This window comes from Cheilinus undulatus, linkage group 5, assembly GCF_018320785.1.
Source record: "Cheilinus undulatus linkage group 5, ASM1832078v1, whole genome shotgun sequence".
NCBI classification, from domain to species: Eukaryota; Metazoa; Chordata; class Actinopteri; order Labriformes; family Labridae; genus Cheilinus; species Cheilinus undulatus.
Genome location: NC_054869.1, coordinates 25826842 through 26115199, shown reverse-complemented (window position 1 = coordinate 26115199; position 288358 = coordinate 25826842). Strand labels below are relative to the sequence as shown.

The 288358-nt window shown below is 38.2% G+C and overlaps 6 protein-coding genes across 11 annotated transcripts; 3 read left to right on the top strand and 3 right to left on the bottom strand.

Annotated features, from left to right (window-relative positions):
- Positions 1-5786: 5786 nt before the first annotated feature.
- ckap2l (cytoskeleton associated protein 2-like) lies at positions 5787-29501 on the bottom strand. Its single transcript, XM_041788022.1, has 9 exons — positions 29340-29501; positions 25941-26007; positions 25554-25608; positions 22674-23935; positions 19603-19798; positions 18388-18546; positions 15352-15412; positions 10367-10511; positions 5787-6365 (listed from the first exon to the last, which is right to left on the bottom strand). Exons 1-9 carry the CDS (start codon positions 29377-29379, stop codon positions 6056-6058), a joined length of 2295 nt encoding a protein of 764 aa, XP_041643956.1. The 5' UTR covers positions 29380-29501; the 3' UTR covers positions 5787-6055.
- A 602-nt stretch (positions 29502-30103) lies between these two features.
- Positions 30104-33585, bottom strand: LOC121510460 (interleukin-1 beta-like). The gene is made up of 5 exons (XM_041788506.1): positions 33532-33585; positions 32891-33125; positions 32218-32382; positions 31125-31258; positions 30104-30717 (listed from the first exon to the last, which is right to left on the bottom strand). Exons 2-5 carry the CDS (start codon positions 33096-33098, stop codon positions 30496-30498), a joined length of 729 nt encoding a protein of 242 aa, XP_041644440.1. The 5' UTR covers positions 33099-33125; positions 33532-33585; the 3' UTR covers positions 30104-30495.
- Positions 33586-37772: 4187 nt separating this feature from the next.
- On the bottom strand, positions 37773-105671 carry LOC121510459 (metal transporter CNNM4). The gene is made up of 7 exons (XM_041788505.1): positions 104253-105671; positions 77153-77296; positions 76814-76948; positions 73566-73735; positions 55533-55629; positions 45009-45187; positions 37773-43316 (listed from the first exon to the last, which is right to left on the bottom strand). The coding sequence occupies exons 1-7, from the start codon at positions 105658-105660 to the stop codon at positions 43056-43058; spliced, it is 2394 nt and encodes a 797-aa protein (XP_041644439.1). The 5' UTR covers positions 105661-105671; the 3' UTR covers positions 37773-43055.
- Positions 105672-112731: 7060 nt separating this feature from the next.
- On the top strand, positions 112732-173302 carry LOC121509692 (phospholipid-transporting ATPase ID-like). Of its 4 annotated transcripts, XM_041787277.1 has the most exons (31): positions 112787-112849; positions 130717-130790; positions 131015-131193; positions 137650-137889; positions 138732-138814; positions 140362-140420; positions 146248-146361; positions 147920-148018; positions 153417-153478; positions 155206-155278; positions 155785-155855; positions 156091-156173; positions 156814-156972; positions 157777-157865; positions 158382-158575; positions 158718-158926; positions 159471-159514; positions 159749-159914; positions 160855-161043; positions 161218-161333; positions 162724-162888; positions 162989-163100; positions 164715-164820; positions 165274-165415; positions 165625-165808; positions 166500-166723; positions 167002-167085; positions 167397-167642; positions 167737-167875; positions 168912-169042; positions 169951-173302. In XM_041787277.1, exons 5-31 carry the CDS (start codon positions 138772-138774, stop codon positions 170278-170280), a joined length of 3633 nt encoding a protein of 1210 aa, XP_041643211.1. In that variant the 5' UTR covers positions 112787-112849; positions 130717-130790; positions 131015-131193; positions 137650-137889; positions 138732-138771; the 3' UTR covers positions 170281-173302. The 4 variants fall into 4 exon arrangements, with proteins under 4 accessions (XP_041643210.1, XP_041643213.1, XP_041643211.1 ...); XM_041787275.1 differs by lacking the exon at positions 137650-137889; XM_041787276.1 differs by lacking the exons at positions 130717-130790; positions 137650-137889 and having other exon boundaries at positions 112732-112849.
- Positions 173303-176483: 3181 nt separating this feature from the next.
- Positions 176484-271220, top strand: dapk1 (death-associated protein kinase 1). Of its 2 annotated transcripts, none has more exons than XM_041787041.1 (26): positions 176484-176631; positions 178793-178973; positions 212898-213119; positions 218207-218345; positions 223274-223403; positions 225664-225712; positions 225891-225917; positions 230596-230748; positions 232742-232787; positions 232896-232985; positions 237350-237442; positions 241625-241744; positions 244103-244201; positions 246012-246110; positions 248514-248612; positions 248709-248906; positions 250568-250765; positions 254370-254468; positions 258676-258753; positions 261527-261743; positions 265109-265294; positions 265399-265596; positions 265859-265997; positions 267269-267389; positions 267767-267955; positions 269340-271220. In XM_041787041.1, exons 2-26 carry the CDS (start codon positions 178870-178872, stop codon positions 270633-270635), a joined length of 4389 nt encoding a protein of 1462 aa, XP_041642975.1. In that variant the 5' UTR covers positions 176484-176631; positions 178793-178869; the 3' UTR covers positions 270636-271220. The 2 variants fall into 2 exon arrangements, with proteins under 2 accessions (XP_041642975.1, XP_041642974.1); XM_041787040.1 differs by having other exon boundaries at positions 178749-178973.
- Positions 271221-280066: 8846 nt separating this feature from the next.
- ctsla (cathepsin La) lies at positions 280067-285688 on the top strand. 2 transcript variants are annotated; one of them, XM_041787688.1, is made up of 8 exons: positions 280067-280164; positions 281124-281255; positions 281340-281462; positions 281967-282119; positions 283393-283617; positions 284110-284278; positions 284376-284493; positions 285253-285688. In XM_041787688.1, exons 2-8 carry the CDS (start codon positions 281133-281135, stop codon positions 285350-285352), a joined length of 1011 nt encoding a protein of 336 aa, XP_041643622.1. In that variant the 5' UTR covers positions 280067-280164; positions 281124-281132; the 3' UTR covers positions 285353-285688. The 2 variants fall into 2 exon arrangements, with proteins under 2 accessions (XP_041643622.1, XP_041643621.1); XM_041787687.1 differs by having other exon boundaries at positions 280071-280164; positions 281121-281255.
- Positions 285689-288358: the final 2670 nt, after the last annotated feature.

The following is a 288358-nucleotide window of genomic DNA, read 5'->3' as shown; positions in this document are numbered from 1 at the left end:
AAACACCTTTTCTGACATGAAAAGCTTTCAGTGTTGCCCTCAGCGCTTGTTTTAAAAATAAAAGTACAGTTCTGACCAAAGTGCCGCTCACTGTTCCCTCTAAGGGTTTTGACGGTGCAATTCCGCACTGCTCCCCACCTCTCTGCACAGAAGAAAAAAAAAGTTGCCCATTCAGATATCCCCAACGAGTTTTCACTGTTTTTTCCTAATATGGGCTGTGATCAGAGGCACGTTAATGAGCAGGCTAGCTGGTACTGCAGCCTAGGGTTTCTACCTCCATGGGGGCCTCATACATGGGATATGTAAAGCGTGGCTATCACATAATGTAACAGTCGACACACTGATGGCAGGGCCTGATATTGACAGCCACCGAATGTGGGTGGATTCCAGGGTTCCTCAGCGAGGCACTTTGGTGAGTTGAATTTATCAGCATCGCAAACTCCACCTCCCTCTAACTGTGCTTGGCTCTTAGTGTCAGAGTGTGTGTGAATTGGATGCCTGTTTCAATGACTGATTTACACATAAAGGGAGGATTTTTTCTGAAATAACTGTCATGTGGACAAATGTTTTTGTGCATCCGTCGTGCGTCTTTGCGCAGACACTTTTGGCTTCATGTTGTTCACACAACAACGCAAACACTAACGCCACTTACAGATACACAAACACAAGCTAACATGTTGGTGGTATAGACCTGAGGCTTCTTTCTGCAAAGGAGAAAAGGATTCAACACAGAGCTGAACTTTTCTCCCCCTTTAAAGCTCCTCTCTGACTATGGCACATATGTGCGTCAATGCTGTCTGTATGACTAATCGCTCTCTGTCTCTCTCTCCTTAGCGAGCTTCAGACTGTTACATTATTGTTTTTTTTAACATTCCACTTCTCTATTTTTTCATGACAATACACCCTGATGGATAAACATCAGTATATGAACTCATCATCAAAACATTTGCTACGTGCCACATTGCAGGAAATATCGATTTACAGTATATTGATAATTGACAGATCAAAAACATCGTAAAATCTCTTAAACCATTATAACTGATCAGCAGGGCAAAAATGTCTCTGTTTTTATCATTTTATTTATTTCAGTAATGAGAGTTAAATCAGCTGATTACATCCTGGAGGAGTTTAAAGCTTCAGCAGCTGAGAAGGGTCCTTACTAACTGTTCATGCCTCCCATAACAGAACTCTAGAGTTAGCAGAGACTCCTTAAATCCACATTTAATTAGTCATTACACTGACCTCTAAATTAACTCAAGATAGGAAATTCCACAAATGCCTTGGAAACAGTCAGTTTGGAAGAAGTTTTCATGTGCAGACCTGTGATGAGGGACTGCTAGAGTTAGTGATGATAAATGTTTTACAGAAAACAAAGCTCAAAGAAATACTTTAACTCTCAACACTTTAATACATAAAGTTTAATACATTGAACTCTAGTAAATAAGAGGACTAAGATCAGTCTGTAAATATTAGGCTGTCTCTAATCAATATCCCAAATCTTACCAGTGAAGATCATTCAAAACAGAGAGGGGTGATGTGGAAAAAAAAAATCACCATGAATGGATTTATTGTTTGGGAGCCATTCGCCAAAGAACAAAAACTTCAAATTTGGTAAACTTATAGTGTTAGTTTTAATGTGAACTTATAAGGTATGAACAAGTCAGTTTTCAGACATTCTGAGTAATGTCTAGTAAGCTTAGATTACCTCAAGGGCCCAGGTCAGGCTGTAAGGTCATGTTTGGGGACTCTCAGAGTCTCTCCTCCTCCTAGGCTGATGATCATAACTTCACTTGCAGATGCTGGTTAGATAAGATCCACTATTTTTTTCTTATGTTAAGGTTGTTTCTTCACATCTAATGTGTCTGTGAACCTTTCACACAGACATCCCCACTCCAAACAAGGATAATGCCTGAGACGTTGAGTGGAGTCAGTGTAAGCATCCTCGAGTTATGGTCAAGGTTGCCTTAATGGCATAGAAGGGTGAGCTACTTTAGGCTTATTGAGTAATCTGGCTTCAACACAATGCTATGCTGATCAATGTTGTTAATTTATCTTTGTCTTCAACAACTAAACAGCACATCAGCCAGCTGTGTCTTCTCAACTCAGTACTTGAGTAATTTCCCCATCAGTTTCCCCTTCAAGCTTACCATTCAATTAAAAACTGTCTCTTTTTCCCCAAGGAAGGCATTAAAGTCTCAACCAGATTTCCTTAAATTTAACTCATCATCAGATTGCATTTTAGTTTTACATAGTACAATTTCAAGATATTTGGGGAAAAGAGACTGAAATTGTTTAGAAATCTGAGAGCTGTTGAAATGATTTGGCCAGCAACAGCTTGTGAATCATTGCAGTGTTTCTGCAGATGTTATCTGATAAAAATACCTTCTACACAGGATCTCTTAGAATACATTTCAAGGAAAGAAAGTTTGAATTGAATTCCTGGTAGCCTCATATAAATAGTATCACAAAGGAAATGTCTTTTCAAGAGAAAAAATAAAAAGAAGAAGAAGGTTGCCACCCACTTTTTGTTCCTCAGACTCACAGCTCGTTTCACAGAGTCATTTTTAAAGACAAAAAAAAACAACCAGTCATGCTGTGGTCAGCCGATCTGGTTGGAACTCGGCCCTACTTGCAAGTGAGTTGAATGACTCAAAAACTGCGTGGGAGTTGGCAGAAAATTGTGCAGTGTGTACATGGGACAAATTACAGGAAAGGGGAGAGGTGGAATATCTGCACAAATGTGCTTGGTTGCTGTGATTTTTTTTCTAGAGAAAAAAAAAATCAGCACGAGTGACTTTAATGCATGGCTTAGGAGCAGACTTTTTAGAGGTGAACTGGTTTAGGGTTAATAAAATTAAATCAAATGTAATAAAACTAGAAACAATACCAACAAAAGCTTGTACATATCTAAATCTTAATTTTAATACTTTGCAAGTTTCTGTATTTTTGTTTTTAATCTTATATTGCTGTACATTGGGAGGAAAGCTAACCAGAGTCAAAGTCCTTATTGCGTAAGCCTACCTGGCCAATAAAGCTGATCCTAAATATCAAGCCCACTCTGGCCCTGGGCCAACACCTCACTATGCCTGCTGACTCCTCTAGTCTCAGGAACACACCTCAATCACCTCACATGCACATTTGCACAAATTAGTCTACTAACTATGCCAATTACTGTGGTAAAATGCCTCATCTCACATGCATATTTGCACTAATAGATTATACTAACTACAACGTCAATTACTGTAAAAAACCTCATCTCATATGCATATTTGCTAAGCTAGGTTGGCTGTCACCAGCTACGGGGGGCTGGCCAGCTAAAACTGAGAATAAAGGTTTGAATTCAGTGGTGTGTAGCCGTGTTTTCTAAAGAGTCACCCTGTCCTCCAGAGCTCCAAATGAACTACATTTGATGCACGTACAATGATCAGTCGAGGAGGACGGGGAGCTGAACATCTGGCACACCGAGCAGGAGAGGCAGAAGCAGAGAGAGATTCTGAGGCTAAGCTAGGCTAAGTTGTTGTAAAAGAGGAATGGGAGGCGAAGAGAAAAGCAGCCAAACTGCGAGGGTGCTTGTAGTTGGCTGTATGTACACCTAAACACACAACAGCTATACAAAAGTAGTGATTAGTAGTAGAAAGACTGAAAATTTTAACTTTAGCTTGATCGACGCTTAGAGAAACAACAACAGAGCAACCACACAAACAGGAAGTGACGAAATACGCTCACTGTCAGCCATATTGGTGGATGGGGACATAAGGGGTAGGAAACTGAAGCAAAAAACAGCAATTTTAGATTTCATAGAAAATCTATACATATTTATGATTTTGTCATTGTTCCAGTTGCAAACCAGTGTACCCAAGAAGTCTTCTGAGCAGTATGAATGACAATTGCAGCAACAGGGGGGTTTGCAAATCGAGACATACAGACAAACAGCTCACCAATTATAGTGGTAAAATTACCACTTTTAGTTTTTCTTCTTTATCCTGGATTGTTTGCTGATGTCATTTAAAGGGGCGATTAAAGGCTTTCTGAAAATCATTTTAAGTAGGGGTGCACAATAATTATCGGGCCGATAACAGGAAATTATTACTTCATTCTTATCAGTCCGATATCATTACGACGAGCCCCGATAACATATATATTTTTTGTCAGTACGGCAGTGCTGGCGTTTGTTTTCTTTCTCAGGAGACTACACATTCAGAAACAGAAGGTGGCGCCGCAGTACACGACCTGCTATTAAAGCGCCAAAGAAGAAGAGAAAGCAGCTCCCCTGTGCTAAAATGCTAACAACACGGTGGCGTTATTCAGTATTTACGGGGAGGATAACACCACCGTGTGTGTAGAATTTGCCCTGCAAAGGTCGCAAAGAGTAGAAAGAAGTCCTCGACGGATCTTACAAGTTGCTTAAGAGTCATCATCCTAACGACGTTAAAACGAAGCGGCAGCAGCCACTAGCCTCAGCCGCGGGCATTAGCAGGCATTGAAAACTGCAGAAAGCTTGCCAGAGCCAAAAGACGCAACGTTATAATAAAATCAGTATGACAGTCTCCTGATCAATCGCTAACTTTCATAGACGTGTACCTGCCTGCTCTGTTTAATGTGGTTTCATTCAGTCTGATTGACGTTATGAACAGAAGTTAGCCACAGACCACGGTGGACTTTACATTAACAGCCTGTTATCATTTGGTTTTATGGGGGAAAACCATCTGTCAGTTGTTTGTGTGTGTTGTACTTGGTACACAAATGTTTAAATAAGAGAAGTTAACTATAATAACAGTTATAAAGTCAGAATAGTTCTTTGTTTTTTGAAAAACATGAGTGATATTAGTTAAAATGAGATATAAATATTTTTGCTCACTACATATTAACCTCTTCTTACCCCCAGATGTGCATAGACACATCAAATAAACTTCTTTTTTTAAATCAACAATTGAAAAAAAAATATCGGTTATTATCGGTTATCGGCCATTAGGAGTAGGAAATTATCGGTTATCGGTATCGGTTCAGAAAAACAGTTTGATGTGCATCACTAATTTTAAGTGTTACTTTGCTTTAGTAGGAAGTTCTCTGTGAGCCAATTTTGATTTTCTATGGCAATATAATTGGAAATTCCATGACATAGCCGTTGTTAAAAAAAAAACTGAAATCCTAAGCAGAGCATCCAAAACTAGCGCTGTTAAAAAATGAAAAATTAATCTAACTTATGATTGGCTTATAGTCAGTTTTTATTACATGGGAGTGTGCACAGGAAGCTTCTGATTAGTGAAGTCACGAAACAATCATGCGTGCATGAATGACAGGAGTACATTTCAAATACATCAATCAAGAAATTCAACTTTTGGATATAGTGTGGCTACTCTGGCACGTCTCAGCATGTGGGTGAGTGTGCTAATGTAATTTTATTTACATGCTAAGGACGCAGGCAGGCAAGGAGGGAACAATCCATGATAGTATGTATCCTTTGGATGTATAAAATGATAAAAACAAAAGGACACAAAATGTTTAGCTATCTTTTTAAAATAAAGTTTAGAAAGCTATGGTAGAAAGTTGTAGAAATGGTGACATTAATGTGATTGATTTTCATTAATTTTGTGTTATTTATTATGTAATTCATTAATTAATCTAAATGAAGGGGTGATTTGACAGTCTTATCCAAAACATCTGATTCTGGGGCTGGTTTTCTAAGACAGCACATATCTGCATCTTTTAGGGGTTATCTCATTTTTAGGTTAATGCACATGTGAAAACCAATAAAATGTAAGAAATATAAACTCAATATGTATAAATTGAAATAAAAAACATTTATTTTACACTACTATGTACAACACATTTTTTAGAAGTAAAATAATACCACAAGGTCAAAGAAACAGTTCATCACAAATAACCACCCAAGTGTTTACATGGCCAAAACTCCACGACTTTGTAAATTTAGTGACTGATTTGCCATTGGTTTAGTATAAACATACCTGTGACCTTTTCAGTCATTGAATAGTGGTACATTCTAAATATCAATTTTGTCTTAACCCTTAGCTTGAGATAAAGATGGCATCTTATGCTAAACATCCTCATCACAGACCAGCTGGACAACCACCTTGTCTTTAAGTGCCTCGTTCTGTCTGTAGACATACATTGGCGTTTTGTCAGCAGATGGGCTGGATTCCCCATTCTTCTGTTCTTCACTTCTCTCATTCTCCTCCTCAGAGATCAGGTCGTTGTAGGAGGCCACGCACAGATCATGGTCCTGGAGGGACGTGGGGTATCGGAGTGAGGCTCTCTCAATACGCACTGAGCGTCTTACAGGGGTGAAGAAGCGAACCTCCTGGCCATTGACTCGTGCTGGTTCCTTCTTTTGGCTGGGAGGGCCACTGAGGGAAGTAAAAAGAAAATAACTTAACTTGCAAAAAATCAGTAATTGTCAAACTTACACTAACGACATACACACCTTTAGAGAGCTGTTAAAGTTGAATCACTACAACCCAGCTTGTGTAAAGCCACAGACAAACAGACAGACAGGCTCTGCATAGCAAGCAGCCGCAATGTTGCACTAATTATGGAGATGGACAGGAAAAACAGGTTTTACCCATTTACTGTACACATGAAGCGCAACGGCACTAGTGAGTGGCATTTGTTTAGTTGCACAGCTGCTAGTAATGCTAGAGCAGAACTTGCTGCTGACTGGACTCAGACTGAGCTGTTCACTGTCATTTATCACTTTGCTGCACTAATGTTGACATCGGTTAAGCCTTGTGTGGGCTCTACAACACAAAGCACGCATTTAAACCAGTGATGATGGGGTCGCAAAAATCCATTTTGTGGCAGAAATTTGCTTTGGGCATCAGTTGTGAGCTTAATCTTGCAAAGCAGATGGATACGCCCGTTTCCTTGTTTTTAACTGGTGAATCCATCTTGCAAAGCTCCCATCTGAACCGTTTGGGCCAGGTTAGAAAGTGACAGGACCAATCAGCGATGAGGGGCAGTACTTTCAGGTGCGGCAGAGTCGTGACTAAACAAGCAGCAGCAAGAGGCTGGTGCAATTATGGCGGAAGATCTTAGTGTGGATGCTGCTAAAGTGCCAGTTTTATCAGAACTTGACAACATTTAAAGAAGAACAAAGAACAGCACTGAGTTGTTTTCTTTTCAAAAACAACAAAAGTCGAGTACCTACATGTCATTAGCTGCCATGTTTCGCGTTATTCCTCGGTAGCTGCGCAGGCGCAGCTCGATAGCGGCTACATCACGTGTTTTGTTGCTCTGATTGGCCCGTAGAGATGTGACAGACAGAACGTTTATCCAATCACACTCCAAGTTTTTTTCAAAGCCTCTACCTTTTCCCAAACATTTCCTATTGAAGCTTTCCCAAAAGGATGTGTGAAACAAATTCTTCTGGCGTGTCAGGTTATTGTGAGCTCTATTCAGCCGCAATTCACTGTGGCCTATGGAAAGCTTATAAGCAGTCCCCAGAAAAACCAACCAGTATCTTTTAACTGCGTCTCTATATATAAAGGGTTAACATACATTTAAACATTTCCATGTGCCAAATGTTGCTGCTTCTGAGATGCTGCTTTACATGCTGCACAGTACATAAAGTTATCAACAGTAAACTTTAGATCATTTCATTACTGTTTTACCCCCTCAACAAAACAAATAAACATGATTGTAAATGTGCATTGCTGTGGCTCACATTACAACCTGTATTTCCATTCAGCAGTTTGACTTTAAAGAAGACCACAGAACTGCGCTTGCCATGCTGTAACACGTGAGTATATACAAGTGAGTCCTTTTCATTTCTGGACCATTGTTGGACAAATTAACCCAACATCATCAGCAGGAGTTCTGTCATCACTTTTACAGCATCTTCACACACTTGCAGAGCTGCATCTACCAGAAACAGACCCACATTCTCAAGGCATTTAAATGTTTGTTTATCACACAGCATCGTCTTCATGAAAGTAATTAAAGAAATACCACGGTTATTTTTAATACCCCGGTATACTGTATTACCGTATTGTCATCCATTCCTATTAGGAGACAACTAAACAAGAAGATAAAAATTAGTGATTAGGACAGGAATGGGGAAATTCAGTTCATAGAGGTGATAAAAAATGCCTTTATGACAGAGTATATGTCATAAATTTGTGGAGGGACTGGAGTCAGATCAACAGAGACAGAAGAAAAACATCAGGTAAATTGCTTCTCCTCTTTTATAAACCACTGTTCCATAAAAACAATCTTTGCTTGCTATGTGCTCCAAGGGTCAGAACAGAAAATGTCAGTGTTTCAGTTCAGCTACCCTTTGCCTAGAATGAACTGCAAAAAGATTGCAGATGCTTTGATTAAAAAAATAAATGTGGTTTGTTAAATATTTGCTGCCGAAATTTGTTATACTGTGCCTTTAAATGTATTTTGTTTAGGTATCTTGTATTGTGTGTGTTGTGTGTGCCTGCTGTTTGTCTGAAACTTTGTTCACAGTTGCTTGTCTTGGCCAGGAAATTCTTGAAAAAGACATAAATTTTAACAAGTTTTTTCCCGGTTAAATAAATAAATATATTTTCTAATTGATACAGTAACATTCTTCAGCTAGTCACCATCTGGCTTATTTGGAATTTTTCAGCCTTTCTCGGAAAAAAAGGCCAAAGAAAACCTGAAGTCAACATAAAACTTGAAATGTTAAGTGTTGAGTTTGTACTTCTCACAACTAGACAAAGTTTTGTAAAGCAAATATCCCTCAAGAGCACATGGTGAGATCTACAATGGGAACAGTGCACTTTTATTAAAAGCCCTTAAAAACACAGGTATGCAACATCTGTGTAGTCTTTAGAAAAAGAAATTTGATTTTAGTTTGAGCTCTCCATTTTAGTTTCAGCTGATCAATTATATGAAGCATGCAGTAATCTTAATATTTTCCATAAAAGACATTTTACCCAAGCAAATAGCTGTCTGAAGTTGAAAATTTTCCATATCAAGCATGCTCTAAAAATTTTGTGTTGAGACCATCTGAAAATGGCTTAGACAGATTTGCCTCAAAATGAGCCACAGCAATTCATAGTATTTTTCTGTGGAAGTACTCCAGTCAGTTTTGGCCTCTTCTCTGAGTAGGGGCTGTTTGGGTAACCATCGTTTCTTCTCTATAACAAAATCTGTCTACAGATAGAAGAAAAAATGGACGCTGAAAAGACAAAAAAGACACATCGAGACCATTTCTGTCCTTGCCTTCTTTACCTGTTACTTAATCTTACATTTCCAAATATAAGATTACTCATCAACATTTACATGCACCTACTTTGAGCTTATTTATTAAATAAAATTCAACGAAACCAGATAAAACGTGCCTTCAAAAACATTTTATACGAATGTGCAGATACATATATATATATATTCTTTTAAGCCTACTGTCTACACTTAAATGTTTGTTTAATGTAGTTGAACCTTTATGTTACTACAGTTCTTGGGCAGCAGGTCTCCACAATAAAAGGTATCTCATCTAAAAATTACAAACTTGGTTTAATTAAGGTTAAATAACAGAAATAGTGATGTAAGGTTGTAAAAATACAAAACACAACTTAACTTTCTAGACTACAGGAATTTAGGAAAATGTCACTTCCTGTGTCCACAGTCTGGTTGGAATGGATCCTTATTACAGTTCTACAAGAGTCTTACCAGTTATTCTGTTTATGTAAATGCTGAAAAATGCATACACTTCTCTATATCCATGCATGCCTAGATGCATCTCCCCTCAAATTTTAAAACGCGTCTTCAGAACTTCATGGACAGGAAGGACAAGCGGGATACAATGCACCTGCTCCCTTCCTTCTACTGTCCCTGATCAGCCACATCATTTAGCCCATGCTGATTTTCAGATTTGATTATTTGCCATATTTTTATAACCATTCATGGGCTATATGAGTGTGAAATGATTAAATACAGTATGATTATGTACACCATTTGCTCCCAACCTAACCCCCTAGGTAGGGCACCAAAGATCTCAGGGAGATTGGTAAGGCTCTGTCTGCTCCAAGGTTGTTAAAATTAGATTTGCACATATTTTTTAAACTCATGATTTAAACACAGTTGATTGTTTAGACATGATAAAGTCATTTTGACCCTCTTGTCTTTATGCATTTATCTGATTATCCACATAAATTTGTGCCAGTTTTAATATCCTGATGTGCTATGTGGTGTGTTAGTCTTTTAGAAAGGCAGAATTGAACAGAGCTAGCATGTTACTTCATGAAGCAGTATCTGTGAAAAAATACCATAATTCTTCAGGTTTTTCCCTCTCTTTACCATAAGTCAGCATCATACAGCTAAAGTTGTCATGAAAAAAATGCATTTATATTAAAAGGAAGTTTTTATGATGCAGTCCTACCCAGGAGTTGCTGTGATCTTGTACTTGACCACAGATGAGTCTCCTTTCTCCCCACAGATGAGGGCTCTGACAGGTTTAGGAGTCATCATGGGGTTGTTGTCAGTCTCAGGAGTGCTTTCACCAGCTGAAATCTGGTCCTCTTTCTCTTCATTAGATGCCAACAAAAACATGAAAACCAGAGTTGAAGAGATTTAATGCAACAGTAGGAATTTGTAGCATAAGCAGAAGACTGACATGATTTACTGAGTGATCACTCATTCCATCATTAGCATTCATTAAAGACATGATAATATCAGCCAAAATATATTAGTCAAATATTCACTCATCTTTTAGCTTTCATCTACAAAAACAAACCTCAAAGATGAGTGAATAAAAACCAAACTACTGTTCATTTTGGGAAAAAAGAAAATTACTGCTTGCACAGCTTCAGTGAAGAGCAACTCAGATTTCAAGAACACAATTAGGGGTGCGCAATATATGCAGTAGATGGTATAAATGATATAAATTTGGCCTACAATAGAGATTTGGACTCTACCAACCAATCGCGATAACGCTTGTTCATGACATCATCGTATCTTCCTCAGTGTGAGTTAGCAGGCAAAAATACGTGTCTTTTCCTCTCAAAGTCTGATGGCTGTACCGCAACTAAGTCAGTGTGCTGTCTCTGTCAGCCTGCCTGGGGCTTTAACACAAGCTAAGTGCTGCTTTGGCTTGTCACAGAGCCCAGCGCTGCAGCTCTTCCTCTTACAACGGCATAAACAACCATTTAAAAGTCTATTTTTACTTACGACTTTCTTTTCTAAGTCCACAGTGAGTCAAAGATCCAGGCTGCAATGTTAAATGAGGTCAGAAAAGCTGCTGTAAACTAGCCGTATTCCTTGGTACGGCAGCCAAAGCTAAGCTAACTCAATGCTAAACACAATACTTCCGTCAAGCTCTTCAAAATAAAAGTCGGCGACTTTTATTGTGAATGCCTTCACCAGAAAATGTGTTCAAGTCATTAGCAGCTTAACACACCTCATCAGGTTAGAGATGAAATGAGAAACTTGGAGTGCAGTTAGACAGAAGTAAACCTAGCGAGACTTAAAAAATAAAACATGTTTTCTGTGTTCCTATACTTAGAGATAAATTGAGTATGCCATCAAAGGGGAGAAGGGGGTTAATAACATTTGAATTTGGATTAAAAAGCATTATCTCCTTTAAATTTTGTAATACTGGGATATAATACCGTTATCGTCAAAGGCAAGAAAAATACCATGATATGATTTGTAAGCCATTTTGCACAGGCCTACACACAATCTTAACCTTTTAAGAACCTCACACCCATGTAACTGAGTAACTAATAGAGAAGCGCTCGAAAAGCCAGCTAAACAGTGAAGTATGGATCCCTTTGTCATCAGCGCCAAATTTATGATTCTGTTAAACTAATTTTAACATTTTTTAAATGGTTCATGCAAGGAATGGGCAGTACTACCATATCCTAGGGTATTAAAAAAGAGCCATGGTATTACTTTTATTTCATCCTGAAAAAAGTGAATGTGTCTGTATCGACCAGCAGCACCACTGCCTGTGTATGAAGATGCTAAATTATAAATTAAATCCTGCTAATGATTTCAGGCCAATTTGGCAAATGACAAATGTGCACACATGTATATACTGCTGCACAGTGTGCCATGGCCTAGCACGGAACTGGCACCTTGCTCTGGTCTTCTCTATCGTTAAACTTTTTAACATGCGCCAGTGGCTGCAATGTGATCCACAACAAAGTAACTTTATAAGTACATTAAATCTTCTTTCTGTCTGTAGATCAGTGATGAGAAATGATGAAGTTTAGGCTATTAATAACAACAGGTGCTGCATGCTGTAGCGTCAACATGAGCATCAACAGTTTTTAAAAGCATTTAAACTTATCTTGTCCCCTTTTTATGTGGAATGTAGATGAAGTTAGTCAGTGCTCGTTGGTTATATTAGGAAATAACATGGTATGTAACTTTATAAGCTTCCCTTAAAGTGAACTCTTGGCAGGTTGGAAAAAAATATAATTAAGGCCCACCTCTATCTGTCTAAAAGCACTAAGAACATAAATTCACATTTGCAGATACAGTATAACAGTTGTGAGGATTATTTGCATAATTCCCTTAACTCATTGAGTGCCATTGATGTATATATACGTCATTTAAAAACCAATGCTTGAGTGCCATTGACGTATACTAGTACATACGTCAAAGTATTTTTTCAGCAGCTGGCACAAGGGAGCTCCCTCACGCTCCCTGTGAATAATTTTGGGGCTTCTGGGATACGTAGTCGGATGTCTATGGTCGGAACATGGAAGAGACGGTAGATCAAAGCCACAGAGATAAGAGGTGGAGACCCTGGGGTCAAAGAGCAGAGCGATCGGAGGTAATCTAAGCTAAAAGTTCTAAAATAGAGGCTGGAAGAAACTTTAAACTTTTGCCTGAGAAATCGCTTACTCACTGAAACCGACACTGAACCTAACGACAGCGAATCCAGGGATCAGCGTGGCCATTCATCTGCCTATGCCGGTGTTCTGCCATTTTTGCTACCCATCAAAAATTGCTACTTTGTGTTTCTGCCCATGCGCCCTACGCCATCAGCGTCACGCCTGGAAGGGTTAGGGTTAGGGTTAGGGTAGTCGATAGGTAGCAAAATCTGACAAGGAAGCAAAATATGTCAGAACACCAGCCAAGAGGCTAAAGAATGCCACGAGGTCTCCCCTGTACGTCGGAGGAAAAAGGCAGCCGCTTGCCAGCTGGATATATACAGCGACGACACTTCAGAGACGAACTTTTCCGACCCAGACTCTGAGGAATGGCTGCCGAGTGAGCGGATGTGGATCTTGTTTTCCATCCCAGGGCGATGGAGGTAAGTTAATGTTGGAACCCACTGATTATTCAGCCAAATTTATCGAATGAAACCATCACTCATGCGTTCCTGCTCTATGATTTCAGAAGCAGCATTGAGAGAAGAGCAAGCCCCACTCAGTTCTACAACACTGTCTGTTGGCAGAAAAAGAGGTAAGAACAAAAAAAAATTCTATATTATAGATTATATATTATATATAAAACATATTTTATATTACATTACTTTTATAATTTACAGGCAGTGCCAGGGGACACGCAAGCAGGAGAAGACGTGGGCATATGGGGGGGTCCCATGGAGGCTGTTTAGTTCCAGAGTGTGAATAACAGTGACTGGAAGCATTGTTATTTATTTTACAATAAAATAACATTTGTAATACAATTTTCAGATGTCTTTTATGTCATTGAAGGCAAAATTATAACATTCAAATCACTGTTCTGCTTGACAGACTCGCCTTCACAAAATACATTTTTCTCAGCTTTCTAGACAAAAAGTGGTCTTTTCTTGGTGAAACTAACCTCTATTCAACTTCAGATAAATCAAGAATGGAACAAGGTGCAAACAAATGTTTTTTTCCATGATGAAATAGAGTTTCTTCTTTCATTTGAGCTATATGGTGTTTTCAGAGTCATAGTACAAAATATTCTGTGGGTCTTGAAAGATGACTCAAAATGGCCAAAAACGCTGGCATAAGCCACTTTCCATTTTATAACAGGGCTGGCACTCAGGGAGTTAATGATGAAGGAAAAGAGCCTGGGAGCCATTAGGCACAAAAAGACAGAGGAAGAAAAGGATACAAAGGATCATTTGATCATCTGCCCTTGTGTAATTCTGCATACCAGTAAGTTCTGACAACACTGCCTCAACCATAAATCACTTCAAGTATCACTGTAAGTTGTGTCATTTTTTGTTTCTTTAACCTGAAGCACTTTTTTAAAGGACTGTGCTTGTGCATGCAAGTGCTAATATAATTTGTGTTTTGAACACCTCACAGTTTTATACACGAGTAAAATTTTGGGAAGGTTTGATGGTATTAAAAATGGATACTACTTTTTCTGACACCAGGATTTGTTTGTATGTTTTGCTTTTGCTGTTATTGTCACAGTGCTCTTAAATTCTATATCAACATCTGCTAACTGCTTTAGCACCCACGGCTTCTCATACAAACAGTGCAGTTTAGCGCCATTTTGATCCAGAAAATGGGATAAAGCTGCCCAGAGGTTGTGTCAAGTTATACTCGCATATGACGTAACTGAAGCATTTAGTGATGATCTTCAGCTCAGGAATGTGATTATCAGTCTACAAAAATGATAGAAGGTCGGTGGCGCTAGCACTTTTAATATTAGCCACATTCTGCAAAGAAACTTCATACTAGGGATGGGCGTTTGGAAGAAACCTGCCAACTAAAGCATCTATAATGTTGTTTGTGTGTATGTTGACATACATACATCTAAACTGAAATAGTCCCACACCACATTTCGCTTCGCTCTCCTCATTTTGCATTTCGGGCAAATTGACATAATGCATTGCGCAGCTCAAGTATTTCTTCTGTTTGCCCTCTCCCTCTCTCCATAAGTTAAATTGCCCCCTGATGTGTAAGATGTCTCATTTTGTTAAAACCCACTCACAATGTCATGACGGTAGATATTGTTGTGCAGTGCAGAGTAAGATATGTTTAGTCTCTTTATTAAATGCCAACATCAGATCGACTAAATTCCCTGTGATTGACCCAATTCTTAATGACCAATTAGTCAACCATCAAGTAATTGTTCCCATCCCTACCTCATACAGTTATGGCGTGACGCCATAGTACGTACCTCTGCAGGGTGAAGTTGGTTTACAGAATGCAGTCATTTTACCCTGGAGTAGTTGGCTAAAGGGAATTTTAATTTGGGTTTAATCCAAACAGCACTGTTAACAACTAAAACACACATCCATCAGTGAGGCAGAGCAACAGGTACATCTGACTGCTTGTTGAATTAAGTATTAATAGTTTGTGATTTTCTTATATTTTTTTTTAAGTAGAGACTGCTTTTACATTGTATCTTTCTGCCAACAGTAATCAAAGTATTTTTTATACAAAAAGGGAGATGCAGGCAAACTACCTTGGGTCTCATCCCTTTTCTTCAGAATCTCAAACACCACAGTCCGCAGCTCATCCACTGGCTAAAACAAGAAAGAAGGACAGAAGCTTAATTAGGAAGAAGAAGAAAAAATACTCATAGAATACAGCACCACTGAAAAATGACTGTATTGGGGAATTGTTTACTTCATTTTTATTTTTGATCACTACCAGCACTCCAAGATAAAAGGAATGATAAATAACTAAGACCAAGCTAATGAGAGCAGTTAAACATTCATTTTGTCTGATAAAACTGCATATTTTATTCCATTAACCTGGAATATAAACAGCCATTATCACAGGACCAGCATTTGACAAGGAATAATACGTCCTTTTCAAGGTATCAACAATTACCAGAAAAGATCTTATTTCTAGCATGGATTATACCTTACTGAATGTCTCCTGCATGTTTGCTAAGTGATACGTGTTAAAACTCATGAATTTTAAACATATACAGTTGCTGGAAAAAGTTTGTGAACCTTTGAGATTTCTTGGATTTCTGCCTAAATTAGTCATCAAATGTGTTCCGATCTTCATCTAATTCACAACAATAGACAAACACAGCCTGCTTATACCATGCAAAAAATGATATTTTTTCATGTTTTTATTGATCAAACGATTTAAACATTCACAGTGCAGGGTGGAAAAAGTATGTGAACCCCTAGGCTAACGACTTCTCCAAGAGCTAATTGGAACCAGGATTCAGCCAAGCTGGAGTCCAATCAATCTGATGAGATTGATTTTGTTGGTTAAAGCTGCCCTGCCCTATAAAAAACACACACCAGTGTTGAATTTGCTGCTCTTAAGAAGCATTGTCTGATGTTAACCATGCCTGGCACAAAAGAGCTCTCAGAAGACCTACGATCAAGAATTGTTGACTTGCATGAAGCCGGAAAGGGTTACAAAAGTATCTCTAAAAGCCTTGATGTTCATGTGTCCACGGTAAGAATCTACAAATGGAGAAGGTTCAGCACTGTTGCAACTCTCCCTAGGCGTGGTCGTCCTGTAAAGATGACTGCAAGAGCACAGCGCAGAATGTTCAATGAGGTCAGGAAGAATCCTAGAGTGTCAGCTAAAGACTTAGAAATCTCTGGCACATGCCAACATTTGTGTTGACAAATATACAATAAGTAAAACATTAAACAAGAATGGAGTTCATGGGAGGACACCATGGAGGAAGCCACTGCTGTCCAAAAAACACATTGCTGCACGTTTGAAGTTTACAAAAGAGCACCTGGATGTTCCACAGTACTACTGACAAGATATTCTGTCCATAGATGAAACCAAAATTGAGTTGTTTGGAAGGAACACACAACGCTGTGTGTGGAGAAAAAAAAAGGCACAGCACACCAACATCAAAACCTCATCCCAGCTGTGAAATATGGTGGAGGGGCCATCATGGTTTGGGGCTGCTTTGCTGCCTCAGGGCCTGGATGGATTGCTGTCATTGACGGAAAAATGAATTCCCAATTTTATCAAGATATTTTACAGGAAAACTTAAGACCATCTGTCCACCAACTGAAGATCAACAGAGGATAGGTGATGCAACTGGACAACGACCCAAAGCATAGAAGTAAATCAACAACAGAATGGCTTCAACAGAAGAAAATACGCCTTCTGGAGTGGCCCGGTCAGAGTCCTGACCTCAACTCAATTGAGATGCTGTGGCATGATCTCAAGAGAGTGATGCACACCCGACATCCGGATAATATTGCTAACCTGAAACAGTTTTGTAAAGAGGAATGGTCCAAAATTCCTCCTGACCGTTGTGCAGGTCTGATCTGCAACTACAGGAAATGTTTGGTTGAGGTTATTGCTGCCAAAGGAGGGTCAACCAGTCATTAGCCTAGGGGTTCACATACTTTTTCCACCCTGCACTGTGAATGTTCACATGTTTTGTTCAATAAAAACATGAAAACATATCATTTTTTGTGCAGTATTAGTTTAAGCAGACTGTGTTTGTCTATTGTTGTGAATTAGATGAAGATTGGAACACATTTGATGACCAATTTATGCAGAAATCCAAGAAATCTCAAAGGGTTCACATACTTTTTCTAGCAACTGTATGACTCTGTACTAATGCTGCCGGCTCTAAACACCATTTTACCTGTGATATACAGTGTACCAACGATGCAAACGGTGAACTGAGATAGGATTTGCTTCTTCATTCTTTGGCTTAAAGTATCTGAAACTCCTTCAGATATCAGAGCTGAGCTGCAGTTTGCAATGCCAAATGCTACACATCTGTGTCTTGACACTGATAAGTAAAACATTAAACAAGAATGGAGTTCATGGGAGGACACCATGGAGGAAGTCACTGCTGTCCAAAAAACACATTGCTGCACGTTTGAAGTTTACAAAAGAGCACCTGGATGTTCCACAGTACTACTGACAAGATATTCTGTCCATAGATGAAACCAAAATTGAGTTGTTTGGAAGGAACACACAACGCTGTGTGTGGAGAAAAAAAAGGCACAGCACTGATAATAAAGACTCAGGCAAAAGACAAGAGGTCAGAAAAAACACCAGAATTGGTACTTGAACTGCTTGTCAGTTCAGTGGTTGTTTTTGAACATTAAACCAAACATGTCTTTAACGAAATTTCTATTGCAAATCCACCCATACAATTATTTAGCAAAGTATCATCTGAAACTTTTGATGTATAGTTAATAGTACAAGCTGAAACATTTTTAATAATAGTACAACAAAACCCTGATTTTAATGGAGAGTTGCAACATAAATTAGGTCTCGTAATGAAATATTCTGACACAAATACACTTAATCTCCAATATTCTGAAGACTTGTTCTTTTGGTGAATTTACAACTAAATTATCAAGTATTTCCTCACAGTGTTGCAAATTATAGAGCCTGAATTTGGGTGTAGCCTTTGTTAGTCTTCAAGGAGACACACAATAGCTTGCTGAGTAACACTGACTAAAACCAAACTACAATCTGTTAAAAAAAAAAAAAAAAAAGAGGAAAGAATATGTTATGTCAAATACATCTTTGGATGTCTTACTTCCAACACAAGACCAACAGCTTTTTCAAACATTGGCAGGACATCCAGATTACCCTCCTGCTCCATCAGACGAGCCTGACAAATCCAGTACTTGGCAAACTTGTGGGACACTGCTGGCAGCTTTGAGAGAACCTCCTTCACCTGGTCTGAAGGGCAACCCTGCGGGGGCAAATGAGATAGCACACAGTAAGATATACTAAAATGACAGCATCGGTACATTAAAACTTAATGGCTTATCACATGGTTGAACTCAAACTGAAATTCCTCTCAAGCCGCACACCTCCAACATCGTCCAACCCAGTGTTGATTTTGTTTGCCAAAATTGTAACTAAAAATGTTTGTCAGCTAACTTTCTTCAATGAGGAAGGTGAGACGAGCTAAAAATAGATCCTGGATTTTTTTTTTAATTGACGAAAAGTAAGCTTAGTTTTGGTAAAGGAGGCTTTAACAATTACCTTTAGGGTAATTTCTTGGCTGTCAGATGTTCAAAATCCAGAATACTTCTCCACTGTTCAAAAAAGACTAAAATGTTTTGGAGTTTAAGTTAACAATTAATTTAAAAAGTTTTTTTTTTTTTTTTTTTTTTTACAAAGCCTAATTCTAGACTATAAATTTCAAGGAGTACAATGACTAAACTTGACTAAAACTAAATAATACTTTAATTTAAAAACTAAGACTAAATTTAAAAATAATTACTTAAATTCACATTGATCCAATTAATTATTTCGCCAAAAAGGTCAGCTATACTAAAATCCTAAAATCATTTTTGGACAGTAAAAGGCCATGTGTACTGGAATACAGAAGGCAATCAGTGCGTAAACTGTCTCTAATGCATCCCTTTAATATTCTTTACAGTTTTTCTGTACCATTTTGCCTGAAAATACATGAACCTGTATCAGGAGGGTCAGCAAATCTGCACCATCATGTCTACCTACTCTGAAAAATAACAGTTTTTAAGTTTGGTTATCAGATAACAAATATGAATCCTTTTAACATCCAAATGGGTCTAGCAAATTTGCAAGCCTGCAAGACTTCCAGACTACCCACCTAACAAAAAAAAACATTTGTTTTCACTTACTCCCACAATACAAAGCCAAACAAAAAATCCAGGCGTCCTCAAACCTTCCAAAATGTTTCCATGTGTTTGTTGAGAAGTCACATGATAATGATAATAAAAGATTGCCCCATTCTCATGGCTCATTCCTTTCCAAATACCTTGCCCAGCAGTTTGATGCAATCAGCCAGTGATCTGTCAACAGCAGAAATGAGGGAGTGGGCCTCGTCTTCTTCTGTCATAGTGGCCCAGAAAGGTTGGGGCACAGCCACGGTGCGCCTCACCTGAGGTCTCACTGGCATTGGAGGACGCTTATAGGAAATTCCCCTGGCTTCTCTCCACTCCTGTAATTTTCTCCTTTAAATCAAACAATTGAGAAAAGGGTAAAAATTAAAATCAATGTTTTATTTAAAGGCATTCCGCTGATTAGAATTTGGTTTTGGCAAGGTAGTCATTGCAGTGCAAAGAAACGATATTATATCATTTTATTTTTCCAAAACACTAACAACCTACAGAACAAACTTAAATCTCCCCTTGGAAAAAATAAATCCATTTCTCTGTCTACCCATCTATCAATCAGTCAATCAAACATGTCTTTTCTGATTCAAAGTTACGCAGTTTAAAAACCTTCATTTGTGGTATCAGAGGACAACTTAGAATCCTAAATTTCCTTCATTTTCAAGGGACTTTACTAAAATATTTTAAAACTAAAGGGCATGACCAAACCTGTATGGATATCATCTTATCAATTAATCCACCTGTGCACATTTTAATGGAACTTGAGACTTCTGAATGTGAGGATGCATTTATTTCTCATCAAACTGTTTATATTGCTATTTTATACTAGTTTGGCAAATAAATTAAAATTGTGTAATAGGATATTGGTATTAAAGATTTTTTTCTGGTTTCACTTTAACCTGCTGCATCATTTGCTGTTGTGCAAACATAGATTGTGTTTTAGGCATAGCATGTGCACTGCACTCCTAGCACAGGTAATTCAATCTCATTTGTTAATTTCTGAATTTGTTTGGGTGTCTTTTGAGTGTCATCAGTTACACGACTCTTAAGAGTCGTGTAACTGATGACACTATTCCCTTTACAAATGTGTAACAGCCAAACTGAATCCTCCTCAAAGTGTGGTATCCTTAAAGAAATGTCATTTTTGTTGAATTAAGGCACCATCAGTTGAAACACAATTGGGTGCAAAGTGGGTGAAACCAGTCTCTGTTTGCCAACACAGATTTTAATCTCCATCACCTACTCAAAGAAAGCTATTCATACACACCTTGAGATATGAACAATGACCTACTATTTCAACAACTAGAAACACTTAACCATGTTGTAGAGACTATTTGTACCCCACGCCTCTCTACTTTGATTTTATAAAAGGTCTCACACATCCAAACTTGTATCTGAATCTTGGTCAGTTAACGCAATGATTTTCTGACAGTGACATTCATATTATGTAACGAGTCCTTTTATCTGTAACAAAATATGAAATAAAAAACAATTTTTATCACAGTATATAATGTGGCAATGTTGCTGTTCACTTGGTTATAAACTTTATGCTAACATTAAGTGATTTGAAATTATTATATGTGGGATATTATGGTTGAATTTTAAAGACTGTGTAAAGTGAAAATAAATCTGTATTTAGGTTTGTTGTATGACTGGTCACTGTGTCATGAAACCCTAGGTCAAATTTCAGTGAAATAAAACATCTCCAACTTTATAAAAATCATGAAAAATAAGGCTGTAAAATCTGCTCTAGGGTGGTGCGGGCGTGTCTGTTAAATGAGTTGAAGCCAAACCCACTCAGGAGAAATAGGGTTCTCTCAAATTTTAAAAGTGTTACAATCTGAATGGAGGAAAGCACTCATGCCATTAGCCTACCCTTTGACCTTACACTGACCTTATGAAAAGAGCAGCTGCCTGGCTCTTTGGCAGAGAAGAGACAAATTCTGTTTGTCATTTGTTTTCTGGTTCAAATCATGGTTATGACACAAAATGATCCATGGGCCACTGTGGCTGATAGATTTGGCAAATTTACCTCACAATGAACAAAAAAACTGATTGTTACCTGTCAATAAAGGCAGTGACATCAGCTAAGAAGAGACTGTACTGAGATGAGCTGCTCGATGATTTTATATTGTAGTGTTAGGGGGTGGGGTCATTCCCTACTGTGGGCTTGTGACATCACCAGCCCACATATTGGCCTTGCCCGAATGAAACCAAGCCAGGAAAGAGTTGAAAAACTTTCTAACGGTCTAAATCCAAAATTTAGTCACATGTAGATCTCAGTGTTTTCAAATGTTTACAGCAAGCATATTCCAACATATCTAGTGCGAGAAAAAATTTAATTTCACTTACAGGGTCTTTAAGAGGTATGTAAGCTGCAACTATACTTGCTACTCCAAATCCAAATGTTGGCAAACTAAAAAACCCGGTATGCAGGAATTTCCCCTGAAGAAGCAAGACCCATGTCTAGACAGAGTCTGCTTTAGTGAGTTTCTTTAAGAAAGAGGAATTCCATAAATAACCACAACACATGACTACTGTTGTAATGGAGGTAAGGAAACCTTGGGTAACATGTTTGGGTTCTGAGCGGTCAGATAGTAGATGGCGAAAGCGTCAGCCTGCCCATCAAGAGCTCATGTGTCTTTTGGTAAATTTGACTGAGTGAAAACTAAATTTATCACTCTCTCGGTGTCTGCAGTTTTCAGAAAATGCTGCACTTGAACTGCAATTGATCTTGTATGAGCTGTGACAGCCATAAAATGCTGCATTCTTTTTTAATATTTTGATGAAGGGGCGTACAGCTGATTACTTGGAGGTAATGATGATTGAATATTCGCAATTCTACTTCTTGTTTAGTTTGATAGCTATTTCTCATCTGTACAAGACAACAGATTTATCAGTTTTCAGACTTGTCTGATTAATTAATGCAGACAACAAAAATGTGAGGAAAGTCATCATATGACTCAAGTGATTAAACTAAACAAAGCTAAATCTAAACGTTGATTCTCCACCTGGCCAGAACAGTAACTTTACTTTGTGGATCACAACCAGAAAGATGTGTGATTTTGCGCATTCATAGCAAGCAGACATCAGTGACAGTCAGCTTGACCTACTGTCAGTCACAGTAGCAACTTGGACACATGATGGCTCACTTTTATAACAGCATTCTTTCAAACTAATGCATATTTGCAGGAAGTTGTACAGTTCAACTTACATTCTCTCCTCCTGGACCGCAGTCAGTTTCTTCCCCTCCGTCTGTGGAATGACCCTCACTGGGATCTTTGGTGTCTTTCTGGCCTGGCCTGTGAAGCTGATGGCCCTGACAGGCTGTGGTGCTGTCTGTGATACAACTGGAGCACCTGTTTTTCTAATATCTGCTTTTGTTTCAGGGGCATTGACTGCATTGTGTCCCTTCTTTCCATCGGTCTCTTTACATGACTTGGATTTCTTTTCCAGCTCATTCAAAGCAGGTCGCATAACCTTACTGGCAGGTCTGGAGCTGCACCTGCTTGCTGGACCAGAGGATGTTCTGGAGGTGACTTTACATGGTTGGCCCGTTTTCTTCCCCTCAACATCAGATTGCTTCTGTGAAAAAATGTCTGCAGGTTGACAGTTCAATTTATTAAGTTTTGGCATCCCTGCTCTCCCCTCAGACTTATTTGCAGCTGCTGTGCTCCCAGAGGAGATGGACATTGTTTTCAGTGCACTTGGTTGATTCTGAAAATATGACTGAGACTCTTTACCAACAAGTGGTTTAGCGTTAGCCCTGTTCTGATCTTGAACTTTTAGTGTAGCTCTTACAGTTGAAGTAAGACTTGTTTGCTCTTTCACAGAGGTTTTTGGAGCATTGATAGGAGGAGTTTTTCTCTGGGAAGTGGACACTGATGAGGAGCATGATCGCATCTTGTTACCACCAGAAATAGCGGTGATGGTGGAGATTGCAGCTGATAGGGCAGAGGAATGTGTTGAAGTTTGACTTAGACTGTGTCTTGGTTGGGTCACTGCAGGAATGAGTCCAGTTTTAGTCTGGACAACTGGACCAAGACTCATCCTGACACTGGCTGTCCTCACTGGACGTAACAGAGCAGCACTTGACTTACTGCTGAGTCTGCTGTTAGGTTTTGCTGCAGCTGTGCCAGCTACATTTGAATAGGTTCTGTTGGAAGTTAGCATTCCAGTGTTTGGCTTCTTTTTCTGATGGCTGACTGAATTAAAATTGGATTTGGAGGATGTAGCAGTGTACATTCCTATGAGTGAAGGGGGTCGATTAGGTTTTGGCTGTGCAGGGACTCTGGTGGAAGATGAATAAGTATTCTGCCGTCCGTTCAGAATGCTGCCCTTTACATTCACTTTGTAAATAACACCAAATGTTCCTCTGTTGGGTTTTTGTGTGGCTTGAGAAGTTGGATTTGGGATTTCTGTGCATTCATTTTTAACTTTGTCAGCTGGAGCTGTGTTCTCCTTTTCCTTGATAATCTGTTAAAAAAGAAAAAAAAAAAAGAAAAAAAACATACATAATAATTAAAGAGTACCTTGGCACGGCCTTGGTTCCACACACTTAAATCACAAAGTTAGCTTTGATTAGGGTATGTCTATTTATGACATTGTTCAAAGACAAAAATCACAATGGATGATAAAAGTTGCAGCCCCAAAACAACCTGGAAGCAAACTGTGATTGACTTGAGTAAAGGCGATAAACAGACAGAGTGTAGGAAAATCATATGTCTTTACAAAACAGTGGTTAAAAAAAGCAGTAAAACATGACTCCGAGGTTAAAATTAAGACTGAGTATTTTGGGGGAGTGTGCTGTTCATAGGAGGGTGTGAGAGTTAAAACACAAAAGAGGAGAGTTTTGTGGTCAGTGACTAACAGTCATCTTTGATAGGCACCACATCCTTAACATGCCCAACCTGAAAAGGAACCCTGCATGATCAGACAAGTTTGTGTATGCATATTGTACTAAAAAACACTCACTAGATATCTGCATTTTAGTAGTTTGAGTTTATAAACTCACCAGGATGCCGCCATGTTTTGGTCTGCACTGGTGCTGTGACGTCACAGTTCTGCAGCGCTCCTTGCCGTTTTATGCAGTAACCGCTGTTTCAGACTGGCAGTATCTCAGAAACGTAGCACATCTTACAAAGAATTATAAAATTTGAGGTCTCTTATATTTATTATTTGTGCCATGGGCAGTTATCTGTCCATCTAGACAGAAAAAACGATAAATAAGCTACAGAGCTATATTTACCTTCTTGTAGCAAATATTTACATCCACATCTGGAGAATATGTTTGAAATCTGTTTCTTGATGAACCAGATGAAGGCCATGAGCTAAAATGCGTCTGTTTAATAAAGCTGTTCCCCAAACGTCTACTCTTTATGAAGCTTTCCATTTCCACACAGTTCAGGTAAAGGTAAACACATTTTGAAAGCAATTCGGGTTTACACTTTTCAAAGTAAAAATCCTCTTAAGCATTTCTTTGGAGAAACTCCCTTCGTATGTACATACTGCTTTTATTTTGAAAAGCTCCAGTCATGCTTCCACTATACACTAAATCCAGTCACTTGTAGGGAGTTTTACTGAGGTAAAACTTAGGAGGAATGACAGAGCTTTGACAGCAGGGAGACAAAACCAACACACAGCAAACTCATGTCTGGTATAGAAGCTGTTATGGCAGCAACAGATGCAAGCAGCAAAACCGTTTGAAAAACTGTTACTGCATAGGAACCGTGAGGAGCGCTCATAGGGAGTGCTGTGGAACTGTGACATCATACTATCAGCGCGGACCAAAACATGGCGGCCCCCTGGTGAGTTTATAATCTCAAATTTACTCAAAAGGCAGATATCTAGTGAGTTTTTTAGTTAAATATACATTTGAGAGTTACAAATATCTATCAACAAGATGAACTTGTCTGATCATGCAGGTTTCAACATCAGCCTTGTTTTATGATTTGATTTATATTTTTAAAAATGTATTTCAGTTTTATTATCAGGTCAAATCAGACCCAAACTCTCATAAACACTAAAATCACTGGATTAGCAATCTGTTTTTATTACACACTGTTTCCAAAGGGGAAAAGGGGTTCCCACTCACCTTCAGTGCAGATGTTGCAGGCTTCTTAATGTGACAGTCATCTCGGAGGTATGGCCTGAAAATTAAGATTACAGAAAGAGAATCTGTTTTTCCAACTTGTATAAATATCGGGATGAAAGGAACCTTTTTTATTGTAAAAAACACCAAGTGTCTCCTGTGCAAAGAGAAGCTGAGTCAAGTGGAGTGGAGTGAGGAGCTGGGAAGTAGAGGAAGTATGTACAGCTGATATATTTGCTGTAAATATAAATTGTCATTATGTTCCAGTAGCTAATATCTGTCACTACAGACATCAAGCTAATAACATTGTGCATTCCTAATTAAACTTTAACAAAATAACAAATCTTAGCACCTTTGTAGGTCGCTTGGCAAAGAAATTTGTTTTCCTACCTTGGGTTGGGTTGTTTGAGCTTTCCTTTTGCTGCCAAGTATTCCATCAACTTCTGCTTCCGCATCTCTGTGGAGGATGATAAAAGTTAAGCAACTGTCCCACAAGAGACACCTCAATTAAAAAAAACCCTACTGTTAACTCAAAATTACTGACAGATTACAATCCACAGAGTTTAAGACACACAGGGCTCATGATTTTCACTTTCCCAAGTCTTCTAGTCTCTGTTGTAAATTTTAGTCCAAGCTCAATTGGCCAAACAAGTGTCAACAAACTTTGGTGTATACAGATACTGTGTTGACAAGGATAAAAAGCCACAGAAAAACCTGCTCCCCTCAACTATATTCTTATGATGATTTATTCCCATCAGTCAAAAATATATGTGTCAAAGTAAAGCTAATAATCAATCATAGATCCAAGAAATAAACTTAGGCCACAAATCTTATTGTCACTGTGTTATTAAAGCCAGTCAATGGTTAGATTCCCTCACAACTTGAAATGAATGAACTAAACTCAGGTTTAAAAAACAATTCAAATTTTTCCCATTACTCTGAGGAGAGATCTGAAATTAGTCTTATACCTTTTATAAATCTGCATCATGCTGATGTCATTAAGGCAATCTTTTTCCCCTTAAATACGAGAAAATAATATCAATTTAAGTTTCTTTTGGCCTTAAACTGTTTCTTCTACTTCTACATTCTTCTGTGGACTGGTCAGATGAATGGTACAACTCCAGGGATAAGATGATAGTGTTTCCATTGGAGACTTACACCAGAGAGAAAAGAAAAAAATCTTGCCTGGAAGTCATTTGATGTCAACATCTGGATTCATTGGAACTTAAGTTAAATTAACTTCTGTTCCATGAGGTAAAAGCAGTGATCAACTGATGGATTCAAATTACTAGCTCACAGTTTAGTAGCCTGATATCATTTCTAAGCCACATTTTGTAGTGCTTCTTCACTCATTATGTATATATTCAGTGAATTGCAGTACTTTCAGTTAGAACAATTGACAAGTATAATACAGAACACTTGGTAAAGCCAACTCTTGACCTGCAGTTAACCTCAGGGGCTAAGAAGCAAACAAAATCTGCATAATAAATTGTCTAGTACATGGGAAACCAAAAAAGAAGATGACTATATTATTCTATCAGCATCCACATCACTTTCACCAAGTGTCCTGAGTAAGACTTGTGATTGAGCAATTCTGTGGATAACTGTGTAGAGGAATACATGTAAACTTACTGCCATCTGGCTGCAGATTGGTTGTTAAAAGACAATAAAGTGCATACATTTGGAAAAAAAGTGCAAACATTTTAATAACCATTCAGATAATATATAACTTGGTTAACACTTCTGAAATGTGATCATTTTACCTGATTTACAGAGTAATATGTTTTTAAGATGTACTTGGGGCGGATTAATTATGGTAACCACTTTTATTAACAAATATATTAAAACCCTATTTCAAATATAAGCAACCACAATAGGTCAAAAAAGTACACAACTATTGAACTCACATAAAAGTACAGATACTCTGGTTAAAACTACTTAAAAAATGTAAAAGTATTGGTCTATAAATTAACTCAAGTAACAGTAAAAGTAATTTGAAGTTTACGTTAAAAACTGAGTAGCTAAAGAGAAGCTGTGCCGGTATATATGATCTTTCTTTATCAGCAAGAACAACAAGAGAATAGATTTCCAACCAGGTGATATATATCGGCCCATACTTTGTACAGCTAATTATGTTACACTTTTAAAGTATTTTGCAGTATGATAGCGCTGCAGTTACTCTTGAAAATCTGTGGCAAGGTGGATCTCTTCTGAGAGAAGAAAGCAGAGAGTCAGCCTCATAGCAAGGCAATGAATACTGATGAAGAATACACACTACGTGTATTTTAGGAACATGTGAAGTCACAGGTGGGTACTCTAGATTGATCCCAAACAGGGATCACTGTACAACAGGCAACATCCATATAACGTAACACATGTAAAACAAATCTAAACACTCTGACCAAAGGCATGTTAGGGAACTCTGCCAACACATCCCTCCAGATTTGAAATCGCAGTGGTCAGAGCTTCAATCAATTGACTCTGTACAGAGTTGAACTAACACTGGTGGACCAACACTGTAAAACAACTTCAACACCAAAGACCATTTCACTCAGAATGGCGTTAAAATCAACTCTGAAATGTTCAACACTGAGATATCAACACTCTAGATCAGGGGTCAAACTATTGCCTGGGGGCCAAATGCAGCCCGCAGATCCAATTTTGGTTGGCCTGCAGAAAATACTTAACATTAAGTGAAATATGGCCCACATTTGAACATGAAGCTTGTGCCTGACTGTGCTGTACTTCTTGGTTTCAGGGCCAGGCAGTGCCACCATGCTAATTCTGTAAAGAAATATTTTGACATAAAGAGTTTAGTTTAATTTGATATGAGTTTGTTGTAACTAAATGTATTTTGTTTTTTAATGCCATGATGGATTATGAAGGCTAATGGCAGATTGTGTTTTAGGGGTGGAAAAAGTAGTAGCAACTCACCAGGGACCCCTGAAATCTGATTGGTCTCCCTTAAATCCTGATTGGCCATTTGCCTTGTCAGCCATCATCTAGCCATTTAAGCATACCCAATCATCAAGCATATCTTAACCATCATAACACTGCTTTACTAACTTTATTATTGTCAAGATAAGGCATATGATAGTAAGTACAAGCATACAGCAATCAATTAAAAGTAGTCACTTTTGTTAAAACTTACTTAAGTAGAAGTAAAAGTACTGATTTTAAAATCCCCCACAAAGTACAAGTGCCCAAAGGCACCTCTCAATGACAGTAATTTGATTAAATTTAATTAGTTACTTTCCACTACTAGCAACCACTTAAACCCCATCAACGTCACAGATTAAGGTTTCTGAAAGCTTGGGTAATCGTTTTGTTCCCTGCAATACATAGCTAATTGTTCTGTAATTACCGTTTTTTGGTCCATTCACAAAGCAAGGTTGACGAGGTTCGTTGACGAATCTGGCAGTGAAGCCAAATCAAGCCAATTTTTTATGATAATATGGAACGATACCTGGATTATTTCCTTCTTTTTTAACGTAGAGTGGCTCGTTAGAGGCAACATAGGATGAGCATAATGATACTAAATAAAACTATATTCACAGTATTTTAGCCTTAAGAGACCTGCTGCAAAAGCCCAGTGGTGTTGAATTCCTGCCAGAACGTCTCTCACCAGTTCATAGCGTTCTTAGTTACCAGGCAAAATAGAAGTTTTAATGTTGTTAGCATGTAACTGTTAGCTGTTTGTTGCACAGCGTTAGCACGGCAAAGCTAGCCAATGCTAGCAAACACCAACGATGATAGTTGTCTTCAATGAAAGTCAAAAGGGTCGCTAACCTTTCCTGGACAGTATCGTCACAGTCTCGCCTTCTTCCATGTTGTGTTGAATTCGGTTTCTTCTCTCGTTTTGTAAAATTCAATCTTAAGATATGCCTATACACCAATGGCAGTTTGTTAGACGTTAGGAGTTCTATTGCCAACTGAGCTCGCGCATCCGGATTTGAAATTACCGGGTAGGACGTTGCCTCGTCTCTGATTGGACAATTTCAAATTTCGAAAACCAAGACGCATGCGCTAATATCCTGCGTCGATTGGAGCAGAGTATGTAAACGAAAGATATGTAGTCGTCGAGTTTGTATGATTTATATGATGTACCATACTGTTATGCAACAGTTAAGTAAAATAATTGAATGCTTCCTTCATGAACCTCAGTGAGGTACGGTAGAAGACTCAGACCTTATATCATTGAAAATATTTTAATGGATGCACATTTTAACTAAGAAGAATAACAAATGGTGGCAAAAGGAAAAACACCCATGCCCATAGCCGTTTAATTCTCTCTCAACCACTCTGCCCATGCCTATTACCGTGTAGAATTCGTTTAGTTTTTGAATTGGCTGCATGGTGATCTGTAGAAAACCCATCATGCCAGAAGAAATTAGCAGTCAAATATTATGGAGTCAAAAATATGCTGCAACATGAATTATATCCCATGAAAATTTGAATTAATCCAGATGATATTTTTATGTTTGTATATGAGTAAAGTCATTGACTAGATCCTGAGTAAGTAAAGAAAAATAATTAACAACAACTACTTGTAAGACTCACAACTTTATTTCAGATTCATATATTTCAATATTTGTTAGTGAGTAGTATATATATAGATAAATATGTTGAAATGTTGCATAAATAGGTAAATATATTGATAGATTTTATAATAAATACAAAAGGTGCTAACCAGAAAGCACAACAATGCCACCTTGTGGTGAAAATTGACTATGTCAATACACTCAGCATTTCACTTTTTGTACTCAGTACATACAGTTAAAACACATTCTCATTAGACAGCAGCCTTTTCTAAAAAGACTGTCTGCTTAACATGGCAGTGGTGAAGTGTCTGTTACATTTTTTTTTTCACATCCAAACAACATTCTTAATAGGGTTGCACCTGACTGAGATATAAACATTTCACATTGACTATTTTGCAAAATTCTTAACTCTGACGCAGGATTTTAAAGTTCCTGTGACGATGTGCACTCTCCAGGCACATTTCCACAGGCTTGTTGTTCTCATTTGCTGTGCTGATGTACCAGTCGCTGTAGGGGACAGAAACAAGGGTGCTGATGTTCACTCCAGTGTCTTCTTTGTAGAAGAGAAACCGCACCAAGTCGCTGTCTGAGCTGATACGCAGCAGATTGTCCTTATTCTCCACCTCCTGAGGAGCAAAAAAAACAAAAGAAAAAAATGATGTCAGAGGGTCCCATTGTAATGCTAAACAAAATTATTTGCTTGTCTACAAACTTAGTGTGTAATCATGCTATTTGTTTTTATGCTGTTTTAATATTTGTCAGTGATGCTTGGCTTAGTGTTCTCTAACTCATATTTTGGCTTAAAGTTTTCACATATTTATGGAGGTTTTATTCCAATCTGCTTGTACAAGGTTAAAAGTTTTCTACTGTGGGTCTACAGTTTTTGTTTTTGTTGCATTTTTCTTACATCATTTTCTTTTTAATTGGGTCAAAGTATCTAATTTTGGCCCATATTCAACATATTTTGAAAAGACACTTAAATCCTTGAGTTGCTTTCTCACAAGATGATTCTGATAATAAGTGAGAATTTTACCTCAAGATGTAAGGTCACTTCACCTGCCTCCTTGTGGCAGGACAGGTAAAGATTTGTGTCCTTGATGCCCAGAGCCACAGTCCTGGCTTCAGTGGTGGGTGCAGGGTGCACGTAAGTTGACATGTTTAAGTAAACTGGGGAGAAAACAGAGGATACAAGTTTGTTTTAATGACAGCTGTTTCACTAAATCCACCAGAATTTGCAGAATAATTTTACAACCACCCAATCTGTTGTGTGTTTATGGAGATGAAAATTCACAGTATCAGAGCTTTGTCTCATGCTTATCTCAATGATATCTACAGTCGTGCATGTCTGATTTATAGGTAATCATTCTACAATATACCATGCAAATGCTAACACATATTAATAGATTTGGCTTATGGTATGAGTATATAGATAATGTAAAACCAAATAACTACATAGAGAGAGGTTTGGCCATCAAATCGAAAGGTGAGGGTAGAATTACCCTAAGAGGAGGGATTATGTAGGTATTTTGATTTGCATATAAGTATATTACTAATTTTTATATGGTATATCTGTTATCTGCAATAATAGTAGAGGTGATCTCTGAGCTAAGTTTTGGCCACGGTCCTTGTGACCTTTGATCCAAACACAATTGCAGTGTGATGGTTCCCAAATAAGTTTGGCATCAGATCTTGGGAATAGGAAATCAGACAGGCTCTCGCGGAAGTTTCGGAAAAAGTGTTTGGGGTGATATGGATACAGGTGATCTCAGGAGATGCTAGATAGGAAATCGACAAGGAGTGTTTTGATTGAAACTAAGGTTATGCGTGAGAAGGGAACATTAGAGGAGATCAACATGTTTTGATAACCTGATGATGTGTGGGTGTGTGTGTATGCCAGAATTATTGTTTAGGATCATGCACTTATGTGTGTGTGTAGCTTAGTCAGGTATAAAAAGGGCTGTTGGCTAGTTTTGGGGCTCTCTCGTGTGATCCTGTGTAACTCTGTACTCGTGCTTTTAAACAAATGAATATAGGCCAGGTCGCACCTTATCTCACTGTCTAGACTCATATGTTCATGTAATGTTTGTTCGTTAGAATTTCCCACAACAACAGTAACAAACACTTACTTTTGCGGTCATCCGCGCCCCCCTGCAGCATCACAGCATGGAGCTCCATGCTGTTTCGGACCAGCACTAGGCTCCTATTCTCAGTGTCAGTCACACTGCACGGGTGCACCCCCGTCCTGCTGAACTGAGGAGGAGGAACTGTACCTCGCTCAAAGATGACTCGCTCTGAGGGGCAGAAAGATAAACACAACACTTATTATTCTTCTCTGGACAACATAAAACACAGCCACTGACCTTTTCTCTTTGCTCACAATATAGGAGACAGAAATCTGATTAACTCGCTGGATAATTTATTTGATTAATAAGAAGTAAAAGTCTGGCCAATGTCCTTTTAAACAAACTATAAATACAGCTACAAATAACAGGGGGAGTATTAAGCTCTTCGCAGGCCATATAAAGGCAGAAAGTGCAACTGTGTATCAACAAACTTTGGTGTTCCTTTTCACTGATTTGGTTTCCAACCACAGTAAAATACAAACACTGAACAAAAGTATGCAAACTATTTGTTAGTAATTAACTTGCCTCTGATTAATGGCAGAGGATGTATTGTCAGACATTTCTTTTAAGCATAAATTTTAGGAGAGAGGAGGCTAAAATCACCCGATATTAGAAACATATTCAAGAAAATGTGTGATTCTGGAGTGCTGAAATACAATCATATGTGTCTGCTTACCTTCCACTATACTCTCCAGCATTATGTTGAGCAGGTTCTCATCCCTGAACTCGGTGCTCAGCATCAACTCTGATGCTCCCTCCTTCAGCCTCTCCATGGCAATAATGAGGTTGGCCACACATTTCATTGTTGGATGATGATGGGAAATCTCCAGGTTCATCCCCTTGGGCATCTTAGAAGTCCACTTCTCGCACATGCTAGAGTCCATCTTTGATTTGTTTGTTTCAAAACAGTTCTGCAAAAGACAGGAGGGATTTCTTAGTGCCACTGTATCACAAATCATTTATGGAAATAAAGCCAACATTTCAGGTTCACTTCTACTTTTCTGTACAATTTAATACTGTTCCCATTTACTCTCCGCTTTACAGACTGAAGTACATCTGTGTCAGCTGCTGCAGTCAGAGTTATGACCCTATACTGCATTAATGCTTGACAGAAAGCCTTATATGAGAGCAATAATGTTTAATAAGACAAAGATATGACAGCAAAGGAACAATTATTCAAGCAGCTAAAAGTTACAAAAAGCAAACTGTTCCGCAACACTGTATAAAAAAATCCCCCAAAGAGAGGCAAATATCCCTTTTTAAAGTTGCTCAAAGCTATCAGAGAAAAAAGAAAGTTAAAAAGAAAAGTTCATTTACCTGATAAAGAGAGTAGATTAGAAATTGTGTTTTTGCCTGTCCGGTCAGATTTGATCTGCCAGCATCTGGTGAACTACAGTCTTTATACACACCCCGACACAGGGAATTTTCCCTCCACCACCAGGAAGTGGGATGTCACTGTAAGCAGAGGTGGTGAAATAATGTACTGTACACAGAGCCACTGCTAGCTGAGATACACTGTCTGATTGGGACACACACAACCACACATACCCTTTGATGCAAGTGTAGATAAATAATAGTGTGATGCAAACTGATCAAGAAGTAAGGATTATGTTTGGTATGAGGGCTACTCGACACCATTTATGTGTCCATTATGAATTAAATGTCTTTTAAGAACTTTGAAAAAGAATCAAGCCATCACATTACACTTGAGTTTTTCTTCATCAACAATATTTCTAAATGTATACATGAAAGTGTTTTTTTCCTTGCAATTTTCTTTCCTCCCACAAACAACATTCATTGCCATTGCATTTTACTTCTACCTAATACTTCTACTGATATGGAGAAGAAGGAGAAAAAGGATTAAATCTGCATTTTACTAATAACTTTCTCTGTTTTTAATAGAGCATTTGTCACAGAAATGTAAGAGCCCAAAGCATCTGGGTTTACACTAAACAATTAACATAACACATTCCAAATTATGGTTAAATGTTATATACAAGTCTTATACATGAATGGAGACCTGCAAAAAATCTTTAAAATTTAAGCAAAACAATTAAAAAACAACTAAAATAGTATTACTGTCAGTGGGTACCACAATAATGAAGACTAAATCTTTCTAAAATAACACTGCAGTGCTGTTACTCTGTCTCAGCAAGTAGGCAAACAAAGATCTATCCATTCATCCTGTTTTCCTTCCATCCTTCCTGTCTGTCTGTCTGTCTGTCTGTCGGTCCGTGAAGAACATTAGCTTATAGATAAAGGTTTGGATAAAATCTGAGTGATTTAACATTGCCATGTGATGTAGCGTTCACAAACTGCATTCAGTCAAATCTGCTGTCAGAATCATGACTATAAGGTGAGTATCCTCCACTGACCCACCATTCAAACTTGAAAAGGGACAAATGATGATAATGAATGAAAATCCTTTAATTTTGATTATTGGAGGTTTTCAAAAGGACCATTTATCATTCATGACCTTCTTTAAGTGTGTCAAAGCTCCTTCAATGAAATCTTAAATTTTTCTTTTCTCCTATTTCGTCATCCTCTCACGTCTTTGGCTTGGCACATCAGGAATTTTGAGGTTCTTTTATTTGTGAAAAAAATTCCACCCGCCACTGTAGACCTGCTTGTGGTTTACAATTGCATAACCGGGGCTTAATTTCCCATGTCTTCACTTCCCTGTTGAGCTGTGATGTATGAGGAAGCTAAGCAGCCCATACTGCTCCTGCTGCTAAAAGTATATTTCACTATGTCTGGGACTGATTACTTAACAATGAATGATTAATTTGTTACTAACACATCAACAGAAAATGAGATATTGAAAATAATACTGTTTCTTTAATATATGATTTATTTCATTCTTTCTGTAAGGAAAAACATGAAAGGTAGCATGCTTTTATTATTATCAAACCTTTTGGGAAGTTTGGTGCTGGGGCAGCACTTTCTCATCCCTTTAGGCATTTTGTCATGATTTTATATGAGGAAGTGGGCAAAAGTAAAAATGATGAAACTGAAATGCTGGAATTACATAAAGTTATGATAGCCATGCTTAAGTAAAATGTTGAAATTTTGCAACACAAAACTGAGCCTTCTTCTCCTCTGTCTCCTATCTTCTCATCTTCACTTTTACTACATGAAAATGTTTGATTCAGGGAATCATAAAACTTTTTAAACCATCTTGGCTGATATGAACCTAAGCCATTAAGTATGGGCTGAGAACAGATTGGAGGGCATTGGGTGAAGCCTCTGCCAAGCCCTCTGGAGAGTTGAGGTGGAAGAAATTTAATAGAACAAGAACAATGTGATGAGACATCATGACACAAAATACACCTTGTAATAAAAACCCTCTCTTTTATTTGTCTTTTAACGGCAGGTTTCCGTTCTGTGCTCGCCCTACTTTAACAAACAGGAGTCACTGGCTTAGGTGTGATAGAAAACAATTAGGTTCTCGACATTGCATCTTCCTTTAGGACTTATAACAAAACCAGTCTGACAAGCAAAATTCCCAGTGATGCAAGAAGACAGGAGCAGCAGCTAACAGATTTCTTAAGCATGAAATTCCTCACTTTCCAAAACAAGTTAACCATCTTGCTCCTCCACACCCAACCCACATGTGCTCGTGTCTTAAAAACCAGCAACACAGCCAACAAAAGAAGCAATAAGTGAATGTTTCATCATCATTCATGTTACTGTATATACTAATTTAAACAGTGATGTTATCAGATTTTACTCTCTTGGGTGTGTTAATCCTTTCAAGCATTAAACATAACCAACAGGAAAGAGGAAGGAAAATGTAATTATTTAACCACGACTGTACAAGAAAACTTTAACCCAATCAGTAATGGAATCCAAAATAAAATGTTTCACTAATGACACATAGTTTACACCATCAAAAATACAGTAAAAGGAAATAAAATACATCACACTATCACACCTGTAGTACATTTTGTAAATTTTGTTGTGTTCTTCACAAACTAAAAATGTAAAGAAAAGATACATGCATGATTATGTTAAGATAAACATGATAATATTTACTCAAATTACTATTATTACTACTATGGAGGTCTGGGACAGTACCTGTGGAGTGGCAGACTGGGTTTGTGGTTCCCATCTTTTTAAAAAGGGGGCAGGAGGGTGTGCACCAATTATCGGGGTATCTCACTATTCAGCCCTCCTGGAAAAGTCTACTCTAGGGTGCTGGAAAGGAGGCTCCTGCTGATTGTCAAACCTTGGATTCAGGAGGAACTGCGCGGATTCCGTCCCAGCCATGGGACAGTGGACCAGCTCTTTACCCTTGCAGGACTTCTTGAGAGAGCATGGGAGTTTACTCATCCAGTCTAAAGGTGTTTTGTGGCCTTGGAAAAAGGCTAATGATCATGTCCCATGGGGGGTCATGTGGGAGTTTCTGCAGGAATATGGGTCCTGGGGCTGCTAAGGCAAGCCATCAGGTCCCTGTATAACCAAAGTGAGAGTTGTGGCTGCATACTCAGCACAAAGTCAGACAGTGTGTGTTGGTCTCTGCCAGGACTGCCCTTGTCTCCTATCCTGTTTGTGATTTTCATGGGCAGGATCTCAAGGCGCAGCCAGAGGGGGAAGGGGTTTCCAGATTGGGGACCACGGAATTCCATCATTGCTTTTTGAAGATGATGTGGTTGTAATGGCTTTCTCAGAGGGGACCTCCAGCAGGCACTGGGACGGTTTGCAGCTGAGTGCGAAGTGGTTGGGATGAGAGTCTGCACCTCCAAATCTGAGGCCATGGTTCTTTGCCAGACAACTGTGGGATTGCTCCTCCTGGTGGTGGTGGGGGGGCATCTTTGCTTCAGGTGAAGGAGTTCAAGTAACTTGGGGTCTTGTTCATGAGTGAGGGTAGAAGGGAGCGCGAGATTGACAGGTGGATCGGTGCAGAGTCAGCAGTTTTGTGGGCGTTGTGCCGGACTGTTGTGGTGAAGAAGGAGCTGAGCTGGAAGGCAAAGCTTTCAATTTACCTGTCAATCTTCCTCCCAACCCTCACCTTTCCTGGAGGTTTCCAGGAAATTTTCATTTTTTTCTGGAACCGTCAGGGAAATTTGGAATCATCCAGGATTTGTTTTTTAAATTTTGCCTGGAATGTGTCTGACACTTTTGGGAATCTTTTCTGAGACTTTTTCCAAAAACTTGTGTCTGGAGTGTTTTCTTCAGTCTTTGCTTTGTCACTCTGTACTGTCTGAGGTCCAATTAGCACAATGTTTCATTAATAAAAATCAGATATTTGGGTCACAATTGCTAGATAAGGAGTTGGTAGCAGATCCTGAGGCAGGACCAGTTGAGAACCACTGCTTTAAACAATGAGTTTATCAATATAACTAATGATTTCTGCAGGTTTTACAGGTTAATTTCACAAATTGTTTTAACCAGAATGTACTTGTTTGCTTTTTATTCACCTACCCACTATTATTATACTGCATTGTCTTTGCCCTAAGGACACTATGTCCCCTTTATGTATTCTTCATGTGTAATTTATTTACATTTAAAAGACATCATCATGTATTCAAAAAAGTCTACCAAACTATACACTCACAAAAGTCCATAGAGAAATAAATCTCATGTTTATTAATAACTTTCTTCATCTTCAAAACTCATTAAGACAGAAATTACAAAACAGTATTTACACCTTGTTTTGCTGTTGTTTTAAGTTAAAGCATGCCAGAGAGAATGAAGGACAGTCACTTTATGCCCCCAAACACAACACTGGCTGCTCAATTCGCTCTGATCCCAAATCTAAATCAACAACAAATAGAAAAGATTTGTTTCCCACAATTACTGACAGTGTTCTGAGGTGCAAAAACAAGAAACAGACATCATTCACAGGCATCCACATACACTGTACACAACCCCGAAACAATTTAGAACAAGTGTGGGGGGTTCAGGTACTCCAACATACATGCAGGCACACACATACAAAAAAAAAGAAAATTTTAACAATTTTAGCCAATAAAAATCTACTCAATAAACAGAAACAGTCATCTGAAATAGGAGTGTGTGTGATTGTTTTGTAAATAACTCAGGAATGAACACAAAAATAATCCAGTACAGTTGTTTAAAGACAGTGAAGGCAACAGAAAAGTAAGTTCCTTAAACTTTTTTGTTTGTAAGAATTCACAGAGATTCAAAAAAGGGTAGAGTCAGTGTAATGACGACAGAGCTTCTGAGACAGCAACTTTGGCAAATTTGTGGCTTCTTTCGGAAAAATACTGCTGCCTTGGCTAAAGTGCTTTCACTTTCATTTGGGCTGAACATTATTTCTAAACTAATAAATTGTTATTGAAGTTGTCGGTTAAAATATGTATTGAAAACATAGAATATGAACAGCTTATAAAAACATTTGAATTAAATATTATGACATGGTTGGTGCATATGTTCCTTTCTAGACACAATGGGTCATAAAATTGGATGGCAATATTAATAGCTTAATATTGAAATAATAAGTCTGTTCAATTTCTATAATTTGATTTGAAGTCCTTAGTGCTTCATGCATTTCTCAACAAATAAAAAAATTAGAGATGGAAAAGAAGAACAGAACAGCAGCAAGTTATTTCTTTACTGTTAAATCGATGAGTTCATGGGTTTTTACAGACAGGTTGAGAAACCAAAGCTTAAATCCAGTATTCAAATGGATGCGCTCAGGCTGTTGGTAACAGTGGGTTTTAGCTGGTGGAGACTCCAACTTTAGTTTGCTCTCATTGGAGTTTTTATCATTTAAGCGGCACAGCTAATATGTCAAAGTCCCTGTAAAGTGAAATCAAAACTTTGTGCCTTAACACACTAGATATGTTGGAATAAGGTTGCTGTAAACATGTGAAAACACTGAGATCCATGTGTGACTAAATTTTGTTCAGCTCTTTCCTGGCTTGGTTTAATTTCAGCAGGGCAAAAATCTAAGCCCATGACATCACCAGTCCTGATGGGGGACTACCCTGCCCCCCCAACGGTATAATGATAAAGAATCTGCAAGTAGTTCATCTCAGTACAGTCTGTTTTAAGTGGATGTCACTGCCTTCGTGAAAGTTAGCAGCCAGCTACATGCAGTGTGTTTGTTTCTTGTAAGGCAAATTTCCCAAATCCATCTGCCATTGTGGCCTACAGGTCATTAAAAGTATCAGAACAGAGAGATTCGTGCCAGAAAACAGTAAATTTAATACCCAACTTCTGTCCCTAAAAACTTGAGAGGATCATATTTCTCCTGACTGGGCGTGGCTTCAACTCATTTAACAGACACTCCCACACTATCCTAGAGCAGATTTTACTGTCTCATTTTTCATTTGAAGCTTAATTTCACAAACTTAGAGATGTCTATCATGACTGAAATTTGGCCTGGTGGTTCATAACACAGGGGCCTGTCATAAAACAAACCTTAAAAAAGGTTTTTTTTTGTTCACTTTACAAGGACTTTAAAGATCACAACAAACCATTTAAAAGACTAAATTCAACAAATAAAAAAGTCTGACTCTTGTTTGTATCTCAAAATGTTAGAGACACATGTGAAGCTAGATATAAGCTTTTCTTTAAAACCTAACTGAAAAGTTTGCTAAGCTCTGTCATCAAGTACAGCCAAAACCCAGATAGCTTTGTTGAATTTCATGAATGCAAAACCCCAGAAAAGTGGAAATGGTTAACTTTCATAGTTTTTTTAACTGCTTGTGTTATAAAGGATCAAAACAAAACTATACATACTGTGCTCATGGTGTTAGAAAATTTAAGCTAGCTTTAGGATATTTTTCACACAGGGCAGCTGAGATCCTGTCCTTCAAAAATCAGTTTAAGTGATGCAAACAAAGAATAATGAGCTTATAAAAAGTGAAATCAGATTAAAAGCTAACTGAAGGCTACTATCACCTTTTTATTTATTACTGAGTTGGTTTGTTTGATTATAAAGCAACCTCATTGGTCTCAAAATATTTAACAAGTCAATCACACAACATCACATAACATCAGTGCATAAGTAAGGGATGTTTCAGTTTTGCTTTTATTCTACTTTTGTCCTGCTTTTGTTTGTTTTTTAATTTTTTGTTTGTTTTTTACCCACTTTGGCTATGTTAAATTTGGTTGAGATTAAGATATTTATGCAGCTGAAGTTAAGTTAAACAATAACGTCAGAATATTGTTTCATAGGATCAGTGAAATCTAAGAACGGAGTATACCTAGGGCCGTTTAAGGACAACTTTTACACCACTGTGTAAAAAAAAAGCCTCAACACAGTTCTTTAAAAAATTCAGGTCAATTATTATCATAAACCAAATAAAATGAATTTAACATAACTTAAATCTTAAACTAAAAAAGCTGAATTTTACTTAACACATTTGCAAATTGAGGATAACTCCTTGGTATATTGTTGGGCAGACAAACCATGTAAATTACTGTTATAGCCACTTGTTTTTCCCACACATGACACAAGATCTGGATTTTGGCAACTTGCTTGAAATGCTTTTGTGTAATGTAGTTGCTATTTTCAAGTTCAGAATCAAAAGGGAGGCCTGAGAAATTCTGTTAATTTTTTTGTTGTTTTTCCTAGAAAGCTTGTGACACTTAATTTTTCCCAAGCGTGAAAACCTCAAGACACCAGTCACTCCAAATTCACATGAAAACAGAAATGAAATCATCATGTTGTAAAGCTTCAGTTTCAAACTGTTGCTTAGGAAAAGCACTTCATAGTTCCTTTTCAGGGCAGAACAAAGATGCCCAGTTGAACAAAACAGGGCTTCAGTAGTTTTACTTTTATATAGTTTGCTGACAGAATTGGGGTTTAGTGATTTCAAAATGAGTTAGTAATTGCGAATAAGAATCTGAACACGTTTATCTCCAGTAAGAAGCAACACTGTTGAAAAAAATCCACAATCAGAAACTTAAAAATCTTGCATTTGTGATATTTTACGCCTCTGGAAATTAGTGTTAATTAATGTTGTTTTTGGTGAAGCTACTTCCCTCAAAATTGTGTCTTCTTCCTCTCTTGATGTCCTTTTATTTCCCAGAATCCCTTTCTTTTGAAACATTTAGAGAGCAGAGGGGACTGCCTTAGATTCACCTTGTGATTCACATAAACTATAAAAAAAAAAAAAAAAAGCATAAAAGATATCAGTCGAAACAGGGCTTAAACTTAAGAAATACATCCTTTTCTGTGGCTGCAGTGCATTCTGGTACATGTAGTTACTGTTAGTGCAGAAATTAGTCTCTGACGTAGGCGTCCCGTAGAAAGCAGCAATTTCTTTTTTTGGTTTTCAAAACAGAGGCTAAACAACTGATTTGCTTTTTCTGATGTATAACAAAAATACAAAGACCAGGAAATTAACTTCACAAGAAATCAGGCAAAGAAAATTCCATCAAAAGACAGAATTTAGGCTTGATTTTCCTTTCAAATCTAACTAGAGCTTACAGTAAAATGAACAGGAGTGTGTGAATTTCCATTAAACAAACCTTGTATAATGTGAAAAAGATACAAAATTGTTTCCCATTAAATAGCTTTTTGCAAAAGTTGAATGTTTTTTGTTTGGCTGCAGGAAAAAAAACACAAAATTATTAAAGTATGCTTTTAGGTATGACAGTGACCCCCTTCCAAAAGATCTGATTAAAAAACAAAACAACCACTTAAAGTCAAAAGATCATTGAACATGTAAAATCTCACAATCAGCCAAAATAAAAAATCAGATTTCCTTCCCCCTCATATTGACAATAAGATATGTACACTCACAATAAATAAAGTCCCAGATTTTCTAATATTTTCTATTCAGAATGTGAACACGCTTCCCCCTTTGGTTTCTGTTCCCACCAAAAAGGGTGACGGACATTTTGGTCACAAACATACACACAAAGCGCTCTCTCTTATAAAGTCAGTAAACAACTACAACCTTTATGAAACTCATTCTGACAGGGATTATCAGCTCATTACGTTTTAATAAAAGAGAAGGGGGTCTGCCAGTTAACGTACCCTACACATTTAATGTTAACACATTCATAATGATCGTATTGATTGTCTTAATCATGGCTGACTCTATGAACAGCTCTGGGGTAAAAGCTCTGGGCTAATCACTGCTTCTATTCAGGAAACAAGAAGGAAAATATATCTATATGTTTTTATATAAATCCACCCCAAACCCCTCCCACCCTTCCTCACCTGAAAAAAAGAGTCTCTTGTGTATCCGTCTCTCACAAAATTCATCAATAAATATCTCACTATAGGTTTTTAAGGAACATATATTACTTCTTTTGAACTCTGCTGACATGCTCAGGTCGTCTTTGTCTTCTAGCTGTATGGATGTTGAGGAGGGGATGCAGGCTGCTACACATGTGGCACGCAGGGTGAGTTTGGGGGGGGGGGGGGGGGGGGGGTCTCCCTGAGTCTCTGATTGGGGACAAGAAACCGGAAGCAACAAACGCACAATTAAAAACACACGCACACAGAGGAAGAAACTCACTAACTGCAGAAAAAGAGAGGGGGGAGCTTTCTGGTCCAGACAAGCAGGTCCTTTAGATGTTTGTTGTCTGAAATACAGTAAGGAACATGTGCAAACACAAACATATTCAGGTACACCTTACTACCGTAGGTCAGTTTGGTGTTTGTGTTGAGTTCATTTCTGATGGAAAGCATTCACTTTGGCATGTCAGCCTGTGTGATGTTCAATCCTTGCATATTTACACAATAAGCATGCGCATGGCTTGTCTCTGTATGCTTTGCCAGCTGTGTGAAAGCATACATCTGCATCCCCCTGACACAATACAAAAACACTAACGAACACACGCACTCCTCCCCTCCTCAGCATACATTCTGGTGCAGTAGTGCATGCGTGCAAATGTAGCAGGAACGCGCAGGGTCAGATGCTGTTCTCTAGCTGACTGTGGTGGTTGGCTGTGTGCGGAGAGTTCTGCTCGTTAAGGAGGAGGAGTGTTGTCTCGTCCGGCCCGTTCTCCGTGGGCGTGGAGTCCACTCCCAGGTCTGTGATGGGGATGTTGGCCATAGTGCTGGGGGGAGTGGTCTGATCCAGGCGGGCCATGTTGTGTCCGCTCTCCGGGGACTGTGGTGTGCTGTCCAGTCGGGATGCCATCAGGCCGTTCTGGTACTGAGCCCGCGTGATCTGAGGGAAACAGGTCAAGAGGGAAATTCATCAAGTGTTTCACTTTCAAAATACATAAAGTACTGTGCAGAACTTTTAGGAATGTTTTGGGCAGAAACTGAGGCTGAAGGAAGGCGTGTAATGGCAAATAAGCCCACCTGAGGGTACCATCAGGTGGGAAGGGGGATGGTCACAACCCAGGTTGTGCTCTGGATGTCCCTGCATATTATCAGGGCATGGGAAAATAATCTGTTGAAAAACTAAAGTCCACATCTTTAGGACTTTAGGGGTACAGTCCAGGCTGATAATAGGGTGCCATGAACCCCTGGTCGCAACAAGCAGTCTCCAAGTGTATTACCAGAAGTAATAATGCCCAGATAAATAAGATGCCATTGAGCTTGACCTTGGCTGTAGAGCATGTGTTGAGCTTAAGGATGGGAATTGATACGATTTTATTGATATTGATGCCATTATCAATTCTTCTTATCGATTCAATCCCTGATTTCTTCCTGTGAATTTAATTTTTGGAAGAAGTAGACTAAAGGTTTTCACTGTTCACTACTCAAATTTAATTTATTCTCTTTCTCTCTGAATAGTGAACAAGCCATATGCCATCTTCAGTGAGCCAGTGACAAGCACACTAAACTTACTGGCTTTAATAAACAGTTTTGATAACTAAAAATGTTAAACATTAAGTGTGTGGGAGGAGAACATGCTAAAAGATACAAAAAATCTCTTTTTTGTTGGAAATATCTCAGTTCAAACAAACTGCTCTCTGATCTTCAATCTCTGAACTTGAATTTGAATACAAAACTACTGCTAATTTCATTTAAAAGAAAAAAACCTGGGGAGCAGGTGGCTTAGTGGTTAAAGGCGCTCCCCGTGTACGCAGGCAGCCCGGGCTCGAATCCAGCCTGACGCCCTTTACCGCATGTCTCTCCCCAACTCTTGACCCTGCTTCTGACTCTATCCACTGTCCTCCTCTATCTAATAAAGGCACAAAAATGCCCCAAAAAAATCTTAAAAAAAAAAAAAGGAAAGAAAACAACCTTAAAATAAATAAATAACTAGTCACTGGATCCTAGATTTCTGGACGTATAAAAATACATTGAAATCTTGTACAAAATTAACAGTTCCTGTGCAAAAAAAAAAAATGCATGCCTTGCATGAAATCACTGTTTGACAGGTGTTGCACGTGGCGCTGTTGCACATAGTGCTGTTTCATGTCCTTTTTTGAGAAACCAAGCCACCCTTTCCACACTTTAGCCTGTTTGTCTGACTGTCCGCCATGTTTACCTCCTTGACGTCTCTGTTCTTGTTTGTGCTGAATGCGTGAGACTGTTTTTCAAAGCACATGGAAGTAAGGCATTAATAAGGGAATTGTTAAGATTAAATGTAAATGATGTTGTTGGATTGGACCAACTGGAACTGGTTCTCAACTGAAATCAGTTTTTGATTCCCATCCCGAGCTGAGCTGGATTCTGGCTTTGTAGATGATTTCTGCAGCTTTACCAGCACTTTAATGAAGGATCATAGCTTTGTTCGTCAATGACATGTCAATAATGAATAATGCTTTACAGGTGATGAGTCCACATGAAAAGTGTTCTCACTGTTATGAATGATCACCATGATAGTAAACGATGGTGTGCGTTTGTCATCTTTTTGTTAGGGTACCTTTCTATAACACCACCCTGGTTTGAACCAAACACCAACCTTTACAAACTGCAGGTCAGTGAGAGCTCGAACGTAGAAGTCAGGTGTGTACTGCTGTGATGGCATGCTGTTGTTGAGCTGGCTGTTGCTGCCACTGACTGAGATCGACTCTGTCCTGTCGGCTCCACTCAGAGAGGCCGTGCGGTTCAACCCGCTGAGGTGGGATGGGGAACGAAACTCTGCAAAAACACACACACACACACATGGAGGATTAGTTAATAAAAGCTGTCAGGACATATTTATCATACAATACAGTGTTTATTACTATAGGAAGCTTCAGTTTGAGCAAATATTGCAAAAACCATCTGTGATTTAACGACTCTATGATACAAACACCAACCAATGAAAGACTTCAACAACACAAGATGCAGTGAAGGTTAATATTAATGACATTAATGAACAGTTAGTGACAAATGGATGCACAAAGTAAAAAAATGAAAGTTAAATCTGTGGACACAGAGGGAGCTAAAAATAACAGTTACAGGAGTTAATGTTCAGTTATTAGAAACGAACTCATGACTGTCACTACTGTACATACCCTTTGTTTCACTATCACAGCAGCAACATGGCGCCTCCCTCACACCCAAGGGTGGGGAAACACAAAATTTTCCGACAGCTAAACAAGCAGTGACTCAATTTGTGGTCATAATCTCAAACAATCTCAATTCAGACTAAAAGTCTTTTACGACGACTTTGGGTCAGTGAAGGATGCAAACGAGCATGTGTCTCATTAACAGACGATACATTTTAAACTGTATAATAGCCCCTTTAAAATGTTAATTAGTTCCTTTGGGACAATATTGTTTAATTACATTTATCAATTAATAAATTCTAAACGACGATATTAAAGGGAGTACAAGTTAGGCTGCATCCACAAACATACGCAGCATTAGTATTACAGTACACTGCATTATTAAGAGGAAATTTAAGCATGTACATAAAACATATGTTATCATGTAAGGATTCCGTCTGTTTTGGTCATTCAATCCAAAATGAATACCCAGGTATTGAAATGATCCAGGTGTAGATATAGCAGAATGACTTAAAATTGTCGTTATTGGCTAATCTGCACAATTATGTTAAAATATTTGGTTCAAAGCAGGTCATTAACAATATCAAAGTAAAAAGTCAACAAGAGTATACGATTTTTAGTGGTAAAACAGAGGAAGAGAGGAAAATCTAAGAAGCTAGAAATTGCAATGTGTATTTTTACTTTTGCCTGAAAAACTTCTTAATTGATTCATCGAAATAAAAGTCCTTTTCTCTTTTACTGTCCATGGACTAATCGCCAAATTATTTCATCTTCTGCAAACAGGCTTGTAAAACCAATGATTGTAGACCTCTTAGTCATAGTTCTTTGCAGCGTCTGATGTCATAAACACTTAATAACTGGCCTTCAGCCCACATCCTCTCCTTTAGCTGGTTATTTTCCACCTCTGCTCAGTGAAACAGAAACCATTATGACTAACATCCATGGGTTTCATCCCGCAAACAGTTTGATTCAGGTTTTTATTGTGGCATGCCATCCAAACAAAACCAGACTCTTAAAATGTGTTACACATTCAAATCACACCCATGCTCACCAACAGCTGTGTATTATTACCAGTGAGTGCCAGACGTCCAGCAGGGGGCCTCAGTGAGTCATAGGAAACAGTTTTACCTGGACACGTCAACTGCGTTAGCTTTCATGGAATTAAGCTAACTAGTTAATCTTGGATATCTATAGCTAATTTTTCAGTTAGTGGTTAGATTTCACTTAGTCATGACACAGTCTTTATTATTATAATGAAAAATGAACTTTTAAGATCCAGCAGCTCACTTTTATTTCATTAAATCCTGTTGACATAGAATTCAGCTTCTTATTGCATTCACTTGTTAAGCTTTTGAAATGAAATAATTTATGAAAAAATCAGCTTAGCTTATAAGCTATGAAATAATCATGGAACATTACGAGACGGAGCTGTTTCAGAGGCAAATGCAAAGCCGGAACTACACACCAGACATGGCTGCTGGGTGGAGTGATTTCAAAAGCGTTAAAAGTGGTTTACTCAAGAAAGTAGTTCCGAGTATTTGCTTCATGTGTCGTAATGTTACATAATTATCTGTTATTATTTCATAGCATGGTGAATGTGCAGGTCACAACTTGTCCACAAGAGTGTTTTGGAGTTGTTGGATTGTATATTTGATGAGTTTGGTGAGAGAAAGTCAGAAATACCACGTCACCGTAGCGTTAGTGAGCAGCCCGCATCTCAGCCCCGCCGATTTAAAAACAGCTTGCACTGACAACTAAAGGTAACGAACCTATTTGTAAGACCATAGGGATTATGGCAATGGGTGAATTTGCCAAAATGTTGAAGTGTCGCTTTAACATAAAAAGCTAATCAGCCAATCACACAGCAGCAACTCAGTACATAAAGGCATGTAGACGTGGTCAAGATGACTTCCTGACGTTCAAACTGAGGATCAGAATGGGGAAGAAAGGGGATTTAAGTGACTTTGAATGTGACAGGCTGATCTGAATATTTCAGAAACTGCTGATCTACTGGGATTTTCACGCAGAACCATCTCTAGAGTTTACGGAGAAAGGTCCAAAAAGGGAGTATATCCCATGAGCTGCAATTGTGTGATTGAAAATGCCTTATTGATGTCAGAGCTCAGAGGAGAATGAGCGGAGTGGTCCAAGATGATAGAAAGGACACAGTAACACAAATAACCACTCATTACAACCAAAGAATACCATCTCTGAACGCACAACACATCAAACCTTGAAGCAGATGGGCTACAGCAGCAGAAGACCACACTGGGTGCCACTCCTGTCAACTAAGAACAGGAAACTGAGGCTTCAATTCACACAGGCTCACCAAAATTGATTGGAAAAACTTGCCTGGTCTGATGAGTCTGGATTTGAGCTGCCACATTCAGATGGTAGGGTCAGAATTTGGAGTAAACAACATAAGAGCATCCGCTCATCCTGCCTTGTATCAACAGTTCAGGCTGGTGGTAGTGTAATGCTGAGGGGGATCTTTTTTTTTTTTCACACTCTGGGCCCCTTCATACCAATTGAGCATCATTTATACACCACAGCCTCAGCCATTATTGCTGAGCATGTCCATCCCTCTATGACCACAGTGTGCCCATCTTCTGATGACTACTTCCAGCAGGATAATGCACCATGTCACAAAGCCCAAATCATCTAAAATTGGTTTCTTGAACATGATGATGAGTTCACAGTACTCCAATGGCCTCCACAGTCACCAGATCTCAATCCAATAGAGCACCTTTGAAATGTGGTAGAATGGGAGATTTGCATCATGGATGTGCAGCCGACAAATCTGTACTTCCAAAGGCAAAAAGAGGTCCAACCTTGGATTAGCAAGACGTACCTTAAAGTGGCCAGGGAGTGTATTTTCAGATTAAAAGATTGAATAGAGCAGCAATATTTCGCTCTGGATTGCAGACAGCTGAAGTTGAGTGTTGAAGCATAGAGCCAAGAGTGATTTTCTTGTGCAAAATAACATCACACTCAAAACCTTGTGTGTTTTGTATATGTATATTCTTCAGCTTTTAAGGTCCTGGTTGGGCTTTAAAAGGGGACTAAAAATAAACTGGGAAGATCTTTGAAATTATAATATTGAAAAATGCAGAGGGTATCCAAACTCTTGAAGTTGTTGAGTTTTGTAAGCACTGTAATGAATCATTTCCCTCCTCCAAAGACGCTAAAATGTTACACAAGAAAAATTTTCTTTGGTAAACAGCCCAACAAATGTCCCATCACAATGAATTAGTAGGGTTTTTTTGAGGGAAAATGAAACTTGTGATGCAGAAATGTTAATTTCCACTTATTGTGAATCATACTGATTTTGATAAGCACTGCCTTAATTGTTACAAAGAAAATGGCTGATGGCCAAGTGGTTCGGTCACACCCCATGTACAATCCTTATTTCCTGTTTTATCCACTCAATGTCCAAATGAAGCAAAGACAAAACCCTGAAAACATCAATCTTTTAATAAAAGTGACCTACTGGATCTTCAAGTTTAATGGAATCAGAGAAGGTTTAATTACACATGAAGCCTCTACTTGTGACCTGCTACTATGAAGCCACGGTTAGAGTTTTCAAAACTGAAACAAGATTAAAATCCACAAACTTAAGTTGTCAACTGTTTGACCCAGGTCCAAACAGTAGTCCTCACCCTGATCCCACATCCTGGAGTTTAAAACAAAAACTGAGAGTTCCATTCATAAAAACAGGACTGAGTAGGAAACAAGGTCACAGTTGAAACTGGGCGTTTGTGATCAAGAGGTGAAAAGAAATTTACTGAAATTGTAATGATTCTTCAAAACTCACTAGCATTTTTGCTCTAAAAGTCTACAATCAACTAATGCCTTTTGTCTACAAAACTATGATTTTAACTACACTCTAAAAATGCCAGATAGCACAATGATAAAACCCCAAAAAAGCTGCAGCTAAATAGTTCTGCAGTTTCCCACTCATCCATCTTACCAATGTAAAAGTAACAGAGAACTTGCATCGAAGAACGTTGGTAGAAAATAACATCATAAGCTATTAGGATGAATCTAAAGTAGATGCTGCATAGATTGAACAGCTTAAACCCTCAGGGGGGCTCTAAGTCCCATCTGGGGTCTCGTTACATCCTATCCTTCTGCAGTTTCACTCGGAAGTGGCATGTGATCATTTTATGTCCTCTGGTATCCTGTGAGTTTCAGATCTGTGCTCGCATTTTGACAGATAAGCCCTTTGATAAATTTTTCACTTCGAAATCAAACAATCTTGTCCTGTTTTTACAATTTGTCTCTTTTATTTTTCTTCTTTCATGGGTAAAGATTATACTCTAGTGCTATTTTGGAGGGTGAGTAAAGCAATGATAATAACTCATAAAGAGGAAAATACCATCAAAAATATATCTCTAAAAATATCAGATAAAAATATTAGTCATACCCAATATTTTTGGGTATGACTAGTGTGAGCTGTGTGCTGCTCTTTGAGATGGATTAATGACTTTTATTTGTTTATGTGATTAAAAAAAATGTATTTACAGTGTTTATGCGTGATTATATGTATTTTAACTTATTTTAATGTTAAATTCCTGAATTTTATGGAGTGTGCAGCAATTTTGGAAACATCAGCCTTTTTGAAGTACTGTAAGCTGTTTAAGCAAAATGGAGAGGATTAAAGAGAAACATTGGTATTAAAATGGTAAGAATCTCACTAAAAACTATACAAGTTCACAAAATATAAAGATAGAAGATGTTTGAGAACTCAATATAAACATTTAAAATGCAAAATGATTTTGCAAAAGAAATGATCATCACATTAGATCTTTCCACAGATTGTTTTTTTTAAATAAAAGTTTGAATACTTAAACACTTGACAAATCAAACTTTTTAATAAAAGTTTGATTTGTCAAGTGTTTATGTATTCAAAAATGTTTGATCACAACTTCTAAGAGGCTGGCTGTTGACTTTGTTTCCAACTAACTTCAGTTAATTATCACCAACATTTAAACTGTCATGATGGTAAAACAATGAATACCAGCAAATATTTACTTTAGGGTGCTTTAAATTATCAATAACTTATTGTATATGTTACAAATTATGCTTCTATTACTCCATCACTTAATTTCTGTTATCAAGCAGGATGTTGTAAGAGAGGGCACTTTTATAGTTGATGCACAAACTCAAGAGCGCTCTCTGTTGGAAAAAGTGTGGAACTGGAAAAAACTCCTAATAAATGGCCGTCAGTATATCTGTAGCTTCTCTATCTTGAAGTTTGTTGTTATGTGCTGGCAAACCTTTGAGGTAATTCTACTGTCTCAGTGAATTTCTGCTTCTGATCGGCAACAGGATGTACATTGTTCCTTGATACAGGACACATGCCAATAAGTTACAGTAAAAAGGTCTGAGCAATATGCAACAATACATGTCTATAAAAAGCATTCACCCCCTTGGATGTTTTACCCTTTTACTGATTCTACAAATCAGTCATGGTCAATAAACTTTGGCCTTTTTGACTAAAAACAATTATTCACCCACTTTAAAGTGACTGACCTAATTCAACAGAGGTCAAGTCAACTGTTGCTAGTAGTCTCTGAATAAGTGAATTTGGGATCACCTGAGTGCAGTGAATGTGTCTCAAGTGATTGTAGTATAAAGACACCTGTGTCTTGAAAGTCCAGTCTCTGGTTAATCAGTATTCCTGCTACCATTACACCATGAAGACAAAAGAACATCCCAAGCAACTCAGAGAAAAGGTTCCTGAAAAGTATGAGTCAAAGGATGGATACAAAAAAAAAAATTCCAAGGCACTGAACATCCTCCAGAGTTCAGTTAAATCCATCCTCAAAAAATGGAAGGAATATGGCACATGTGTAAATCTACCTAGATCACTCCGTCCTCTCTAAAGAGTAACTGTGCAAGAAGGAGACTAGTGAGAGAGGCCACTAAGACACCTATGACTACTAAGGAGTTATAAGCTTCAGCAGCTGAGATTGGAGAGACTGTATACAATAACTGTTGCCTTGGTTCTTCACCAGTCAAATCTTTGTGGTAGAGTGGTAAAGAGAAAGCCGCTGTTAAAGAAAACTCATTAAATCTCGACTAAATTTGCCAAAAGGCATGTGGGAGACTTGATGGTCAAGTGGGAGAAAGTTCTTTGGTCTGAGGAGACCAAAATGCTTTTTTGGACATCAGACAAGACGCTAGGTTTGACACTGCATATCAACACAAATACTCCATACCCACTGTGAAGCACAGTGGTGGCAGTATCATGCTGTGGGGATGCTTCTCAGCAGCCAGCCCTATCTACACACTTATTGGTATGATTGCAGCCATAGGTGTATCTACACTAATTTCTGATACTGACTTGAAGGGGGTGGGTATTTATGCAGTCACCTATTTAACATTAAATATTTTTATTTGATTGAGATTACTATGTAGAAATCTGGTATCATTTTGACACAAAATAGGTTTTGTTTGTACATTTTTTTTGTCAAAAAAAAGCCACACTTCATTGATCATGACTGACTTACGAAATCAATAAAAAGGTTAAACACCCCAGGGGGTGAATATGTTTTACAGGTAATGTATATAGGTATTTGGATTAGTGCACTTTAGCGTCCACTGAAAGTCTCTGAGTGCACTGTACTGGCAAAAAATAAAGTGTTGCTATCTCTCCTTCAAAGACAAGTGCATTTCTTAAAAAGGGTGGGAGGTCGTGGAAGATTTCTTTAGATGCCAAAGAACTGTGTCAACTGACAGGTGCAGTAATGTTAGTGCATTTTGTGTAATAATGATTCTGCTCTTTTTTACAGTTCATTGTTTTTAAACTGTTTGCACGTAAAGAATGTGTTTCCATGTTCATCTGTTGTCATATTGCTTCAAGTCTGTAGCTAAACAGCTACATTGGAGATCATAATTTATGACATTCTAGTTCGGATAGGTTTAGAGTTTGGAGGTTAGGTTTGGAGTTGATTAATTTGATACATGCAAACCTGAGTTATGATGTAGGTTAAGTGACTTTCCGCACCTAGTAAAGCTTAAGGGCATGTTGTGTAAAAGTGGGAATATTAGCGATATGTTCTATATTTTGACGCATGATCTGGCTGCATCTTTGTATAAATCAGCCTTTTAGAAATTTTGCTGTTCCAAAAAAAGAAACCAAAAAGTAGATCACTGTCTCCTTTTATTCTACAGCCTAAACAGATCAACCTCATTGTGACACATAAAATTCTAATGCTGTACAGTTACACAAACACTGACCCATACTTATTTGTGTTGGCTGAAATTAAATGGATTCACAGCCTCCTACTCCTCTACTCTGCCAAATTCTACCCAATAAAGTGATGACTCTGTGAAATCAGTCGCATTTCTGATTGTTTTCGTTGATCAAAGAGCTTAATTGCCAGAAAGAAGCTGTCATCTTGTTACTGTTTGCTGCCCTTATTGGGTAAATGTCTGCTGCACTGCAGTTTATGAATCTTTGATCAGTTTTAGCCACAAAAAAATCAAGTGTTGCAATGTATAGCAGAATGTAATAATAATACGGATTCATTGTTTCAGCTTATAAAAAGCAGTGCATTAGCATTTTCTCCCCTCAGTGATTAGGTTTTTATCATCTTGAGGCTGATTTTTCTAAGGCATTAAAACTACTACAGCCCTACCTGGCAAATCAAAGCCAGGCCTATCCCACCCACCCCAGAGCCCCGCCCATCCTTGTTGTTAAAGGTCCCAGACATGCCGGAGTTTACCTGGCAACCGAGAGAACAGAGAAAACCTCTTAAAGGAGAGGAGGCGAGGACGAGGAGCAGCCACTGAGAGGAGAGAAGGGAGGAGGAGATCCAGGAGACAGAGGGAGGGATGAAGGGGGGAAGAGTGAGTGACAGTGGGAGACAGATCTGCAACCCAAACAGGAAGCGGACATGCAGAAAAACAACAGAAATCCTGCTCCAAGCATCATCACACGTTAGATTTAACGTGAGTTTTTCAGGTGTTACTGAGGGACCTCTGACGGTTTGATTGATCAGAAGTTTGGTGAAATGGATGAATGTCTCTGTTGCTGGTGAGAGGAAATTAGGGTGGAAAAATATTGAGCTTTATAGACGTTTCTCTTTCTACCTGAAGCACCTGTAGGAGCAAGAAGTTGAGTGTTAAGATACAGTAGTAAAGGAGAGAACAATGCTGAAAAAACATATCATTTAATATGCATTTCTGATGTTCTACAAAGTCTTCATTGTTTTTAATTACTGCAGTTAATTCTGCATGAAGTAAAGCTCATCAGGCTGGAGGGGACCCTGTCTACAGCTGGGCTTAGTCACACATGAATTTATCTATAGTAGAACATGAAAACTTAAACATCCTCCTGCCCTTATTTTTGGCCCAAAGAGTTTGAAACATCAAAAGAGACACAAAGGGAAAGATGAAGCTGGAACAAGAGGACAGCAAACACACAAGGTGACAGTGAAATGTCAACAAGAGAAAACATCAACACAATAAATGAAGCAAAATTATTAAAGACAAAAAGCCTAGAGTGGCTTTTTGTGAGCTCAGGAGTGAAAGAGAGAAAGTAGAGCAAAGGAGGGAAAGGTTTAAAAGTCTATATAAAAGTTAGTATCTCCCTAAGTCAACATGTGATTGCCCTGTACTGTCTTTCCTTTGTTAATAAAACCTAAAGGACCCTGACATTGATATCTCAGAGCACTAATAGCCCACTGTACTTTCCCTCCTGGGATAGTGGAGGTTCCTCACAAGATGAGGGGTGAATGAAAGTGGGTTGAATAAGCATATACGGAAATGCTCACAAATCAGATGCATTAATAAATAAATCACAGCATTTGTTTGAAGCTTTTAGGCTGCATGTTCAGCCAACCTCTTCTCCACACAGCACTCATTTCTGCAATAAATAGGAGTATAACTTTATTTAATTTGTACTAATGTGTACTGATAATTGTTTTGAGAAATGACCAACTCATCTGCTACAAACACTACATGAAGTTTTTGTTCAAGCTGCCTAAGACTTTAACATCAAATTGAATTTGCCATGTTCACGACGCACTTTATTATTGGTATCATATTGGCAGACATTGGTTTTAAAAGGAAATTATTGTGTCTGCAGATATGAACATTTCTGCAGATCTTTACAAATGATAATTAGACTATAAAATCTGCCTATATGAACAGTAAATATTGGCAGTACAAACAAATAAGCTGTGGTGTTTTAGACAGAACCAGCACACCTATGCCAACTGAAGTCTTCATTTTAATTCATCATTATTCCTTTCTCTTTAAAGTGTGTTTTATCAACTGAAATGTGTTAATTTCTTCATCCCCAAACTTTAAATAGTGTGTTTTAAGGACTGAAGTTTTAGGTCTGAACTTAATTTGAATATTGGTATCAGCTAAAATTATTTCGAAAATACCGCATTTTGGATATCAGCAAAATCAAATATTATGCATCTCTAGGCATGTTATATTTTGTCTTTTCCAGCCACCAAACATCAGAAAGTGTATTTCATTATGTTTCTAAAGATGTAAAAGTAGGGTTTTTTTGTCAGTAAGTTATGTAAATATTCATTTGAAGCAATCATCAAACATTTGTATCATCTACATATCATCTAAACTTAGCCAAAAAAAAATTAGGAAAATTGTTTTCGGTAGATTATTTCTTTGTTGTAATAAAGCTTCTTGGCAATAAATCTTATACTGCTGGAAAGCCTGTTTATTTCCCTTTGAAATAACCACCATAAAAGCAGCTCTTACAGAAACCTAAAGTTAAGACATCATTACTAAATCTAAATGAACTGGATTATTAATTTTTCTTATAGATAAAAATACTACTACAGAGGTATTAATAGTATTATTTCAGTAAAATATTTGAGTGTGAAGTAACATTTACAAAGAGGCTTTTGAATTAATTTTTGCCAGTAGGTGGCAGTAGAGGCTAAAATCTGGGCAAATTACACTTCAAACACTCATTTGAGTCAGGAGAGGAGAGGAGGTCTTGGACTCACCCAGTGTGGGAGCACTGAGTGCCATGACACCATAGAAGGAGAAAGGTCCGGTCTCAAACTTCATGTTCTCGTTGCCAGCCTCCACCTCAACCCGTCCCTGATTAAAAGAGATAACAGGAGAAAACAACGCATATATGTTAATAAGGACTCATATCTGTAACATTCATATTCAGTTCTAAATTCATTCTGCCATTCAACATTACTGTGTCAGTACAACTGCAGTATATGAGAGTGAAAGGACCAATGAAACTGCTTTAACTCATTGTGATAGACAACTGAAGGCATAACAGAATCCATTCAAACCAGGTCGTAAGCTATGACTATTATTTGAACTCTGATGGCATTTTTGCATCATAAAGGAAAGATGCAAAAACTTTCCCTGGACTATGGGATGAAAGGTGGCTGAAACCCTTTGTGGCATACCGTGCATAAGAAAATAAACTGAAATAAACTCCAGGATAGTGTATGCATGACAACTTCAAATCCTGACATTTCTGAAATTTTAAATCAAATCTTTTGTCGTTGAATTAAAAGAAAACCCCAGAAAAAACAGCAGAAAAATAACACTGTTTAAGGTGTTCCACACAACACAAGATTCATTTTTACAGATAGAGTGATAAAGCCTTTGCCCTGATTCTCACTCTTTCTGAACTAGCACTGTTTGACCCCTAGAGGGCAGTGCAATAACAGGTCAAACTAAGATAATGTACAGTATACAGTAGTAGTACACTAGCAATGACTGTTGTCTAAAGAGGCTCTGCATCATCTGTGGGAGTAAATATGTTTTCTTTGGCCTTGATCAGACTCTCAGTAGGCATGAAGAAGTCTGACCTCTTCTCAAATCTAAAGACAGAAGCGGCTGCAGTGGAGTAACGGCTGTTCTGTCAAAGTACAATCAGGGCTGCACTGCAGAGAGGTGAAGATATGAGAGTCAGAGGAGGGTGAGGTGAGGGGAGTGAGAGGACAGAGGAGAGGACAGGAGGAGGCCTCTGTGTTGGTGCAGCGAGTTGGCCTGAATCGGCCCGCTGGAATGTGTGAACTGCAGCAACAACACAGGACAGTTAATCCACACTGTCCTCCCTCCAGCCTCCCACCTCTCCCCTACAAACACACACTCATTGACTGGGCTGATGAAAGCAGAACAGGTGGTAAAATAAAAGGGAGACAAAGAAAAGGACAAACAAGATGGTGCATCAAGTGAATTAGCAGAAGATCCTTCTGAGGCACAGTTTAAATATTAATGAGTTAAACCTCTGCAGCAGCTCACTATATAGGCTATTAACTCTGAGGCCTTATACTTTCAACTCCTGGTCAGGACTTTGAAGCTCCTGTGAGGACTTTTTATCAGGTTGTAAAACAGACTAAAAAAATCATGCCTCTTTGGAGTTTTAAAAAAAAAAACTGACTGTCTGTGACAAGGTCGATAGTTTCTTGTACAGTAACACCAAAAACCGCTGCTGCAGGGTAGCTGTCAGATAAGCTGCACTCTAGAGAAACAGGCTTTTTCTATTTTTTTTTTTCACATTTTCCACAGCAAAGACTCACTGTGAGCAATGTGTTAAATATGTTGAACTAAGGAAGATGCCATTTTTTAATCAAAAAACACTACCTAAGCACCTGAGATCAGTGAAGAGGTAAGAGGTATCGCGTTGTCCACAGGGGGCTTCAAAATCAACACAAACAAGATCCTCTAAGGAGCTTTGAGACTTCTTAACATAAAATAAGTCAGGATGGGCTTCAAGGATTTACAGTTCATGACAAGGAAAAAATAAACAAATCTATATTGTGCACAAACTAAAGGTCTGATATAAGAAGTTGGTAACTGAATTTTTTATTTTAAAATGTTTAGCTATTTTGAATTTGAACATGTTAAAAAGGGGAAAAATTGAACAAATAAATAGAGAGAAGTACAACATAAATGAAGAGATGAAAAAACAAGAACACTTCATGAAAAAGATTACATTAAAAAAAGAGCGGGTGGAAGTAAAAATGTATTTAATCCCACCCCTTCTCCACAATTTAGAACAGATTGTTATTATGCTTCCATCTTGAAATGAATCTATACAATAATTCTTTCATTACTCCAAAACATTTTACTACATATTTATCTAGTATGTATCACAGCAATGATAAGATAATTAAATAAAATTGTTGTGTTGCCTTGCTTATGGTCCTGTCACGTCGTCAGGGGTAACAAATTCTGAAAGTGATTTTGCGTCATTCCAGATCCGACTTCTCAAAACCAAAGACGTCCCTGGGGTTGTTTTCTTTTTTTTTTGTTAACCATCAGCTGCCTTTCTTTCATCTTCTTTAGCTCAGTGTATACCATGGCTCCCTCTGCTCCTCACTTAAATCAAAGTGAGAGCTGTTTTGGTGGAAAAGCACAGGCTGTGCTGTAAATGGAGGGTGCACTCTAATTAGTGCTCAGTGACAAAACCTGTAGAGCACAAAGCAGCAAGTGCAAAATCAACTGAAATGAACCTGATTAACTGCCCAGCACTACTGCTGAGTGTGTCGAGGTATAAAACGTGCACTGTCATAGCTAATTTGCCTATACATATTATCTATGAGCTGTCCAGCCTATAACGTACCCCGCTCTCATTGTTCCTTTTCAGGCCTTTGCACTTCATAAGCACACTTTGAAGTTCAAAAATAGATGTGGTTCTCCATCTGTCTTTGTGCAGAAAGTGAAAACACATCGTCTCAATGAGGACAACTCCTCCATCTGTTATCTGTTCATGTATGTGGTGATTATGTAATCCTTCTAAAATGATAATTCATAAAGTCAGAATAAATACCCTTTCTGGTCCAAATTCCCACAGCTACACGCATTCACACCTGCTGTGAACAACTACAGGCGCTGGCTGCTGAGGCAGAGGTCGAATGCCTTGCTCAAGGACAACTTGCTGCTGAAATAGAAGCAATGATTCACGGCAATTGTCCAATGGCTTTTTATGCTAATGAAAGTAAACAAAACATTTTTTTCATCTAGTTATTTGACCTACTCATGATTCCTTATAATCCTACATTCCTCTAAAGTCTAATCCATAGCCGCCCGTCCGAGAATGCAGGTTTACAACAGCGTGACTTCTTCATTTGACACTGAATGCAAAGGTTAAACCTCCTTGGCTCTGTCCCTAGCTTAAGGTATATGAGCAGATTTGGAAAGATGCTAATCACCACTCAACATATGGCCAACGCTCCATGTGTGAGAGCTTTGGCTGGGGTCAAATACTTAACCTGCAACACGTGCACACGTACCAAAAAGAAAACAATGCAAGCATTCCCTTCCAGCAAGCCCAATGTGAAGTGATTTGTAGTCATCCATGCTACTGCTGCCGCTGGATGGCTGGAGTTTAATTTAAAAAAGGGAGGCATGGGGGAGGGAGGAGAGAAAGAATAGAAACAGAGGGAGGCGGAGGACAGGAGTGAGAGGTGTTAAACCTGCTGGGGCTCTGGTCAGACCAGTTTTCCTTGATATGCACTGACACAGCCTACCAGCACTTATACAATATACTGCAGCAACATTTCTAATAAAAAAAGTAGAGCTATTAGTGGGTCACTGCAGTCCAGATTCTGTATTACAGACAATCCAACCCAGTCACAGACTGTTTTTAGTTTCATTTTTATGTCTGGTATGAGAAGTATCTGTGGAGTGTACAGACTGCAGTCCCAGACTGCAACATGCACAATCAAACCTGCTCCAACTTGAACTCATAAAGCTATTAATACCCTTAAACCTCTGTAACAGAGTCCAGGCAGCAATGCAGTCTGTCTGATGTAAATTCAATGATCATTCAGTGTTTGGGGGAAAGCAACAGATTAGGGACATTGCCAAACATTTGCTTCATAATATCAATATTAATTCTACCCTAGTGGACCGTAATATAAGCTAGAGCAAAGTCCAATCTTCATAAAAGGTTTTGGTAACATTTACAATTACAACCCATATGATTTTTTTCCAAGTATGCCATGAACTTCACTGTGAAAGTAACCTCATACATCTTAATAGAAATGCACAAACAAGTATAATTGTTCAGTTTTTTCATCTTTTAATGCTGGCCTTACATCTAATGACACTTGAAGCCATTTCAGACCTATGGCATAGCCATGGATGTGCCGGGGGGGGGGGGTTCTTTGCATTTTTTCTAATTTTTCTATTCTATATGTAGGCCTTGTTTTCTAACTTTAGTTTCTAGCTACAGTATTTGTTCATTTAGAATTATCTTAAATAACAGCATGTAAGGGCTGCCAGCCAATCCCTGACCTGACGCCAACGTCTTTGGAGATATAAGCTGCTTTCTAAACAATGCAATGTTCGCTATTGTAACCAAGATGAAACAGAGGTTCTTGCTATAATTCTTCAAGAAACATCATTTTATTATATAATGCGAATTATAGAGACATTAGACTCAGACAAAAAAATTTGAGGGTTTGAGGCTAGGCCATGCCTTCATGCCCTTTTAGCTGCTAACAGCACAGGTAGGCCTGTTGTACTATGTTATGACTATGCTGTAGGCAAACCCAGGCAATATATCCAACTGTATGGTCATTTGAATTCCATCTCTGCCTTTTGCAGAAGATGTGGTTCTGTTGGCTTCCTCAGCTGGGGACCTCCAGCAGGCAGTAGGACAGTTTGCAACCAAGTACAAAACGGTTGGGATGGTGATCAGCACGTCCAAGTCTAAGGCCTTGGTTTTCTTGGGGTCTTTTTCAGGAATGAATGTGGAATGGACCATGAGATCAACCGGTGGGCTGGTGCTGCATCAGCAGTATTGCAGACGTCATACCGGGCTTTTGTGGTTGAAGAGGGAGCTGAGCCGGAAGGTAAAACTCTCAGTTTTCCTCAGGAGGGTTGCCAGGTTCAGCTCAGACATCTGGAACTTAAAATTGAGCCACCGCTCCTTCATCTTAAAAAAGGGCCAGTTGAGGTGACTGTGGCATCTGATCAGGATGCCTACTGGTCCGCTCACTGTGGAGGTCTTCCAGGTGAGTCCAACTTGGAGGAGACGCCTCAGTAGACCAAGGACTCACTGGTGGGATTATGTATTTTATCTGGCCTTGGAATGCCTCTGAGTGAGTCTCTGCCTCAGGTGAAGGAGTTCAAGTTCAAGATTGACAGGCAGTTTGGTGCAGCATCTGCAGCTTTGCAGGTGTGGTACCATACCATCATGGGGAAGAGGGAGCTGAGCCGAAAGACCAAGTTTTGATTTACCAGTTGTTCTACCTCCCAACCCTCACTGATGGTCATGAACTCTGGGTAATGACCGAAAGAATAAGATCGAGGATCCTTTGCATCGAAAAGAGACAGTTGAGGTGGTTAAGACATCTGATCAAGATGCCTCCCTCTGGAGGTCTTTCAGGCATGTCCAGCTGAGAGGAGCCCACTGGGGCAGACCCAGAATGCGCTGGAGGGATAATATATCCTGCCTGGTCTGGGAACACCTCGCTAGCCCCATGAAGGAGTTGGAAAATGTGCCACCACGACCTGACCCAGGATAAGCGAAAATGGGTGGATGGATGGATGGATGAATGAATGAATGGATGGATGGAGGTCTGCAATGTAGGAACTGTAGGGCAGTTTAGGTTGCATCCAAAACCATCCCACAATTCACCAAGTTTTTACATTCCAGTACACTGCAGTCTGCAGTCAAGTTACTTTAGGTAACTTGTGAAAACATCGCTCTGTGGCTGTTGAACGTACTTGTAAAGCTTGGGGCTGCAGCCTATTTTAAAACAAGATCAGCGCACCCAGGATTTCTTACTTAATTTAGTTCGATTTAAACACCAGTTAAACCTTTAGGTTATTTTTAATGTGACAAATTCTCATGGTATAGCTCTAAACTTTTAGATTATGCCGTATAAACTGTTAAAGACTAGATATATATGCATATTAACGTACTGACACGTGCGACTTCACATATATGCCTTTATAGCCCGTCCACCAAGTGAGGATACGGTTGTCTGAGAAAAAGCGAACTATTTTGGTGTTCAACATACTGAACCATACCAAACCGCACTCAATCAAACTGGACCACCTGGTGGAAACATGGCTCTACTCGTGTCTAAAATAGACTAGACTAGCACATCTACTTTTTTCTGAGCCCACCCAGAGTCTCTTAACTGGCTATGCTACTGTTCCAATGTAAATGACAAATTTCCAGAGTCAGATTAAAATGAGGAGGGCTGCACTTCTGTCATCAGTGTTTGGTGTAAGTCATTCATTAAACTTAATCTTCATTGTTTTAAAGCAGTTTCTCCTGTCCTGGTGTAACAAAAAAAATTCTTGTTAAATATCATTGCAGGTCTTTAGTCTTTTCCCTTACAAGTTATTCCTGTAACTGTAATCAACAACAAACAGAAGAGGTCATGCCAGCACTAAACAGTTCCCCACTGGTATGCTACAGCTAGCTAACTAAAGCCTACTTACCGGAGATGCCCCAGGGCTGAACCGAGAAGATGAACTAAATCATCAATCTGTGGATTCCCGCAGGGCTGCAGCCATATCCATTCACCTATTTTTCCTTCAACACTTTATTGTGGTACACAGGTAAGAACATCCCAAAGACATCCTTGATCCCTCCATAACTCCACCAATTTATCCCCCTCTTTAGTTTTCTACAGTGTAAATTTGGATGAGATGAGGAGAGTAAAAATGAAGCACAAAGCAGAGAGAATATGCTCCATTTGATGGAGCATTACAGTCTTTTAAACAGTGCTAATATTTCACTAAATGTAAATATCAAGCTCCAATGCAGAGCTTAAATAACTTGATAAAGAATGCAGTTTCTGATGTGAGACACCGGCTTTATCTGCAAAAAGGTTTAAAAAAAAGGCCAAAAGTGTAGGAGTTAAGAAAGTGTAATGGAAATCTTAATACCGTTCAGTGAATATTTTGTCTTGCTTTACAGGTTTTTTTTCATGGTATCAAAACTAAAAAGTTCTTTCAAGCACCACTTCCTTTATTTGCTTTCAAAGTGTGCACAAAAAACCCAGAATAATTATTTTTCAGTGACAAAGTCATCTTTTACCAAACCCAACATGAGAGGTTTAAACAAGAATGTAAATACAGGGAAAAGACTGTAACATAGAAAGAGGCAGAAAATGAATGATACGCATAATGCAGCTCAGACAACAGACAGATTTCTGTTTCTGCTTAAAGTTCAAACAAGAGTCTGTGTTTCTGGTGTTTTTGCTGACTTGTGCAGGAGAACCTGAGCTGTGGGTGGGTCTTGGCCAAAGTTCAAGTCGCTGTGTTGTGACTCATCGACAATGTGAGCGAGAACTCTGTTACACATCAGGGCTAAGATGTGCGTTTTACACAACGGCCATCAAACAACAGCCTTGTTCATGACTGCTGAGTGGTTAATTAATACTGGACTGTGTTAGTGAGGAGTTTTTCTACTTCACTGATGAGACAAATCAAGGTCGCTTAAGGAGAATCATAAAAGCAGGGTTGGAAAAATGGCAAAGCCAGAGCAATATAGTGAGGAAAGTATCGCACTCACAGTAACAGTAAACTATAGCAAGATTGGAAAAAAACATGATCATGATGTCAATAGAATAAGTTTTCAAAAAAACCAAAGTTAAAGCCTGATAATCTAAACCAATGGTTCTCACCTGGTCCAACGGTGCAAACCTAACACCAACTCCTTAGGCCCTGTCCACACAGAGACAAATTCAGGAGTATACACAAAAGTATTTTGTGGTTATCAGCGTTTCATCCACACGGAAATGGTATTTTGGGAGGCCATAAACGATACTTTTTGAAACCAGGTCCCAGAGTGAACAAATCTGTATACGCTTACCATTTCATCTCTGTGTGGACAGCCAACCGAATCTTCCTTGACACGGTTGCGTCACACATAGCGTAGCCGACTTACGCCGCATGCAACAATGGTGGATTATAGGGTCATGTTCCTGCTGCAGAAGCTACTGAGCTTCTTGTGGTTTTTTTTCCAGCCAAATCTGATGCTCCTACACCACCACCGAGAACAGCATACACCAGATGTTCTTAAATCCACTGTCGTTTTCAGTGGTTCTGTGCTTATGCAGACATTTCCTGAAAAACTTTGGAAAACTTTTTCAAAACAAAACAGAAACATATCGCTTTCGTCTCTGTGTGGACAGGGCCTAAATCAGAAACCAAGAGCTAAGTTGAAAACTTTAAATGATGCAAATTTTCTATATAAATTAGTTACAGCTTTGTAAGGACATTCATGCTTTTCTTTATTTTACTCTATTTCCCATGATAGCATGTAATGTGGTTGTCTCTTGAGTTCTTCACAAATTAACCCATTATCATGAGGAAAGCAGCCTTTTTGACCTCAAGATAAAGAGATAAGTAGTCAAGCTCTTGAGCGAACAACAGATAGACCATATCTGTACAGAATAAACTTACTGTATGTCCACTTAGGGCTTCAATACATCATAGTATTGTTGCAACAATTTCTTCAAGGCAAAAATTCTCAGCTCACTAGAAACAGCTCCAGGACTCACTTTTAGGTCCAAACCTACCATTGAGAGTCACCGATCCTAACCACATTTAAAGGGTAACACTCAGAGTTAGCATATTTGACTGCTGTTCTGTTAGAATGGATGTCCACTGTAAAAAAATAAGGTAAAATTATACTGATTTTTCTTTGTTTTCTTTTGCAACTGAATTGAAAATGTCTGTGAGTTTGTATTACACCTGCTTGAATGGGCATCCTGCTTGTGTTTCTTTTCTTGTTGTCTTAAACAATGTAAAGAATCTGTCTTAATCAATACATTTTACAATGGGCTTTGTTCATAAGTATCTTCTTACAAAACTTATGTCAGACGCACAGTGTGTTCTCGAACTGAAGAATGCATGTCCTCATGGTTTTCCAAATTAGTAAAGAAAAATGCACCTTATATGGGCATGGGATTGCAGGGCTGTGTGCAAACACAGAAAGCTCACAAAATTGAGAAGAGAAACAACAAGATGTCAGAAATGTCCAAATTGAAATGAAGCATAAAAACAATTGTGCAATGGAGTCCAAGTATAAGAAGGCCTAGATGGTTCTTAAGTCGAAGTTCAAAATGAAACCAATAACAGACAGTTTAATTGAGTTGATATGAAATATATCCTTCAAACACATACATCGGGTGATATCATTCTTTAAGATAGTGCTGTCATCAGAAACAGGTTGTGCTGGACTCAATAAGAAAAGACTGCATTCTAATTAGAAGAACTGAAAAACAGACAATGATGGCACAGCAATTCAACACCACCTGTGTGTGAAGGTAGGCTTAAAAAAAGCATTGAAATGGGGGTTCTGTGTAGGGCAATCAGATGACATTCACAGAGGTAAAATGAGGCATTACGATTGGAACCACGTACAGTCCACAGAAGTCTGACGTCACAGGTTTTTTAGCAACTATAACCAAACCGCTCAGAGGCCTGCCCGAGGTTGCACAAACACTCCTGACAGTGTGACTGTGTGTATGTGTGTAGTATTGTGGTTCTGATTGTCTGTTCAGCCCTGGTGTTTAGTGGTTTGTGACCGCATGTTTGTCATAAAACGAACTGCTGACTTCAGTTAATGGCTGATGTAAAACTGAACAGTTTCCTCCGACTGACTCATTTACACTCACAAACACAAAGACATATTTCTGCAGTGAGATGTAGCAGCATGAGTCAGTGTAAGCCTTGATCCATTGACAGTCTGATCTGAATCTCAAGTGCTGAATGTGTGAGGTCACACACAGTCGCACAAACAGGAGAAAAACATCGCGGACACAGACGCACAGACAAATACCTCCTTTAAAGTCCGGGAATATTTCTTATTCTCTCAGGACCGACTTTTTTCCAGCTCTCTTTCACAACAGGAAGAGTTGTTACTCACAAAATTGTTCTGACCTAATTATCCTGGAGCATAGCTACAACACAATGATGGTCACACAAAAGTAAACAAGCAGGAGGATTTTATGAATGATCTTATATGTATCATTATGATACATTAAAAAGCCAGCCTAATTATTATTTGACAGGATTTCAGAGCCTCATGCGCAAGTTTTAAGCCTTCTTCAATGCTGCATTAAAAAAAAGAATAAATTACGGCCAAATTAGGGGCGAAATAATAATTAATCAGGATATTCTTTAAGGCGTGTTTGACAAGGGGTTACCCTGCTGCCCAAATATGGTTGCACCACTTTAAAAACAGGGCCATTTGCAAAACTCAAAGCTTCAAAAAGGGAGGATTCACAATCTAATATGTGATGTTATGTTGGCTACATGCAAAACAACAGGTGAGTGAATCAATGTCAGACATCTGAAAGAGCAAAATTTCCTCAAGTATAATATTTGAATATCCAGATGCTTCTCAATATTCCCAATTTCCAAACACTTGAGATGTGGTACAGGCTGGGGAATACTGTTATACTATAAACTCTAGAAAATTTACAACAAACAATTTAAGGGAGAATGTTTTTAAGAGATTTACTGTAGAAATATTACCCACCGAGTTTCTAAAATATTTCCTGTTTATTACAGCATGATTATAACAGGAAATTTAGTGTACGAGCTGAACATCATTCAAATGTTTCCAGAGGCTGGAGGAAGCCTGTGAAAATAGCAGTGATCTAACTCTGCTCTGTGAGAAACACGCAGCATCTTTATAGACACATGAATCACACTGGTCATAAACAAACAGCCTGCCTGCTGACAACCAATATCACATCTAGAAGAGGTACACGAAGACACACAATCACACACACACATGCAGATGTAAACACTATGAAAGGAGAGGAGCAAGGTCAGTGAGTTATCAGTATTTGAGGTTTGTAGTTCTCATGAGTAGACCAAACTCCCACACATCAGACGTACGTAAAAATAAACAAAAATGCTAAAAATAAACATGTCATAGTTCACACACATTCCTCTACATTTAATCACCTCAGTTGATCCAGCAGCTCTGGTTTTCATAAACCACACATCAAACTATCAGTTCTTTTTTGGACTTTTTCAAAAACGGACCAAAATAGATGGAGCTATCTGTAATTGGTCAGCAAAATAAAAACTATGATACAGCTACATCAGTCGCACAGCAGCTGCTGAACAACATAATCACCTGATCTGCCTATTCTGTGAATTTTCCTGATGTCTACCATACCTGCTGAATAAAAAAATTGTCTGAATCTAGAATTTTTACGAGGGGGGATGGCTAGAACAAATCCTGGCATAATCAGCAGTTCAAGACCTGGAAATATAATCCTTGAAATGATGAGCCAGATCAAGTTTATCACTTGCCATTGTTGTTGATATAGCTGGCATCATAAGCCCCGCCTTTCCTTGATTATAATTGGCCATGAGAATGTTTCTGGGCGTATGATTTCCCATCCACTTCAATGTAAAATATGACTAGTTTTAAGTCAAATGAATACATTATGTTAACCAACTTCACACTGCAACTGCAAAACGATATCACACTGTAAAGCTGGTTTGCAGAATGTGGCTAACATTAGTGGTGCTAGCACAGCTGGCATCAATCCTTTGTGCAAATTAATATCTATATTCCTGAGCTGAAATAAGTAACTAACGGAAAGTAACTAATTACATTTACTTAAATCACTGCAATTGAGTAGTGTTGTGGGTATTTGTACTTTTTTGAGTACATTTTGAAATCAGTCTTTTTACTTCAACTTCAGGTTTAACCAGAGTAACTGTTCTTTTACTTGATTACAATGCTCTTGTACTTTTTCCACTTCAGCTGACTACATAGTTGCACATCATTCTTCATCACATCCCAAAACAGTTGATGTACACAGCAAAAAATGGAGTGTCCATATGTCAGGGTTCAACATTTCAGAGTTGATTTTAACCTAAAGTGTAATTTTAACTCCATTCTGTGTTCTTCGCTGTTGGGAGTTATTTGACAGTGTTGATCCATCAGAGTTAGTTCAACTCTGTAGAGTTCCCCATGATGCCCTTGGGCAGAGTGTTTAGTTGTGTTTGGATATTGTCTGTTGTACAGTGATTCCTGCTGGGGTTCTCTTGCTCGTGGTTCCAGTGGATTGTTGTTTTTGATGTTAGGCACACTTGCAGCATGAGTGAAGTTATCCACTGAGTTAAAGTTCCCACCTGTGACTTTAGGTCAGTTTGCATTGCCTTGCTGTGAGGCTGACTCTCTAACAGATTTTCAAAAGTTATTGCAGCTATGTCATGTTGTAAAATTTTAATACTTTCAAAAGTGTAGTTTATATGTAGTGTGGACTGATCTAGACACCTTTTAAAGTGTTAAATCTAACTCTATATGATTTTAATTATTACTGTCAATTTTGCTGTATATCTTAATTATAGAGGTGAGACTTTACCTGAACAACCTAAGGGCAGATCATATTTTATTGTACAAGTCCTCAGTAGCTACTCAGTACTCTTTACTAAAAGTAAAATTTAAACCCAATACTCTTTACTTTTACTTGAGTAGATTTATAGACCAGTACTTTATTAAATTTTAACCAGAGTAACTGTACTCTTACTTTAGTACAATAGTAATGTGCTTTTTCCACCTCTGCTACTCCATTCTTCAGTTATGCCTGGTCAAACTTGACACACAGCCTCTTGACAACTTCATCCCCATTTCTAGATCAAACTAGTGCTACACTGCACTTCCTATGAAAGGCTTTGGTGCTAAAGCAGTTAGTGAATGTCTACATCAGATTAAAATGCACTGTCTGTGACAGCAAGGCAGTAGCAACTGAAAACAACTACAGTGGCAACTATTGGCAGGCAACTGCAATGCAGTTTAGATGGAGCATTTGACCAGGATTGAGGGCCTGAGCTGATAAAAAAAAAAAAAAAAAAAGTTAATAATTATGACTCATAATTCTGGTGCTCACAACAAAAGTTGCTGGGTTTTAACCATTTGAGCCGTTTTTCAAGCACATCCCTGATTGGTCAGTGAGGAAAAAGTGACACTGACAAGAACAGTGCTACTCGTTAAATTTTTCAATAAGAGCTCCTTGAGTGCATTGTCAAAAACAGCTGATACCTAGAGCATGTTTGTGTTTAGGATGCTGAGTGCTGTAAACACTAGACTGGAATGGTTTTGTATTGAAAATGAATGCACTCACACATGAGGAACTGTTAGTGCCTGATAATTGAAGAGAGGTGTTTCCAGATTTGGTTAGCAATAACAAAATAAGTGTTTCTGTATTCCTCCTCAGATTCTTTGCAGGACTTTGTGGAAGTTTTCTTTGTGTTGTTTGTGTGTTGATTCTTTCAAAGAGAGCTGGATTTACAGACACAAAGGAAAAAAACACCACAACAGAGAACTTATGTAGAACAAAGTGACTAAGGCACTCCTATGTAAAGAGGTGGAGAAACTCTTTATAATGTCAGCTAAACGTTAACTTGACCTTACTTTACCTCATCATCCTCCTTGAGGAGCCAGCCAGCAAAGTAAAAAAATGTTGCAAAATAAAATTCCACATCAGGTTCCCTAATCAGACTTGTCTTTCAGTTCTAGCACATGCAAAAAGTGCCTAATTAACACTTTAACACCCCATTATCAAAAGATTTGTTGCTGTCACACATCCAAAAATAACTGCAATCAAACTGAAATGATCTCTTTGTGTCTCCATCCCTCCTCTCTACATCTCTGCCCTTCCTATGTTTACAAATAAGCACTCCTGGAATGCGAGAGCAAAATTTTGTTTACAGGACAAATATGAGCAGCACACAAGCACACACAGGGCTCAGTCTGCAGCTGTACGGGTAGCACACGCTTCAAATGTACAGAGGAATCTGCAGTGCATCTTCTGGAACTACCAGGATGATGAGAAGTCTGTAGTCGAAAAAGTTCCCACTTTGGATAGAAGCTATAGCAAAATCTATGTTTAACAGCATTTTGAGCTGATACAGTTCATCTCTTTAGCTGCTACTTTAGAAATTTGTCTGAAGTCCACAAGATTTTCTCCCAAAATCACACATAACTATTCCTAACTATTCCCAAAAACCGTCTCCAGCAGTATCTTTCCCTCCCATGGAAAATTCTCTTCCTGGCACACTTATACAAAATGCCACTCTCTTCAAAAAGGTCTCAGCGGATTATTCCACATGTGGGGTCTCTCAAGAACATCCTCCAAAATATCCGGCCTCCCACGTGAGAGGAAAAAATCTCACCGAGACAAGCAGCAGGGAGGGAGTGAAAGTGATCCTTGGATTACTGGTCCCGGCTAATAACTGTTTGTGCAAAGTGGCAAAACAGATGTGTGGGAAATAAATGTGTGTGAAAGTGCAAGAATTAGACTATGAAGCGTAATTTTCCCACCCAGCAGGATTAGAGCACACGTGTATATGTACACAGTGTGATAGAGAAGAGTGAAAGCAGTGTCGGTGTGTTTTTTATGTTTACAGTGTGTGAGTATAAGTAGTGAAACACTCTGGTTGAAATGTTTGTGTTTATGTGTAGGTGTATTGGTTTCAGAAAAACAGGTGAGTAGGATGTTCTCTGTACTTCTCTAGCATCTCATTAAATGAGATTAATAATGAAGAGCAAGACCCTAAGGACCAGCAATCTGCTCCTACCATCTTTACTGAACCCTTTCCTTAATAAATAACTTAACTGTTTGTTAATCTTTAAGTCCCTGTAAAGTGATCTGAAAAAATCTGTATTCTAGGTTTTCTGCATGACAGGCCAGTGTGTTCTGAACAACCACGCCAAATTTCAACCAAATTTCAGTCATAAAATAATCTCTAAGCTTATAAAATTAAACTTCAAAAGTATGAAAAATAAGTCAGCTAAAGACAATCCTCTCTGGTTTTAAAACATGCTCCTGATCAGAGCGTAGCTGCCTGGCTCTGTGCAGGAGCAGAGAGACAGAAGTTGGGGATTAAATTTACTGTTTTCTGGTCCAACTCTCTCTGTTTTGTACTTTTAATGATCTGTAGGCCACTGTGACTGATAGATTTGGTAAATTTACCTCACAATGAACAAAAACACACTAGGAGGGCGGGGTAATTCCCTCAAGATCCCTGATGTCACGGGCCGCTGTATTTACACTGCTCATATTAAACCAAGCCAGGAAAATGGTGAACAACTTTCGAACAGTCTAAACACATAAATCTCAGTGTTCACATGTTTACAGCAACCTTATTCCAACATATTTTTGTTGAGACACAAAGTTTGGATTTGACTTTACAGTGACTTTAAGAGAAGCTGAACTGACTTTGGATTATTAGTGACTGCTCTTACAAAAGCACAAAAACTCTGCATCGGTGTTTATTCATCTCAAAATTTAAATTAAAAAAATTCTTGTCTGGTGTCTTTTTATGTAATTTAACGTACACAAACATTTGTATACTGCCAACCAAAATTTAAAACCAATGCTTGATGCAAAATCCTCAGCACTTTGTGTGAAATTCTTACTAGGCTATGCCAGTTTCAAGGTTGCACAAGGTAAAACAAGAAACTTGTGCTTAACTTTCATGTAAAACATGCAATTTAATATATAAAATGTGCATACTAGCACTTGATATATAAGGGTATGTGATGAATGGCATTACATCATCTGGATTGACTGAGAACTATTAAGGGATAATCCAAAACTGTTGCCAGCATTTCTTTTACAGAATCAAATTGTTTGTTGATAAAAAGATTTCAACTCCACAGTACTCCAGGAAGATTATGTTTCATGAAGCATTGCTTATTCAGTGACTGAACTTTATGTTGAAAGCTTTAAACACATTCACAGAAACTTGTAGCAAACACGGACACACTCGACACACGCCAAGTGTGACTCCCACCTCCATCTGTGACAAACTGAAACTCAGATCCGAGTTTTATAACCAGGCACACTGCTGCTGCTCAGATTCAAATGATAAGTTGACAGGTGGAGAGGAGAAAAAGTGGAAATGAGGGTCACATAAAGAAAGAAGAGGAGTGTGTGTTGAAGGTTAGACTGTGCAGCTTTCATCCCTGCTGATGCTTTGTGAGTGTGACATTTAGAGGGCAAGATGTGTTCATCTCAGTGAGTCAGGGATCCCGCTCTCTAAATGTACTCTGACATCAGGCACCGACTATTTATCCAACCTTCATTTTGACATCAGATTTTGTAAGATTGCATCATTGCATGGCCAAAACAGAAATTGCATCACTTCTGTGAGGGTTCTTGAGTGACTTGGATTTGGAAACCATGGTCCAGATACATTTATTTAGATTTATATCCATTTTCTCCAGAAATATAACAGAATCTAATCTTCATGGTCTGAGTTGCATATTAGTGCAGCAGTAGCTGACGCTGCAATCTTAAAACAGGAGTTTCTGGAATAGATTTTATCAGCTCAAGATTTTTCAGGAAAGCTAAGGTGCTTTGATAATAATGATAATAATAATAATAATAACAAATTTATTTTACAGGATTTTACAAAGATGGGTTTAAAAGATGCCTTGTCATGTGAGGAAGCAAACAGAAGAACAAAGCAACAAAATTCAAACAAAAGACAGAGACAATAGAACAGGTGACACCCAGCAACACCAACAGAACCCTAACAGTTCAAGAACATGAACCAAAAGGTTGGAAAGAGGGGAAAAAACTATCAATGAAGGGGGAAAAATCCAAGCATGACAAGGCTCTATAAAAATAACAGTGCTAAAATGAATGCATTTAATAGAAAAAGTAGAAAGAAGGAAACCAATAAAAGGGATGTAATCAAAGATTAGACCACAAAGACAACTTAATGTGGATCAAGTTTTATTTGATTAATCTAGGTAAAAGTTTACTGTCTAGAACTGGGCGCCAATTATTAGGTAGTCAAAAGGTATTAGGATTTACCTTTGGATTTTATTTCATAAGACACTGGTGGGGGGAACTTGTGGAGAGAGAGTGGGGATTAAGATGCTGAAGAAGAGCTACAGGTCTGACTCAAACCCACACAGAAACGATAACAGAAATAGTTAAAGGGATATTTTGGTATTTTTGAAGTTGGTTTGTATAAGGTACTGGTGATAGTAGTGCCATTAGCCTGTAGTGATTTCAGTAATCGTGCCCCTTCAAACAGGGCACACTTGGGATAGTTAGGCTATATAAAGTGCTTAAAAAATTTATAAGACCACCTGTCAGAGACCATCCAGCATCATGAAGTGCTTTAATGCGGACTCTTTGATTTTTAGTGAGCTCTCCCCGTTTTACCATTTTGAACAGGAATGAGGGATTTCAAACTGAATTCGCCCAAATTTGAGCCGGCTCACTGGGCTTCTCTGAGAAGTCAGAATTTAATCAAGCATAACATTCAACCTCTAAAACTCATTTTTCTGTTCAGGAATGCAAGTAAATAACTATAATTTGACATATCAATCAAGAAATAATAATGTGCTTTACTATTTTTGCAGGTTTTTTTATAAATCAGTAAATTTGAAAATTCATGGATAACTATAATAATTATATTTTAGCATTAAAAATATCATTTCAGTTAAAGAGCTTCTACATATTGGTGTATTAACCTTTGCAGAAACATAAAAAAATGATTTTGGTAATTACCAAGGCTGTTAATTTAGGGCAGCTGTGGCACAAACCTTACTTCTGTTAGGGTTAGGGTGGTCTAATAAATTTGTTAAGCACTGTATATAGCACCACAGACAGGTTATGGGCTGCTCAAAGTTATTTTGTGAGTTTTAGGTAAAAAAAAAATGGGCCAAAAATATGTTGCCTCTTTTGTATACAATAATGAAAATTTTTGAATTTTATTTTTCCCCCTCTGTGATTGGCACTATTTTGCAACACGTGCTTTGGCTACTGGTTACATATTCTTCCAACTCAGCATACCTGACCGGCTGTTTGGGTCTGCAGGTTACCCTCAAAGGTATAAAACACATTGTGCTCAGGTTAAATCTGAATTTTCTGTTTTGCATATGAGATGTTTTAAATATGAGTATTTAAATATAGAAGAGGTTTTCAAAGAGCCTGCTCTTCATTTGATCAGTGTCTAAAGGTCAAACCTGTAATTTCTATGACACTTAAGTAACCACAGACTGAAATGATGCTTCACCCCTTCCCTAATTCAATTTGTACCTGTAGGATGAGGACAAAGTAGTCGACAGGCTTTCCCCTCTGGTAGATGTAGTGATGTGTTGAGCGTTTGTCGTTGTCGTTGAACTTGATCTCCTGGATCACATCAGGATGGCGCAGGATTCTCAGCAGCACTTTGTCTGAGATCTGAGACGGGTTAAACAAGCTCACCTCTGCAGGCAGACACGAGGATGACATGTTACAAGAGTTTAAAGGTGTATAATTCAATGCAAGACATCAAAGATTGGGCCTTAAAATTCTGGACATCAATATAGTTCACTACAAACACTTTATGTGAAACAACCTCACTGTACAGCAGCTCCTTCCTCCCTGTAGCTAACCTAACGGCATCACTGATCTAGGTTCCTGTCATATTAGTCATTCATGATTTGCTTGTACAACATGTCATTGCATAACACGACAAATGAGTACATCTGTTACACACAGCTCAATCTGCACTAAACAAATGAGTGAAGCATATAAACTTCACTGACAGATTTAATGATTTAAAGGAATTAAAGGGATAAAAGATCAAGAGATCAAGAAGAATTAGAATGAGCACATTAGCACTTTTAACTTTTATAAGCACATTAGACTTATAATATTTTAACTAACATGAATAGACTGCATGGATTAACAATTGACAATTGAACATTTATAACTACATTAAAACGGCACAACATTAAACTGTGTTTGTTTTGTTTTTAGACTCTTTGAGGGACAAAACAAGACTTTTAAAGACCTTTGGGCTAAAGGAAACAGATAGAGTGACATCACTGATTTATTTATTTCAAAGACAGTTTCCAAAGAACACTTTAAATTTTATACTGATGACTTCTAATTTTGTTTATTCTGTGTTTATTTTGTTGTGCAGTGGGATCTCCATGCCATGGGTTTCCATGGCCTAGCAGCTGCATGCAAGCCTCACATCATCAAGTCAAATGCCAAGACGCTGTGGTCAGATAAGCAAGTCTGGGTTTGACGGTTGCTGGGAGAACATTACCTGCCTGACTGCGTAGTGCCAACTGTGAAGTTTGGTGGAGGAGGGATAATATGGGACTGTTTTTCAGTGTTTGGAAAAGGCCCCTTATCTCCAGTGAAGTATCTTAATGCTTTAGCGTACTAAGTCATTTCCAATTTTGTGGCGACAGTTTGGGGAAGTCCCTTTCTATTTTAACATGACTATGCCCAAGTGTACAAATCAAGGACTATAAAGACATGATTTAATGAGATCTGTGTGGAAGAACTTGACTGGCCTGTACAGAGCCCTGACCTCAACCCTGATCAAGCACCTCTGGGAAAAACTAGAAAGAGATTGCGAGTCAGGCCTTCACGTCCAACATCGGTGCCTCATAAATGCTCTACAAAATGAATGGGCATGAATTCCAACAAGCAGAGGAGGCTGTTGTAGCTGCAAAAGGGGGACCAACTCCATATCTAAGTACATTTGCTAGAATACTGTGTCATTACAGTCCCTGTTGGTGTAATGTCCAGGAGGCCAAATATTTTTGTCCATATAGTGTAGTTTCACGTTATAGGAGGCGCTTTGGGCAAAAAACATGCAGAAAATAATCATGGTCCGTCCTAAGTAAGCGAGTAATACAGCAACAGAACAGCAGCCTCCAGATGCAATTCACAGTTCCTTATATAGCACTAACAACATTACAGGCAACAATAAACATATCATGCCTGACATGGCACCTTTGTTATGGCAGCCACAACAAGACATGGACTGTTACTGTAAGGATTTCTCCGCCTATAAAAACAGTTTGAAATATCTGAGGTAATGTAAACAGTCAACTAAAAACATATAACATAAGAGTAGTTCTTTTAAATAAATGGATGTTTTAATGTAAAAAAAAATCTACATACTAGACATTTAAACCCCATAGCAACACCACTATGGTCCCTGAATAGCTCTGGGAGACATTTTTTGACTAACATTGCGGTTACTTATAAGTATCCATTTTTTAAGACAATATAAAATGAACACATTTAATGTGTCTTGTAAAAATCACAATATTCAAATCAAAAACTGTACCAATAACATTTCTGAAGTTGCTACATTTAGTCTCTACATTTTTTCTTGGTTTTAAAGAAATAACTAGTCATGCGTATTTGGTCTACATTCATTTCTCCATAGATCAGGCTTTCGCAATAAAGCCTCAACCATAAGGTTCTTCAACCCCACCCAAACTGAGAACAAAGAGTCAGTCCACCCTGCAAACAAAAACCCTGTAAAACACACAGGAAGAGGTGAGGCATATATGACCGATGTCAACATTCATCACCTAGAAGGCAAACAAACTTCTTTGATTCAGGTTAACGTATTAAGTGAACAAGTCAGTCAGGTTTATTGAGTAAAGAAAAAAACCTGTGAGCCTCGAAAGAAATGATCCCAAAAACTTTTGCAGCCTATATTTTTTTCTTCCTGGTATGATATCTAAATAAAACACCAACTAATAAAGCTTGATTTTGCAAAACATAGAAATCCATTAAGTTGTGTCAAAGTTTTATGTGATGCTGCCATGATGCACTTTCAAAATGCCCTGATACATAGTCTATTATTCTGTATCCAGAATAAATCCTTTAAGATCAATGTCAGATTTCAATGTTAACAAAGATTAAACTATGATTTAAACTCGCTTACTGATGATCACTGAAGTGAACAAGATTAAAAAGGGAACAGAAAAATCCTCAAAAAAGAAAAAGTAAAAAAAAGAGATTCCTGTGTAATCTAGAAAAAGAATGAAACCAAATTAATCCGATAGAGAAAAAAAAAAACAAAGAGAGCAGACACTGCAGTGGAGTGGAGTCCGATTTCCTCCTGCATATAGTGTCTGTCAGACCAGGAAGTGCTACGTCATGCTAGCACTGGCTAGCTAATCCTGGCAGGGCATATCAGCTAGCTGGACGTATTGCGACACGTTCTCGGGTGATTTGTTGCAGTGAGGAGGCGTTCGTCCAGCTGGCCTGGATCCCAACTCTTCCTGTGGTGGTAAGCACCGGCAGACTTACTGCTCCGATCTTAAATAGATCTTCTGAGTAAATAAACACATTTAAACCTCCTCCCTGCCTGCATGCATGCTTGGACCTGCCAAGCGTGTCAGATGGCAAGACATCCTGACAGCCTGATGTTGTGGCTGCACAACGTAAACACACGTCTGCACATAGGTTTGGATAAGAATAGTCTACTGAATGTGTTCGCAGGATTGTGTGTGCATGTCTCTGTGCATCTTTCTATTCCTCACCTGTAGCCAGGAAACGATGAGCAGCGAGCAGCAGCTGAGGAGAGACCTTCACTTTAGATTCACTCTCATGTTTGAAGGCAGAAAAGTCTCTCTTGTTCTTGTTGGGCGCAACCTTTTTCCTTGTGCGGTTATCAGCTAAGGAAAAGATAAACACATTGGATGAGGATGTTCATTAAAGTTAATGCAGTTAAAAGGACATAAGGCAGAAATAACTTTACTTAATGCTTAATCCACAATCAGAAACCAAATCACCCAAGCACAGTCAGTTTACCTTTATTACACAGATTAAAATGAAGTGATGAAATAACTCACAAATTTACAGTTATGTTGGTTACTCACTGTAAAGATCTGATTCGTCCAGAATCTCTGATTTGATAATCTCCTCGATCACATCTTCAAGGGTGACCAGACCCAGCACCTCATAGAAGGGATCTCCCTCCCCCTCGTTGTTCACCTTCTGGACGATGGCCAGGTGGGATTTTCCTGAAGCGGAAGAGAGAGTTTAAGATGTTAGTGGAATTCCAAGTTGATCAATACATCCAACCCTCAGGATCCTACAAGGAAGGTTAATGAGGGTGTTTATTCTGACAAGATATTAGGCACACTGACTCACACTGATTTCATGTAAAGTAAGTTTACAGCTTTGATATGTTCTAGTTTTATCTTTTAGATATACTATTTGATGGTTAAAACTCTATAATGTTGAGTCCAAGTATCGGAACTATCTTGTTTTTATTTTTCTAAAACTTGCAAGCAAACTTCTGAACACTGTCTAAACTGAAGAAAACTGTGGCAATGTTTAGTACCCAAATGCCTGCGGTGTATTTGTGCAATTTAGACATTGTTTCCTCTTTCTTATTCCAGTCTGCTGCTGAGCACCTGTCTCATGAAACAGACGCAACTTTAAGGTGTTGTTTCTTCTTAATAATACTGCTCATCAAAATAATGGATTTTTTTTCAACTGAATAGTTTAAAACTCAGTAAAAACTATTTAGTGAGTTTAGTTTGGATTTTTTTTTCACCCCAGTGCTTGTATTTGCTCTCAAAACCTGCTGCTGTAACACCACAATTTCCTAACTTGGGAAAAATAAAGAACATCTATCAATCTATGTTGTGACCTTTTTATTTCTTGTAACCAACAAAAGAAGAAGATTTTAATACACATAAGAGAAAGCATTTTATTTCAGCATCTTGACTGTTGGACAAAAATTTCTCAATAAACTGCACCCAAAAAGATCAGATCAGAATGGCATAATAATGAGAAAAATAAAGTAGAACTACTGCCTGACCAGGACATGCCTTTGAGAGGTGCCCCAATTCTGGACCGTGAAGCACAGTCATGGGCCAAGACAGTAAATGGTAAACGGGCTTGAGCTTGTAGAGCACCATTCACTCCATTTCACTCCACATTCACACACTGATGGCAGAGTTTTGCATTCATACACATCTATACCCATTTACACGCCACCAACGAAGCAGTGGGAGCAAACCACACAGCAAAATCATCAGTGTCAACTCAACTCCCATAGTGTTAAATTAACACAATCAGTTTATATGAATCCTATGGGTTCTGAATTAAATTTATACCTTGGAAAGTGTTAATATTTAAACTATGTCGTAGTGTTAATTTTTAACACTCACAGGGTTGTTTTTTTCCACATTAAAGTTTACTTTTAACACAACAATGTGTTATTTCCTTTCACTATGGCTGTAGATTGTACGTTTTTGAAATTTTAATTATTGATACATTTCAATGCACCTTTCATATTTAAAGATTGCCATCTTTTTTAAACACCTATGGAAAAGTCAAGTGTCTGAAAATCAGAACATTAGCCTTTACTGCAGACTGAGGGAAGTGACTAACTCAGTGTATTACTTCACTCATGGTGCAGATTTGTATAACATCAAAACAGCAATAATACAGTGATCACTGTACAACAGGCAACATCTAAATACATCTAAAACACTCTGTCAAAGGGCATGATGGGAAAACTCTGCTGCGATTTGGACTGGCAGTGGGCAGAGTTTAGATCAGTTGACTCTCTACAGAGTTGGACAAACACCGATAATAAACACTGTCAAATAACTCCATAAGTGAAAGCCATTTCACCCAGAATGGTGTTCTAATTACACATTGAGAGTTAAAATCAACTCTGAAATGTTTAACACTGAGATTTCAACACTACAGTTTTTGCAGTGTTAGGTTAAGTGCCATCGACCTGTGGCTGCAGGAGCTGGGACTGAACCCACAACCTTCCAACTGCGGGACAACCACCTCCTGTGGGAGGATTGTGATGTGATGTTTTCTGTGGTAGTGTGATTTGTAGACATGTTATAGGTGAGGGTCCACCATAAGGCCCAATAACCTTGACTATAAAGGTCTGATGTCTAATCAGGTCATGTTTGAGTCAAGATGAACATTTGTGCAAATCCCTTAAAGTATTCTAAACACATAGAAGTAAGGCCTAGAAAGCAAGGGATGGGCTCTGATTTAGCTCAGTTGGTAGAGCAGGCACCCACAAAAAGAGGATATAGTCCTCACTGATAGCGGGATCGTTTCAGTCTCAGCGCATGTTTGGTGCACGTCTTCCCCCATTCTCTCTCCGCATACTTCCTGTCTCTCTTGAGCTGTCCTGTCAAATAAAGGCAAAATGCCTCAAAAGTAATCTTTAAAAAAAAAGCAAGGAATGAAGATAAGGCTCAATGACCTTGACCTTTGACCTTAACATCGAAGCAGCTTGTCTTTACAGGGTGAACATTTTTTAAAGTTTGAAGAAAATCTGTCACAGCATTCATGAGATATCTCAATCAAAAGAATGACTGTGATGGAAGGACAACCAAAAAAAACCAAATGCCTCTGGCCTCATCTATAGCTGGCATGGAGGCATATTCTCGCTCCTGCTGGTATGTACTGTAATAACGTTCTTACAAGCTTTGGTGGGGGTGGTCGCCTAAAATACCTGCAGTTTTATCCTGCCTGTTCCTGCAAACAAAATAGCACACACACAGTAGTGAGTCTTAACGGTCATGCTTTAATCATGTAGCTCAGAGCTGTTCATGGTCCCAATATTATTCTTTAACATATCATTGCTATCTTCTGGCAGTGACTGTGTTATTTGCACAATCACATCAGTATTTCTAGCATATCTCTGCTTGCGGTCTCAAAACTCCACTCTTGTTCATGATGAACAATCATATCGTGATGGATTTCTGATTGTGACTTTTTTCTAGTATTCACCCATCGGCCCACTCCCTCTTCTAGCACTGCAAATAGCGCGTTAATGTGTAAGGGTCGTTACAGTCAGGGATGGGTCTGGACTTTGGCCAACACAAAAACACCTGTGAACACCACAATGCACACACCCTGCTGAAGTCATCACATGATTAACTGGTCAAAGATTGTGTGACTCTTGAATTATTAATGAAATACTCAAGAATAGATCTGAAACATTCACTTTCTCCTCATAAATCAGAAAAAAACAGTGCATGTGTTGGGGATCATGTGCAAACAAGTGGCTTAAAATAGCCTCTCTCTTACAGACACAGCATGAAGAGATGTGACTCAAAGAGCAGGATTACCGAGGACAATTTGGCCCTTAAATGTAACTTTAGGACCAAAGAGATGTCTCCACTCTTACTGAATAAACAGCAGCACCTGGAAAGGCAATCAAATACTATTAATACACTTTTATTATAGAGCTGCTTAATCATAATAAAGAAAACATAATACAGGAGAAAGTGAGATAGTGACATCCATCACGTTTGTTTCCAGACTGAAAGCAGAGAGATCAACGAGACTCACAAAGAGCTGGTATGACTGGAAATTAAAACAAGACTAGAGGCTATAAGTGGATGTCTGTGCTTGTCCTTGATGCCTGCAAGGCAAAGCAGGTGCTGATGTTAAAATGACACTACACACATTCACAGCTTTGACCTTGCTTTGTCTTACCACATGAATAGAGCAGTTAGACTTTGAGGAATCCATTTCTAGTAAGGCCGGCTCTACAGTGGGAGTCTGTGATGTCACGACAAGACATATCTGTGCGTAGGTGGGAGGGGAGGAGGGCGTTAATGGACTGAATATTTAGTCTGGAAATATTTAAGTGTGGAAATGCATGTCAATTATGGCTGGTGATACGTCTTTGGTGTAGAGTTACAAAAGATCTATACTTTTCTTATGATTGCATGGTTTGTTTTCATTCTGATTCATCCAGTGCATTTTTGTACTTTTTAATACGATGTACAATTGAGCCAGCATTGTCTTTTTGGCCCATTTTTACCTAAAACTCACTGAAGGCTAATTGCAGTAATATTGCCAAGTACCTTTTACAGCCCAACTTCGAAAATACTGAAATATTCCTTTAAAGTCAATCCCTCACTTTTGTACAACAAGGGAGATGGAAATGCACAATCCATATTGTTAATTACTGTAATAAGGAAAGTTGCTCTTATTGGCTATTACAAAAACACTGATTTAAAGCTCTTAGAGCTCTGACACATTGTAACAAATAACATCATATTGAACCATTTTGTTCTTAACGTGTGGTGTGGAACGAGATAAGCGACACAGCACGCCACAATCAAACAGATTTTGCTCACAAACAATTAGATTCTAAAATCTCAAAACTATAAATCTCAAAGTCAAACGTGACTTTGGAGTAAAAAAGCTAAATGTGGCTAGCTGTTAGCTATATGCAACATGTTACATTGCTACATCCTGCAGCAGTTTCTGTCCAGCTCCACTGTTTGCCAGTTTGATTGTGGTATGTTCGATAGATCATGTGCAGTATAAAAACCCATATCAACAAAGTTGGTCTGCCATTTCTGATGTCCGTCTAACTTTAGGCTCCAAGCTCAATATTGCTGCCATGGCCGTGTTTGTTGTGCTTTCTCCTTCAACTGCTCATGCCTGCTGACTGTCCTTGATGTGCTCCCCACAAGCAGGATTTCTAATTGTGAAAAGTGAATGTTTAATATTCATTATATAAAGTCAAAGAATCTGCATCCAGGATTCAGTATGGTTGTGTGCTTTGACAACTCAAGAAAAATATTTGACAAAAAGCATGCCTACCCTGAGCACTTTAACAGAACACAAACTCTTACAGCAAACCCACAGTGATGAAGTGTATGGGAAAAGTAGCTCCTGGATCTATAAGCTACTGATATTTTGTCATATAAAATTGCAATTTAGCTCAGTTTTCACTTACGATATGTGCCCTTATATGTCATCTCCTTCCCTTGAATCCTCAGGAATGACATCCCACAAAAGAGCTATGACGTGAGTGTGACTTTTTCTCTGGGACTGAGGCATTAGTCAGCAGTGTCCAAACAAAAATCCTTGGAATACATTATTCATTGGCTGTTTGTTGTTCAATCCACATGAGATCACTGTAGCAACAAAAATAGAGGCATCATGTAATGGAAAAGGAACTGTGTGAAGGAGCCTGTGTGACCTCTCTCTGCAGTGCTGAGTCAATATTTCAGAGGAAGTAGGACCCCGAGGGACATACTTACCCCCAGTTACTGGAGAGTCACTTGAGTATCAATTGACTCTCTTAGACACACACACATAGTATCACATATGTAAACGCACACACATCGTACAGGGAAGTCCAGCCAAACACAGGCCTCCTCATGCGTTCAGTGTCTGACCTTTATCAGCTGAGTCTACAATTAGAAAAACCCACAAAGTCAGCCTGCTCCTGTGTGTCTGCTGATTTCCTGGTGAGATGTGTGTTTGTCCTCCAGCTGCACACTCCCTTCAGGCTCACAGACAAACAAATACAAACAGCCGTCAATCTTCAATATAAATATCTGATGTGACAGGAGAAGTGTTTTTTTGCAAATCCATCCCTTAACCCTTATCTTTTTCTTCAGTAAGGAGGCTGAGATTACTTTTATGCAGCTCTATAAAAGCTTACACTGTTCCCTCCTCCATCATGATTTCTTTATCTAACTCTCTTCAGTCAACTTTTGCCCATCCCAGCTGGCACTGGTAGTCCCTGGACTGGTCGCCAGTCAATCACAGGGCTGACATGTAGAGACAGCCAACCAGGCATGGGAGGAAGCCAGAGTACCCGGAGAGAACCCATGCATGCACAGAAAGGCCCTGACCAGGAAGTGAACCAGGAACCTTCTTACTGTTTTGATTTGTTTTGAAATTGTACAAGTATTTCAGAACAAACAGAGTGGAGGGTTGGGGTGGAATAATCATTCATTAATCATAATTGAGGTAAAAAGTTCAATTAATTGTGATTTTGATTTTTGCCATAATCACCCAACCCTACTTCTCACAACATTTTAAAATCTTTATCTGATGGATTTATTTAACTTTGCTTCAGTAGCCTAACCAATTTTCCATTTGGATTAATAAGAAAACTAAAGAAAATCTTTCAATCAATATATCTAGGGCTGCAAACATGATTAATTTCAATTAAGTTAAAATACGTTGATTGAATTGAAAATGATATCATTTGTATGTATGGTGTGTTCCCTCACAGCCTTTACAGTTTCAGCAGACGGCTGTTCAGCATGAATCTGGTTAAAAGAAGGTTTTGTCCTTGCCATGGTATCTTTGCAATACTGGTTAGTGCTGAGTTCATGGTAGATGATTGGTCTTTGGAAATCACAAAGATTACAGTCCAGACCTGCCCTCTTTGTCTTGAGATAACATTGGTTATGAATTGTTGCTATAAACATGAATGACTTCTGGTTGATTGATTGAAATATCTGTTAAGACAGTTTGTTTACATCTGATAAAAAAGGTCAAAATTCAAAGATAACTAGTGGCAGTTATAAATATATGTTATAGATGCAGAAACTATTAGTACTATTACGACTTGTTTTTTTAATTGCATGATAACAGATAATATCTGGCATGTCTTGCTGATTAGTTTTCTAAAAGAAACTAAATTTGGTATAAAACTCGCCTTTTTATCATTTCTAAAAGCCTCTGATCATTCTTATATCAAAATAAATGGTTAAATCAACATAAATTCATAGATGCTTTATGTCTTCATGATCATGTTAAATATATCATGCTAAGAAATAGGTCTTTTTCTTTGTTTTCAAAAGTACGACCAGGCAAACTTGATGAGACATTTGAGAGAAGAAGAACTTTGGAAAACAGGAACCCAGAAACAAGCTGACCTTTGTCACTGATGTTGAATGTTGCTGAGCCTCAGACTGCAGTTCCTCCTTTTTCAGGAGCAATACACAACCCTAACAGGAAAATGATAGACACCTTTCTACATGTGAGTTTTTGAGAGTAATGGGAGTTTAATCTCGCAGGATTTGGCTTGTGTGTCAAATCTGTTTAGTCATCTTAACATCTGAAGATTTGTTGTCTTTTTAACCCTTTCAATTCTATAGAAATTCAACTAAATCAGTCTTTACGCACAGATATTCCCAGCAGATCAAGTGACCTTCCTGTGCATTTCTCTGTCCTTTGGTTCTCCCGCCACCAGCCTTGCGAGCCAGCCTGTTTGTTGACATGAAACATCGACGACAAAAGGACAAGGGGGAGTGCCATGAGTCTGTATGGGAAAGGAATGCCACACGCATACCGCCCTAGCACAAAACACAGCCGGCCAGACGCATAGCAGCAGCACTGACCACAGCCATAGACTACAAAACATGACCACAGAGAGGGGATGAAACAAAAACGCATGGCCGAAAATATGCACCCTACATTCATACATAACAGACATGCTTAGATACAGTATAAACAAAAACAGGCCTGTTGTGCGGGACAGGTCATGCCCTTCTACCTTGTTTTTCCAGCCTAAAGCCCACTGGCAGACTGATAGTACACTTTTCTTGAGAGGTAGTTCCTAATCTTTAAATTTACACTATATTTTAAATAATTTGGTGTAAAAATCTAATAAGCCCTGAAATGTTGTCACTGCTCTAATAGATAACTTTGACCTGCTGCAACCCTTGCAGGCTAAAACTTAATCCTTTTATCATGATGCATGCTTAAGGTTTGTAGGATTATTTTATTCTGAACCAGAGGTGTTTGATAAATCAGTGACTTAAAGCCACTAGACTCCATAAAAATACCTGAGGCTGTTGCAGCATGCTGAAATTTGTCAGTAGTTGTCTTATTTTAATGGAAACATAATAATCAAATGTAGCATCTAAAATGCTATTCAGAAGAACCTCAGCTAATTAAGACCAAGCAGCTGCGTGTGCGTGGACTCACTTCTGCTGAGCTGCATGTTCTTGCTGACTGACATCATTATGGCACAGAGTCGGAAGTGTTGATGTGATACACCAAACATCCACACGAAGTAGAAGTTGAGTAGACAGCAGCTGCTTCGTCAGCACTTGGACCAACAACAGCAGGACAGGAAGAGAGTAAAGAAGACACCTGATAAGAGAGCTACTGATTTCCATCTGCTGATTAATGAGTCCTGATGAAGGATTATGTAGTCCAGACTCACTGCATTTTGGAGTCAGTCCAGCACAGATACATGACTGAATGAATGATTGTCTATCATAGGCACTTCATTCACAAAAAACACCCAAGCTCTATTACACAACAAAAGTAAAGCCAAGCCTGTAAAATGAAAAGAACTGGATTGAGAAAGTGTGATGTATGGGATAATATGGCTCAGACTATTTAGCTAAATTCTATGTTGCACCAAGACGTGTGCTAACATCTCCCACAGTGGGGTCCTTTCTCTTAAGGAAAGCAAAAATGAGCTGCCTCATCAACATTAAAGGTGATGTGTGTTTGCAGATCTTTCATGATTGCCAGTCCAGTGAGATTCATGGCTGTTGTAATTGTAATTATACAAATTATCAAATTTGGTTTCACTCATGATGCATGATGTCCTGTATGAAGTGAAGCAGCTGGCGTTGGCTAGAGACTAAATTTAAACTGATCCAAAGTAGTGGTAGACCGATTAGCAGCCTGGCAGATTACTGAGGCCAATATTTGGGATTAAGCTGACTATCACAGTCTGCATTTTATTTTACTGATATCATTAATTAACCAAAAAGCGTGATACCTTGGTTCCACTGCAAAGTGTGTCTTCCACTCTGGCTTTACTTTCACTCTCAAAAGTCTCACCAAACGTCCTGTATACAACAGAATCTGATTGACTAAATGAGTATTAGCCCGCGGATACAGTGAACATACGGCAGGGGTCATCAGCTACATCTGTACAAGGGCCTGCTTTTTCCTTGACAGGCACTCTGGGGGCCAAACTTTCAAATAAACAAAACAAAAGGTCTTATTAGCATTGTTCAAATATTTGTATTTTCTTTACAATGTACTTAAATTTTAGCCTCTGACAAGTGATATCAGTTCCTACACTGCAGCCAGCCACAAGGGGGTGATTGAGATATTTTAGCTGGCTATTTCAGGGGCTGTCATGTTGTCCATCCCTGGGTTTGATGCTAATATGCTGGGTAGAGATAAGTGCTACGTTTTGTTATCATACAATTTTACTTTTGGCACATTAAGCACATTTTGTATGGAATAATGAAAACATATTGGTTAACAAATCTTGGAAATGGGTCTTATAAATAATAATCAATGGCAGCCCTGAAAAAAATAATATCTGTTGACCCCTAATCCAAAGTCCCTGGTATCCATATCAAGACTGACATCCCTTTAATAAAGCACTATATTTTTCATAATTACTTACCATTACATTATGACTACTAACAGTACTCATTTTTCACTCATCAGCACTCATATATGCTGACTTAAAAGACACAATAAAACACCATGTCAAATGATATAAAACTGCATTTTTATCAATGCAGCAATTTAACATTATTAATTAAATGCAGAAATACACAACTAAAATATGGTCAGCCTTAAATCTAACCATGCAGAGTTTGATTTCAACAGCAAAATGTAAAACTATCGATCTAAATGTAGCACATCATTGAGATTTTTTTCATTATAATCTAATCTAAAACAGTAAAATCCTTACTTGCTACTAAAATATGTGTAGGTTTACATAAAATCATTTTCATTTGGGAGAAAATGGCTACATCTAAAAACAATTTTTTACTTCACCTGGAGTCATTCCTGACAACAGCACTGTCTGAGCAAGGAATGTCATCTGATTTTTGTGTTTGAAAAAAGTTCTTGGAAATTTCGAGGAACTACACGGTGCTAGATCCACCCAACCTGTTCAAGGGCCACATCTGGCCCATGTATTTGAAACAAAAGAACATCTTGTCAATATGTAATTTATATCCATTACATTGAATGTTTCACTTTACAAATCACTCTCACAGCAGCAGATAGCCGGCAGTGAATCCATTAAAGAAGATAAAAGACTTATCTGTCTTTGCTCTTAACATATAAAAGTTTTTTTTGAATGAGACACAAACCTGCATTGTAGACCTGAATCAATCATGCAGGTTCAATCTTCAACAAATGAAATCAGAGCACCAGAGACGGGCAGTCAGCTGAGAAGAGTGTGATTGTGTGTGTGTGTGTGTGTGTGTGTGTGTGTGTTTGAGTCTTCACTTTGTGACTCAGCAGATCACCTGAGGGTTTGTCTCTTTAAAATCAAAGTTAAACACTGGTTGACAGATGCTCACAGAGCTACCTGCAGGATGCTGAGGACAGAGAACAGTTAGAGGAGCTTAACCATCATTAAGCCACAGTGTACTCCATTTAAAGCTGCACCCATACTGCCTACTCTCTAAACACGTACTGTATGTGGCTGTCACAACACATGAAAACAAACAAAATCTCACACAAGCTCATCACTAAGGATTCACAGTCCAAAGTGTGCTCAGTGGGTTAACTTGCTACTCTAAATTACCAGTAGGTGTGAATGTGAGAATGCCTGGTTGTTTGTTTCCCGTATGTCAGCCCTGTGATTGATAAAGCCCCCCGGGCTCTGAACGTGACGAGCTGAGTAGATAATAAATAAAAACTCTATAAACTGAATGTAATGAAAATCGTATAGGGTGCAACCTTCTGGAGACCTTCATGAACGATATGAATCTTTTGAACGGCTCTTTAACACGAATGACGGGAACCGAGTCACAGTTGTGTTTCACACAGACGCTACTCCACAGAGTGAGCAGACTTTACACCCAAGGACAGTTCAGGAGTCCTCTGCAGGGCTTAACTTTTTTACAAAGCAGCTATATGCACCTCAGGACAGGTCTCCAGTCCACTGCAGTGTAAATACTACTAGTACTAGTAGGCTGTACATTTTTTTCTCATTCATTATAGTTTTATCTATTTATTTAATACTTAAAATATTGTTTGTAAAAGTATTGAGTTTTTCTATCAAAATATTCTTGTATGAAATGTTTTCTCTAAAATCTGCACTAATACTACATATATGTATGCAGTACTAACACTACAGAACTATTGCAGTATGTGGTATCTATATTTTTCTTTTGTAAACTAGATTTCTTAAAGATGCTTTCAGTGATTCTGACCCAAATCATACCCGATCATTCCTTCCAGTGATTCATGGAATGGATCCACAAGATCAAGAGGGACCCAACTGCAGTCAAGATGGCCAACATGGGCGTCGCTATACATCCAGTCCATGCCGGAAGTCCCAAGTGGAAGTTTCTTCTTCGTGTTGGACTCAGCTGCCAGTGTTTGTCAGTCTTTTTCATGCCTAAGCCTGACCCTTGGTGCTGGATCTCAAATATATCACCTTCCCCACTGCCTTACCCTGAACCTAACCACTCGGGTTTTAATGCCCAAGTCTAACCTTAGATGTACGGACTTCCGGTTGAGACTTCCGGTATGGATTGGATGTATGTCGGCCATCTTATCTGCATCAAGGTACTCTTGACAAGATCTGGCTCCCTTCAAAGAGCCATAAATCCCATCTCTACAACTATCAGTCTTTCAAAGGGACAAATTTGTGCCCTACACCATTATCATTATTATTCTATCCTTATTTTTCCTGAATATAAGAGTGATACATGCTCAATCCTGAATACAATCAATTTCCGCTTAAGGACATATCAGTATTTTTTTTTTTTTAAGTTTCAGCATAAACAGGAAGGATCGTTGAAACAATAGTGAACTCACCTCATGCAATCAGGTCTGTGTAATCAAAAGTAATCCCAAATATCCCTGATTTAATGCACTAACTGGAGTAAATTTAAAGGTGTCTTTTTACTTTATCTCATATCTTTGGCAATTGCACAGGTTGATTCAGTTAAAATTTCACTACTTCTTTTATCACAACACCTTTCTCACCAATACTAGCTGACTGGTTTACTATATGATACAGTTGCAGTACATGGCCTATAATAACCACCAGGGCAGTTATGCTGCGTTAATCAGTTGATTGCAAGACAATTATCTAATGATGATGTTCACTGAGGGAAATTCATATTAAGCTTTTTTAATTCAAAGTGGCTTTTGCACCTCTCGACTTCTTTTCACCAACTTTTACTGGAGCCAATAACCTTCTGATCAACCCTCAATAAAGCCTTAAACACCACCGCTAGAAATCATGAAGAACTGATGCAGGGTTAAATTTACACCGAAATCTTTTCACTGCCATTTTTTTAGCTAAAATATCAATATTTTTCCCCATCACTACTGCACATCACAACTTACTGCTGTCTTTCACCGCTCCTCACGTCCACCAAACTTCATAAATGCTACAGAATGTGTTTATGATGAGACAACGCCCTACAAACACAGAAAAATTCAATAACATATGTTTAAATGTGACTCAGCACTATGTTTTTAATCATTTCTAGGTCATAACTAAATAAATACCTTACCATGTTTTTTTGTGGAATGCCATGAGTATAAAGTAAAACAGAGAGGAAATAGATGTTTTTTTGCAGAAGCAGTTGTGCAGAAATGCATCTGTGCTTTGCTTGACTTTAATGAACCCACAAAGTGGCCAGTGGGGGCTGTAAATCCTGAATCACTAGAGGAATTAGGGGAAATAAATGCATATAATCTTAACCCTTCAATAATAAATAAAACAAGCATAATGTCTCAGATTTCCTGATAAGTTTGCTTAATTCACAACTAGCTTCTTGTGAATAATCTAGGTGGGATTGTGTTCACAGATTGTTCATTTATCTTCCTTTTTTAATTTCAAAAGCTCATATCCACCTTACTCCCCACCCATTTTCTTTTCCATATGAACTATTTCTGCCCAAGTTTGATTTATTTATTGCATAATATACATTAAACCATAACAATGTTTGCTTTACCACATTGGTAGATCTTAAACTGCTCTTTATCAGACAATCTCAGAATAAGTGGAGGTAGATATGGAAATAACAGGGCAAAAAGAGAGACACACCTACTTTACAAAAGGAAGGGTGGAGATTCAGGTCTGTCTAGTGAGAGCACTTATCTAAGCTGAAATTGAGTAATCTTCCACACAGCGTTTTAAATCTCTGGTCTCTTATGCTTAAAAAGAAGCAGAAACATTAAATACTGCTTTTGAACTACCTCACTTAAAGTAGAGTAAAGGCCTTTGGCACAGTAAAGAGAAGCCAAAGGTTAAAGTCTGGTTTAGGGTGGATTAAAGTCAGGTGTCCACGAGAAGGGAGTGTCACAAGCTCAACGTATGGAGAGAGTGAACATAGGTGTGTTTAATGAGTGAGCATGTGCAGAGTACAAAGGTTACTGAGGTCAGTCTTTCAGATGAACACATGACAGAGTTGTGACGGGCTCTGCCTCAGACTGCAGGCTTAAGTCCAGCCTTGGGCTGCTGCTGGTCTTTTGTGTCTCCCTTCAGGTCCTGCCTGGTAGGTGGAGTCTGTGCAAGTACAGTGCTTAACAAATTTATAAGACCACCCTTACCCTAACTGAAGTAAGGTTTATGCCCCAGCTGCCCTAAATTAACAGCATTGGTAATTACCAAAACCATTTTTTACGTTTCTGCAATGGTTAATACACCAATATGTAGAAGCTTTTTAACTAAAATAATATTTTTAATGCTAAAAGATAATTATTATTGTTATCCATGAATTTTCAAATTTACTGATTTACAAAAAAATGAAAAAATAGTAAAGCACATTATTACTTCTTGATTAATATGTCAAATTATAGTTATTGAATTGCATCCCTGAACAGAAAAATAAGTTTTAGTGGTTGAATGTTATGCTTGATTAAATTCTGACTTCTCAGAGAAGTCCAGTGAGCCGGCTCAAATTTGGGTGAATTCAGTTTGAAATCCCTCATTCCTGTTCAAAATGGTAAAATGTGGAGAGCTCACTGAAAATAAAAGAGTCCTCATTAAGCACTTCATGATGCTGGATGGTCTTTGAGACAATTATGACAGGTGGTCTAATAAATTTGTTAAGCACTGTATAACTGGGTGCACCTGCCAGTCTATTCAGAAGACACTGACAGAAAGATTATCAGACAGTCTGAAGTAATCAGGCCTCATTTATAAATGTCTCTCTAAGATTTGATCCTAAGTCCTATGAAAATTTTGAGAAGCAAGTGTTGCTGGGGTGCAGAATTACAGCTAAATATTTCTTCAATTGTTCATAACTGTTGTATTTTTCAAACAAAAAGTTTTTTCAAAGATCATAATATGTAAGGAATGATTATAAAAAGCATATCTGTTCCACAAGATACCTTCTGTTTCATTTGATAGAGAAACAGCATTTTGTAAAAAGGAAGAAGCCAGCCTAGTTGGATTTCATTGTAAATTATTGAACAAAAACAAAAAAAAACCTTGTAATTCTGACTTTAAAGAATGTAATAATGAGCACAATTTTAAATGGTTTTCGCCTTTATCGGGAAAGGACTGCTGAAGAGAGACAGGGATTATGGGGAGAGAGAGTAGGGAAGACATGCACCAACCAATCAGTGCAGAGACCAGGAATCGATCCTGCAACCAGTACGTTGAGGACTGCACCTTTCATATATAGGCGCCTGCTCTACCCATTGACACAAACCAACTCCTGATGATATCAATTTATTGTCCAAGTTCAATTTTCAATAGTTTTCAACCTCATTTTAATAAACAGAAAGCCATTGAGCTGTGTTTCCACCAAGCAGTCTGGTACTGTTTGGTTTTGGACGGTACACAGTTACTTGTGTTTCCACTTTAAAAAATTTGGAAAAGTACCAAAATACCTGATTGTTACTGTCCTACTTTTTGGCAGCCTTCTGATGTAGCACCAAGCATAACCAGGGCTTTATGTGAGCCAGGACACATTTTTAAAAGAATACCTCTTGGCATTAGGGAAGCACGACATCAGTATGATATTAGTTTTGGCTAAAAAGTGAATTCACGGTATCATCAGATAAGAACATTCAGGCAGTTATTTTGGCTTTAAAAATCTGCCTATCAGCTGTACTGGCCGTACGAACAAATAAGTTAATGGAGTTTCAGGCTGGACCAACACACCTACGTGAGCTGAAGTCTTTTCTTTAGTCATCATTCAAATATTGGTGTTAGCTAAAGTTATTTAGTAAATATCGGCACATTGGATAATGGCAAAAATCAGATAACATGCATCCCTGCTTGGTGTACGTTTTCCAGTGTACCAGGAAAAGGGCCACGCAGTTTAACGGTTAAATTTGTTTCTGAAATTAGCCGGTACGAGACGTACGAGTCAGTTAACCATATTATCAATAATTTCTTTTACACACAGGTTTGAAATCCCAGACTATTATGTTCTTTTGAGTTGTAATGAAACTCCTGCCACTTGGGGCCGCTATAGCTTCAGTTAATGCCCGCTGCCTTCCTGCTTGAGTGTTTCCCATGGCACTTCACTGGATGTAAATATGAGAAGCTCAGCAGTAGCTTAGCGGTTAGCGTGTAGTAGGAACAGCGCAGTCACAGTTTTTTAAGTAGTAAATGGAAGTAAAGCGGTATGTAAACTACCAAGGGTTGGATTCACACACAACAACTTAAATGAAGTGAAAAGAAGCCACACATCAAAGCACAATATTTATCTGCAAAGAGGAACAAAGGCTTTTAATGCTAGCCATGCTGTAGAGAGTATATCAGGCCCACAGCCTACCTGCTGACACAATGACCATGTGAGGAATTTGACTGTTTTTTAAGGATCTTCTCCTCTTTAGAGTAGTCAGTTAAAAAAATTGAAATGAGCATTTAGCCTAATGGGGAAGCATCCTTAATGAGGACTTCTCACCAGTTGCCAGTACACTCTCCTGTCCTCTCTACAGCTTACAGCTTTTCTGGATGATCCATAATAGCATAAAAAAATGCAAAACCATTTACATTTCCTAGAGAGTTCAGTGCTAGACCAGACAAGCATGTGAGCAGCAGTGCCTGTCCTGCAGATACTGCTGCTGTAATTTAAAATGAATGGCCAGACTGTTGGTCAAAGGATCAAGGACAGTGTTTCCACTCAAAGAACAACCGGCTCATTGGCAAAGACCAAATGTTTGGGTGTTTCATATTGAGCTGAACTTCTCGCCATTGTTTTGTCATTTACATGCTTTTCACAGAATCAGCGGCAGCGGTGGTTAGACTGAAATTATGATTAAATTAAAGGTGACAAGTTAAAAAGCCATAGTTATGAGTCATTCATGAGCAAGACGGTTGTAAGAGCTGGCTTTTTTATATGAATGAAAAAAAGTGGGTTCCCGTTTTTGGGCGGTTTTATCCATTTTTTACGCATAAAACACCAACATGGTATAAAATGAATAGCTGCTTGGAAGCTGAAAGACTGGTGCTTATCACTGAGCTGGGCCAAAGGATCCTGATCTCTTATAAGGGGCAGAATTTTCCATCACTTGTCATACTGAGGATGGATGGATACTGGCTTTGGAAACTCAGGGTTGAATGTACCAAACCGTGCCAAGCTGTACTAAACTAAACCAGACTGCTGAGTGGAAACGCACCATTAGTTGCATCAGATTTGCAAATGTACTCACTAACCTAATAATCTGTTTCTGCAACTATAGAATTTTCTGGAGGAGGAAATTACACCATATGGTGTAAAAGTACAATAAATAAAGATATATACTAGTTTTCAGGTAGACATACAGCTAGCCAACAGTCTAACAGTTATCTAACAGTAACACAGTAGATGAGGTCTTGAAGGCCGGCTGGGCTGAACAGATAAGCAACTAACAACAGACCATGTAGACACTTTGGACAACCACAAACTAAAACAGTCTGGTTCATTTCCTGAGAAATTTGCAGTCTACAGTTTCACAGGTGTTTAGTCTGAGAGCCTTACACTTGTCAACTAACTAAAATCGGATCCAATCTAGGTTTGAACACAATATCTCTGAACTTACCTTACACTACATTCAACTTCCTTTATAAATAAATCTGTGGATCATTTCCTTCACTGACCCATTATCTCTGAATTTTTCATTCTGGTCAGATTTTGCTCTTAAGTTATCCAACAATTCATCTCAACTTTTTTTCCCATACTTTTTCCAAGAAAAGTGGTAGAATTTCCATCCCACTTCTTCCAGCAGCACTAGATGTGTGGCAGGCAGAAATCTTTAATGTGAAACTGCTTATGGAGTTGTTTTCATCAGTTCTGATCACAGGGTTGTTTTGTTCACGAAGTGAACCTCTGCCAGGTAAGAAGCTCTCTATAGCTGCTTTCACACTTGCATAAAACTCCTGAAGTTGTCATTGTGAGCTACATGAGTCAGTGCAACAGTCAGATCTTTATCCAGTCAGCCCCTTATTAGAAATACCATGTGAAATCCAAGGGAACTGATGCGAGAATACTGCAGGATATAATCAGGAGCGAGTGGGAGGTCACCTTGCAAGGCAGATGGATTGGCCAGATTCCACTGGCTGTCATCTTCTGAGTGGCTTTGGTAAGAGTCAGATTCACCAACTGGCTCCATGGTAGTGGACAACAATTATGGCTGCCAGTCAAGCTGTATGATGTAGTTTGTTCCCTGGGCAGCACGTGCCTACTGAGTCATATATTTTGTTGCTCTGGTTGGCCTGGCAGAACATTTGTCCATTCACCCTCTAAGTTTTCTGCCCTTCCCAAACACAGCGTATGAGCTATTTCACAGATATGTGCAACAGTTCATCTGGCGTAGGAGGTTAAGGTTAGGTAGGAGGGGATGGTGATGTTTATTCTGTTTGCATGACAACAAACTGAGTGCATGCAACCAGTGCAATTTCCATTTAAGCTGCTGCATGATGATTGCTGTTCAGTGGCATGTTTTTCTCTTTCTCTTTTGTTGATTCTGCTGAACATCACATATCACTGATATAGTTAAAGGTATATTCTCATTATGGCATCCTACTACCGAGTCTTTTAGCTTTGTCAGTCATTTCTGCATCCCCCCGACAGGGATGGACTCGATTAGTGAGGTGTATGTGTAAACAGCCAGATCAGGATTCTACTGGAAGTCTGCCTTCCATATTTTCAGGAGTGCATATTTGAAAACAGCTTTATGGTGAAAAATAAACAGCCTAAAGTTCATTTTGTAAGTTCCCTTCCATCACACATTGCTTGGAGTGACATTAAGAGGCTGAAAAACAACACTGCAAAGAAATGAAGTCAGGAAATGTCGGGGGAACCTCAGGTTTTCTACTGTTGATTTGTTGGCCAGAAGCCTTGGTCGAAATATTCAATGTAGGACCCTATGATTTCCGCGTTTACGGAATCATGGACGGAATGGCGGAATTGGCTGATAAAAATGGAATTTACAATTTAACGTGGAAATTGAATGAATTTGCCTGGAATGCTGTGTTTTTTAGAATGAGGAACATATATCTGAGAAATATGTTCCAGGGGATCACTAGAGTGTGGCACAACTTGTGCCTCACCTTACAAACACTCACCCCACCCCCTCCTAAACAATAGCAGCCTGTCAAAGCAGCTGCACAGAACACTGGCAAACATCACGTAGCTCAACACGAGGCAGTACACTGTGACATAATGTTGCATCTACAAGAAAACTCATCCATGCTTCGAGGTATTTTACCTCACCATTCCAGAGAGTCACGGAGAGAGGTGTGTCTGTGCACGAGCAACGCAGCAGAAGTCACAGCTTGTGGACCTCACCTCTCGAGGCCTTCAAACTTGATTCGAACGGACTCGAGATTTTATGAAGTCCTGTAGTCTAAATGATGTTACATTCGAGTAACAATTAGCTTGATAATTCCACCCGTAGCTACTGTAGTTCCCTTTAGTTGCTTAACAAGCCAATACGTGTCTGCATTAACATACATACCGGTTCGATATGAGACAAACAGACAGACAGCAATGTATGGAGGGAGATGAGGAGAGAACCGTTACAGTCAGGAGTAAAACCCAAAGCAGCATCACACTGCATGCACTGTTACAGACTGTGAGAGTAAAGAAAAGTTAAGGTAACAGGTTTACTTTTAACCATTTAACTTTAATTTGGCCTTCTTATTAAGTCACTATCACTCTGTTTGAGTGAACAGAAGGATTTCTTAATTTACATTATAAACATCAGTTAAGACCCAGTGTGATTATACATGTGGATGTGTCCTACAATGTTGGAAATATTTGTTGCACTGATTATATTTATTTTATATCAGGGCTATCAAGACTGTGGCTCCTGGGCCAACTGTGGCCCCTTTTTCCATAAATGTAAGGTTATTTGTATTTAATTAGTGAACATTTTATTCATTTACATAAACAAGACACTATTTTTATTGTAAAATTTGTAGAAATGTTAAAAAACAGAATTCCAAAAAATTAAAATGGAAAAAATGGAATTTGGCAAAAAAAAAAAAAAAAACAGATTTCATAGGGCCCTATCAATGCCTCTCTTTACTAGAGAGATGATGTTTAACTGAAATAAATGTGGTGTAAGATCATAGGAGTTGAAAAAGCAGCAATAGTTAGTAATGGATGAGTCTGAAACCTGTTAAAGGTTATTCCCACACTGGACATTTAAAGAAAACATATTTCTCTCTCTCAGTTCAACAGAACTGTTTTTAGAGAAGCAGCATCTTTATTATCACTATCAACAAAGAAGTAAATGGTCAAACAAAAAGGTACTATCACCTGAATGTGATTTTTCTTGATGCTATGCTGGTATTGTTTGAGCTAAGTGGAGTCCCTGATGCTAAAATGTAGACTAAAATTTTAAAAAAACTTGCTTATTAAAAGAGTACTGTGCCTGATGTGTATTTATGCTTCACCTGTGTTTTTGTGTTTTCTAAATTAGACCTGAATGATGTCCTGAAAGCATAAATTTAAACCTTATTATAATGACAATACATTATAATACTGCTCTACAAGCAGTATTAATGTGTTTTATTAGTCCAAAACATCTTTAATACAGTTATGTTAATAAAAGGTATATTTTCTATGTTTATTTGATGTCTAATGCTTACTATTTCCCGCAAAGACAGTCAGCATGTCATTAAATTTTCATTTCATCTAATAAGGTCACAGCTCAGTCCATCTTAAAGGTCACACAGAGTGAGGGGTAAATGTCAGAGTATACAGCAAGTCCCTCCTGGGTAAACAGCTACAATCTTAGGCTGACAGAGTAGATTTGATAATGTAGCGTGTGCCCTAAAGAAACCTGTACACACATACAAGCTGCTGGATGCCATCACCACGGTAACGGATGCTAAGCGGCATGACAGAGGAACTTGAGCTGTAAGCGGGGAGCCGGCGGAGAGAGAAGGCAGGGGGCCGGCTGCGAATTAAGTCTGCAAGTTACCGTGTTGACATGGTCACAGCGTGGAGGCTGACGTGGTTTAGAAAAATATGTCTTTGGGATACAAAGTATAAGCTGCCAGTATCGTCAGCGAGCTGCTCTTTATGATCACTTCCTTGTTGATTGGCTTTTCTCTGCCTGTTTGGGTACAGTCGCAGTTTCTTTCTCAGTATAATTAAAAAAGACGAATCAATCACCACCCATGTGTAGGAGGATCTAGAGAAAACAATCATTTTATAAATATAGAGCAAAGGAACAGCAGGAAATGGATAAAATCAGCTCTTGCATGCAGTCAAGAGACACTTCAAGATAACAAGACTGATCACAGTTTCATATCAGCCTCTCGTTCTTTTCTTAACACGTGCAATGAATACCACTCAAATATAACAGATCACTGCATGCATTTCTACTGGCTAAGAGGCTCTAGCAAAGATTCTTGACTTTTGCATCCCTCCTCCTCTTCCAACTTCACCCCAATGTAGGTTTTATATAAGAACATTTATAACACAGTTTGATCCGAGATGCCACCCACTGTCTGTACAGTCTCCTTAGTAAATTCCATCTTAGGAAAACCAGGTAGACATGGCCCTCTCAGAAAGCTAATAGCCCTATTTTCATGCTACAGTAACTACCAAACACTCAGTAGTGATGACAACAGGCATACATCTTTTCAAGAAATGAATATAAGTCATAACATAAATGGACTAGACTGATCCAGTTGAAAATAAAGAAACTATTATTTCTAAACTCTTTGTATTCACCTCCACCTGTTTGATGGCAGAATATGCCCCCAAAAACACAGCAGCACAATCCTAATCTCTACCTGAAAAGCCTGAGCAGTGAATCTGCAAAGACATTAAAGACATCAGGTGTTCAGTGTTTGAGAAACCACAGCTCTGCAAAGCTAACAGATATACCATGTTTGCTGTTTCACACATATCCTCCTTGCTTGCTTTGTTTGCATTTAGGGTTAACTTTTCCAAGCTTTATTTGATACTACATATCTGAGAATGTGTTTGCATTAATTTAGGGGCTGGCATCACAATATAGAAAACTTTCTTTGTGGTAGAAAAATTAAGCCGTTGTGGGAGTTCATGATACTGCAGTTCCACCACAAGGTGTCACATCACTACATGTTAAAATGCTGATTTTTACAGGGCAGTAAAAATGTTACCAGCCTGGTTAAAAAAGGTTTTTCTTTTGGTTGTAACACCTTTATAGGCACATGCGGTACAACGTAACTGCTTTTGTTTAAAAGGATGTGTTTTATGAATAATTATGGACAGGGCTGATACGACTGCAAGCTAGCGTGGTATAGCCATCCGTCAGGACCTAAGACTTAATGCCCACCTCCACCCCCTCTAGACAGACCAAACATTACTTTGAGACGATGTGGCAACAATCACTGACTGGCTTCACAAGCCGTCAGTAATCAAATTACGGATGTCACTCAGGCTTCCTACAATGTTTAACACGTGGTTTAACACATCTCCTATTTGGCAATGAACTATGTTAAACTGATAAGACAAAAAATGTGTTGCAGTACTTTATCAAACCTGCAGAGGGCGCTGTGCTTTTTGTTTCATTTTTGGACATCGTAGCTGAAGAAATAAAGGCTTACAGACATGGCAGAACTAACTGGAGATTTTGAGCTTGAAGATGCACCTTTTTTAATGTTTTTATAAGATACAGAGCTCAAGTCTACATTTTCGGTATCGCTGGTGCCGGAAGTTAATTTGCCATTCAAATCCCCCATATACATTTCACAAAACTCTTACACAAAACTTTTAATGCATGAACCAAGCTATTCAGCTACCTGAGTACCCATGATGCTTGATTCAGCACAAAATAGGCGTTCAATAACAGATAAAAATGTAAAAGGTACAAGACTGTGTACCTTTCTTCCAAGGAGGACAGAATTAGTGTCTCAAAATTGATTGTGATTCTTCTTGTTTTCCAAGTTTTACAACCCTTATCTTTACTGTGGTGTTAACATTTGAAATGAAAATTATGTAATATATCATAGTTTGTGTATTTTTTCTTTACTCTGCATAGGAATGTGAAGTCATCAACAGTCAACAGCCTTCGTTCACAGGCTCTGTAGACATTTTACTCAAGGATTGTGGGTATTGTGTTCTGCTGAGATCAGGAAGAAAGTATGTTTTTCTTGACTAGAGGTTGATATCTTACAAACCTTTTTTTTCTACAGGAGTGAATATCATCATTTCACTCTCAGCGTGAAGTTGGTGTAACTCTGATACTTGTGATAATATGGCTAGTAATCAAATCTGCTATGGAGAAAATGAATGGGGGTTTTACTTCTGAAACCACACTGTTGAGCCCTTTTTGCTCCGCAGTACAATTAACCAGCCAATCTTATGAAGAAAAAAAATACATTTACCTTGAATTGCTGACAAACACTAAGGCACTGACCCACAATTTCCACATAGACGACTGCGCTGCGCACCGAAGCGCCACAGGTTTGCTCCGACCAAAGGAAAGCAACCTCGCCCACTGGAAGCGAGTCTAGAGCGCTGCACCGCGGCACGCAGCCCTATTCAGCAGGCAGAGATCACAGGAGAACTGCGAGTTCACACAGGAATAGTATGTCAACAGCAGACTTTTTTACCTTATGGGGTTAATTTATCATCCTTTCCGGTATAAGTCCATGATATTATTGCTTCCGCCGTTGAATGAATACATTAAGAAGTTAAAAGGTTACTGTTTGCTTAAAGGATCTGTGGTTTTATGTAAAATTCTTTGGGTAACGTCCTCAAAAGTTAACTTTTTCTCGTCAATGGCACCACTGTAGCTCTGTGACCCACTGACCTCTCGGGGACCCTTTGCTCTGGCTGCAGGATGAGACTTAATGTTGATATAGTGATGATTTGCAACTGGGAGTCCGTGCATTGTGTTGTATTTTGAAAGAACCGGATATTCTAAGCTTGTGACTTCCTTTTTGGTGCTTTCTGATCGATGCGGTTTGGCAGTGGTCGGCGCTGAAAATAGACCTGCAGCGTATCTCGAACGAAGCAGAGCAAAGTGGTGCTCCAGGCACACGCCGCTGCCAGTCTGGAGCGCCAACTGTGGAAATGCTCTGATAGACTAGAGGGGGAACAATTTGCTCCACAATACGATTCGCCAGCTGATCGCTGCGTGGTCGCTTTATGTGGAAATTGGAGGCTACAGCCTAAGCTTATCTGCAATGGCTGTCCCTGGATGGGCCTTTCAAATAAACAAATAAAAACTACTACAAAACACAATAATGCATTACTACCATTACTTTGTAAAGAAAGTTTTGCAAAACTATATTTTGGATTTTTATTGGCAGAGACCTGAAATACAAATATATGGACTTCTGTCTAACTTCTTCTTTCAGTTCCCCCCTCATGGTTCTCTTTATGTCAATATTTACAACATATTATAATAGGTTTCAGCACTTTTAAGACAGAGTGGTCCATTAGGTAGATGCGCTTTTACAAGTAAGAAATAACTAATTGTTTGTATTCCTATTCAGAGATAAGTAAACAATACCCTCCAATAATGGGGCAAAAATGGAAAACCTGTGAAAATATGACCACCATTATTAAGAGTCTTTCAGGCCTTTTTCCACTGCGGTAAACTTCAAACTCCTCTCCTGATTCACTTTAACTGAGTGCATTCTCATGACTGCTTACTGTAAATCTCTCTGCCAAGCTGTGAGCTGTGTGTGTGTGTGTTTGTGTGGGGTGTGTGTGTGTGTGTGTGTGTGTGTGTGTAGGTGCAGCAGCTTGTTGCCAAACCCTCCCACCTCGCTAGCCAAGCCTACTTAGATGAGCCGCAGAGCCATTTCTCAGCCAAATGTCACACAACGCCAACCCAATCCCCACGACTCCAAACTCAATCTGCAGCAGCTGATCTGAGATCTGTGCAAAGACACCAGGTGAGGCAACATCACAAAAACACAAAGCCAAAACTGCCCACAAAGTTCAGTCAAAGTTTCCTTGCAATAGTATGTCTCACAGTCGAATACTGATGCTGCAACAAAGACAGAGAGAGGTTCACTCCTTACTCACTCTGCACTAATATAAACAGCAAGTGTGTGTGCATGTCTCTACTGTCTGTGACCTTGAGACGAGATGCCTGAGAAAGGAAAAATACATCCCTGCGGGGGATGGCGTCAGTGAGAGTGCATCCTCCTGAGAAAGGGAGTATGAACATGTGTGTGTTTTTTCTATGCAAGTGTGTGTTAAAGAAAAGAGAAGCAAAAGTGGGAAGTGTTTTAGATATCACAAACGTGACTGAGCTGGCACCTTCAACAACACAGTAATTCCTTATGTGGTTTGGTGCTGCTTACTCTTTAACTGTTCGAACTAAACGATCTTTTTATTTAAAGATCCTTAATAGTGTCTCTGCGCTCACTGTACTAAAAGATGGCGACTCGTTTCAGTGGCTCTCCTCTGTAAGAGAAAGTACTTCCAGTCCAACAGCAGCTTGAAATCTAAAACTAACACATCTTTGATATCAAACACTCAGAACACGAGGGAGTCTGGCAGACAGACGCTGCCTCCTAATAAAAGACTTGATGCACACACAGGCGTATAATGTCTGATTCATTGTAAGACAGTAGGTTTGCACAGTATGAGGGGGAAAATCATCCTGCCATCATAATAGCAAGTTATTAAAACTGCAAAGTGAAATTAATGTACTGTAAATTCCAATGAGGGTTGTTGGGTCATGTAAAAACAAACATGCTCTCTAATATGCTGAGAACAAGGGTTGTTTAGAACCCCTGCATCACTGATGCTGCTGTTTTGTTATATTAACCTTTGTTTAAAAGAAACAACTGGTTAAATATTCTGTATGGAAAAATGTATTTAATCTGCTGGTTGATCTGGCACACCTTTAACTATAAACTAACCTTGATACCTGTATTCCTGTATTGTTGATATTCCTGTTAAACCGTGTGTTTTAAAAAGTTTGGGTTAACAGCAAAGGAGACAATCAGGTGCTTTTCTGAACAATTGCAAACAACATGAAAACTGTAGGCCAGTGTTTCCCAATCCGGGGTCCTGGTGCACAGGATTCTGTCAGTTAACAGATATTTACAAATTTAAAAATAAAAATAATTCTGTTTTTTTTGTAACTTTGCAACTTTTAAAACTAAAGAATTTTGTTGGTTTTCTTGAAAATCCTCTTTATTATTATCTTTTCAAGAGTGGTCCTAGTACACTGTTATAATAATGAATAGTTCATCGTAGATCTGTTGAAGAACAAGTGTATGTACGCCTATTATGTTGGGATTTTGGCAATGAAAACAGCAAGAGTCCTTAGTATTCGATGATTAAATGAAGGTTTACTTAAATAATGATGATGAAACAACTTATTGTAACTGAATAATTGTTTAATCTAATTTTAAGCAGATGTCAACATGCTCAGGTCAGAATATAATAGAGGTCAACACACCAGATTCTCTTGGATGAACCAAGATCCAGACTCATAACCTGGGGTGACAGATCTTTATTGTTGTTTATTGCTGTATTGAAACTGCTTGCCCCCTTGAATTTTTTTAAATAACTGCTAAACCTTGTTGTGTTGTCTTTTCATTCATGTGCAGCTTGAAATCAAGGCATTAAATATATTATTGCATCCTTGTTTATCATGTATTTACTGTGTAATTTTACTGTTTTATTGTTCTTTTTGTTATTGTTTGTTTTCATTGATATTGCATTTACAGCCTGTGCTGGGCTTTGGTCAGCTGTATAAATCAACTTGGATTTGACCTTACAAAGGCTGCCAAGTGTTCAATGCTTTGATTGCTCCTATGCCAATAGTTCTAATAAATAGTATCAAAATGTACCATAGCTCTAACAAAACTACTGACCTTCAGTCATATTTAACTTGAAGATGATGCAGGGAAAGGACACAGCACTGTCTGAGCTGCTCCATTTCATTTTTGGCACCAAAACATTGCCAACATATCTGTGCAGCTTAGACCAGTGGTTCTCAAATGGTGTGGCAAGGCCACATCCATACAAGGCTATTTTGTATGGATATGGATATGGATATGGTGTGCCTATCCACATCCATACATCCACTAGCTTCAACAATGTGCAGAAGTTTGCTGACTACAAGAAGTTACTCATTATTCCTAACCTGTTGCACTTGGAGCAGCCCTACTTGAGAGAAGCTGCATGACTGCATCAATAACCAACATACACTTTAATTGTTTCATTGTTAATGACTTAATAGGTGTTTTGCCACAGTCTTAATAATAGAGTCTTGCACCCTCCCTGAGATTGGTAGCAGCCCTCTAGGGGGCCCTGGACCTCAGGTAGGGAGCCAGTACATTACTGGGTGCTTTTAACTTCTATTTTTGTTAACATGGTGTCAAAACAGGTATTTAAATTGTTTGGAAATTGTTATTAAAACACATACAACTTTCGAAAACACTTAAAAACTTAAAAAGTTAAAGTTTTGTGCTTTTGAAATGCAATGATTTCCTTTCTTCTGCCTAAGTCATAAAATGACAAATATTTTTGTTTGTTGATTATTAATTTTGAGAAAAGAAACTATTTTAGACAGAATTATTGGTGCCTGAAATTTGATTGCTTTTTTGCATATTTTAGAGGAAGATATTTATTTTTTAACTGGCAAGTGTATGGCTTATGAAAGGATTTTTTTGAGTAGGCCAGCACCACTACAAACAATAATCACAAAACCTTGGACAGTGTATTTTATGGAAGGTTGGTTTGACTTCATGCTTGGAGATAAATAGGTTCCACTTGACCTCTCCATGTCATAAATCTCTGCTGCCTATCACTGAAAGATTTTCAGAAGTCAAAGTTTTGCACAAACCTTTCTTGAACTCCTCCAGCATGGAGTCCAGCTTGGTGTCGTGAAACACAAAGTGGACTGGATGGTTGTAGAACTTGGTAATGGTCTTGAGAGTAGTGCAGTCGTCCGGGTCCACGAAGGCCAGGTCCTTGACAAAGAGGATGTCCACGATGTTGGACCGCTCATCCTCGTACACAGGTATCCTGGTGTATCCACTCTCCATGATCTCTGACATGGTGTTGAAGTCCAACACAGCGTCGCTGTGGATCATGAAGCAGTTACTGATGGGGGTCATGACATCCTCCACTGTTTTGGTCCTAAGCTCGAGTGCACCCTGGATCATGTTGAGCTCCTCCTTCACTAAGTCGTTGTACGGCTCGGTCACTTTCAGCATCTCCACCAGCTTCTCACGATTATAAACGGTGCCGATCTCCTGACCCAGTACGCAGTCCAGGATCTTACTGATGGGCCACGAGAGGGGGAAAGTTAACAACATAAACAACTTTGTGACAAGGATGGTGTTCGCCCCAACAGCCAGGCCGTGACGGGAGCACAGAGCCTGTGGGACAATCTCCCCGAAAATAACGATGCCCACTGTGGAGGCGACCACAGCGCCCAGCCCGGAGCCGATCAGGTCGTCCAGAAGGATGGTGAGGGTGGTGTTGACTAGGACGTTACCGAGGAGCAGCGAACACAGCAGGTAGTTACCTTTCCTGCGGATGGGCTCGATCTTCCGCGCGTACTTCTTCTCCTTCTCGGTGCCACAGCTCTGCACGATGCGCAGCTCCATCGGGTCCAGCGCCATCAGACCCAGGTTGAGCCCGCTAAACATGCCAGACAGCACGAGCAGGAAGGAGATGAGGATCACCTGTAGCCATATGGGCAGAAGGGACTTCTTCTCCTCCACCACACGCAGTCTGCCGTCTCTGTCGTCCAACAGATACCACTCCTTGTCCTGGGGGTCCTGGAGGCACAAACCAAACACCTTGACCATCTCGCTCTTACGGAGCTGCTTGATCTGGAGGCTGACAATCCCGGAGGTGTTCTGGTTCCGTACATCCATGGACCCCTTCACTACTACATCCTTCGTGATTTCGGGGCAAGTCCTATTGTAGGGGACAATGATGGCGTCGAAAGCGTCATCCTCTTTATCACTGGAGTAAAGTTCCGTGAAGCCGATAATCTTCGAGCTGTCGGGGGACAAGTGAAGCCCATAAAACCTGAAGAGGGTATCGCTTCCCTCGGTCACCTGAATAACCCCTCTCTCCGTGGTCTCTGCCGGCGTGTCGCTCTTTTCCAACCTGAAGCCGAGTATCCGAGGGGGGATTCTTGGCTCCGAAGGGGCCGCCTCGGCCTCCCTGCCCGCTAAAACACAAGAAAACACGAATAAAGTTAGCGTAAACCTCTGTCCACTCGACTCTATCGCCATGTTTGTTTCGCTCTCTGCGAACGGGGGAACTGACGTCACCTACTCGTTTCCACGAGCCCACCCCTCTCATTTGCATACCAACCAAGCTCGGGGACACAGCCAATCAGCGGCGGATACGTCACTCATAGAACTTGACCAAGCCCCCCTTAACTTTAACTTTTAAGATAGATTGTAATAGTTTCTTTTAAGGTGGACTGGTTGAGTTGTGGGATTTCTTTGAGATTCCGTCTCATTGCTTTCCACTGTGATGAATTCTGTAAAATAAAGAAATAAAGCTTTCAACACATATTTTAAAGTTTAGACTAAAGGAAGCTGTTTTATTCAATTATTTAAATGCTTCATACATAATTTTGAAGTTCAGATGCAGATGTTGGGGTACTGTTTAAGCTGAATTCAAAGGCAACAACTCAATTTTATTGCATGTTTTTATGTAATTCAAAAGTGATTAAAATCGAAATGCTGCTTCATGTTCTTTTTTTGTATTTTCATAACCTGTTTTTCATTTTATCTCGAGGCCTGTGTGATATGTTTTCACCCGTTTTCCATGGGGACAACATAGCAGTTGGTACACATTTACTGAGATGTTTAAAATGTGACTGTATTTCATGACTCATATGTTCCCGCTTTGACAATTGGGGGCACATTGTTGGAATAAAAGCTCAGTGTCTGGGGAATGAGTGACATTTATTTTAGGATCTCCTTAAGCTAAAATAGTACTATCCAAACTCATCTAGGAAAAAATAGACTCGAATCAGGACTTGAGTTACGTGTAATGGAAAAATTTAGAGTTAGTACGTGAAACAGACAACCCAACAGTGATAAACACTTTAAATTACTTCAACTTCCTGTGAGAAGCTGATAAGTACTGTGGAAGATTACTAATAAAAGACTCAAGGATGAGTTATGACTCTCCTTGGAAAGCTACTTTTAAACTTTTCTTACAATGGAATATCGTTGTGGTGAAAGAAATACTACATGTATAGGGACCACACACATCGCAAAAGTCTAGATTTATCCAAGTAAATAAGAAACACATTTGATTCAGAGAAGTACTGCTTTCTCACCAGGCCCCAATGAACGGAGACAAGTTGTCATCTCAACAGCCAGTGAAAAAAGAATTAGGAACCAAATGTCAGAGATTTGTTTTGCTTTTTGTGTGAACGGCATCAATGAAGAGTGTTTACTGAGGAGAGAGCACCATCTTGTGGTGAGATTGTGCTCGGTGCAGACTACAGAGCAGATGAAAAAGAAAACACTGTTTAAGCACGATGGTTAAATGTATCATAACACAGTAGCCTATATTTGACACAGATTATCGTCTGTAGCATTATATTTTAGATTGGTAGAGGTTGTGCATATCTAAATACTGTTCTACAAGTGTCAAAAAAGAAACAATGCACACATCAACAAGCAAACTTTTCACAGAAATTCAAATTGATGACTTGGTATCTGCTGAGTAATTTGGTTCAAAATTGTTTTCTTTTGTCATTCTTAATAGAACAAAGAAAACCTTTATTGGCTATTACAAAACTTTGGATGATCCACTACACAAGTGGTGACAATACATGCTGCTTTGATCAAAAAAACAAAGTCTTTTACTTACTTTACTTTAACTTACCAGAAAATTTAAGATGAGAGAGAAAAGTCACTAGATGTACTATTTATTCTTATTTCACATCAAATATATATACTCATATATGATAAATATCTAATGTAAAAAAATATAGACACATCTAACAATAAAATATATACTTTTGGGGATGACAACCATACATCGATTTCCACATTATCAAGCAAATGACATTTTTCTCTTATTTTTCTAAATATTAATGTAAATGACAGTCAGAGTATTTTTCAAGTCATCAGCCGTTAGACCATAATTAAAATGTTTTTGAACAAACTTCATAATGATAAGCATTTTTCTTTTTAAATACAAACCTCAAAATGCGCTGTTCCACATTATTAAGCAGGCCACAGGTTTCAAGCAATATAGGAAAGAAAAAGGATCTGTCTGCTGCCGAAAAGCCTCAAATAGTGCATTGCCCTGGAGAAGGAATGAAAACATTAGATATCTCATGAAAAATTAATTGTGATCATCATACTGTGAAGGAATCTGTGGCTGATTCAGAGCACAGACGGGTTCCTGCAGATAAAGGCATAATAAGGAAGGTTTCTGACAGACAAATACATCAGGTTAAGAGAAAGGCTGCTAAAATGCCATTACAAAGCAGCAAACAGGTATTTGAAGCTGCTGGTGCCTCTGGAGTCCCACCAACCTCAAGGTGTAGGATTCTCCAGAGGCTTGCAGTCATGTATAAACCTACTATTCAGCCCCCCCCTAACCAGTGCTCACAAGCAGAAACGGTTGCAGTGGGCCAGAAATACATGAAGATTCATTTTCAAACAGTCTTGTTGACTGATGAGTGCCATGCAACCCTGGATGGTCCAGATGGAGGAGTAGTGGATGGTTGGTGGATGGCCACCATGTCTAAATAAGGCTGTGATGTCAGCAAGGAGGGGGCGGAGTCATGTTTTGGGCCGGATTCATGAGGAGACAGCTGGTAGGCCCCTTTAGGGTCCCTGAAGGTGTGAAAATGACCTCAGCAAAGTATATAGAGTTTCTGACTGACCACTTTCTTCCATGGGTCAAAAAAAAAAAAAAAGAAGAAGAGCAGTTCCTTCTGTAGCAAAATATCTTCATGCATGACAACGCACCATCTCATGCTGTAAAGAATACCTCTGTGTCATTGGCTGCTATGGGCATAAAAGGAGAGAAACTTATGGTGTGGCCCCCATCCTCCCCTGACCTCAACCCTACTGAGAACCTTTGGAGTGTCCTCAAGCTGAAGATCTATGAGGCTGGGAAGCAGTTCACATTAAAACAGCAGCTCTGGGAGGATATCCTGACACCCTGCAAAGAAATTCAAGCAGAAACTCTTCAAAAATAAACAAGTTCAATGGATGTAAGAATTATGAAGGTGATATCAAAGAAGGGCTCCTATGTTAACATGTACCTTGGTCTGCTGAGATGTTTTTGATTGAAATAGCTTTGATTTCAGTGAATATGACCTCCTAATGCTGCAAATTCAACAAATGACCATTTTCAGTTCTTTACAACCAATAAAATCTTTTAAAACTTTGTTGTGTTTAATAATGTGAAACAGTGAATTTTGAGGTTTTTTTTTTTTTTTTAATAATGGTTATCATGAAGTTTGTTCAAAAACATTTGAATTATGCTCTAACGGCTGATGACTTGAAAAATACTCTGTCATTTGCATTAATATTTAGGAAAATAAGAGAAAAATGTCATTTGCTTAATAATGTGGAAAGTGGTGTAAAGGGCTGTTAGCCTACTTTAATTCTAATATTCTTTGGGATTAATAAAGTATTTATCGAATGTAATCCAATCTGTCCTCATCAAAAGCAGGGGTGGAAAAAAAAAACGGGTTGCATTTACTCAGACTACCTTGATTTTTTGGGGGGGTACTTATACTTTATCTAGTACATTTTGAAATCAGTACTTTTCTTCTACTTAAGTACTTTATAATGATAAATTTACTTTTACTTGAATACAATACTCTCGTACTTTTTCCACCTCTATTGACTACGCAGCAGCACATAGAGAGAGAATGATTCTCCATCATATTCTTCATCAGTATGCATTGTGTTGTGTTGCTTTGTCATATTTTAAAATATTTAACACTTTCAAAAGTGTATTTTATGATATGTCATGTGGACCAACTAACCCTGTCAATTTGTCTGAGTATTTTGCTTTATTACCTCCGCCAAGGAGGTTATGTGATCGGCAGGGTTTGTTAGTTAGTTTGTTATCAACATAACTCATAAAGTTATGGACGGATTTTGATGAAATTTTCAGGAAATGTCCGAAATGGCATAAGGAAGAACTGATTAGATTTTGGGACTGATCATTCGTCACTCCAAATTAACCCAAAAAATCAATCCATGCATTTGTCTCCATCAGGTTAGATTACTGTAATGCACTACATGCTGGGAAACCAAAAACAATCACTTAGTAACCTGCAGTTCATTAGTCCTCCTCAGTCCATTTTTCCAGAGTCCTAACACGCACTAGGAAATATGATCATATCACTCCAGTCCTCAGAACACTCCATTGGCTCCCTGCAATAGAGAATCATCTTTAAAATCCCCCTACTAGTCCATAAAGCTCTCAAAGTTCAGCACCTGAATACTTCTCTGACCTGCCCACAGTTTATAAACCAACCCGACCACTCAGGTCATCAGGTGAAGGTCTTTTAGCTATACCTAGAATCAGAACGAAGGCTGCTGAGGGGGCCTTCAGTAACTGTGGTCCTTTTCTCAAGAACAACCTCCCTGCAGACCTGAAGTCTATCTCTACTGTGTCTTTATTTAAAACTAAACTAAAAACATATTCTCCAAAGCATTTGAATAATTTCTGTGTTTACATGATGTGTGTGACTACATGCCCTTTTATTTGCTTTTATGATTGCCATTGTTTAATTTCCATGACTTGTCTCTGATATGATTATTCACAAGCCTTCTTTAGGTTTTTTATGAGTGTGGAAATAATAAATAATAACAAAAAAATAAATAAATAAACAATAATTTAGACCATGTGCTGTTATTTTCTTGCAGTTTTATAGAGATATATTCTTCTATGCACCAGTCTCTTGAAATAGATGTATTTTCCAAAGCTTTTTGTACCTATCAAATCATTAAAATATCACAGATTGTACCTTTACAAAACATGGCACTGAAAAGTATTGAAGCATCAAAGTACTGAAGTATCAACCTCAAGAACCCCTGCACTTATATTTAGCAGATGTACTGTCTCATAGCACCATCACAGTAAAAGCTACTAAGTAATACTCAAAATAAATATGATATGTTGACATCCATGTAGATGTACAGTACACTTCTTGCATCTTTAGCCAGAAGAGAGAAGAAGAGGGATAAAGGAGGAATCCTGGTTATCTGCACTTATCAGGTCATGCTTGTTCACACTGCTCAAACAACCCACTGGTTAGTCAGGGGGTAGCAAAGGGTCAAGTAAGGAAAGACTGCTTCACCTGTTACATGTAAGATCTTCCTGTTAAATCTCAGGATAACCTGTGACATATAGGTTATATAGATTATATATTAATCTAAAGTTTAAAAAGAAAGATTGAAAAAAAATATGATGTTTTTGCTCAAATATGCTATTAAAACAACAAAGAAAATCAATTAAATATCAATCAATAATGAATGAAAGATGTAGGGTTTTTTGCATGTTAGGGACACCCTGTGGTCACTTTAAAGCAGCCTAATGTAACTGTAACAACAGAGACCAGAAGTAATGTGAATGATTTCCAGCACAAAGCAGTCTTTTGGATTATGTTGGGTTATTGTTATGTTGGGGTTCACAATCAAAACATCAGATATAACATCAGATAGGCTACATGTGCTCCATTAGAACAGATGATGATCAACACCCTTTAATTGAAAAGACATCTTAATTCAGGAAATGTGATCAGGACAGCTGAGTAGCCAGTCTCATAATGTGCAGAGGGTTTGTACCCAGAGAAGATGTTCTGGCGTTATTACAAGAAAAGCAAACAAAAACTTAAAAATCGAGGCAAAAATAAAGTCATCCTGCTATGTCTGACAGGACATCTTTTTATTCATCTTGAGCGCAACCCGGCCTGAGCAAGTTGAGAGAGGCCGGTTTCACACTCAAGATGTCCTGTCAGCAGTTTAACTATCCTCTACAGAACGCTGGTGACGTGGTTAAAGACTGCTGCCTTACAGTGTGCAGGATTAGCGATCGAACCCTGGCTGAGGCCTTCTTGTGAGGAGCTGAAGTGATTGGAGTGATCTAACCCCAGCTGGAGCAGGCATCATGATTTTGAACTGCCCTATGCTAAGGGAAGGGACATCAAGCCTAAGAAATCAAATACACACTGTTGCAATGGTTAAGACTGCTGCCTTTCAGTGTGATGGTTCAGGTACTGAATCCAGTGAGGGCAGGGACAGAATAGTGAGAGAACAGGAGCAGTGGTCAAAGGACGAGAAAGACCAGGGAAAGAGGAGAAAGAAAGAAGGGACAAATAGTCAGTAGTAAACCTAAATAAAGTCTGTAAATAGTAAATGAACAATAAATGTAAATGACAACATTCACCTCTGAGAGAGTAGAGAGGGTAGAGAGGGCAGTTAGAGTCCTGTAGCCAGTTGGGCTCTGCCCACAATACAAGTCAGCATTGTGCCAAACACAAATCTATCTTTTTGCTGATTTTGACCTGAACAAGTGTGGTATTTTTAAAACAATATATAACATAGGCTGTGTCACTCACAAATCTTTGACATGGAAAATAAAAAAAGCTCTCTGCGTAGTGTGCTGTTAGCCTTAATACTCCAAATTGATGCCAACCCCTCAGAGCTGTTTCACTTATTAAAATTAACACAAAGAAATCAGTATTGTTGCTAATGGACTAATTTGCTTTTTTTAGGTCATAGAGAGGCATCTGTTTGACAACCAGGGAAAAAAAAACTCTTCTCAGGAGCTTTAAATGTATCACTTTTAATGGTCTAGAGAATCTTTGCAGTTCTGCATTTAGAAATTCGCGTTAATATTTAAGTAGAACACCACATAATATTCTCATCGTAGGTTCTCACTCTTTTTTTAGTGCAACACTTTATTTGCATGACCTTAGAATTAATTACAAATTATTACAATTATTGCACACAATAACCGATTTAGTAGTCTACTTAAAATGACATTTTTACATAAACCATGAGTAGCCTATCTCAACCCTGTACGAGGAAACTCGACGTGAATTTTACAGTAAGTTTCACTACCAAAGGCTCCGGGATTACCCTAAAGTAATTAATAACCGTTTTACGTCACGTGACCGCCTTTGTTTCGCCCTGACTCGCGCTATTTCTTCTTCCCGTTAACAAGTCTTCTAACGTTTGACCATAGACAACTAGAAACTTAACTGAACACGCTTCTCACAAAGATACCACAGAGGAGTGGACAGACAAAACAGGGAGGAGTGTGCAAAGAAATAGAGGAGGGGTGAACATGAGGGAGGGGAAGAGGAGAGGCGGGTGGTGGGGACCCAGGAGGAAAACATTAGCCCTTGTTTCTCGTCCTCGAAGTTTGGAGACTTTCTTATAGGATACCCACGAGTTAATCAAAGCTGCGAAGCAGGTAAGAAGGTGTGCTGACAGTCGCTGTTTTACCTGCGTTAAAAGGTTGAATGCGAAGGGGAGGCTGTTTGACATGATGGGATGGATTTTTGGGGAGAAACAGGGAGATGGAGACAGAGGAGGAGAAAAAAGAGGCAGACTGTCGAACAGGAAGCTGGAGTGAATGGTAGAGCGGTGTCTCCTCACTCTCTCTCGGCTGTCCTGCAGGGAGCCAGAAAACAGGACAAGTAACGGAAAGAGTGATGAGGAGTGGAAAGCTGGAAATACTTTAAAAAAAAGTGCAGCTCCACGATGGAAATCAAACCAAAGTATACTACAGCTCGAGTGACTTTGGTTTTCTCTCGCTTTAACGGAGCTTCCTGGTTCCTTGAGTTTTTTTTTTAAACTTTTCTCAAATAGCCTATTATTTTCCACCCAGGTATTTTCATGTAACATTTGTTTCGTCCTTTTTGAGGCTGTGCTGAACTGCTGCAGAGTTGTCCACTTCTCTACATGTGGTTTTACTTCATGTTTTCGCTTTAGTGTGCTGAAAGTGAAGATGATATCGTGTGTGTTTATAGGAAGAGACACGATGAGAAGGTTGTCTATGACAGATATAACTGTACTGTTTGTAATCAATGATAAATGATGAGTAATTTCTATATCCTGAAGACAGTGGAGTGTAAGTCTACATATAAGTCTACATAGTACTGTATTAGTTGCTCTTATTTAAAGAAGAACAGTGCAATTTGATGATTGTGCACCTGGTCTGCTATTATATCTGTCATTTTACTCACGTTTTTTCTTTATTGATATTTTTCTGTTTATGAATTGTAAGGTGTTCATCCCACTGGATTATCCAGTTTTGTACTTTTTACTCAGTCATCTGTAAAAGTCACGTTGCACATGAGATTAAAGCTCCTGTCAGAACTTTCAGTTTGTCTGTTTTGGCGACACCCTGTGGATGCTATCATTAAGATCAGTGGTTCTCAACTGGTGGGTCAGGACCCAAAGGTGGGTCGCAAGAGGGTGCCAGGAAAAAATGTGACATAAAGTCTTTAAAAGTGTGTGGACATACGGTACATCCATACATTTTTATAAAGTTTTTCAAGTGATAACGAGTACATTTAGGTCTTTTCTCAATGTTTCAACTTATCTATATTCTTAACCCCATGATAAACTTGGTTTCTCTGAGATAATGACGAAATTCCTTGCTTTCAAATTTCCATGCTGTCTGAGGAAAATTGAGTAAAATAAAAATGTATGAATACACGCCTCGAGATTTCTCGTCGCGGAAAAATCAATCTCACAAGATCAATATTGCACAGGCACTTGGAGCAGCAGCTCTCCTTACAGAAAACAATACCAAACTGGAAGTTATAAAAGATCACAAACATGCCCTGGACACTTTTAAACTGTTGGTGAGAGAGCAAATGAGGAAACAGAGGCTAACCCCCTCCCCTCGCGTGAGCTACTTGGGCCGTACATGATCTGCCTATGCATCATCATAACGGTGTGAACTGATGAAATGCTGCAGGTGAAAGCCATTCTCCATGAGGAGAATACAGCGTTTATTTAGTTCATGAATGTGCGCAGACTCGCTCGTAGTGCCGCTATTTGTGACTTTGTAACTTTGAGTCGCGGCTTCGTCATGTCTCCTTCTCGTCTCACCGTCTGTCAGTCACACATCCATCAGCTATTGGCTGTGCTATCAGCAGTCAGAAGCTTAACATGTGTAGCGCAACAGGTCTGCATGTTAGCTCCAAAAAGCGAAGTTAAAGCTTCAGTTAAACGTGCCATGTTTGTTGTTTGACAGCAGACAGAGACACACACTGTCACCAACGCACACATTAACACACACGCTCATAACATCATGAGCTTTAACACTGTTAAAGCTCGTATGAGAAAAAAGACCACAAAACGATAAAATAATCTATTTCTTTAAATTACTTGTTATTGACTTAAAGATGTATTTTGAGTGTTTTAAATATGGATGTCCTTAAAGAGGATGAAAAATAGTTTGATTTTACTGATGCAGCTCTTTGTATTTCAGTCTGTTGTAAACGGTGCTTAAAATACTTTTAAAATAGTCTAAATGCATTTACTATATATAATAAGGTATAGTACTAAAAATAGTTATTGTAATTGTAGCAATGAGTGCATAGTGTAGTAAATTAAATATTTTGTAGACTGTTAAAATGAAAGGTTTGATTTGAAGAGCATTAAATTGTACAGTTTGAGTCAGAGTTAGACAAAGCACTCTTTGGAAGCATTGATAGCCTATTCAGTACTCAATTCAAACATTTTTGAATAGACCTGAATGCGTTGCAATTATGACTTTCAGTTGTATAAAGGACATATCATCCACCCATGTATTTTTTTTCCAAAATTAAAAAAAGTGTAAAATCTCGTCTCATCTCATGTCTCGTGGGCCCAAATCTTGTCTCGTCTCATGAGATAAGTGTCTCGTCACACCCCTAGTATGAATGCATGTCCTTCAATAATGAAGCACTTTTTAAACATTTTGTTTTGCCCTTTCTCTTTGTTCAGTCATGTTTCTTCCATTAAGGTACTAAACAGTAACATTTTTCATCAAAAACACGTGCTAATGATTGAATGATTTCAGAAATCTGGGTTGTGATTGATCGGCAAGGAGGTGGTGGTGGGTCCTGGCTGTAGACCAGTTGAGAACCACTGATTTGGACAGTAAATATGTCCACCTTATTCCCAGTCCCTATGATACATTGCATCTATTCTGGATGTGGCATCCAGAGCCTTCTATCATGTATGTTTTGTCCATGACTATGTAAGATTTCTGTAAACATGGCATTGTTTCAAGAAGTGTCCACATAAGCATGAAACCATACAAAATGACTTAAAGCCCTGTAGTATATGTTCCAGGCATGTAAGTGGCACTGTAATGCTGCCACAGAAATACACAAAGAACAGATAAGAAGATTGTGGGGCAAGCACACTGAAAACTTTTCTCTTATCCAAAACTTTCTCCTGGCTGCCCTTCTGGTTGCACACCACAGTGGATGTAAGAACATGTGGCGTATACTGTTCTCAATGGCCTTTTGTTGCTCACGGTGGTAGAAGAGGAGCAGAAGATTTTGTTGTAAGATCCATTAGCTCGGTAGCGTCTGAAAGCACTAACACAATCATGTAGTCTGCCACCATTGTTGTTGTCGGGTTAAGGGGGCTAAGGTGGAACCTTTAAAGAAAAAAAAGAATCTCAGAGGCTGATTGGAAGAATGTTTGGTCTGTCACATTCATTACGGGTCAACCAGAGAAAAAAAACATATGAAGAACCAGGAGAGCCTCTTTACCTCTTTACCTTGCAGCAGCTTTTGACTGAAAGTGTGGCAGAAGCTCTGAAGTGTTACTTAAGTTTTGGCATTTTTCAGCACAATTAATATGGAAATAGAAACTAAGATGTTTTAAACATGAGGCATTGAAAGTATCAGAGTATGGAAAATGATGGAAGCCTGCACCTCTTGAGGCCACAAAAACTAAAGATGAAACCGAGTCCTATGACTTTTAAAAAGGGTTTCACAACCAAAATTAGTCACCACAGCAGATGCATGAACTTAATTGTTGCATTTCAAGGTCTGATGGACAAGCAAATTCACATGGCTAACCTTGAGTGGCAAGACCAATCAAACAAATCAACAAAAAAGAGGAAAAATTAAATATGACAAGAAGATTGAAACAGACAGGAGGAAAATCAGAGAAAAATAGTGGACAGAAATTACCGAGATTTTGACTGGAACAATTGTAAATCTCAGCTAAACTGAAAAAAGGCAGGGGATACCAAGGATGCTTATGTATCTCAGACCAAACGTACTATACACTCTCCTAGCAGTTCAAAAGTTAATTTAATCAGGATCAAAAATCCAAGTTTACATCTTTTATTATGGGACTGATGGGACCCTGCATGTCTGATTGTATATTAAAATGTTGGAGATTACCAAGCAATAAAAGGTCAATCAAAATGTCAGCGTTTTACCAGGTAAGATGATAGGAGGAGTGGCTCTATGGCCCTAAGAGGTCAGGTGAATTATTCAGAGGTTGATTGTTTGGGTCTTTTGGTGCAGCGCTCCAAGGGCCATTGCTGTATTGTATCCTCGTGTCATAACTGCAGCTCACTTTTCCATTCTCTCTTTGTTAATGTTTATAATCAGTGAGAAAAAGGTCTCAACGGGCATCTCTATTTATACAAGCATCCAAACAGCAAATCACTTCAGTTTTGACGTCAGCTAAAACGCAGAATTCTCTCCAAATGTCAGATTTTTTACTCCTGTGATGAGGCCGTTTTCTGCTATGTCTTGTTTCTCTTTTTTTAACAGATGAATCAGAGGAAATGGAGAGCTCAGAAGAAAACTTCCTCTTTCTCTCAGTCATTTCTACTGAAAAACTGTCATTAATCAGTAACCAACATTTAGGAAAACACGCCGGTCTGTTACCGTCTTTTTGTTTATTCAACCCAGTTATTTGCTCAGATCACCGCTGTGTCTAAGGTCAGTTTAAAATGTGTTTAAAGTCATTTTAAAGCAACAGACTGGAGGGAAAAAGAAATGAGCAAAGAGTAGTGGAAGAAGACGTACCTTTTGTTTAATTGCAGCGACAAGACATCAGTATAAATATACTGAAGATCAGAATTGTATTTAAAGCTGACTTTAACATACTGAACACATAAAAGTAAAAGAAAGAACATCCCTGCTTTATTAACATTTAATTTCATCTTTTAGAAAACAGTTGTTATCAATAGCCTGTTTAGACACATTTTGCCTCCTTAAGCACTGAGATTTGAAAAAAATGTGACATAAAGTCTTTAAAAGTGTGTGGACATACGGTACATCCATACATTTTTATAAAGTTTTTCAAGTGATAACGAGTACATTTAGGTCTTTTCTCAAGGTTTCAACTTATCTATATTCTTATTTTTCATCTTTTAGAACACAGTTGTTATCAATAGCCTGTTTAGACACATTTTGCCTCCTTAAGCACTGAGATTTGAAAAAAATGAGATTTTGCCATTAGTCACAACAGCAGTTTATCTGTTTTGGATGCTTTTCTCTAATTTGAAACTAAGCAGGAAATCATCCCTCAGCAATCACAGATTCAAACATTTTACTATATTTGATTTTTTTATTTAAATGTATCACAGTTCCTCATCTTTGATGTATAAACATTTTGATATAATAGAGTCATCTGACAACATTTCTGCTTGGCTTTTAGACAAAACCAGATTGTGAAGCAATTCTTTCAACTTCTGCAAACTCCTGCACATGATTCTCACATTTCAATTAATGTGGAAATATTCCACTTAATGTTTTTGTAAACATTATGTGATATTTTCTTCTTTCTTTTCCTCTCATAAATATATTTTTTTCATATTGAAACTCTGTCTCTCTCATTGGAGAGGGCAACACATGACATATAAAGAATGACACAAAAGTATTAGACGATAGGAGGAATATTTGCTTTCATATTAAAGGGACCGTTCAGTATTTTTGAAGTTGAGTCATTTGAGGTATGTAGCAGTAGAAGTGGCATTAGCCACCAGTGATTTCAGGGAGCATTGCTCCTTTAAGCAGAACCCACTGGTTGTACTGACAAGGAAGCTAGGCTATACAGCTAGGCTAACAGATGGGTTCAGTTTCTCCTGGGAATTTGGCAAGTTTTTGCTAAAAATGGGCGACAAACAATGTTCGCTCAAACATATGCACTATCAACATTTTTGAAGAATTTTATTTTATACCCAGAAAACCTCCCTTAATAGAACCTTCATTACCCCCTAGGCATGTGACCGTTCTTCAAGGTCAGGGTTCAGTTTATACCTAACTGCCAAAGCTGTTCGGCCTTGGCGGAGAAGATTGTAACATTTTTTTATGCACAACTCACATACTCAGCTCTGCAGCTCATCCCACAAATGAATGTTCCTTACAAATGTAGCACCTATAAAAATGGAAATAAACAGGCTTTCAAATGGTTTAAGTTTATTGCCAAGAAACATTGTTAAAACAAAGAAATAATATACCAAACACAGATTTCCTCACTTGTTTTGCTAAGTTTAGCTAGCTAGAATTGGTTAGAAATTGACAAATTTACTACATCATATCTCTCTGTGTTCATCTCTAAATTTAAAATCTAAAAAGCATGGCTAATTTTCTGTTATCCCCTCCTAAATGTGCTCCCATTTTCTTAAGTATTTGTGTTCATGCAGCTAATGCAGGATACCTGATATATTGGTACAAGCTCTAACAGTTGTTCCTATAATCTTGTTGATTGATTCTAGAGCCCGACTGATTTATTGGCGGGCCGATTAATCGGGCTGATTATAGCATACCACAGATTAATCAACATCGGCCAACATTTAGCCGATATATTAACTTTTTGCTGCACGGGGATTTTGTCTCTGCTCCTGTCGCTCTGTGTGTGTCCCTGCTGAACTCAGGTCGAGCCTGGCCCCTCCCACTCAAACACAAAGTTCGGCAGCAGCTCTCCCCCACTCAGTGTTGCCAACTTAGCAACTTTGTCGCTATATTAGCAAGTTTTCAGACCCCTCTAGCGACTCTTTTTCAAAAAAGTGACTAGGGACAAATCTAGGGACTTTTTCTGGTGTTACTGGAGAGTTTTGGAGACCCTGACATGAAAGCACGTATCGTTGTTGCTCTTCTCAGTGAGCAGCAGCTGCTGCTGTGGGTCCCTCCCCGTCCCTAAGCACTCACAGGCAGCCAAGTCCTCGCGCAGCAGTCCCTGCTGCAGTCGGACTCACTCGGCTTGTTTTGCTGCTTGCGTGTGCCACGTGTGTCAGCTCCAGGTCATGCCGGTGTGGCTTTCACACAGGGCACAAGTTTTCCGCGTCTCCCTCCTCTCAAAGCCCTGTCCTTCTTCATAAGTTTTACCTCAGTAAACCCCACTAAAAGCAACTTGATCCAGTGTACAGAGGAAGTGTGTTGGGAACTATTCAAAATAAAAGCTTTTTGTACAAGTGAACAGAGTTTCTCTATAGAAATGCTAAACCGGGCTTTTACTTTAAAAAGTAAAAGCCCATGTCCACATTTGTGTTAATGTACTGAATATATCCTGTGTATATCAATGTTCTTATTTCATATATCAGCAAATATATATATCAATTATCTGCTTTTTTTTAGCCCCCAATATGGGTATTGGCATCGGCCCCAAAAATCCCATATTGGTCGGGCTCTAATTGATTCAGCATCATTTGTCCTGGGCAATCCCATCTTCCCCTTGAGTCATATTCTGTCCTATCACTGCTAAAATCTTCTTTGCCTCCTAAATGAACACACATTAACATTATTTTTACACAGACAAACTTCTTATCACCCTGTCTAACTTTAGAAAGTACAACAGCTCATAGTTTTCAGGTCTCATATGTGAAACTCAAAGGCAGAGGTTAGAGATGAGCTGTGGTTGAACAGTGGGCTGGTAAAAATTCAACCACAACACAGAGTTAGGCTAACTTTTAAACGTCTGCGTGACCTAGATGCATATTATTCTTTACAATGCATTAAGGATTAAGTTTGAATTCACCAGTTAAAATAGGCATTGTTTGCTCTTGAATCTCTGCAGCATGCTTTCAATTTGTCTTAACAACCCTTAAACACAGAGCCACATAAAGCCACCATATTGACTTTCAGACAATGGCTAAACAGTGACATTTGCCCCGACTGTCTTTGGGTTTGTAAAACAGAGTCTTCATGAACAGCAGCTTTTTTTTCCTTCTTCCCTTTTTGAAATGATTCATCTGTATTAGTACTTGCACTGAAACGGTAGCTGTATTTTGTAGGACTTCCATTTTCCCTCACGAGAACCCTCTTTGTCATTTTAATAAAATGTCAAACTTATCATTAGGGCATTGTGATGGGGCACTATTAGATGGTAAAAGATTAGAATGTGTCAACAATCTGCTGCATTATTGGGTTACAGTGCACATTCTATCTTTTGCAGTTCTATGCTCATACATGAGCACATCCAAGGTTTTTCTTTTCTGAGCCAAATCCTACTATTTATAGTCAATTTCCTGCCTTCTTTATAAACACAGATAAACCAATCTAAGTAAACTGTGGTCTTGGATTTTTTTTTTATTCACTACAGAGTGGGATTTATGTCTGACAGTTATCATTTATTAATTTAAATGTATTTAACCAGGAAAACCTAATTGAGATCAAGAATCTTATAAACAGGAGTTTCCTAGTCAAGACAGGCAGCAGCACATTTAATAGAGTTACAGACATTAAGCATAACAGTTATAAACACAGATCAACCAATCCTGAGTCACAGAGCCAAAGGTCATTAGTCAAAAACATCTACAACCCTGAAATGTCATCCTCCAATGCCTTCAGTCTACCTTTAAAAAGATTCAAAGAGACCAGCTCTCCAATACATGAAGTCTCCTGTACTCTTTTTACCCATTTCAAGATGGTCTTTGGAAACAGATGGCAAAAACATGTCTTGTGACTGAGGGCGCACTCATACTAGGCCATCCATACTGTGCCGTATTCTGACTGTGCTAAAGCCCATTTGACCCCCTCCCCTGTCTCCCCTTTGGCCGGCACTCACACTGCTCAACGCATCCAGGCCTGAGCACGGATACGCCACGCACCGAAGTCATCACACAAGGCATCCACCGTTGATGAATTTATACGTGTTGATGACTCAGTATACATTTTTTAGGCTGTACAATAGCAACATGTTAGAATTTTGCACTGTTCTCTTATTGATACGATATCTGATCTGACACCTGTGTTATTTCACCTGACCGAGGATCAGTAGGCTACGTTAACTATACAGAGTCCAGTGAGGAGAGAGAGAGGTCCATAGTGGAGAGTTACTGCTCACAGCATACAATCTGGAGCCTGATCAGAGTTACAAGCACTTCTGCTGAATGAAACCTGGACTTTGTAACTCTTGTGAGCCCCTACAGTCGTTCCTCTGTGTGTTCATATACGATCTGAATCCCCCTGGCATTCCTTTATGCACCATGAACTGTGCCATCTCTCTGCATAGTTTTGGATGACTTTCAGTGCTGCACCAAACAAGCTCTCCTGTAATAGGACAACCTGTGTCCAAAGCAGGATGAAATGTTCAGTTAAGAGATTTTTTTACCGCAAGAGCAATTTTAACCATCTGACGAGAGCTGGAGGTGAATACGCCACAGGATTAACGATGGTCCGTTCAGTAAGCAATAAGATTACAATTTCAGTTACTGATGACATGACATAGAATTAAAGGTAAATTAATTAACTGGATGATAGTATGGCATTATAATTTTATAATAAGAGAGGTTAAATCAGCCCTGAGATTAACACACACTTGTCCACGTATTTGGCAGACTCTCCTTTACGCATGGAGGATGAAAGGTGTGTGTTATCCTGTGAGCTGCTGTTTGTGGCTCAATCAAGTGAAGAAGCTTTATTTCACAAACCAAAAAACCTCTCACAGTTGTTAAAGCCTGACTTTGCAAGAAACTGGTCAGAAATATGGACAGGACTGGGATCCATTAGAGCGAGGTCATAGTGGAGCTTTGCGAAGTTAAATTCTTCAGCTCTTATAAAATCTTTGTAACTTGTTGAAATGCAGTGAAAAAAATAAGTAGTTCCCTCTCTTTCTAGAAAAAATCCTGCTATCTCTAGCATGCAGCTGCTGCCTGGTGTGCTCTGCACTCTGATGCGGGTCCTTTTGTTGTTACTTCATGTTACGTCATATTCCTGTGTAGGACTCCTTCATTTGCATCCGGCCGGGGCCATGAAGCATGCTGCGCCCCAGCACGGAACGAATGCACTCACACTCGCCAAACGTACTGGACTTCAAGCTCAAATGGGCCCAGGCACGGTTAGGCCTAATGTGAGTGCACCCTGAGTCACAGAGAGAAGCCTGAAGCTTCCAGAACTTTTCACATAAATAAAATCACGAGTATGATAGAATCAAGTTTAGTATAGCCTCATAAATCTGCATATAAATGAACATTTGGGTTGGGTACATTTGAACTGATACTGTTGATATAAAGTGTAAATAACAACATCTCTAAGACAGAGCCCTGAGGCACACCATGTTTAACTTCAAGATATTTAGAAGTGAAGTCTTCAGCCTGCACACACTGATCTGTTTGACAAAAAATGTGCAAACTAACAGATTGTTCTGATGGACCAATACAGTTCAACCTGTCTTTAAAAATGACACGGGCAACAGTGTCAAAGGCCTTTGAGAAATCAACAAAAAGAGCCGCACAGTGTTCTTTATTGTCCAGTGACTCCATGAAATCGCTGACTACTTTCAAGGCAGCAGTAATTGTACTGTGCTTTTTTATAAACCCTGACTGAATGTTGTTAATTGTTAAATTTCTTTAAGTTTGTCACCTACAAGGAATTCTGATGTCTTTGCCAAGACTGAAAGTTTAGAGATCAGCCTGTACAAGCGAGGGTCTTACCCTTAAACCATGGGAGAAAATGCAAGCAAAGCTTAAGAGCTGGTCCCTAATATGTCAGATGTTAACACAATAAAAAATTAACCACAAAAGAAACAAATCCTAAACAGTTGTGTTGTCACAGTACCAAAATTTCAACTTATTACTGATACTGAGTTTAGTATCATGATTCACAATACTGAAATAGTACTTGATACCTAATGGATCAGAAACAGGACATTTACAATGGATGGTCATATATTTGGAAATGACAGTTGAGTGTGACAAATACATTTAAATTAAGGTTTTAGTTATTCAGTATTAACTAAAACACATTTACATTCAAATATTTTTGTTATTTTGTATTTGTACATTGTACTTATGCAATATGAGACTCTGAGTTCACAAAGTACATTTTCAGAGATATTTTAAATGTCAGATTATCATTCATACATTTTTGCTTCATTTGCTAGTCAGCTAGCATGCTAACCTGTCATATTTTGTATTTCTTAAAAAATCTGTGTGTTTGCAACTGAAGTGCTTGGGTGAACTTCATAAATATTTCTCAATCATTTTTATTTAAGCATTTGGTATCTGTTACCACACCGTTTTAGCACCTTTAGCATACAAGTCAATAAGTCTGTTGGTAAAGTAGCTCTACAAGAGACATTAGTGTCCTGTTCAGTTCACCCGTACAGCACACAGCAGGATTACAACAGGAGACTAGCTGTTGTCACCATAAGCAGGGCACACGCTTTTCTCTCAGAGCTGAGGGTCATGCCAAGTAAGACTGAATAGATGAGTGGAGCTGTCTACTTCACCGTTGACTCTGTTTCTACCTCACTGCCACCTTGTGAAGATCCAGATAATGTTTTTTAATTCTCCCAGCATGCTTAATACTCGATCAGTCACTTACACCGGAGCCACATTTGAGCTGCAAATAGTATTAACACAAGGCAATTCTAGTACCATACTGTTTTGGAAAAAAAAATGGGGTCATATATCCTGCCACAGTCAGAGTCAGATCTAATCATGTTGTTTTGATTGTTTCTGCTCTGTCTTAGTTTGGTTCAGCACAGCTCTACCGTAGGAAAAATAAAACTTCTGATTACACAAATCTTTAACTTGTATTATTATCACTTTTATGTTCACAGTGGATGGTGTTAAGTTTGGCGAAACTGTTAATATGTTAGGCAGCTACGTGTCAGTAGCATGTTGGTCCTTAATATTGTTTCTGTGTTGGATTACTTCTTCACTTGTTTAAGGTCATACAAACACGGTTTTCCACAGAAGCAGCTTTAAGGGGCAATTAGTAAGAGGTGGCTATCACTGCGGCTTCCTGCTTTTGTGGAGTCACTGTGACAGATTTCTGTGCTGAAATGTTAAAGCAGATATGGTAAAACAACACAGACACCATTTTTTAAAGTGCTGACAAAATCAACCCTTCAGTGCTCTGTTACCCTTTCATGTACCACGTCCCTGGTATGGCCTTTGAACTTCTGACAAAAATAAATGATGGGTTTAATACAGTAAAGTCTTTGATCCAGTCTCAATTTTGGTTTGAATCTGTGCTACTTTGTGACGTTTCCACCCCTTCCTTCCTTTGTACAGGGAGTTTTAGTTACATTGGCGGGTGATCTGAAGCTTTCAGGAACAATACAGGATGTAACCTTAAAAGAAACCTTCCCTTTGAGCTCATAACCAACAAGTGTTCTTATTATTAATTCATATTTCTGGTACTTTCTTGGGTAATTTGACAGATTTTCTTGTAGGGCATAGAAAGTGAAGTCACATTTTCTCTAGGTTGACATCCCGTCTTTTGATTTCTTTCTCAGATCATCCAAGGGTCAGAATAAAAAATGCAGATTAAAATTGATGTAAGGCAATCAAAAGAAGAACAATGTCACTGAAAAAAATACCAATAAGTCATTAAAACTGCAGATCAGTAAACATGACAGAAAAATAAGTCTGTCTCTCTTTGGGTGTATTCATCCGCAAGAGTTCATGTGCTGTGTAAATTTAAAGTGTGCGATGCCTGCTATTATTAGCTTGCGGGCTGATAAGAGAAGCACCTGATGATAGAGATGCAGCAAAACGTTGGCCTGCCTTATTTTTGAGCACTACACTCTCCATTAACTCTCTTTAATTTAAAGATTTATTTGATCATTCCTAGAAAATCGTAAGCTCCTTACAGAACAAATCTGAAAGACTTCCAGAGGTTCTACTGAGTATTTGTGAGATTTCTGGATGCTGTTGGAGGAGCTTTCAGGATTAATTCCTTTGTCCATTTAAGTATCGGGGATGGGCACAAGTCCCAAGGCAGAAAGAGTCAAAGATGCCCTGAAACAAGGCCCTGTCTTTATCAACATCAAAAACAACTACAATGACGCTTAAACAACAATAATTAGCCCAGAATGTTCACACAAGATTGCACAATGAAAACACAGCAGACACTGATAAGGAACAAAATACTGCCACAAAAAGAGACAGTGTGACGACAGAGATGCAAAACTAGACATGTGGGCTCTGCAGGTATACAAAATGACTACAAACACATAAAAAGTGGTCCCAAAGACTTAAAAATGAGCACAAAAGTAACAATTTACAAAAGACTACAAAGGTACTTGAAAGGAATGCAGAGTGACCACAAATAGAGACAAAATTAAAACAAAAAAACACAAAAATGCATGAGACAAAACGGACCACAGTGATATAGTAAATGACAACTAAGCTAAAGAATGAATAGACACTCAAAAGAACAAAACATGATCCAGAGCAGTGGTTCTCATCAGGCATCAGGACCTACCACCACCTCCTTAATAGAAATCATAACCCAATTTTTTTTTTTTTTTTACATGTTCAACCAGTCTAATTTATTTAATGGAAAATTTTGCAGTTTGGAACCTGAATGAAAAAAAAAACATTTAACAAAGAGACAGGACAAACATTTATTTTTTAAAAGTAAACCATCATCATCAAGGACATGCATGCATGCAACTTATTTAACTCCAATTACCTAGAAAGCATGAATATTTGGAAATTTCTTGAGAAATTTCCTTACTATCTTGGGAAAACCAGCTCTGTTATCCAAAGAAACTAGATAAATCAGTTGTGTTTTCAAGATAAATACTGAAATGTACTTGTCATCATAGAAAAACATAGAATTAAGTGTATGAATTCAATATATATCGACGTTGGACTTCTGATATGGGCTTTTTGCCACATTATTTTTCCTGGTACACTTTTAAAACCCACTTTTGGGCCCCAACCCAGCAGTTGAGAACCCCTGATCTAGGGCAGTGGTTCTCACTTGGTCTATCCTCAAGATCCACCACTAACTCTTTCATGAGAACTCACAACAGAGAGGTCGAGCATATTGAATACAAGTAGTCTAAAAAGAAAAACAGGATGCAGAACAACTAGAGAAGAGAGGGAGACTTAAAATGACCTGCAAGAAGGGAAGAATGGCCTCTGACTAAATATTGCATTCCCTGAGAACATTAAAACAAACATAACTGCTTCATAGAGATAGGAATGGGACCGATCCGATCCAATACTGGTATCAGGTCCGATATGGACGTAATTAACAGATCGGATACCTGACTGACGGCGCTGCAGTAGCCATACTACTTGAGTTTTCATGTTCAGATGAAGCATTGCTGTTAACTTATTTGAAGAGTTTTTGATAATATTGATGTTAATTTGTTTGGAATACATTTAAATTCAATTCATTTTTGTTTTTTTGTTTTTTTTTGCTTTTTAATAAGAGGAGCTGGGTGGTTTACTACAGCCTCATGTAACCTCATACATTATAACAACAACAATAATAATTGTTAACAAAAAATATCGTCTATATCAGAATCAGTATCCGTATTGGCACATATTTATCGAAATCGGATTGAAACTGAAAAAAAGTGGATCGGTGCATCCCTACAAAGAGGTACAGAAGGATTATAAAGAGACTTGGAGAAACATAAGAGAGACCCACGACCACCAGTAAAGGGGAAAGGCCTACATCAAGACACAATAACAATAGAAGAAGAGATGACAATGTTGGTGTTGTTGATGGGGGTGTGGGAGCAATAGCTTCTCTAATTCATGGTTTTGTTACAGCATTTTGGTCATAAAGACAGAATAAGTACAAAGAGGCTTAAAAAAACTGAATGCACTCAAAAACACCTGACAAAGTACAAAATTTACTCCAAAAGTAGACAAAAATGTTTAAAGGTAGGCACAAAACTATCGCTCTTTTAGTGAGTTTTCTTCTCTTTGCTTATACTGTATATTAGAAGTTTTGGGGGCTTCAACTTGCTTGTGCCATGTGGTTATTGTTACTTGAATCCTAGTTTTCTCCTGGTTTTTTATTTCCAAAGTTTTCTCTGTTTATTTGTGATTCTCTGCTTTGGTAACTTTTAGAGTAAATTTCCCCAGGATTCATTTCCTGGTTGAATCAGACCTCATTTATCCACAGCCCTGTTTGCTATTAGACCAAACACACACTCACAGACAGGAAACATGTTGAAAACACAGCAGCTGAGCTCATTGGCTTATCTTTTCGCCAGTTTATTGTACCATTACTGATCTACGGGAACTTTTATACTCAGACTCATATCCTAGCCCGTTGGTTTTAAGTGTTTACAGCACTGAGAACATTATTGTGAGCATTGAGTTGTTTTTCTTTCTTCCTGCGGGGAGGGTCTTGTTTCTCATGTGGACATTTTGATAAGAGCAGTTAAAATGCAGAAGAAACTGGATTTAATGGGATTGATATAGGTGGGGCTGACTACAGCTTGTTTTAAGACAGATAAGACAATTTTTTTAATAAATGAGAGTTAAGGAGCAAATAAGAGCATTATGTCTCCCTCTACCATGTTTTCCCTTTTTCCTCTATGTTTTCAAATCTTTATGAACTGCAGCATCCCTCACTGTAACATATTCTCTAATGACTCATTCCAGCTCTTATTAAAACCATATGATGTTTTCTCTGAGTTAAATTTAAAACCAAGAACATGTGTTGCTTAAGGCATAAAGCATATGTTTTCTAAAACTGGAATATTTTAGTTGTCTCATGCATAACTCAATCAGTTATGTTTGAAATTTCTGGAAAGCTGGAATTAAAAACTCATGAACCAATTGTTTTTTTAATTCCATCAAACTTTCTAGTATTATTATTCTTTAAATAAATGAGAAAAAACAGAGCTTTGGCGCAAAATAGTTTCTTCAAATTCCAGTCCAAACCCAACTTTTTTCACTTTAAAGTTATAGGACAAAAAAACAGCAAGTCTTTAAGTTTCAGTTGCTTGACCAAGATAATAAAACATGAATTATGTACAGGTAGACTATTACCTTGAAGCATATTTAGCTGGACAGCATTAGCTTGTAGTGATGGACATGTTCAGCATGATTACATGCACTTAGAAAAAGTCAAATATTCTTTTAGTTGGACTAAAACTGGATTTTTAAATGCATATGAACATATAAGTCTGGTTCACATCACACTAAACTGAATTCTTAAAGATGGCCTAACCCACTTAGATAATGTGATGAGAGATCAATTTCTAAAAAAGGGGGACCAGAGGGTGTGCTAAAATTATCGGGTTATCTCACTACTCCAGGGTGCTGGGCAGGAGACTCCAGCCGATTGTCAAACCTTGGACGCAGGGGGAAAAATACTGATTCCATCCTGGTCATGGGACAGTGGACCAGCTTTTTACTCCTGCAGGGCTCCTTGAGGGAGCATGGGAGATAGCTCATTCAGTCTACATGTGTTTTGTGGACCTGGAGAAGGCTTATGACTAGGGGTGTTTTTTTAGAGCTAACAGTGGACTCTATGGCGCTCAAACAGGGTTTGTTTTGCTAAGTTTACTGCTGCAGTCACGCTATAAGCTTCTGATTGATGATACACACAGCCGACAGCTGATGGATGTGTGACTGGCAGACGGTGAGACGAGAAGGAGACATGAGGAAGCAGCGACTGTTTCAAAGTTACAAAGTCACAAATATCGGCACTAAAAGTGAGTCTGCACACATATACGAGCTTAATAAATGCTGTATTCTCCTCGTGGAGTCTGCACAGGTTACCAGCAGCAGAATCTCATCACCTGGACCATTATGATCGTCTGCGGCTCCACGTAGCCACGCGGAGGGGGTGGGGGTTGGAGCGGTGGTCTTAATGGGTCATGGATCAGCTCCGTTTCTTCATTAGCTCACTCACGAACAGTTTTAAAATTTCCATGGCATCTTTGTGATCTTTTATGATTTCCAGTTTGGTATTTTTTTTCAGTAAGGAGAGCTGCTGCTCCTTCTGTCTATACAATATTGATCTCGTGAGATTGATTTTTCCGCGACGAGAAATCTCGTGGCATTTTGATCTCGCGAGATCTCGTGGCTTGAGATCTCGTCACATCCCTACTTATGACAGTGCCCGATGGGAGGTAATGTCAGGGGTACTGTGGGAATATACGGTTCCTGGGCCAAAGTGGCAAGCCATCATGTCCCTGTACAACTAAAGTGAGAGTTTGGTTCACATCCTAGGCACAAAGTTGGACATGTTCCTGGTGCGTGTTGGCCTCCACCATGGCTGCCCCTTGTCTCCGATTCTGTTTGAGATATTCATGGACAGGATCTGGAAGCACAGCCAGGGGGAGGAGGGTTTTCTGTTATGTAACTTCAGACTTTCATGTCTGCTTTTTGCAGATGATGTGGTTCTGTTGGCTTCTTCAGCCGGGTACCTCCAGCACACACTGGGTCCCTGTGCCGGGCTTTGACTTGGAAATTCAACAGCATTAGAGCTAAGCATAGCAGAAATCCTATAATAATAAGTTATAGTTAAGTGTTCATCACATTGGAACAAAAGGTAAAGCACAGTGTTCACAATGTAAATGCTGTTCATGTTTTCACCATTTGATATATAAGCAGTTAGTTGCTTTATAACATCTTAGCAAAGTCGCCAGGCCTGCAGTAGCTGAAGAGCACATATTGACAGATTCGATCCCATTGATAAATCATTACACCCCTGCACTTCTACAGGGACATAGTTAAATGAACTAAAGGGCTTCTTAACATTCTTACACTCACAAATTATCGACACACACAGACACACAAAGGAAGAGCTTCTCTCTTCAGCTGCAAACAAGTGGTCAGTCTTCATAAAGAAGCTCTGTTCAGTAGTGAAACCAGAGATCACTAAACAGACAAGACACTCATTCATTTGTGTGACCGTTGACCTGTTAATCCAGTCACAGGTGACTGTTAACTCAGGTTCTGTTACACACCTTTGTTTGACTGGAATAGCTTTATTATAATGTGTGGTGCAACTTAAAAAAAAAAGTAAGTGTGTGTTTGTGTGCGAGCGTTAAGATGGGGGGCATAAAAGTAGGACAGGCTGATTTTAATTGGTTAAGGAGGTTTAAAGGAAACCACAACATGATCTTATTCTCATGGTTTTTTTTTCACAGTGGTTTTAAAGATGAATGCAAAACCCTTTTTACTTTGTGACTTTTTCAAAAGGGCTGCAACTTAGTCACTATAGGTGAGTAACGTTTAATTCTAAAAGCACAATTTTAAAAAAGCAACAAGATTCGCATTACTGTGAAGGATTACAGCCTTTTGTTTTTTTCTATACTAGTATTTTCATATTGTAAGGAAAACAAACAACTGCTTGATGCATTCAGATGAACACACCCAAAATTGTACAGCCTGGATAGAAAAATCCATACTCCCATCCATTTTCTCCTTTTTTCTCACCTACTCAAGGCAAGGTCGTGTTGGCAGCAGGCTTTGACCCAGACGTCCCTCTCCCCAGCAACATTTTCCAGTTCCTGCAGGGGGATCCCAGGAGGTTCCAGGCCAGGGGGGATATACAATTTCTCCAGCAAGTTCTGGGTTAAACCTGGGGTCTTCTCCCAGTTGTACATGCCTGGAAGCCCTCTAAGGTAGGCACTCAAGAGGCATCTGAATCAGATGCCCAGAACACCTCTTGTGGCTCTTTTCAGTTCAAAGGAGCAGAGCTTGTACTCCAAACTCCCAAACTGATGGATTGCAAAATACTCCTCAGAGATGCAATGACTTTAAAAAAACTGATTTAACTGCACGTGGGAGTGAATTAGCAGCTAGTTTTATTTATAGCCATGGATATATACCTGCTCAGTGATATTTATCTGTGAAAACACTGTCAGCCTCCCTGTTAGCCACAGATCAGATTTAAAAGGAAAACGGTGAAATTAATCATAATCTCACTAAAACAAAGAGAGAGAGGAATGTTCTTTCAGCATTTAGTCAGCCAAAGTTGTCAGATCTTGTGATGATTGTGTGTGGAAAGAATGAAAATCAGCCTGAAAGAATTACCTCCAACAAGTCTGTCCTTCAACCTCAGAGTGGTGTAAGGAAGAGAAGACAGAGCAGCTGTGTTTACTGCAAATGTGAACAATTGGACCACCAGCACCACAGCACTGCCAGTATATACGGCATTGCTCTGTTGTGAATAAGTCAGTAGAAATAAATTTGGTTACAACTTCTCCTACATGTCATAGCAGTAAAACTACTCCTTTCCTCACTTTTGATTATTTGATGTGTATTAAGCTGGATAGTTTTCTCCTGCCCATGTATTCATCAAAAGTATGGTTTATTGAAGAAAAAATGTAACTGTTGTAGATCAGCAAAGGACCAGCTAAGGCTAGACTTGTGATGTGTGAATCCATAACCCTAATCACACAAGTGCAAAATCAGCTAATGTTTGTTATTTATGGAGATCTTCTGAGAACAGAAAAGTGTTATAGTGGTCTTTCAATTAAAAAAAATATGTAAATCTAATATGATGTGGCTCTTAAGTCTGAATTTTATGAACTAAAGCCCTGCACAGGACTTTTCTCAGTCCCACTCCGACTGGATTGCTGATTATTACCATTCACACACAACAGGTGTGTCAAATCTCACCCACATCCCACACAGGTTCTGACAAACCTTGTTGAATTGTCAGAATAACAGACAGTGTGTTTAATCAAAGTATGTTCACTTGAGCACCACCTGGACAAAGTAACCTGTGTGAATGGAGGAAACTTGACGAAAACAACCACATCTTGGGTGTATGGATATAAAAGCAGCTGGGAGTCTCAGGCTGATTTAACTCCTGGTTATGGCTTAGTAATAGCATTGTCAATGTAATATTTTCTGACCATATAATCTGACCACATACTTTTTGTGGAGATTTAACAAAGCATCACAAGGGCCAACTGCCACAATTAAACCTGGATTTCTCAGTAAATTATCCTAACACCAACGTGGGACACATCTCCTGTGTTATCGTGTTTAATATGAGCATGGAGAGGTGTTCTGAAGAGCTTTCTTTGATTAGGATTGGGAAGCAGGTGTATTATCTCATCCAAATATGTTTCCTTGTGGGCATGTTTCAAGAAAGTCCAGCTGATTTTTGGCTCTGTCACTTACCCTTACAAGCTTGTAGCAAATGGAACGCATTCAACTCAGGTGAAACATCATTTCCAGCTCCGACATCTTATCGAGGTAAATGGAACATAGCAGAAGTTCCCGAATGATGAGTCAGTGCACTTTGGGGGGATATTTTATAGAAAATTTGAACATATCTATGATTTTTTATGGCACCAGTTTAATACCAGTACCCCCAAAAAGTCTTCTGAGAGGTTTCAAGGACAGCTGGAGCAATGGTGTGGGATGCATATTTGTTTACTGTTTGTTATTCAGACTTTAAGAGCTAGAAGTGCCAAAAGGCTGTTAATGTCTAACAATCCGGGGGTGGGGGGCTTTATGGGAAGTGTCCTGGTTTCTGATTATCGTGAAGTCTGAGCTGTGTTTATTGATTGTGTGTAAGCAGGCTCTGGCGTATTGAGAAGTTGCAGTCCATGTGGACGGTTAAGGAGCAGGACTTAATCCTCATTTTGAAATCTCAGCTCCAATCAGCAGCAATTTGACTGATTAACATGTCCTTTACTTATTAATTGGTCCACAAATCTGCATTTAAGTGAAGCTAACCATTAATACAGATCAAACATTAAAATCTGAGCCACAATCTGCCTGTCTCAGTGTTGCATTAGCCAATGAGCATTTAGATTCCTAGACTACATAAAAATGCATCAGATATGTTCAATCTGACCTCCATTCTACAAACAAACATTTCATTTTTTCTACCGTTTTCACATTTTACTTTGTATAATTAAACACCAAGGTGTTGGTAAACCTAATACCCATCATTTGCGAGTATAGCACAAGAAAAACATTTTCTTACTGGGGCTTCTACTGCTGAATTGAGCAGGGCTGAGGGTATCCAACTTTGAACTGAGACCCAGAAAGGGTTGTTGCTCTGGGGTGTTATGGAATAAGAAAGTGTGCTGTTTACCACACAGAAAAGACGGTCTTTGATAGGAGTCATTCAAAAATAAGTGCAATCAATCTAGATTTAGTCTTAGTGTTAGCCTCTCTATCATCTCTGTATTTTCCTCTCCAGAGACTATTTTTCATCAGTGTGATATGTAAACAGAGTGGGAGCACTGGAAAAATCAGTGCATCTGCCAAAACAAAAAGAAAAAAATGCAAAATGCTGTAAATACAGCTCCCTAAAGTTTACCAGTCCATGCTGAGAGACATTTGGAGCTAAAGCCTCATAAAATCATAGTGGCTGTAGTGTGTTTAAATGTCACTTTTCTCACATGACTGGCTGTGAAATAAAAACATAGAAAGTGAAAGAAAAGTCTTGTGTTTGAGCGTTTGGTGTAATTTTTTCATAGTTGGAGTTTACAAGTGGGTTTAGTCTTTGTATCAAGTCATGTTAATATGTCTGCACATTTAAGCAAGCACAACAAATAACCTACAAGAAAAAAAACACACATATAGATAAATCAAGACAATTATGCAGACAAAACACATACTGTTTAGCCCCTGTGTCACGCAGTAGGTGTGTGTGTTTTCAGTGGTTGGGCATTCTTTTTAAAACACACACATTCTTCAGCAAACACATGCGGTGTGTATTTATAGCCAGTGTACTGAGCTCACCTCTCGGCATCCACAGCCAAAGGGTGGGATGCTAAAACCTCTGCTTCCTGTCCAGGAATCCTCCACATGGACTAAGGGCACACATACATGAACACACAAACTTTTGTGACTGAATTACAACAACTCACTTTCATTTTCTCTGGCAAGACTTTGTCTAAATTTGTTGGCTTTGTACATTTTTCCCCTTTCCTGATATTTGGAAACATATGTACTCTAAAGCAGAAACACATCCACAGAAATTCTACTTTTAAGCAAGAATATGGTGTCATTATGGCTACAAAAGTGAAGCACATTTTAAACATTTTACGAACATTACTCATTGATTTGTGCTATTTTTTGCCTTAAAACCTTATTTTGCTCAAAACCAACTCTTTGTGCTTATATTTCCTTGTTGCTCAAAATGTTTGATTGCTCTCAGACCTTTAGATGCTTGCTCAGATTTTTTGTGCTCAAACCTTTCTCCTCTCATTCATGTTGCTTCTGCTCACTTGTAAAATCTCCACTACAATATTTCTGTGTGCATGCTTGAAACTTTCCCTGCATGCTCAGAGAGTTTTTCTGAACTTGTATATCTTTTGATGAACCAACCAATAGGAAACAGTTACAGGATAGACCAATCACAGATTTTCTTTGTTTCTGCTCACATTTGAATACAGAGAAAATCTAAGCATGTGGTTTTGAGCACAAACAGGTTTTATGGAAAAGTGTCGTGCTCTATTTAAATGCTCACTTGACTGGTAACTTTTAGCCAAGTGCATCCATGGCTACATTTGTGTTTCTTCAGTTCCTCGTTATCTGATGGGTATATTTTGACAGTAAACTTAACAAAAGGGCTTTTGTGAGGACTTTATCTGTTTTCATCAGTTGTTATAACGACAACGTCTACAAGGACAGTCATCCGAAAGTCACGAGTTAACATTTATTAAAGAAAAATACTGAACTGGATCCCTGGATCTGTGACAGAATACTAGGTTCAGCCCTTAATGACTCAGTTGTACAAAGTTAGGACCCTCAAAAAGGCCCAGTCGATCGTGGCTGATCACAGCAATCCTTTCTTTTAGGAGTTTAAGCTGCTATTTTGAAATGTCTCCTGAGCTTCTCTTTATTGTGTTTTTTATCCTGTATTTCTGATTGGTCTAGTATATGTTTGGCTGCTGACTGCAAAACAATTAATAATTGAACCTTGTTTCATCCATGCACAGAGGAAAATGTTTAAAAAGTAGAGTGCTGATGATGTGTTCTGATGGCCGGTCATCAGTCTGACTGATCCGTTGTTACTATTGATTATTGATGTTGATGTTTGTAGTTTAAATTTTATTTATTTATTTCGGACAAACAAACAACAAAAATAAAGCAATGATAAAACAATTCTTAGTCCATCCCACAAAGTATTTCATGAGTCTGAAAAAGGAGTAGGAAAAAGCAGAAGCTTTTTGAGTCCTATCCCCACTTACTCTCCTTTTATAATCACCATAATGTTCCCGTATCACTCCTTATAACCAACACATCAGGTGTAATGGATTGAGCTCCCTGGTGTGCCCTATAGGGGTGTCTTCCTGGGATACATGTTACATATTAAAGACCCTGTAAAGGGAAAATAAATCTGTATGTAGGTTTGGTGTATGATAGGTCACTGTTTTATAAACCCCTAAATGAAATTTCAGTCAACTAAAACATCTCTAACTCCATAAAATTAAGCTTTAAAATCATCAAAAATGAGGCAGAAAAATCTGCAGGGTGGTGTGGACGTGTCTGTTGAATGAGATGAGGCCATGCCCACTCAGGAGAAATACGATCCTCGGAGGTTTAAAAAAATGTTTCAATCTGAATGTTGACCTTATGATCAGAGTGAAGCTGCCTGGCTCTGTGCCAGAGAAGAGTCAAGGGCTGTTTCTCAATTCAAAGTTCACAAGTTCGAACTTGCCTTCTCTGGAAGCTCGGACTTGGCAAGTTCATTCAAGAGTTCGGACTTCAGGGGTACGGGAGTCCGCCGAACGATCCTACTACTATTGGAACAGCAGCGGACTTGCTAGCGTCCCCTTCTACGTACCTACACGTCACATCCGGTTGTCCCGTTGCTAGCGTTTCCAAAAACACAGACATCGTCCATTTAGAATTTATCAAGGATGAATTTTATCCAACTCATCCAACGTTTCTGGTTTTCAAACACAATTCTATCACAAACAAGCAATTTATTTATATTTTTACGCGGCAGCAACAGTTACTTACAACTGTGTGACTTCTCCTCTGCCATTGTTTGAGTTTCCCGCTGAACAGTGTGAATTGCATTGTGGGATTGTAACTGTGAAAAGTCCGCTCAAGTTACGTCCAGCAGCAGACTCGGTAAAAGGGGCGGGGCGAGTCCACATCCGGGTGCTTCGACCGAACTTGTTTCGATGCGGACTTTGAATTGGAACAGAACTTTGGCTTTGAATGATGACGTATCACAAGTCCGTAAGTCCAGAAGTACGCTGAAGTATGCATACTGAGAAACAGCTAAAGTCTGTTTTCTGGCTCAAATCTCTGTTCTGATGCTTTCAATGATCCATAAACCACCGTGGCTGATATATTTTGTATATTTACCTCACAATGAACAAGAAACCAGCATTTTACTGACTGTAAACTTTCAGTAAAGGCAGGGACATCAGCTAACAACAGACTGGACTGAGATTAACTGCTATGTGATTTTATATTGTAGTGTCAGAGGGGCGGGGTCATTCCCAACTGTGGGCTGATGACATCATGAGCCCACATATTAGCCCTGCCCACATTAAACCCAGCCAGGAAAGAGGTTAAACACTTTCTAACAGTCTAAATCCAGAATTCAGTCACATGTAGATCTAAGTGTTTTCACATGTTTGCAGCAATCATATTCCAACATTTCTAGAGTGTTAAGACACAAACTTTGGATTTGACTTTACGGGGTCTTTAACATTCATTGCAAGAACATTTATGACACAGGTAGATGCATATGCTGAAGTAAGAGGAAGCTGTACACATACAGTATATCTATATAGGTCTAACAGAATCTCCTTAAGACATTTAGTCTGCAGTGAAGGCTCTGTGGCAGCTAACAGGACCAAGCTGCTACTAAAAGTGACCAGGCCCCTAATTATACAGAATTTATTTAACAGCTTCCACAGGTGAGTTTCCTGTATAGGGAGAGTTGTTGTGATTAGAGAAATTAATCATGTCTCTGTTGTGGGGGTTACCACTGTCAGCAACATTTAAGGATTTATGAGCAGTTTATGTTTCCACTTGCATGATCTCTGTGTTTCGATTTTTTCCCAGTGTTAAACGTGCAGGACATAGTGCAGCAGTCACAGACGATTACTGATGATTTATGGTTTTGTGTTTCGTGACTGTAGTGGAGACTGGGCTACAAAAACAGCTGCATACCAGCAGCCACTTCTCTGGTCCCGTCATCACTCAGCTGAGACAGACCACATGGCCCGGCCATACAGGGCTGATTTTAAACTCTCCACTGTCAGAAGGAACAGATATGTGAATGTCTGCCTGAGAGGGGAGCCTCCCTCTGACTCACTCTGCCCTACATGGGAAAAAACATTAAGAGGCCCACAAGCTGATGCAAACCTGAAGTAATGAAAGTAAGGAAGCAAAACTTTCTACATCCTTTTCTTAAATAGGATAAATACCGATTAATATAAACAGACCTGCTTTAAAGTTAACAGCTGGTGTTGATTTTTTAGTATGTTCTCTAAACAGACCAATGCTTTTATGTATACATGCCATGTTCCACCATTTTGATGCTTAATAACTTTGTTGAAATTAAGTTTATTTTTTATAGCGAGTTACAAAGTGGGTTTTACAATAGAAAATTAAAAAGTAGAAGCATTTAAAGTAACCAAAAACTAAACAAAGTAGAAATAGTGGTAATTCTAGGTAAGCAAATAAAATTTTAGACACGAAAAAAAGACTTTTTAAGCATTTTGCCTGATTGTATAGGAAAGAAATTATAAAAAATAAAAAAAAAAACAAGATTCAGGAAATTAAAAAAACATCAAAGATTCTATATTCAAGAGGAACATTAGTTGGGAAATCCTGTTCCTAATGGTGTGTTTTAAAATGAATTAAAATGTATAACTGATTTTTTATTTTCTGCAAAGCATAAGGTCTTTCCCTCCTTTTTCCATCCACACATTAAACACATGTTTAAAAAGCAGCTGTACGGTGAAGCTAAAAGCTGCTTTCACCTTAGAAAGCTTGGGTGAGAGAATGATTACCTCATAGAGCACATAATGGAAAATGTCCTGATGGCAGCTGGCGGGTACTCAGTCATTCTCACTTTAAACCCTCAGTTTCCCGGATAGAGTTGATATTTGACTCAGACACTTTGGTGCACGAGTGTGTGTTATTGTCTACATAGGAATAAGGAAATTATGGGAGTAAGAGTTATCCTTTTATTAACCAGCTTTTCTCTCCTCCACAGATCAGTATGATGGATAGATAACAAAGAAGAGAAAGGGAAGATGTCATTCTTTGGCGTGAACTGTGTCAGGAAAAAAGAGAGAGGTAAGATTTCAGCCCATGGTGCTCTGTATTTAAGATATCAAAATTCATATTATGACAACAAATTGCATATTTGACTTTGGTAAATTGAAGAGTGCAAATACTGTAACACATAAAGGTTGTGTTTTAGAGCTCCCTATTATAGGCTATAAAATGAATCCCCCATGCAGATTAACTTTACTAGTTTTCATTAAAATTCTAAAATATGATTATTATAAAGATATTGGGTTAAGTATACTTGTTAGTTTTGAATATAGAGTTCAAAAAAGATTTCCAATGGTATATCGGCCACTCTTTTTACATAGCATAGCTGAAACATTTAGGGCCTATGGTCACAGCCACCAAGCCGCTCACAACCTCAGTTTCAGATCACATTTCTTCTGCAGCAAAACTTGACTTCTGCTACTCTTAGTAGTATCTAAACAACTGTTTTAATAACTCTGTGTTCTCTCTCTCTCTCTCTCTCTCTCTCTCTCTCTCTCTCTATATATATATATATATATATATATATATATATTTGATGCAAGGAAGTATCACCAAGAAAACAGTGTAACAGAATCCTGACCTAGCATTTGCCTGCATTTGCAGCTCTAGACCTGACAATGTTACTCTGGAAAAGAAGAATCAGATCAGTTTCTTATCCATTATTGTTCTTGACCAAGCTGGTATCATAAGTCCCACCCCTTCTTGATTTTAATTGATCAGTAAAGGAGATAAGGGATTGATGAACATGGCGCTGTTCTAAAACCAAAACCATAGTGGCATAATAATTGACTATCTCAAATAGCAGCACATGTTTATAATGAGGTTTATTCTGGGAAAAAAAGTAATGATGGTTGATACTGGCAACCACCTATGCAATTTACAGAGTACATGAAGGTGCTACTGAGGGCTAGAAAATGTCTGTGGGTTGTCAAAAAGTTTTAAAATAATATTTGAAATGTAAAACTAGATGTATTTAAGCATCAAGTATCTAATCCAACGAAAACCCTTAAATTTGGATAATTTTATTTAACCTCAGACATCACATTGTTGTATGATTGTCTGCTAGTATGGTAACTGAGGTAACTATAGTAAACTGTGTAGATGTCTTTAGAAGCTTAAGAAGCAACTGTATAGTATTGCTGTATAGATTTGTGAGTATTACTGTAACTACAGTCATGATAAAATGGCTTCTTTATGTTGTGTTTTGTGGTAACTGCTGAGATCGGCATGCTTATGTGCTAGTATAAAAATGCGGAACTTGCTGATGAATATCAGACATTTATATTTATCATCTTTTCCAGCTTTCTTGCTTCTATTTATAACTACCGATACATCCTGGGTTAGATTAATCTGTGAATCATGGCTCGATACAAAGGGAATCATATTGTTGATATATGGAAACAAATATTAACAGATATAAGTTATCCTGAAATTGTATCTAGAACATGGTTTCTGTGGTTATTAAAATCCTAATACTGTCTGAGATATGGTTTTCTGTTGAGTATACTGTGATGCTTTTGATACACATTAATCTGAAAAATGTCTTTTCTGTGTTTGCAAATCAGAGCTGGAGAGGAAACTGCGAGCAAACGACCGCGAGTACAACCTCTCCTTTAAATATGCAGTAAGTACTTCTATAAGAAAAGCATGTACAGCTGATTAGACCCACGCACGTTTTGCACAAAGGATGTTTCTACTTTTGTGCAATCTTCTTTGGGGTGTGTTGTGCTTCTCGAGTGTCTGTCTGTTGTCAGGAGACTAAAGGTTAGCCAAAGTCAAAGATAATCTATTTGGAAAGAAACAATGAAAGGAGAATAAAAATGTGAAACAGATAACTTCCAAAACCACTAATGATAATCAGGGCATGATGAAGAGTTAAAAGATATAAAGGGGTCACTGCAAGCCAAGTGGTTTTGTGCATTAGCCCCATAAATAGAAGCTGTTGTCGTCAAAACTGGTGGCCTGTTTGCAATCTATCAAAATAAGAACTTACATTAAATAGGTGTCGCCTTATGCTTCGATGAAATATCGAATAACCTTTAAAAAAATCAATCAGAAAAAAAGAAATACATGGGAGATAAACAGAAATAAGTATCAAATTTTATATGAATGAGGGAAAGATAATTAATGGCATTATAAAATATCCTTAACAAAATATTGTAAATCTTTCTGCTTATACAAAATAAACACCTACTGTACTGTAGCAGCTCTTACCAAAACACATGCATGCCCTGTCCTGTTTCAATACAGAATCTAAAACGGAAGCAAATCAGTCAAAAAGCTGAAAAAAAGAAGAACAGTGAACGTTTCCCTCTTCACTTTTAATATTCTGTATGCATTTAGTCATACTTTAGTCCAAAATAACAAAATGATTACATTCAGAAAAATACACCCATTCAGTGGGTGGTTTTGTTTGAAAGGGAGATAAAACCACATATGAGTCAGAGTCTGAGCTATCAGCATACTGACAAGATGCACCTGTTTCAGACGAAACACCTCCCACCAGATCTCCCAGTCATAATGACAAACATCTGCCTCCAGGATTGATCACACAACCCAACGAGGAGCTTTCAACATAGAAAAACAAAGCTATATAGAAAAAAGCTCTTTCATGAGAAGAAAGGATGAGGATGTTTTCTGAGATGCTCTTTTGTTTCTGCTCTTGATCTTTGATTGGCTTATGTTCTGTACTTTAAGGTCCAGACACAGTTTTTGACCTTTCAGACTTCTTTCTCAAATATAGACTGAATAAACAGACAGAGGCCACTGCTCTGGACATTGCTGGTGTTTGGGGTAAGTTCAAGGAGCAATTTGGGGTTAAATGTCTTTTCATAGGATACATTGCAGGAATTTGGGTATCGAACCCCTGACCCTCCACTTAAGGGGCGGCGATCTTTACGTTCACAGCCAAAGTCACCCCAAACACCAGAGGTGCTGGAATAAATTGATTAATGTCAGAATCTCATATACTAATTTCTACAATTCTGAATAGATTCAAAATTTCAAAGAACCAGTATTTTTAACCATACTTTATTACATCCTTAGTGCCTTTTCAACTGCAGCAGCTGCAAGTATTTTCCTATGTGAGCCGTCTCAGACACTAATGCAGCAGGTGTATGGCTCATTAGCTAGCGCTGTTAGCATTAGCAGCTAACAGCATGGCGCATCTTCGTCCCTTCCCCTCATCCCTTCACCCCATCCTCATCCTTTCTTCCCTCGTCCCTTACCCTAATACCACTCCTAATTCACTCCTCGACTCTTATCTTCATCCCTTCACCCCTTGACCCTTATCCACATCCTTTCATCCCTTGACCCTCATCCTTGTCCCTTCACCCCTGGGTCCTTATCGTCATTACCTTAGCTTTTCCAGGTACCATGATACTATCTGCTCAGCTTTTCCTTCTTGCAGATCTGGGCTCCATGATTATCTCACCATCGTTCTGGACATGGCTCTCTGATTCGGAGATACAGGCTTCTTTACCATGTACATTTCGCTAACCAAGCTTCTGACCACATACTGCAGTTCAATCAGGGAACATGCAAGGGCACCCTCGACTCCAAGCTATAGAGTCGCATCTTAGCAGCCCCACCTCTCTGTCATGTGAGCTATGTGGAGCTCCATCTCACAACAGCATGCGCTGTCAGCACTCTTCCACCTCGCTCATATTCATCCTTCTTATGCAACACTTCTATCTTCAACAGTCTATCACCTGCAGCACCACCCCTCCAATCATTAGACAAAAAATTAAATGAATAAATTTTTTTTATTATAATAATTATAATAATTATAATAATAATTTAAAAAAAAAACCTTTGGCATTTGGCCTTCAGTCAACCACCCATGCCCAAAGGAGTCGACAAACGAAGAAGACCAATCCTTTACCAAGCCGCAAGGATGGTGAGCAGTAACTCCAACCCCTTCGGATGCACCCTTTATACTTGCTGCCTCCTGCACATCTGCTCCTGCGGCGGCAGTGCTCACATCAGGAGTACCTGCTCACACAATCCTAATACGCCTGCCGACCGCACAGGACCTCAGCACACAGTTCAGCCTTGCCACACTTACAAGGACCTTCTCGGATTAAGGTATCTCTCTCTCCAAGGAAAAAACATCAGGGCCTCGTACATCCATCAAATTTCCTGGCATCAACCTCGACTCTGTCTCTTTTCAGACATTACTGTCTCAAGAAAAGACTCAGCACATCACTTTGCTCCTCTCAAACTATATCTCAACAGACAGATGCACCAAACACCAGCTGTTAGCACCTCTCGGCCACCTCGACTACATCATTCACATCACCAACCTTCTTATAAAAGCTGCAGCCATCTCCTCCTTGTATAACAGAATTGTCCTTGATGATGCATGCAAAACAGAAATGCGAATGTGGTAACATTTCCAGTCTTATTGGAATGGCATTTACTTTTTTCTACGACGACTTCATCACTCAACCCGAAGAAGACATTCACCTTCATTCAGATGCAGCCCCCTCCATAGGTTTCGGAGACTACTACAGGGGAAGATGGTTCGCTTCCCCCTGGCCACCAGAACTACAGTCATTAAACTCTGAATCTCAGTCTCCTTTATCTGCTCTCTACGAACTCTATCCCATCATCGCGGCCATATTTTGGGGCACAAATGGTCAAGGAAATCCATACTCATCCACTCTGATAAAACAGCAGTGATCAGCAGTCATCAAGATCATTAACAAAGAAGTTCAGGCGATCGGCCCCAGAATCCGATCCTCATCCAGTTCCGGTCCCACCATTTTCAGCAACAGCATTCAATTAGCTCCACAGCTAATTAACCTCTCACAAGCCTCACAGGATGCAATCCTCAACAGCGTAGCTCTCTCAACACCCTCCGCTTAACTCACCAGCTGGAACTGTTTCAAGTCTCATCATACCACATGCTAATTTCCTTTTCCCTCCTGGACATCATGTCCATCCGCAACTTCATGCTCACAAAATACAAAAATTCGGCCCTCCGCCATTCAGACCTATCTAGCAGGAATAAAATTCATCATCAAACTCACTACCAGCTTCCACTAATCTTCAATCTCTCATCCCCAAGTCACATTGTCGATCAAAGGTTTAAGGAAGTAGGAACCTGCCACTACCACAAAACACCTGCCTCTCGCATCTGGCTTACTCAGCCTCTGCATCCGCTCTCTCCACTCAGGGTACTTAGCCCCTGCTGAAGATTCAACCCTAAAGGCCACGTTCCTGCTAACCTTCTTTGTATTCCTCAGATGTTCCCAAATTGCTCCAACTCTATCCTGTGGAAACCCTTCACAGAAGAGTTGAAACTGTTATAGCTGCAAAGGGTGGACTGACATCATATTAATCCCTATGGATTAAGAATGGAATGCCACTTAAGTTCATATACGAGTCAAGGCAGGTGAGCGAGTACTTTTGGCAATATAATGTACATCGGCTCCAGGTATGCCACCAGAGCTTCACCTCACCACCCTCTCTTCCTCACAGACACTGGAAAAATGGCCACCCGATTCTAGTTTCTTTACCAACTTCTCTGCATTTCAGGCAGAACACTACTCAGCCCATTCATCTCACATCCACGCAGCACCCTCAGTACCCAGACTCAGCTCTTCAGACAAAACCATCCAAACCCTTGGACGCTGGTCATCTCAAGCTTACCACTCATACATTTGTAACAACCTCAATGATCTGTGTCAAGCTCACACTTATCTCGGCACCATCCGATCATAACTCTTTTGGGGGTCGAGATCAGCTGGGGCAGAATGACGCCTGAGACGAAACCCCCATCCTGGGTCTCTCTCTGCCAAGCCTTCATGCATCTTCCAGACTAGACTAAAACTACTTACCCACATCCCTCATCTTTCATCACAACAGACAACAGTCTCACAGCACATACTTATAAATCTTAATTAAACCTTGAAACCAATTCTGCTGTGGTGTGGTCCTTGCTAGTGAACTGCTGACTGATATAGACAATATAAACAACAGGATCTGTGGTCTGTTTCATGTTAAAGACCGGTGTTACGGTTTAACAAGTGACCATGTTAACTGGTGACTATACATGAAATCGATCTGGGTTAATAAAAGATATCAAAAACTTTAAATATGTTTACTTTTCATTATATTATTATTTTTTCCCATTAAATATTAGATATTATATAAATATTTATATAAACGTAAGACAGAAAATGTTCAATGTTTTAACTTTGTTTTAACTACAACAACCGCTAACACTGTCAGCTGAAAAGTCACCGGTTAACATGGTCACATGTTAAAACACAACACCTGCTCTGCTACAGCATTATTAACATGGAAGACTTTTGGTTTATGATTTTTTTGCCACAACTAGCGTCTGATGAATATGTTTCTGATTAAGCCAGATCCTTCTATTCATATTAAGTTGTTTTTTGTTTTTGTTTTTTTTTTGCAATTTATGCACAAATTACTGTTTTCTTTGTTAATTGTTTTAATTTTCATGTTTTTGTATATCAAATAATTTACAGCAACTTAAAGCACAGCAGACAGAAGCAGATGCAGAAATGGTCACCCCTTTATAAGATGTGTGGTGAATCAGGAATCTGTTTAATATGAGAACTGATCCTGAATTATATCATGACCCCCTAACCCTGCAAAGCAAAAGGATTCTCACTGGAGAATCCATCTTGCAAAGCTCCCATTTGAACTGTTTGGACCCAGTTAGAAAGTGACATGACCAATCAGCATCGAGGGGCAGTACTTTCGGCAGCAGTACTTTCATGACGTAAGCAAGCAGCAACAAGAGGCCGGTGCAATTGTGGTGGAAGAGCTTAGCGTGGATGCTGCTAAAGCGCCTGTTTTATCAGAACTTGATGACATTTCTTTGTTAAAAGAAGAACAAGAACAGCATTTAGTTCTTTTCTTATCAAAAATGACAAAAGTCGTGTACTGACATGTCTGCATGGTTCATGTTATTCAGCTCTCTATGGAGTTTACTCCTCTGGAGCGGCACACCTCAGCAGCAGCTACGTCACGTGTTGTGTTGCTCTGAACGCCCTGTAAAGATGTGACAGACAGAACGTTCCTCCAATCACCCTCCGAGTTTTTTTTCAAAGGCTCTGCCCTTTCCCAAACGCTGCCTATGAGTGGTTTACCAGAAGAATGTGTGAAACAAATCCATCTGGCATGTCAGGTTGAAGACCCCCAGTCTTGAGAAACTTACAGGTTCACATCTCCTCTAAACATGGTGTACACTTACCACCAATAGGAAAAAATAATAATAATAAATTGTATTGTGTTTTCAGTAACAGAGAGAGGTTAGAAAAATACCACTTCAATTTCTATTTCACTGAAATATTCTGAAATATTATTCAGAATATCAATAAGTACTTGAAATGTCTTTTTGAGAAATCTTGTATTTCAATACTTAATCAGTAACTTTTTCCTTTGTGTTTTCCCTCCCTCTTCACCTCTACCAGACGAATGCCATCAAGACATCCAAGTACAACTTCTTCACCTTCCTACCTCTCAACCTGTTTGAGCAATTCCAAAGGATCGCTAACGCCTACTTCCTGTTTCTGCTGGTGCTCCAGGTAAGGGATACGAATACAAACACGCACGCACAGGCAAGGCTATCATGCTACTGTCCACTAAATGTTCTATATAAGAAACTCTCAAGTCATAAAAATGCTCAAGATTAATTTAGCTAAGACTTATTAAATTAATTATTGAATTTAAATAATGTTAAAGACAGTCCTGATAATCCTGTATCAGCTCTCTGACCAGTGGACTAACATTGTATTTGTAATAGATTGGAACCTTGTTAGCTTTGGCCGGTTGTTTTGTTCTAAAAATGTAAGATGTCTTCAACATCACATAACATCTGTGTCACAATAGAAAAGAATTAAAGTGAGTCCTATTTTAGTTGGAGCAACAACCAGAGTATTTATAGATAGATAGTAGCCACACTGCACAACAATAATCAGTTAGTGTAGTGATTATAATATTGGTTACATAATAAAATTCATGTAGGGTAAATCAGAGCATAAAATTGTCTTTCTTATTGATCATGTTAAGCTATAGCCTCAAAGTTATAGTGTTTGATTTTTCTGTGAAGTGATATCATGAAGGATATTTATTATGTTTTTTTAATCATAAAAAAATCCACATTGAACATCTTTTGATTGAAATGAACCCATCCCCACATGCAAACTGCATGTAGGAATCACTGTCTCACACACATCCAAGATATAAACCAACACAAAGCATCCTTAGCAAGTTTCTGCACTCTCTACACCGAACAGGATGTAGATGAATCAAGTTCAGTGAGACTAAGGAAGTGCAATATCCAACACAGGAAACTGCCTCATCTTCTGCAAAACAGAAAACAGTCATGTTGCACCACAGAGGTTGACTGCAGTGACTTCTTTGCTGAGGGGCAAGCAGGAACTTCAGTTTTATGAGATGAAATATACGCAGATATTTCATGTGTTTTCAAATCAATATATGCCTTTCTTATCCAATTATACACAACAATTCATCAGGATTTGTGAACAATGTTATGCGCTCTTTGATTCACTACAACAGATAGACAGCTTGCCCTTTTTTATGACTTTCCATTGAAATAAAAAATATACAAACCCAAGATAATGTTTTGGAAAGCAAAGATAGACAGACAAGAATGTGACAGGCAAACAATATTTGTCACTTAACCTCATTAGCCCATATTATATATATATATATATATATATATATATATATATATATATATATTAGCCCGCACATATCTTACTTTATGTCTTTAAAAATACAAGAACAGCTCACCCCTCTGAGCCCCAGCCTTCCCTCTCAGAGGAAATATCCACCTGTTTAAATTTTGCTTGTCCACCATTTTTACTTTGTGCTTGTCTTTTATGATAGAGTTGCTAATAATTTCAGATGCCATATTAACGTTATTTAAATTTGTGTTTCAGGGTGCAAAAGTGTTTTTATTTGTCTACTACTCCTGACCAAAAATTGCATTTAATGTCTGTTTTCTCCACCATTCATTTTGAATTACTCCCTATGTTAAAATAAACTAAAGGAAACTCGTGCCTTTTTTTCTCTCTCTGTCTGTGGGTGTTTTTTTTTTTTGTTTTTTTTTTTTTTCAGGTGATTCCCCAGATCTCATCTCTCTCCTGGTTCACCACTGTTGTTCCTCTGGTCCTTGTGTTGTCAGTCACTGCAGCAAAGGATGCCGGAGATGATATCGTAAGCACATTTACAGGACTTGTTTGGTTTATCATTAACAATATGGATCTCATTAGCTAGTTAAAAGTGAAAAAAAAAAAAAAAAACCTCGGCACAGGCCCCTTTGACTTTTAACGATTTTTTTGTTTTGCAGCGTGGGTCTGGATCATGTGTCTCCTCAAAATGCAAATCATGACTGTAAATTGTGCTTATTAGACTCCAGTTTCAATTTTCAGTCTTTGGATCCCTTCAGAGTGCAATTCTTATCAACATAAGTCATAAAGAAAAAGTTTCAAAACAGTCCTTACCAGCTTGCAACAACATAGATGTCTAGTATAGATGGCTATCACCTGAAAAAGGTCAGCTGCTTCTGTTTGGTTTTCTTAAACTTGATCTTTAACCAAAAAGGTGATGTTTTTGTCAACAGGCAATTGTTGTGTCTTATCACTGCAATATGTATTGAATTCAAGAAGAAATGCTTCATAGTCCATGCTTCAAATGCTAAGTTTTCCTATTAACATTTTCCTTAACCAAAGCATACGTTAAGGATGTTAAAAAGTCATCATATGACCTCTTTTGTCATTTACAGCAGGTGTGAGTAAACCAACTCCTCTGGTCAGTGATATGAATAGGAGGTTAAAATATGATGAGTTAAAAAGGAGGGAATTTCCCTCAAACTGTAGAGTGGTTGAGCTCTCATAAAAACCGAGTCGGTGCAGTTTGTTATTTTGAGTTATCTCGTGCTCTCTGACTGTGGGAAAAACAGCAGCAGTGTCATGTAAAGAACACTTCACACTGTGTTCAACCCATGTTATCTCATTTTAGTCTCAAACCAACTTTTTTTTGGCTTCTTCTTCTTTTCTTTACTAAGCTTTTACTTCAGCTTTTTGAGATAATGGATTTCCTTTATTGTCCCAAAAAGTGAGAACTTTATCTGAACTTTGTACCAATGCTGCTAGATATTATATAGCATCACAAACATTAAACATAAAAAAAGAGAACAGTAATTGTCTTAACATTGATTCAGAAACTTTTTGATATCTGAAAAGTGGTCAGACATGTGTCGGAGTAAGTGTCAGATTAAGTTCAGAGAGAGTCCCTTGTTAATTAGTTTTTAATTATAGCCCTGCCTCCGGCCTGCTCCTGCTGGATTTCTGACAATTACTTGCCGCTCCCTCAGCAGGTGTCATTCATTTTGACAGGTTTTTCAAATCTTATCTGCATCCTGCTCAGATTCTGAAAATCCATGGTAAATATTCAGAATAACAGAGAGTGCTGTTAATTAAAGGCTGTATTGACATGTTCACTTAAGCACCAACATGATCAATTTTCCTCTATGAATAAGGGAAACCCTAAGGAAACCACATCATCATCATCATCATATGTCACGGTGCCACACATCGAAAAAAAAGGCAGGTGGGGGTCTCAGACTGATGACTCCTGGTTATGGCTTAGTAATAGTAATGCCAAAGTCATATTTTCTGACTATATTTACCTATCATTTATTTTAAAGTCACACAGAGGTGAGATTGTTTCCTGATCTCTTGAAGATTTATGCGTCATAAAAGCTCCTTACAGAAGCGCACTTTTGTCAGTTGTCAGCTTCTGTAAGGAGCTTTTGGTTTATGTTGATCTTGATGCTTCCAACAAAGTTGAGTGGGTGATCGGGTGTGTTTGTTTGTTTGTTAGCAACATAGCTCAAAAAGTTGTGGACGGATTTCGATTAAATTTTCAAGAAATGGCATAAGGAAGAACTGATTAGATTTTGGGAGTGATCCGGATCACCGTCTGGATTCAGGAATGTTTTTAAAGATTCTGTACTATTGGGAGATAGGGTTAATGGCGGAGGTCTGCACTGTTACCACTTTACACCAGGAGATGGCAGAGTGTAACGTCAATCCCAGCAGCATTTTGGGTGTTACTATTCAAAGTTTTGGAGTTTATAGAGTTTGAAAGACACACGCCCGGTCGAGGAGACGAGTCGGAGCATAACAGAGAGAAAGACAGCAAACTGTAGCAACAATACTCACAATGCTGGGAGGAATAGAGGAATATTCACCCTCTGCCATGACTTCCAGTCGTCCAGTGAGACCATGGGTGCGACTGTCATGCTTCCACCATGACAGTCCACCCGTAGTGAAGCCAATGCTTTGCCTCACTGTGTTTCCACCCCACCAGGGAGGGAGTAATCGGCACATGCTGTGGTGGGGGATACATGAGGACGGATCCATGAATTTTTTAAAGGATTCTTTACTATTGGGAGATAGGGCTAATGGCAGAAGTCTGCGCTCTCTGAGTGCTTTTCTGGTTTTCTGATGTTTTATTTTTTTCCCTTTAGTCTGACCTAGAAGCAGCTTTTACAAATATTAAAAATGACCATACACTTTAGAAATAATCAATTTAGCAAATAGTCAAGTCAAAGACAGACATTATAGCACAGTCCATGCACATGGCAACACAGTGTGCTTCAAATTCATAACTGAAGTTATTTCAGAGTACTCTGTTAGGTGTGGAAGTCATTGTTGTAGGACCCAGAAGCAGACAGACTAGGTGAGCAGTTTAAGGTGATTTATTGTCGGCAGAATTGTAGGCTGGCTGGTTGGTTTGGGTAGCTGAGGAGATGGGTGAATTCTTGTGTTACTGGAGGAGTTGTTTTGATCTGGACACAGAGAAAAAAAACTGTTAATATCACTGGTAAAAAAACAAAAAAAAACAAAAGCAAAAAAAGGCTGAGCTTCAATAGTGCAGCTCGGCCAAGAAACTATATCATAGAGTGGATGTAATAACCTGGCAACGAGTGGAGCTGAAATCAGGCTTCTTATACTGAGGCAGATGAGTTGATGGGATGCAGGTGTTGGTTCCAGGTGATCCAGCGAGGTGCTTGATTTCTGACTGTAGAGGGGTGTGGCACAAAAACACTCAGAGACAGACAGGGGGAGGGGACACAAGAGAAGCAGAAAAACAAGAGGCAGCCAGAAATGTGACATACTGTGGTATTTGTTTTATCATTTACAAAATTAATAAAAATAAGAGATGCACAATATTATCAACATAAAAGTGTCTGTTTCTTGATTAACTAAAACTCCTCTCAGGAGCATCAAGTTAAGGAAATTGTCCCTTTTCTGTAACATTATTGCTCAAGAGCCTATTTCATCAGTCCAGTTTGTGAAAGCATTGTGTTGCAGACATTACTACTATGTCATATAGGAATTGAAACTAATGAAGAAATGGCAAATTTTCCCTTCTTACAGGCTCACAGTTATCACGCAGCTGACCTGAACTGCATACTCTTGAGGAAGTTGTTTTTTCAGTGCTTACTGAGAACTGAAACAGTTAAAGGAAAATGACCTTCCTTATAGTCTAAGCTGTCGAGGTCAGTTGTACAAAAATGCGTCTGTGTCAACTAATAACTCCATTTCAAACCACCACAAGGAAATGAGCGCTGTCATGGGTTAAACATTATCTGGAGGACAATAACAGGAGTCCTTTTGTGTGGCAGTGTTGGCGATCTTGAGCCATCCTAGCCCTCGGTACCCATCTGTTCCCTGAGTGAGGTCACTGTGTGGGTTCAGGCTTGATTTGATCTCAGCTCACATAGAAACTCAACACTGACCATGTATGGCAAGGTGGATGACCTTGCAAAACAAACGCTGAAATAACTGACGCCAGGGTGAGGAAAGCTGCTCCAAAAACATCCCGAAAACAACGTTAAAGTTACCACCTACCAAACTATGCAGAATGCACTAGATTTAGAGTATTTATCTTCTCTCGTATTTTAGTCTTTAATCACTAACTTAAAGTCCTATGATAAAAGATTTTTAGAAATGTAATTCTATCAAGAGCATGTTTCCTTTTTAATCAGATAGAGGGTTTAATTTGCCTTCTTTGGTTTATGTTAAAGATATGTCCTTATGCTGTTTTAGATTTAAAAAGGGATCAGTTTAGTTAAATATTATAATTAATTTTACAAAATGCATAGTTCACTTTTTGCACCAGGGACAAGGCCATCTATAAGGGGGGAAAGCTTTCTTGGGCCCAGTCAAATATGGAAGAGAGGAAAATCATGGCCCATTTTAAAGTAATTCTGTGATAACCATATTTAATCTTTAACCTAAAAAATAACCACTCTTATCAAAGAAAAAAAACTAATTTTATTTATTAACGCTGTAGTACAATATAGCCTTTTTAAAAGCATAAACCCCTTTTCTTATAACAGATTTGCCTTTTTTGCTAAGGCTTACAATGTTAGTGGGCACACTGACAAAACCTTTGAAAAAGTAATGTGAGACTTCATAGATAAGCCATGACGAGAACAAACATTAGGAGGCCAGTAACTAATAACTGAAATAAATGATTGCAAAAAGAGACATAAAAGTGATAATTGATAAAAATGGGTTAAAAGTGGCAAAAATTGGCAGAAAAATGTGGTTAAAAAAAAAGTGGTTACAACGTGGCAAAAATTGGATAAAGTGTCAACAAGGGTTCATGGAAGTAAAAATTGGATCCTAGGGGCAAAAATGAATTAAGAAAGGAAAAAAGGGTCGACAACAGGTGAAAAGATTGTGGAAAGCATTTAAAAAGTAGGAAAATGGTTAAACAGGTGTCAAAAACTAGCAAAAATAGGTGAAAAGTGGCAGCAATAGGTTACAGAGGAAAAATTGGTAACATTGCAAAATGTGAGACTTAAGTTGTGAAAACGGGTTAGAGAGTAGTGAAAATAAGTGGAGGGTTGCAAAAGTTGCAAAAATAAAAAGTGGGTGGAGACAGTGGTGAAAAGGGCTCAAATGGTACAATAAGTAATTTGACCATTATAAGCAAATAATAGTTTGACACATTAGGTTCCAAAATGATGTAAAAGTTAGCTTGGACAATAGCACTAATGCTATTTGATTGACGTCATGTAAGGATGTTATGTAGACAAACTCTGACAAATAGAAATGACCACATCACTCCGCCTCTTTTTCTGCACTGCAGAAATAAACAGACTACAGCAAAGAACAGTAATGATTTAATTTTAGTGTGGGGGGAAGTTTCCTTTTTGATAGTGCAGTTCCAGCTACCCTCTTCTATTAATACCTCAGTAATTCTGTGAAAACTTCTGACACAGATGTTAGTTTGTGACGTCTTTGCTTACGAGAAATTTTGTCAAAGAAAAAAGTGGTTCAGTAGAGTTTCTTTTTCTATTTTTAGGTTATTCTTGGGCCTTTTTACCTTTATTTGAAAGGGCAGTGGAAGAGAGACAAGAAATATGGTCCATGACTGTAGCCTCTTTATTCAAATTTTAAAACTTTATTTGTCCCCAGGGGGCAAATAAAACGCATATATGGATGCCTGATTTACTAACTGAACCATACTGTTGCTCTATTCTGTTTTCTTTTTTAACTTGTAGATCTTTCTTTCTTGTGTGTGTCTTTTCCAGAATCGCCACAGAAGTGACAATCAAGTCAACAACAGAAAAGTTGAAGTACTTATTGACAGAAAGTAAGTTAATGCGCTATGAACCATGAGAAATACACCATATTTCCATTTGTATTTAGTTATAATGATGACCACTTTAGTGTATTTGTAGAGCACTCTTTTTTGTACAAATAGGTGTTTCTCAGGGAACTTTTTTGGGACCCTGAAACTTTTGCCTTCTGCATTTCTGCAACATTGCTATAACAAAGCTCTGTTGTCATTACAGCTTAAGAAATTCATGTTGAGTCCAGAATAGCATAATAGTGGTGTCCCTTTTTGTTAATTCATATTGCACTGCAGCGTTGCATAAGCATGAAAGAGTATAGCACAGCAGGAGCACTACATATACACAGTGACACAGCACTCTCCTGCTCTCTGCTGGCTCTGCAAATCCTGTCTTGTCTCTCTAACACCTCTGTTACCACCCTCGAAGCTGTTACATTTACAGTATGGTATAGCTTTTCACCCTTCTTTACACTTCCATGCATGCATACTGAAGAAGAAACCTTACAGAGGTTTAACTATAACACCTTGATCCAACCGTGTGAATATGCCATTTGTTGCAAAGAAGCCCAGAAAAAGATCAGTCTTAGCCGTAAAATCTGATTTATTTAGTTTTAAGGGTGAAATAAAGCCATTTAGAAACCAAACATGCCTCAAATATTTGGAATAGCAGACATCAGATCAACAGGAAACAAAACAAGTGTTACCCACCATCCTGCAGCTGCTTCCTGTGGCTGTACTGGAGGGTTTTGGTTTATATTGCATGCAAGTAATACACTGATAGGTTAGATAGAGGAATGTGCTCTAAATATGTACAAGGAAGATTTGCAGTAGTGTTGTTTACTAAAAGAGGAAATCAGAGGTAAGAGTTGGCTTGAAGCGTGCATTTTCATTGCATACAATACTGAATCAAACCATCTTTTTTTCTTTTGTTATAGATAAATATGGAATAATTCAATATGTTAATCTTTAGTCTATCTTTATCTATCTTTACCCCCTATTTACAAATAGATAACTCTGGCAGGGGGTTCTAATAACTGAGATGAAAATGTAAAAAACAAAACTCAAAAACGTATGCTGTTTGACAAGAATTAATTCACTTATGGATGAAACAACTTGAGCAAATAATATACTGGATCTTATCAATTAAATGTTAAAAGATATTATATATATTAAAATATACCTGTTCTAAAAGTGGCACTGGTTTAGAGAAATCAAGATTAGATGAAAATTAAAATATCCTGGAAAAAGATAATAACTTGTTCCAAAATTATTATTCATTTACAAACTGAAAAAGACTTTAAGTCTTCTATGATTATGAGGGCTTATTTTTCATACTATTCATTATCAGAGTAGCTCCTGGTCATAGAGCGCTTGAAAAAGGTCAAGTCAACCATGGCAGCAGTGTGCATCTTAGACACAAGCTTGGACTAAAACATGAAATGGAAAATCCCTCAAAACATCAAAAACTTTCATTTCAGGATGCTTTTAAAAGCTCTTTGTTATTGTCAGACAGACGATACAGGAAACTGTCAGGAAAACGCCGTGAAGGACAGTTACTAATAATAGGATGACCTCACTGTCCAGAGCTTATTTCTGCTCCCTCATACAGTTTTTTCCTGACAATCCTCAAATAACACAGAAAATAATACCGCTCTCTGAACTCTACATTACACACACCAACAAAAATACACACACATATACACACAGTCCAAACATCCACTTTAGAGCCTGTTTCCTGTTCTCAGACTGCACAGCGAGAAATGGATGGACGTCCAGGTGGGAGACATCATCAAACTGGAAAACAATCAGTTTGTTACTGTAAGTTAACTGTTGAAAACATATGCATCTCTCATTTTACTCTTCTCCCTACTTCCTACCACACTTTATTTCTATTTACATTTCTTGAATGATATTTTTGCTGCATTTTTGCCCAATTGGTCATTGTTGGCTATTAAATTGATTGATTTGTTGCCCTGCATTTATTTTTGAAACCTGTCTTCTCTCAATACTTTTTAAATAAAGTTATATTTTCTAATCTTTTTAATGCATGAGTGCAAAGAAAATAAAAAGGGTTGTGGACTTGATAAAGATCTGTAGAGACTGGCTACCTGTTTACTATTCTAGGGAGTTTGCAACATTAGGAAACAAAGAAAGCTGTCGCCACATACAAATATCTTATGTGGTTTAAGTTATAGAAAACTTATGCAGGAACTATTTTTATCTTGAATTAATATTAGATTGTTTGGGTGTAGTTGGCATATGCTCCTGCAAATGTGTATTTATTATTCAGAGTAATATGGGTTTTTTTGATGCTGTATTTTCAGGCCGACCTCCTGTTGCTTTCCAGCAGTGAACCACTTAACCTGGTGTACATTGAGACAGCAGAACTGGATGGGTTAGTCTAAATATTTTTGTCTCATGTGATGTGAACTAATTTTACATACCCATAGATCATGTAAAAAGTATTTTATTCTCTGTTTCTTCCTCTTCTTTATTTCCTGTTTTCTTACCATGTATCGCTTCTTATCATGGTATTTCACATATTGCTTGTCTCTTTCCCCATCTCTTTTTTTCTATTTGTATTTGTTTTTTGAATTATTTTATGGTGCTCCTGTCCTCCTGTCCCACAGAGAGACTAACCTGAAGGTCAGGCAGGCCCTTCCTGTGACAGGAGACCTGGGAGATGATATTGAAAAACTGGCAGACTTTAATGGTAAGACTACTGAACTACAAGACAACAATATGCTGCTTAAATAGCATGTAAAATCAAAAGTGGTGTATTAGATACTGTTTTCTCAAATGTTTAACCTTTTTTAGAGGTGAAAAATGAAGAGTTGTATATTTGTTACAGCATACTGGCTTCTCAGGTATTCTAAGTGTTTTTTCTGCATCTATTCTGAGCATTTTTTGGTTGGAGTCTGATCAGGTACAGTATCACAGCATGGATTAGTGACCTGTCTGTGCAGTTAAAATCCGAATTAATGCGATTGATTCAGACCTCACGGAAAATAATAGGAGGTAGAAATCATACATCCCTGCAGACTATTTTTGAATAGGCAGCTCTCAGGCTGGCCAATGAGATTGTAAATGATGAATCTCATGTTTTACATCTAAAGTATGAACTGCTGCCCTCTGGTAAGAGCTTCAGAGGTTCTGGATGTAGACTGAACAGGCTGTTTTAAGGGGGCTGACTGTTTTTTATACTCGGTGTCTTATGTTAAGGTGTTGATATGTTACATGTATGCAGTTGAATGTTGTTTTATGGCTTCAGAATGGGTGAAGAGCCCAAGGTACATTTCTCACTCTGGGACAGTAAATTGTATCTTATCCGTGTCCTCTCTGTCTTGCTTAAGGTGAGGTGCGATGTGAACCCCCCAACAACCGCCTCGACCGCTTCACAGGAACACTAACCTTTGCTGGTCAGAAATACCCACTGGACAATGAGAAGATCCTGCTGAGAGGCTGCACCCTAAGGAACACTGAGTGGTGTTTTGGACTGGTGCTGTTTGGAGGTGAGACAGAGTTTTCCTAAAATTACATCACTGATAAAAAAAAAATAAAATAAAAATGACACTATTGAAAGAGGCGTTTGCCTTTGCTTGGAGCTGGACTGGTAATCTGTTGTTGTTATGATCACAACTCTTATAGCAGGGCAGAGGCTAATTGGTTGTTTTCTGCATAATGTATGTTAGCTGGACCAATCACATCTCCTACATGATCATCTACACCCCTAAACAATCTGTTTACTCCTGTTAAAGGTTTGCATATGAGGCAAACATCACTGTGGGAGTCAAAAACTTTTGATATCAAGATTCTCCAAATCCTCTTCCATACTCACCTCTGACCAAAGAAAGTCACAGCTCTGTGAAAGAGCACCTATGGCATTTACTCCTCAGCTTGGAAATAGTTTGAGTGAATATTGTGGTAGAAATTTTTAAGTGTTGTAGAAATATTAAAGGGAAGCACAGGGGTTGTGTACAGTTATGACATACTTGACTGGTTGTAACGGGTCAGTTTTCTTCCCAGTCTAGTGCTGGAAAGTACCTTAGATAGAGTAGGATATAGGGGAGAGTGAGTGTGGAACAGTATGTACGATAGGAGCCTTAGAGGACTGATGCCTCTGTATGTGGAGCCTAGTTTAACCACTAGGCCACAAAGCACAATGGAAACTGTCAGTCTTAACTTGTATTTTTAATCAGACATGGCAACAAAAAGAGAAAAACACAGAGAGAACAGAGAGATTGAATTGTAATGTCTTAATAACATTTAAAATGAACATTCGTACAGCTCTTGCTTTTTCTGTTTCTTTCCTGCAGGTCCAGAGACCAAGCTGATGCAGAACTGTGGGAAGAGCACATTCAAGAGGACCAGCGTAGACCGTCTGATGAACATACTTGTCCTTTTTGTGAGTCTGCAAATTACACTCTTGTAATCTGATCTCAAAATGGCCAAAATGAAATTATGATGTCACTACATTAATTAAGAGGTCCATTTTTAGTCCATCAAATGATTGGGTTATCAATGTCCTGTTCAGTGACATCAAGTTTAACCCATTAAACTCTGATGTATAAATGATCAGCTGCTGCCTTCACTTGTAATTTTTGCTCACTGTGGCATAATTTCTTGGACATCGAATGCTTTTCATTGCAAGAACGTCAGTTACTTTATACAAAAGGTAAATAATTCAACCAAAATCATAAATAAAATATTGTATTCTTTAAAAATTATTAAATGAAAGTGATGTTTTAAACTAGATATTGCCAACTACGCAAGACATGTTGATAATAAAACATAGGAAACAAGAAGAAAACAGTGCACCAAAACTTACATTAAATATGCTGTTTTGTGATCTTGTTATTATAGATTTAGGATCTAATGTCAGAAATGATTGCGCTGATTTGCTGTCTTTCCTTCTGTACAGATTTTTGGTTTCTTGGCCGTCATGTGTACGATCCTGGCAATAGGAAACTTATTCTGGGAGAGGAACGAAGGCTCACAGTTCACAGCCTTTCTGTCCGGACAAAATGACAACAGTGCTGCTTTTTCAGCCTTCCTCACCTTCTGGTCCTACGTCATCATCCTCAATACTGTGGTGCCCATCTCCCTCTATGTTAGGTAACACTGTACAGTACAAACCACATCTCAGGTGTTACTTTAGATTTAAACAGAGCTTGAATAGCATCCAGAGAGAATAGTACAGACAGAATGAAGGCGGTCTTGTCTATTCCTCAAACCGTGTATCTACGTCTTTCTGCAGTGTGGAGATCATTCGACTGGGGAACAGCTTCTACATCGACTGGGATAGAAAGATGTACTATGCACGTAATGACACCCCTGCTGAGGCTCGAACCACTACACTGAATGAAGAGCTCGGCCAAATCAAATATGTCTTTAGCGACAAAACCGGGACACTAACACAGAATATCATGGTGTTCAACAAGTGCTCCATCAATGGCAAATCTTATGGTAAGCTTTAAAACACTACCTGCTGCTCTGAAGCTGTTTGCAAGTTGGGAGTGTCAAATAAAATCACAGTTTTTATTTCTAATAAGTAACACTTAATTGCACATTTTTTTTTTAAAGTGAGCTAGACAAGGGAAACTAGACCTCATCATTGACTGAAGCTCTGTATTGATGGGATTGAGTGCTTATTTAATGCATGCCTTAATTCATTCATTCATTTATGAATGCTACAATGTTTAAAGATTGATGTTAAATGTACTAGATCTCCTGCTTAAGATTGATATGATAGAAGTTAGACCTTCAGAGTCAGAACTACCTGTAGTCTCCAGCAAAAACAGACCATTCAGCATTGAGTATCTAACAAAGCCATGCACTAAGAAACATGTGAATTACTTAATGAAGAGAAACATATCCTGAAACATGCATCTACATCAGTCTTTCGATGGCAGTATTTGTTTTTTTGAGTATAAATCCATTGTCGTTTTGCCCTTAGAAATATAAACAGAACCACAAATATACATTTCAACTATTCTCTTTCTCTTTTCAGGGGATGTTTATGACTACACTGGCCAAAGACTGGAAATTACAGAGGTGAGTAGGTGAATTTGGAGGTTATCACACGTACATGGCAGTTTGTGTTATCTAGTAGTGTGGTTTTAGTGTGGTTTTTACTCTACATTTTCCTCATCTGCTGAACTTTATCAATTCTCATCTCTTGAATTGATAACACAACAAATACATAGTTGTTGAAAAATTAGCTGGAGCCTTGTTACAAATTTTTATGTTTTAAAAAATAAAACAGATTCCCTTGTTGTCTCCTATTAGGATACAGAGACGGTGGACTTCTCCTTCAACCCGCTGGCTGACCCTCGCTTCATGTTTCACGACCACGCCCTGGTGGAGGCAGTGAAGCTGGAGAACCCCGAGGTCCACGCCTTCTTCAGACTGCTGGCCCTCTGTCACACCGTCATGGCTGAGGAGAAGAAAGAAGGTGAGGAGCCTCGAGGTGTCTATGTTTGAGCAGGTGAAAGAAACCTTTATCAGTGATTTAAAAAGTAAGCCTTTTATTGAATGTAGAAGATAATTTTACCCATAAAGGTCAATCTCAATGTCTTTACAGTAAAACATAAATCACAATGATTCTCCTTCATGCCAAAACCTGCAGTTCCTGAAATGGCTAAATGAGGCTAATTCCAAAGAGAGTTCATTTTCATAAAGACTACCGTTAAGATGCCAGACTTTAGAGAAAGAACAAGTTTACAGCTTGGTAAAATCACTTTAATCATAGCTACAGTAATTTATTGAGTCAAGAAAATTTCATTAATCCACATGACATCTGTTCTTCTCTGCTGTCACACTCATGTACATGAAGTTCTTTTAGTACTTCTTTTATGCTGCTTTGTTTTAGGCTTGAAAATAGAAATGAAAGGAATCTGAGAAACTGCGTAAATTCAAAAAGCTTCTGTTTTTTAAGTCAAAGACAGTAGGCTGTGAAAATCAGGTGAGAAGGCCACATTTCCCTGTATAATAGAGGTAAGTTAAGTAACAGAAGTATATTAAAAAAAACAATAGCATTATTGAAAGTGGTGTTGGCAGTTTAAGCACAAGTTATAACTGGACAAAATGCTAAACTGGAGGCTTCCATCCAGTATTCAATAAAACCATGCAAAATATAATGTTCAAGACTAAGCTGAAAAAGGAACACACCATTTTGTAATGGTTTGTCACTGCAACTGTATTTCAGATACCAATTCACCAGTCAACCCATGGGGGATATCATGATCGCTAGGTCCACTTCTTACATATTGTCTATGATTTTTTTTATTCTGCACTCAAGAAGCACTTGGCTGTAAATAACTAAACTTGAAGGACTGACAGACAGAACAGTATTTGTTCTTCATCCAGTAACAAGAGTGTTTTTTCTCCTTCAGGTGAGATTTACTACCAGGCCCAGTCTCCAGATGAAGGAGCTTTGGTCACAGCAGCTAGAAACTTTGGATTTGTCTTCCGCTCACGTACACCAGACAGTGTTTCAATTGTGGAAATGGGGGAACAGTGCAGCTACGAACTCCTCGCCATCCTGGATTTCAACAACGTTCGCAAGAGGATGTCTGTAATAGGTACACGATCTCATTGTTGGGGAAGAAGTGTTCTACATGGTGTGTTTTAGAAAGTGAACTGCTGTCTCAAACCAACCAAACTGTATGCAGATTCTTCTTTTTTCCCTTAACTTTCCATGTCTTGAGTATCACATTTTTTATTCTTATTTATCTTTATTCTGTGTGTGTGATCAGTTCGGAGTGCGGAGGGGAAGCTGTCTCTCTACTGTAAAGGTGCAGACACTATCGTCTATGAGCGGCTGCATCAGTCCTGCAGCAAGCTGATGGAAGTCACCACTGAGCATCTTAATGTGAGTATTATCTGTGTTGTGCATGTGTGTATGTGATTTAAATATGTGTACAGAGGAATATCTTCATGAGATTTGACTCTCTAAATCCTTCTGATGCACATTTGTCTCTCACATAATCACACCATCTATGTAATTGTGGATGTAAAGTTTGTTCATCTACAGAGTGTCCCAGCTCACTGGTTGATTACAACGCATAAATCTTTCAAGATCAGGAGACAAATAATCAGGTTTGTCTTTGAGGAGATGTGAGGAACTATCTTTTTGGGTTGTCTTTTGCACTCACAAGTGGACATAAAGGAAATAGCATTTTATTTCTTTGTAATTATTGAAAGACAAACACATCTGCTTTAAATTCTGATTTTCTTTGAAAACTTCTATTAGGAGAGTGCTTAGCTAGTTTATGTTTTTACCTGCTCCAGAAGATCAGTTACTCTAATATGACAACAGATTGAATACTTTCCATATACCAAGTAGTTTAGAAAAAAAAAAATAGATATGGCTTTCTTGAAACTGTATATTTGTTCCCAAGTATTGTGCTTCTTTTCCTCTGAACTGGCTAAAGTACAAATAACTGTAAAATTATCCAGGGAAATGTAAAGAAATTCTCTTTAATCAGCTATGCTTTGTTTCAAGTGGACATGGAGAGAAAGGCATAAAAAATAACTTTAAAGACATAGTTTATCTAAGGAGGCTTCTACATGGAGACTTCAGAATTATATTAAAACAATTCCATTACCTGTAAAAATCCCAGTTACATCGCCAAAGAGGCTAAGTAACATCCTAAGAGCTGGGTTCTGTATTTTTCCCCTGATTTTACCTCAACTTAAGACTGTTTTTATTTGTAGGGTGCCAAAATTGCCCTGAACCAAATGTATCTACGTCATATGTGTTTTTGCAGTAGAATTATGTATATTTGGATCAGCTTGTAATTAACTGCATCTCTAAGTCTCATATAAAGACAGAAATATCAACCAATGTAAAAGTATATCTCACAGTGAAGTTTTTAATACGTTCCAGTCAATGGCAGGGCTCTATCATAAAGAGGGGTCAGCTATATCGAGCTAAACAGACTTTTCTAAACCGTCTGCGTTAATGTTATACCTCTCCTCTCTCCTTCTCTGAATTCTTAAATGCATTTCATCCTCTTGTTTTAGTTCAATGCCAGTGTCTTATATTGTAGAGACATCAGACGATAATTATCTCTTGTTTGCCTGTTTGTCCTTTCCTTACTTACATTGCTGAATTTTCTGAGTACATGAGTTTACTTGTGATCTTGTCTTTAGATACGTCTGGCTTACGGGTGTATTTGCTCTTCCAGGATTTGTATATGTTCACATGTATCTATATCTGTAGGGTCAATCCATTTAAGTATGTAAATGCTGATCTGCAGGAGTTTGCAGGGGAGGGCCTGAGGACTCTGGCGCTGGCATACAAAGATCTGGATGAAGAGTATTTCAACCAGTGGAAACAGCGCCACCATGAGGCCAGCACCACACTGGACAACAGAGAGGGGAAACTGGATGAGCTGTATGAGGAGATCGAAAAGGATCTGCTGGTAGGACAAGAAGACTTATATTGTAAAACCTGAAGACATTATCCATTTGAGATTTTGACAAATACACATCATGTAAATGTGTGATTGTATGTTTGTGCAGCTGCTTGGAGCAACAGCCATAGAAGACAAACTACAAGATGGAGTCCCACAGACGATTGAGCAGCTGGCTAAAGCTGACATCAAAGTCTGGGTTCTGACTGGTGACAAGCAAGGTATCTAACTTCAAATACTGTTACAATTTTATATGAACTATTCTTTTAACAGAGAGTTTTTTAGGCTGATCTTCACTGAGAAACAGGTGTGAGGATGTTTTATCAAGTCCTAAAGTTCAGCCTTTACATAAAATCAAAGATGAAAATCATTCTCAGTAAAAATGTAACATTAACACTGCTTTAAGCTGAGGTCAGACTGCAAAATCTTTTTGTCCATTATCATGGCCGTTGTGTCAGATTAGGTGATCACTGAGCCATTAATTTGTGCTGACTTGACAAAAAAACACGACACACAGTGGTAGCCAGGGCTGGGAAATTAATTGCAAATTAGATTTAATCGCAATATGGTCTGCTGCAATTTTCAAATTGCAGACAGTGCAGTATTTCCTTAACCTGAAATGTGCCAAAATACCTGTTTGATACATTTTTTTGCAGCAGAGCTTTTTTGTTCTACGCGTTATGCATACATTCAAGTGTCATTTTTTAGACTAGTTTGCAAAAATCCTGCTTTTCCTGTTCATGTACATGATTTTCCTAATCAAAACGAGAACAAAAAGAACTCTTTCCCTTCAGTTTAGTAATACATATCAACTTTGCTTTGCGAGCCAAACTTGCAATTAGATATTTCTCTTCAAAAAGTTCATCCCTAGGTTATTAATCTAATATTGTGCTGGTTATAATATATAATGATTTATTGCTTGTGTTTGCTGAACAATATGTAAGATGAGGAACCGAAAAAATACTCGCATATTAAATCACCATTGCAATATTGGGGGAAAAAAAACTCAATTAGATTATTTTCACAAATCGTTCAGCCCTAGTGGTAGCTAGACAATCATCACATCTAACTTGATGACACTGATAAGAAGAGTGACTGGTATAGCCATCACAGACTGTAAACAAACACTGTATTTTTTAATCTTTCCAAGTATCATGACTAATGAAACACTAGCTTGATGATAATGCTAACTGTGGTTACCACAGTTCTTTTTTCTTGATGTGTCCTGGTAGTTCCTATGACACTTCATAGAGCTAATACTCAACAGACTTTTCCTCTGTCTTATAGTTCCATCTCTCAGCACCAACTTCATCACTCTACTTTCAATTTACCCTTTAGTTTGTTTACATTTGTGACTCCGCATGCAGAGCGCTTTGTTCTCTCATTGGTCAATTTCACAGATTTGACGGAACCAATCATAGAAGGCAGAAAAGAAAAATAAAATTGGCTAGACTCTCCATCAGGAGGTAACTAGACATCCCATATATGGCTTTGATTGTCGTTCACTATTAAACACTACAGGGAAGAATAATCTATTTGAAACAAATATGCTGGATTAGGCTGTGATCATGTTCAAAACGTCTAAATTAAGTGACACACTATGATGATGCCTTACATTTGAATATATGCACTCTATACATTTCTGCAGGCTTGATCATGAAAGAACATGCACTTTTTAGATTTATTGTAGGGTCCATGAAGAAGGGTTTGGTTATAATTGCAGGAACATGTTGAAAAATTATTGTATTTTATTGTATAAAATTCATGACTTTATCATTGTTTTGATCTTTATGTCACCGGTTATTTTGCTCATACTAATGTTGACTATGTTGCAGAAACTGCAGAAAACATTGGGTACTCATGCAACCTGCTGCGTGAAGAGATGAACGAAGTCTTCATTGTCTCGGGCAACTCAACTGAAGATGTCAGACAGGAGCTGAGGTCAGAGACAGTCTTTAAAAACCTTCTTATAATACAAATAAGCCTGAGTTATTCAGTTTTAATTCTTTTTTTGCTATGTGAAGTTCAGCCATTGTTTTTGCAAGAACCCTTTTAAACATGCTCAAATGAAAGGAAAAAAAGATCAGAAAGATAACATCAAATATAGAAAAGGCATAAATATGATTGATAGATATCTTTATTTTGAACACATAATATGCCAACGTAAAACTCTTAAAGAAAAAAAGAACAAGAAAAGAAAAATGGACAATAACTTTCTTCTGCAAACATTTAAGCAAACAGGGATAGGAAAAAGTATAAACTTATTTAACCTGACCCCTTTAACAATGAATGTTGCTTAAAACATAAAAAACTACATTGTGAAAAAAGAAGAGAACTTACCTACAGGTGTTTATGTAATTCCCTCTTCATATTTTTTATTTTACTGGTGATCAGAAATGCACAGAACTCCATGAAACCAGTTGCAACAGAGGATTCAGTGTTTCTACCACAAGGCACTCTGGGTAATGGTCTGACAGTAATCTCAGATGAGGTGGCAAATGGAGAATATGGCCTGGTTATCAACGGACATAGTCTAGTAAGTCTGTCTTTTTTGATTTGTATTTCTGATAACTTAAACTGACTAAGAAAAGTGATATTTTTTATATAGAAAGAAACCTTTAAGAAATCCAAAGAAGCTACAGTTGAAACTGCAAATGCTGGCACTGTACAGTTAAGAAGTCATATTTCCAGCAGTTGTATAAGTCCTGCATTTCATCTCTTGTATTTCCACCATGTCTCCCTCAGGCCTACGCCCTGGAGCACAGCCTGGAGCTGGAGTTTCTAAAGACAGCATGCTTGTGTAAGGCAGTAATCTGCTGCAGAGTCACTCCTCTGCAGAAAGCTCAGGTGGTTGAGCTTGTCAAGAAGTACAAGAAGGCAGTCACACTGGCCATAGGAGATGGAGCCAATGATGTCAGCATGATCAAAGGTATCTTCAGCAGAACAGATAATGAGTGAAATATATTTTTCATCCTAAGAGGAAACACTGTACTCAGGGATGGAGAGAGACCTTACTGCAAAGCTCTCATGGGCTTCTGGTCTCTTTAAGCTTGTTTTTCCCTGTGTCAACTCTGAAAACTGATCAAATCTGGGATGATCAGCCAATGAATAGATTCCAGTGTTATTAAAAAATACATTGATTTTCTTCTACTTTGATAACTCTTAGGTTTTTTTTGTTTTTGTTTTCGTTTTTGTTTTTTTTTACAATATTTTATATCACTTTTGGTCACTTGAATATGAATTACTACCTTTTCATATTGAAAATACCCTTTAGATTTATTCATTGAAGGAAACAAGTTATTTGCATACCAAAAAAAGGAATACATTTTTAGCCCTAAGTTGGTGGCAGAAAAAGTTTACAACACAGGTTAAAACAGGGGAGGCAATTTTTTTCTCAGCAGTGCTTGATACCATGAAAATCTTAATTGAGATGGACTTTTGGACCAAGTTGAACACAGATCCTGTAAATCAATGGGATGTCTTTCTGAGCACATATTGATAGTCATACATCTCTCAAACTGACAGTTTTGCTGTCTAATAGCATTCAAAAGTTCCTTTAAACTCTTAAAAACAATAAGGGTATTTTCACATGTGTCCTTATTCTGTCTTTGTCCATCCAGCGGCTCATATTGGTGTGGGAATCTCAGGTCAGGAGGGCATGCAGGCGGTGCTGTCCAGCGATTACTCCTTTGCCCAATTTCGTTTTCTTCAACGCCTTCTGCTGGTGCACGGCCGCTGGTCCTACCTACGCATGTGCAAATTCCTGCGTTACTTCTTCTACAAGAACTTTACCTTCACCTTTGTTCACTTCTGGTACGCCTTCTTCTGTGGCTTCTCAGCACAGGTAAGAGTGAGAGCTGAGTTTACAATCCTAATTATATGACTTAACTGATATTTGCTTTTATTCTGGTGCTCAGTTGCACATTTTATTCATAGTAGTATGAATTAACCACTTAATTTATAGAAAAAAATATTATTTTTGCCCCTCAAAATCAAAGAATTATTGAAAAAAAATTTAAAGCAAAAAAGTTAATGTTAAAATCATTTAAGTATCTTTATTGTATTAAAGAAATAAAATGTTACAGTTTTATAAAGTTGTTTTACTTCTGACCTTCTTTTCAGACGGTGTATGATGAGTGGTTCATAACCCTCTACAATCTGATGTACACAGCACTACCCGTTCTAGGAATGAGTCTGTTTGATCAGGTAATGGTTGTTGCATGTAGACATACAATATGTGATTGTACCGAAGCATGATGAGCTGAAAGAACTGTTAGAAATTTCTTTTTTGATAGCTGTGCATTCAAAGAAAAGAGCTCATCTAAAGACTGTTTATAGACTACTCTTTTAAAACCAAAAGTTAAAGTTCTTCTTGCAACCGATCAAACTGCTTTTTTTGGTCTTTAAGAGGAATTCAGATATAGTGTGGTTCATTTTCTAGACATGGAGTCTATCTCAGTATTGTACCAGAGCTAACACACAGGAGCCTCATAACTTTGTCTCCCTCTGCTGGTCAGGATGTGAACGACGTGTGGAGTTTCCAGCATCCTCAGCTCTATGTTCCTGGTCAGCTCAACCTTTACTTCAGCAAGACAACTTTCTTCAAGTGTGCCCTCCACAGCTGCTACAGCTCCTTGGTGCTCTTCTTCATCCCCTATGCTGCCCTTTATGACACAGTGAGGGGAGACGGCAAGGACGTCGCAGACTACCAGTCCTTCGCCCTCCTCACTCAGACATGTCTACTGTTTGCTGTCACAATTCAGGTAAGGAGGACCTTTTTTCTTTCCTTTTTCTTTCCTTTTTTTGGCTTAAAAATAAAATCATATGTTTTAAATCTTGTCTTCTCTGTGTTTGTAGCTGGGGTTGGAGATGTCTTACTGGACAGCCGTTAACACTATCTTTGTGTTGGGCAGTCTGGCTATGTACTTTGCAGTCACATTCACCATGTACAGTAACGGCATGTTTCTCACATTGCCGGGAGCCTTCCCTTTTATAGGTGAGTGGTGACTGAATTAGCTTGTCAAACAAATACACCTAAATTTTGTGTAAATTTTCTCATTTCATTTGTGAATATTGCATGCATATCATGCATATCTGTTCCAAAGAAAAAACAAGCCTTATCCAGAGAAAAGGTGATGTTTTCAGCCAAATAATTAGTTATGTTACCAGCAAGATTCTGAATTAAGTTTAATGTTTCTTTTTTGCACAGGCAAAAATATTCAAATAATCTTGAGTGTGAAACTTCCTTGGATTACCAAAGTGTGCCAATTTTTTTTCCTTTTTTGACCAAGTAAACAGATCAGAGTTTGTCCAACAGGCCACATCTTCTCCCCAACAATAAACCTCTTCTTTGTATCAGCCGGTAGTTGTGCTAAATACCAGCAATAAATTTACTGGACACTACAGATAAACAACTGCTATTGGCATCAACTCATAACACATTTTTTATTTTTAAAAAGGCCTATATCAACTAATTCCAATGTTAAACCAGTGTATCTATGCATCCCAAATCCAAACCCTGTGCTATGTCTCGACATAAAAAAACAGATGCTTTTGAGAAGTTTGAGCTTGTTTTATCTAATTAATACAGCTCTAAAATATAGTATTTACCTCTTAGCGATTCAATTATCCTTGTGCAGTTGACATTTATTTTTTTTGTTTTTATTTTATTTTGTATTATAAAAGGTAATTGTTTAGGGCTCTGCAAGTCTTGTGGTTATGTCCACATGCCCATGAACAGAGGCTGGTGCCCTGAACCAGGCAGCCTAGGCTCAATTCTAGCCTCTGGCTTCTTTCTTCACATCATATCCCAGTCTAAATCTCTGCCTACTGTCCTACCTGAATAAAGGCATAAAGGCCCGAAAATAAAATGAAGGAAAAAGACAATTGTTATAAGCTGTCTTATATTTATTTTTCATGAGACCTCTGACCTTTGGACATACTTTTTTATTCACAGGCAATTTAACAGTCTTTAAAAAGAGATAATTGTGTGGTATAAATGTAAACATAATACTATTGTGTATTTTGTGCAGGAACTGCCCGAAATTCTCTGAACCAACCGAACGTTTGGCTGACAATCATCCTCACCTCCATCTTGTGTGTTCTTCCTGTGGTTACCTACCGCTTCCTGTTCATACAGCTCCGCCCCACCATCAATGACAAGGTGCAGTGTCAAAGATATCTTGTTTTCCTAACACATTACTGTGTTTGCTTGCTAAGATATGGTTACTTACTATTACTTAATATTCATAAATTGATTTAATAACTCAAACGCTTGCCCTTTCTAATATGTATTTCATTTTCAAGAAACATTTTCATTTTTAGCATTTAGTTGTACTGCAGATATCAAACTCAGGAATCATAAATCTGTCAGGTTGTATAAGAAAATATGTTGTTTTTTTTTACAAGAATTTGTTAATAACCACAGTAGGATTTTTTTCTTCAGAGTGAAAGTAACTCAGCAATAGTTGTCTGTACATCCATGGATTGACTGAACAGGATATTCTCAGAGCTTCTCTGACATTATTATAAAGGTGCCTCTTTGCTGAGTGTAATATAATGGCTAAAAGGTTCTGTGGTAAATTTGTAGCTTACAGCTCACTCCATAACTCCACGGGTGCACAATCTTTCCTTTTTACACATCCCAAGACAATCAGAATCTTACCCAAAAAAAAGAAGTGAAAGGAAAGCAATAATAGGAATGGAAAAACATGTATTTATCTTGGTTTATTATGAAATGAGATGTCCATTGAAATCTATTGAAAAACCTATATTTTTAGGCATTTTTGTGTATATGCATATGGTATTCAAACCCCTGACTCTGGAGATTTGAAGAAAATATTCCCCTCTTTGCATTCCCTAATTAAGTCTTTAATTTTTTTCTGTGTTTTTTCTGTTGCACTTTGAGAAAAATCTGCTGTGAAGTAGATCAAAGATAGGCATGTCAAACCTCTGTTAGTTCGTTTTTTGTCTTGTAGTTTCCCAAAAATACCAGATAAATCCCTGAAGTTGGACAGAAATTGTTCCTCCATCCAACTCTTTAACTTTCTCAATTTTTACCAAAACTCTCAGGTGATGTTTAAGGTGAGACAGGCCAAAGCCACTCCTCCCCCTCCACCTCGTCGCACCCGAATCCGCCGAACCAGCTCCCGCCGCTCTGGCTACGCCTTCTCGCATGCACAGGGCTACGGGGACCTGGTGACATCAGGTCGGTTCCTGAGGCGTCCTGCTATATCACGGTCCTCAGGATTCCCAAACATCGGCCGCACTACCACAGGCTTCAGTCCCATGGGGCGATCGGCGGGATACAGCCCAGCAGCACGGCCACAGAATACCAAAGTGCCAGATGTAGAGGTGACATCGCTGCAGATGTACAGGACTTTTGGAGATCCTGGTCTCTGATAGTAACATTGTGTTTGGAAAAGAAATAACACAGAAAACTGGACAGCTGTGTGCCGCTGACAGTTAAAGGTGCTCTTGTATGTCTCTTAAAAACTCAACCTGTCTCTCTGGAGAAGCCATGTCAAAGACTTTGGATGTTCATTGTCTCATCTGCCGAGTCCCCAAAGATGACGTCTGGACAAGAAATGACTTTTAACTCTAAGCACAAAGGGATTTAATCAAAGGGAACAAAAGAAAAGAGTGCAGCCACTTGTGTGTGGTATTTGAATCAATATTCTCTGATTGGGGGTCTTCATGTTGAACTTGAATCATGCAGAGCCAACACATGAGAGGTTTCTGATGGAAAAAAATAACTACAGTGATTTATTTTCCAATAGGAGCTTAACCAGAGGGACGGAGTGTCATCATGTTTACAGACAGATCAGGACTTCATTAACACTGGGAGTACAGATCCACTTTGTACAGAAGAAATAACCAGCAAAGCCTTTTTTACATGGGAATATTATAATTTATACTTTTAAGTGTTTTTTCAAAGCATTTTTTCACCTATCCTGAAAGCTGTACAATCAGTTAGCACTTTGGGAGAAAACTGAATGTCTGAAAGATTATGAATGTGTAAAACTTACCCTGAATGAATGCTAAACTTTCCAGTGGACGAAGGAGAGATATTTTTAAGAATCAGGAATCAGATTTGTTGATTTGTTTCTTTTCTTTTGTTTAATTACTGTTTTAAAGTATTTCATTTAACCTTAAACTAAATAAACAAGCATGGGGGAGCAGACCCTATTTGATTCATCCAGGGACATTTGTACCACTATGAAAGGAAAGGTTCTTGATACTTTGTACACAAGATTGTGGTAGTTTTTACATTGTTTTAGAAATAACTGAAAAAACAATCCTTTAAATAGGAACAACTTTCAGACTGTCAAGTTTAAAGGCCATCCTTCAAGAGCAACATAGGCAACAAGTGAGACTATAGCAATTACTAATCGTGGATTTAGCCCAAAAATGTCTAAATTACTTCCTTAGTTCAAATTTAGTCTCCCCCTTGGTTGCTTGTCTGCACGTGATGGAAATTGCAAAAAAAAAAAAGATTTAAAAAATAGGGCTTTTTGATCAGTTTTGCAAACACATTATCTACCGTAGGAAAATCAACCATATCTACCTGATTTTAGAGGTTTATCATACTTTATACACACTACAAAGCTAACCCCAATCAGAGGCATGTTTAGAGTCATGAACAACACATTTAGATGTGATCAAGACTTTAAACCCCATCCCCCAACCTTTTCTTTGGACTTTACATTTCAAACCTCATTCTAATTTGGATAAAATAAATGTATAGCAAAACATATTAAAATATACAATATGTATGTATTTGCTTAAGCAGCCAGCTTGCCATTGGTTTTGTAAAAAAAATCAATATTCTGTATTATTTCTGTGCTAATTTGCTGCCTGTTTTCACTCCAGTGATTAATCTGCTCTTGAAAATAAGACATGACATAAAAACATACACAGGCTGCTTTAATATGAAAGAAAAGGTAATTTCTGTTTGTGCAAAACATTACAAGAATGTTTAAATCTGGTGTAAATATTTGTTTTAATGCAACAGTGTTGATATTTTAATGTAATTCAAAGAAACAGGGTTCATATTTTTTGTTTCATTGCCCAAGGAGGACAGCTGCAGTGCTGCTCCTGTGGGTTTTTAGGTCACTTTAATTTATTACCTATGTTTGAAAAAAGTCCAAAATTGGTTCTATTTTTAAGTGTACAGTCAAAATGTGTCTCATTGGGCTTATATTTTTCTTTGTTTTCTTCTAAATCAATCATGATTTAGCTGCATTCATGTTTATGCAACTCGAGGTTCAAACACTCATTAGTTTTTCTTCTACAGGTAAATTAAACGGTTAAGACAGCTGATAGATGATTTGTATCAGTGCAAACACTTGACACCCCAATTTAACGTATCTCTAACAGTGGTGAACCAAAGATTATGTAAAGGATTTTTGTTTTTTTTGTTAAGTTGAATTTTTGCTGTCAAACACAGACATGTGCTGGATGATTCTGTCACGACACTTGACATACCACTTCTAACACAGTTAGTTTGAACTGAAAAGTCATCGTTATGGAGAAACTCAAATTTAATGATGCAAATGAAACATTAACTGTGTGCCTGTAAAACTTGCTGTCATTTTCATTGTGGTCATTTTCTTCAGAATCCACACTCAGAGTGAGGCTCAGATGTTGATTTGCTGTTTCATTGCTTGCTGTTTTTGTCTCACTGATCAGTACCTATGCTTTGTTTTATTTTATTACAGTTTGGAGTAATAATCTGCGTTTTGTGTCATTTGATCAAAGTTTAAACCAAATCAGCATAATTCTACAAAAGCATCTCCCAGCATTTATCAATCAAACACAGCACAGAAGCTGATAGCTAATTGTGACGATATGCAAGACCTGCACATATGGGTCATAAGTGCTGCATTTTATTTTATAAATGAGATGTAAAAATAAATGATCTCATGTTACAAATTCCAAGTTTTTTCCCCCCAGATATAAAGGAATGAGCCTTAAGATTGCATTAAGCTGAGCTTCAGAGGCATACACTCAGTCCACCAGTGTACTCTACATCTTTTCCATCATTTCTGTTGTCCCAAATTAATTTAAGCCATCATGCAAACTTGTGTTATTAATCGATATACTTTCATTTTATGTCAAGCCCTGAAGACTGAAATAGTTACAAACAGGGTCTTTGAAAAGTATCCACCCTCTTAGATATCATACCCTTATATTGATTTACAAATCCATCATGGTCAATAGAATTTGGCATTTTTGACAAAAAATGTACAAAAACCCCTCTTTAGTGTCAGTTCTAAAAGGTATAAAAAGATGTGATGTAAAATAGGTGACTGCATAAATGCAAATATTTACTCTGCAATTTTATTTTATTTTTCTTTGCACCTCTGTCAGGTTGCATGGGGCATGTACTGCCCTTTTCAAGTCCAGCTACAAATTCTCTCTAAATTCTCTTTAAACCATTTCTCTGTAGCTTTCACTGTATGCTTCAAATCATTGTCTTGCTGGAAATCTTCTCCCAAGCTGTAGTTCTGTTGCAGCCCTAATAACCTTGTCCTCCAGGATTTTCCTATATTTTGCAGCATTTATTTTACCCTCTGCCTATACAAGCCTTCCAGGGCCAGCTGCCGAGTAGCATCCCCACAGCATGATGCTGCCACCACCATGTTTCACAGGGGGGATTAATGTGTTCGATGTCTGTACAGTGATTGGTGTCCACCAAACAAAGCGTCGTGTGATGGCAAAAAAAGCACCATTTTGGTCTTATTGGACCAAAGAACTTTCTTCAACTTGGCCATGGAGTCTGCCTTCTAGCAAACTCTTGTTGAGATTTAAACAGAATTTTCCTCAACAGTGGCTTTCTCTTTGCCACTCTCCCATAAAGCTTTGACTGGTGAAGGACCCAGCCAACAGTTGTAGGCAGAGTCTCTCCCATCTTAGCGGCTGAAGCTTGTAACTCCTTCAGAGTAGTCATAGGTACCTTGGTGTCCTCTCTCACTAGTCTGCTTCTTACACAGTCACTCAGTTTGAGAAGACGGCCTGATTTAGGCAGACTTGCACTTGCCATATTGCGTGTTCTTTTGTCTTCACGGTATAATGGTAGCCAGGAATACTGATTGATCATTGACCAGACCTTCCAGACACAGGTGTCTTTATACTACTATCTCTTGAGACACATTCACTGCACTCAGCTAATCCCCATTTCACTAGTTATGAGACCACTAGCAGCAACTGGCTGAACCTCTGTTGAATTATATCAGTCACTTTAAAGAGGGTGACTATTTATGTAGTCAGTTATTTTACCTTACCTATTTTTAATTGTCATTACCTTGTTTTCAATTTGTTTTTTAGTTTTTTTTTTTGGTCAAAAAGCCAGTTGATATTGGCCATGATTGTTTTATAAAAGCAATAAAAGAGTAAAACATCTAAGAGAGTGAAAACTTTTGGTAGGCACTGTAAAGTTTTTTTTTTTTAAGTGCTCTTCTTGATATCCATAATTTTGTACTTTTATTGCAATAAAAAGATTTAAAAGATCAACATGTCATAATTTTTCTTTCAAGTTTTGATATTTTGTATTGTTTTAAGGAGGCACTCTTTCCAGTATTGGTTTAAAGTTATGGAATATTTGGTATTCCAACAATTTCACTTCTAGAGTGAAATAGTCAACAAGTCCTTCAAATCATTTTACAGAAAATCAATATTTTACTTTTCATTGTGTCTTTAGTGAAAATAATCAGAGCGTCATTTTGTCTAGTTGCTCTGATTGGCCCGTCATGAATTTGACAGAACATTCCTCCAATTACCTTCTGAGACTTTTTTGAAAAGTCTTCAACCCACAAAAACAGGGGACAGCACATTTACACACCCCAAAAACTAATCACTCCGCCAAAACACACAATTCCGTTGGGCATTTCAGTAGGCATCCCAGATAGTTGCAGTCAGCCCTATACTAGGATTTAACCTAGTCTTTTTAAACTATCTCCCCCTTTTAGAGGAAGCTACCATGACTAAAATCTCTTGAAAGCCTTCACTTTAGGTGGTTTGTGTCAATTTTGCTACTTTATTTTCATACTGCAAAATAATGTAGGTCAGCTTCTCTTTTAAAGAGGATGGTGATATTTTTCCATCTCTGAAAGCTCTGCGTGAATCTCACATTCACACCTCTCCAGCTCTGAGTACATTCAGTCCTCTAGACAAGCGAAAGGATTGGAGTTACAGTAATTATTCCATCTCAAGGAGAAAAGCTTCAACATGCAACATCTTAACAATTTGAATATCTTATTATTGCCAATCAGTGCCAGCCTTTCTAACTATCTAAATCAGCTCTATCCCCAGCCATGGTCCAAAAATCTGTCTTTACAGTCAGTGTGCCAAAAGACAAAAAGCAGAGCAAATCAGATTTGATGGCAACTCCATCTCACACTTCACCTTGACTGAGCATGCACAATACATATCAAAGCCATAATGAGTGTCAGACAGGGGCCCTAGTGCTCTTATTTGTAAAGTTTGTCTCAAAGTAAATCAACTGGGGTGAAATATGCCTCTTTGTCAGCACATGCTGAGAGAGGCTCTGGACCCCTACGGCCCTGGGAAGAAAAAGGCCAGATGGATAAATGGGCGAATGGTTTCTGAGTGAATCAGTTATTCTCACACCCTGAGATCTTCGAGGATTGTAGTGAGGATTTTTTTCTCATGAATACACACTTAAATTATAAGATTGCATTGCAGGGCAGAATGCAGCTAATGAACAGTACAGATCATACCATACTCTAAGAGCCAAAACAGTTCAATTATAACAGCAGAGGCAACTTCTCTTCCAATACAGGCAGTGATTAAACACAGTTTCAAATCATCATGTAAGTAAAAAAGACAATTTTATGTAAAAGAATTTGCTTTGGGCATATAATCTAACTAAAAAGAAAGTCCATTACATTCAAAAAGGTCCTACTGATTATTTTTCATTTGTTTGAAATCTTTAGTTTTTAAAAATACATTTAAAGAACATAATTGGCATATTAGCCACAATATAAACAACTTCACAACATTGTTGAAACAATAGTATTATCCAAAAAAGTGATTTGCCTTTAGTATCAGGCTATGACACTCACAGAGGAAATACTTTTAAATTTAATTTATGGATTTTCATTTCATCATGTTGACCAAATGAAAAATTGGCTTGGATTTGCCCATATACCGCAAATCATCTTTTTCTAAAACATTGGAAAGAATTTTAAAAAGCATTTCAATAAGCAAAAAACATTTAAACTCAAATTATACCAGATTAACTGTGATTAAACTAAAAAGTGAAAGCTTTGCTGCCCTCCTGCGAGCGAAACAGCTGCTCTAACTGACAGACAGTGATGATGCATTTACGGCATGCAAAAACATGGATTTTACTCTTTCCTTGGAAAATACGCTGTTTGGCTTTACGAAATATCTAAACAAACAACCAGTTATGATTCGTTGTGTTGAAACACAACTGCTCACTTTATCTGTAATTAATCGTTGTCTGGTGTAGTTGATGTGTTTTGTTTTTTTTGCACCTATGCGTGGGCTGTCTGTCTGGCTTTCACAACAGAACTGGTCTCACTCCATCGACTATTCTCAAATGTCCTACGAGCCTTGAATGTACCACTTGCCTTACATTGTTAACGCGGATTTCTCCCGTTCAAGCCAGCAGTATTTGTCTTCCGTGAGCCAAACCGGGGTCACAGGCTCCCACAAAACGCATGAAATCTCGGCTACATTTGGCAGCGGGGCACACACCGACAAACCGTAAGAGAGTTTATATTGTATTCTTTACATTTATCTTAGTTTTTGTATTAAAAATGTGCTGGAAACGCTCTGAAGAAAGCTAACCGTTAATGTTCACGATTCTGAATATTTCATTCTGCAGAGAGATACACAGGGGGCGAGTCGGGCTAATATTTTTGGAAAAAGGAGAACACGTTGGCTTTGAGCTGGTGCTTGCATGGGTGTGACTTCTTTTCAAGTTAAACTCGGATAAACACCTGTCCGTGTCCACCCAGGTCGTTTTATAAAGAAAGATAGGCTAACGATATGACCACTCAACAGTCAGACTGAAAGGAGGAGGAGTAGGCTAAAACCGAGCGTGTTTCCCATGGCTACACCAAGCTTTCACGAGGACTGTTTGCATTCCTAACCAGCCGGTGGTGACATTGTTGTGGGTATATTACTATTACCTCCGCATTTTGCCACTGTTTTGAAATGAAAACTCAAAGTCGTGCCGGGAATACAACAGAGACAGTGTGGATAGGAGTCGTGACGTCGACCTGGAGGTGCAGGTTCATTTTTCAGTCAGGTTTCCTTTTGTTGACCATAGTGATGTGGAGGTCCTGAACGAGTCGGCGAAAATGGCCAGCTCTCCTTTAAGACTGAGGCGAGCCTGTATATTGTGGTGGTTTATTTTTTTATTACAGAACACAGTTCATATAATTGATTTGTGAAATAAATGATTGATTCATCAAGGGTCTTACTGTGGCAGTGCGCAAACTCTGTTTCACTGGTGAAATGCAAAACATTTTGACATATTAGAAATATTCTTCTTTTAATGTATGAATTAGGCGAACCTCCTGCTTTTGCCCTTTTCAGACAGATCATTATTGCTGTTACTGATGGTGTACAATTTTAAACTGATAGAAGACCATATGACTTGAATAGATTGTATCAACTAAATTTATCTACTACACATTGTTTTAAACCCATTTTATTGAAATGCCTGTCTGTTGCTCCATAGACTGTATATTACAATGCACATAGCAACAGCTATAATATTTAGAGCTCCCTTTGCTTTCTGGTGCAGTAAACCCCACCTCCACAATGATAATAGGACATAGGCCAGACTAAACAGTTAAATACACATTAAATACAGTTTTGTCAAACCTGGATTCTGTAACACTGCTTGTTGTTATCATCAAGTTTTCATCTGGGGAGTATTTTTTAAAATAGTTATTTAATATAAAAGAGAGCACATGCAATGTCATGATAAACAGCTCAAGTCTTTGCAGCATCAAAATGGATTGTGAGAGTAGACAGGGAAAGGTAAGAGAGACATAATGAGAACTTACCATAACAAGTTTATGCTTTAAGCTGTCATGAAAGTCTTTTCTGCTGTATCCTCTGTTTGACCAGCTAGCCACCTTCTGCATATGTCCTCAAAGACTTCAAGTTTTCAGACTTTACTTGGACTCTACGTTTGAGACTTCTCCACAGTCTTTTTCTTTAATTATTTCTACCACATTCGTAATGCAAGCCGAATGTCATTCTCTCACATTGTATGCAACCCTCCGCATCTGGCATGCGATGAAGAGCACATTACCTGCAGCTGCTACAGATGGAGTAAGCCCCAGGCGTACACAATACAGGTGGTCGCCATGTTTAAGAGAAGGACTGTCTCAAATCCTGAAGGTTTTAAGAAGGCCCCCATATGATCTTACATATAAGCAACTTCCTCTTCCTGCTTGGCTCTTTATGGACGACCGATCATAGGTTACACCAGGTGAAATGACAGAATGTTTAAATAGAGAAGGTACTAGCTATGTAGAGAACGGGAGAGTAAGAAGTCAATCTCTGAAGTAACTTATATTAAAGTTTGATTTATAACATGCTGTAAATGTTTCTTCATTGATAGTGTAGGTTCTGCCGTGCTAAGTTTGGAGATTTTTGGCAGCCGAAACAGCTAGATCATATTTCTGAGCAGAGCAAAATGATCCAGCTCACAGAAAAAGATCTGAAATTCCCATCACTGTTTAAGTGAACACACACCTTTTTACCTCTAAACATTTGCTGCAGTCAGGTTTCATGTCAGACATCTAATTGTCATTTTCCTCTGCTTCTGTTTTTGTTCCATTTTTTCACATGGTTGTGGGAAGCTCTAACATGATTTGGTGGATTGTTTGGCTGTAACCCTGCTCAGACCGGAGGCTGCTGCCGGTAGGGATGGTGCCGCTGTAAAGAGCCGGTGTGCCGTTTCAAAGAGGAACGGGAGAGGACATGCCTGTGGTCGGGGGAAAAGGGAGGAAGTGCCCAGACAACATGACTGTTTTCAACCAGGAAAATGTTGAGGAGCTGTATGAGATTGGAGACGAATTGGGGAGGTAAGTTATACTGAGCTATTTCTAATGCATACAAACTTCCCTTTTTCATATAGGTGCGGCTAGTACCTAATTTGCATGTTTAAATTGAGACAATACTTGGATGTAGATGCTGCATTTATCTTACGTGGGTTTAAGAGTCCAAAATAGAAACTTTTCTTGTCTTTTAACACCCACAACTCTGCACACACATGGGTATACCAGTCTATAAAACATTAACTGATGCATAGTCCCCCCAAGCAAGCATGCACACAAACTGTTCCTGTGACTATGGGATGTGCCTTCCTCTCACTGGGTCTTGATAGGCTTTGATTAATGCAGTCCATAATGCAGTGTTGTCAGTGATGAAGAGGTTAGCGTCTGTTACTGTAGCAGCCTCCTCCTGGAGATTTATTGCAGGAGGAGGCTGACTGGATCATTGTACATGCTTTATCAGGAGAGGATTTGCATCATGTGGCACAGTCTGGCTTTATTTTATTCAGTCTGCATTTTGGTAAAGGTGACAGCTTGATAATGGGGATTAAATGTGAGGAAAGTTGCTTGTATTACCAAACAAAGTGGCCACATTCATTCATTTAATTTGCTTTACTGTAATATATGAAACTAGAGTGTAAAAACGCTAAATGATGCTTGGATCAGAAGCTGTATTACATAATAGCAAAGACAGAATAACGCAAGAAAGAGTGCCTTTATTCCCCAAGGGGACTGCAGACGTCTTCTTAAATGACTGTCAGAAATATGAGAAGGATCTCTGCGAGTTTTATCAAAGACACACATGTTCTCCATGTTGGTAATAATCAACCAGTTGTTTAGCCTGTCTGGCAACACTACTTCTTCTTTTAGCGCTTATATTCAAGCACTGTGTGGGTGAACTGAAGTGGCTGTAGCTGTTTCACTGTGCTACTTTGGTAACAGAGACATTTGGCGAGCTTTGTGTAATGGGATTGAATTTCTGTCTGGAGGTAAAGAGATATGACTTTGATAGAGTCTCGTTTGGTTGCTACCTGAAAAACCAGGATCCATTCTCTTGGCTCGCTTATGATTATAGTGTGACGATAACAAAAATGTGACATTTTGAGTGTTGAAACGTGGTCAACATTTACTGTCTTTTGTATAAGTCTTATTAAGGTGATAAAGGAATCAGGTGCAGTATTTCAAAAGTCTGTTTTTGGAAGCATTCCATGCCCTCATAAGAAAAAGAAGCCTAAGATTTTGGTGTGACCTCAAAGCCCCCCCCCCCCCCGCTTTGTATTCAGTGCATATTCAATATTAGCTTTCATGTAAAGTTAATCTGATAATATCTACCCATTAACAGAGATGATAATCTGTTCGTGGTTGACATGCTTTGCATGGGCTTAAAAAAAGCCATGCACCTTTTCCACTGGTAGAGGTGAAATCTGGATCTTGTGCAAGAACAAATGTGCAAACATGTTTATTCTCTAGTGGCATGTACAAATATTGTAGGCAAACTTGATCACCAAAAAATGTATAACTTGAAATTCCTTCTTATATCAGCACAGCTATTTATTAGAGATGTCCCAATTATGAAAGTCTGGGATGATACCGATGTATTACACCAAAGTGGCATTTCAGTGGTATACACCCAGATAATATACCATCATGTCTTTATGGGTTTATATTAGAGCTGTCGAAAGATAACGTTTTTCAATTGCCAATTAATTGAAGGATTTTGGTCTTTAATCACCGTTAATCGCACCGTTTTTATCGCAGCCTAAAATTAAACAACTTTGCATTTGAATCTGTTTTATGTCATTTTGGATTTTTCTACTGTCTTAAACTAAGGGTAACTGATGTCCAGTTTTAAAACAGACCTGCATTTATAAGTATATTAAAGATTTTAATATGATCTTGTTTTACATCACTATGGCTGCAGGGAGATGCTGACATGGTTTAACCAAAGTTTGTTGAAGGCAACTATAAAGCATGCAGTGAACTGCAGTTGAAAAAATATTAGTGCTCTAGTTTGGATTGTAGTTAATCCAGATTAATGTGATTAATCATGACAGCCCTTGTTTATATTAGTCCCACATCTTCTGGGAAAATCTAACTTCTGAACACTGATACTGCTGACAGTTTAAGAAAGTATCCATGACCTTTTTAAAGTCTATATATGTACATTTATTGTCACTGTGTTAGATGTTTAATAGGGCTGTCAAGATTAATCGCTGATCGATTATTTCTGTGGTTAAGACCATATTAAAATCTTCAATTAACCTGTAAATGCAGGTCTGTATTGAAACTGGATGTTAGTTAGCCTTAGTTTAAGATAGGGCTGAACGTTTTGGGAAAATAATCTAATTGCGATTTTTTTTTAACCCAATATTACAATTGTAATTTAATATGCAATTATTTCTTTAGTTCCTCATCTCATGTAGTTTCAACAAAACAAGCAATAATTCATTTCTATATTAGAACCAACACAATATTAGATTAAATTAAGGCTGAACAAATTTGAAAAAAAATATAATTGAATATATAATTGTGATGATTTCACTCATTTTGCATATTAGATATGAACTGTTGTGTTAAAGGGAATGATCGTATTTATTTCATTCTCATATTAAAAAAGAAAAACATACAAAATTAAGAAAATAGAATATTTTTTGTACACTATTCTAAAAATATGCCACTAGAATCTCTGCCGCAAAAAAAGTCTTAAACTTGTATTTTGACACAAAATTTGGGTTAAAGAAATATTCCTTGTGTGATTTGAAAATTGCAGCAGGCCATATTGTGATTTAATCTAATTTGTGATTAATTGCCCAGCCCTAGTTTAAGACAGTAGAAGAAAGCAGGTTTAAATGCAGAATGGTTTAATTTTAGGCTGTGATAAAAAGGGTACGATTAATCATTATTAGCTACATAAATCCTTAGATCAATTGCGATTAAAAACTGGAATCTTTCAACAGCCCTAATGTTTAAATATTTTTTGTTTTAATTTACATTTGAAACTTGCTCATGTGATGACTAACATATTTGGTCATGTGACTGTTCATGTGATTACATTTAGTCTGGTGAGGAGCTGTAGTGCTCGAAACTCATTTTGGTGCAAAAAATGATTTGGACTTTTGGAGCCATGCAGTGGGCATCTTTGATGGACTTTCCTTTGGCTCAACACCTGCCCACCTTGGTTTGGATGTGCATGTGAAGACTTTATCCAACAGCAATGAAAAAATAACAATTTAGCTGATGTCCAATACCAGTAAACAATGTATTTAATCACTTTTTGGGTGTAACATTTTCTCCTGTGTTTGACCACAAAAACAGATCAGTTGGTCCTACAGCTGACTTCTTCTGCCCAGTTAAAAAATCTCCTACTTTAATCAGCAGTTAGATATATGCCACCATTAAATTGATTGGACATAATAGAAGCGTGTTCATGCCACATTATTTGCCGATGGTTGATGTTTGTCAACAGCACAGATGCCAATGTTAAACCAATGTATCAATGAATCCCTACTTTATAAGCAAATAACTTATTTCAGGCTGCCACTTTAACTGCCACACGATTATTGAAAGTCTTGAACAAATTAAAATTCTTAAATTGTGGAAGCTGCAACTTGGTGTTAAAAGATTAGCAAATATGCCTTGGCCAACATGTTTTTACTGAGTCTCTTGATGTTAGAAAGCAGGGTTTTTTCCACACAATCCAATATTTTACAGCACCAATAGCTCTGGGATGAAACTGTCGTGCAAAGTTATCGTACATCCTTTACGTGGATCATATTGTGATAGTATGATTCAATACTGATATCATGCTGTGTGTCTGATACTTGGACATGAGGCACATATTTGTATCAATAATAAAAGTATCAACAGGACATCTTGATCGTATTTATTATCACTTCAAAGATAGTTTTTAAGAAATGCTAATAGCCATTACTGTTAGAATAAACTGACTTGGATTATTCAAACATCCCTAAAAGAAAATATGGGTTTAGGAAAGGAAAACAGTCCATTTTAACTTAATTAATGTCAGATAAACCAGTAAATATATACCATAACTTGGTTAGTACCTCTACTCATCATCTAGATTGAAGAAGCATTATCTGCAATGTACTGTTATGTTATGCATACTGTAAGAGAGAGGCTTTTAATCTGAGTGTAGTCAGGCCTGACTCTTGTTGGAATTGAAATGAGTCCCCCTTGGTTTGGTTCATGTAAAAATCACTCAAGCAGAAGTCTTATCCTTCTACTGATACTGGCACTGCTGTGGTTAGCTTGTATGGTAGAACCAAAAGCTGCTGAAGTCAAGCATCTAACCCTCATTAGTATCAAGCTACAGTGAGCTTCCAAGCAGCTTAATGAGGAGGAGAGTGTGGCAGAAATGCAGCTGCAGGATTCAGTAAAAACAGCCAGAGGGGATGTTTAAGGGTGAGGTGTGCGGCCTGATCCCATCTTAAAGCCGCTAGAATGACCTGCTAAAGCCTCTCAAGTCTTCACTTCAGCATGATTTATTCATCAGACCTTGACTTAACCGCCTTATGACCTGGACCAGTCTTTCCCAGCCTTGTCAGTATGATATGCGTGAAGGTGGGATAACCAGTAAGACTTCCCCAGGAGGTGCTGAGGCAAAATAGAACTGGAACTATCGGAGGTGCAAAGTGAACCATCACTGTTGGAGTTATGATGGGAGCAGCTCTTTATTTTCAGGAGAGGAATCAAGTTATTACGTGCATTAGAGAGTGTGAAATTGGTTGGTGAATCAATGGTCAAACACTACTTTGGAACTGGGTCCTAAGAAAGCCTGTTAGCCTGTGTTTAAAGGTCTTTATAGAAACCGTCTCTGTTACTGGTCTACTCCAAACACTTTTCTCTAATAAGCCAAGAAATGGTCACATCTGTGCCCAGTCAGTCTCTAATCACCTCACAGATGAGCAGAAAATTCTCTCTTCAGACTCAAGATCACAGGAGAATTACTGAAGATGATGCAGCTTCTAGCATCTTAAAGGATCACCCATTTGACACCTCCTTAAAAAGAGGTGGAGGGAGAAGCATCATTAAATATCTGAGGGTTTCATGGTGGTTGTGTTTTGTAAGGTCTGTCAACCTGTTTGGACAAAAACACTCAACTGTGGCTTATGGTTCCTTCAGTCTGTAACTGAGAAATAGCTGCATGCTGAAGGGTGTGAATGTTTTTTCCCCACAAGCTTCAAACCTGTTTTCGGTTGTGTTTAAGCAAAAGTATTTTTCCGGTGTATGAACAGACATCATAATATGTTGGTGTTTCTTTATTAATAATAAAAATGTAGCAAAAATTTCCATGCATAATTTGCTGATGTTTCTGTTCAGATTACACAAAAAGTTATGGATCATGCAGGATGTTACGTACAATGGCATAATGAATGGAAAGTTCACACTATAATATGTTCATAAAAAATATTTTTTTAAAGTCAAAGTGGTTTATTCTTTATTGCATACACATTTTCCTAAGTTGGATTGAAAAAAATACAATACACAGAAGTGCTGAAACCCTCCTGTGGATTAGTTGATTAGTTGGTTGATGAGCTCTCATCCAACCAAGATCTCATTGGCTGAACAACTACAGAGAGAGGGAGAGAGCTACAAGTTCAAAGTGAAGACACAGAGAGAAAAGACATTATACAGAGGTTATGCTCAAAAGAACATAGAAATTAACATAATAATTACTTCACCTGCCAGCTAAGTCATTGTTTTTTAGTCCCTTAGCACCTCATTGAAATGTACATTAACATCATTGTCTGTTCTAGATGCATAAAGAGAAGAGGGGAGAGACAGTGATGTGTCTTGGTCCTTAAAAGTTTTTCCTTATGTCCCAACCTGTGGACTTTCACAGCACAGTATGGAACAAGAAAGTCCTGTTAATTGTTATTTCTATAAAATAAGACAAAAGGAGTTATCTGAGATTAACCTGACACACCAGATAGATTTGTTCACACATCCATCTGGAAAACCTTCAATATACAGCGTTTGGGAAAGGGCAGAGCCTTTGAAAAAAAAACTCGGAGGGTGATTTGATGAACGTTCTGTCACATCTTTACGGGCCAATCAGAGCAACAAAACGTGACGCTGTCACCGCTAACGAGGTGCGCGTGCGCAGCTACCGAGGAATAGTCTCCATATAGAACTGCACAACGGGAACCATGGCAACTATGGACATGTCAGTACACGACTTTTGTCATTTTTGGAAAGAAAACAACTCACTGCTGTACTTTGTTCTTCTTTTAACGAAGAAATGTTATCAAGTTCTGATAATACTGGCGCTTAAGCAGCATCCACGCTAATGTCTTTCGCCATAACGGCACCAGCCTCTTGTTGCTGCTTGCTTACGTCACGCCAGAAAGTACTGCCCCTCGACGCTGATTGGTCCTGTCACTTTCTAACCAGGCCCAAACTGTTCAGACGGGAGCTTTGCAAGATGGATTCGCCTGTGAGAAATACGGAAAAGGGCGTATCCATCTGCTTTGCAAGGATAATCTGAGATTATTTTGTATAGACATTTGAATAGTCATTGTGCTGTCATCACCAACTCGTGCAAGTTTTTTGGAATCGTAAGAATAAAGGCAGATGCACATTGGATGGCTCTAATTAGATCAGTCTAGAGATAACATGCAGTTATGTTTTTTAGTGATCAATAGATTGGTTAATGAGTGGGTGTTATTTCAAAAAGTTTTTCTTTGACTGACTACATCCCTAAATATACTGAGTTGCCATAATTGTATACACAGGTTTAATTATTAGGTTTAACAGATAACAGATCTGGTGAGTATTAGACATTGTTAGCCTTTACAATTAAGAGTATTTTTTCCATTGCTCATAACAAAAAAGAAACCTTTTTCATAGGTAGGGTTAAATATCGTGTTTTTTTTTTTCTTTTCTTTTTTCTCAGTTGATACTTTTTATACAGTGCTGGGGCCTAAACAGTGCCAGAATTGCTACTTTTAAGAGAAACAAGTGTGTTGAAATACAGTGGGAGAATCAAAGCTCTCTGGGTATTGTAAATGATTTACAAAAATATCTTTATAAGATGCCAGTGGTACGCATTCCATCATGTATTTCTTGCCTTCCACTTTGGGTGGCAGGGTATCGAAATGAAGTATTGATGCCTGTGTTGTAATTTGTTCCTGTAAGTATTGGATGTGTTGGTGCTGGTACCATGTCGTTTCTGGATTTTGATATTCATCCCTACGATACTATCAGCATGATATCACTATTGCCAGATATTAGTATGGAGGGGTATGGGTGCCACACTTAAAGAGGCCCACTGTGAACCCTTAATTTTTGAATGAAGGTCCAAATGTGAAACAACCACCAGACTGTCTATTTCCCTGATTCTCTCTCACTCCATTTCTTTTTTTTTTTTTTTTTTTTTTTTTACAAAAAAAGTGTGTATGGAACAGTATGGGCAAACATGAGTTTATGAATATTTAGCATGTTGGCTATTGGCCAAAAGCCAGTAATGTTGCATCCCTTCTCATTGACACCAAAAGTAGTTGTATGAGTATATCTGGTATTTTACATGATAAAAGTATCAGTTTAGAAGCTCAGTAAACTCTTATGCTGGTCTGACTGGCCAAAGCAGGCAATCTTTTAGGACTACCTCAGCTTGGCTCGTCTTAAGTGAAACAGAGAAGCGTCCAAGCCTGCATAAAAACAAACAGGCTGAGCAGATTTACTGATGGTGTCATGTGAGTTCTGTTTTTCTTTTTTACTTCAGTTTCCATGTTGACTTTTGTTAAGGGCTGAACTGACTCAGCCACTTTCTGGCTGACATTGAGAGAAAAAAGACGAACTCAAACATAAGCAGACTGTGGAAGACATTTTGAGTCTTTGCCTTTAATCCTGTCTTTTACACTTTGCATATTTCTGCAGCGCTCTGCCTCTGTCATTAGCCTGCATTAATGTGACCGCTGTGTGGCTCTCTGTCAATTGGCCCTCATTGTGCATGTGTGTATGTGTGTATGTGGTTGCTGTTCGTGGATGAAAGTGGTTTATTTTTTTTAGAGAGGATTCTGCATTGCAAATCAACATGAAAAGCATCAAACTGGAACAGAATTTGGGGCATTCCTCCATTCCTCAGCAAAAATCACCCCAAAGACTTAAATCTATGAATACAAAATAGGATTGTGTAAAAGCAAGACATCGACTTTAGCTCCTTTTTTAAATAGAGATATGATTTATAGGTTCCCCCGAGAACCAGCTTCTTTATATGCAGATCACTGAGAAAAAAATCTGCTGAATATTCAATACAGAAAATTGTAACATCCTTTTTTCAGTCAACACAACTACCAGCTAATGCCAGGCATTCATTGCTTGCAGACTGTGCCCCAGCCACTGACCTAGATTTACCCCCCTACCCGGGGTAGAATTATTGGGCGGAGGAACAGTCTGGGTCGCAGGAGTGGCCTTGATGAGGCCTGCCAGTCACCCACCCACCCTTTTTTACCCCAGGGGGCTGCAGTGCTGTCGCATTGATGCGCTGTTGCCTCTTTCTGAGACAAGGGTTTCTTTTAGAGTACATCACTTTTAGACAAGACTGTTGTTAACTATTAAAGCCGTATAATAAGTCATGTTTTAACTTTGATTCCAGGAATTTTGTAAAGAAAGACAGTAATAAAGGAGGAAATGCAGAGGATACACGCGCCTTATTTCATTGTAGTTCCTATGTTATACAAGATTTTTAAACATTCATTAGCTAATAATATGATTTCTAATGTTGGAGACAGTTTAAACAGTGATTAAATCTTTGCTTTTGGTAAAAGCCTATGTTTAAAGAATAAGACATATCTTTTTGCTCTTTTTAATTAAAAGCTGAAATGTTGACATTGCTTAGAGCTTAGAAAGTTGATAAGCAAAAGATCTCTCGAGTTAAGTTCAGAAACCAGCGTACAACGTTTACATAGTTCACCTTGTGGACAATGTATCAGCTCCATTTTTATCACTGGTTTCAGATTAGGAGTCTGGTCACCACATCTAACAAGACAGATGTTTATTTTGACTCCACTTCTGCACATTTCTTCATTTCAGTCAGTGATAAAAACTGGGTTCACTGAGTTAAACTACTAAGCTTTAGTCTGCACTGCCAGCAGCATCCAGTAGTAAAAGTAGTAAGGGATGTATGTGTCAGAGAGACCTGATGATATTCATTGTGACTTTGAGATCACCCTGTAAGAGAGAAGTGCCAGGAAAGGAAAAATAAGGAAAAAGCTAAGAACAGAAATGAGAGGAGAAGTAGATCATGGTGCAGTTTTTCTGGCAGACAATTTTCCTGTAGGGTTCAGGTTTGAAGTCAGATTTTCTTTCTTTGGTCTGCAGGGCCCGTCTGTCCAGATGACTTAAGCCTTGTGATCGCTCCAGTCACACTCTTCAAATTGCGGTCAGCTTACGAGTCAAATTGAAATCTGACTCATTTGGAATGTCCTCAAGAATGATTTATTTTCAATTAATCCTCACAGCCAATGGAGGATAATTGGATCCCTGCCAACTGTGTTAGCGGGTGAAAGGCAGGAGTGTCATGTTCTATGGGACTGTGTATATGGAGCTGAGGGTTCAGGGTTACACCCTTTTGTGGTCAATTAGGGGAGATCTGCAGGCATCAAGCTTGGAAACCGAGGGGATCTAATTGAAAGAAAAGCAACTTTCACCCTTTATGTCCTTCATCCTTCTTTTGTTACTTTTGCACACTCGCCAGTACTCCATCACAAGATTTGGCCCCTGCATTATAGAATTTGATGATATTATATAACCCCAAACTAATAAACTGTACCTCCTGTACATATAAATGGAGCTCTTAGCCCACTAGTAGTCCAGGGTAATTTGAGTTTGGGATTATGCATTCCACATTTCATTTAAAAGATGTACTATTGTTATGCAATAGTCCCTCTGACTTGTTACTTTTTAGAACATCTATTTTTTTATCACACATGCTCGCCCACTGCACAGTTGAAGACATTTCCCAGAGAAGAGGCAGCACTTGAAGTGTATGTATGTCTTCTTCCAAGATGAATCAGTTGTAGCAGTATAGCACTAATTTATCAAGGAATCAGAATGTTCTACAGCAGGGTTCCCCAATAAATTTTTCCTGAGGGCCAAAATATTTCAAGGACAGAAAGCCGAGGGCCAGACATTAGATTTTTTTTTCATTTGTTATTTTATTTTTATTATATATAGGCCTGTGGAATCTATTGCTGAATGGCAATAATGTTTAGATTGATGATTTCACAAATTGCTGATATTAATAGATACACTTTTATCCCAGCGAACATTCAGCACCAAGTCTTCTGCAGTGGAATTTACATACAGTTGTTTTGAAGGCACAGACATTCACTGCAGATATTTAAAAGAAAACTGGTTTTTACTTGTGCAACTTGAATTTGGTGAACATTATGAAATACCATCATAGTTATTACATTTTAATGTATATCAGCTTAAAGCATCCTTACATTTGTGCTTCTAAAACTCTGTGCAGGAAGTGTGAGCACTGTTAATGGCAGGGAGAAAAGGTGATACCAAAATGTAAAAAATAACAGTTTCTGGAATATACCATAACATTTTTCTGTATAAATTAACATCCTGTCTGCCATGTCCTCCATTGAGTTTAAATAAAAGTGTAGAACCAAAGAGTGTGACACTTAAAACAATGGGACAACTGAAAAATTTACACATTAAGCTTAAAAATACATTAAGTTAGAAACTTAATGTAACCCTAACCCTATGTATACACACATAGGGATTAAATGAAGGTCACTGCGGGGAAATACTCTGCCATCTTAAAGAATAACTTGTGTATGCATTGAAATTATCTAAAGCCTCAGCCTGGCTCCAGCTTCTTTGACTGGCATGCTGCAGACTGAATCACTGATGCTGCCTGCTGTGGAAAACTTTTTGTCCAGTTACAGAGCTTAAATGGCAGATGAACTGCAGGCACAGGTGTAAAATATTACTTAAAAAGGTTTTCTGTTTTTCAGAGCAGGTTGATGTTAGTATAACTCTCAAATAAAATCATGAATCAGAGTATGATTTTACTTGGGTGGTAGGGGTGGAAGAGGGAGTCATCCCAACCACCTCATTTCATTGGTTTGTTTTCGTATGTGTCAGCCCTTTTGACAGCATTCATCCGCAGTATGTTGTATAAAGATGCTCAAATATCATCACTTGCCTTATGAAATATTTCGCTCAGTTTTCGTAAACACAGCTGATGAGCTGCATGCATGAAGTGTTATTGCTGATGAGATGGTGTATTGCAACCATGAACCCAGAGTACAGGAGAACAGCATGGCATTAGCAGCATACATCTGCAGAGGAATGATAAAAAAGACTTTGTAAAAAGCAGAATTTTGAACACATCACTCCTCAGATAGTACATTTATGTAAATGGACACCTCTCTCAAGCATGGATAGTAATAGTACATGTTTATTTTGTTTTTTTAACCAAAGGAAGAAGTTATGGTCAGCAAATATACTTGGGTTACACACCCATGTATCATCTTTGTGTGGGAAACACTGACATCCTCCTACAAAAATGCCAATATCATTTTAAAACCACTATAGAGGAAAATTTTCCCATCACTGGTTATAGGAGCAGGATCTGCACTGCTCGTAGGGTTTAAACAGAAATAATGAGAATAAAAACATTCCTTGTTGCTGTTTTGCACAGATTTCAGCTCAGTTGACATTATATTATACATGACCATCTGTTATATAGCAGGCTTAGCATTAGTCCTGCCCTGTTTGGAACAGTCTCATCCACTTAATGACCATATCAGTCTGTAAGTAGCCAGTCTTTTCAATCTTTATAATAATGGGTAGTTTCTATAGGAATTTTTAAGGAAGTTTTTTCCAAGATAGGAGGAAAAAAGCCCCAAAAAACAGCTTTAAGACCTTGAAACGGGTGCTTTCATATGTGGAAAGCAGGTCTGTCAGCATTAATGCTTTAATCATGATTAATTAAGGTTCATAACTAGTGCTTTTTTTATGTGATTACTCTTATGCTTTATGTCCCTTTCAACACAGTTTGGTTATGTTTCTGCAATGTCTCTCAGCAGCCATAGTGATATAAAATAGGTACACCACTGCTCTTTAATTTCTCATTCACACTAAAATTCAAAGTCAGAAAGTCAAGTCCACCTTCACAGGGTTCCTGCAGATCCTATAAAAGTCTCAATAGTCTTAAATTGCACATTTGACATTTAAACCATAAAAAGTCTTTAAAGGTCTGCTTTTTACCAGTGAGAGGTCTTAAACTTTCACAGGCACTTTGAGTAAGACATGTCCTCATTGAGTCTTTGCTATCTAGCCGACCTTAAAAAACACCTTCCCCCACAAATTATTGCATAAACAATCTCCATAATTCAGGAAATTCAGTGTTGGATGTTCTAAATTTCCTGGGGGAGGACACAGTCCCTCTCTGACTTTGTCTGACTCACTGTGATTTAATAAAGTGGATACTGTTATGAAACACTGTAGTCCAGTGGTTTAACAAGTGGCTCACAAAGTTGCTCAATTAAAAAATCTTGCAGCCCACCCTTATTTTAACAGGTTTTTCCTGACAAAAAGTATTATTCTGATTTTTGAGAGTTAAACTGTTTAGAGTCAACTCAGTACACCTGCTCAGCACCGAAAATGTTTTGAGATAACAAGTACCTATACTGTACACTGATAGAATAGAAGCATTCAATGTGCCAGAAATCAAATTTTAGCATTTATAATCCTCACATTTTTTGCTCTATACCAGGTCATTGGTAATTGGTATTAATTTTCTCATTTTAGGTCTTACAAAAAATCTTTAATTCAATTTTTGAAAACGTGTAGGAACCTTGTATCAAATATTTACCTTTTCACTGTCCCCTTGTTTCCTTTTCAATCCAAGTTATTTTTTTCTGCGGTAAAGCTATGTTATAATCTTTGATCAACCTTATTTTGTTCAAAAACAAAACAGGCCTGTATCCAGACAAGTACTGTAGTCTATTACCCTCCATCTGAGACAGTACGAAAACCCAAAATGAAAATAAAAAAAAAGATTTAAATAGAAATAGGGGAGGTACTACTTCAGAAATCCTGAGCTGTATCACAGTAAAGATTGGAAAGCCAAAATGGCAGCATTGGTGCCTAAACTGGAGATGCCAGATCTCATATATATTTATATACTTACAAATAGTTTCAACTGCAGCCTTATGATGCTGTTTAGATATGGTTATTTTCAGTGGTTATCTGATTTTTCTTGTTCATTCATCTCTAGCTGCGATGCTTAAACTGCAGCTTTAGCTTGCGCTACATGAAGATAGATTGGCATTATGCACAGGGATGACACAATGCAGAACATTCTTGCACAGCCTACACTAATTGTTGTGTACTTAGTTCTTCTGTAGAGCAAGTTCAGGGCATGAAACTTAATCAGCTAGCCACTATAAAGTGTGTCACTGTGCCATCTGTGAGTCCTCTGTTAGCAGAGTTTTATCAGCTGTTGAAGTGTTTTATCTCTCTTGCACTCTTTATTGCCTAATCAAGCAGGCCATTTTAGTACTGCTGTCAAAAGTCAATGACCTGAAATGTACTCCCATGCCTTATGCAAGCAAATGATTGAAATTTAGGGAATTTTTAGTAGAAAAAAAATTAAATTGATCCTCACTGCAGGCTCAACATTTTTTGTTGCATGTTCTTGATCAATCCTCCCACAGTGTTCATTTTCTTGAAGACCCTGTACTTTGAGGTCAGCCTCTGTGTTTTTGGTGATGCATATAGAGTATGATTGAGATAATCAAAGGAAAAGGCAGAGCCTTTCAAAACTCTGTTCAGCTTACTCAACAAGGTCAGACTCAAGGCAAAGAAATGCAACTCTGTTTACCCAGTTGTAATTACACCAAATCACCAGGTGTCATCATCACTTAGCTTTCAAATGCCATCTTATTCCTTCATTGAAGAGATTGTCTCGTAACAGCAGGGTCACAGCAGCACATAACTTCTTTGAAAGAACGTACAAAACGAGTCTGTTCAGCTTTTCCTGAGTCATGACAGAGTTAACAGGCTCGAAACCTGCTGAATGTCAGTTTCAGCAGACATATAGGGGCCTGTTTCAAAGAGCAAGCAAAAAATAAAACAGGGGATGATAGATGGACCAGCTGATGCAGCCACACCCCCTGCCTCACCTCCTGCTACTGTCTCCTCAGGTGTTAGAACAAAAGTTTGGAATTAATCCGTGTGGATGCGTAATGCAAAATTTTGAACCCGGACCGCCCGCGTACAAAATGTATTAATTTAGATCTGGACAATTAAACTGACTTTTTACAAGTTGACTTCATTGTTAGCAGTCTTTGAAACTTTCTATGTGTCTCACTCTGTAAGACATTCAAATCAATACTCAAAATTGAATATCCACTTTGACTGTGTTCCGTGCTGCTGTCATCAAACTGAGAATATTGAAAAGCAATTGTAACCAGTACACAATGATTCATGAAGATAACATTTTTTAGTATATAAATGGTCTGATTTTCTGCATATTTGCATGCATTATCATGCAAAAGCCTTAAAAACCAGCATGGAGAATAATTATGAGCTTCACAGCTCGGCCTTGGCCAATTATCGCTGTATGATTAGAGAATACACATAATTGGTTCTGTTTGAGGAGGCGGCACAATTATGACCACAGCTCATTACTCTCCTTAATATCAGTCTGTCGTACGAGCACAAAGCAAAGGTTGGTGATTATATTTGTATCCATATTTTGGGTCGGCAGTTTCAGTAGACACCTGTGTTTCTGTAATCCTTAGGAGCATGATGGTGTTGTTGGTCTTAAAGAATGTGCTCAGGAGCTTTTTACAGTGAAATTGTATGGGAAACCATGGTGCCTGTAGATTTTAACAGGTCTGAAGATGGTAAAGGAAACCTTTCACCTCTGTCTACCTCTAAGTACAATGAATCCATTGTTTGTACCGCCTTAAAACCTTTGAGCTGGGGGAGGTGAATGACATTCCTCTGACATGTTGAATGGCTTTTCACTGTAGAGAAGGGCAAACAACGCCTGCGTCTCTTTTGGCTTTCTGTCAGTGATCTGTCTGTCAGTACTGATGCTTTTAGTTTTATTGTGTCCTCCCTCTTGATTCACACATCAGGTTCATATCTCTTTAGATTTTTGGCTTGCTTGTTTTTCTACTTTCTGATAGACATCAGCTGTCTATAGTCTTATTTTATTGTTATTTTATTTTCCATTTCTTTTATACTGGGTTTTGGGGTTAAGGCTCAGGGAGAGGATTAGTTATAATATTTTCCTCAGAAGGAATTTTTCATTGGACTTTTGATACATCAACTCCGGCCAGTTAAGTTTTTGTATCTCATCAAGTGTCGCCTTCAGCTATCCTTAATTTCTCCCTTTGATAAATCTGCCATCACTTTCTTTGTCATTTGGCTGATAAAATGCCGAAAATAATGAAAAAACACTTTCAGGAAGCAAAAGAAGAAAAAAATACCCAGATTTTCTTTTGTTTCTTTCTTGATGTCGGCTTGGTTATGTTCTCTGGTACCCCTTTTCAATATAACATCAGAGGAACATTTTTGCATGTGTATTATGTCACACAGCCCTACATTCAAGATTGATGTTGTAAAGTGTTCGAACAGGAACTGATGTCTTCTCAGCTCAAACTTAAATCGCTGTTAATGTGGGAAAAAACTCCCAACAGGACATCCTGGTACAGTCCATATCTGTACTAAACACACTCTGACACTCACTGCTCACGGCCACCAAGGATTATCTCCCGTACTCTTCCTTCTTCCAACCAGCACCGGTTCCTCTGCTCAATCCCTGAATCCCGTTGCCATGGTAACCCTTTCGCTGTACACAATGGCATGGCGGTTGCATAATGTTTTTCTGCCGGTGCAGTTTGTGGCCCACACTACAGATGAGTGGGCAGGCAGCACTCTGAGCTGCCCTCCCACACTTCGCTCCATGCTAATGAAAAGCTCGGCCTCATCGGGGAGTTTTCACACTGAATCATATCGGACAGCAGAGAGCCTCAGAGCCTCTGGGTTCTGCCCTGCTGCAGAAGGAACGTCCTTTTAGACTTCTCTGTTTGAAACTCGAACTGCCAGACTCTGGAGTTTGACTTTGTTTCATATTCTACCCCTGAGCTCCATAGCCAATAACATGGCCAATGAATTGATTTTGCCAGAATATGATGTTAAAAGTGCACAAAAAAACGAATAAAAATAGCAGCATCACAAATCAGCTGTCAACTTTAAAAGTCTCTGAATAAACAAATATGCCGTGTCCACTCATGCTTCAAATATTACCTATTTTTGTTGATGCCAACATGGCTGAAAGAAGGCCCTCAGCCTTCTTTGTGGCCCTGTCCTGGGGGGCAAGGCAAAGCAAGACCAGCTGATGAGTTTAGCACAGGAGAAGAGGAGCAGTTCATTGATGTTACCTCAGATTCAACAATGAGGTTGCAGCTCAAGTCCAAGATGTCCACATTTTTGATCAGAGTGGATAAAGAGTACCCACATCTAGGCAGAAGAGCCCTGCCTACACTCCTCCTCTTTGTAACATCCTACCCGTGCAAGCAGGAGTTTTCTGCTGTTACATCAACCAAGACAAAATACAGATTAAAGCTGGACATTGAAAATGAATAGTGTTACTCTCACAACTGAGCCCAGGACCAGAGAAGATCTGTAACACAAAACAAGCTGACAGTAGTCACTGAAATTATTACGTGGCTGGAAGGATAACCTTAAAAAATATTGACTTTTTTTTTTTTAATTTCAGGGAATAGTTCATATTCAGAGAGTCTGATTTTTAAACCTAAATTTTGGCGATCTAAGTTGTGGTAAATAGAAAAAAAATAGGAGCTTGTTGGCAAAAATTGGGACTGAGAGTGTGTTTTTCGTACATTTACATATTTTACATGTTGATTTGTATGGTGGGGGGTGGGGGGGCTTATCCTTTACTTCTGCTAAAGGGGGGGGCCTGGCAAAAAAAAGTTTGGGAACCACTGCTTTAAATTAAGTTTTTTGGATTTTAAGTTTTTGGATTTTGTCCTATTTGACTAACATCCCTTTCCTTTTAAAAACATTAAAAAATGCAGTTATTGATAAGGATGGAAAGAAATAGTTGCTTTCTGTTTTTTAGTATTTAGTTGATGTAAAGATTTTACAGGGGAGTTTGGGGCCTATTTTCTTGCATTGGACAATTGACAGTGTGAACAAAGACAGGATATGAGGAAAGGGAGTTGCATGAGTCACAGACAAGGTCTCCAGCTGGAACTGAAACAGGAACATTGTGGTTCGTTATGCAATCAATATATCTCTTGAACATTCAGTTATGTTTTTTCAAAATTCTCTCATTTAGAGTTTTCAGTCTACAATAAAAAAACAAAGGCTTAACGTGACTTCTTCTAAAGGCTTGTTGTGTATGAGTTACCATTACAAACCTAACTCTATTCACAGAGAAAAGCAGCAAATATTTGCAGTCTCAAGTGGTAACTAATGTATGTTTGCAAGAAGTAGTTTGTGTGAAGCGAGAGTATGACATACGTAGCTTGCACTGACCTGGAGGTATTAGAGATTGCTGTTCTTAATCTGTCAGCAGTATGTGGTTTCTGTTCTGTTTTTTTCTGCATTGTCATCTACAAATATTCTATGTATTAGCATAGGAACAGCCAAGAATCATGAAAAGTGTAGACCGAGTGCTCAGAGCTTTGTTTCCTCTGGTTCTGGGTGAGCAGACTAATGTGGTGAATTTGGACACTGACAAAGGATGTGTGTTCAGTGCCATGGGACTTCATTCAGCCCCCGTGAGCCAGACAATCTAATTAACTAGAGAAGCAGAACTTTAATCGTAACAATGTGTTGTATCATACAAAACAAAGATGAATGTTGGTTTCTTTATTTTGAAAATTAGGGTGGAAAACAAGTGATTGGGTAACTTATTGGAAAGATGCATTTTATAGTGAGAAACTGGGGTACAGCAATTTCAAAGAAAGAACAGAAGAAATATCAAAGCTAAAAGCTTTTGCAATTCCTTTTCATGAAGCATTAATAAACCAGCCTGTGAATCAGTCAAATCTGATCCATATTTCAAGCACAGCAATTTCCCACTTTCAGTCTTTCCAATCGCTTTCTTTCTCTCGTTCTCACTTTGTTTTCACTCTCTCGAGTGCCAAGCAATTTGGCAGCAACACAGCAAAGATGAGTTTTATCCCCATGAAATATTAATCTCTGAAATGAAAAGCAAAATGCATTCCACTGCACAGCACATCCAAGGTTTATCAGGTTGTTTTTTTTCTTCTAGTTTGGATTGTCATCCAAACTACTTCGCTGTCCTGTTTTTGACCTCTGGTTCATCACCAAATCCATGAAGTCGGCATCAGATTTCATAGACAAAAGCTCCTGTGTTTTCCATTAAGTCTGAGAAATTAGTTAGACCCTTATTCTTCCATACTGTGTAAATGCCTCCAAAGTAAAGCTATTGTCTGCAAATTGAAAAGGCAACTTACTAATGCTGACATACAGTAAGTATCTAAATGTGTTTTAAAGGGGACCAGGTTAATTCATAGATTTGTTCATGTGTATTAACTGAGAAACCCCTTTGTTAAAACTCCAGTATGTTTTGTTCATTCTGTACTGTTCACATTTGTGTGTCAGGGGTGTATAATAATGTTGAAACACTGCTTCATTTCAGCCTGAAAAAATCTGTCTCTGTCCTTCACCTGATAAAACAGCATTTCCAGTAAGCAGCAGTGATATGGGTAATTTTCTTCAGAACACACATATCGATTTGCTGAGACTGTCTGTTGTTGAAGTGCTGCAAACTTAGTGTGAGTGGGCACATTCAAGCACTCCAGTCTAAAGGAAGCTGAATAAAGCAGAGCAGCATATAAAAGTTACATAGTGATGTTATTATTGTACACTATTGCCCTGTTTGTTCAACTCTCCAGGGATTCTAGGCTGTAAGATAAATAGGGGTTTTGTTACAGTAAATTAAAATTGTAACTACTTCAGGTTATTGTTAAGATATAGATGAGATCTAAAATCTGTATTCTAATATGGTTGGGATGATTTTGTCATTTAGACCCATTTAAGGGAGGCAAAACTTGGCCTACCCTTTTCAAAGCTGGCTTGATGAAAGCTCTCATCAGCCACAAAGATAGAAATGAGGAATGAGACTCATTTCAGATTACAGCAACTCTCATTGTCAGATGTCAGCACTATTCAGCCTGAATAATAGACCTGTAGTTAATGATATTTATTCCTTTTCAGATCACCATTTACAGAGAGCATGTCACATTATTGAGCAGATGTGTGGGAGACATGTAGATTAGGTATGGTGAAGAAAAAAAGGAATGTTTGCTGAATGTCGGTAACAACTCTAGAAACCAATTTTTAACTACCATCTCAGCACCAGACACAAAATTGGACAAGTATGTGAATAAGGTTGAGCCTTTAATCTGTTTGAGAGCAAGAATGATCCATCAAGGGTTTGCTGAAGTAAAAAGTAGTGCTCAAAGTAAGTGACACAGTGAGCTCGTAATAATCATACACAAACTCAGCTGTAATTAAATAGTAATGTTGCTCAGCAATAGATGCATGTTTAAAAGCACAGTTTTGCACCATATGATATAAGTGATGTGAGTGTAGGCTACATCATCTGAGTTGCATTTTCTTCTGAAAGGGTTGTGTTATCCAAAAAGAACAAATCCAAACACATGTCATGTAGCCAAGTACACTCCCTCTGTGGTTTACACCAAAGGAGAACAAACTGTATGTGTAGGTGAGATTTCACTTACTATGCTCCTACTATGCTCCCCTTTATCTATGTGCATCGTGTGCATCAGATTTTGTGGAAGTTTATTTGTTGTGTGCCTTCCTGGAACTCTGCAAGGCTGCCTGCTATTGTACTTAACACTTTTCAGCTTTTCAGCACCCGCTCCTATTACACAGTAGTAATGCACAGAGCCAATCAATAGCTGGCTCACAATGCTGGATGGAGACATATACAGTGTAGTACTCTAACACTAAAGCACAAGGACATGGTGCTTGTCTTTGAAGGATAAGTTTAGGAATGTTACTGTGATGGTAAATTTTTCCATCCATTAAAGCCAAAAAGAAGTCTCTGCTAAAACCAGAAAGACCCTGCATCATGAAGACATATTGTTAGCTACATTCTACTCTACATATCTATTCTATATTTATTCTATATTTGCATTTGTGTGTTAATAAGTGACTTGTTAGTTTTCTGTTATTTGTGTCAAAACAGCTAATTGGTGGTAAGAGAATGTATAACAAAGCTGGCTTACTGAACGTGGCTAATGGTAGAAGTGCTAGTATTGCTGGTCTTTGATCCTCTTTGTAGGTAAATATCCATATTGCTGTGTTAAATGTTGTCACTCATTGCTTCAGTTATATGTAACTATAACCCAACACAGTCTCTGAACAACTTAATCCCAATATTCTTGGTCAAAACAGTGCTAAACCATGCTGTTCCCATTAAGTGCTATTGGGGCTGGCAGCTAACGGTTGTTTATGTCGGAATCAAGTCCTGTGCTGTCCACAAACCGCAGCAACACTGAGGCCACCATTATGCACTCTGGCTATTAGCTCACTATGTTAACAGCTAACTCTCCCACCCTAAACTCCAGAGGAGTGCATGCGCTAAGCGATGATAAGAGAGGAAAGGAGTGGACAACAGGGAATCTTGCTACTTGGTACAACATTTTAGGATTTCATTGAAAATCTGTACATATGTTTGATTTTTTTACAGCGCCAGTTTCAAACCAGTACACCCACAAAGTCTTCTTAGAGGCAGCAAGGACAATTGGAGCAATGGTGTGACGTCCAAGTCGAGACAGACAGACAGACATATAGACAGACAGACAGACAGACAGACATGCCGGCAATTACAGCAGTTGGATGTTTTGATGAGCATTTTTTCCCCAAACTTGGCTTTAACCCTTTACCTATTGAGTCTAAAAATGGTGATTTGGACATATTTTGTTATTATGGCTGTAAAATAGTCAGGAAATGCCCTAAGTCTGAGAGCTTTGGTCCCTTTTCCCAGGAGTACTTGAACTTAACTTTTCAACATCTGGTCAATTGTTATTGCACATTATATGGAATTGTCAGCAATTGAAAAGAAGAAAAACACAAAAACGGATTTGTTTTTCATGGCTTTCATGAGAAGAAATTTTGTTATTGCTCATGAAGTTTTAATTTGACATTTGAAATGTGAACCTGTACATGTTTAGAACAATCACCAGTCATTTTTTGAGTCTAGGACCCTGTGTGTGCAAAACACAGTGCAAAAGATAACTATATACATAGGCGAAAATTAGTGCAAATAAAGGTGGAAAAATGCATTCTCAACATTCTCAAGTAACATATTGTTATTGCACATGACAGACACGCACAAATGCCACTATCTAATGCTATTTTTGAAAACCAAACACCACTCTCGCTTGCTCTCCTTTTACTCTCTGCCTTCACTTTCCTTTTCTCACTCGTCTTCTGCCAAAGCTGCTGTTATCGTGGTGCTGTTTGACATTACCGTAATATACTATATATTAGGGCTGGACATAATCGAAATTTGATCGTGATTTCAATTTTGGCTTCTCATGATCATAAAAACATTATAATCGAAGAAAAATGATTAATGTGCCGCGCGGCGTGTATGCAAGTTCCTACACTGTAAAAGCACCGTGAATGCACCTGTGTTGCGTGTGCAGCAAGCATGTGACGTATGTGGATCAATAATACGAGGAGTGAGCGTTAAAAAACATGACAGAACAGCAGCCTTTGGTTGAGAAGAAGGGTAGGACATGGTAGGACAATTTGCATTTGCAATTTGCAAGTTTTACAGGAGTGCATGTAGATTGGGTATTTAATTTTATTTATTGTTTTTTATTGCTATCATTTAATATATTGTTATTATTTTACTTGTTACTAATTTATTTTTCATTGTTCTTTTAAGTTGTGGTTCAATAAATACTTAAGTTTTGAAATCAATGAATAATCGTGTTTATTGATCGTGATTTCAATATTAATCAAAAAAATTGTTATTTTTGCCATAATCGTCCAGCCCTACTATTTACCACGCATCATATATTGCCCGAAAGCACTGATTCTCAGCTCTCTGTCAGTGTTGGAATTTTTTGGGTGAGCAAACTTTCGAGGAGTTACAGTGTTGAGAATCCATGTAGCAGTTTCGCAATACTTCTGGTGTTTTGCTATGGTGTTTTGCTATGAATGCCTACATCATATGGTTGCGTGTACTGTAATGAACCATATATGTGCGCATGCCCACAATTCTCAGCTTTCCAACACCGTTGGATTTTTTCTCATCAGACAAACTTTGACAGAGTTACAGTAATAATACTCCGGACATATAAAACACAGCACTGGCGCGGGGTCAGTAGATAAAGGGTTAAAAACACAATATAATTGCCTCAATCTTATTAAAATTTCTTTTTTGTACCACTGTTGTATTATTCAAATTGGGATCAAATGTATGTTTTGATTTCTTGTGTCATTTGATCTTTCACAGATGTTCAGTCTGATTTCCTCCTTAATATGCTCGTAAAGCTATCTGTTTGCCACAAGCTCTTAAAAGTATGAAGTTGATCTTAAATCAGCGAGCTAGTAAGCCTGCATGGGATTTATGATTTACAAAGATTTTCTGAACAGAACATCTATCACTTGTAGCTGTGTGATTTAGAGGAGTTTAGAGATGAAATGGCTGTTGGTGGCTAATTACATTACTTTGTTGTTGTACTACACTGTGTTTCCTTTTTGGAGGCAGTGGTGAGTCAGCTCTAATCAATGAAGTGACAGCTGCATGGTGATGGAGATGCTAGCAGGGTGGCTAATTGCTTTGAATAATCACTGATGTGATGTTTCTTGGATGACAGCTTTTACAACTGTGGGGAATCTACGCCAATTTAATGCCTTTAACCAAAAGAAAAATGCTTTGTGTTTTATTCCATTATCCTACAAACACTGTGCCCACTGTGTTTGATGTTCAGACAATCCGAGGGCTTTTGGTTTATCCTCATGTGTTACTATAGATTTATTTGAGGGGTGTAGGGGAGTGCCGGTTTAAGACGGCTGTGATATACATTGCATTATACTCTCCAGTATAGACTCTCTTTAAGAGGCTGTAATGTATAGATGGATTATGGCAGGATTGAGGCCAAAGATTAGAGGGGTGCATATATCACACTGTCCTCTTTCAGCTCTGTCTCCATAACCGTTACTTACATATTAGATTATTCTGTAGTAAATGATTTACATCTAATGCTGTCTAGACCATTAGCGTATTCTGAAAGAGGGCTCAGTCATGAACTGTCTGAGTAAAAACTCAATCTGTAAAACAGCAGGTTTATTTTCTGTCCTTTAGTATGAAGTGTGCAGATGCATAAAGATATCACAGAGATTTCTCCCTGCCTCTGAGATCGTTAAGCCAGCTAGAGCACATGCTGAAATCAACTCCCCTGTAGGGAAATACACATTTTCAAGGCAGGTAGTGCTGTGTGTGTGTCTAAGTGTGTGTGCAGCCATGCATGTGTCATCTTCAGCTGCTGTCAGCCCGGGCTGTGCCAGATACCCTGTGCTGAGGACGTGAGATTCAGACTGAGCTTGTTATCACCTGGTTCTTCTTAAGAAACCTGCCGATACAACGCAACCCTGTTTCTACTTAAGAGCTAAAAAGTTGTGTGTCATACAGATGCACATTTTATGCACTCATGATTGATTTTATCCTTGTGTGCAACAAAAAAAGAAGAAACTAAACCTCTGTATTTTTTTTTTTTGCCATTGCATGAGTAGTTTGTCATGTAAAGCTGGGTGATTTCGGTATTTCTTCCTAACTTGACTGTTACCCGTGCTAGGCTATATAGTCAGAGTATGAGACTGGTAAAGGAAGTAGCAAGACTATGTAAGAAAAATGTGATTGTCAACCAGCTAATCATGCCTTACTATCATTCTCCTCTTGGGCTGTTTTACAAAAATGAAACTTATGAAAGAGCTCCTTATGCAGTCTGTAGAACTGTTAAGCTTGATATTCTGTGCATGGAAAACTCTACTGACCTCATTTTATACCATTTGTGATTAAATTTTTATTACATTGCAGTTCATTTAGTTTACTTTGGACTGAATCTTGCTGCCTAGTTGGAAAATTAACTGAGTTAGAGGTATCACTGTACAAAACATACAGGTTTCAGCATTTCATGTTTGGCAGGTGTTCAGAGTCACATAAATATCTGCCAGGTACTATTTCAGCTTTCATTAAGTCCTGGCTGCTTCTCTGAGTAATAGTTGGTAAGTGCCTAAATGAAACTTAACTTCTGTCTGGTGTAGTATATAGTTCACATTGAGATTAAACATTTTCCCTGATTAGATGTTATTGATAGTATGTCTTCTAATTGGGATCTTGTAGAATTTTAATAGAGGATTTTGTGGAAAATGGTGAACCAGGTATCATTAGCAGATATTTCAAGGTTCAGATTGATTTTAATCAACACAAAAGTAAATAAAATAAATTAACTGAACACTAATGTTGACTAAATTATCAGCTTTTTAATATTTGTTAACACCCTTTAGGCTTGGCAGATAAATTAAATCAATTAATTGTTTTGGTGAAAAAATTTAATTTAGAAAAATAAAAATCTAGATTTGATCTTGTTTTGAGATGCTGCACATCATTATTAAGGCCCCTCCACAGGCAGGCGGACCACTTTACCATTTCACCAACTGTAACTCATGAAGGTCAATGCGTAATAAGAGACAGTGCTCCTCTTAAACATGACGCCTACCTGGATAATGCATATGAGTGAATGGTGATTCAGTTTGAATTTGTAATGTGCCACATACACTATACAAAATAAAGAGTGGGAACCTTGATAATGCACTTGTAAAGGCAAGGAGGATTTTAAGTTTACTTGCTTTAAATATCTTGATAAAATAAAGCAAATGTTGTTTTGAGTTATATCTTTTGTAGAATTTTTTTCAAAGATTTAGTCGGGGCTTTCTTGCCTTTATTGGAGAGATAGGACAGTGGATAGACCTTAAAAACGGGGATGAGAGAGTGGGGAACAATATGCAGTCAAAGAGCTACAGGCCAGACTTGAACCCAGGCTGCATGTGTAAATAGGGTGCAACCCAACCACTGGGCTGACCGTGCCCCAAGTTGGTTATTTTTAAAGCAAGGAATCCTAAATTTGGTTTGGTTTGAAAAAAAATGTGATTTTTTGATGTTAGAATGGTGCTCATTTACTGGTAAGGGGCTTTGTAGAGTTTTTATTACAATACTTAAAAGTATTTTCCATGATGGTTGTTGAGTGACGCTACAGAAATATCACTAAAGGAAACATCCACAGCTTTTCCTGCCCAGACTGTTAACACTATGGCTCTTCTATGATGTGATTTTATTGTGCTTGTTAGTGTTGAATGTATTCCTCAGCCAGCCCTCTCTCACTTCACTGGTTTTTGTTTACAAGGCTTTTCTAGTGCTCATTACAGCTGAACATTGTTCCTCCAGTGCTGCCTCATCCTGACATGGCCAGACCTCTAACTAACATCAGACAATCACCCGAGCAAGGCTGCACTCATTTGACAGCGCACTGCACTGCAGTGGTCAATCTTCTGTGTGAGCAAAGACACAGCTCTGTCCCATCACATCTCCGTGTGTATACAGGCTCTTTCACTTTTTAAGAAAGTGCACCCTGCTGTCTGTGCTGAAGCTGCTGCCTTGAGTTATCATTTCATGTGGTATTACATCAAGTTATATGCAGTAGACTTAAGCACACCGTTTGCTTTTGTGCACATTTTTGGTCTGATGTTGTTGATTTTAACAACAACTGCACAAAAAAGTAAGAGGTTGAGCCACAAAGTGTTATAGAGGAGAACTGTTGCCAGTTTATTTCTAGCTGTTGTGTGTGGTGTTAAATTAGAAGATCTGATGCTTGTAAAAAATGACTTAAAGATGATAAACATTAGCCAGATTATAAACATTATGCTTCTGATAAATAAATTGTTTGCTCTCTTACTTGACATTTAATGAGTTTCTGTATATCTTGAGTGGAGGATCTCAAGGCCTGTGCAGAGCACAAGCTTTGAAGCAGCACTATAAAAGACATCAAATCAAATTTCCTTGTTTGCTGTGTTGGAGCAGTTTCTCTTAGCCAGACCTTTATGTGTCTGTTTGCATGTAAATTGACTGAGTGCAGGTCTGTTTCTAGTAGCACTGTCAGCTACTTTGTACTTTGTATATGCAACTGTGCTTCCATGTGTCTACATTCAACAGGCAGGATTGTGTACAGTAAACCTAAGACGTTGGTTGAGTAATGATGAGGTCCGACTGCCTTTGCTGTTTTGAGGGTAAAGTGGAGCATGAAGCAATGTAACTGTTAACTGCTGCAGTACATCCCCGCAGGTAAACACTGTATAGCCTGTTAGGCAATGTAGGGATCTACACAGTGTTGTCACACACCCAGGCAGCTCTGATAGACACAAACAAACCCCACCTATTACCCCCCCCCCCCCCCACCCTCAGTAGCTTTAGAGAAACAAGTAGGCCAAAAGTGGGAAGCCTTGTCTGTGCTTTAAACACAACAAAAAGAACTGAGCAATTTGATCCTGCCCTGCGCAGGGTTTCACTCGGCATGGGTTGAGGGGGAGAGCTGCTCTTGAAAAGCAGCCTCCCTGCCTCTGTTTGTAAGTGATTCCCAGGAAGGTTTTCCTCCTCTGCCTGCCCATTATTTCACCCCCATCTTTACGCTTATTCAGCAGCACTGGTGCAAGTCAGAGCTCTCCCTAAACATCTCAGGAGAAGGAGAGGGATTTCCCTACTAGCCCCCCTGCTAGTAAGTAAACATGCAGGGGCAATCCACCACATTAACTCCTTTTATCTTGGCTCCTTGCTCAGAGTGAAGCTCAAGGAGAGAAAGGGTGTTTCATTTTCAAGGCAGCTCTGGGTTTTGGTTTCCCTCCACTACCTCACCAAAGGGAGAGAGTGCAGTTGAGCTGCTGCCATTTTCCACTTGTTTGTATGTGTGTGCAGCTGTTACTGTGAACAGAGGGTGGGCTCACTTTCCCCTCTCTTTTTGTTCATACAGTGGGAGAATTTTGGATGAACTGGAGTGAGGATTTGGATTCCCACAGGCTACATGGTAATTCTCCAAACATGTGGCTGTTTTTCAGGATTTATTTTTTTGCAATGCAATTTTTTTTCTTGCAGTTCTTTTTTTTTTTTTTTTTTGCTGTTTTCATTTCAAACCACTGCTTTCACCCCACCCAAATCTTAAAGGCCTCGATTTTAATCCCACAGCTCTCTTTGTCATTCTTTGGCTTTGGATTGCAAGCAGTTTTGATACATAGACTGAATCTGGACTGTGTCTTTCCCAACCTTGGAGGTGTGACGCCTTTTCAGCCTTCCTCCATCATGAGGCAATCCTCCTGAGTCACAGCTATGCTTCGCTGATGTCTTTGACAAAGCACACTTAGCCTGACACCCAACAGGTGCCTTCACATGAACGTCCATGTGGTCATGTACTACAAATCAAATCTACTTTTACTCAAACAGCGATATTAGGATTGGCATTTAGAGCTCTTTTTCTTGCATTAGTAGAGTTTGTAGTCATGACTTTGCCTTAGTAAAGTCTTTACTCTCACTGTGTCCTGCTGCCCTCTATTTTTCACAAGCAACCTGCAGAGGATACAGCAGACTAAGCCCTTGCTCCTAGATGACTGTGTAAAACGATGCTCAAAAAAGTGCTTGGATTGCTTCTATGACAGAAAGTCTTACTCTGGACCTTGATCTTTTAAGTGAACCTTTCTGAAGTGGATCTTTCACCCATTGTTGATGCTCCAATAAAAAACAAACCTTTGAGTTTAATAGAATAATAGTCTTTGACTCAATGCCAAGAAAGAGCAAATCCATTCAAGTGAGAATTATCTTTACAATGGATTTTCTAGCAACAAACAGTAATTAGGGTGAAAGACAGCTCCAGAAAACCTGTCAGTTTTGAGCCAGTAAAAAAAGAAAATGTCTTGCAGCAGCTTGAAAAGTTAATTGGCTAACATTATATCATCGCCTAAATTGCAATGGGTAAAGCAAACCTCACTCACTGCATCATGTGTGTAGTCATCATATTGTACATAGTTGCTATGGAAACGGCTTTTTTGTGACTCAAATGTCTTAAGATGTGAAGGAGTTAAAGAGTTTCTGAAAGTCTTTTTAGAGACTTTTTATGGTAGGAAATGGCCTCACTGAACAATGACAGTTAAGGTAAAGGCATGACTGAGAATGCTTCCCTTCATTGTTTAATCGGCTTCAATAATGTGTTTTGGCATTCAGATAACATGTGGCTAAATTTTAGTACTAATTCATGTCTATAGAACCATTCCAGTCAAGATGAAGGCTTCCCAGACAACCTCTGTACGCAGTCCAAGCTTTCAGATATCAAACCGCTGATATGCATTAAGCAGGTCCAGACAAAGCATTAAGGATTGTGACTTGATCTGAATGCCCAGTAAACATAAACCCCTGTGAATTCATTGTACAAAACAAGGGGAATTTCATGTGTTATGAGAACTCTTGCAAAATTTCAATGTATATTCATTTGTCTGTAATGTTTTCAACATAGACTTCTTTCAGTCAGTCTTTTTATAGTGCCAGGTCATCGCTGTACAAAGAGGGCAGGCCTAGACTGCACTCTGATTTGTTATTTATGAAGACAAAATGTATCCACCATGTGCTCAGCGCTAAGCAACATGTAGCATAGTTTCATTGGCAAGGAAAAACGTCCGAAACCTTAAGCAGAACCAGACTCACATTGAACAGCTATCTTCTGAAGCTATGTTGAGTTCACATTCTGAATGTTGAAGTCCTGCATTTTTCACATTGGATGTCATTTTGTTTCTTAAGATTCTTTCCCGTCAGCTTAGATGCATCATACTCCAGTAGTTGATTTGAGTCAGTCACTGGTGAAATGAGTAAAACCAGCTTCGATAGAGCTGCACTGTCTGGATAAATATATGTAGAAATATAAATGATATGATCTGATGTGCCACAGGATGTCTTTTAATCAGCACAGATGGTGCAGAATCAAGAACAGGAAATCAGTAGTGTTTTCCTTTCTTGTCCTCAACAGTGTTTTCACACCAAGTCCCACAGCTTCATGGATCACAATTTTCCTCTGCATGACCATTCAGCAGTGGAAAGTTTGACAGCACAAGAATGAGCTGATGGATGTTCTGAGAGAGCTGTTTGATTTACTTACATGTTGGCGACTCTCCTGGTTTGAGTGTTTCACATACAAGGTTACATTCTTAGCTGATGATCAACCAGTTTAGTTGCTCACCAATGGCACAAATGTTTGTGTCTACAGGTATGATAGGGTCAAGTTTTCTCATTGAGTTATTGTTACATCACCTGTCCCAACATGCATACCTGGTGTTTAGTTATTTTAATACAGGTTGGAAAGTCCTGTGATTGTCTTGTGCAGTATCACATAAAGAGAGTACAAACAACTGCCTGTTACACTCATCTGTTAGTCTTTCTTGAAGAAATGGATCATATCATGATATTTCTGTCCTTTCTGTCTTCACGAAGGAGGCCAGGCTTACAAAATGGTGCAGCCAGACTGAATGGGGGTGGAAGTGTTATTAGCATGAGAAAGCCCTTTTCCTTAGCTCTGTCTTCCTCTTCACATTGTCTGCTTCATGTCTAAGGCTCGCTCGCTGGACAAGTCACTTCCTTAAAGAGACATGATTCCCTTTAGCTAGCTTGTAATTCAGTTTTCAGCCAACATTTTTTTACTAGTCAGAACCACATTGCTTTCCTATAAATATGTCACTCAGTGCTGGTGTGTTTTTAATTGAATGCTTCAGCTTGTGGAGTCCATATGACAGAAACCCCTGTCGACAAAAACTGCCTATACTTTTTTTTATACCTTTTATCCTGCCTTTCAAAGTAAGGTGTTCTTGAAAACAATATTCTCACATAGTAAAATGTGTGTAAAATAAACAGTATTTTTAAAGGGTTAACAATGAGCTCTATAGCGGTCATTACTTTTTATACACAAAAAAACTCAGTTTGCTGTTAGTTCGACTAAAACTAGGCTTTTGAAATGCACATAGACATATTGTCGAACCTAAACTGTATTTGGTGAAATGTTTTTAAAAAAATTTTTTGGATAGGACAGCTGAAGAGAGACAGGAAATATGGGGAAAGAGACTGGGATAAGACATGCACCAAACAGCACCAAGACTGGTAATCAATCCTGCAACCAGCACAAGGACTATAGCTTCTATATATAGGCGCCTGCTTCACCAACTGAGCTAAACCGGCACCCATAATTCTGATTTTTTTGACCCAGTTAATACTGAGCATGGTTGACTGTGTTACTGTTCAAAGAGCCAGTTCACACTCTTTAACACAACAGCGTTTACAAACTAAAAAAGAGTTAGCAATGTTTTCAGACTTTACTTTATTGATATAGCAGTATTGAGTAGCATTTCATGCATCAATACTGTTGTATTGTCCTGTTTTATCGACTGCTAATCGTGTTATTCAGTATGAGCCACAGATTTTCCTTCAATACTGAAGTTGCTGCAAATAAAAAAAGCAGCAGCACCCGCTGACTTTGAGTCGTCAAGTTCCCAGCATCAATTGTTTTACATTTGTGTACAACTGTAATTTGGTGTGCCACTTCAGTGTCTGTTTAGGGTGAGTGGGGGAACTCTGTCATGCAGTAAGAAGAAGCAGGAAAAAAAGAGATTCAATTTAGCTGTTCTATGATAAATCTCAACAACATTTTCATTACTGATAATGTGCAGATTATAGCTGTCAGTAATTCCTCCATATTTTTCAGCCTAATGTCAAAATCACAAAGATATTATTTTTACGATTATGCGGAGCACAATAAATATAATAAAGTCCTCATCATTAGGAAACTGTAACAACTGAGGGTTTGGTATTTATTTGCTGATAAAATGACTTAAATGCCTCTGATTTTTGTTGTTGACTTTTTGTAACCAAGTCATAGAAAAAATGCAGTCTGACAAACAGTTTCTGATTCATCCATATGAGTAAGGACAAGGCCCCAGACACTGCTGTTCAGCCCAAGGGATGCCCAAAAGCTAAGGGTCAGATCATGGTGACAGACATTCCCAAAGGAAGTGTGCTGCTGACTTTTTTCTTTCTCCTTTGCAGCTCCAAGTGTTGTTCTCAGGATTCTGCATTCATACAATAAATATTAAGACACACATTATAGAAGGAAGATTAGAGTGGAAACCTGTAGCTAAATAATACAGTGCTTCTCTTCCTCTGTAGGCCTGGCAGGACTGCTGGAGATGGATGACAGTGCAGAATTCTCTTTATTGGGGCCATTTTTTTGCCTAGGCAGAGGAAGCTTTTGCTCTGAAGCTGTAAAATTCACTAATAATCTGGCCATGGAAATCTGAAAGATGTGACAGAATGTGCCTCTCTGGTTTTTCTCACTCTACACCCCCCCCACTCCCTCGTTCTCTTCCTCCTCTGTGGGTGTTTGGTACACTAAGTGCTTCATGATTGCCAGGGCCGCGAGGAGGCACAATCGGCGGGGGCGTCAGCAATCCTCAGCCAAGTGTCCTTGCTTCCCTGAGTAAATTTTCTGGCAGTGTTGTGGTGGAGTGACAGTGGAGTCAGCGTTATCTGGTCAGATTGCAGCATTTAACAACAACAAGGCTGCGCGGCATCATGGTGGTGAAATTTCCATAACAGCTCCTGTGTTGTTCATACTTTGGAGTAATTTGTCACGCTCAAATGTCATGCAGGCTCATCACATTCAGAGTGACTAGACGGTTAAAGTGCATATGTGTGCACTTAAGCAGTCTGGAGTTAGACAGACAGGATTCCACTTAGCTAGGACTGAGTCTGCTGTAGTCTGTTTCACTTTTAAATATAGAAGGGGACAGTACTTGAACAGGTGAGAGGGTTGATATGTGTACTCGGAACCTTCTTGAAATAATAAAATCTCTCAATTTGGATACAAATTCTTATATTCAAAAATAAAGATAATAACAGTATTTTTGCTAAATTATGTGTATCATAATAGGGCATTTTTTAAATGTTGGAGTTATCAAAATGTCAGTGAATAAAGGAAAAATGTAGAACAGCATTAATACTTGAAAATCTAGAACTGTGATTTTTTTTTATTCCAGAGTTTATTGATTGAATCAACTTTAAAACTTCTCACGGATACTTCAAAATCAGTCTGATTAATAATTTAATTATACATATTTCACAGACTTTCCACAAAAAATGTTAATCAAGAAAAAGAAAACAAGTGGATGCAGACTTGGGTATATTTTTGGTGAATGCATCTCTGTTGTGGCAGCTGTAAGTGCCTAATCCTGTGGAAATGAGAGCTTTTCAACATGCTTTTGAAATATGAATTGTTAAAGGTGTTTTACATAATGCCTGTCCTCTTGGTTAACTCAAGTTGAGTGTGTTAGTCAGCTATGTTGACGTTGTTCTGAGCTGTCATTGTTGTCAGACAGTGGGAGCTGTGCTTCCTGCTTGTAATAAATGCACTGTGAACTGATGATGAAGATGATGACAGATGTATTTTTCAAATAATTCTGCACCAATACTTAAATAAAAACAGACCTATTCCTAATCTAATTTTTTCTCGTGGTTTAGTTAGTTTAAACAGATTTTTGGATTAAATGAGGAATAAAGGAGTAGTATATAACCTTTGCAGATTATTGTATTACATTGATTTTGGACAGTTTAGGTTTTCATATTAAGATCAGTCTCTGAAACACCTCCACAGGGTGACATAATTTTCCCTTGACTTGGATGTGAACGGTGATCGTATAAAGCACAGGTTTCTATTCCTGTCTCCGTCAGTCATGATTCATAATTTGGTTAATCAGAGCTGTGTCTGATCAACTGTTGTTATGTCTTATAATCTCGCCCACTTGCTTAAGCTTAGATGTCTGTATGTTGTGTTAGGATCAATCTGATGCAGATAAAGCAGTTAATCTGTTTTTGATCTACTTCATTTGACATCATATTTGGTGTGGTCTAAATCTTAATTTTGTTCTATTGTCTCCTCATTCTAATTGTCATTTTTTTTTCTTTCTTCCTCTAGGGGATGTTCTGACATTTTGGGAGGTACATATTCTTGCCAAAAGTTAGATGTTAGATGTATTTGATGGTAGTTTAGCATAAAGATTGGAAACAGATGTTTCAGTTTGATAGTGCAGTGACAAAATCCATCTGTATCAACTTCTTTTGAAGAAATCAAACAAATGCCATAGAATGTCTTAAAAATGTAGTATGGGATGCATGCTGGTAGAATATTTTTTTATGTACAGTGCTTAACAAATTTATTAGACCACCTGTCATATTTGTCTCAAAGACCATTCAGCATCATGAAGTGCTTTAATGCAAACTCTTTCATTTTCAGTCAGCTCTCCATGTTTTATCATTTTGAACAGGAATGAGGGATTTCAAACTGAATTCACCCAAATTTGAGCCGGCTCACTGGGCTTCTCTGAGAAGTCAGAAATTCATCAAGCATAACATTCAACCACTAAAACTCATTTTTCTGTTCAGGAATGCAAGTAAATAACTATAATTTGACATATTAATTAAGAAATATTAATATGCTTTACTATTTTTGCAGTTTTTTTGTAAATCAGTAAATTTGAAAATTCATGGATAACAATGCTAGTTATATTTTAGCATTAAAAATATCATTTGGGTTAAATAGCTTCTACATATTTGTGTATTAACCATTGCAGAAACATAAAAAATGATTTTGTTAATTACCAGTGCTGTTAATTTAGGGCAGCTGTGGCATAAACCTTACTTTGGTTAGGGTTAGGGTGGTCTAATAAATTTGTTAAGCACTGTAAATCATTAATGTCGCTTATTCTACCATCTCCTCTTTTCTCTAGTGGCCAGTTTGCTGTGGTCAGAAGATGTCGGCACAGGAGTACAGGTGTGGAGTACGCCGCAAAATTCATCAAGAAGCGGCGCAGCAAGTCAAGTCGACGAGGTGTGACAAGGGAGGACATTGAGCGTGAGGTGAACATCCTGAAGGAGATCCAGCACCCCAACATAATCACTCTCCAGGAGGTCTTTGAGAACAAGGCGGAGGTCATCCTGATCCTGGAGCTGTGAGTGATTTCTTTCTCTTTATTTCTATACACATAACAAAGAGCACAAGATGTTAGTGTTCAAAACCACAACAAGGCAGTACTGCTTAAATTGTAAGATGAATATCTGTTGAATGGGATTATGGTGACTTGAATAAAAGTTCGTAAAAAAAAAAAAACATCAACTCTTACACAACTCTTAATTAAATCTGCTGTCACAAGTTTTTCAAGTTGGTCATAAAACACACTGAAAATCATATCAACACCTGCAAAAGAAAGAAAGAAAGCAATCTATGTAAAATTTGAATAAATACAGTATTTTTTAATAGGTTAAGTTTAAAGTAAGCATGCTGGCAAAATAGTTTTTTTCTTTTTTCACATCACCCATAGCAAAGATTCTCAATGAGTGAATAATCTGACTTTTGATAGAGAGTGGGATGAGATCTTTTGTTGGTAGTCATAATTACAAACTACACGCACAGGCCAAATTCACAGAAATAAGATGAAATTTATTCAGGAACACTCTTGTCATACATTTAACCATTTTATTGCAAAATGGATACAGTTTTACTTGGCAGAGTTGGTTCTGCTCAAGAGATGGTCCCTGGGTTTATCAAGCAGTATGCTTTGACTCCAGGGTGCACATGGCTAGAAACCTCCTTATGGATGGATACATCTATGGCAATGTGTATTGAATATAATAAAATCAGTTCAAAGCAATTAATCCATTGTAGCATGAATCTGAATATGAGGGTGCAACAAGCTTTATACTATAAAGGAGGATGCTGAGGTGGAGGAGGTGATGCTTTGCCAGCAGCAGCAGTGTGGTGCATCAGCATTAATGCAAGCAGGGATTAGTGAGAAGTACGTAAGTTAAATACAGTGCTGTGTTGAGAGAAAGAGCTGTGATTGGCTGTGGGAGATGGGAGGCGATAATTGGTATCAGCTGGCTGTCAGCTGATCAAGGCTGGGCGTATTACTGACGCCCTGCATGAACTAACACTAGGCTTCATTTCTGTGTCCACAAAGGGCACAAAAACGGACACAAATCAAAAGTTTTTCACAAAACTTTAATACAAGACATTCCTTTGACAAGATGTTTGTAATGATCTGATATTCTTTTTTGAAAATCTGTTTAAATCAGTGGAGAATTACTTTGTTTGTACTCATTAGTATGTACTTTATATTGTAACTTTTACAAGTTTAGTTTAGTTAAGTTTAGTTTAAAACTAAATCTAGATCTAGATTACTACTTTATAGCTTCAGTAGCATGATCTCATTTGAACCTTGGTGAAGTGAAACTCAGAGAGGAGTTGAAAGGGTCATTTGTAAATTCTTATTATTGATATAAAGTAAAAAACAAATATACCATGTTTCAATGTATTAATATAAGTAATCTCTTCCTTAAAAGAAACCAAAGTCTAAGTCCCTCTTAACTTTAGGTTTTGTATTCTCTCAGCTCTGTGATCTCACTGACAAGGTGGTGCTTCCCTTAGCCTAATCTTTTTTTGTCCTTCAAAGGTTCAGACACGTTTCAGCATTTTTGTTTTTTTTTTACTGACATAATCCTAGTGTTTCAACTGCTAGCCCTGCCACCACATTGTAAACCCCTTACAATTAACATGTATTCTCATGTGATTTATTTTAAAGAGGTGAAGATAATTTAAAGAGCTGAATAAAAAGACAAGAATAGACTAATTCAAGGCATGCATCACTTTAATGTGAAAAGCTTTCCTGTTGATTCAATTTATTAGATTCTTACCCTTTTCTTCTTCCACTTCATTGTCAAAACATAGAAAGCTTTGGTAAGCTTGCTTTTTATCTTCTGTGACTGTTGAATGAGTAAACTGAACTTACTACTAGCTGTAGTGTCCCTTTAAAAGTGAAAATCTCAAATCTAAAACAGTTACTAGTAGTCAAGTTTGAGTCCTCATATTATATGGTGCTAATAGTAGGTTGACTGTCAACTAAAGTTGTAAGTAGTTATAGTTTTGTGTGGCTCAAAGCCTCTGTTTTCATCAACCATCAGTTAAACCGGTTTAACCAGTTTACACCAACTCCAAACTCTGCAAGATCAATCATGTTTACGCCACAAGTATCCAGCTGACACGCTCATTCAGAACAATCAGCACAAAAGCAGATCACAGTACACTTCCATTAGTAGGTCACCTTACAGCCAGCAGTAATGAGTGTGATTGTTAAGAGCTGCAGGACAACATTCCTGACCAGTGATCACATTTGATAGAGTTGCGTAGAGGAAATAACAAACACAATCCGGGCCTGCAGTGCAGCGCGTGTTTCAATGGATCATTTCCAGTGTAAAGCATGCACCACAGGTCAAAAGGTTCAGTGTTTCGGTTGATTTAATGAATGAATAATATATAAATATTACATACTGGCAGTGGATTGGCTTTGAATATATTGATGAATGTGAGAACCTGCCTCAAATCTTTGTATTAATCCCAAAAAGAAGAAAACCACAGAAAACTGAATTGCTTATTTTAAAGCTATGGTGATAACTGCAAATATCTGGTTTACCACAGTTTCTATCAGCAAACATTCTTCTGTGGTAATACCACTGTTAAAATCAAGTCATGCAAACTTTTAGAGAGCACTCATTGATCTTATGAGTTCATCCAGTCATTACATCTTGACATGGGTGGACCCAAGACAAGAGATGCACTGCAGAAATAGCATGCAAGTATATATCTCAGGTAAAATTCCTGGAAAAATATAGTTACGAAGTCCAATCATTATAACCAGCTGCTGCTATAGAAAGGAGAAAGTAAACTCAGCAACTCTTCCCAGAATAACAGAACAACTGCTTACTGTTGTTTTTGAGAGTGGGTCAGGCTCTTAGGAGGGTCGCTAATGGTGTGTCTCAGCTGACCATCTAGGTCCCTAAAGCCTGGATAAGACTGCACTGTTAGCTCTCCTTCTTTCCTCCAACTGGGATCAGTCCTGTTTGTTGTTTGGCTCATTTCAGCTCTATCTAACACCTTCACAGCTCACACTGTATCTCACACATTCTGTCTGCACTCTCACTTATGAAATTGCTCACTTCAACATTTAATTGTTAAACTGTGTCAAGACAAATTTGAATAAGGAGTTTTGTATATTCAATTTCTTCAAGAGCTTCCTTTTTGTAAAAGTCACTTACATTTTATATCGTGATGTGTTTAGTTGTGTTACAGCTCTTCTCGCTGTATATTTTAGCTTGATTTGAGAACGTTTAAACATGTCCTTGTACTTATGCATGGTTCAGTGCTGTTGATTTGTAAGCTACATCCACAAGTGGATTCAGTAAGGAAGCTTAGGCATTAAAGTGACTTTTATAGTTATGTATCTTTTTTCTGTCTTTACTTCAGTGTAATTATGGCACTGTTGTTCACCTCTCCACTGGATGTTTTTCCGCGTACAGTGTGTTAAGCTCTATCACTATGGTAGAGATAAATATAAGAGCTCTATCTCCCTTATATTTATTAAGGTTCCCTATTTGTTGGTACTACAGTTACAACTGTTTTTCAAGGTGTCCAAATGAAACACAAGAAATGCAACATAACATAATGAAGATAATGAACAAGGACAAGTTTACTAGAGAAGAGAAAAGAGTTTTCCTTCATTATGTACAACTAAAGAAGGGATAATTTTTACAGCTTAGTTCCACCTCATAGGAAGTGACAGCATGGGGCGTTTTTTTACATTTCAAGCCCGGGGCAGGTGAAACAACACTTAACATGCTCTAAAAATATGTGACTTCATGTTTTGCCCCTTTGTCCTCCACATCCTTTCCCATCTCCTGCTGCTTAACTCTCATTTATTAAGTACAAAACAATGAAATGACATGTTGGGGCAGAAACTGTCTTGTCTATCTGTGGTTTATGTTTACACCCTGCTAACCGCTGAAGCGCATGATGAAATAAACAGTGGAGATGTAGAGTGGGTGTTTGGTGGGCGGAGGCGATGAAGGTTCCAGCTGTGCAGCTGGTCTGGTGTTTCCTCCCTGTAGGGAGGAGCAGTATGTGATTGTGTATTTTTAGGTCTGAATTTCTGCTGAAGAATTTGTTCAATTATTATTTAGCAGAATTTTTTTATGGCAACCAAGGAAATAAAGATTTCATAAGAAAAAGATAAAGTGACATTTTATATTTTACAAGGAAATAAAATAATTATGATAGTTTATTCAACTTAAATTGAAATTGAAATGTGAAAAAAATCACACTGATTTTAAAGTCAGTTTTCTCCCAGAATGCATGTGTTTGTATGGCTGAGTGAACGCTCAGCCACTAAATAAGTACAGCTGTAATTACAGTTATCTGCACTCCTCCTCTCTTCTGCTTTCTCCGTCACACTTGTCTTCGCTGCAGGCGTTCACTGATGCCAAGCTGTGACCAGGGGAAAAACTCTGCTTTCCACTTATTTTCCCTGATTTATTTTTATCTCTATTCTTTGATAAAAGCTAAAGTAATGTCTTTGCAAGCAAGAGCTGACACTAATGTAAATAGGCTTGATATAATATTATTATTCAACATCATCAAGTCAGTTGATTTTCAGCTTTTTATGTGACGCATTTTTCATGTCTTTCTCCAAAATCTAACCAGAGGCGCTTCTTAGTATTGTTGATTTGGTGTCATGGATCAGAACGATATTCAGTTCAAATAATAAGTCCCAGTTCACTATTATTGAGCTGTGATTATGTGAGTTCTGCCAAATTGTTGATTGTTGTGGGCAAAAAGTAAGTGAACTTGTACATTTATCCTGGTAATTTCTCCTGTAGACTGATATGCGTTCCTCTAAGGTGTTATTTAGATGAGAAATTCTGGTACAAAAACTCAGTAAATTTTGACAATTCTGGCCGAAAAAACGTGAAGTTTAATCACTGGTGCCTTTTCCTCTTTTCTTTATCATTTTTGATGGAAATTTTTTTCACCATTTAAACAGCAGTGGATAAAGCATGCTCAGGATGTGTAAATTGGTTGTGCTCTAATGCACCAGGATGATTAGATTACATCAGCTCAGCTCTGTTAAGCAGGGATTTGTAGCTGGCTGTGATCTGAGAGATCTCATGCATTAATTCTCTCCCTCTCTCTTTCTCTCCTCCTGTCCAGTGTGGCTGGCGGTGAACTCTTTGACTTCCTGGCAGAGAAGGAGTCCCTGAGTGAGGAAGAAGCTACACAATTCCTCAAGCAGATCCTGGACGGAGTCTTCTACCTTCACTCCAAACAAATCGCTCACTTTGACCTTAAGGTACTGAAGCAGCTTTAGACAGGAAACTTCTTTTCCTTTTGTCAGAAAAGAAATATATAGTTTTACACCTACTCAGTGCCACAAAAAAAAGTTATTGAACCACAACATTTTAACAAAAGTCTTCTTCTGATGAGAGGTTTTAAAACTGTTGGCCACACCAATACATACAGCTATGTACAACTGTAGGCTGATAAGCGTTCTGATGGCAGGTGTGGGCACACATTCAAAACATTTTTTTGGTCTTTGAGGATTTTTTTTTTTAGATATTTTGCTTGTTATCCATAACAGAAAACATTCTAAAGGCATGCAGTTCTTCAAGATAAATGACAACTGTTAGCATTTGAGCTCAAACTGAAGAATCAGTGAATGCTTTTTTATGACAAGTTGAGTAAAGATAAGTAAGATGCAGATTCTCTCCTAACTCAAGATGTTATGTTTTCAAATAAAGGAAACCAAAGAGGGCTGTTCTCTTTATTCTTTTCCTGCTTAAATCTTTCTAATTATATTTTCATAGCAATAATATTTCTGTTTATACAAATCATGAATTGAGAAATTTTGCAGCCCTGTTATTTATATGCCAGGACATCAGGAAAAAAATCCAATAAATGTATCTATTTTGTTAGAGAATTGTCTTACAATTACCAGTGTAAGCCTTCCTCCCAACAGATATTGTGACATCTCTTAGTGTTAACAGCAACTATTTACAAAGACTTAGTCAGTTCCAGGACTCCAGTGAGACCTGACAGTGTTTCAATGAACTGTCCTGAAGAATACCACCAACTTAGGCAGATCAAAGAAATTGAGCATTTATTTTGTTATCTACACTTCTGCTTTTCCCACTGCACAATCACGTTGTCACAGTTAAAGCCAGAAAGCTGCAAAAAATAAAAGCAATAACCAGCATGGAAGATTTTAGAAAACAAAAAGTGTCACCAACTGTTTTTAAAATGTGACAGACTGTCTCAACTATATCTGTTGCCTCACTCTGTGTTCAGACTAAGCTCATGCTATACATACTGTACACTCGTGCTCTATATCTCTATATCATGAAAACCAGAATAATAGTTATGTAAGCAAGTATTTTATTTGAATTAGGCACACAGCAGTGCATATATTTATCCTTCATAAATCCTTTGTGTTCTGCAGATGCAAATTAGCCTTTTCAAGTGATTAGCTTCAGTAATGTCCTTCAAACGATAACCACAACAAAAGAGGAGATGCACTGTTCTGTTGATTTTTCATCTCATGGACACAAAAGATGATGACAGTGACTTGTCAAGGGTCATGTTACATAAACACAAAACATCACATGACAATTTTTTCTTTGAAAGGACTCCTACACATGCACAGAACAAAAACCAACAAAAATTTCCCCTCTACTCCAAGGTTGCAGTTAAGTCTCTCATGTGGTTGACACCCATTACCCCCTGTGACAGCTCACTAGAAAACTGGATTATCAAAATACACTGCTTTCCACATTATTAATCAAATGACATTTTTCTCTTATTTTCCTAAATATGCAAATGACATTCCGAGTGTTTTTCAGGTCATTAGCTGTTAGAGCATAATTCAGATGTTTTCGAGCATACTTCATAATGATAACTGTTATTTTTTTTTTATTAAAACCCTCAAAATGTACTTTTCCACATATTCCACATTATTAGGCAGGCCACAGGTTTTAGGCAATACGGGAAAGAAAAAGGATCTCTGCTGCCGAAAACTGTCAAATAGTGCAATGCCTTGGACAAGGAATGAAAACATTAGATATTTAATGAAAAATTAATTGTGATCATCGTACTGTGAAGAAATTTGTGGTTGATTCAGAGCACAGATGGGTTCCTGCAGATAAAGGCATAATGAGAAAGGTTTCTGATGGACAAATTTATCAGATTAAGAGAAGAGCTGCTAAAATGCCATTACAAAGCAGCAAACAGGTATTTGAAGCTGCTGGTGCCTCTGGAGTCCCTCCAACCTCAAGGTGTAGGATCCTCAAGAGGCTTGCAGTTGTGCATAAATCTACTCTTCGGCCACCTGATCCAGTGCTCACAAGCAGAAACGGTCGCAGTGGGCCCAGAAACACATGCAGACTCATTTTCAAACAGTCTTGTTGACTGATGAGTGCAACCCTGGATGGTCCAGATGGAGGAGTAGTGGATGGTTGGTGGATGGCCACCATGTCCCAACAAGGCTGTGACATCAGCAAGGAGGTGGCAAAGTCATGTTCTGGGCCGGATTCATGAGGAGAGAGCTGGTAGGCCCCTTTAGGGTCCCTGAAGGTGTGAAAATGACCTCGGCAAAGCATATTGAGTTTCTGACTGACCACTTTCTTCCATGGTAAAAAAAAGAAGAGCAGTTCCTTCTGTAGCAAAATTTTCTTCATGCATGACAATGCACCATCTCATGCTGCAAAGAATCCCTCTGTGTCATTGGCTGCTATGGGCATAAAAGGAGAGAAACTCATGGTGTGGCCCCCATCCTCCCCTGACCTCAACCCTACTGAGAACCTTTGGAGCATCCTCAAGCTAAAGATCTATGAGGGTGGGAGGCAGTTCACATTAAAACAGCAGCTCTGGGAGGATATTCTGACATCCTGCAAAGAAATTCAAGCAGAAACTCACAAGTTCAATAGATGCAAGAATTGTGAAGGTGATATCAAAGAAGGGCTCCTATGTTAACATGCAACTTGGCCTGTTAAGGTTTTTTTTGATTAAAATAGCTTTTGATTTCAGTGAATATGACCTCCTAATACTGCAAATTCAACAAATGACCATTTTCAGTTCTTTACAACCAATAAAATGTTATAAAACGCTGTCGTACTTAATAATGTAGAACAGTACATTTTGAGGGTTTTATTTTTAAAAAATAATGGTTATCATTATGAAGTGTGTTCAAAAACATTTGAATTATGCTCTAACGGCTGATGACTTGAAAAATACTCTGTCATTTGCATTAATATTTAGGAAAATAAGAGAAAAATGTCATTTGCTTAATAATGTGGAACGCGGTGTAATGGGAATGTGTCATTGTTTTTTGTTGTGTCTGTTCATTTTGGAACATCTCTTTTGTAGCAGTTTGCCTTTATATCAGTATATTTTTGTGTCTTTTATATCAGTTTGTTTCTGTTCTCACAGGCCATGAATCTCTGGCTATTTATTTGGGTTATGTCCTTTTTGTTGTGGCATCAGTGTAATAGAATAGTCCTGAGGAAAAGAAAGAGTAAAGTTCAAAGTGAACTGAAGAGCACGAAGGTACAGACATAATATATGATAAGTTAGGTCCTTAATAAGACCTATAGTTGCCTTAGTTTTTACTTAAAACTCAATCAGTGTCATCGAGCAGTGGTTCTGTTGTCGCTGCTCCAGAATGAATACACTGACTCCTCCACTTAAAGACAAACATGCAGGTCATAAAAATTTTTACAGCACATTTGGTCTCCAGGTTTGCACAGGATAATAACCTCTGTGCCCAGCCAGCAGCTTCTGATCAATGCCAGAGCTTTTTCTAACCACAGCCTTCACTTCTCATCTTAGCTACTGTTAGTCATTGTCCACCAGTGGCTCCAGGTTTACTTTACATTTTCAGCCAACTGACTGCACTATTCCTTTTTAAAAGTTTGAAGTTCGGTGTCTCATATGCTGTGTTCTCCTTTATTCTGATTAAATCCATTTTTTTTGTAGTGTGACACCTTTAAAAGTGAACATTTTAAATAATATTTGTGCAGTGATTACTATGCCAGCAGTAGCTAGTTGGTGTTGGGGATAAAATAAATAAATAAATAAAAGCAACTCAGATATTTAAAAACAAAACAAAACCGTTAAACTGCTTTAAAAATTTAAAGGTTTAAAATGTGACTCTCCAAATAAATGACAGGTCAAGAATATCAATCCTGCAGAGACGAGGATTTTGCCAATCAGTGTGTCATAGAGTTAAATATGACAGCAATAGGAGACTAATGATGTCTGACTGATCATTCAATGTCTTTCATGGAGTTGACTGAACTGATTATTTTAAAGAAACCCACACCTTTCAAAAGTCCCCTGAGTTGGATTTGTTTACAGAAAATGTCTTCATCAGTCATCATGATTTATCTTCCTAAAATACTTTAAATCATAAAATCAGGAAGTAGCTGCTGTTAATTGTCATTTTTAAAAAAAGCTGTAGCCATGAATACATGATTAAAAAAAATACAGATTAACTTTCTTACTTTACTGATTGAGTCGTCATGCCAGTAATACTGTTATATACTGCTGCTAGGTTCAATCTGCCTTAAATCAAATTTCATATTCTTTTGGTTTGATATAGATGTAAGATAACTCAAAACAAGAAAACGTCCTCCTTTAGTCCAGTGTAAATATAAGTCTGTCAGAGAGGAGAAAACAAAACTAGCATTCTGAGCAGGAGCTTTGTTGTTTTTCCTCAAAGTCTCCTGCCTCCTCTGCTGCACACAGCCAATCTCAGACTAAATCCTTGAGCTCAGCTCATAGTCAGCCAGAGAGGAACAAAGTTAGGAGCAAAGATGGCTCTGGAATATCCGGGCTCTGTTGTTTGGTTTAGCTTGAAGCGCATCTTTGCTGTCCTTTCCTTTTTCCCACTTCCTCGAGAGGTTTTTGAACTTGTGTTTTGCATGGGATTTCCATGGCTGATGAGCCTCCTTCCTGCCAGCCCTGTTCCTGGTTTTGTGTCGAACTCTGCGGCTTGATACCTTGTTTTCTCGCAGTTTGTGTCCTATACTTACAAATTGGGGGTATTAAAAATGTGTACTTTAATTGCTCTGGTAGCCTCATGCCTGTACTTCATTGTTATTAGATGCATACTAATAAAAAGCTTAAAAAGAAAGGGTCTGCATAAATAACAATTCATCATACCACCTTGACTCCTCTTCTTTCAACTATTTAGTTTTTGACTGTTTCTCTCTTCTTTCTGTCTAGCCGGAGAACATCATGCTGCTGAACCGCTCAGTGCCTCACCCGCGCATCAAGCTCATTGACTTTGGTCTGGCACACAAGATAGATTTTGGCAACGACTTTAAAAACATTTTTGGAACTCCAGAATTTGTGGGTAAGTATTTCCTTGCATATCTGATCATTATGCCTCTCTACATTCTTGTCTGATTTTTCACTACGCAGATTCAGCGCTGATTAGTTTGCACAAATAAACTCACCGTGCTTCATCTTCTCTACTTGCACAAATACACACACAAACAAAACTGAACCATCCTGTTTTGCTGGCTTTGTCCCAGGGGTTGAGTAATGTTGGAGCAGGTGCCAACTGTGCCACAGGGACAAAGTGAGAGACCTGATAATAGACTGGAGACCATCAGAACTCCTCCTTCTTGCCCACACACACTCACACACAAACTGATAGACCCATCAGTGGCTCTGTCCAAAGTCCCTTCAAGTACCCCTTTATCCCGGGATGGCTGCCAACACTCCCTTGTTCCCACTCCTAGTGTCATCCCTGGCCAAACCAGAGCTTGTTCCCAGTTCAGCAGGACAACCAGGGAATGGTCTAAATAAAGAAAAAGAGGCAAGAGGCCAGAATGATGAGGAAAAGCAGGTGCTGAAAAATAGTGCTCTGAAATTCCTCAGGTGATAAAAACAATGTAAATTATGTAATAGGCAAAGCAAGCTTTGTTGGTGAAACATCTTTCAGGAACAGCAGTTTAAGTGTTTATAAAGAGCTCTGAAATACACATAAGACTTATAGATACATAGGTTTTCATATAAAAAACTGTACTTCTTCTACAAAATTAATCTGATTCAAAAAATTCAAACATTAAAATGTTCAAGTAGGAGAAGACTACATTTACTTTCCAAATCAATGTCATCAAAGCTTTTAAAGATTTTAAGCCCTTTTTGCAAATTTAAATGGAGAATGAATGGGTGTTGAAAGTGTTGCATTTTCACTGTTTTGAAACCACATACCAGCCCTAAAAACAAATTCCTGAATTCACTTAGCAACTCCTGTCAACATTTAGAATATTCCCAACACATCAGGCTTTTTCACTATCATTTGATTTTTTGTTGTTGATACTTCACAATGGCCTTCAAAGATGGTTCCCTTTTAGCTCTTCAAGGCATTTTACATTTGTGCCAATGGTACTAAATCCTCAGATTGGCAGTTGGGCATATATTTCAGGAATATCCTTTGAATCAACCAGTTACTCTGAGAACAAATTGCCACTCACACCATACATCACACTCCACATACATAATAAAGGTATGAAAACGTAGGTCAACCTGTATGTCTTATGACAAACCTGTTGACAAAGCACAAGAATCTAACCTTTTGGAAGAAGAGGACCAACTGTAACAGGAAGATCACCAAATCCCCCATGTACTCCAGTGACAAAACTTTGACAAACATTTCAAGGACACCAGAGAATAGGACTTTTTTATGCTGCCCTGGCCACATTTCTGACTCTTAACAACACAACATTAACATGATAGATTCATCTAAGCCTTTTAGTGCTCATTGGGTCTTTTTTTTTTTGATTATGGTCATTACAGGCTTGGGCACATTGACAGAAGTTTGAGATGGTGTCTACAACTGAAATCTCAGTCCAGTCTGCTGAGTCACCCAGCATTTCCCATCAGCACCTGTTACACCTGTGACATACAGTACATGCATACATAAACAGTTTAGTCAAATCCTTCACAGACTGACATTCATCAACAAACAGCATCACTTTAGTACAAGCTTTTCCACAATGAATTATTGGATTAATCGATTACTTACATATCAGTTACCTTTTTCAGATGTAGCATTAGCAGTAAAGCATCGGCTTGATTAGCAGGCAACATTCACAGTACCAGAAATTACATTCTCTAGTTCAATAAAGTCTCAGAATCATGACATGTATTTATATAGTTTATTAGGGGGAAAAACAGTATGAATTTGCAGTACACAAAAAGTTAGTATGTTGCACTTAGAATGTTGCTTGTGGGGCCATCAGCTTCACAGCTTTTTCCCTTCTCATTAAGTAAGAAATTTAAGTACTGATCCATTAATTAAATAATTCTCACACCTGACAAGAGAGAGGAAGGAAAGAGAGAAATAACACTCACAGAAGGTGTGATTAGAAAATAACAGAAGCTTATTATACAAGACTTAAAAAAAAAAAACAAAGATGCTTGTGAACCTGACAGCAAGTGATAAAACACTTAAACAGGACTCATCGAGGAGAATTTTCATGAGCTAAACAAAGCAATTAATATGATGAGGAAAGGAGTAATCACATAAGAGTATGTTCAAGATCAGGTTATGGTTATCATTTGCACGGTGACCTGAATTGTAATCTTTTGCATTTGTGTTACAGCTCCAGAAGTAGTCAACTATGAACCTTTAGGCCTGGAGGCAGACATGTGGTAAGTCAACAAAAACTCATTATGTTCATAAGCTGTTTGCATTAGTCATTATTGTTGTAGAGCATCTGCTGTGAGACAAAGGTGTATGTGTTTTAAAAAGATGTCCTGCTGTCATAATACCCCACACTGTTTTGTTTGATGTCTAAAATCTCTCCTTTCTCTCTCCTTCTCTCCTCAGGAGTGTCGGTGTGATCACCTACATTCTGTAAGTACCGGAGAGCCCCCAGTGATGAATGACAACTGTGTGAAGTGTAAACCTCATGTGCATTGAAAACATGCATCCCTTCGGGGTTTTAACAACAGCCACCTTCACCTTTATGGTTACGTTGTCTTTAACACCCTAGGGCGTCCTCACTCATTGAACATGACACTCAGTAGGTCATGGCTGCTCTTTGACCTCTTTGTTGATGAACTCTAGTTTGTTCTGGTTAGGTCATGGCCTGCAGCAACCTTCAAGGATATTTAAGCCATATTTGAGTTTGATATTGGCACACCAGCTATGTGGATGTTTGTGTTTAAATTACTTTTAGGCTTCTTATTAAATATTGATCAAATAAAAGAACTTTCCATTTGATTCTGATACCAGTGTTTCAAAATGTTATTTTAGCCGATTGCTGATGCAGATGTTTTGTTTTCCCAAAATACTGACAATTTCTCTCACGTTGGATTACAAAAACAGATCACAGTTTGTGGAACACAGGGGTGTCCATGTTTTTTCCACTGAGGTTCACATACAGAAATATATAAGCATGTCAGTGCCACTTTAATATCCACAAGATGAGTTACATGGTTGTTTGTAAAACCAATATAGTATAGGTTGAGATATGCTAGTGACTGAGTAGGCTTAAATGGCTAGTTCTGTCAGAACCACTTTGTCAAGGAACACATGATTCACAGCTATATACATATCCCCCTGCCCTTCCACGAGCCTGTATGTTGATCCTATGCCAATGAGCAAAGCCTAAGGCAGGGACAGAAGCAGCAGAAATAACAAGGCAGAGCAGGCATCACTGACAATTGAATGACACTGATTAAGTCAAAAGCAGAATGAAGGAGGAACTGGGGTGGAGGAGGGTTGCAAGAGCAGTTTGCAGAGAGAGTGGTAGAGTGTGGCCAGGCAAGAGCACAATAAATAAGACAGCATGAGAGCAATTGGCCAATAGCATGCTTAGAGCAAATCAGCTGGCTGTCAGCTGATGAGGGCTTGCATGAGATCAGCTGATCTCAATTATGGCAGTGCTTGACTCTGTGGCCTGCCTGAACTAAAAGTATATGCTCGTTTTAATAGTTGACAAGGCAAATAGACAATCATTTCCAGGTTAGAAAACAAGATATTGTTATTATTTTGGTTGCCAATATGCTTAGCATATACAATGTTATCTCAGTTTAATGACAAATAAACATATCAATAAATTCATCTTGTCAAGATGTTTGTTTACAGAATTAGCATGGTAGCACTGCCTTGTGCTGAAACTATAAAGTACAGTACAGTCAAGCAAAAGCTACATGTTCAAATGTGGACCATATTTCATTTTATTCCTAGAATTTGCTGCGGGCCAATCAAATTTGGACCGTGGGCTGCAATTGGTACCCGGACCATAGTTTGGACACCCCTGGTCTAAAAGGTTGATTTTCTGCCACGTAAAACACCTAAAATAGTAGTTATGTGTACTAGACACCAGCATTAAAATTGTTACTACGATTTGCTGATGTGTTGATGTTTGTGAATACGGCTAATATCACTGAAACCCATGTTGAAGCGACATTAGTGTATTAGTGTTCTGTGTACATGCATGAATGAAACTTAATTGAACCTTCATGCAGCATAATAAGTAGCTGATATCAACCCCACTTTGCAACTGCAACGGGTTGGGGTTTTTGTAGCCTGGTAGCTGCAACAGGTTAGAACTTGGGAGGTCAAAATTCAGCAAGTTCTGTAAAGTAAATGACGAGATGTTTGATTATATGATTCATAAAACATTTAAGACCAGAGGATATAAAATTTAGATGTCTCTGAGGCAAAATAATAGCCCCCAAGAAATGCCGTATTCAGGCTGGTTTGGCTAGTGACCCTGGTATTTTATCTGGTTTAGTCTCTGAATATTGTTTTTATGTTGCTGCTCATGAAGTGGACAATTAGATATTTCCCCTCTTGGGACAAATAAATCACAATTTGTGGATGTAGCTCACTGTTTAATGAAGTCTGCAAAGGTCAGACAACTTTAAAAGCAGCAAATGTGAAGTCTCATAATTAAGGTTTAAATAAATAATGTAAAATGTGTGGTATTTGTGGCCTCTTTGTTTATAATTTAATTAAAACAGCCAACCTACCTCATCCTCTGCAACTACAGTAAGGGCTTTTAAGCAGCCGTCCACAGACATGTCAGCACAGTTTAAGTCAACAGCCAGAGAGAAGTTCATGCCCTCAGCGCTCCACAGATCAACTGCTGCTTTCTCTTGTAGATGCCATCTTCCTCTCTATATGACCGGCTGTAAGGCTTTTCGAGCTCCCACACACATTATCCTCAAGAGAGACACGAAAATGTTCACATAAAACTACACATCAGGTGTGCAGCCCACACAAGCATGTGGAAAACTCAAATGTACAGCAGAGTAAATAAATGCAAAGCATTTATACTATCTCAGAATTACAAAATATGTAACTGCAAGCATTACACACTTAATTTTAGGGGTGTAATTTGTCACTGATTTTGAATGATGCATAATTTTTTTCTCTAAATTACATGAACTCACTCTTACAAATGGATCCATGCACACATACAAACTGCACACACCATCTCTATTCATGATGTCCACCCACACAGCTGTCACAGCTCTGCCTGCCCGACAAGGTAGAAAATAGATCGTTCACTGCCTATTATCACAGCGGAGCAACTGTATGGTGCACATAGGACTCCTCTCTTTCTGTAAGAAAAAACACACATAAAGGGAAAGGGAGAACTGGAATAATCCAATTAACATTTGGGGTGAATTTGAGGAGCATTGCAAACTCTTAGTGGAAGTATTTTCATGAATAATAAGCAAAATTGCTTCAATATAATGGGAGCTGAACAAAAAAATCCATTAGGAAACTCTAAGTCGTAACAAAGTGCTACTTATCTATTTTTTGAGAAATGGGGGAGGGATGTCATTTGCATGAGAAAACATAACCTGAAATAATTCTAGTAATGCAGTGAATCAGCGGCAGTTGTTGTGGTTTTCTGCTCTGCTGGAGCTCAGTAGGTTGGTGGTCTTTATGATGGGGTATGTTTCGCTGAAACACTTTCAAAAAACAGTGAATACAAAGATGCTACAGAATCTTCATTGAACATCTCATTTTACTGCCTGGCTTGATGAAGACTTGTCTTAATTATGTGTTTGTTGTGAGCAGCTGCAACTTGTACAGCCAATAAATTTGTGTGTTTCCACTCAACTTGAGCCTGACCTGCAGCACCTCCGTGTCTGTCCCAGCTGGTGTTTTAATTAGCGGCTGGTGCTGACGAGCTGGAGCAGTTTCGGTGTAGAGAGAAGGGCCTCTGTTAGGTTAAATTGCCTGAGCGATAAGAAACCTCATCTGCATGCCTGACCGCTCAGTGTGCTGTACTGTGCCTGTTCATCCATTGGTGGACTTTTATCTCCTCAGTATATCTGAGTCTTAGTACTCTACTATATCTGAGTTTTTGTTTGATTGAAAGTGTGAAATTCTAATAAAATTCCTGCAATCTGCTTATAATTGTTCATTCCCTGGAACAAAGACATTGTCCAGCTGATAATGTTTGACTAATACTTCAGTTTGATAGCAAGACTTGACTAATGATACAGTGGTTAGTTGCTTTTTTAGCTCCATAATCACCTTTCCCAAATCAACATTAATGTCATGATTTTGGTTTTTTGGTTCCTTTTGTCAAAATTCATAATAACTTAAAGTCTCTTTAAAGTGAAATCCAAACTTTTAACACAGTAGATATGTTGAAATAAGGTTGCTGTGAACATGTGAAAATACTGAGATCTATGTTTGGCTAAAATTTGGATTTAAATCATTCAAACGTTTTTTAACCTCTTTCTTGGCATGGTTCTATTTGAGCAGGGATATCTGAGTCCAGGACATCACCAGTCTCGACGGGGAATAGACCCACCCCCTAACACTACAATGATATAAAATCACAGAGCAGTTCATCTCAGTACAGTCTGTTGATGTCATTGTCTTCATTGAAAGATAACATTCAGTAAAATGCTGTGATTTTGTTCACTGTGTAGAAAATTTCCAAAATCTATCAGCCTGGGTGACCTACGAGTCATTAAAGGCATCATAACAGAGAGATTTGTGTCAGAAAAGAGAACATTTAATCCCCGACTTCTGTTTCTTTGCTCCAACACAGACACAGGCAGCCACCTCTGATTAGAAGCATTTTTAAAATTTGATTTAAAATTTGAGAGGATCTTATTTCTTGTAAGTGGGTGTGGCTTCAGCTCTTTAAGCCCACAGGCTCACACCATCCTAGAACAGATTTAACCGCCTCATTTTTCATGATTTTGAAGTTTAATTTTATAAACTTTGACATGTTTTTCATGACTGAAGTTTGGCCTGGTGGTTCATAGTTACCTGTAATATGACAAATCTGAAATAAAGATTGTTTTACCTTGCTGGGACTTTAATCACTAACAGCCCTGCACATCTGTGTAGCTCCTCTATTGCATCTTATACACACTGTACTTTGTGTTTTTATATTCTAGTTTGCATATCATATTTTTCTGTATCAATCTATTTAAGTTCCCAGTCAGCAGAAGTAGTCAAATTCCTTGTATGTAAAAACTAACCTGGCAGTAAAGCAGATTTTAATTCTGATTCTTCTGATCCTTGTAAATTCTGTCCCATCCTGCAGACTGAGCGGTGCATCTCCGTTCCTGGGCGACAACAAGCAGGAGACTTTGGCCAACGTGTCAGCTGTGGATTACACATTCGATGAGGAGTTCTTCAGTGGCACCAGCATCTTGGCCAAAGACTTCATAGCACGGCTTCTTGTCAAAGATCCAAAGTATGACGGACCACCAATTCTCATTTTCTCATTTGTATATTTATTTGTTTTGTTTGTTAGTAACCTAATTTTTAGTTATTTGGAAAATATGTGTCAGGCTTTCCAAAGCCTCTATTATGTGCAGTAACTTGGGGGGAGAACAGTGACTCCACTAAAGAGAACACAACTGTAACTGCTGAATATAAAAAAAACATGACAGAATAAAATCACTTTTGGGTGATCAAAATTGAAGTTAAATTTCTTTAGCAATAACTGAGTGTCTGCGAAAGACACTAAACACATTTAAAGTTTCTTTCTTCCTCCTGCAACACAGTGGAGGAGAAGTACATGATGGGTAATTATCTGTGTGAGGTTAATCATGTTTCGTCAGGATAGAGAACGAGAAAAAGAGTCAAAGCGTCATTACACAAGGAGACAGGGATGAGAGAGGAGTCTGACTTCACAAACCTGAAGTAATGGGGCTTTTAGAAATCCTTGTCCCAGTGCATCAGACTGGAACAGCTTTTAATTGATTTACAAAATGAGCAGACATGAACCCACTCAGCTGGTAGAAAAATAAATTAAGGCTCCCTTGAAGAAGACACAGTTTACTGTTTAATAATGTTCACTGTGACACTGGACTGCAGCAGCAAAGCTGATAGTGGAAACACTATCAGTGTGGTTATTAGTAGTCTCAGTCAGCAGAGAGAAGAATTGTGGGTTTCCCCTTTGTGTCAGGTGTTTGTGAAAAGGGCTATGGTTTGGTGTAAAGCCTGTGACTTTCACACATGGCAATCTGGCACACTTTAACAAATTGAGGCTTCTTTTTTTCTAAGCAATCAGTCAGTTTACAGGGGTTATTGAAGAGATGTGTCAATGAGAGACTTCCTCTATCAACAAGCTTGACTTTGATTCATTGTCAGAAGAGTTATGTTTTGTAATGTTTACTCAAATTTACTTCACCATACTTACAGGACACACAATCATATTCCTGTGAATTGTTCAGAAGTTTGTCTCCAAGCCTTATTTCAGATATGGTTAAAGGAAAATTTGATTAAGTAAGAATAATAAATATCATGAATGAATGATGAGGAAAATCAGTCAGATGCCTGTTTTAATCCAACCAGCAGTATGATCAAAGTAGTATTAAAGATGACCAATTAACAATAGTAAAACTAAGATAGTCTTAAATAGTCTTGCATTGCACATTTTGAATTTCAGGTCTTAAAAGCCTGATTTTTACCAGTGAGAGGTCTTGAATTTTAGCAGCCACTTTCATTAAAACATGTCTTCATCCAATTTTTGTTTTTAGCCAACCTTATATGATATTAAACATCCTCCTGACAAATTGTTAAAATATTCGACAGAATTAAGGGAAGTTAGTGTTGGATGCTCTAAATTTTCTGTAGGAGGACCCCGCCCCTTCTCTGATTTTGTCTGACTTACTGTGATATAATAAACTCTGTACTTTTGTGAAACACTAGTCCAGTGCGTTAACATATGGGCTACTAGGTTGCCCACTTAAATACTTGCAGCCCAACTTTATTTTAACAGGTCTTTCCTGATCATTTTTTTCTTCTGCTTTTTAATAGTTACACTGTTTAGAATCAGCTCAACACATCTGGTCAGCACCAAAAATGTGTTTTGATAAATATCAATATTCTGTGCATTGATAGAACAGGGCCATTAAATGTGCCTGAAATCATCAAATTTTGGCATTTATAACCCTAAAAATAATCCTTTTGTGCTATACCATTGGAAATGGGTAAACAGGTCTTTGAATCAGAAAATTCAGTCTCAGTGTACTGAGAAATGTCATGCCTCTCATTTTTGACAATTTTAAACATCTTTTATCTCATCTTAAAGATCTTTAGTTTGATTTTTGAAAGTGTGAAGAAACCCTGTGAATATTTAAAAGCTGTGTTGCTTTAGGAAGTCAAAAATTGGATGATCTATCCAAATAAATTAGTTTTGTTAAACATTTCTGTGTTTGCTTATTTTTTTATCCTTTCAGAAAGAGAATGACGATTCAGGACAGCCTCCAGCACCCCTGGATCAAGGTTGGGCTGTTTCCATGTTGTTTCTTGATATCATCTGTAATTGTACAAATGTATCTAGACAGTTACATTCTCATAATATTATAATTTTTGTTGTTTTGTTTTTTTTAGCCAAAAGACACTCAACAAGCACTGAGCAGGAAGGAGTCGGCTGTCAACATGGAAAAGTTCAAGAAGTTTGCAGCTCGAAGAAAATGGAAAGTGAGTGATTTTCAAGATATTATGTCAAATGTTGCAAAGTACAACTTCAGGAAATACGAAATGTGTCATGTTTCAGCTCCTCTATCCAGTAACTCATGACATAAAAACTGCCCTGTGACAGCTTTGTGCCAATAAACATTCTCAGATGTCATTACAGGATGTCACCACTGAATACTGCAGGCTAGCCATAACCATGAAATTTACTGCCATGTTGCTTTAGTGGTTGTCTCCTTGTCTGCCTTGGTTCATCACAGCTGACCCAGCACTGCCCCCAGTCTGAGAGAAACACTGTGATCTTTTATCTGTGATGATTTGGCGATGCTGTCATGCAACATCTGAGTGTGGCAGCTTCTGGCTGTGCTGTAACCTTCATTGACTTTGACTTTATTTATTCACACTTGAAAAACTGACACCAAATCGTGACATATCAGCCAGAGATATACATGCAAATGTGGAAAGTAGTTTTTTTGTTTATTTGTCTTTTGTTTTACAGTTTGGTATGAGCAATAAAGTACATGGATGTAATTGTTCAGTGCCAACAGGAGACAGAAGAGCATTCCTCAGCCATGGAAAGAAAAAAACAGATTTCCCAGAACTTTAATTCTGCATAGTTATGATGCATGATGATATGACTGTAACCTCTCTAAAGAGAGACAGAGCCTTCGTTATCAGCTCCAAGCGGTCCATGCCGTTCTGCACGATGTGATTCTGTGTTGACTACAATCAAACTTTATCTGAGGATTGGTCATAGGTAGTTTATCGAAGTCCACTACAACTCTGCTCAGTGTAGGCCTCTGTCTCTCTGCTGCTGCATCAGTGTTTATGACGCTCAGCTATACAGTTCCCTTTGTTTCAGCCTCTTCATTACTCGCAGCAATGACACAAAATCCCTCCATACCGCTGATCATATTAAGCCTTTGGTTAACCAAGAAAACCTCACTTAGATTAAAATTCTTCTTTACGAGAAAGCTCTGGTCAAACTTTCCCACTTTCCTTGCATAGTCCCCAGGAAAACTGAGCACGCTGCAGAGAGATAGATTTGCTATGATGTCATCGTGCATATATAATTAGCCATGTGCTTGCCGTCTGAAGAGATAAACAACCCCAGCATCGCAGGACAGTAGATGTAGTAAGATTAGGCAACTTCTAGTTTATATTAACGCATTCTTGCAACATATCTTCTAGGTTACACAAAGTATAATATGCAAGTATTCAGTATTTACTTATCTGGTCATTTGCATGTTTTCTGCCGGACATTTTGACCGATTATATTTTTATCTGCCGGACTTCCGCCCTTTTTACCTGCCAATGATCAGCAAATGCCGGGTAATGGAAACTCCATGTAGCCCCATGTAGTCAGAATGGTACGATCTTGGTTACATAACAACATTTGACTATGAGGTTCATAGTAGAATCAGACTCCCCCAAATCGAATTGTCGAATTGCTGACTATTCCGGGTCACCCCTACAAATTACATAGTAATGTATGTGTAATGTGTATTCCACATTACACATACATTACTATGTAATGTATGTGTAATGTATGTGTAATGTGTATTCCACATTTGAGAGCCTCGTATAGAAAAAGCTGACTGCCCCAGGGAGGTCTTATGGTGGGCAATTTTACAATTACCACTGTCTGTGCCCCTGGTAGTTATACCACCAGTTTGCCTTTTAAAAAGTTCGCATAACATTTCTGGTGCTGAATTTATTAAACATTTAAAAAACAGTTTTCTGATAGGAAAACACAGAGAGACTGTCTTTTTCGTGTTTAAAGTGAGCTTATTTCGATTAAGCCACTCATATACCCTGTTTCATAAATGAAGATAGTCTCTCAGTTGTCTCATTTGGTCTTTTTGCTGAAGTGTATGTGACTGTATCATCAACATAGAGCTGACAGCCAGCCCCTGGACAGCTTTCAGGCAGATCATTAATAAAGACTAAAAATCGGTGGGCCTAATATTGAGCCTTGGGGTATACCTATCTTGTTCTGACGAAGAGCAGACTTTTTTGAGTCAATTTTTACACATTGCTCTCTTGTCCGTAAATAAGAAGCCAAAAAATTAAATGCTTGCTTTGAGACATTAAGTTTAGACAACTTTGATAAGAGGATGTGGTGGTCAACAGTGTCAAATGCCTTCTTCAGGTCAAGGAACACTGCCCCCACAGCATCCCCCCTGTCCATGGAACACTAAACATTTTCAAAAAAAAAAAGTTGCTGTTTCTGTGGAGTGTTTATGTCAAAATCCAAACTGTATGGGGTATAAGAGTTGATTTGACTGTAAATGATCAATCAGCTGCTCTGTCACCACTTTTCCCAAAACCTTAGACAGTACAGGACGAATAGAAATTGGGCGATAGTTACATAGCTGCTCTTTGTCTCCTGACTTGAAAATGGGTATGACAACAGCTTTTTTCCATTGATGTGGAAATTGACTAGATTTAATGGAGAGGTTAAATAAGTGTGTCAGTGGTTTTATGGTTGAAGCACTGTACTTCTTAATGAAGGTGGTGTCCAAGTTAAACATGTCTTTAGCCTTTGAGTTTGACAGCTTCCCTTATATGTCTCTGATTTTAAAGTGTTGTCTTTGGATGGATGTCTTCAAAATCACTATATTGTGACTTTTTTTAATCATCAGTATTTGTTTTAACATTTTAATGTCAGTTTCTGATGTGTTTTGTCTAATCGTGTCTTGAATTGTGAATCAGTGTTGTTACTTTTGGTTGTTTAATCTTTGGAATGTCGAAACTCCAGTCTGCACAACAACCTTGAAAATGAGGAGGACCTTAAGCCTCCAGCTCAGCTAAAATGTAAATCATAGATATCATTTATGGCTTGACTTCATCAAAATTGATGAGTTATCAAAATTAAACTCCCTGGGTAGTTTTTACCATATAGAAGTGAGCTATTGAAGACAAATAGCTTTTTTTAAAACCAGACTGTTAACAAGTTTTTTGTTCCAGCTGCAGAAATTGACATTTTCATAAGGTACCTTCTTGGGATTCCTTGTCTTTTGCAGCTAGCCAACAGCAGACACTAAAGGAACTGCAGTTTTTCTCTTTCACATTAGCTTCACTCATAAAAATGGAAGTTGTTCCCTGATGATTACCTAGCTTGTAATCATCGTCCTTTTTAACTGACATCAAGCATTTCATGACAACATTGGTTTTGTTTTCAGTATAAGGTATTGAAACAGATTTTAAAAAGCTTACAATAACAGGTCATGTACTGCTGGAATAATGGCAAAAAAAATTTAAACAAATAGAGCCCAGTCCGTGCTTAAAATCCCATGAAACAAAATGTGTAAGCCTATTTTTGTTTTACGTGGGCTTTTTTTGCCTTTCTCTGTCTCAAACTGACAAGCAGTGATTGCAGACCGTTAAAGTTAACTTTAAAAGATCCCTTTCTTAGCTTAAAGGGGACATATTTTACCCTTCTAAGACAAGTTTATATTGTTCTCAGAGGTCCCCAAAATATGCCTGTGAAGTTTGTTGCTGAAAAACACTCTGGTATAGGATTTTTCATGTCTGAAAAGCTCTCTGTTTCAGCCCTTCTCAGAACAAGCCGTTTCTGCGTCTGTGGCTTTAAATGTTAATGAGGTGTCTGACTCGGCCCCTGACCACACCTCTCTCCAGAAATGGATGTGGCACTATTATGTAACAGTGTTACAGAAACTTTTGTCCAAAGTCAAGGACCTCACTGGGATTCGAACCATCAATCTTCCAGATCAAAGTCAGCAGGATAACCCACTGAGCTATCCAGCATCTCAGCTAGCAGCTGAGAGGGAAATCAGCAGACGAGGGTGGAACTTTCTTCCAAGTGGGGAGGGTCAACCAAACCAGGGGGCGGTGCTAACTCCCCACATGGGGTCATGAGGGGACAATCTGAGAACAGGTTGTTTCAGCACACATTTTCTGAAAGGTGGTAAAAGAGAGGGTGGAAGGGAATGGATTTTTCTGGTATTTGAGGATATTGTGGACAGGCCAGGGACACATGTTTTTGTTAGAAAAGCCTGAAAAAGTGATTTTTGCGTAATATGTCTCATTAAATACATAATAAGTCCTCCAAAAGAAAACAGGATCATGATTTCTATGTCTAACAGCTCTATACTACTGCCCACTTCATGATTTAGTATTAAAACAAATGTTTGAAAAGTGTTGATTCTAGTTGCATGAGTCTACAGTACATGTGAAAAGGGTATCAAAGGGGAATCAGTGCGTACAGTAAGTAAGTGAATTTAAATAGAGCAGAAAATGACTTAATGTCTGCACCTGCCTGCCTATTCACAGTCATATTAATGAAACTACACATCAGTTTGTTCTACTTCTCCTCACTCAAGAAGCCACTTTTTGTCTTCCTCCAGCAATCCGTCCGACTTATCTCCTTATGCAACCGCCTGTCCCGCTCCTTCCTGTCCAGAAGCAACATAAGTGTGGCGCGCAGTGATGACACACTGGTAAGACCTAAAGATTTGTCTCTTTGTTGTGCTAAATTGGAGCAAATTGCAAAAAAGTGTTAAAATAAAGAATCAGCAAGGTCTCCACTCATATTCATCCAAGCTGATTAGATTTGTTGCTATTTGCATCATCAAGTCTGTAAATCACACTTGAGGGAAGCATGTACATCAAGAGGACCGTTAGTTTTATCCCTGCTGTCTGTCTTTAATATGACAGGAGACTTTTCAGCTTAATGAGTTTCTGATTGCTTTATTAAAGCATGTTTGCTTATAAGGACCCTGAGCTCTCCGTTACAGCTCTGGTATTTCTTACTCGACAATCTCTCCGAGAATCTGGAGTCTTCTGTAATCGATCTGTTCCTCATTTCCCCCGAGTGCCACAGGTCAGGTGTTTGTGGGATTGTTGGAATTTCATCGTGTGTGAAACCAGGTCGAACTATGTAAAATGTTCCTCCAGAGATGACAACCCATCCAGTTTATTATTGGGGGGCGGTATGAGATGATTTCAACAGGTCTGTTAGATGTAAACACAACAGCTTCACTCAGAGGTTTAATTATTTACAAAGTGTTATCTGCAGGCCAAGGCCGCAACTGTTTCCTCATGAGAGGTTTACACAGGAACTTCCACCTACCCCAGGTGAGCTAACAGGTACAACTAAACATGGCGTTGTGCCCCCCTAGAGTCCAAAGAGAGAAGTACAGTTGATGTTTACTAGTTAAAGCTTTCTAAAAGGTCATTGTCTTTATTGTCTGAGCAGCTCCAGGGTTAAGTGCATTACTTTAAGACGCGACTCAGAGGTCAGCTAAGTAGTTGTTTGTGTTCTGTGTTGGAGGGTCTGTATTAGGGTGGGGGTTAGTCTGCGGAAAGCTGTCAGAGTTGAGAAAGTTTTAGTAAAAGCCCAAGCTTGTGATTATTTTGATTTATTACAATCATTATTTACAATGCATTTAAAAGGATCGGGCTCACTTGATACCACAGGTAACATCCACCACTGTTTCTTTTCCGGAGAGCCTTGATTCTCTGCGATATAAAAAGAGTCATCTGTATTATTCAATCGTATTAAAGTTTTATGTCAGTTTAATGCCCCTGAGTGTGGCAAAGCTCATAGCAATCACAATGAAGAAGAAGCTAATCAGGGGTCTAAATAGGGAATTTGTATTTGCAAAACAAGGTAGGCCATTTTGTGGAAATTGATGGTTGCTTAATCTTGTAAAATGTGTTAATGACTTTATTGTTTTTAAAGCACAGTTTGTGTACTTAGCTTACCTTAATACACTAATGCAATTGGATTTTCCTTGCAAAATGCACATAATGTTGTGACTAACAATTCTTTTTTTTTTTTTTTTTTTTTTTTTTTAAACATAGTGTTGTTGAATTACCTTGAATACAGAAGCCTAATTAAAACTGTTCTTGATTTATTGTCCTGGTGTATACTGAGTTGAAGCCCATAAGACCTTGAAGTTCTATTATTTTTATTGCTGGACCAAATGTTTGCATTTTAAGGGGGGGACCATTAATATTTGGTCTTTGTGCTTCATGCATGAATCTGCTGTCAAACTCACATACAAGCCTGTTTTGTCATTAAAAGTTAGTGTGCTCTTCAAGCAAAAACATTTGGAAATGAGATAAATTTGGACAGAAATGTATGAATGTGGGCTCAAATTGCACCACCAAACAACCAAATACCTTTATTAGTTAACTTAGGTGTTTTGCATAGAAGTTAAAGATATCTTTGGCTGAGGTTGTTCAGTGGTAGAGTGAGTCATCTCTTTAGAAAGTTGGTGTTTTTATTCCAACCTCCTGCTGTGTTCATGTTGAAATGTCTTTGGCAAGACACTGAAGCTAAAGTTGCTCCTGAAGACACTGCTATCGTTCTGTGTATCTTAAGGAATTCTGATGTATGATTTTATAGGTTGAAAGACAATAAAAGCAATAGAAATAAAATATCTAAAAATAACGAAAAGCTTTGAGGCACATTGCCTTTATTTTTACAGAATGGTCATACAAACCTTAAACGGGTTAGTGCTTCAATGTTGATATGACCTGCTGTGAAAAGACATTTTAGTTAATTTAAAGTAGGAATGCGCCATGTTATCAGTTCAGTATTAGCCAATGACAGCTTAAACAGTTAAATGAGGTACGGCTATTAAATAATGAGACTGCGCTTATGAGGATAAAACCACGTGGTTCAGTCACACAGAGTGTTAAAGGCTGGGTATTTACACACAACTACTGTAAGTTTCAATAAGTGATGTCTTTAGACGTTGTCTCTGCTAGCTACTGATTGAAGTGCACGTGTTTTTACTAAGGTGGCAGAAAATGATAAGCTCAAAAGTTAAGCAATGCATTAACTTGAAATTTTTGGTGAAATTGAACAAAACAGCAGCCAGATCTTTGGTACATTAACTGAGGTGTATGTGGAACTCTGCATGTCACATGTATGCTCAGTATAAGAATGATAGCAGAATGGTCTCCTTTGAAAGAGACAGTTCAGCAAATTCTGCTTGAAAATTTGAACATGAAAAAGGTGTGTGCCAATGTTGTCCCAACACTTCTGACTCCTGATCAAAGGAAAAATGCAAGAAATTGTGTGGAAACATTTTGGAAAAAATGGAATGAAACCCACATTTTTTAGAAGGAGTGATTACATTTGATGAAACTTGGATCTTCCAATATGATCCTGAGACAAAACAGCAGTCAGTGCAATGGAAAACACCATCCCCACCATGATGAAAAAAGCATGTCCAAATTCAAGGCCATGTTGATTGTTTTTATTGACATTAATGGCATTATTACCACAAATGTCAATGGTAAATTAACACCAATACAAATACTAGGAAAACTGAGAGGACAAAGTCTGAAGAAAGAGATCACAGTTGTAGAAAAATGGTTTCATTCTTCATCAAGACAATGTGCCATCTCATACTGTGCTCTAAGTAAAGCAGTTACTGGCCCAAAAACAAATCACAGTGCTTGATCACCCTCCCCATTCACCTGATCTAGCACCATGTGAAGACCAGATCTGTGCTCAAAGGAACACACTTTGTCAGAAGTTAAGAAAAGAATGGTAGAGGTTCTGAGACAACTGTCCGAAGACTGCGCTGCTTTGAACATTGGTTAAAACCAAATGCAGCTGTGTGTTGATGCAGTTGGGGAGGAGATTGAAGGAGATCTAGCAGACTTTTAATAGATCTACTATAATTAATTTTCATCTGCAGGTAAATTTGAGTGGTGTCTGCAGAAAAATGGTATGAAATGCCATGTTTTGTAAAACTCAACTCAAGAAGGAGGAGATAAAGAGAGAAATAATGGGATCAAGAATAAAACCTTGGTGAACTCAACAGGGTATGAGGGCAAATTACATTGATTCATTTGTCTTAACACCTCATCTTTATTCTTCTTCCATAGCCCCTTAGGGTCTGTAAAGAGGACTATATATGTAACATAAGATGTCCAATTAGAAGGATCAACTGTCATTATAGTTTGTAGATGTTTTCATCTTTTGTTGGAGCAGTTCATTAGTGTGCCCCCACCAGCAGGCAGTCACTAGAGCCCTACGTCTGCAGAGAAAATAGAAAATAAGGAGTAGGATAAGGAATACCATACATAGGTAAAACCTCTCCATCCTGTGTCATGAATAACAATTTCTAGAGGGCTAAATTCCCTTGACGATTGTGTTGACATAAATCCCCAGCAGGCGATAAGCTGCTTGTTCATATGTGTGTTGTGTTTGCAGCTTTCAGAGGTGCTTTAGTCATGGCTCCCCCAGCAGGGAGGTTATATTGAGGAATGTAGCTGCAGTGTAACGCTTGGCAGAACAAACGCCACATCAGCCTCCCCCTCTCTCTGTCGCTCCCCTCACCTCCCTGCCTTCTTCCTCCTCCTCCTCCTCCTCCTTGTCTCTTTGTGCAGCCAAGCATCAGAGCTGATTTCTGAGCTTGTGTGGCTGACTCCGAATGAAGGTCATTAGGTCACATGTCACAGCCAGGGAGAAAAGAATCTGAACCTGAACTTGGTTGAAGAAAAGTCTGTTTGTTTCTGTGTGTGTTCATGCATGAGGAAAAAGATGAAAGAAAGACTTAGAAGAGGCATGTGATTGAAAGAATTCACAGATTAATGTTCACAGAATTAGATCATGTTATGAACAGTACAGCAGTTAACTGTCTTTCCCACCCATACAGGATGAGGAGGACTCCTTCGTGATGAAGGCCATCATCCACGCCATAAACGACGACAACGTGCCCGGCCTGCAACATCTGCTTGGTTCCTTGAACAGCTATGACGTTAACCAGCCCAACAAGGTGACTAAACACAACACGTGTACAGGAATAGTTTTAGCATTAAATGCCTAAAGGCGAAGAGAGGCACAAACACAGAGCTGCTGGAAAACTGTGACTAATCTCTACTTCACCAATTTATTCTGTTCATGTCACACAAACATGCTGAGCTGTTTGCCCAGCAGTCTTATCAGTGCTTGAAGGGAAATAGAAGATGTTCATTTATATGCAGGTGTTGACATGTGATTGCATTTTAAGGTCACAGAGTAAATAACTTCCTTTGGTCCAAAGTACATAAATAACTAAAAATAAAGAAAGGAACAAATAGTTTAACTGATATTCTAACCAACAAGTTCTCTCAAAACAAATAGTGTATGGTATGGAACAAATAACAGCCAATATAGAAAATGTTATCTGTCTTTATGAACTTGATGTTACCGAGTAGATAAAATGTCTCATGGTAAAAAAGAAAAACAGTTTATTTGATTAAATCTATGAAAATAAACTGAGAAAATTTTAGATCACATCCAGTTTTAAGGTTCTGATCAAGGCTAACATTTTACTTAAAACACAATCTTTTCTGAGTCTTGTTCAGATGAAGTATTTAAAACTTTTCTCCTCCATGAGCTCAGTTAGGTGAAGAAAAAGTTGGAGGCTATGAGAATTTTTATGCTAAAACCTTGTATCTTCAAATCTCCACATTTGAGTGATTTTTTTTTAAAAAGCTGTATTTTTCAATTAATTCACCGCTGAATGGTGATAGTCAGCATCTTTTTGGCACTTTTTATCGCTGTATTATTGGTTAAAAACCCCTGACAGATATTAATGGTGACCAATAGCTCTGATTTCTGAAAGGAAATTAAAATGATGAAAAAGTTTCCCTTATTTTGCGCAGTAAAAGGAACAAGTAAATTATTATATATTTTTTAATTGTTCTACATTTGTGCTTTGTTTTAACTTATGGCCCAACCATTGTTTTTCCCAGAGCTGTAATGCTCTTTGCCAGCTCAGACTGAGCATAATTAATCTGAGGTTTCCATCAGATTTTCTGGTCCAAAATAATGCCAAGAACCTTGATATCATACACTCTTTCAACATGTATATTGTCAATTCATATCTGTACTTGTACATCTGTGTTTTGGTTTCCAAACAGCATCAATTTAGTTTTTCTCAAATATGATGATAATGTGTGTATGTTAAATCACTGTTAAAGTTTAGACATTCCTGTAGTGACCTTCAAGAGCTGCTGGATATTTTCCTTTAACAAAGAATATACGTGTCATCTGCAGAAAAAAAATGTGTAAACCATACAAATATCATTACTTTACAAAATTAACAACTTTGGACTAAAGGCACATCCCTGTGGAACCCCAACATAATGTAATAAAGTACAATATTAAAAAAACAACAACAAAATAACCAGCTACAAATGCACGTTCGATACAAGTATTTATTGAAATAAAGCACATCAAAGACTGTAATGGATCTGTTATCATCACTCTTCTCATTGGTTTCATTGAAAAAAGATGCTGTGTATGAATAGTTAATCATGTGTGATGGGATGTGTTGGGATACGCAGAGTCCCTCTCTACTTTCAAGAGAAAGCTAAAGACCGAGCTCTTTAGAGAACACTCCTGTTGTACCCAGTGGTAGAATGAGTCTCCCAACTATAGTTGGCTTGCTCTGTCCTGCTCTACTTCTGGGGGGTTTTATGCCCAGCTCTTTATGAGTGACTCAGCAATTGGTGCTTTGGTCAGTAGTGAAGACAGTTTGATTGATGGTGATGATGAGAGATCTCACATTGATTATTGGTCGTTTCATTGTTGATGTTTATTCAAAAACAGAAAAAAAACCTTGTATACATGATGTGCTTTGCCTTTAACACTGCATGGCAGCACCTGCGTCCAATTAGACTTGAGGCACTTTGTGGCACTTACTGATTTTGTTTCTTGTCTAGATCTTTGCTTGTGTTGTTCTTGCTCTCGAATGCATCCCTTTGGGTAAAAGCATCGCTTGGATAAAAGCATCTGCTAAATGACATTGTAACATTGTATTTGATGTCGGAGCTTCTGAAATGTTAATAAAGCTGAAAGCAACAAGAAGTAGGTCTTTATGAGGAAGCTCAGGAAGTGGTGCAAAAAAGTTCACAATATACATTCCTTCAATTCCTCTCCCTTCTCTCCTTTTACTGAGTCTGTAATCAAACACTGTTCAGAAACTATAGCAAGGCCCACAAGTGTGCAATGTCTGTGGGGGAGGGTCAGCCTACTTGTCATAGGATTTATGTCTGTTTATGTGGTCTGTGACTGAAGCTGACAGCAGCAGCTTTGGCACACATTGAAGACAAATGATATTTAAAATTACAATCTGTGTTTATTTCAGCATGGAACCCCTCCCCTCCTGATCGCAGCTGGCTGTGGCAACATTCAGATCATTGAGGTGCTGATGAGGAAAGGTGCAGAGATCCAGGCCCATGACAAGGTATGGATTTATCAGTGTGGTGCAACTAGTGTTGTTCTGATAGGCAGCTGTGAACTTTTACAGACATGCAGTTAAGGCGTCAGAGCTGCAGTAATGAGGGCAGAAGAATGCAACACACTGGACTGTGACAGAGGCTGTCTGTACAGTAACAAAATGCAGTCATACACAAATTATTGCACTATCACTGTAGATCATTACATACTGAATGTTGCAGTGATGTGTTTATAAACTTTCTGAAAAAGACTTTGACATTCATATACTACATAATTTAAATATCCTCACACATAGGCAGGTAGAAGAGTAATTAAAGTAGAAACCATAAAAATGTGTTTTTGGCAAACTATAACTGAAAAGCTGACTATAAAAATGATGGTGACTTGCTCTGTATTACTTTCACTGTTTTGTTTTTTTACTCAAAAATAGAAACTCCCTGCTGCCGCAACATCATTCAATCTATGCACAGAGTATCTGTAGGGTCTTAAATTTAGCAAAGGCTTTTAAAAAGTATTAAAAAGTTTCTAATGCAAGAATATAAGGGTTTAACAGCAGTTCAAAACTTGTAAATAGGTACTTCTAGACTGGGGTATGAATACTTTAAGGCATCATTAGTTGGAAATCAGACCTTTCATTTCCTGCACTTTATGGTAACAAACCAATGCCTTTTCTCATACTCTAGTCTCAGAGTGCCCAAACAGTTTAATTTGTATACAATAGGAAATACTACTGACATTTTCTTTTCGTTGTGTTGTCACATTTTTATTTTACAATCAGCACAAAACACGTATGTAACTGTGTAGTAATTGTTAGAAATTGATGATGCAATAGGGTATAAAATGTATGTAGAGGGTTTGATAAAGGTATTAAAAAAGTGTTACATTTAAAATAAGATTTTCTTATAAACCCTGAAGCAGCTTTTTAGATTTGATTATTTGCCATAATGTCATAATAATTTAAGGTAGATTTACGATGAGCTACCTTAGTGTGAAACAATGATATTTGGTCATGCAGAAAACCCAATTTTGTATGTTATTGACCTCCAAGAACAATCCCAATATACATGAGTTTTCATTGGAAAAGTGGTCTGAGGGTTTATTTCTTTTAAAGAAAATTAGATCAAAAGTGGGGATGGTTTGACTACTAGTAAATGGCACTGTGATTATCGATGCAGTCACTGGACTGAAAGCCATTGCCTAAATTTAGGATTCAAGATGATATTTAATTATTTTTTGTGATTTGAGATGACTTATTAAAATCGTTTTGTTATAATTGGATAGATGTTGTGTATGTGTGTAATGGGTAATAGGCTTCATATGAGTTTTGAGAGGGGATGTGCAAATTTAGTCTTAGATGCCAGTACTTTATCTATGTTTTGGTTCTAAAGAAGTACTATTTCAGGATTTGATAGTCTTCTACGGTAATCCCCAGACTTCACCGTATTGTCTTGTGTATGTTTTTTGCCAAATCGCAGACCTGAATCTCATACTAAAAGACTAGAACAATCTACTGAATTGGTCTTACAACTTTGTTTTTCCATGCCAAAACGCCTTCCTCACTAAAGATAAAGCAGGGTTGGTTTCAGGCTGTTAACAATAGCCGCTGATGAACAACAACTTGGCTAAAATAGCTCTTATATGCTAGGTATAAGGTAGGTTGGTACAAATCCTCAAATATTTTCAGGTTCTTTTTCAGAAATATGTTGTGCTGTAGGATCCATTTATATCATCTTCCCAACATACACTCTCTGAGTGAGCTTGATTTTTATAGTAAAGGTCAAAGATGAATACTGATATTTCTTTTCCTGGATCTTCAGAGTGGAGCCAACGCTATCTACTACGCAGCGAGACACGGCCATGTCGAGACCCTGAAATTCCTCCATGAAAAGAAGTGCCCTCTGGATGTCCAAGATAAGGTGAATCAAGAGTCTTTTCTCTTCCTCCCTCTATACGTCCCACACAAACTCACATGTCAGAGACGCACACATTTACTACAACTCACCACTCTCAGCAATTACTTACGCACTCCTACCCATCAAACCACCAGAGGAGCTTCTCTTTGATTCTACAAAATACCCAGACACACACGTTCAACAACCACCGCAGCACACACCTGTGGAGAAATCAGTTACTCTGGAATCTTATCAGCTTATTTGCTGTTGCTATAGAAACAGGACTTGCAGAGAATGATGGGCTGTGTGTTTTGTGTGTGTTTGCTTTTTGATGTAGGTGCATCCTTCCTCATAGAAACAACCAAAGCTTGGGGAGATGAAATCCCCACAGCATTTTCTAATCTCTTCCATCATTTTTACCCTTGGCTGGTGTCCACTTCTGTCTGCAAACACTCATACAGGAGAGCAGAGTCCTTCTATTCCAGACCAAAGCTAATCTGTACTCCTGACACTTTCCTGATTATTGTCATGTTCATGTCCAAGGGTCATTAAAGTTTCATCTCTTTTTATTACTCTACATCCCAGAGATGTCCAGCTGAGGAGTCTGTGTCAACTTTTAGAGCTTTTAACGTCTTTTTAACAAGATAAATCTTTTCTTGTCTCTGTGTTTCTATGTAATTTCTCTAATTAAACTGGGCTGTTAAGCTTTCTCTCCATCATCAAACCATTAGACGCTATTTTAAGCAGATCACTTTCCCATCCACAAGTGGACTCAGCGTCTTGGGTGCCATTTCACATAAGCAGCTTCTTCTTTAATGAGCTTCTGCTCTGACTGGCAGCCATAAAGTTAAAGCTGATGAATCAATTTCTAATGAGTCTGAAGTCTGCACATACAGGGCAGTAAAAACTGAATGCTTTTATTTAAATGGAAGTTTCTGACTCAGCGGAAAAGGTATGAGTAACAGGAAAAGGCATGCCAATGCCTCAGTGAAGATGTTACAGCTTTTAAATATTTCCTCTAAGAGGTGAATCATTGTAAAAATTCAAGATATTTGATTCATCAATTGAGCAATACCATTATTAATATGAATATGCTGACAGTTTGTAAATGATCCTGACAATTATATTAACCTATCAACCCTTGGAACCCCAAGACATTTTTTTCTTTTTTTGGTCTGCCTTTATTTTTTAATGCAGAAATGCCTGAAGAATCTCAACCCTTTTAAGCACAATCAAGTAATAGACATCAATTTTTCAGAACAACCTGGACTATCAAAATATGTGTGCTACAAGGATGTCAGATGAGTGGATCAATGGTTATATTATCAGAAAGAACAAGTGAAAGAGCAAAACGGAAATTGAATTGCGTAGAACTTTACACAAATCACAACCAGATTAACAAAGGACAAGCCCTTTCAAATCTGCATTTAATTCATTTAATTCCTATAGGCCTTGTGTATAAGGAGAAAAAAAATAACAACTTGCTTACATACATGCAACAAAAAATATCCCTATCATCTATCTCCATAAAAATAATTCACATTTTGCCCACGTGTGGCATTCCAGTAATCTGACACGCCAGATGGATTTGTTTCACACATCCATCTGGAAAACCTTCAACAACAACGAGCACTACTAAGCATTTGGGAAAGGGCAGTGGATTTGAAAAAAAACTCAGAGTATGATTGGATGAACGTTCTGTCTGTCATATCTTTACGGGCAAATCAGAGCAACAAAACATGTGACATAGCTGCGACTGAGGTGTGTGTGTACGCAGCTACCGAGAAATAACGCGAATCATGGCGACTGTAGACATGTCAGTACATGACTTTTGTCATTTTGGAAAAGAAAAAAACTCACTGTTGTTCTTTGTTCTTCTTTTAACAAAGAAATGTAGTCAAGTTCTGATAAAACTGGCACTTAAGCAGCATCAGTGCTTAGGTCTTCCGCCATAATTGCACCAGCCTCTTGTTGCTGCTTGCTTACGTCACGACACCGCCGTGCCTGAAAGAACTGCCCCTTGGCGCTGATTGGTCCTGTCACTTTCTAACTGGGCCCAGACAGTTCAGATGGGACCTTTGCAAGATGAATTCGCCAGTGAGAAACAAGAAAACTGGCGAATCCATCTGCTTTGCAAGGTTAGCATTCCAGTGTGTAAAATGTAAAAAAGAGGCCAAGAGTATGAGAGGAATTTAGTTACAAAGAGTGAGAAAAGAAGTTGTCAGGATAAGTTTTATAATCCAGCATGCAAAATAAATACTGTGGACCAACCAGACACCTAAACTGCTATTCCTAAATAGTCACCAATTCATTTTTGCTTTTGGATTACCACCTTAATTTCAGGTTTAAAAAAGGGCTTTTTCTCTTAAAATCAAACATTTGATGATATGATTGTATTAATGTTTATTTTCTTGTTGTCTCCTACAGTCTGGGGAAACAGCTCTTCATGTGGCAGCTCGCTACGGTAATGTGGATGTAGTGAGCTACCTGTGCAGTATCCAGGCCAACCCAGACTTGTCTGACAGAGTAAGCACATAAATATACCCACATGCATCAGCAAGACCCTTTGGTTTTTAGGTGAACCTGCCTTTAACCTTTTCCTTCTACACTTTTTCTCTCCAGGAGCAGGAGACCCCACTCCACTGCGCTGCATGGCATGGATACTCTGCAGTGGCCCGAGCACTGTGCCAGGTGGGCTGCAACGTGAACGCAAAGAACCGCGAGGGGGAGAGTCCACTGTTGACAGCATCTGCTCGAGGCTTTGTGGACATTGTGGAGTGTCTGGTGGAACACAAGTCTGATCTAGAGACAACTGACAAGGTATATAGATTCATGTGGCATAATGTACTGTGGATGGATGGATGTCTATTATTTTCAGAGCAGACTAACTTGAATCAGCCCTTAATATCAGGTAAGGTAGTAATTTTTGTATCCTGTGGTTGTAAATTGCCACAAAAAATCTAATCATCTAATCTAATCTGGAGGCAATTCTTTGTCCTCGCCTCTCTCTCCTTTTACCAGTACATAGAAAATAAAATGATAATCAAAGATGTCAGTTTAATAATTTCAACAAGCAAATCACTTACAATGGCTTTAAAAAAGTATTCACCCCCTTGGATGTTTTACTCTTGTATTGTTTTTAATGGTCAATAAAGTTTGGCTTTTTTGACAAAACAAAAAGCTTACAAAAAACATTCTTAATGTTAAAGTAAAAACAAATGTCTACAAAGTAATGTCAATTGAATAAAAATGTGTAAGTTAATTTGAGTGATTAGAAAATATTCTCCCCCTTTAAAGTGACTGACCTAGTTCAACAGATGTGCAACCAATTGGTGCTAGTAGTCTGACAATTGGTGAAATGGAGATCTCCTGAGTGCAGTGAATGTGTCTCAAGTAATTGTAATATAAAGACACCTGTGTCTGGGAGGTCCAGTCATTGGTTAGTCAGTATTCCTGGCTACCATTACACTATGAGGACAAAAGAACACTAAGCAATTCAGAGAAAAGGTTATTGAAAAGTATACACCAGGAGATGGATACAAAAATTTTCCAAGGGACTGGACATCTCCTAGAGTTCAGTTAAATCCATCATCGGGAAATGGAAGGAATATGCCACATGTGTAAATCTGCCTAGATCAGGCTGTCCTCAAACTGAGTGAGCATGCAAGAAGGAGACTAGTGAAAGAGGCCACCAAGACACCTATGACTACTCTGAAGGAGTTACAAGCTTCAGCAGCTGAGATGAGTGAGACTCTTTATACAATTGCTGTTGCCTTGGTTCTTCACCAGACAAAACTTTATGGGAGTCAAAGATAAAGCCACTGTTGAAGAAAACTCATATTAAATCTTGACAAGAGTTCACCAAAGGCAGGTGGGAGACTCCATGGTTTAGTGGAAGAAAGTTCTTTGGTTTGATAAGACCAAAATGGGGCTTTTTGGCTATCAGACAGGACACCAAGCACTGCACATCACCATAAACACACCATCCACACTGTGAAGCATAGTGGTGGCAGCATCATTCCCAGCAGCCAGCCCTGGAAGGCCTGTGTAGGTAGAGGGTAAAATGAATGCAGCAAAGTAAAGGAAAATCTTGGAGGACAATCTTTTTCAGTCTGGGAGGGAACTAGATTTTGGGAGAAGATTTATTTTCCAGTTAGACAATGACCTGAAGCATACAGTGAAAGCTACGCAGAAATGGGCTGTTTATGCCTGATGAAAGATATTTGTGTTTAATTCAAATTCACTAAGGAGCTCAAACTTCAATTTATCTCTTTTCCTTATACTTTGATCATTTGTAACTTCTGAAATTTGCCCACAGGATCAGTAAAAGTATTTATGGATTATGATTATGATATTTTCCCTGCTTACTCTGTTGTTCTGATACAAACACACAGGGGAACATTTGTGAATCACTCACATAGAATCAGAAGGCACACTGTTTACATTGTGTTTATTTTACATTGTATTTTGTGTGTCTACAGGACGGCCACACAGCCCTCCACCTGGCTGTACGGAGGTGTCAGGTTGAAGTTGTCCGCTGCCTCCTCAGACACCACTGCCACCTGGATCAGCAGGATCGCCATGGCAACACACCGCTGCACATCGCCTGCAAGGACGGAAACCTGCCCATCGTCACAGCAGTCTGCAGTGCTAAAGCCAGCCTTGATCTTCCTAATAAGGTGAGGATGCCCCTATGCCTCCTGACACTGTTCTCGTGGTCTAAGAGAAATATGGCTCCAGATTTATAATTTCCTGCTCATTCATCTGCATTAGTTACAGAGATGGTTCACCAAATAAGAAAATCCCCAGCAAAAATCTAGCAAAGGTTTTAGGTATGACCCATTTCTGAATAAGATATCTTAAATCTTGAACAAAGAAATGATTCAAACTTTGAACATCCCACTGTCCTTAAAGATGAGCACAGAAAGGTAATCACAAACCCTTATTAAGGAGGTTTCTCCAGTTCATCCTTTGGGTAACTTAATCGTCTCCAGATTTAATGTAGTTTGCTTTTTCTTTATAAGGTAAATTAATTGTTCCTTTATAACTAACAAATACAGTATTTTGCTAAAGCTCATCCACAACTAAAAACAAAAGTGAATTTCATTTGATGTTATACTGTCTGTACATGTCTCAATTCTGTCAAAATACAAGTTTATGTTTACTTGCATTGACTGAATTTATTTTTTAATAACTGCCATGATACATACAGCATAACATGTAACCTTGAATTGAAAAGGGGTTTTTTTGTACTCTGAGAATGCGAACATAGCATTTGTTTTCAGTGCCACAAACACTAACAACATTGAATGATACAATTTGACAGAGTGATGAGTCATGATTTTACAATACTGCATTTTCAAAAAAAAAAGAAAGAAAGAAAAATACAACCAAAAATATGCTGATTTACATGTTTTGAGCTTTGCCCCTTCATCCAATGATAGTAACATGTTTACCATCTGGACACAAAAAGTGTCCCAATTTGTTTTCAATTTATTAGAAACATTTGTTGTTCTCTGAGTTTGAACCATCACTGTTGCTCCTGAGTCTGAATGGCATCATCTCCCTGCAACCAGCTTCCTAAATCTAGTTAATATTTCAGCAAAAGTAGTGAAAGACTAATTATGTTTTAGAAAAATGTTTAACAGTGAAACCTAATTGCAGTGCTCGCACATCCATGGTCTCTTGACCTTGTAGTGCAGCAGTGCCATCCAAGCTAGAGTAGGACTAATCACAGGCCAAACAGAGGGATGAATAAACATAGAAAGCAAACATATTATAGGGATTAAAGGGATTTCAGTGAGTGTAAATACATGCTTTCTGAGGATTTTTGCTGTGTGATCCAATCTAATCTCAACAGGGCTCATACTATAAATCTGCCCTTCCCTGTAATGCTTGCAAAAATATCTACTGTAGGTCTACCTATTAAAGATCCATCCAGTGAAAATAAACTGCATTCATGTGCTCATTTGGTGCTTTCTAATGCTACAAGACCTATCAGCTTTGAAAGACAATAACAGTCAGATGTTTGCACTTTGGAAGTAAAAATGGCATTAAGAAACAGGTAAGACAGAATATCCTACTTCATATGCCTAAAATTATTGTTTTCCCATTCCCTTTTATTTGTTCGATGATGGTGATAAGGATCAAGTCCAAGGTCTTTTTTGAAAACTACAGTTTCTCATAAACATATAGTTTATACATTTCCTTATATGTTTCAGTTCTTTTAGTAACTGCTCTTTTGTTTGGCTGTTCAAGTACATGGGCTTTTGCTACTTTGCTACAGCTCAAAGTATTCAGGATGTTTTTGGCACCAGTGGTGAGTTTGAAAAGGCTTTACAGTAGGAGAGTAAGAAAAGGTGGTCATAGGGGGCTATCTCAATCAGAACTAGTGTTTTTTAACAAAGGGAAACTTGAGGAATCTAGGCTGTTGTAGGCAATTGTTTTGTTTTTTTTGTTTGTTTTTTACATACACGGTTATGCTAACTTGTCTCAAGCTACATGTTTGGTGGTAAAGTTGGAATTTGATTCAGAAATGGGGACTGTATGAATGTGTGTGGGAGGCAGAGGTGTAGATTTACATATGAACATTTCAAGGCATTAAGACTATTGACTATAAAACATGGACGCAGTCTTCTTTACATCACCCAGTGGTTACTGATGGGTAATTTTGAAGCCCAAAGACTGCTTTATTTAAAATGCTGCCTCTACTTGCTGTAAACTAGTATCAGGCAAGGGGGTGGGGGGACGTATGCCTCCTGGCAAACAGCCACAACTTGCAGGCATATCAGTCATGCCCCTAAGTGTGCACAACTCTTTCATGAAATCATAACAGATGAGTCATAAAACATCAGTTTTCAGTGGTTAATCAATGCCAGGAGGGTAGCCTTAACATCATTGTTAAAAATGATTTCTTATTTGGATGAATAATCCATTCAAAATGATCTCTCAAATGCCTAGCAGATATTCCTCTGAATATACCATCTTGCTCTTCCTCTGCCAGGCACGACTTCCCACATAGTCCTCCCTTTGGTGATTTCTATATTGATGCCATCCATTTTAATGAATTCCTCGATGGGATGCAGCTTGTTTCCCCTCTCAGCCCCCAGCCGCCACACATACAGAAACATGTTTTTGTTGCCGAGAGTCGTTCAGGGGAAATGATGTGCATCAGGAACAGCCAGCACAGCCTGTGATGTTGTGATTTATTCATTGTGTTCTGTTTGTGTGTGTGTTTTTAAAGCCAGATCTATAGCAGCATATCACAGATTGCTGAGTCTGGTCAGGGTTTGTCTTCTATGTCAGCTGTAGACACTGGGGAGAAAAATAAGAAGCATACAATTGGAAATGTCCCCCGTTCTGTTTACAGCAGAACAGGAAAAAATGGATGATTGCTTCCTTGTTTTTTCAAGTTGTGACAAACAGGAATCGATTGAAATGCTGCTTTCATGCTTCCTTTTTTCCCCTTGGTTGTTGTTTTTTTCTGGAGTTTCTTTCTTATCCTTTGGCAGAGAAAAGACTTCTGGCTGATTATATATTTATCATTTATTATATATTTTAAAGGTTTGTGTATGCATTATCTTATTTTTTCCAGCATTATTCAGAAATCTGTTGTGTATTTTGAGGTGACTGTCTAGTTGTATGGTCCCCTTTCTTTGGTGGAAACACAAATAATTCATTGGGAAGTGAGAAAGGAAATCAGAAAAAACTCTTGTGGATTTACTGGTGTTTTTAGTTCAATTTGTGTTTTCAAGCATGTTTTATCCTCATGTTTCATCCATTGTCACACCTTTGGGTAATATTTTCTTGTTCACTGTTTTTTGCTCCCAATTGTCCCTAATAAGCCACACTTATGAGAGCCTTGATAGTACATCCTTATTAACAAATAAATGATGTAATTAAATCTTCTCACACGTTTATTCTGATTATTACTTTCATTTATACAGAATTGTGTGAGACCACATTCAGGCTCAGAGATTAGCACAATGTTCTTTCTTCCTTGTTTTTATGGACAAGCTCTTGAGGATCCTTTGCATAGATGATTGCAGATAACAGACTTTAAAAGATTGATATGCAGTATGACCCTTGAAGCCATGGTACATCTTATGTCTACACATTAACTCAATTTAAAACACTTTTTTTGTCCCCAGGAGTCTGATTTATCTAGCTCTTTGTGTTGGGCCACACAATATGAAACCATCATAAATATTTAGCAAAGTAAAACATGTTTTTTGGGTTACCTTTGGGTTCACTCCTCTTTTGTATTTTTCTCTCTCCATCCAGTATGGCAGAACTCCTCTCCATCTGGCTGCAAACAACGGGAGCCTTGAGGTTGTTCGTCATCTATGCCTGGCAGGAGCAAATATTGATGCTGTCACCAATGTAAGTCACCATGCAGCTCTCTTCTTTTCATGCCTGTCATCATAATAAAGTGACACATGCAGTGCTTAACAAATTTATTAGACCACCCTAACCCTAACCAAAGTAAGGTTTATGCCACAGCTGCCCTAAATTAACAGCATTGGTAATTACCAAATCTTTTTTTATCTTTCTGCAATGGTTAATACACCAATATGTAGAAGCTATTTAACCCAAATGATATTTTTAATGCTAAAATATAAATTGGCATTGTTATCCATGAATTTTCAAATTTACTGATTTACAAAAAAAACTGCAAAAATAGTAAAACACATAAATATTTCTTGATAAATATGTCAAATTATAGTTATTTGCTTGCATTCCTGACCAGAAAAATGAGTTTTAGTGGTTGAATGTTATGCTTGATGAATTTCTGACTTCTCAGAGAAGCCCAGCGAGCCAACTCAAATTTGGGTGAATTCAGTTTGAAATTCCTCATTCCTGTTCAAAATGGTAAAACGTGGAGAGCTCACTGAAAATGAAAGAGTCTGCATTAAAGCACTTCATGATGCTGGATGGTCTCTGAGACAAATATGACAGGTGGTCTAATAAATTTCTTAAGCACTGTACATGACATGCTATAATGCATTACGACAAGAATTAATCCCAGCTCCACAGGTATTTTTAATAGTAATTTTTATGGCTATTTTGGAAAAATGTATTCTAGACTAATGGGATTTCTACTAATACTGTAGAAGCTGGTTCAAATTTGAACAGTCCTGCTCTCAGAGCCAAAGGCATTGGTATGTAGAGAGTTTTCAGCAGCAGAACAGATGTGTGCTGTGTTTCAGAGGATGAGGCTGTGGTTAAATTAATTGGAGATATAGCTCATGAGGAATACAAACCAGAAAAAATTTCTGTCTTCTTTTTTTCACTTACTTGATGAGTTTTTATTTCCTGCATGAGCTGCAGAGCTGCCCATGTACGCACTCAATCATAGTAGAAAAGCTGATTGCAGCTTTTTAACTCAAACTGGAATTAATCTGCTGAAATTTATTAATAGCACAGCCCTCCTGATACTGAGCTGCACTGCCTTTAATTCTACAATCCTCTGACCTCACCTCTCTGGATTTAAAGCTTAAAAATCTTAATGTTCCCTTCTTTCTTTTGTTGAAATGATTTAACCTCCAGAACCTTAACTTTCCTCTTAAATTTCTTTTTTAATTGGCTTTAAAGTTTTGGGATATTCAAATTGTCCATTGATGGTGACTAAGACTTAAAAAAACATGCAAGCTATCACAGATCCTTATTTGCCAAGGCTATTATTTCAGCCTTCTTTTCTCATATGGTACTAACTTGAACATTGTTTTGACTTGATATGTTAAGGAATTCAGTTTAGTTAATTTTACAAGTTTATATTTTCTTGAGTTAAATGGATAATCACTCACAAATAAATGAAATGGGCTTTTCCTTTTCACAGGTTACATGCTTTATTTTTTTCCTTCACCTCTGGCCCTTATCCTCTTCAGTAGTATTTACTGTGCTAAATGTTTCTTTTCTGCAATGACATCAAATCCATTAGCTTCCCGTCCAAAAAAAAACCCTCATGTGGCTTAGTCACCAAACTTAGGTGTCAAGTATCAATATGGTAATATTCCTAGTTGTCCCTCCGTTATTTCTGCTCACTCCAGAATCTGTCTCCACACTCTTGGTAGTCCCAAAAAAAAGCTTTCCATTTTGCCCCAAACATCTTAAAACTTAGCTAAGCAAGTTACTGTTTGTTGTTTGTTTTCTTGTTACTTGTTTTCTCACCCCGGGCCTCCCCTGAATTCCTTTGGCACCCCCAAAGGGAGGCCTGCCTCATATTTTGAGAACCACTGACTTAAACTAATGGTTCACCTGAAAGCTAATGGACTTCAGTGTAATTCATCACCTGTCTGCAGACTTCTTGGTTCCATCACTCAAAGATGCATCCAGTTTATCAGTCTCAAGTCCTTCCTGTAATACAAAGACCCTCAAAACCAAAGGCAAGGCTGGTGCCACCTCTTAGTAGATTAAAGACCATTTTCCTTTGAATCTGGGGCAATTTCTGTTTTTCAGTCTCTCTTCATTCCAGTATTAGGAGCCATGTGTCTACCATTTGATGTTTTTTTTTATGCATAGCCTCTAGCTGTCCCACACTGAGGTTTCTTTCCTCTCCCTGAATTCTCCAGCTGTTAATATTGTATGGCAGCTGATGTGCAATGCATGTTTAATCTGGAGAGCACATACTGAGATGTATAATTCATTATCTGGTGGCCAGTGGTCAGTGGTTTGTTTGGAGCAGCTATGGGGGGTTACAATAGGCTTAAGACTCTGCTTAAGACACTTACATTTGTTCAACATGCCATTAGATGGTTTTCAATTTCAAGCCACTTGCAACTCTGTGAATTGAAGTTTCATCCTCCCTTATTTTTGCCTTATTTCTTCAGTTTTCTGGTAATCATCTCATGCACAGTTTCAATCAGTTTCCATGAAATCTAGAGCAGAGATACAACACATGATCTAATCTTCTCTTCTCCAATTTGAGGCAACATAAACCCACTGTACATGATCTGTCTGTTACCAGGAACCAGTAGTAACAGTCACAACAGCATGCCATCTGTATGAACAAGACTAATGAATTTACCCACGAGTGAATCCACTAAGTGGTCAAATTTGCTGCACTTCATTTATATTCACATCTCTGACATTTAGCTGAGGAAAACAACATAAAGGTCAGTTTTCTCAGTGCTCGTATCATATCATGTGACCTTATCAGAGAGGCACTCTAGTTAAAGAAATATATTTTAAAACCAAAACGAAAGTAGAAGATTAGAAAATATTCTGTCAAGATAAGGTTTTTAAAAAAAACTCGTAGATTTCTGAAATGAACTGGTCCATAAGAAGACCCGTGTTTAATGTCCGTGGGCATCATGGTGTATAAAGTAGGGAGTGTTTTGTAGGCGTTTCAGGCTGTCAGTGCCTTTTTTTCTTCCTGTGAAGCAGGAGTCAAAGCTGGGTGACAGATGGCTGCCTCAGTGGAAAAGACATCAAATTTGTTGGCTCTGTGGTGTTTCTGTGAGTGTGTTCAGGGGGAAATGGACAGAGAATCAAATGAAGCCAGTTCAAGGACTAAATGGATGAAAAAAATGAAGTGTCGCTTGTATTATAAGTGTGGGGTTGTTTGTCTGCACATATATGATGCCAGTGTGTAGGTATCAGCCAGGAGAGGTGATGGGAGACATCTATACAAAAGGTTGCTTCAGGCATTTTGTGACCCAGGAATGAGCTGTCTAGTTAATGCCTCTGATGATGTCATTTGAGTCAGTGCCTGCTAGGCCTCTGTAGCTGGCCCTTTATTGTTAATGTAGACATCTTAGAAGCTACTCGCATTAAACCCAAATTGCCAGATGAACTTTCAGCAGTTGAGCTGCATTGTGGGTAATCATTTTTGATCAGGAAGGGGAAAGCTTGATTAAAGAAGATAGTGTATGTGGTTGTGTTTAATTAAAATTGACCCTATTTTGCATTTAAACTGTCTATTGTATGTCTATTAGTATTAAAGAAGTGCTGAATCTGTGGAGAACTTTTCAAAATGTCTAGACATCTTGAAGACCTAGTGAGGCATTATAAAAGTTCATGTGGGCGAAGCTTTTTCAGAAACCTTTGCACCAGTCACAAATTGCTGATAGATTATACAGTTATTAAAAGAAGATGATTGTGTGTTCATTTGTGACTTTAAAAAACAAATGCCTAATTTTATCTTGCATGACTTGCAAGACTGTCTAGTTTCACAAAAAGTCTCATTATTACTTTAAATGATAAAATAACAGCAGAAAATATTTCCATGCCAATTTGTTTGACTAAAAAATTATACATACGATAAATCAGCTTCTTCAAGTAGCAGTGTATTTCTACTTGAGTAAACACTCGGGCTTCTGCTGAATATTTTATCACTCTCAGCTGTGTATAGAATGAATAATAGCTGATGGGCAGCAGCAGATTTTTCAGCCCTGCAATAAATATTAGTTCATCTAAAGTGACCAAAAATCATGCCTGTTAGGCCCCCTAAATGAAATGTCAACAAGGATCGATTTAGAAGCACTAAAGCAAATCTCAAAAACAGCCAAAGGAAATGTTAGGGATTATGCAATTTCTTATGCATGTATTCATGACTTTCCTTCCCTCTCTGTCTCTCTTTTTTTCTCAGGATGGGAAGACAGCAGAGGATTTGGCGTACAATGATCAACATGAAGCCATAGTTTCCTTGTTGGGCAAGCTGAAAAAGGTAAAAGCAAGACCACACTCATGAAGGCCTGTCTGTTTACTTGTTTTAGTACATTTAAATTTAAATATACTGTAGAGAATAGAAAGAGATCTCAAGTTTTTATGATGCAGCTTTAACAAATTCTCTTCACACTTCATCTATTTCAGTGCAGAGGTGTAGAGAGAGACATCTCCAGCGTGAAGGTGTTAGATTTTATCATCTCACAATTTTTAGACTGCGGTAACACTTTACTAAACATGTAAAGGTAGAACAAGTTAGAGAAGTACATTGGTGTACTTTGAGAAACATTTAGGATCCTTTATGTAACCAGTTTTTGCCTCATTCCTTCATGAGTTCAACAGAGTGAGACTCTCCTTAGGCACTGTTTTTCTACACGCCAGATTATTACGCATACGTCTCTCTTTTCACATCTGCTTTTAATAATTTTTGCATCCAAAAAACTGCCACAACATAAGTCAGGGGCTTTATTATCCAAATTCTTTACGTGCAAGTCTAGACAGGGTGAGATGAGCAGAAGACCTGGGAGGATATGGACCAGATGCTGATTAACTGAATGGAGGTGGCTGGGGTGGAGGAGGGTTGCAGTGTCAACAATGAAACCACTGGCTGACTGTTAAGGGAGACTAACAGATTTGAAATATGACAGGCGCATGATGATTAGTCAAACAAGGTTGAGGCAGAAACTAATTAGCGAAGTATTTTAAGATGTAAACCCCCATAATCAGGTGATCAACAGAACGGGAAGAGCGAAAGAATGTAGGAAGGAAGAGATATAACTGAGCGATGACTAATGAATGAGTAGAAACCGTCTTCCTGCTTGAACTTCTGTTGAGCTCCACTTTTCTTTCCTATTACAATACCTGACCCTGGATTACCAACTATCCCTCTGATGCCAGTGCAATTAATAAAAGTCTTATAATTGATAGAAAAACCCTGATTGCAGACAATTTTCTCATTTCAATACACTCAACACTCTCTTCTAACCCTAGATTTTTATTTTTGTAAGTCACATTATATTTATCTGATATAACGTTCTTTTTGTGATGCTTGGTTGTTGCATCATTAGATCAGTGCATTTAAGGCACACTACCACATTTTAGCAGAATTTTGGGGCTAATAACTGTACTTTTACCTTGTTTTTAGGCTTTTATTTTGACCAGCCTGAGGCCCATCTGTTGAAAAATAATTGTTTTTAATTGGTTCAATAAAAATTGTGATGAAGTGTTTTACTTTTATGACATTTATATGGAAGATTCACTTCTTGAATTAAATCCCAAGAAAAAAGAACTTTTTCAAGATATTCTATTTTTTTAGATGCACCTGTATGTGGAGTTGAGCCCAGGGTTCCAAATCTGCCTCGAGTCACATATACATGAACAAACCTAAAACTAAATATCACCATCATCTCTGGTTACCCAGTTTTTCCAAAGAACCTGCTGAGATGGAGTTCAGAGTGTGAAAACATGACAGCAGCAGTTGTGAAAACAGTCATCCTCTGCATATGTTCTGCTAATTTAAGACTCTTCAACACATTGGTGCCAGTTTAGAAAGAGACTCTGACTTTCCAAGAAGCCAGAGGGGAAAAACAGACTCTTTAAAAGGTTTCGAATATAATTATTTTAAAATGGAAGTTATGTTCTGCTCAGACATGAATCATAAATATTCAAATTAGAGGTCTATTTATGAGTATATTAGCATAACCCAAGTGGAAGATGTTCAAAACCCACATTACCACTCAGTGTCTGAGGCCACTTCTGATGAGTGACTCATCTGCTGATGGTGAAGAAAGTGTCGTATGTTAGGAAATTTCATTAAATTGTCAAAATAACCACAGGTTAAGAGAAGCCTGCAGTCTTTGGAAAGGATTTTCAGTGTTTATGTGTCTGAGTGTATAGATTGCCCTACTTCTTTCACCTGGACAAACTCTGCTGCATTAGTGAGTGGAAATATTCAGACAGCACAGGAGAGAGAATTAAATGTCAGGAAAACGTATTTAATAAAAGTATTTTATTGTGGCTAGGTAAGATGATGCCATTATTGTAAACCTTTTAGCTGTGTAACATCAGAGCAGTAACATCAATCTTGTTAGCTTTGTCCTTGTTTGCTTCTAATGATACCCTTAGAGAGAGTTAAGGTTTGTTTGGTGTTAAAAGTACAACTGCATTCCACTTTGAATATCTACCTCACATTACATTCACAAAGCATTTATAATCATACATCCACACATAACTTAGCTGTGTTGTTAAAAGCTCTAACAGTAAAAATCTAAAACAAAGTACATTACATTAAGCTTAGCTTGTTTTCCATCATTACCGTGTCTCTAGTTTGCTTTCAACAGACTAAATTTAACACGTTTGCTGAATTTGTATGGGATTCTCTACACCCTTACACCATAGAAATGTCAGTATTACTGTCTACTGAAATATGCTTTCAGAATATAGTCTCAACCATACCTTGTGTTTATTAGGAGTTTAAAATGTTAACAAAGGCCTGGTGATAGAAATCTTAAACATTAGCAAAGCAGTTGCAGACCATCTTAACACTGTTTTGTCAAAGTAGGTAACTGTTGTGAACGCAAGTTTTTAAAAGGAAATGTTACTTGAAAGTTGTTTAGAGTTTCTTCAACATGAAAAAAAAACATCTAATCAGTTAAAATGTGCTGGCTGATACTGAGAAACCTTCAAATACAAACAGTCAAGAATGGATTCCATTTTTTAAATAATTGTGTATCTAAATGTGTATGTAAATCTGTTCTCCATTTTTTACGCTTCAGGACAACCACAAACTGAGCTACATCCAGCAGCTGCGGCCTACGCAGACTGTCCAGCCCAGGATCAAGCTGAAGCTTTTCGGACACTCGGGAGCTGGGAAGAGCACCCTGCTAGAGTCTTTGAAGTGTGGCATCCTGCGCAGCTTCTTCAGGAGAAAACGGACTCGTATGACCAACACAGCCCGCCACCCCAACTCCCCTGTCAACTCTAAACCTGCCGGTAGGTGACAGATGGTTCTGGTGAAGCTGAGATAATCCAGTACAAGATTAAATTACACCTGCTGGGTACCAGAGAGAGTTTTTCTGCTAAAGTGGCAACAATAATTAATTTATAATCAGCAAATCTCAACATTTTAATGCTTCTTTCCCTTTCAACCCTGTCCCACTTATGCAACAAAACACATCAGCAATGGGGTTAAACTAGCTATTATCATGATGGTCTAAACCAAGCTAACATTCACTATAAGTTAATTTACTCTTACAACCTAAACTCCAATGCTTCACTGAAAACTGACATTTTTTTTTCTGCTCCTGGTCTTCAAAAAAAAAAAAAAAAAAAAAAAAAGGTGGTACAAGTGCCACACATATTCAGTGTAGTGTATAATCCTCCACTAAACACACTATTTTCATTAGGCTCTGTATTTGCACTCTGTCTGCCCTTCCACACACAACATTAACACACATTGTCCCATTATGTTTCCTTTAAGCTGTCTATCTAGCAGCACTCACAGCCATTACCTTCCAGACAGATGTGATAGTGTTAGAATAGCGGGATAGGTTGAGCTGTATAACGTTGCTGATCCCGTCCTCTTTATTATCTGAAAATCTGCAACTAAAGAAGTTTTTTCTTTCTCTCTCAATTTTAGCTGGATTTAGTTCTCTTTGTATTCATTTTAAATCTGTAGACATGACACAAGTCCATATTAAAAAACAAAGAAGGGCATACAGAGAGCTTTTCCTAGTTTTTATATTCCTATTGAAGCAGACTTCAGAAAAAGACACATTTTTGTTCTTTTGCGAGCCTGTCAGAAGTCAAAGTGTGGCCATTCATAAATGTTTATCTCAGTCTTGAATCAATATTTTGTGAAAGTGTTAAAACATCATTGCATCATTGATTTCTTTCTTTCAGGTTGTTCATGCTTCAGTTAAAAGACAGCCTGATCTTCTTTCATTCATTCACCTTATCATTTTCTTAAAGGCTCAAAAAGCATTGAAAGAGTTGTGTGCTCAGCTTGAATCCAGACCAGGTCTATGGGGTTTTCTTTGTTTGAATGTTATAAAATATAATTTCTTCAGGATGCTTATTCCTGTCATCAGCAGAAAAGAAGTTTACACAGACACATGAGCTGCTTTTTATCAAATAAGTCCAAACCAAGGGCAGCCGTTATTATTAAAAATGATGTCTGACCTAAAACAAGCAAACCAATAAGCTTCAAGTAAGTCCTCATGTTGTGTGGTGTTGTATTCTGTTTTTGTTCCTTATGCAGATTGATGTCCCTGCACAGCAAGTCAGATACAGTGAACATGTTTCTATGTTAATCACATCCAGTATTTAATTTAAAAATCAATGTATCTAATTGTAAAGACTTAAAAAGATCATACAAGAGATGCTTTTTTTTTCCATAACTCTTTCTGTTTATGCTTTGGTGTTTGTTTATATGTATAGTGCATACTCACCGTTTCTGCATGAGCTGCCGTTTGAAACAAAACTGCATCAAAATGTTGCTCAAGACCCCTGAAAACATGCTGTAGGTGTGGTCTTAGAGAATGTCAATGAAATCCTAATATCAAGCCCACAAAGTGGATTTATTTTTAACAAAACAGCACCTCCATGTGTTAGCATGTGGGCAGTGATTGCTTAAAATAAAAACCTGGTGCAGTTTTGATCAGTCTAGCAGAGAACGATAGTCATAATGATTTGCAATTAGTTTTAGTGCCGATCTGCTCCATAATATTCAAGATTTCAACATGTCCTTGTGTCTGTGTCCTACATCTGAAATCAGTAGAACATCTGTTCTTACATTATTTTTGATTTGCTGTAAATCGGTTTTAAAAATGTGTTTTTTAAAACTATGTCAAGTTTCTCCTAAAAAGAGACTAAAACATACCTTATTTCTAGATTTTTTTTAAAACATCTCTTTATTGTCTTTTTTAGAAAGAGAAAAGTATACAAGATGTTGAATTACACATTTCTTAAGGCTAAACAAATATAGACACTCAAATCTCTTCATCAGTCCAAGCCTCACTTGATAAACCATGACTGTCAAGAAATCTACAAAAAAATATTTCATATAGTCCAAAACTTGTCAAGTTTGTTTTTTTGTAAAATAACTGATTTTTTTCAAGAGCAAGAAAAAAGTTCATTCCTTTGAGGTGTTACTACTGAGACACACCACAGGTTGTTTGTTGTTTCCATAACCGAGCAATCCATCTTTTAGCCTCCATGAATCAAACATTAAGCAGTGATTTTAAACTGTATGAAATTACAAAATCATCTGGGTAGACATTAAGAATGCATAGTTTGTGGTTAAGATGGCCCTCTTTACCAATAATTTTGCTGCATATATTTAAAACACTTTTCCAAAGCTAAGCTAAGCTGGACATTCCCACATGCAATAAAACAGAGTCCCCTCTCTGATCACCACATTTAATGCACATATCATTGTCTACTAAGTCATTTATATATCAGTAATTTGGATTGAATATTAACTGTCTGAGTGTGAACTAAAGAAAATGCCTCTTACCATTCCTTCAATGTTGTGTCCCCCTGTAAATCCTTTCTCCACGCTCGTAAAATGTTACCTGATGACTCATTGCAATTGCACACAAACATATCATACAGTGGGGACACCTGACCCTTAGCCTCCAGATTTTCTAAAGTTGTGTTCTCTAAAGAAGATAGAGGGGGAGCTCTAAACTATGCTTTTGCTTGGAGATTATAAAACTTTGGAGCTGAAGGTATTTGAAGAAGTGTTTACTGGGAATGTGGTATGCAGCTTGAATGTCATAAATTTATTTCCAGAATAAAGATCAGATATCTTTGCTACACCTGATGTTGCCCAGAGTTTAAAACATGAAGATTTTTTTAGTTAAAATTTATTGTTAAAGGGTATTTTATATGTTATACTTATTTTGTATATTTCAACATATTAATTCTATCCAAACAATGAAGGACTTTAGACAAAAGCAAACCAAAGGTAAACATTCATAAACATGCTAACATGAAAAATTTGGTTGTGTCCAAAATCAAACACTCACTCCCTACTTTCTATTTTCTATATTGTTAGCAGTGTATATGAGACTGTAACATGCACTTTCATTTAAATATACTGGCAACATATTCAAACAAAGTAGGCTTCACAGAAAAAATTGATATATACCATGAACTGCATTTTATGTATTCACTATAGTGCACTATACAGTGAACAGTTAATTTTAAAAAGTAGTATTGAATCTATTTTGGACTATGTGATGCATCCAGTTATACAGATATACCAAATGAATGTAACCCTTCCTCATAAATGTATTAACAGTTTCAGGGGTTAGGGTTAGGAGCTTTGATTTCATGTGTTTTTTCTCTCTCAGTGTCAGTAAGCATATCCAACCTGTACCCGGGATGCGAGAATGTGAGTGTGCGCAGTCGCAGCATGATGTTTGAGCCAAGCCTGACCAAAGGAGTGCTGGAGGTCTTTTCCCCCGTCCACAATGCTCTGTCTACAGCTGATGAACAGGCAACGAAAGCCATCGACATCCAGCACGCCAACATCCACGGTGAGAGCTGCTGATAGATCATAAATATTGTACTAATACCAAATTGTTAAAGTACTCCCTTTGTGTTAATATGTTGTTGATATCACTTATTGCTCTCCCTGTAGGAGTTGGGGATTTCAGCGTGTGGGAGTTTTCAGGGAACCCGGTCTATTACTGCTCCTATGACTACTTCGCAGCCAATGACCCCACGGCAATCCACGTGGTCTTGTTCAGTCTGGAGGAGCCTTATGAGACTCAGCTTAGCCACATCACTTACTGGCTGAACCTGCTAAAGGCCCTGACTCTACCGCAGGATAACATCGGTGAGGACTGGAAGAGGGCTGTTCAATCAGTCCCAAAACTTTATCATTATCACTTCAATGACTAATGCACAACTGAGCTTTAAAATATATACCCTTTATCCAGCAAGAATGTAAAATCTTGCAGTCATGAACAGAGGTTTGACAAGATCATGCTAATAATTTAGTTGGTGTCCTGCTCTTTATTACCAGAAAACAATGGTAACTAAGTCACTAAATCTCAAAAGAAATTGATTTTCTCCATGCCTGTACTGTGTTTTTCCAGCGTTTGGTGGTCGGATCCAGCAGCCTCTTGAGGTTGTTTTGGTAGCAACACACGCCGATCTTGCTGACGTCCCCAGAGCATTTTCTGGAGAGTTTAGCTACAACAAAGAGAAAGCTCTGCTCAAGGAAATCAGGAACAGGTGAGGGGTCAAACATACATGGGACATGGACATTAACCCTTAGATGCACGAGTGACTGGACCCTACACTCTTCCATAAGTGGGTCTAAAATGACCTGTGTTAGAATCACTGTATTTTTATGCCACTTTTGTCATTTTTGGTTAAGAATAATCATTTGTAATATGTTTTGTTTTTATTTAGGTCCACACAAGAATTATTTCATGTGGGAAATCTTGTTATTTTTCACTTTTTTAACATTTTTGACATTTAAGAAAAGTTTGGAAATTGGAAAAGAAAGTTACACAACAGCAACAGAACAATTTCAACTTCCATTCTGTATGTGTGTGCGGGCATGTGTCTGGGGTGTGTCAATGTGGGGTGGAGTACAAACAAAATGCAACAGACAGTTGCGTGACTATGTGTTTCTTATCCTCTATCGCCAAACTTGTGTATTTTATAGTTTGCAAAACTAGCTAGCTAACATTAGATCAGTGTTTCCCAACCATTTTTCCTTTGAGCCCTCCCTACATGTACCTAAAAAAAAGCTGAGCCCCCCCCCAGGACCCAAGAGAGAAGAAAAAGTGACACACTGCTGTCAAAAATCAACACAGATTTTAATTGTTTCACTGATAAAACCCTAAAAAAGGCCTTTGCATGCTTACAATACAGAGTCATATGCCTGATAGCCAGTGAAACAAAGTGTCAGTTTTCACTGGTATTTCACTTCTCATGAGCTTTCGCAACTTCTGCCATGGAGGAAAAAAAAGCACTACAACATGGTGGATGTAATTACTTAAATGCATGGCATATATATATATATATATATATATATATATATATATATATATATATATATATATAAATATATATATACAGTATGTTTTACTGTATATATATATATATATATATATATACATATATATATATATATATGTATATATATACATATATATATGTATATATATATGTATATATATACATATATATATGTATATATATATGTATATATATACATATATATATGTATATATATATGTATATATATACATATATATGTATATATATATGTATATATATATATATATGTATATGTATGTGTATATATATATATACAGTATGTTTTACTGTTATTTCCAAGTGATTTTAAGTTCAAGATATCTGCAAGAGAAAAGCTATGAGGAGTAGGAGACTGTTGCACAACATTTATATAAAAAAGACAAGTGCAGGACTTCTGTTTAGACTTTGTTTTTGTGATGTTTTTGTTTTGTCGGTTTTTACTTTGTTGTTGTCAGGTTTGGTGTTGACCAGCAGATCAGTGAAAAACTGTTTGTGATGGACGCTGGAGCCTCAAACTCCAGAGACGTGAAGCTGTTGAGGAGTCACCTTCAGGATTTACGCAGTAACATCATCTCTGTAAGTGCTGCTGACAGTTGTTGCTCTCACTGTGTTACTGTTCATGATTTGTGTGTATACTAAAATATTATGATTAGATTTGCTCAAACTCTTCTAAGTCTTGGTGAAACCAGTTTCATTGCTTTTATTTATTTTATTATACTGAAGTTTATGCTATTTATTTTAGCACAAAACACAGCCCTTTTCAGACTGCAGATGCCATTAATGTTATAAAAAGTTAAGCTAGCTAACAACTCTCACAATGAATCTAATTAAGTCAAGTCACTGAATCCAGAGTACTGTTTTCTCCTTTCTGTATGTCTAACAATGACGGTTAGTTAATAACATAACAAACAGTACATCTCTATAATATCCCTCTACCTGCTCCATTTCTGCAGAGGTGTAGTCCCATGACACTGCTGTCAGAGCGTTTACTGACCACCCTGCCTACCTGGAGGAAGCTGAGCGGTCCCAACCAGCTGACGTCATGGCAACAGTTTGTCACTGATGTCCAGGAGAACATCAACCCTCTGGTCAGCCAGGATCACCTGCGCACGCTAGCACTGCAGCTGCACAGTATGGGGGAGGTATGAGGCTTTTTGTCAAGGTTTAAACCAGACTATTACAGGGAAAAAACTGTATCATATTTACTTAATTATCATGTAATTTTCAGTATCACAATAATAGTGACTGAAAAAACACAAACAAAAATCTGATCATTTGTAGTTTTCAGTCATGTGACTGGCATGGAATAAGAATGGAGTAATTTGTGCTGAGGACAGTGGCAGCTACCACTGACCACTATTTGAAGCTTTAGCACAGCCTTTTAAATTCATCATCTCCTCAACAAATCTCATTTTTGCATCACCTGATTTAAACTGAAAACAAGGTTTAATCATCAGGCAGTCATAATTGATCAAATTACCACAGTATTGCATGCCAAGATTAAGAGAAGTCTGTTTGGGTCTTCTGTTTTATTGTGACCTGCAAGGACAGCAATGCTATTTTAGTATTAATTTACTATTTGCTCTTCCCTGGGATTTTTCCCTGATGGCTAATAGGATTCTGTGAAAGTGTATCCAGGCTCGCCTCTTCATCATTTAGTGCAACTGGTCAAACTACTGTCTTTCATATAAAAAACAGAAACTATACTAGTCAAAACACACGTATAGGTGGCTATCCAGACTTTCAACTTCTCTGTAGTGTTCAGCAGAAGGAAGTCTTCCTTGCTCGCCAGGGAGGCAGTTCCATGAGTGTGTAATATCAGGTGAAAGCTATGAATTTATTTACACAAATGTCAAAAGAGCATCTGCAAAATGAAAAAAGGTATTTATATTATTCTTGGTAGGACAGCTGTAGTACTAAAATAGATTTTGGATCCAGATTAATGCTGCTCTGTGTTTTGTTTGGGGATATTTTGCCTCTTTTACATTTGTTGTGCCACTGTCCTAGATCAGCTCCAAACATGTGCATGAGCATTTACAGCTGTATTCATTGTTTAGAATGTCACATTTGATGGTTTCTTCCTAAAGGTTGTAATTCACCAGGCTACCACAAGGGTGTGCTATTTACTCATGTAAAAACATCAGTAAACAGTTACCCAGAATTACACAAGAGCTGAACTTGTTATGTCTGCTTTTAATTACCAGAATGAGTCACAGCTCAGAAATTCAAGTGACAAACAAAATCTGAGTCTAAGAATTTTCTCTAACTGTTTGCTGATGTTTTTGTTTTAAAGGACGCAATGCAGCAACAGGGCATTCTATATTTCGTTTATTCAAATATATTGTGTTTTCCAACAACAAACTCTCTTACCAAATTTTTTGTAATTATTTTTTTCACCCCTGTGTTCTTTGTTTGACTGTTTTCTCTCATTACTTCTATCACTCTGTTTCTCTACATCTTGCCTGACTTTTCTACTTCTTCCCTCTCCATCCCTCCTCTCCCTCTCCCCAACCATGATCCCCACAGATCAACATCATGCAGAGTGAGACAGTGCAGGATGTTGTCCTCCTGGAGCCTCGCTGGCTCTGCAGCAATGTGCTCGGTAAGCTTCTCTCTGTGGAGACACCAAAGGCCATCCACCACTACAGGGGGCGCTACAGGCTTGAGGAAGTCCAAGCCCTGGCACCTGAAAGCGACGTGGATGAGCTGCTGCAGATCCTGGATGCCATGGATGTCTGTGCCCGTGATGCCACCAACCCCTCCATGGTGGATGTTCCAGCCCTCATCAAGACAAACGGCCTCCACCGCTCCTGGACTGAGGAGGAGGAGGAGGAGTCACTGATCTACGGTGGAGTACGACTGGTCCCGGCAGAGCACCTTACACCCTTCCCCTGTGGCCTGTTTAACAAGCTGCAGGTGAACCTTTGTCGCTGGAGCCACCAGCAGAAGCCTGAGGAGGAAAGTGGGGAGGATTTTGATGGAGACATCCACCTGTGGACTAATGGAGCCAAGGTGAGCCAGGCGGGAGTAGAGGCCATGATCCTGCTGGTCAACCATGGTCAGGGTGTGGAGATTCAGGTGCGCGGCCACGACTCAGAACGAGCCAAGTGCTACACCCTGCTAGACACTATCTGCAATATCACAGAGAATCTGCTGGCCTCGACCCTGCCTGGACTGCTCACAGCCAAATACTACCTGAGTCCCCAGCAGCTTAGGGAGCACCATGCTCCCATCATGATCTACCAGCCCAAAGACTTCTTCAGAGCACAGGTTCAGAGAGAAACATCGCTCACCAACACCATGGGTGGATACAGGGAGAGCTTCAGCAGCATCCTGGCTTTTGGCTGTGCAGAAGTATACCAGCAGGGGATTCTGGGAACAGACGTCCACATATCAGATGTTCCCCTGCTGGCTCGCAGGAAGCTCTGCCGCATGCTGGACCCTCCTGATGCTCTAGGAAAAGACTGGTGCCTGCTCGCCATGAACCTTGGCCTCACAGACTTAGTGGCCAAACATAGCAATGGGTCTTCAAACGGCCCCCCTGAACTTGACTCTGACCCGGACAGCCAGAAGGCATCACTACAGCCCAGCCCGACGGCAGCTCTAATGCAGGAGTGGAGTGGGCGAACCGACAGCACGGTGGGCGTGCTGATGTCCAAACTAAGGGAGCTTGGCCGCAGAGATGCCGCCGACTTCCTGCTAAAAGCTTCACCTGTTTTCAGGGTCAACATGGAGGCAGTGAATGGGGCCGCTAATGGCTATCCGCCCACCTGCAATGGTGGTACGTCCTACAACTCTATCAGCTCTGTCATATCCCGCTGAACTGAACAGGGTCGGCTTTTGCCAAACATTCTGATGAGACATTCCCTGAAAACAGAACCATGAGGGTCGCGTGTTAATGATCATAAAGTGCAATCGTTACCAGACTCCAGCTGCTCGTTCTTGATCGCCCATTAAGTTGGTGTGTGAACCAGATGTTGTGTTTGTGCTCTCCACACCTGTACAGCCACCTTTCCTCCCACTATGAATGTTGTAAAAGAGCCGATTGTCCTGAGCTCCAAAGAGGAATCCAGTGCTTTTATTTTGTTTTTTAATCTTGTTGTGCTGCTTTTTAATATCCCTCCCACACTACTGCACTTCCAAATCCCACTCATCTTACAGCTTATGACGGAAAACATACATATGTAAAGAATAGAAACAGTTAAAAACAAAGATGGTGGTCTCAAGTTTTGACATATCCATCCTCAAGTGAAAACAGAAGGATAAATTATTTCTGTTATCATGCCTGTGGCTACCATCTTTGCTCACTCTACACAGTTACATAAAATATGATATCCCTTGTTGATTCTGTGTTACTGAGATGATTTTTGCTTGTTCAGCTTAGTGTTTAATAAATTAACAGCATTTTTCAGAGTGCCTTTTTGGCCTTCTACCTCCCTGAAGAGCACAAATAGTCTTGTTATTATTATTGAAAATACAAGAGTTCTTGGTAAACATATGAAGAACTGTGCCTTGTTGATACTAATATTGAAAAAATTCAATTGTGTACATTGATGGAAAGCCATGTTACATTGAAGGCAGAAAAATGAATGAAGAGAGAGCATGAGAAAGAAAAAACGAAAGCTCTGCTCTTGTTACAGGGTTTGTACAACACAGAGCTCAAAGTAGAGATTGGATTTCTGCTGTGTTGTGTGTACTGACAGATAAAACGTGTTGAATCTGTCAAATTAAAGCCAGCGAGAGGTTAAATATGCTCTGCCGGGGCTGTAGAGAAAACATCATGTTTAATCTGTGTATTTGTGGGTTTATATAGATTATTGCTTTATTAATTCAACAACAAAAGTCTCCTGAAGGTTTAATTAGTTTTAGGACAAGTTTCCTGGTGAAAATTAGTTAATTGAAAGAGCTGCAAGAATGTGAACAACTAAAAGAATAATAGAGTAAAAATGAGAAACTGTCTCTAAAGCAGCAGAAATAGGTGGATTTAGTTTCAAACATTGTTTTGGTTTTGCAGTGGATCCAAAGATTTTGTGCAATTAAAAAGGAGCCAAAGGTGAGGAACTTTGAAGGATAATTCTGAATCTTTACAGAGACTTTTGGTCCATTTTGTTTGATTGATTTGTTATGGATTTCTCATCAGCCCTGTTTCCAGTGTCAGAGTCAAGTTGTATTAATCATGATATACAGGGTGAATATTGTGCGCAGTGAAACGACTGACATTTATTAGTTCATATCACCCTCAAAAGATATGTCAGCAGTGTTTTCAGCTTCTGTTGCCACCATGTGGCTACAAAAATCAACTAATAAAACTCATAAGAACTATAAGTATACCCCTATTGAAAACTGGTTAGATCCCAGTCATATACTCTCCTGATAATTATTGTCATCAATATTAATTTTTTGTCAGCAGTAATGTACATAAGTACAAAAAAAATGACCCAAACCTTTCAAAGACTTCAACCATAGAAGAAGAAAAGTAGCAAATATTCACAATTTTAAGCTTGTACCGTTTACTTTGTCCTGAGCTTTTTTCGCCTCTAAATTATTGCAATGATTGAAAGTTGATCCAATTACAGTCAACTATTCATCGTCATTTCTGACTGAACTGTGTCACCTTTAATACAACTCTTTGTGTATGATACTGTGTTTACATTTAGTATAAAAGATTTTAATGTACTTGTAATTAATACTAACAGAAAATAAAAATGTACCTCCTTTCCTTCCTTTTTTAAGGTACTAAATTTTGTAATTTTTCCAAATAAACCTTCTTGGGGTCAATATTCAGTACCATAAATAGACCCTGATGCTTTAAGTGTCTATATTCTCGTTTTGACTTCCTACAAAGGGACATAAAGCCATCTTCGAAAATTAGGAGTGACCCCCCCCACACACACACACACACACACAAGTAAGGGTGTCTTATTAAAAGTTGTTGCCTCTTAAAGCACCAACATGTATTTGCTGAACACAAATCTAAGTGTGTCTGGTGTTAGAAATCATAAAGGCATGCAGGGTGAAAATGAATCGACAGGGTCCAACTTCTAAGCCCGATTTGTGCGCTCATACTTTGAATAGAAAGTGCCACTGAATATGAAAAGTGACCAAGTCAGTTTTTACCATTTGATAGCAAGCGAAACACTCATTTCTATTAAAACTGACCACAGCTTTTTAATGCTTCCTCAGAAAGTTGTATTCTGTATCAGTGACCGTCCATAGTGTCTGATTCCCAAACAGTGGATTTGATGCTGCTTCTGTTGAGCTTAATTTGAGTTGCTGTCCATGTTTGCTGACCTTGTGATGCTTCACACCTTCTTTCAGTTTTTCTTTCTTCATAAAACCAAGCTGCAACACGACTCAGTCAGCGGAAAACATATTCTTAGATGGCATTAGGGTTTTCAAGTATTTTCAACTTAAAAATGCCAAAGGCTGCTGATGACACAAATATCCCAGAAAAAAAGCATTCTGTGCGTAAACTGATTATTTTTGTAAACCATGAAAATGTTTCTTTTAAAAACGAGTGTGTCTGTGTTGGGGGAATAATTCTCATTTCTTATAAATAGAACATTTTGGCTCATAAGGACCTTGTTTCAGGACAGTGCTGTCATAAAAGATGAGCTCTGCGCCGGTGTTTCCTGTCTGTTTTACTTCCCCAGTGATACCGTCTGTTCATACTGGACTTCTCTCACTTTTTGTCTCAGCCTGAAGTTGCCAAATGACACAGCAAATTTACAGCTGTGATGTAAATAATGGATGCCTCTTTCTTTAAGTTCACCTTTCCTATCTGTTTGTTTTCAGCTTGCTTGAAGCTTTTCTTCTTTTGCCCAAATATTTTCCCCCCAATAAGGCAAAATGAATGTACTACACATCACTCCAGTATATGTAAACAAGTACAAACAATAATAAGATCACGGTGATTAAAAAAATGTGTACAGCAATGTTATGCGTCTCCAAACCAGTCTAAAATGTTATATTTTTTCTTGTTTAATTGAAGCTTTTGTTGAAGTTGTGTATGAAATCTTTTCCAGTGTTTGTGTGCCTCAAACACACTTGCATATTCCTCCATGAATGCCTTGTACATAACATGAGCTTCAGAAAGAAGCTTCAGAAAGGGAAGTGACTATGATGTATCTCTTGTTTTAGCAAAAAGTGACTTTTTTTCATCAAAGCTGGAAATCACTATTATTTTCAACTATCTCTGGTGTCTCATTTTTTTCCTTGGATGGTTCTGATTGTGAGTCCGACCAAATCATTTTAAAGGTGTTGTTAAAAAATATTTTTCTGTTTGAAAAGGAAAATTTGTCTTGGGTAACTTTTCCCACCTGGAGACTCCGATCCAATCGCCACATTGCACAAGTCTTTTTGTTGCTATTTATGTTACATTATTTTAGCATGTCTTGGAATGCCATGTTCTTAGTACTTCTGACACTTTATAGTGTGAAACATTTTATAATAAATTCTTTACCTAACATCATGCTCTTTGTCCTTATTAAAGACACAATTTGTTAGTGTGGTAAAAAAAACTGTAACTTCATCTTTTAAGTATTTAAAATTAGAAGCAACACAGTTTGGATGACTGAAATGGCTGCTTTATAAAATGTTTAAAAATAAAGGAGTTGTTTGATTGGAAATTGTTTGTATGTATGTAAATGTGGTATTGGAGACATCAAACAATCACAATCCATATGAATTCACAAAATTTGACTTCCTTTGCAGACAAGGTGTATCGTACTCTTATCTCACTTTTTATATTCGGTACATCAGGGCCAGATGTTTGTCTTGTTTTTTATTTGTCTCTAGATTCCAGGTTGTTATTTACACCTCTCTGGGTTCATTGTGGAGCTTCAGCTGTGGGGGTGTGCAACCCTCCACCCACGCATTCACATGACCTGCCTGTTGACTGAAGCTCTCTGGGGTGTGTCAGAACTTGTTCCAACTGCTGGCGGTGTAGACTATCATTCAGAAACGTTTGTACAGGGAGAGACTGATCTTTAGTCTAAACATGTGCACCTGAGTATGTCATGCTTATTCTGCATGTGGGGACCAGAAACACAGAATATGGTGCATGTTTTTGTTTTATAAGATTTTACAGTTTGAGTTTAACAGTTTGAATAGCCCTTAATATGTGGGACTTTACCTGAAATGATGTCTGAAGTCAGCTACTCATATTAAAACAAATGCTTCAAATAGAAATAGATACTTGTTTCAGGAAACTTTAATTCTAATCATAGACTTTTTGGAAAATATTTTCTCACTTGAACTAAAAATAATCGACAAGAAAACTTTTTAAAGTGCTTTCAGTTATGAGCTCAACATCAGGTGGAATCAGTTCTGCTTACAAAAATAAATGCAGGTCTGCACAGTAAATTTAATCAATATGATGTACAGTAAGGTTAGGTTACTTGTTGAAATATGGAGATGAGCCTGCTTATATATCTTTATTGAGGACAGTCATATAAGATTTAGAATACAAAAATACCAACAAAAAAATTTATTTGATTTTATGATGTCTTATAATGACCAGAGATGCTGAATAGCCTACATGAACATAGTAACCTGCTAAAAAAAAAAAAAAAAAAAAAAGAATCCCATTTGGACAAAATAATCGAAATCCGCATCTCAAAAGCCTAAAGAGCTGCTGTAATTAATAACAGGCTACCTAGAGCATCAGTCATTTAAGATCTCAGAGGGGTACAAGGTCCCTCTGTAGTCCAACTTTTTCTTGGACAAAGGCCTAAATCTTCCATGCGCTAGTTAGCTTAGAAAATGTCAGTTAGCATGTTAGCTAACTAGCTTATGTAACACAAAGTTTGTTCAAAGCATTAGCCTCAATGTTTTGACAAAGGGGACTGAATATGACTTGATGACGACAACATAGGCTACACTAGCATGCTAACTGCCCCATGCTAAACCCTAGCATGTTTACTTAACATTGTAGCTGTTGCATGAAAATAAAGGGAACCATTTCAAAATGCTGTTTGCTGGGATAAGTAGACTATTTATCTTATATTGCAGTACTACTGAAGAATTTAGCTGTGTTTACTTGTTGCTGGGCATGGGGTTAATATCAGCTAATGTTAGCATAGTAGTGCTTTAGCCTAAGTGCTAACACCTAACTTCAAACAAACTAATGCTAGGCTTATAATAGCTGGAACTGATTGAAGCAACATCGAATAAGAACAATCTCTTATTAATTTTGTCAAGCTTTAACAAGCGTTTGGCCTGTCAAAGTTTGACAAAACAAATCTAAGATTTCAAGGTGTTCTAAACTAGAAGTCATTTTGTGAGCAGATAGTTATCAAATTATTAATTTTCAGTGTATTTATCTTGACAGTTTCTTTGACCTAAACAGTTTTTAATTGTGTTGTTGATATTCTTGTATTTTCTGCTCATTTGTTTAATTTTTCGTGTTCTCTTTGCAATCATTAAAAAGGAGGGCAATGATTGTTCGTGATTAAATGAAGGTGGAATGAATTAATGGACAACTTGAATTCCAAACCTTCTAGGATAACTGTACTATACTTTAAACAGTAGGCTACTGTTCTTATAGAGCTTGTCCAAGACACAGACTGATAGTTCAGACAGTCTGTTGTTGTTGTTTTATGTAATTTACCTACCAGGTCACAAACATTAACAGCTCAAGCAAAGCATTTAGGTCAAAAACAACATAGTAGTATGTGTAGACATGTTAATCTGTGCTGGTCTGGTAACCTCTGATGACCTTTTCTTGCTGTTGTGTTGGCTGGGCGCTAATCTGAGGAATGTGTATGCTACATAATACATATGATAATGATAAAGTACAAATATAAAAAGTCTTTGTCTCTTAAATTTTGAAGAGTAACAAACAAGAACAGGGCTGTGCTATGCTTTACCATGCTTTCAGGTTATCTTGCTAATCTAGGCTAACAGGCTGCTGATGGTAGCGTCATATTTACCACAGGTACAGAGCTCTTATATTCTCATAACTGTTGAAAAGAAAGTGAATTATGTCCTCAAGTTAAAAACCTTTACTTTGAAAAATGAAATATGAACGGAGAATATGTTTCTGCAGTTATTTGCATACAGCCGTATCAAACAGTCAAAGTATATTTCTTAAAATAATTTTATTTGGGAGACTCTTTATTCCTGATCTATGACTTCCATTGGTGTAAAATACTCATTAGATGAACTCAGTTCTGCAAAGAAAGGGAATTTGTTCCTGCCCAATTAAATGCAAAAAAAAAGTATTTTTACATCAGTGCATAAGTCAGAAAACTTGAATGAAACCATGTATGTATGTAATGTATGTTTTTGACACTCACAGGTTTCTGAAAAGGCTGCACTTGAAGTAACAGATGTAAATACTTCCATCCCTGCTTCAAATTAATGCAACTGAGTAAAATCAAGTTAAAAAGTGCTCTTATAGATGGGTTATCCAACTAACCAGACTCATACTCATACAGGAAGTGCTCAGTCATGTGTCTCTCTTCTTGAGCAACGCGATCCAGTCACACATCATCTGCTGAGGATGCACATCTGCTTTATGATTCTTACAAATGCATGGACATCATGCACAATATTTAGCTTACTGTAAAGTATGACAGTGAGTTTACTTCACCACAGACTGCTTTAAGAACATTTGTAAGCATCATTCACTCTGCATGTGACAATGAATGGACAGTCATAGTAATGACAAACATTCCAGGTTTAATATGTGAACTTGAAATAATTTCTACAGTGTAGCATGAAGACTAGCATAGCTTTGAAGTCTGATATTGGCAATGCAAATCAATAATTGAGCATCATTCATTCAGGGAGCTACTCATTTTCCTTTACAGAGCTAAAACAGAGTGTGGAAAAATAAACACATTTTAGCAATAACGTTCAGCAAGCAAGACTAGATGGATGGTGCCTGGTTTGTCTGAATCAACTGGCCCCAGTAAAGCACAGTTATTTGTTACTGTCATAAATCTGAACAAAGATCAAGGGTGGGTGGGTGTCTGTAGTCTAGGATGGTGAGCCTTACTTACGCTTAGCTATCAGTTTGCGCTGCTTAACTAAGATTACATGAGGCCAACAATTACAGCAGAGAAAAAAAGTACAAATCAGGACGTCATGGTGAATATTATTTATGGTAAAAAAGACAAACTATAGTTTCAAATTTGATATAGACTACCTTTATTGACAGTAAAATCATCTTTTCATCAGTAAAACCTCCAATTTAGCAAACTTTGTATTCATAAGGCAGATAATGAAAAAAGAATGAGAGTTAATGTAGGCATACTCATTATACAAATAGATCCTAAAACAGTATTTTGCTTTCATTGTACAAATCAATGGATTATTATGATTTTATATGTGCAGTGTTGGGCTGATTTTGAATTCTTAGTATACAGTTTGTTAAATCATAAATACAGGCTAATATACGCAGTCAGTGCACTGATAGAGTGTTTTACATCCATCTGCACCTGGAAAGTTTTTGACAATGTTACATAAAGAGATTGATTCTCTCAGAAAACTGGCAAAGAAGTAGAAAGTATAAATGAACCCTATAATCTAATCCAAACAAACTCCACAGCATTAACTTTGCCAAGTAAAACTAACTCCCAAATCCTCTGATTTTATACAACAACTCTGTCAGTTCAAAGTATCAAAATCATATCAATCACATGAAAATCAACCTTGATTTACTCCGGCTGTGACAACATTTCCAAACAATCCTCCTGCATGTTCATTTTGTAAAACGATTGACAGTATCTTATCTGTTTTTCAGTAAGTTCAATGTTATCTACTGATGTTTCAACAGCTTATTAAAAGCCTCTTAAAAATCATTACATTCTTGGTGTTAAATCTTTGGACTGCCATCTCACTCTGTTACAGCCTACGGTGCAAAAATATAGCCTGTATTTTTTCTCCTTTTGGGTGTTTTCATTGACACTTTTATCAAACAGTACACTACATATGGATTGCTTTTGTTTCAATGATAGGCTGGAAAATCACAGCTTCATCTTTGACATGATCAAACTGCAAGGTGCATGATCAAAGAGCAAAGTGGATGCTCTTCCATCCTTATTCCTATTAGGCAAACATAAACTTGACAATATGCTTCAAGACAAACACATTTGATAGCAGTTCTGACCCTGAACTGGTTAGAATTGAAACAATGTTTTTTGCTGGATCTGTCTGACCATCCTATCAATCAGCAGTAATTATACTCAGCAGTTCTGGCCTAAGGAGCCCTCTTGACCTCCTGAGGTCCCCTGAACTAGCATACTGTGCTCGCCCTGCTCAGTAATCCCTCAATGCAAGAATCCTTTTGCTGCCAAGGAGCACATGAACACAGCCAAGTTAACCTACAGATATCTAAAGTTTTTGTTGTATAATGTTCTAGCACACCTTAGTACTTACGTGAACTTAAAAAACCAGGTTACCCACAGAAACTGGGTTATACAAGAGGTCATGCGGTGTAATTAATAGGCTGTTGAAAATAAGCAAAATTTGTTTAAAGTTTACAAGAAGTCCAATATGCAGTGGTGAAATTACATTTCCAAAAGTCTTTTCTGTAAGCTAAGTGTTTTTATTTGTTCTTTTAGTTCTGCTTCCCCAGCCTTACTTTCACTGTCTGTGTCTTTGTTGTGCAAATATTTTAAAAATAGTAGGATAAGGACTACTAGTTACACATCTACAGGGCCAAGGAGTTTGTACTTACTTGAGGGTGGAAACCTAGAAAATCAGGTCTACTCTGTCTGAAGGAAACAGGTTTCTTCTGTTGCCTTCATTACATTAAAGAAATGAAATCACTGCTGTAAGCAGACACCATCCTGGTTTCTTAAATGCGTGAACGCGCTGAGTGTTGAACATTGTTGTTATCTGCAACATCATGCAATGCTGGTCTCAATGCAAATTACAGTCATTTGGGGGGATCCTGTTGTATATGTGTTGTTATAATATTGCCTAGCTCAGCTGAGGGTTGAGCATCAGAAAAAGCTTTTATTGTTTTGCTTGGCTATCATTAGGCAAAAGTTTTTGGCAGCCTTAGGAGTAAATAAACATTCATTTTAGAATTATTCGAGGTAGAAGCAGTTGAAACAAACAAAATTATAGTTACTGAACTCATTTCTTCACAGTTTTCACCGCAACATTGTTGAAATAACATAATGTCCTTTTTTTCCCAGCCATCCATAAGGAGAGAATCACGTGCATCCACGCGTGACGTCATGCGTCAGGGCGGGGTATCTGTGAAATAAACAAGGAGCGGACCAATCAGAGAGCTCGGTAGGACGTAACCCAGCTGCCAGTCAGGCCTTTATAAACTTTGTGTACCTCATCCTAGGACAGTTGTCTTCTCCTTCGCCGCGTCTTCGAAAAAAACACAGTAAGGCTTATTCAGTTATTCTCTTGTTCGTGTTTGGATGTTTAAATGGCAAAGTTTGAGGATTTTTATTAAGAGTAGCGAGCAAACACATTGAAGAATATCAAGGTTTTATTGTTTATTTGATTTACTACCGAATTGAAAAGGTGTCGGTTTTTAAAAACACTTAAACTAGTATGTCATGAAAACCATTTTAAGTAGGAAATGCAGACATTAATATAGTTATAGTGGACCCTAGGCCATATTGTTTGATTCAGCTGCCTTTGTTGTCGTCGTCCTCCACGTAGGTTAGCAGAAAGCAGCCATTAGCTTGCTTGTTTCTTTGCCTTTGTTTTAATTTTATCTAAAGCGGCACCATCCACATGTTACTAGTGGATCCGGTGCATGGGAGCTCTCTTTCTGACAGCCACCTGTCAAAGTTTTGCTTTTCTTTTCGTTTTCCTGGTTGTAGTTTCGATGACTAGCCGGGTTCCTTGGCTCACAGCAGCAGCGGATGATCCCGTGACTTGAGAACAAAACACAAACAGGCTCCGTTTATATCGGGGATGTGGCTCTGTTTCTGCCACACAACTTATTGGAAAATAAACCTGAAATCGCATACATGTCCGCGTTTCATTCCCGCATAAAGTCAACATGATATTGTCAGGTCCCTATGGATCATTTGGCCTCTAAAATGTGCAGCCTTAAGTCGAGCAGTCAGGAAATGAGTGTGCTGTCGGGAATGTGCACTGCAGTCCATTAAAGCTGATCCCATTTCAGCATGAATCAGGGGGTTGAGAGGCCGCACCACAGGCTCCTGTTGATTTGGAAACAAGATGGGGAAACATCTGAGACGGAACAGCCGATTGATAGGAAACGAGAATATCATTTCATTTTGTCTTATTAGACGTCCGTTAATGATAACCCAGCCTCTGTGTACATGAAGTACTGACGGGTTTTCTATCTTTGTTTCCTCCCAGTAGGAAGCCACAATGCTGCCTTTAGCCTTGTTGGTCGTGTGCCTGAGTGCAGCCATGTCAGCCCCCAGTCTGGACCCACAGCTAGATGAACACTGGGACCAGTGGAAGAGCTGGCACTCAAAGAACTACCACGAGGTAATTGTTTCTCCCCTGTAGATTATCTTAGTCTGTCTAAATGTGTTTGATGGCGAAGTCTGAAAGGTGATTTTGGTTCTGTAGAAGGAGGAGGGCTGGAGAAGGATGGTGTGGGAGAAAAACCTGAAGAAGATTGAGCTGCACAACCTGGATCACTCTATGGGCATTCACTCATACCGCCTGGGCATGAACCACTTTGGAGACATGGTAAGACCACAGTTTCAACACACAGAGGCAAATCTCACGAGGAAAACTCATATCAGTTTTTTTTTTTACAAAAGGTGTGGAAATGTAAAGAATTACAAGGAACATGGACCTGATATGTAGCAAGCAGATAAGGTGAAGGGTGCAAAGGTTTGAGAAAGAGTCACGGATTCGCTGATAAAGAAGAATTGAATGGATTTTTTAAAAAAACTGATGTAAACAGAAATTACATATCCATGAATAACAACCCAGAAATAAAGTGGACAACAACTCACTACATCCTGTTGCACCCTAAAGACATAGGATCCAAAAAGCTGAACATACTTGAAGAAGTTAACGCGATCTAGGCTAATAATAAGATAATCAGACAATAGAATAGCATTAAAGCACTCAGTTTTTACCACCTTTTAACACAACTGATGAATGTGTTTTAAAGTTGAAGTCATCTGTATGGTCTAATTTTGACCTTTATGGCATTTACTCACTCTGCCTTTTTCCTTTCCACAGACTCACGAGGAGTTCAGGCAGATCATGAATGGCTACAGGCGCAAACCAGAGAGAAAAGTCAGAGGTTCTCTGTTCATGGAACCGAACTTCCTGGAGGCCCCACGTGCCATTGACTGGAGAGACAAGGGCTTCGTCACTCCCGTTAAGGACCAGGTAATGTTGTTTCTTGGCCCTCCAAAAAAAAAAAAAAACACTTGGGATTGAATGGACTGATATGAAGCTATAACGCAAATGTCTTCAGTTAGACTTACATTTATGTTGTGCATTCATCACAGTCAACCCAAGATCAACATTTTACAAAGAATAAAAAAACACTAAAACATCGGCCCTTAAACCACTTTATTTGATGGTAGTTTTCTCATTAAAACGAAACACCTTATTTTCCCACTGTAGACATGTCAGTCAGTACTGCTAAAATAACAATGACTCTACAGCACAGTTAATTTGTTGTTGCACTGATATGCTCTGTGTCCATAACTGCAGGCTCTTTTTCTTAAACGCTATGTTAGCATAACTGCCATCTATAGACATGACCTTACATCAGCTGTAGAGGAAGTTTTGTCAACAAGATTATTTAACATGAGACTGCAGACTCATAGCTGCAGCTTTGGGAACTGTTTGGCGCTCTTTCCACTGAAGTTAATGTTTTGCTGGGACAGAATGATAAAATGGCTGCCTGTGGGTTTGTTTGTTATCTGTTTGCTCCACGTTCCCTCCTCCTTCTCTTCTTCGAGGCTGCACAGTGTGTCCTCCCCAGCCCCCGTCATACATTAACACCCTGTAAGCTGAACCCAGTCAGACCAGCTGACTGGGGTGGAGCAAGTCTTTTACATTAGTGTAATGTGCCAGAGTGCAATGTCTAATGCAGTTTTTATTTATAGAAAGTGATTCATGAGCAAGCAGATAATGTTAAAAAAAAAATCAAGATGACAGGCATATTAAGAACTACATGACTAATTGAAAAACACTATTAATCCAAGAATAATGATGAAAGATATTTATAAATAAATAAGAAAAGTTATTTAAATAGTTAAATATCACAAAAATGCACCTTTATGGAGAAACACAATTCAAGAAATACAGTTAGTTTACCTGAAAATAGGATAAAGCTGCAAAACCAACAAATATCAACATTTAACTAGTCAAAAGAATGGAACATTTCTTGTTGATATATGAGACCCATTTCAGACTGTCTGCTTTAACACTTTATTTTTTGTAGCTTTGGTTCACAAAAATAAAATCAGCATCAAAATGTTCAACATCAAACAGACTGAAAATTATTGTCAATCATCATGAAATCATTTATATAATCATGACATGAAATGACACTTTGATAAACTGAATATGAAGGAAAATGCCTTTTGTCTTTGTTTCTGTAGTCCATCTTAAATCAACCTTCCCCTGTCTCACCCTCTCTGTGTCCCAGGGTCAGTGCGGCTCCTGCTGGGCCTTCAGCACCACTGGAGCCCTGGAGGGTCAGAACTTCAGGAAGACTGGCAAACTTGTTTCTCTGAGTGAGCAGAACCTGGTGGACTGCTCCCGACCAGAGGGCAACGAGGGCTGCAACGGCGGTCTGATGGACCAGGCCTTCCAGTATGTCCAGGACAACCAGGGCCTGGACTCTGAGGACTTCTACCCTTACCTGGGAACTGTACGTATCTCACGGGGAGAGGGGAACAACTCTCAAAATCCTATATACGTTTGATGTATAAAGAGTTTCATGAAAATTGCATGTATATAAAGGACTCCCTTTCTTTGAAAGTTTTCAAAATACCTTAGGTACCGGCTGCAAAAAATCGATACTAGACCGTAGGTTTTAAATACTTTTCCCGGTGTTTTTTATGTTGAATGGTGTAAAATATCTTAAAAGCTGCAGCACAAGGATGCTATTCAAGTCTTCTTTATGTATTACAGGCTTTACAAAAAAATCACGTTTTGCCTTTTACTAATTGAAGTGTTTACTACTACTTACACATTCTTAATCATAGCTGCTCTAAATAATCAAGTTTAAGCAGTTAGCATAGTTCAAAATGAGGTGAAAGCAAAATATTTTTCATCTGTGTTCCCTAAAAAATTCTGTTAGAAATGTTGCACCATTAGTCCTTACTCACCTTTTCTTCCTCTTGTGTATTTTTCTTGAAAGGATGACCAGCCGTGTCACTACGACCCCAAATACAACTCTGCCAACGACACCGGATTCGTAGACATCCCGAGTGGTAAGGAACGTGCCTTGATGAAGGCCGTGGCTGCTGTGGGACCCGTTTCTGTAGCCATTGATGCCGGTCATGAGTCCTTCCAGTTTTACCAGTCAGGTCAGTTTTTTGATGTGAGGAAGAGTAAACATTAATAAAAACACAGTTTTCCACACAGAGCCTGTATGTAACAGACTTTTGGGTGGTGTATTTTCAGGAATCTATTATGAGAAGGAGTGCAGCAGTGAGGAGTTGGACCACGGTGTGCTGGTGGTGGGTTATGGCTTTGAGGGAGAAGATGTGGACGGCAAGAAATACTGGATTGTGAAGAACAGGTCAGTCAAAAATGTTGAGTTTTGCTCTTAATTTGCTCTGTTGGAACTGATTCAAGTCTACAAGTTCAAGTTTAGTATATTCTGAAAGAAAATATAGAACTAGGAATAGAATTAAACTTGGCTAAATGTGTCTAAAACCAGAATTTAGTATGGTTAAGTACATTTTGATGGCAGTGTTTATCAGCTGTGAATGTTATGGCCTGTCCTTTTTCCCATATAGAAGTGCCTGTTATTGTTCCAACAGGCATTGTGACTTTGTCCCAGGCTCAGTGCAGTTAAAATAAAGTTCTAAAAACTGTTACAGTAAAATGATTAATTTGCTCCATTTTCACTTGATTTTCAAAAGAAAATCAAGCAATTTTAGATGCATATTTTGACTGTTTTTGTTCCATGATGGAAAAATTAAAAGATGAAAAATGAAAAATTAAAAGTGCTGTTAAAAAAAACATTGATCTCTATAAAGAAAGATCAAATCTAGGTATTTTGTGCTAGGTTATTTATGCAAGTGTCTTTTGATGGGTATCATGTATGGAGCCATAGCTTGATATGCAGCATTTTAATCTAAAAAAAAAATCCCTTTTATTTTATGTTTTGATTTGTTTGTCCAACTGGAAAAAGTTCAGATTAAAGTGATGAATCATAAATGGGACCCTGGGGCTGATTTGGCTTTTTATTTTCACCTCTGCATCTTAAATGTTTTCTGTTGGCAAACAAGCTTAAAGTAATGTTTCCAACTTTCATTGTTTTGTTTGATTGCAGCTGGAGTGACAAGTGGGGAGACAAAGGCTACATCTTGATGGCTAAGGACAGAAAGAACCACTGTGGCATCGCAACAGCAGCCAGTTATCCTCTGGTCTAACATTTGCACTGCACCACTCTGTAGCACCATAGCGTTTTTTAATTGCAACTGTTTGAAGGCTGGAGGACGATGCTTCGGTCAAAACGGCGAGCATCGACAGTATGATCAGAGACCTGTCAAAGGAGAGAAACACTGTTGTTTTTAGGGAAATGGCGCCATTTTATTTTGGCTTGTTTCATGCCACTTTATTTTGTCTGAGAAGATTCTAGCTGAGTTGTTTTATTCTTTGTAAATATGTGTATGCTTCTTGGTAAGTGAAATGTTTAAACTTGCTTGGGTCATTGTAAATGTTTTTTTTCTACTTTTACTGTGATCAATTAAAGTTGTGAGACACTAGTTACTGTGCTGAGTATTTTTGATGCCTTTCAACTCAGGTTTTTATCCGTTTAGCCTTTATAGGTGGGGAAAACTTGCAGTGTATTTGGACACTAGCTGTTTAACACCTCAAAAATACTTGTGTAATAAGAACAAAATTGGCACTCAATGAAAAAGAAGTTCTATGAAATTATATATTAAATATTGAGTTATTTTACAGTAATAATCCCTTGTGTTGCCATTGCTGTGAAAGTGTAGTGTGTGTTTCATAATCAGTCACTCTTTCATCTTAATGCTTACAAAAGCACTAATAGATTATTATTGATTAAGGGAGTCTGTTATGTAAGAATAACCTCTGTTTTTAAATCATGTATTGACAACTTCACAGAAAAACAGAATTGAGCACTGACCATTTCCAGGCCTGTTTTCACCCTATAGATGTAAGTCAAAGCTACTAAATGCAGTTTCACTAATATTCAGGAAAGTTTCTGTGGTCTGAATTGTAGAGAAAGGATCACGTGGGGTTGGGAAAAGCAGCTGTGCTCCCTGATGTCTGGTACTGAGATCTTATAGGATTATTGATTCTACAACAAAGGCATTGATTCAGAGGGAAACACTTCTTTGGGGTAACCTTACAAGAGTTCTGAGGTATATGGAGCTGAAAAGTGCTGTAACTAATTGGTTTTCTTGATCAGCTTCATTCTAGATAAAAGAGTAGGAGCTTATTTTGCTTTAGATGTCTTTAAATCCATAAAATGGTGAAAGGGCCAAAAGTGACATCCTCAGATCAGTTATCGTAACAAAGACCAAAGAGTCCTGATACTAACATAGAGCAGCAAAATGTGTAATTTTTTTTTTAATCTTAAATGTTAAAGCATGAATCAAATATTGGAGATTCTGACTTCTGTTTGTTTGAAAAGGTCCATAGCTCAGTGTCCAAAACTCTACCAGAACAGATGTTATTAAAGGTAAATCTAAAACAATATAATAAAAACAATCAGTAATGAAGCCTTTTTATGAACAGTCAGAGGTGAATCATCCTCAAAATGGAAATACAAGTATGCATGTAGCTGTATTTTTAACATGGCACAATCATTTTATTATGTTTAAGGCTGGCAAAATTTAGAAACAAAAGAAATAGATCTTGTAGGACAAAACATTTAAAATTCAACTTTAGAAATTATGTAATGTAAATTACAATGTTACACAGTACTGTATATATTTTGGCTCTTTATTTTTGGCTGACCGCTGAGGTCAGCCCTACACATGGCAGTGTCTGTGTCTGACTAACTGAGTGAGTGATCATACTTTTAAAGCCCTACCATGACAGAGTTGTGTTTGCTTGTACTGAATGATACAGAGTTGCCCTATGGGCGAGGATTACTTGTGCTGAAAGCCCTCTAATGGCTGCCTCCACTGCTCTAAATACTCAGATATAGCTTTAGCATGGCCTCTGTTTCACCAGAACATTTCTGTATGACAATAAAAACAAATCTGTAAGCTTTTCATGTTGGGAAAGATGTTTTCACTCCTCTGCTGACCTGCTTTAGCATGACTATGTGATAGTTGAGGGGGCAAGGTAACTTGTTGTGGAAATGCTTCTGTATGCTGGCTGATCAAGGAGCGATTAGCTCTGAATTAGTCATAATGTGTATATAAATATTTTATTTTAGAATAAACCATTCCTTAACTGTTAGTGTTTTATTGTCAGTAGAAACTGTCTACCATTAAAGACTGATATCTGACCAAAAAAAAAAAAAAAAAAAATCTCCAGTTACACTATCAGTGAAGTCTGACACATGTCTCTGTAGTGTTTCATATATACACAGAGAAGATCTTTATTAAGAGGAGAGCCAGAGAGAGAGGACAGCACGTAGCTATGTACATTTAAAGTGTAAGTGAACCCCCGGCTCAGAGCTAACTCCGCCCACTTCCGTAATTCAAAAAATGTAAAGAAAGTGAACAGTTTGGATAGGAGAGGAGGGAGGGGAAAAGGACGGGGCTTTCCAGATGAGGCGGGTATGACAGTGATGTCCCCTTGTCAGAGAGAGAGACACAGACAGAGTCCCACAACACTGCTGCCTCGTAGCAATCTTTTAAAGTGGAGGAGTTCTCCCCTCTTGAGTCCCCCTGACGCAGGCTATAGTGTGGTGGTGGACCGTGGGGGTTCTGAGCACTACCTGTTCGGTCCATTGGCTCCAGCAGTGGTGTTACTAAAGCCAGAGCTCTCAGAGCCGAGTGCAGGTGCAGGGGAGGATGGTAGTGGTCTCTGAATGGTAAAGTCAGTTAGAGGCGGTAACGCTCTACCTTTTATATATAGTTTGCATCGGTAGAAATCTACAGATGGTCGGTTTCTAAATCACATAAGCCCCACCTTTTCAGAGAAGATTTTTCAAGGCAGATGTCCATTTGAGCTAATTAAAAGCCATAAAATTCAGATTTTTACCAGTTTGGTGCAAATTTTAGCTATAAAACCAACACTGATGTGTTTTATCATAGTTCAGTCAGATACCTCAGTGTACAGATGAAAAAAAATGTGAAAGTGTTCACTACCTCTTTAAGTAGCCACAATAAATTTGGCTCACAAAAAAACAACAATAATGATAAAATCACTCTGCCAGTCAGGCATTTCAACAGGCATCCCAGATAGTTGCGGTCAGCCGTATACTAGGTTTTAACCTAGTCTTGTTA

Coding starts and splice junctions, on each gene's coding strand:
- ckap2l (XM_041788022.1), bottom strand. CDS start 29,379: ATGGAAGAAGGCGAGACTGTGACGATACTGTCCAGGAAAG. Junction 18,547..19,602: donor GCATCAAACTGCTGGGCAAG/GTATTTGGAAAG, acceptor TTGCCCCCGCAG/GGTTGCCCTTCAGACCAGGT. Junction 6,366..10,366: donor AAGATCACAGCAACTCCTGG/GTAGGACTGCAT, acceptor TACTTCCCTCAG/TGGCCCTCCCAGCCAAAAGA.
- LOC121510460 (XM_041788506.1), bottom strand. CDS start 33,098: ATGGACTCTAGCATGTGCGAGAAGTGGACTTCTAAGATGCCCAAGGGG. Junction 32,383..32,890: donor GCTGGAGAGTATAGTGGAAG/GTAAGCAGACAC, acceptor TCTGCCCCTCAG/AGCGAGTCATCTTTGAGCGA. Junction 31,259..32,217: donor GGGCGCGGATGACCGCAAAA/GTAAGTGTTTGT, acceptor TTTTCTCCCCAG/TTTACTTAAACATGTCAACT.
- LOC121510459 (XM_041788505.1), bottom strand. CDS start 105,660: ATGGCGATAGAGTCGAGTGGACAGAGGTTTACGCTAACTTTATTCGTG. Junction 76,949..77,152: donor GGACGAATCAGATCTTTACA/GTGAGTAACCAA, acceptor TCTTTTCCTTAG/CTGATAACCGCACAAGGAAA. Junction 45,188..55,532: donor ACTCAGTGCTCCCACACTGG/GTGAGTCCAAGA, acceptor GTGTTTTTGCAG/AGTTTCGTTCCCCATCCCAC.
- LOC121509692 (XM_041787276.1), top strand. CDS start 138,772: ATGTCATTCTTTGGCGTGAACTGTGTCAGGAAAAAAGAGAGAG. Junction 155,279..155,784: donor AAAACAATCAGTTTGTTACT/GTAAGTTAACTG, acceptor CTGTATTTTCAG/GCCGACCTCCTGTTGCTTTC. Junction 167,643..167,736: donor TGTTTGCTGTCACAATTCAG/GTAAGGAGGACC, acceptor CTGTGTTTGTAG/CTGGGGTTGGAGATGTCTTA.
- dapk1 (XM_041787041.1), top strand. CDS start 178,870: ATGCCTGTGGTCGGGGGAAAAGGGAGGAAGTGCCCAGACAACATGACT. Junction 258,754..261,526: donor TGTTGGGCAAGCTGAAAAAG/GTAAAAGCAAGA, acceptor TTTACGCTTCAG/GACAACCACAAACTGAGCTA. Junction 265,597..265,858: donor TCTACCGCAGGATAACATCG/GTGAGGACTGGA, acceptor GTGTTTTTCCAG/CGTTTGGTGGTCGGATCCAG.
- ctsla (XM_041787688.1), top strand. CDS start 281,133: ATGCTGCCTTTAGCCTTGTTGGTCGTGTGCCTGAGTGCAGCCATGTCA. Junction 282,120..283,392: donor TCACTCCCGTTAAGGACCAG/GTAATGTTGTTT, acceptor TCTGTGTCCCAG/GGTCAGTGCGGCTCCTGCTG. Junction 284,494..285,252: donor TACTGGATTGTGAAGAACAG/GTCAGTCAAAAA, acceptor GTTTGATTGCAG/CTGGAGTGACAAGTGGGGAG.